Below are 288,358 nucleotides of genomic sequence, written 5' to 3'. Positions count from 1 at the left end.
TGTAGACATAACTCCTATTGGTCCATATCCTCCCTGCCAACTTCTGCTAGATTCCAACAAGAATAAAAGTTATCCAGAAAAAGCTCATTGAAGTATTTAAACAACCCGGGAGAGTGTACAGCCATAACTCAATCATGGGCGCTTCCGGAACAATTGATCCATTACAACAATCCTTCTGGCCATATGACCACAGTCATACCACCACTCAATCCCTCAATCAGCCAAGTACTATGTCACACGGCCAGAAGGAGTTGCTATAGAAACACCTTTTGGTATGAGTCCTACTGTATACTTTGTGGTTACCACTCAGGCTTGAGAAATTCAGTCTTGCATTGTTGCGTTGATTCGTGAAAATGTATGCAATCTCATGTTTTCAGTTTTTTTGGTCTTATTTATTTGTTTCACAATAAAAAATTATGTACATCCTCAAATATTTTGCATCCTAGACCAAACACCATGACCAAGCGTTGAACTCATGGCTGGAGCAATTCCGTGGGTTGTCTGGAAGGCAGCTTACCATCTCACAGCCCCTCAGTAGCCCAGCTGTTAGCGGCGCCACCTCACCGGTCATCCCAGTTTCCGGGAACCCTGCTTACCTCCCCCGGAATGCTTCAATGGAGAGCCGGGCACCTGTCAGGCCCTCATCGAGCTTCAGCCCTCCTCCTTCCCTCGGACCGCTCTAAGATAGCGTACCTCATCACGCTGATGTGCAGTAGGACTCTCGCCTGGGCTACGGCGGTATGAGAACAACAGCCGGTCATATGCTTCAGTCTGGAGGAGTTTGTGGTAGAGGTCAAGAAGGTTTTCGATGCCCCATAGTCTGGGAGAGAGGTTGCCCTGAAGCTACTCCAGCTTCGGCAAGAATACCGCAGTGTTGCAGATTATGCAGTGGATTTCCGCACGTTCGGAAGCAGGGAGTGCCTGGAACACGGAAGCACTGTTCGACATGATCCTACACGGAGTATCAGAGGAAGTGAAGGACGAGCTTGCAGCCTTGGAACTACTGACGGATTGCGATTCCCTCATTGCCTTGACCATCAGGATCGATGGGCGACTACGGGAATGAATGAGGGAGATGAGATTTGATTGCACTCCCCCATCCAAGGATTCCACCTAGCCTCCGAGGCATGCCGGAAGTCTCTGACGACGCCGTTGCCAAGAGAAGCCGAGGCTACCTGAGATCCCCCGAGAGTCACCGAAGACTGCCAATCCACCCTTTCCCGAGCCTATGCAACTAGGCAGAGCTGGGTTGTCTCCAGCTGAATGGCTACACAGGCTCCAAAACAAGTGCTTCCCATATTGCGGGACTCGTGGGCATTTTGTGTCCACTAAAACCAGGCTCACCGGACGTAGCGAGTACACTGGTGGGACATATGGGGAACTTTTCTTCTTCCCTTACTCACACCTATTTTCATGCCATTTTGCTGTGTGGGAACCAGTTGAGATCGCTCCGGGATCTCATCGACTCAGGGGCCGATGTGAGCTTTTTGGACTCTACCCTGGCTTCCGAGCTGGGCATCCCCACTCAGCCCCTCTCCATTCCCATGGACGTTAAAGCACTGGACGGGCGCTCTATAGGCAAGGTCACCCACAACACCACTCCCATCATCCTACATTCTCCTGGCTCCAGCGACACAATCCCCTCATTAACTGGTCTACTGGTGCCATCATGGGCTGGAGCCCGTTCCGCCACGCCCATTGCCTGAAATCAGCACAACCTGCCCCGGGACGTGTTCCTGGGGCCTCGGAAGTCGCCCCGGACCTCACCGCCATTCCCACAGAGTACAAGGACCTCCAGGAGGTGTTCAACAAGGCCCGGGCCACTTCATTTTATGTAGGATACCATCAACATCACAGCCATTTTTGGGGTTGGAAAGTTTGTATTTTGTCCTGTAGTTCATTCAATGTCATTCGAGAATCCAGTGGGTTCTGGAAGTCTTTAATAGCTGATTCTGAGATTTGTAAATAATCATGTATATGTTTTTGCTGTTTGTTCTTTGTTTTACAGCCAAAAAGATTGGAGAAGTGGTTTATCTACAAATCTCCGTTTTGGATAGATAAATCTTTGTGTTGTCTTTGTGTGTTCCAATTTTCACAGAAGTGGTTAGATTCTATGGATTCTTCAATTACATTGAGCTGATTTCTGACGTGTTGCGCTGTCTCTCTCACACACACACTCTCTCTTTCTCAGACAGTAGCCTCTCTCTAGTTTCTACTGTAGCTCTCTGCAGTAAGCGGTGGCAGCGGACAAAGCCTTGCCTTGTAGGCCAATATCTGTCTGTCTCTCTGCCAGTGGGTCACCATCTCTCTCTCTGTGCATCTGACCTCGATGCCAGTGCCCAACAGGCCAGTACTTGAGAACCACTCAAAGAGGGAGATTCTAAAGGAAGCATGCCAGGATAAGAAACAGACCATCCCTTCAGTAAGCAACTGAAAACACTCATAGCACCTATTGTGTTGAAGTTAATATGACTGGTGGTGTTTTCATTCACTGGCAGTGATGATGAATTAACAACGTCTATGATGGGAGATAAAGCACATTGCCCTACAGTGAGGTTTCTCGCTTGATTGGGGTGATGTCATCGCTGAATAATGATGATCAGTGTAAAGAGATGCGGTTTGCTGTAATTGATCTTGTCTCCATCCCAAATGGCACCCTGTTCCCTTTATACTGCATTACTTTTGAACGGGGCCCATAGGTCTCTGGTCAAAAGTAGTACACTTTGTAGGAAATAGGGTGCCATTAGGGGCGGAGACAAGATCATTTACAGTCAACACTTGTCATCATGGCACACTCCGGGTTATTAAGTGTTGATGGGCCTTGTCACTGCTGGCAATACTGACAGTGACAGAGTGAGTGTGTGTTTGCTTGAGGGGGGTGTATTATGTATTGTGTGTGTGTGTGTGTGTGTGTGTGTGTGTGTGTGTGTGTGTACATACACATTATCACTCATCAGGCTAACAGGGTCAGAGGAATTTCTTGTCAGAGGGTGTAACATAGACCTGCCATGAGTTCCACTATCTACCATCTTCCATCTCTGTTAAACACTGCATTGATTAGAGCTGTGTTTACAGTGTCTATAGAGCACTAGTTGACATTGACTGACTGTTAAATTCAACCCTATGTCATTTTCCATGAGAGCTACTCCGCAACATTTGTGAAGCAGCAATGACAGCTTGGTAACAGATTTCTGTTTACATTGGAGTCATGGACAATAAAGTTATATTTATTCAACATAAAGTGTATTTTTACCACTCAGGAAGTTAGACATTTCATAAAGGATTCCAATAGAACTAAAATAAACTATTTTAACGACACACATAGCATTATCGCTAACAAGTGACATCCCCATGCTATTTCATCGCTAATCAAAGTGGTTTGTGGACTTTATTCCTCTTTTGGCAAAAAAGAGAATTGATATGCCAACGGTTTCATTTTGCTCCCAATTGTAAACAGCTGTTGTCGTAAATACATTAAACAGGCATAAAACTCCAACCTTGCAGAGCACTCGGCTCAGGTAATAATCTTATGTTTTACATCGGATTCCACACAGAAATAGCAGAAACAAGAAAGAAACTAATCTTAGATAGTTTCACTCAAAAGCACGTTTGATGCAAACCATGCATGCATTCAGCACACAATGGAGTCCTTCGGTGTGTTTCCTTGTAGCCTAGTTTCCTGGTATGTATGGGGAAAAACCCACTGTGCCGAGGTAACTAGTAATGATTGCCCTGGCAGGAGGGGCCTCACGAGTGTAGCACACCTCACATGACATCAGAGCTGCCTTCTGTGCATCTGCTGTGTTTCACTGCATGAGGCTGGACTCCTTGCCCTGTTCTGTCTATTACATTACATTGCACTACATGAATGCTTTTGGCTCCTCTTCAGCAAAATTGAGTCAGTGGCCCTATCCAGAAACAGCCATTAGCCACTAGCCCCTAGCCCTCTTGGTACTTGTGTAGCTCTGAAAGAATGGGATTGGTATAAGCAATATGGTAGTAGCTACACCTATCCCTCTGATTTAATCTAACTTGATGGAATTTGACAAGATGGAATTTTTACCATATTGCTTAAGTCTAGTGACACAAGTACCTATAGGGTGTAGCAGCTAGTTTCAAGTATGTAAACTACTGAGTATCAGGGTTGGGATTAAATCAATTTCAGTTCTAGTCAATTTAGATTCCAATTCCACATTTTCCTCATTGAAAAGCATTTATTTTATTTTACCTTTATTTAACTAGGCAAGTCAGTTAAGAACAAATTCTTATTTTCAATGACGGCCTAGGAACAGTGGGTTAACTGCCTTGTTCAGTGGCAGAATGACAGATTTTTTACCTTGTCAGCCTGGGGATTCGATCTTGCAACCTTTTGGTTACTTGTCCAATACTCTAACCACTAGGCTACCTGCCACATTGAACAGTATTGAAATTGGAATTTCAGTGTTCTTCCTAAACTGACTAATTGAAATGGAATTGACACCAGCCCTGCTTAGTATGGTGTTATGGGGAGTGTGTAAGGGTCAAAATTAAACCATCTGGTTAAAGAGAGAGGCCGGGAATGTCCTTCATGAGGGATCGGGGACAGGAAGCCATATACATTGGTTCCTCCCCAGCTCTCCTGTAACATGTTTCATAGAATGAAGGCTGTGGCCTGGGGTGCTAAAGTGGATTATAGGAAACATTGGCAACCACACCCATCCTCATGCCTCCGCTCCCTCCACTCCATCTCCCTTCCTCAATCTCTGTTTATTGTGTTACAGGTCCTGTAGAAAGGGCATGTAAGTAGCTTGTAGTGCGACACATACTGACACACATGCGCACGCATACATTGTTTCATCAAAAACTTACAGGAACACACACACAGAGACCTACGTTAACATGCACAACAGACCTACTGGATGAAGTACATTGTTCCTACTGTGCACACACACACACTTACACACATGCATGCAAACACGCACACGGACTATGTTTAATCAGTTTAAATAAAAGAAGCATAGCTAGTTGAGACCTCTTGAGACATGGTAGGCGCAGCAAATGGAAGTGCACACCCTAAACCAAAACACTGCTGGACTACCGAGAGAAAAAATAAAGAAGTGAAGAAAAGAAAAGAAAAGAAAGAGAGAAGAGCTTTAGAGGGTGAAAGACATTCAGTCTGTCTTCAGATCAGCTTGCTTGAACACACAAAAGCAAGATATACTGTAGCCTATTGAATGATGACTTGTCCTTTGTCCTGCAAACAATATCAAACATATGTCACTGATGTGTCACACATAGAGATAAGGTCAAGATTCCAATTCCACTTGTCATAACCGGACGCCAGAGACATACCAAAGGTCAGAGTTCACATGCACCACCCTTGGTTGACCCCATAAAGAGAGGGACTGGTTACTTTGACAGAATACATTTTTCAGTGTGTAAATGTAAAAGAATGTGTGATGAAGTGCTACATTTGGAATTCATTTAATTTTCCTACTCCACCCAGTTCTTATATAAGAAGCCCTCGTAACTGCAGCGAGGGTTCACTGGATCGAACCAAAAACATCTTGGGATCAGGCCTACTCGAGTTTTCCACTAACATAAAATGGTTGCAAGCAGTTCGTCTTGCTTTGCTCAGTTGTGACATGGGCCAGTCGACATATCTAGCCTCCGTAATCCTTATGTCAAATGTACACAATTGTAAGAGCATGGTTTGTTATTGCTTCAAGGCACAATTAGTATTGTTGTTATGTATTCTGAGCCTCAGTACAGAATAGTCAAATTTGCAAATTATGCCATTAGAGGATTTCATCACAATGTATGTCAATGGGTTTACTTTATTATTATTTATTATTTTCAGGTGGGGGGTAGATCAGCTTTAATATTGCAGATAGATGGTAGCTTCCATCGATGTAAATGTCAGCATTTATATTTCCAATTCCACCATATTTTTTTTTGTAAATTATACACTGCCTTTGGAAAGTATTCAGACCCCTTGACTTTTTCCACATTTTGTTACTTTACAGCCTTATTCTAAGATTGATTAAATAAAATTAAAATCCTCAGCAATATACCAAAATATCCCATAATGACAAATAGAAAACAGGTTTTTAGAAATGTTTGCAAATGTATTAAAAAATTTAAAAAACTGGTACCTTATTTACATAAGTATTCAGACCCTTTGCTATGAGACTTGAAATTGAGCTCACGTGCATCCTGTTCCATTGATCATCCTCAAGATTTTTCTACAACTTGATTGGAGTCCACCTGTGGTAAATGCAATTGATTGGAATGATTTGGAAAGGCGCACACCTGTCTATATAATGTCCCACAGTTGACAGTGCATGTCAGGTCAAAATCCAAGCCATGAGACAGGATTGTGTTGAGGCACAGATCTGGGGAAGGGTACCAGAAAACATCTGCAGCATTGAAGGTCCCCAAGAACACAGTGTCCTCCATCATTCTTAAATAGAAGAAGTTTAGAACCACCAATACTCTTCCTAGAGCTGGCCGCCAGGCCAAACTGAGCAATCGGGGAAGAAGGGCCTTGGTCAGGGAGGTGACCGAGAACCCAATGGTCACTCTGACAGAACTCTAGAGTTCCTCTATGGAGATGGGAGAACCTTTCAGAAGGACAACAATCTCTGCAGCACTCCACCAACCTGGCCTTTATGGTAGAGTGGCCAGCTGGAAGCCACTTCTCAGTGAAAAGCACATGGCAGTCCACTTGGAGTTCGCCAAAAGTCACCTAAAGACTCTCAGACGATGATAAACAAGATTCTCTGGTCTGATGAAACCAAGACTGAGCTCTTTGGCCTGAATGCCAAGCATCACGTCTGGAGGAAACCTGGCACCATCCCTATGGAGAAGCATGGTGGTGGAAGTATCATGCTGTGGGGATGTTTATCAGCGGCAGGGACTGAGAGACTAGTCAGGATTGAGGCAAAGATAAACAGTGAAAAGTACAGAGAGATCCTTGATGAAAACCTGTTCCAGAGCGCTCAGGACCTTAGACTGGGGCGAAGGTTCACACAGCCAAGACAACGCAGGAGTGGCTTTGGGACAAAGAGTGGCCCATCCAGAGCCCGGACTTAATCCCGATCGAACATCTCGGGAGAGACCTGAAAATAGCTGTGCAGCAACGCTCCCCATCCAACCTGACAGAGCTTGAGAGGATCAGCAGAGAAGAATGGTAGAAATTCCCCAAATACAGGTGTGCCAAGCTTTTAGCATCATATCCAAGAAGACTCAAGGCTGTAATCACTGCCAAAGGTGCTTCAACAAGTTACTAAGTAAAGGGTCTGAATACTTATGTAAATGTCATATTTCATTTTTTGGGTTTATATATACATTTGCAAACATTTCTAAAAAACAGTTTTTGCTTTGTCATTATGGGGTATTGTGTGTAGATTGATGAGGGAAAAAAATATTTTAACATTTTTTGAATAAGGCTATAACGTAACAAAATGTGGTAAAAGTCAAAGGGTCTGAGTACTTTCCGAATGCACTGTATATATCTTTTTGAAATACAGTATATTTTCCTTAATTTTTTTCCCATAACCCCCCCTCCCTTTCCTTTCCCTAATTTGATTAAACAAATAGATAACAACACTTAGGCTTCTACTTCCAGCTTATACAAACTATGTACATTTTACAGACACTGTGTATTTTACAATAGTTACGTTTTGTTTGTTTTTAATTCTATCCTTCAGCTACCATCAACCCCTCCCATCTATCTCTTAACACCATAAAAAAAATCTATTTGCCATATATTGATCAACTGTGCTGTGATGTTTCATAGAAGTTCTCAACCTTTCTATTCTCATAGTTTCTTCAGATTGTAAATTAAAGATAAACACTTTTGCTAAAAATATTATTAAATTATTGATCGATTGACTATGACTTTTCAAATCACCCATTAGTGCTACAACATCTGCAGAGGTATCTCCACTTCTTCAACCATTCCTTAACCTGCGACCAAAAACAAGCTACATATGGACAGTACCAAAACAAATGATCTAATGATTCAGTCTCTTCGCAGCAAAAGAGACCCCCATATATAATGTTCTATTGGTTGCAAGAATTTTGTTTAATAATTTAAATTAAAAAAAAATTAATCCGGCCTTGTGTTGTGTATCAGTTCATAAACCATGTGCCATGGAACCGGTACATAAAAAATCTCTTCCCAACTATTTTGCAATCTATATGGTCCATTTTTTTGGTCCTTAATAAATAATTAAATAAAACTGGTAGACTCTTTTTATTTATCACAATTTTCTTTTAACCAATTTTGGTCTTTAATGCAGGTTCAGCAGACAAGTTCCTTTCTTTTTCCACTTCCACTTGCCTCTTCCATTTTGTGGTAATTCTGCAATTAGTTGGTTTCAATTTGGGGTAGAGCAGACATTCTCATATATTTTTTGTTAGCTGCATGTGTGACATTTTTTATCAATTATTATATTTGAGTTTAACCACAAAATGTGTTGTATTTTTTGTTCTGTCTTTTCTGATGGATTAAACTGAAATTGCAGACTTACTTCCTATGGCTTGTTTAAAAATAGCGATATTTTGGAGATTATTTCATTTTCAAATAACAAAGTGTGAGGTTCTAATCTGAATAAAGGGTAAAAGGACATTCTTGAACATGGGGTGAGACATTCTTACTAATCTGCTAGAGAACCAGTTTGGATTTAAGTATAACTTTTGTATGACTGACACCTTAAGTGAGAGGTCTAATGCTTTAGTAATTAATAAGTTATGTCTTCCGAATTCATATTCATGATATAAATTGTCTGGCTTGCCGTTCCAAATAAAATGGAATGTTTTTTGCTCATATAATTTAATAAACAGGTTGCTAGGTGTAGGCAAGACCATAAGCAAATAGGCAAACTGGATTAGGATGAATAATATCCGACAATAGCTTTTTAATTATATGCGCATTGCATTTTGCTAGAATCTTTACATCACACCACTAAAGTGTGAGAGGCCTCAAATGTTTTTAATGGACCATAACTTTCTATTTACCACTTGGATCCTGTTTCAGTAATAATTAAATCAGACCTTCTTGTTGAGTATCTGATCATCTACAATTTTTGTAGGAGTGGTTAAAACATGCTGATAACGGTCCTCTGAATATATAAAAAAAGGTTTGGTATACCTCCACTGGTATGCCATTCAGCCCTGGAGTTTTCCCAGACGTAAAGGCTTTAATTGCATCAAGATGTTCCTCCTCTGTAATTTGGCCTTAACATGACTCTTTCTGTACAGCTGTTAATTTTACATTATTAATAGAAAAAAATCCATACAATTATCTTCAGTTAGTGGAGATGAAGGAGACTAAAACGAAAACATGTGCTTAAAGTACTTTGCTTCCTCTTTCAAAATATCACTTGGTGAATCATGGGTGACTCCATAATTTGTAACAAGTTTCAGTAAAAAAATTGCTAGAATTTTTACCCATATTCCATCCAGTTCACATATTTTTTTATAGTATATTACACTAGATATTTCTTGAATAAGTTCCTCCATTTCTTTCTGTTTTTCCTCTAACTTATTCTGTGCCTCTATGGCACAGTTTTTATTGCTATTTGCCTGTACAATTAGTTTGCCTGTACAATATGTTGTTGCCTTCCCTTGCCACATAGGGTTGGCCTGTCAAGAAGTCCAGGATCCAGTTGCAGAGGGAGGTGTTTAGTCCCAGGGTCCTTAGCTTAGTGATGAGCTTTGGGGGCACTATGGTGTTGAACGCTGAGCTGTACTCAATGATTGCATTCTCACATAGGTGTTCCTTTTGTCCGGATGTGAAAGGGCAGTGTGGAGTGCATTAGAGATTGCATCATCTGTGGATCTGTGCGGTATGCAAATTGAAGAGGGTCTTTCAAAACATTTCATGGCTACAGACGTGAGTGTTATGGGTCGGTAGTCATTTAGGCAGGTTACCGTAGTGTTCTTGGGCACAGGGACTATGGTGGTCTGCTTGAAACATGTTGGTATGACAGACTCAGACAGGGAGAAGTTGAAAATGTCAGTGAAGACACTTGCCATTTGGTCAGCGCATGCTCAGAGTACACGTCCTGATAATCTGTTGACCTGTTAAAGGTCTTACTCACATCGGCTGCGGAGAGCGTGATCACACAGTCATCTGGGACAGCTGATGCTCTCATGCATGTTTCAGTGTTCTTTGCCTCAAAGCGAGCATAGAAGTTATTTAGCTTCTCTGGAAGGACTTGTAACTGGGCAGCTCTCAGCTGTGCTTCCCTTTGTAGTCTGTAATAGGTTGCAAGCCCTGCCACATCCGACGAGCCTCAGAGCCAGTGTAGTATGATTCGATCTTAGTTCTGTATTGACGCTTTGCCTGTTTGATGGTTCTTGGGAGGGTATAGCGGGATTTCTTACAAGCATCTGGGTTAGAGTCCCGCTCCTTGAAAGTGGCAGCTCTAGCCTTTAGCTCAGTGCGAATGTTGCTTGTAATCCATGGCTTCTGGTTGGGGCATGTACGTACAGTCACTGTGGGGACAACGTTATCGATGCGCTTATTGATGAAGCCAGTGACTGGTGTACTCCTCAACGCCATTGGAAGAATCGCCAAACATATTCTAGTCGGTGCTAGCAAAACAGTCCTGTAGTTTAGCATCTGCTTCATCAAACCATTTTTTTACACTGGTACTTCCTGCTTTAATTTTTGCTTGTAAGCAGGAATCAGGAGGATAGAATGGAGGACAAGGGAGTGCTTTGTTAGCATCTCTGTTTGTGGAGTAAAGGTGGTCTGTAGTTTTTTTTCCCTCTGGTTGCACATTTAACATGCTGATAGAATTAGGTAAAACTGATTTAAGTTTCCCTACATTAAAGTCCCCGGCCACTAGGAGCGCCGCTTCTGGATGAGCGTTGTCCTGTTTTCTTATGGCAGTGTACAGCTCATTGCGTGCGGTTTTAGTGCCAGCATCGGTCTGTGGTTGTATGTCGACAGCTATGAAAATACAGATGAAAACTCTCTAGCTAGATATCTGTGACCAACAGATGCATATATGTATTCCCAGTCATGTAAAGTCCATAGATTAGGGCCTAATAAATGTATCTAATTTGACTGATTTCCTTATGAACTTTAACGCAGTAAAATTCGGCCATCACTCATTCACGTATTTTTATGTACATATTCTTATTCATTCCTTTACACTTGTGTGCATAAGGTAGTTGTTGTGAAATTGTTAGGTTAGATTACTTGTTAGATATTACTGCATGTTCGGAACTAGAAGCACAAGCATTTCGCTACACTCGCATTAACATCTGCTAACCATGTGTATGTGACAAATACAATTTGATTTGATTTGAAATCATTGAAATTGTTGCGTGTTGCGTTTATATTTTTGTTCAGTGTATTTGACCCCTTATTTTTGGAACTAAACAATCTCCAAATATACTTCAATTATTTATTTTTGACTGGTACCGGGGGACCTTCAGACAAGGCTTGTGGCTTTAGGCTTGTGTGCGTAGAGCAAAACAACAGACATGAAAGGTATGTGTTCTTGAGAGACTCACCATTCCACATAGCGGTCATATTAGTTAGTAGCTAGCTCAAGGAGAACGTATGACCAAAGAAACTGGTAACCTTTTATCTGTGGTGTGACTGTTAGCTAGCTTTTCATTTCGGAAGGAGAGGCTGCACCGATAATGACGATCATGTCACGTATTTAAAGCAAAGTTGCTTTATCAGTTGGGGAGAACATTCAATGGGTCTTGATAAGAAGCTAATCCTGAAGGCATGCTGCACCATCATTGGCAGTGGATTTTACAAGTGCTGACCATAATGTAAGTATCAGAGTTTGATGAGTCTGACACGGTTGCCAACGTTTTGAGGGGATTGGGGGGCTAACGTTGGATAATGCAACTGTGGCTGTGGCTGCTTTGACTTGTGAACGGTATATTTTCTGTAACACACCTGGTAATCACTATATGGTTTTCATTCTTCCATCCCTAAGCCCCCTATGTTGAGTCTGAGAACTGCCAGCACACAGCTGACACCATGGAATGTTGTCCACAAAAAGAGTTACGGTGTGTATAGTATTTGTAATTTACACCTTTAAAATCATATTTTCCCATTCCATTGTGTGGATCGTTATCTTACAGCTGATTTAGGTCATCATGACTAGGGATATTAATAATTCACTTTCCATCTCCTTTTTGTCTTTCCGCTGTCATCAAGCAGTAATGATAGACATTTTAGAAAATGATACATCTACTCTGTCTGCTCAGCTTCCCAGGCAACCACCACAGCAGTAAAGTACAAAATCAGCTTTCCCAAGGCAAAGAAGGGGGGATATGCTGTAAAGCCTGTGAAGACAGATCCAACCTACTGTAAGTCATAGTTATTCATTTACAATCTGCATCAATTGAGCAGTTCAGGCACACAAACATTTCCAAAATACAAACATTGAAAGTTTCACAAAAAAGTGCAAGACCAGATATTGCAAATTGAGTACCTCAAAAACACCAGAAAACACATTATAGAATGAGTAGATCACAACATCAACGAACATCAACGAACATCAACATCAACGAGGAGGCCACAGCTGGATTGGAGTGACTGAAGCAAAGTGGGTGACTGAAGCCTGCTTGATTGAAGCAGGGTTCATGAGTCTCCCTCCCTCCCCATCAATCTCTGTAGTTGGTTGCATTTCCTAAAGTCTAGTTAATTAGCTTTTACTTTATATGATAACACATTTGGTTACTTTGTATATATATATATATATATATATATATATATATATATATATATATATATTATTCAAGCATTTAGACTGGAGATGAGTGTTACAAATTGTACAAATCAATCGGTGCTGCACACTGTAGGGCAGCCAGGTGCATGTGTTAAGCGTATGGCTTTAATTTAGTTTTTATGTCAAATGATGTCCCACCATTATTTCTTACCTTCATTTCTCTTGAGTGTTTATGTTGATCAACATATAGTCTATGCTGGTCTATTGTGAATTATAAAATAAATGTCTGATCAATACCTACAATTCTGAACATATTGTCATTTATAATGAAAATGCAGAGGCACCAATAAATTGTCCAGTACACTTATTGTATGCTGTTTTCATGTACATTTCCTCATGTCTAACATGCTGACCAGACCAGACACGTCGCGTGCGCAAGCTTTGCAAAATAAATTTAGATATCCATGTTATTCAATTATTGCACCCACACTGCTCGTGCACGCCAATGCGTGTTTGCTATGCCAAGGGCTAAAAGAGAACTCCTTTCTATTTCTGACGCAGATCGCGCTGAAAGTCCTGCCTCTCCCATCCCCTCTTTATAGAAGCAGGTACCCACGTGCCATCTCCTCATTGGTTATACCCACGTGGGTGATTGAAAGACAAACTGTTTTCCGGTACTCGTGGTAATACTATGAAAGTTTAGATGCGATCACCATATAAATTCAACGATGAAAAAGCCTGGAAGGAGGAGAGATGACTAAAAATGATTTGGTTGACCATTTCATGTGTGGAATCATTTGTCGGAATAGAGGACCTTGTGCAGTTCAGGTAAAATAACGACTCAATATTTATATCCCAGGACAAATAAGCTAGCAACAGCAAGCTAGCTAAATAGGACAAATTAGCTAGCAAGTGCACGCTAACTAGCTAAATTGACATACAGGTTTAATGCTTTTCGAACTGTCACCAAATTAATGTCATTGGTTCAAAGTTTGTTTTGCTATTTTAATCTGCATGTCGTGATCGTGTTTGGTGTAGGGGGACAAAATAAATGTATGCATGATAGTGCACGATGGCGCACGCGCGCAGCCGGTTTGGGTTCCGTGTAAGCTTCTAAGGTGACTCAAGCTTTACTAATTATTGTGAAGAAGTGTGTCAGTGAACTAACTGTACTATGTAAGTAGTTTAAAAAAAACACTAGAAATGCAATTGTGTATCTCTGCTGTTTGTCTGATATGCAACAGTCCATGATCAGCTCTGTTGACCATGAGAGTGGCCCATTGCATTTGACTACACCCGCAATAACATCTGCTAAACATGTGTATGCGACCAATAAAATTAGATTTTATTTTATTTTTATTTGTTTACCTTGTTGCCTGGCAACGACCACAAGCGTTTTAAAAGTGCTGTCAGTCAAGGCGAGCTCATGAAGCTCCCCACCCACTCACCCTGTTCTTTCAGGCTTCCTGATAGTTAGAGATGAGAGAACAATTTCTTCACTTCTGAGCATTTTAATAGCGTAAAAATATTATGGGTGAGGTTTTGGTCATTTAAAGGAACTTTTTACTTGGGAAAGGCTTTAATAAAAAATTAAAAAATTATTATCTGAGTATTGGTATTATTTTTCTTTTTTTTTGAGCATGCAATATATCTCAGTAATTGTATTTATTTGATACAGCTGTTTTGCTCATCTTTATCAAGGATACCAATAATTTTGAACCTGACTATATATGTCATTTAGCAGACACTTCTAAAGCGATTTACAGTCATGCGTGCTTACATTTTAGTATGGGTGGGCCCAGCAGGAAATGGAATCCACAATCTTGCCATTGCAAGCACCATGCTCTACCAACTGAGCTACAGATACAACCAATATTTGTGTGATACAACAGAGTTATTTTGCGCAAATATATTTAGACAACCATTGTGCGGTGTCTCCACAATGCCTACGGAATGATTTTTGTGCAGAAAAACTCTCACTGCAGTTGTGCATCAGAGTGTGTAGGGGGAAACTGATAATGGCTTCAGCTGTTACTGTGGGACATTGATCCGTCACGGCATCATCTTTTGTTTACTTCTGTGACAAAGCTTGTACTGAGTAGTTGCAAGTGCTATAGCCACTATGCAGATAACAATTTGTTTAGCTTTTAAGCCACTCTAAAGTAAGACTCATCACTTCTTGTGCTGTCAAAATGAAGTATGTGCAGGCTTTTGTTCCAGCCCAGCACCAAGACATGTGATTTGAATACTCAGGTTGGTTATTTTGCATATTTTTATGCAACAAATGAAATGACTTTTGACCCTGTCCTTCTCACAAAAACATGCATACTGATACTTTTGTTAATACAAAATAGCCTAATCTTCATGACTAATGATCAAACTTAGATGTCAAACAGTATCAAGGTTCTGGTCCAATGTTTCTAAAAATGTTAGGTGTAACCGTGTTCAGGCGTTATGGCACTAGGCTCTTTATTAAGGTTACTAGACTGGAAACAATAACCCTCACACACTGCAGCTCTCCAATACCAACAGAGAAGACCACTGCTTCAAAATAAATATTACAAGTAAAACACCTCAAATCCAGATGTTTTGACCCAACCAGTGAAACTACCGGCTGTAGATAGTCCTGTGGCTTTCCAGCACCAGGGGTGTATTGCACTGCCTTATATGAAGTATAACACCTCAAGTGCAGATGTTTTGACCCAACGAGTCCAACTACAGGCCGTAGATAGTCCAAATACTATAGGATCGGATGAGCAGCCTGGAAAACATGGGTCATGAAGGGTGACATCAGAGTCCTCAGTGTCACCCCAGATGTCCTTCCCTGGAGAGACTAGTTGCGTCCCACATGTAACCGGATTCTCTATGTAGTGAATTACTTTTGACCAGGGTCCATAGGGCAGGTCAAAAGTAGTACACTGTAGGGAATATGGTGCTATTTGGGACGCAGACTAGGTCCGCTGTAATGCTCTCGGCAGAGGAAGTTAGCAGTTGGAAGCCATTTGGTGCTTGCAGCTGCATGATTTACTCCATCCAGAATGAACTCTGCAGGGCCCCCACACTGTCCATTCCTGTACTGCGGTGTAGCCACATCAGACAGACTGAGGAGGATAGACAAAGCCGGGGTATCCCCTGACATCTGCTGAAGTACACACACACGCTCACACACACACAATTGCACATACTCAGATCGCATGGCCGGAGTGTGTGCAAAGTGTATAAGGAGTGTGTAGTCTCACAGACCTAGCCTGGATTCAAATCTGCATATGCTTCAAGGTAAGAGAACATACCTGTAAGTTAGTATAGAGCCATGAAGGAGTGAGTGCTAAAATGCAGCGTTTCTCCCGTAAAATCCATGGGTTATTATCTGACTGTGCGTGTTAATGTCCTAATGTTGTGTCAGAATCTGTGTGGGTTAGGCTGCGTGTGTGTTCAATAATGTGGTGTTCCTAGGTGTGGATTGATACTGGCCCTATGCCTCCCTGGGAAAAACTGTCAGGAACATAGTTTAATCTCCGTACGATTTCTTTCATGCAATTGTAAAAAAATCAAGGTACCTTTAGTGTTGGCACACAAAATAAAAAAGTATTTGAATTTTGGAACTAAATGTTCATAAACATGTTTGAGGATGTTATAGCATTTCATCACACCCACTGGTGGTGAGAGCCTTCTCTAGCTGTTATTCCCATGTATGCCTAAATTGGTTTTAAGTGGTTTAAACAACTTACTCTCAAACAACTTACTCTCATGTTGTCCCATCAATCCGCACATTCATCATGCTTCATACCTTTTGACAACATAAACAAGCAACTGGTTAGTTACCTGCCAATGACTTACCATAAAAGTATGAATAACTTTTTAGGTGTAACTTTTATTGTCCTTCCCTCCCAAAATACCTGAGTCATAAGTCACCTCCATTTCCCCCGGAAGGTTCTTATCAGACAGGTGTGTGCTACGGACTAATACCCAACACCATCTGTTATTAATCAATCACTCCTTCAGGATATTGTTCAGTTGTGAGTTCACTGTGTGTTAGAAGTATTTTACTATGATACTGTAAAATCACTATTACTATCACTATTGTAGTATTATTAAGACCATGACCCCTACTATTTAGTATTATATTTAAGCAGCAGCCACTCTTCTTGGGGTCTACACCAAACATAAAACATGACATAATAGATAACATTAACACGATGGTGTTCTGTGTTTTGCTCTACGACCCCCACGACCGTCATGGGACTTGCCTGAAGTCGGTACCGCTGATCTGCCAACTTCTGTTTGTAGCATCCAAACAGTGTGGGCTACCCACTAATATGAAAACTCTATGGAAAGGTGACTTGTTTTGCTCTAGGCCGCCCACAAGTCTCACCAAACTTATTTGAAGGTAGCCCAGTACCAGTTTAAAAAATGAATGGAAGTACAGTGTCCTCAGTAATTATTGGGACAGTGAAGAATTTTTATATTATTTTGGCTCTATACACCAAAAGATTGGATTTGACTATGAGGTTAAAGTGCAGACTGTCAGTTTACATTTGAGGGTATTTTCATCCATATCAGGTTAACCGTCTAGAAATTACAGCACTTTTTGTACATAGTCCCCCCATTTTAGGGAATCAATAGTATTAGGACAAATGCACAAATGCACTTATTACTTACTACTTATTACTACTTATATTAAAGTAGTAAAACATTTTTTTAAATTGTCCCATATTCATAGCACGCAATGACAACATCATGCTTGTGACTACAAATCTATTGGATGGATTTGCTGTTTGTTTTGGTTGTGTTTCAGATGATTTTGTGCCCAGTTACAAATGTTATTGTAAATAAGAATATAATATGTTTCAAAACCCTTATACATTAAGGTCGACACTACCATGACTATGGATAATCCTTAATGATTTGTGAGAAAGTTACAGAAGCACAATTTTTTATTTTTACCTTTATTTAAGGTCAGTTAAGAACAAATTCTTATTTTCAATGACGGCCTAGGAACAGTGGGTTAACTGCCTGTTCAGGGGCAGAACAACAGATTTATACCTTGTCAGCTCGGGGGTTTGAACTTGCAACCTTCTGGTCTAACCACTAGGCTACCCTGCCGCCCCATAACATACACCTGTGGAATGCTAAACTCTTATAATAACAGGGGAGGTTAGCATTTTTCGGGGGTACTCCAACTAGTGTAAATGTATACTGAACAACAACAAAACAAAACATGTAAAGTGTTATTCACATGTTTCAAGATCTGAAATAAAAGATTGCAGAAATGTTTCATAACCAAAAATGGATGCTGACTGCAGGAATGTCCACCTGAGCTGTTGCCAGATAATTTTAATGTTAATTTCTCTACCACATTGTTTTAGAGAATTTGACAGTGCGTTCAACCGGCCTCACAACCGCAGACCACATGTAACTACCCAAGCCCAGGATCTCCACACCCGACTTCTTCACCTGTGGGATCATCTGAGACCAGCCACCCGGACAGCTGACAAAACTGTGGGTTTCCACAACCAAACAATTTCTGCACAAACTGTCAAGGAAGCTCATCGTCATGCTCGTCGTTCTCACCAGGCTCTGACTGCAGTTCGGCATCGTAACCAAATTCAGTGTGCAAATGCTCATTTTCGATGGCAACTGGAGAACCTGCAGAAGTGTGCTCTTCATGCAGACAGCGTGTATGGCGATTTGTGGGCGGGCAGTTTGCTGATGTCAACGTTGTGAAGAGAGTGCCCCATGGTGGAGGTGGGGTTATGGTGTGGGCAGGAATAAGCTATGGACAATGCTATTGCATTTTATCAATGGCAATTTGAATGCACAGAGATACCGTGACCAAATCCCATTGTCGTGCCATTCAGGAGCCGCCATCGATGTGTACTACAGCGTGTTCCAGTTCCTGTCAATTTCCAGTAACTTCGCACAGCCATTGAAGAGGAGTGGGACAACATTTCACAGGCCACAATCAACAGCCTGATCAACTCTATGCAAAGGAGATTTGTCACACTGTTTTCTTATCTAAGCCTTTACCTTTTTTTAAGGTGTCTTTGACCAACAGATGCATATCTGTATTTCCAGTCATGTGAAATCCATAGATTAGGGCCTAATGAATTTATTTCAATTGACTTATTTCCTTATATGAACTGTAACTCAATAAAATCTTTTAACTTGTTGCTTGTTGGGTTTATATTTTTTTTCAGTATAATTTACAAGGTATTGGCTGCAATTCCCTTCAGAATGAATACAATAAAAATGTAAAATGAAAAATATATATCTCACCTGGGATTCGGACTAGTACCAGGAGTCAGGCTTACTACACTGTTATGAAAGCATAAAGTTGATATCTCAAGTGTGTTTTAGACATTTGAATAACAGATTGTGCCATTTGACTTCTGTTAAGGACGCTCTCATAAAGCATTGTTCTACCACCTGTACAAGTTTAAGATTTTTGATATGCTGATGAGGAAGTTGTTACAGGAAATAATCACTGCCACCTGGTGATGATAACATAGGGCTAACGTGTGCCAGGTTATCTGATTGGACCAGCTACAATGTAGCGTTAGTCAGCGTAGTGTCACGTGATATATTTCAATTGGCTGATGCTTAAACTTAACCTTGTTTAACCTTTAAAAGTCTAAGCCGTTGGGGGGAGGGTTCTACTAAGCTAATATACTGAATGACATTGTTTTAAGATGGTCATACCATGGATCATTTAGCTATTTGATTTAGAATTTTAGGACACCTTTATGTATCAAAAAATATATGCAGTACCAGTCAAAAGTTTGACACCTACTCATTCAAGGGTTTTTATTTATTTTTACAATTTTCAACATTGTAGAATAATAGTGAAGACATCAAAACTATGAAATAACACATATGGAATCATGTAGTAACCCAAAAAGTGTTAAACAAATCAAAATCGACTTTACATTTGAGATTCTTCAAAGTAGCCACCCTTTGTCTTGATGACAGCTTTGCACACTCTTGGCATTCACTCAACCAGCTTCATGAAGTAGTCCCCAGGAATGCACTTCAATTAACAGGTGTGCCTTGGTAAAAGTTTATTTGTGGAATTTCACTCCTTCTTTGAGCCAATCAATTGTGTTGTGACAAGGTAGGGATGGTTCACAGAAGTTAGCCCTATTTTGGTAAAAGACCAAGTCCATATTATGGCAAGAACAGCTCAAATAAGCAAAGAGAAACGACAGTCCATCATTTATTATTGCTTAGATTGATGCACGGGTGCGTCAATAGACTCGTACCGTTTCTGATGTTTGCAAGTACGGCCCCAGAGAGTTTCCCACAGGTGGTAAAGCGGACTGAATGGCTGATTGCACATAGGCCTGTTTAACTGTACTACTACAAAATGTATATCAGCTTTACCATTTACTTGCTAGTTGTTGTATATTGTGTATTTCTTGCTGTTTGTATTATCAGTGCTCTGGTGAGTAAAACTTCCAATATATTTATTTATTACACATGAAGCCCTTTGCTCCACACCATAAAAATGCAGTGAACTTAGACATCCAAGATGGCTAGACCTAAAGTTGGGAAATTGTTGCGCTGACATCGAATACTCCATCAACCCAATGATTTCTGTTCAGTGTCAGTTGAATTTGAAAAATTATTATGTGAAATTAAATATTGTTTGCCTTTGCAACACAAATAGCTGAGTTACGGATGTCTGGTCCAATTAATATTAATTAATTGGACCATGACTGAAACTTCAAAGGAGTCAGATGGGACTCTAAGTACAACATTGACCTTATTTGTCTCAAGCAAAATAAAAATCTATAGCAGCCATCTTATAAACCAAAATAATTTCCATAGTTGTTAAAACATCTAACATAGGGATAGTGCGACATTTTGGAAACTGAGACTTTTTTTTCTACTTACCCATAGTCAGATGAACTCATGGATACCGCTTTTATGTCTACTTACAGTTTGAAGGAAGTTGACACTAGCACTTGCATTAGCACAATGACTGGAAGTCTGCAGGAACAGCTAGCATGTTAGTTGCTCCTGTAGACTTCCAGTCATTGCTTTAGTTGAATAAAAAATATATAATAATAATCTTAGTTGACTCAACTTATTTTAAACTTGATGATGGGCCTCCTGAGTGGTGCAGTGGTCTAAGTTGCCAGCTGTGCCACTAGAGATCCTGGTTCAAGTCCAGGCTCTGTTGCAGCCTGCCGCGACTGGGGTGGAGCACAATTGGCCGGGTGTCATCGGTTTGGGGAGAGCTTGGCAGGCAGGGAAGTTCTTGTCCCATTGTGTTCTAGTGACTCCTGTGGCGCATGTATGCTGACATGGTCACCAGGTGTACAGTGTTTCCTCTGGGTTACGTGGGCATTCCATTGGGCAGTATGGCTTGGTTGAGTTGTGTTTCGGATGCATGGCTCTCAACCTTTGCCTCTCCTGAGTCCGTACAGGAGTTGCAGTGATGAGACAAGACTGTATTGGGGAGAAAAAGGGGTAAAAGTCACAACAAAAATGTAAAAAACTTGATGATGGACTCTATTAAAAACTGTTGATAAGCTTTACTGAACTGGTTTCGCTGGCATGATGCATTGTTCAGAAGCACACATTTCTTTTCCATAAAATGAAGGCTATGCTCAAACATTTTTAACTAGTAGGGAAGGCAAATAAAGCACTTGTGTTTTTTATTACTAGCAAACAACACTTTCACATGTAAAAACCCTGTATCCTAAGTCATTACTCCAAGTTTGATATACTTTTTATTTATTTTTAGCAGACTTCGCCATTGATCAGGCTGCATCACATCCAGCCGTGATTGGGAGTCTCATAGGGCGGCTCATAATTGGCCCAGCGTCGTCCGGGTTTGGCCGGAGTAGGTCGTCATTGTAAGTAAGAACTGACTTGCCTAGTTAAACAAAGGTTCAATATTTAAAAAAATGGCAACGCAATCATTGTTCACCCGGTACAAACTCCGGGCACCTGGGCCAGCTTAATCGAATCCCCCCATTGGGTGACTTAATTTTGCATCACACAATGCCCAGAGTGGGTGGAGATTTCACTTTTAGGCCAATGGAAGCAAAATGAACTCGCCCAAAGTAATTGACAACCACACCTTCAGTAACAGTGGAAAAGGTGTGACAGGCACTTTATTAAACCGGCAACCCTACACCTTGTAGCTCAGTTGGTAGTGCATGGCGCTTGCAATTACAAGGTTGTGGGTTAGATTCCCACAGGGGACCAGAATTAAAATGTCTACCAATATTTGCACTCAGTTGCTCTGGATAAGTGTCTGCTAAATGAAAATACAAAAAATAAAGAAATACATGGGGCTAAACAGTAGCTATTAGCCCCCTAAAAATACAAATACACTGAGATTATAATTACGTTATTAACGACTTCACCTACAGATATAGGATCTTTATTTGAGCCAGTTTGCTACAAAAGGAAAATAATCCTTCAGCTACAGGAAATGTGAATTTTTATGTGGATTATAAATCACATAGATTTTTGGCGGGCTTGATACATCTTTCATAAGGGAAAATTAAGTCTGACATTTCAAAGTGGAAATTACAGACTTCAGAAGCCTTTTTAAACATCAAATGTACTACAAGTTTTACATTTCCTGCTTTGCAGTCACATTCTCCTGCAACAGGGTGATCAAATTAAGATCGGGAAAAATACTGAAAAACAGAAAATAATAAATTTTTCAAGGAACAGAAACCGAACCTGGAACAAAAGTGATCGATACAGTTTGGGAACAGAACCATTATTTTAAATGCGGTTAATAAGCCCTCACTCTGTCATACAGAAACATACTCCAATGTCTGCCTGCTGCAAGCTGAAAATCTTTGCCCTTGCATGTTTAGGCTACCTGTCCCTCCCCCTTCCAAAGCATTGGCTACTGTACTGAAGTTACAAACTTTAATCAGAAGATGGGGAGAGAGATTTTTTATTAGCTGTAGAAGAATGGATTAACTTTTTCAATGCTAGGTAAGGATACTATTAGAGTTATTATGTTTCACGTTGGATTTATCAACTACAAGAAGCTAGGATGTGTTTTTAATTCTGGTGTTGCTTTGCACACACAGGCTTGTTAGCTAGCTAGCTCAAAGGACATTCAATGATCCCCCATAGAAGCCGCTGCTCTTAGGTATAATGTTGCAGAACTAATTCAAATAATGCATGTCATAACAAGATGCACAGCACTTCAAACCTCTTCTTCAACCCTATCTTGCTCTCTCCCCACATTGGAAAATAACTTTGGTTCCAACCGCTGATGGATACACACACATACACACTGAGAGACCACATATTTTCAGTGAGGCAGGGTAAGGCTGTGGCTTTTTTGCTGGAAAAACAAATGTCAGTCGAGGGAGAGTTGGGTTGGACCACCATAGACCTTATTTGATCCCCCAGCTTATGACCCCCTATCTTATCTAGCCTTATCTTGGGGCTTGACATTCTCCAGATCCAACACATCAGCAGCATAGGATTTTTTTTGTCACTGTCTGGCCAAAGGAGGCCCTTGAACTTGAGGAGTGAGGTTTATTGTATAGCGTGTAGTATCGGAGTCTGACAGCCCTGTCTCTAAGATGTCTTATTCATACCTTGGGCCTTGTAAAACTGGGATGTCAAACGGCTGAGTCATTACCTAGCCCCTCAGCGACCATTTTGGCTCCAGTTCAGCCCAGTGTGAGATGAACGATAAGGAGATCCCAATCTCTCTGCTGTCTCTGGCATAGCGTGTGGCTCTAGTTTAGTTCCTCCTCATTAAGGTGGGTGGTTACTGATTGCATGCTAGGTTACTTACCGCAACAGGGGGAAACCTAAAAGAGAGGGAATCCATTCCTTTGTCTATACGTTTGACATTTTACCAATTGATTGTCCATAGGGAGACAGCTTGGGGTACAAAAGGTGGTAAGTAATGTATAATGTATACCTAATCTATGTGAAACTAAATCAATGTTTTTCCTGCCCTTGTAGAATGTATGGTGTTCAATCTTAGCTTTAGTAATTGTAAGAAAGAGCACTAGATTGGTACTGGTTTAAGGCATTGAATGAAATGTAATATAGTCATGATTACGGGCTGTAACCACAACCATGGCTGCGGGAACATGGTTTGGGTTGGGAGTGATGTCGACTGTGGGGCAGCGTGCTAAGGAGTATTTTTCACTGCTCATACAGGAGTATTAAAGGCATAGTTCACAAATGTTGTGGAAGAAAAAGGTGTTGCAGCACCCTCAGCACCCCTACTTCCAGGGATGCTGAGGCGAAATACCATACACGATACATGTACATTACACATGAAATCGAATGACTGTATGGTTTTGCCAAAGCAGCATTTTCGCATCCCTTCTTCACAGTGCTACTACGTGGTGACATAATTTTGTCTTACGGCATGTGTGTTTTATTTGTGGTCCTATTTAAGTTTTCTGAGCCAGGATCGAGAACCAACCACAGCTGTTTGGTTAGTGACTTTCCAGTGGGTTTTCTTTCTTCTCTTAAACCCACACTGCTGATGCAGCTCTTTGGCTTTTGTAGTCACATGCTCCATGTTTGCCTCGTGTAGTGGGACCCTGGCCAGCAGTCGGCAAGATGCCTCTTGAAATGCTCTCTTTGAGCGTTTCTGGCTGAACTGTAAAGCAATAACTGAAAGCGATGGAAGCTGAGCCCTTCAGCTAAAAAACTGGTCTCGGTTTGGAAGAGCAACCAGAGTGCAAGGGAGGACAATGAATGCGTAGATCTTTTGGAGGCATAGGGTTCCCCTTGGGGACAATGTTGAGTCAAATGGTGGAGCTATTTTCTACTTCTACCCTTCCTATTGAATTCATTGGTAACGGTACTGTTACGGTTTGACTGCCTTGAGGGTCATATGAGGTTGTGTTTTATTGCTTTAGATAAAATATGTATCTTAGGGTTAAAGTTAGGGTTAGGTTAAGGTGAGGGTTAGGGAAAGGGTTAGCTAAAATGCTAAGTAATTGCAAAGTAGCTGAAAAAAGTAGTAAGTAGTTAAAGTTTCTAATTAGCTAAAGTTGTCTGTGATGAGATTTACATTTACTATGTGACGTCTACTCTACGAGACCAGGCTTCTGGCCCAGCTCCAGCCTTGAAGCCGGTTCCACTTTCACTCCTGCCTTGTTTTTATTTGTACATCGGGCCAGAGGACGTGTTATTGTATACTAGTAGGAAACAGATATCTTCTAACAAGACCCGAGTTTTCCAACTCAGCTTGGAATAACAGACAAAGCCCCATTCCTCGTAGTCTCCCACCACCCCTCCATGACCCCCCCGGGGCCCCTACCTGGTTCCTTTATCCTAGGCCTTAAGCCTCATTTAAGCACGCTGCTCCCTACACCTCCACTTCCTGGCCCCAACAACAAGATCTTGTTCGTGTTTTTCTGTCTGGAGGGGGAACTGAGAGTGAAGACATTTAATGTCAGACCCAGGTGTGACTCTCATGACATCCTACCCCTAACCCTCCATTCTCTTTCCAAGAAAAGTCATATACTACACGCAGGGGTATTCAACTCTTACCTTACGCGGTCCAGAGCCTGCTGATTTTCTGTTCTACCTAAGAATTAATTGCAACTACCTGGTGTCCAAGTCAGTTCCTGACATTGTCCCCAAGGGGAACCCTATGCCTCCAAAAGATCTACGCATTCATTGTCCTCCCTTGCGATCTGATTAGAGGGGGGAAATGAAAGAAAAGATGGGAACTGGCTTTGAGGTGATCACATGGGCGGTAATAGTGGAAAGCTCAGGAGGTATGATCATATACTGCAGGCAGGCTTATGGCCACAATGCTGATGTTTTCTTTGTTCTCTAAATCACATGGACACCCCCCAACATGCACACTGGACTGGGTTGGACACACACACACACACACACACACACACACACACACACACACACACACACACACACACACACACACACACACACACGATCAGAGGCCATGACTCAGCCTTTAGCTGAGTGCCCCTCTCAACCTCTGATGAGAGAATGTTATTGTTTCAGCCCCTAGTTAACAAGGCCACAGGGGCTTTCCAAAAAAAAACTCAAAACCCCATAACTCAATGGGGTGACGCGCCAATACCCCTTGACCAAGGTGCTTAACCTCAATTGAGGTCCTGGTATCCAGGCATATCAACAGGCCCTGTCTGTGGAATGTTAAAACCAAGGCGAACCTGCCAAGCGAGCCGGAGACCATATTCATGCAATAATCCAATAACACTCTAATGCAGGGTTTCTTAAACTATGGGTCAGGAAAAGTGGGTCACGAGTTATAAGAATACATCTATAATTACACAGTATTTATTCTTAGTTTTTTTTACAATCACTTTGGCACTAATTTCTGAACCTTGTGGTCATTTTTCAAAAAAATTCAAAACGGTCATCACTTGTAACACTGGCTGTCCAATGTTCAATACATTGCATTGTGCATTCATATCTTTAAAGAAACATTGCACTTGCAGAATCATTGGTTCAAATAACTCATTTATCATGAAATACCATAGGAACATTCATTTAGATCACCCACACACAAGATACTGATAGTTTCACAGTGTAGTTGTTCGTACAATCATTAAATATTGTAGTACAAAATATGTGATACATGTTTCATTATGCTACAACATGTAAATACATCACTGTAAAAGGACTAGTAGAGAGAATACTACAGACACAGTGGAATCATTGAACAAAAATTGCTTTGAATCAAAGCAAAAAAAGAAAAAAACTACAGTAAAACGTCAACTGCAGTGTTCCTCACCTGGCTTACTGTAAAAAGCAAAACAAAGGATTGATTACTGTACTTCTATATTTCCCTCAACCCTGTCTTGTGGATTTGGCCATAGCTTCTCATCCACATCACAATGGATGTTTTCATTAGCCAAACATCTTGGGAAGAATCTTTGGGCATGGCGAATCCAGGCCTGACACTGGTCTGTCGTGATGTCATTGCATGCGTCATCCATGGCCTGGAGAAGGGCGGCTTGTTTGTGAGGGCACCTATATTTTTGTATTTATTTTTATTTCACCAGGTAGGCAAGTTGAGAACAAGTTATCATTTACAATTGCAACCTGGACAAGATAAAGCAAAGAAGTTCGACACATACAACAACACAGAGTTACACATGGAGTAAAACAAACATACAAACAAAATAAGTCTATTGTAACGGTTTTCTTCCGTTGAAGGAGAGGAGGACCAAAATGCAGCGTGGTTAGAGTTCAACATGTTTTAATAAAGACCATACACGAGAACACTACAAAATACAAAACAACAAATGTGAAAACCGAAACAGTCCTATCTGGTGCAATGACACAAAGACAGAAGACAACCACCCACAAAGTACCCACAGAATATGGCTGCCTAAATATGGTTCCCAATCAGAGACAACGATAGACAGCTGCCTCTAATTGAGAACCAATCTAGGCAACCATAGACATACAAAACTACCTAGAAAGGAACAGCCCCATAAACATACAAAAGCTCTAGACCAGACAAAACACATAAATCCCCCATGTCACACCCTGACCTAACCAAAATAATAAAGAAAACTAAGATAACTAAGGCCAGGGTGTGACAGTACCCCCATCCCCCCCTACCCCAAAAGGTGCGGACTCCCAGGCGCACACCTAAATCCATTGGGGAGGGTCTGGGTGGGCGTCTGTCCACGGTGGCGGCTCTGGCGCGGGACGTGGAACCCACTCCACCATAGTCTTTGTCCGCTTTAGTCTCCTCCTAGGAACGGCGACCCTCGCCGCCAACCTAGGACTGGCAACCCTTCTAAAGGGCCCCACTCCACTAAACAAACTCCTCCGGACTGAGGGGCAGCTCCGGACTGAGGGGCAGTTCCGGACTGAGGGGCAGCTCCGGACTGAGAGGTAGCTCAGGCTGGTTGACGGCTCTGGCAGCTTCTGGTTGACTGACGGCTCTGGCAGCTCCTGGCTGACTGACGGCTCTGGCAGCTCCTGGCTGAATGGCGGCTCTGGCGGATCCTGGCTGAATGGCGGCTCTGGCGGATCCTGGCTGACTGGCGGCTCTGGCGGATCCTGGCTGACTGGCGGCTCTGGCGGCTCCTGGCGGCTCTGGTGGATCCTGGCAGACTGACGATCCTCGACATCGCCGAAGTCGAGGATCGGTAGGATGGTCAGTTTTACGAAGGTATGTTTGGCAGCATGAGTGAAGGATGCTTTGTTGCGAAATAGGAAGCCAATTCTAGATTTAACTTTGGATTGGAGATGTTTGATGTGAGTCTGGAAGGAGAGTTTACAGTCTAACCAGACACCTAGGCATTTGTAGTTGTCCACATATTTGTAGTTGTCCACATATTGTCCACACATAAGTCAGAACCGTCCAGAGTAACCGCGATTTGTTGAAGAGAATGCATTTGGTTTTACTTGTTTTTAAGAGCAGTTGGAGGCCACGGAAGGAGAGTTGTATGGCATCGAAGCTCGTCTGGAGGGTTGTTAACACAGTGTCCAAGGAAGGGCCAGAAGTATACAGAATGGTGTCGTCTGCGTAGAGGTGGATCAGAGACTCATCAGCAGCAAGAGCGACATCATTGATGTTTACAGAGAAGAGAGTCGGCCCAAGAATTCAACCCTGTGGCACCACCATAGAGACTGCCAGAGGCCCGGACACCAGGCCCCTCTGGGGTAGCCAGGTGGAAAGCATGGCCAGCCGTAGAAAAATGCTGGATAGTAGATTTATCGGTGGTGACAGATTTTCCTATCCTCAGTGCAGTGGGCAGCTGGGAGGAGGTGTGGGAGGAGGTGTTCTTATTCTCCATGGGCTTTACGGTGTCCCAGAACTTTTTTGAGTTTGTTTTGAAGGAAGCACATTTCTGCTTGAAAAAGCTAGCCTTGGCTTTTCTAACTGCTTGTGTATATTGGTTTCTAACTTCCCTGAAAAGTTGCATATCACGGGGGCTGTTCGATGCTAATGCAGAACGCCATAGGATGTTTTTGTGTTGGTTAAGGGCAGTCAGGTGTAACCAAGGGCTATATCTGTTCCTGGTTCTAAATTTCTTGAATTTTTTAAATAACCAATACCTGAGGGCCTCCCGGGTGGCGCAGTGGTTAAGGGTGCTGTACTGCAGCGCCAGCTGTGCCATCAGAGTCCTGGGTTCGCGCCCAGGCTCTGTCGTAACCGGCCGCGACCGGGAGGTCCGTGGGGCGACGCACAATTGGCCTAGCGTCGCCCGGGTTAGGGAGGGCTTGGTCGGTAGGGGTGTCCTTGTCTCATCGTGCACCAGTGACTCCTGTGGCGGGCTGGGCGCAGTGTACGCTAGCCAAGGTGGCCAGGTGCACGGTGTTTCCTCCGGCGCATTGGTGCGGCTGGCTTCCGGGTTGGATGTGCGCTGTGTTAAAGAAGGCTTGGTTGGTTGTGTATCGGAGGACTCATGACTTTCAACCTTCGTCTCTCCCGAGCCCGTACGGGAGTTGTAGCGATGAGACAAGATAGTAGCTACTACAACAATACTAAATTCAATGAATAGCAGCGCAGCGGTAGTAACACATATCAATCAATCATTATTTTAGCAGTATCAATCGTGTAGTGTTGTTGTTGCTCCCGAGTGGTGCAAGGCACTGCATCTCGGTGCTAGAGGTGTCACTACAGACCCTGGTTTGATCCCAGGCTGTATCACAACTTGCCGTGTTCGGGAGTCCCCGAACAATTGGCCCAGCATCGCCCAGGTTACGGGAGGGTTTGGCAGGTGTAGGTTGTCATATTAAAGTGTTAAAAAGTGTTATATCGAATAAACATGTTCTGGTGTTCACAATCTAAACCCTATGATACGTTTTCATTGAAATTTGAAATGCCTTGACGCATTTAAAAAGTGTTACAGAAAAGTGTTTAGTTATGTGTTTACATCCACTTGTACAGTGTAGGTGTGAGGGGGAGCAGTAGTTGTCCATTTAACAGTCTTATGTCCAGGAGATGGAAGCTGTTTAGTTGTCTGTTGTTCTGAGCCTTGATGCACTGGTACCTCCTGGCAGACAGAAGCATGGAGAACAGTCCATGTCTTGGGTGGCTGGAGTCTTTGACAATTTTGGGGCCTTTCTCAGATGCCGCCTGGCAGTGGTGGATAAAGTACCCAATTGTCATACTTGAGTAAAAGTATCGATACATTTAATAGAAATTAAAAGTGAAAGTCACCCAGTAAAATACTACTTGAGTAAAAGTAAAGAAAATATTTGGTTCTAAATATACTTAATTATTATTAGTATATTATTAATTATATTTACTTAAGTATCAAAAGTAAAAGTATAAATCATTTCAAATTCCATATATAAAGCAAATTATACGGCACCATTGTCTTGTTTTTAAAATGTACGGATAGCCAGGGGTACACACCAACAGACATTTACAAACGATGCATTTGTGTTTAGTAAGTCTGCCAGATCAGAGGCAGTAGGGATGACCACGTGTTCTCTTGATAAGTGCATGAATTGGACCATTTTTCTGTCCTTCTAAGCACTCAACATGTAACGAGTACAGGGAAAATGTATGTAGTGAAAAGTACATTATTTTCTTTAGGAATGTTGTGAAATAATAGTAAAATAGTTTAAACCTCCTGAGGGAGAAGAGGCACTGCCATTCCTTCTTCACGACTGTGCTGGTGGGAGAGGACCCATGTTAAGCCCTAAGTGATGTGGACACCGATGAACTTAGTGTGTGTGTGTGCTCGTGTGTGTGCTTGCGTGCATACCTGTGTATGCGTACATGCATTACAGTGTAAATGCATGTGTGTGTGTGTGTGTGCATGTGTGTGTGTCGGTTTGTAGCCTGGTCTCGTGGTTAGACTGTTTAGACCTGGGCTCCAGGATCAGTGAGCAGTAGGAATCTGTGTTTGTTTGGCTTGTCTGGATCCATCTCTTCCCAGCCCGGATTACTGGAGCATGGGATGGGAATTTGACCACCAGGTGGGTCTGTGGTCTGTACATGTTGCCCCATCCATGGTCTTCCTGATCACTAGCGTTCCTGGGAATCCTTATAGGCTTCGATAAATTGGGAACTGGAAATTCTGCCTCTCGTCCTCATCCATCTTGCTTGTGCAGTACGTCAACACAAAGTGTTTATTCAACACAAACACACTCATGTACAGACACATGTACATGAACACATACACAAATACACACTGCACTCATGTACACAGACACACACACAGACACACATGTACACACAAAAACACACACCAACACACACACATACCTCCATCATCCATGTTGATGTTTTTGTATATGGCCCCATTGACTGTGTCAGTATTTGCATTGTGTAATGAATGGTCTTGCTGAAAGCAGTGGCATAGTGTGCTGCAGAAGAGACTGGATGTTGACAGGACATTACTGATAGGTTTGACTTCCTTAAGAAGAACCATGGTCTTAGTTTGACTCTGAGAAGCAACTTGAACCTAAGAGATCAACACCTGTAACCCCTAACTTGAGATCAACACCCGTAACTCCTAATTTGAGATCGACAATCATAACTCTGACTGTAAATCATGGTTTATGTCAATGGAAGATTTTCTGTCCCTACCCAATGTACTTCCATAGAGAGAGAGTGAGCTTAATTTCCTACTCAAATGTCTCCAGCCTATAGGCCTGCCTGCTTAGTCTGGCCTCATTAAACTAGCTCCTAACCCAAATTAGCCCTCTTGGATAGAGGCTTGGGTGTTGGGAGTGGGTTTGTCCACTAATCCAAGGAGAGAGAGAAAGAGAGAACATTGTTTCAGAGGAACTCCAGAATGAGGGGTAGTAGTCAGTCACCCTCCTTCTCAGCCCAGAGCACATCAAATCCAAAGGAAGGACTATTAGTATTAAAGTACCAGTCACAATAACAACAACATTAAATGGCCTCCCTCGATCGCCTCAGGGGAGCCGTGCCCGACGGCAAACTTTTAGAGCAAAATGTTACAAGGGAATATTAGATTAATGCGTTCCCACTGGCGTTTTTGACATGGCGGGCAGGGGGTTGAGGGTAAGGGAGCTACCAACCATACTGAACACATCCAAGAAAGAGGAAATGTGTGAAGGGGTCGGGGGCCGGAGGAGCAGTGGTGAGGGAAGAGCACGGGCCTGTATCCACAAAGTATCTCAGAAAAGGTCTTAGGAATCCTGTTAAACCTGTTTTAAGACAAAAAAATCCCAGCTCAGTATTTTTTAGGATGATGCTAAGACACAGCCCTGACAAATGGACCTAATGTGAAATCATTGTCAAAAGCACAAGAGATACTTTTGCATGTGGGTCTAGATTATTTATGGATTGATCATAGGCCTATAGAAATATCAAAACATTATTTGAAAAACTCCAAAGCAATTGCATGTGGCAGAGGAACCACTGACTTGGTGGCAGCATCATGCTGTGGGGATGTTTTTCAGCGGCAGGGACTGGGAGACTGGTCAGGATCGAGGGAAAGATCAACCGAGCAAAGTACAGAGAGATCCTTGATGAAAACCTCAGACTATGTCGAAGGTTCACCTTCCAACAGAACAATGACCCTAAGCACACTTCCAAGACAGCGCAAGAGTGGCTTTGGGAGAAGTCTCTGAATGTCCTCGAGTAGCCCAGCCGAGCCCGGACTTGAACTCGATCGAACATCTCTAGAGAGACCTGAAAATAGCTGTGCAGCAACACTCCCCATCCAACCTGACAGAGCATGAGAGGTTCTGCAGAGAATAATGGAAGAAACTCACCAAATATAGATGTGCCAAGCTTGTAGCTTGACTTGAGGCTGTAATCACTGCCAAAGGTGCTTCAACAAAGTATTGAGTACATTTTCGGGTACATTTTTGAGTACATTTTTGAGTACATACTTATGTAACTGTGATTTAAGTTTTTTATTTTTTATAAATTAGCTAAATATATATATATATGTTTTTGCATTGTCATTATGGGGTTTTGTGTGTATATTGATTAGGGGGAAAAACTATTTAATACATTTTAGTATAAGACTGTAATGGAGCAAAATGTGGAAAAAGTAAAGGGGTCGGAAAACGTTGCTACTGTATGTAGCAAATGCACCTTAAGTTGATACAGTGGCTCAGTGAGTTTTGTCAGAACATAGCGCTAGCATCACATGTTGAATCGGGACCAACGAAGAGCAAATACACTATGTCCAGCTGTGACCAACTGTATTCAGTATTTGTGTTGTTGTTATTATACTTTGTTTGTTTGCTTGAGTCTGCCTGGAGTACCAGATGGGCAGGCTTTGCACTTCTAGGACTATTCCATTGGTTAAATTCATCTAGATAAACTCAATCAAGCACAGCTACAGTTCTCACAAAGATTTCAAATAAACATTTTCAGGACTAGTATTAACACGAAGATCCCTCACACAGCTACCCCTAACGACCCCAAAATACCGCAATACCCCAATGGCTAGACCTCTGTGGTGACGGATAGTGCTGAATCCAGGTGAGAGGTGTCTGGTGTCTAAGTGTGTGATGCTGGGGGTCTAGTAGTGTCAACATGGGAAACGGGGAGGTGGGGAATGTGTGAACCAGTGCCCTGCCTGCCAGACACCAGTTAAAGGCACCATAAAGCATGCCGCTGGGCAGAGACGTTCAGCGTCTAGTTTTGATTTACATTTGAGATGGCAACTAATGTGAATTTAACGTAAAATCAACAAAACACATCCATGTCATTGGACATTCCTGTATGTTGATTACTTTTTGCAAATCCAATTACTTTTCCACGTTGATTCAACATCATCACATTGAATATATTGGTTGAAATGACGTGGAAACAACGTTGATTCAACCAGTTTCTGCCCAGTGGGATGCTAGTCGAGGCCCACGATTGGGCTTGGGATGAATTATGCCACTAATTTACAGGGACTCCAGGTCTGTCCTGCATAGAACAATGGCCACTGTGTGAAAATACTCTTAACGCTGCTATTTGATTTGTCCCAAGTAGCTGAATGGAGTCTGGAGTTGGGTTTGGAATGTGGATATGAAAAAGTGTGTGGGGTGGGGTCTGTGTGTGTTGGGGGGGCGGGAGATTTCTGTGTGTGTGTCTATCTGTCAAACAGAAATGTTTAACAGGTACACAACTATTAACAGAACCTGAAGAGGATCTTAAATTGCCAACGTGTGTGTTTGTGTGCGTGGTTTTCTGGACTTCCTTACTCTTCACCAGCCCAGTGCAGATCAGCCTGTGTAGGTCAATAGTTAGCTTTGCTGTGGATGAATGACATTAGCACTGAGTCGTGTTATGGTAGTACCTGCCTGCTTATACTGATAACAAGTTCAAACAGGTGCCATTAATACAGGTAACGAGTGGAGGACAGAGGAGCCTCTTAAAGAAGAAGTTACAGGTCTGTGAAAGCCAGAAATCTTGCTTGTTTGTATTTGACCAAATACTTATTTTCCACCATAATTTGCAAATATGTTAATAAAAAATTCTACAATGTGATTTTCTGGATTTTTTTTCTCATTTTGTCTGTCTTAGTTGAAGTGTTGTGATGAAGTGATGAAAATTACAGGCCTCTCTCATCTTTTTAAGTGGGAGAACTTGCACAATTGGGGGCTGACTAAATACTTTTTGCCCCACTGTATATAGGAAAGACACCAAGACACAACACAAATACTATTTACATACTATTCATATATACAAATTCATATTCTTATATCCAGTACAGTTAAGTTTGATCATTAGAAAGAGGTGAGGCACTCTGATACAAGATGTTTTTTAAGCTAAACTTGCTTTTTGCCTGAGTAACCTCTGGTGGCAGAGCATTCCACGATGACAAGGCTGTATAAATAAATGAGTGTCACATTAAATCTGTTTTTGGTTTGGGTACCCTGAAGATAGCCATAGTGACATATCTGGTGGGGTATGTATGTCTGTTTGAAGTGTATGCAAATAGATTATACAAGTGGTTAGGCATTTTTAACACACAAATGTTTCTTAAAAAGACTAGAAGAGAAGTAGTCTACCCTCAACCATGAAAGACTATTGTGCATGTTATTGATGTTAGTTCTGTGTGTGCAGTTAAGGGAAAAGTGGGCTGCTTTGTTTTGAGCCAGCTGCAGCTTTGCTAGGTCTTTCTTTGCTGCAACTGACCAAATTACCGGACAGTAATCAAGATGAGACCATATCAAAACCTGAACATTTAGTAAAGTTGATCTTTCTGTCAAAAATGCAGAACATATTTTTGTAACAGACATACCTCTCCCCATCTTCACAACCAGATTGTCAAAATGGCTTGACCAGGATAACTGACCATCCAATCATAATTCTAGGAGTTCAGTTTCTTCAACTCATTCAATGGTCACACCTTTTATGCACAACACCAGTTGAGGTTTAGATCTAAGAAAATCCTTTGAACCAAATGCAATGCTTTTGGTTTTAGATGTATTTCAGGACAGTGTATTGTTAATTACCCATTCTGTAGGTGCTGATGTGTAGTGTGCAGTCATCAGCATACATAGTCATTTGTGAAAATAGGGAAGAGTAAAGGCCCAAGGAAACTGCCCTGAGTGATCCCGCAGTGTACATATCTGATGTTAGAGAGGATTCTTCAATGGAAGCTTCTCTGAGTTCTATTGGATAAGTAACTCTCCAATAAAATAACAAATTATGATCAATAACATCAAAGACTGCACAGAAAAAATCTGATAATATTTCAACCACATAAAATATTGTAATGACAGGAGAAAAGCCGTATGTATCTAATTATAGACAAGTTGACTAATAAATAGCCTACCAAAATGTTACAAATTATAAGCAGAAACTTAGCCTATCTACAGTGCATTCGGAAATGATTCAGACCCCTTGACTGTTTTCACCTTTTGTTACGTTACAGCCTTATTTTAAAAATGATTAAATTGTTGTTTTTTTCACACACTATACCCCAAAATGACAAAGCAAAAACAGGTTTTTTGAAATTTGGGCAAATATATTAAACATGTAGAACTTAAATATCACATTCATAATCACATTCATACTCAGACCTTTTACCCAGTACTTTGTTGAAGCACCTTTGGCAGCGATTACAGCCTTGAGTCTTCTTGGTTATGATGCTACACGCTTGGCACACCGGTATTTGGGGAGTTTATCCCATTCTTCTCTGCGGATCCTCTCAAGCTCTGTCAGGTTGGTTGAGGAGCAATGCTGCACAGCTATTTTCAGATTCTCCAGAGATGTTCAATCAGGTCCAAATCCGGGCTCGGCTGGGCCACGCAAGGACATTCAGAGACTTGTCCCGAAGCTGTCTTGGCTGTATGCTTAGGGTCGTTGTCCTGTTGGAAGGTGAACCTTCACCCCAGTCTGAGGTCCTGAGCTCTCTGGAACAGGTTTTCATCATGGGTCTCCCTGTACTTTGCTCTGTTGATCTTTCCCCCAATCCTGACTAGTCTCCCAGTCCCTGCCGCTGAAAAACATCCCCACAGTATGATGCTGTCACCACCATGCTTCACCTGATGTTCCTAGGTTTTCTCCAGACATGACCCAATCTTTGTTTCATCAGACTAGAGAATCTTGTTTCTCATGGTCTGAGAGTCCTTTAGGTGCCTTTTGGAAAACTCCAAGTGGGCTGTCATGTGCCTTTTTTACTGAGGAGTGGCTTCTGGCCACTCTACCATAAAGGCCTGATTGGTGGAGTAATGCAGAGAAGGTTGTCCTTCTGGAAGGTTTTCCCATCTCCAGTGAGGAACTCTGGAGCTCTGTCAGAGTGACCATCGGGTTCTTGGTCACCTCCCTGACCAAGGCCCTTCTCCCCCGTTTGCTAGGTGGTTCCAAACTTCTTCCATTTAAGAATGATGAAGGCCATTGTGTTCTTGGGGACCTTCAATTCTGCCAACATTTTTTGATACCCTTCCCCAGATCTGTGACGCAACAAAATCCTGCCTCTGAGCTCTGTGGACAATTCCTTCGACCTCGTGGCTTGGTTTTTGTTCTGACATGCACTGTTAACTGTGGGACCTTATATAGACAGGTGTGTGCCATTCCAAATCATGTCCAATCAATTGAATTTACCACAAGTGGACTCCAATCAGGTTGTAAAAACATCTCAAGGATGATCAATGGAAACAGGATGTCTCTATTTTAGGTTGGTCAGGGCGTGAGTTGGGGTGGGCATTCTATGTTTGTATGTCTATGTGTTTGGCCTGGTATGGTTCCCAATCAGAGGCAGCTGTCAATCGTTGTCTCTGATTGAGAATCATACTTAGGCAGCCTGTTTTCGCCCTTGAGTTGTGGGTAGTTGTTTTCTGTCTCTGTACCAGACAGGACTGTTTCGTTTTGTTATTTTTGTTCTAGTGTTCAGTGTAATTAAAAGATCATGAACACGTACAACGCTGCAACTTGGTCCTCTCCTTCTTCCATCTACAACAGCCGTTACAGGAACATTCAATGTTGTCTTGGTAAGCAACTCCAGTGTATATATTTGACATTATGGGTGGGAGTCTTGGTTTTACAGTGCCTATAAAAACAGGCTGAATGAGCACAGCCAATGACACAGCTTGTTAACTTGTTGAGAATTGCCTGGGATGGCCTAAATGGCAAAGACGCCATTTATGGAACGACGGGCTCCACAATAGCCAAAACTAAGAGCAACTTATTAAGAATTTCTCAATGTATAGCTTATAGCTACTTTCGTCTTCACAGATGGATGACTCTATTCTCAACCCATCAGATTGGAGATGGCGTTCCTCTCTCATCTATTTGGCTTCTCTCCTGTCCTATTATTTTGCTTAATTTAACAATTTAATAACATTTTGGGACTCCCGAGTGGCGCAGCACTCTAGGGTACTGCATCTCAGTGCTAGAGGTGTCACTACAGACCCTGGTTTTATTCCAGGCTGTATCACAATCGGCCGTGATTGGGAGTCCCATAGGGCGGTGCACAATTGACCCAGCATCGTTAGGGTTTGGCTGGGGTAGGCCGTCATTGTAAATAAGAATTTGTTCTTAATTAAATAAATATTAAATATAAATAAATAGGAATGGAGACAATTTTAGCACTGAGGCTAGTAATTAGCATCCCAGGCAAACTGACAGCTCGGGATGGTGAGACGATAACAGCTCAGAATGTTAAGGGCCCCATATGACAGATCCCTGTTGTAAACAGCCAATAATCTAACCAAGTGTTATTAAAGAGTAGATGACAGACTTGTAACAAGAAGCCGATGATAGATCAGAATAGTGATGCGTTAATGATGTTACGAGATGTCGCCAAGCCAAAAGATGGCGCTGCTGTTATGTGTTTCTGAGTGTGATACAATATAGTGTTTGTCAAACCCTGATCTGTTTCACCTGTCCTTGTGATTGTCTCCACCCCCTCCAGGTGTTGCTTGTTTTCCCCAGAGTATTTATCCCTGTGTTTCCTGTCTCTCTGTGCCAGTTCGTCTTGTATGTCCGAGTCAACCAGCGTGGTTTCACCGTGCTCCTGCCTTTTCTATTCTCTTTTTGCTAGTCCTCCCGGTTTTGACCCTTGCCTGTTTCTGGACTCTGTACTGGCCTGCCTGACCATTCTGCCTTCCTTGACCTCGAGCCTGCCTGCCACTCTGTACCTCCTGGACTTTTGCCTGTCCACAACCATTCTCTTGCCTACCCCTTTTTGGATCAATAAACATCTAAGACTCCTGTGTCATCTGCCTCCTGTGAATGCATCTGGGTCTCGCCTTGTGCCCTGATAGTATTAGTGAGCCAAGTTAGGAATTACTTCGTATGCACTGAATGGAGCTGTATGCATGCTACCGAGTAATGCTTAAGTAAAGACTTTCTAATCAACATTACCTTGGTCCTCTATAGAACAAATAGCACACAAAACAAATGACAGAGCAATGGTGTAACATATCTAAGTTGGTCAGTGTCTAGTGTGTGTGCATGCATCCGTTACAAGCAAGTCCAACCTCACAGTACAAGCAAGTCCACAGGCCTGCGCTTTGTAAGAGCAGGCAGACGGAATTTATGAAGCCATGTGTGCTTTTCCAAAACAACACTAACTGACATGGAAATAAAAACTGCAGTCGAAGGTCAAAGGTGGAAGTGCATTATGGTACATTGGTTCCCTCTCTTATGTTCCTTCAGTCCTGGGAGGACAGGATGTTGTCATTGGGGATGGCGGTAGCAGGAGGCCCTGGCAGCTAGGCCGCTAAGGTCACCTGTATGTACAGTAGTTGAGGCATGTTATGCTAGTTGCACTAGGGATGGAATGTAAGATTACACTGAAGCTAGTATACTGAACACCAGACATGACTCCGCTTAGTATCGTCATCAGCCAAAAACGGATTAAGTGGAGAATGTATGCTAAACTTGGAAAGGCAGATATTTATGTTAACTAAGTTGTTTGTTCTACTCAAATGGGTATTGGGTGTCTCAGAAGTCTTACACGGCTGGGGACACCTGGAGGAGAATGCCATTGACACAAATGTCTACGCACTACCTAACTGCGTTGCTCAAAAGGTCAGATTTGTACTTTTTAGCTCCATGATTCGATCTAGCAACCTTTAGGTTACTGGCCCAACACTCTAACGACTAGGCTGGCTACCTGCTGCGTTGTTTTAGAGGGCTTCAGTTTTACCCAGAGTAGAGTGATCATTATCGACCTGTGGCATTACAGTGGCTCTAAACAGGCTCATGCTTAGTCTTGTATTTATTGGGGGTATTATATGCTGTGTGTGTTTGTGTGACTTCATACCTGTCTTAATCCTTGTGAAATGCTAAGTGTTGTCCACGAAAACACATTGTTTTTAGGCTATTTATTTGTGTGGTTTAATTTGCGCCGTGCTCTGTTGTATGGCGCAGGAATGTTTTCGCTTACCGTACCAAATTAAACCAGATTATTATACATCTATTATGAACCCAATTATTCTAAAGTTCACCGTTTACATTTGTTCGCATATGCTCACCTAACTATTTGTGTTGCCCATGAGGTGTGTTATGAACGACACAAGGAAGACATGTTACTCAATCTAGGATTTCTATTTGAAGTATTTTTTTAGTGAGTATTAAAAACAATGTTCTGTCTCCTACAATGAGTCAGGAGTTAATAACACTGATACCTAAGCCTAAAAAATAAGTGCTGCTCATCGATAACTGGAGTCCAATTTGACATCTTCATAATGACTATTAGGTATTAGCCTTACTACTTGCAAAAATAATTAAAGAAGTCCTGGATGCAATTATTGATGAAACACAGTCTGGCTTCATGAGGAACAGACATATTTCTAACAATGTCAGACTAGTATTAGACATACTTGACTACTCAGACCTAATAACTGAGGATAGCTTCATATTATTTTTAGATTTTTATAAAGCATTTGACACAGTAAAGCATCAGTTTCTCTTCCACTCCCTTGAGAGACTTGGCTTTGGGGATTTTTTCTGTAAGGCTATTAAGACACTCTATGCAAATGGTAACAGCTCTATCAAATTGAAATATGGCACCTCACCTAGATTTGAGTTAAAGAGAGGAATTAGGCAAGGTTGTCCTATCTCTCCGTACCTGTTTTTATTAATCACCCAACTTCTTGCAAATTCTTTAAATAATAGTCCTGTACAAGGTATTTCCATAGCTGGTAAAGAAAATCTAATAAGCCAGCTGGCTGATGATACTACACTTTTTCTGAAAGACACTAACCAAATTCCCATATCGATCAATGTGATACAATCCTTTTCCAAAGCGTCTGGTCTATATCTTAACATTAAGAAATGTGATCTCATGGCTGTCAAAGATTGTGTGACACCTTCATATTATGGTATTCCAGTAAAAGAAGAACTTACATATTTAGGCATAACCATTACAAAGGATCAAAAGTCTAGAGGCTTACTACATTTTAACCCTCTTATTAAAAAGACCCAGAGGAAGCTAAATCAATGGCTACAGAGGGACTTATCTTTAAAAGGTAGTCCTAATAACCAAGGTCGAAGGTATCTCTAGACGAACATATGGCACTCTATCTTTATATCTTGACAGTAAAATAAGCAAGGAGATAGACTAGATGCTTTTCAACTCTCTTTGGAGAAACCGTACCCATTACATTAGGAAAACTGTTGTATTGAACACCTATGATGGACTGAATTTTCTGGACTTTACTATTTTAAATAACACCTTTAAGATCAATTGGACAAAACAATTCCTAAGAAGAACCACTTTCTATCTGGAATTTTATTCCTCATCATGTCTTCTCTACTTTTGGTGGCCTTAACTTCATGTTGTTTTACAATTATAATATTTTTCACGTTATGTTGCGTTACGAAGTGGGATTATATTGCGTTGCACCCTCTTTTGTTTAGGCAAGACTAAATTGGCTTAAAATGTGGCTTAAGAAATCACATAATAAGTTACATGGACTCACTCTGTGTGAAATAATAGGGGTTGACATTGTTTTTATGACTACCCCTTCCTCTGTCCCCCATATATACAACATACAGTGGGGCAAAAAAGTATTTAGTCAGCCACCAATTGTGCAAGTTCTCCCACTTAAAAAGATGAGAGGCCTGTAATTTAGGTACACTTCAACTATGACAGACAAAATGAGGGGAAAAAAATCCAGAAAATCACATTGTTGGATTTTTAATGAATTTATTTGCAAATTATGTTGGAAAATAATGCATTTTCATGCTGACAATCTGTAATGCTTACACATGCCCTGATTATATCGTTGTGTTACCCATAATTGACCATTCCCTGGAGTGGACACTTTAGCATGTAAATCTTGGTGGGGCAACAAAAAAAAACATGTGGGATGCATGCCAGCAAAGAGAATGGAAAAAAACACAACACAACACTAAACAATACAGTAATTGCACTATACCACTGCTACACCTGGCTATCAGTGAAGCCTTGTCTGTCAGCGAAACAGTTAATTCATGCAAAACAGGCAAGCCCAAGAACAATTATTATTTTTATATAATAATGTATGTGGGGCTAAAAACAATTGAGGCTCTACCCACCCACGCACCACACACACACACACACACGTTCAAAGTCACACACACTCTCACTCATCTCTGGTGCCATGAGTTATTGTTTGTTTTGACAAAACGGTGAGAGGGTTTATCTGGATTGGATTGGACAGACTAAAATGAATGAGTTAAAGTCACAGACTTGATACTGATAGCTACTGTACGTCTCTGGATTGAACTGTTCAGGTGGAGCAGAGGTATGGCTACACTCAACCCTCTCGTTTGATCTTATTCTCAAATAGTCTCCTCGTTTCCCGTAGACGTTTTTAGAAGTAGATGAGTCTAGGATATACTTTTCAGTCTCACCCGCTGTATCCTACTACTCCAACTGCATTGTCTAAACCAAGTCATTGCATGTCTCGCGAGACACATTAGTCTCTCGGTTTGTGGCAATAATCCGAAAGAATGTGTTTTCCTCAGTCAGCTGAATACAGTGCTTAGTTCATAGAGCGTGGTATCAGTGGCGGTTTCTAGCACCGCTGGCGCATCTTGAAATTGTTTTCTTCCTACAAATTTATCTCTAGATCTTCAGTGGTTGGAGCTATTACAATCCCTGAAAGCTAAGACTTTCAGGAACAAGTATGTGTCTTCTGTTTCCATCTAAGACACAAGCTGTGCAGGACTTTTTAGAAGGGAGAGTGATGAATAGGATAACTGAGGGAAATTAATTAATTCTACCATACACAAGATTTTTTGACGATCATCCCTGATGATTTCCTAAACATTACAATAAATTCATTTAATATCATGAATGAATCAATTTCAGTTTGTGACCCCCTTCCAACCCTAATTTTCCAAAAGTGATTCCCTCTGAATTATTAGTGACTAACACTGGTCTAAACTGTTCAACCTGGGACATGTTCATGAGGGAACACCGTAGTGAAACATTTTACAACGTAAAACAAAAACACGCATCTCTTATTAAGTTCAGATATTGGCACCCTGTTTTCTCTGTTTTGTGCCATTCTGTCCAATTTCATAACCTGGGTACCAGTCTGTTTGTGCCATCATACCATGCCTTGCCACTCCTTGTTTGGCATGACAATGAGTGGCATGATGGCTCAAATAGACTGGTACGCCGGCTCTGCTTCGTGCCTGCTGAACACAACCCAGGTGTGGTACTTTCTACAGGTGCAGCCAGTCCGATGACTGTAGCTTCTTAGCAAAGCCACCTGGTTGACAAGTTGTAAATGCTGTCTGTCTTGTAAACAAGATGGTGTTAGAACTCTCTGCCTCTGGATAGCTTTCACATAAACATGCCTCTTCCTCCTCCTCTCCCCCTTCTCCGGACAGCTGCTATTCTCTGTCCATATGGCCAACAGCTGCACAGACACACTTACATGCTCGTACACACACACACACACACACACACACACACACACACACACACACACACACACACACACACGTACATTTCATTCGGAAAGTATTCAGACCCCTTCCCCTTTTCCACATTTTCTTACGTTACAGTCTTATTATTAAATGGATTAAAAAAATACAAATCCTCATCAATCTACACACAATAGCTCATAATGACAAAGCAAATTTAATTAAAAAAATAAAAAATACTCTGAATACTTATGTAAATAAGTATTCAGACCCTTTGCTATGAGACTCGAAATTGAGCTCAGGTGCATCCTGTTTCCATTGATCATCCTTGAGATGTTTCTAGAACTTGATTGGTGCCTTTGAATGGACATGATATGTAAAGGCACACACTTGTCTATATAGGGTCCCACAATTGGAAGTGCATGTCAGAGCAAAAACTAAGCCATGAAGTCGAAGAAATTGTCCGTAGAGCTCTGAGACAGAATTGTATCAAGGACAGATCTGGGGAAGGTTACCAAAACATTTCTGCAGCATTGAAGGTCCCCAAGAACACATTGGCCTCCATCATTCTCAAATGGAAGACTTTCTAGAGCTGGCTGTCCGGCCAAAGTGAGCAATCGGGGGAGAAGGGCCTTGGTCAGAGAGGTGACCAAGAACCAGATGATCACTCTGACACAGCTACAGAGATCCTCTGTGGAAATGAGAGAACCTTCCAGAAGGACAACCATCTCTGCAGCACTCCACCAATCAGGCCTTTATGGTAGAGTGGCCAGACAAATCAAATCAAATGTTATTTGTCACATACACATGATTAGCAGATGTTAATGTAAGTGTAGCGAAATGCTTGTGCTTCTGGTTCCAACGGTGCAGTAATATCTAACAAGTAATCTAACAGTTCCCCAACAACTATCTAATACACACAAATCTAAAAGGGGTGAATGAGAATGTGTATATATAAATATATGGATGAGCGATGGCCAAGCGGTATAGGCAAGGTGCAATAGAGTATATAAAATACAGTATATGCATATGATATGAGTAATGTAAGATATGTATACATATGATATGAGTAATGTAAGATACAGTATGTAAACATTATTAAAGTGGCACTATTTAAAGTGGCATTGTTTAAAGTGACTAGTGATCCAGTTGTTAAAGATGCCAGTGATTGGGTCTCCATGTAGGCAGCAGCCTCTCTGAGTTAGGGATTGCTGTTTAGCAGTCTGATGGCCTTGAGATAGAAGCTGTTCTTCAGTCTCTAGGTCCCAGATTTGATGTACCTGTACTGACCTCACCTTCTGGATGGTAGCAGTGTGAACAGGCGGTTGTTTTCTTTGACCTTTTTTGCCTTCCTGTGACATTGGGTGCTATAGGTGTCATGGAGGGCAGGTAGTTTGCCCCCCCGGTGGTGCTTTGTGCAGACCGCAACACCCTCTGGAGAGCTTTGCGGTTGAGGGAGGAGCAGTTGCCATACCAGGCTGTGATACAACCCAACAGGGTGCTCTCAATTGTGGCTCTGTAAAATTTAGTCAGGGTTTTGGATGATAAGCCACATTTCTTCAGCCTCCTGAGGTTGAAGAGGCGCTGTTGAGCCTTCTTCAACCACACTCTTTGTGTGGGTGGACTATTTCATTTTGTTGTTGATGTGTACGCCTTGGAACTTTCTCCAATGCTGTCCCTTTGATGTGGATAGGGCGTTGCTCCCTTTGCTGTTTCCTGAAGTCCACGATCATCTCCTTTGTTTTGTTGATGTTGAGTGAGAGGTTGTTTTCCTGACAACACACTCCGAGTGCCCTCACCTCCTCCCCGTAGACTGTCTCGTCATTGTTGGTAATCAAGCCCACTACTGTTGTGTTGTCTGCAAACTTGATGATTGAGTTGAGGCATGCATTGCCACTCAGTCGTGGGTGAACAGGGAGTATAGGAGGGGGCTGAGCACACACCCTTGGTCCCCAGTGTTGACCACCCCAGTGTTCACCACCTGGGGGCGGCCCGTCAGAAAATCCAGGACCCAATTACAGAGGGTGGGGTTGAGGCCCAGGGCCTCCAGCTTGATGATGAACTTGGAGGATAATATGTGGTGTGGAATGCTGAGTTGTTGTCAATGAACATTGACAATCTTACATAGGTATTCCTCTTGTCCTGATAGGATAGGGCACTGTGCAGTGTGACGGCGATTGCATCATCTGTGTACCTGTTAGGGCAGTATGCAAACTGAAGTGGGTCTAGGGTGGCCGGTAAGGTGGAGGTGATATAATCCTTGACTAGTCTCTCAAAGCACTTCATGATGACAGTAGTGTGTGCTACGGGGCGGTCGTCATTTAGTTCAGTTATCTTTGCCTTCTTGGGTACAGGAACAATGGTGGCCATCTTGAAGCATGTGGGGACAGCAGACTGGGATAGGGAGCGATTGAATATGTCCGTAAACATACCAGCCAGCTGGCATGCTCTAAGGACGCAGCTAGGGATGCCGTCTGGGCCAGCAGCTTTGCGAGGTTTAACACGTTTAAATGTTTTACTCACGTCGGCCATGGAGAAGAAGAGGGGGGTCGCAGTTCTTGTTAGCGGGCTGCGACGGTGGCACTGTATTATCCTCAAAGCGGGCAAAAAAGGTGTTTAGTTGGTCTGGAAGCATGACGTCGGTGTCCGTGACGTGGTTGGTTTTCTTTTTGTACTGTAGTCTGTGATTTCCTGTATAGCTTGCCACATACATCTCGTGTCTGAGCCATTTAATTGCGACTCCACCTTGTCCCTGTACCGGCACTTGGCTTGTTTGATTTCCTTGCGGAGGGAATAACTTCAATGTTTATATTCAGCCATATTCCCAGACCTCTTTCTATGGTTAAATGCAGTGGTTCGCGCTTTCAGTTTTGTGCTAATGTTAGGGTAGGTTTTAATAGTCAAAGTGGGTATAACATATCCAATGCACTTCCCTATAAATTCACTCACCGAGTCAGCGTATAGGTTGATGTTTTTCTCTGAGGCTGACCGGAACATATCCCAGTCCTTGTGATCGAAACAATCTTGAAGAGGATGCTCTCGATCCAACAGGATGCTCTCGATTGTGGATCTGTAAAATGTACTCAGTGATTTGGGTTAACAAGCCAAATTTCTTCAGCCTCATCTGTCGGTGCCATCTTGCAGAAGCCACTCCACAGTAAAATGCACATGACAGCCCACTTGGAGTTTGCCAAAAGGCACCTAAATGTCTTTCAGACAATGAGAAACAACATTCTCTGGCTGAATGCCAAGCGTCACATCTTTAGGAAACCTGTCACCATCCATACTGTGAAGCATTTTGGTGGCACCATCATGCTGTGGGGATATTTATCAGCGGCAGGGACTAGGACACGAGTCAGGATCGAGGGAAAGATGAACAGAGCAAAGTACAGAGAGATGCTTGATGAAAACCTGCTCCAGAGAGCTCAGGACCTCAGACTGGGGTGAAGGGTCACCTTCCAACAGGACAATGACCCTAAGTACACAGCCAAGACAATGCAGTAGTGGCTTCGGGACAAGTCTCAGAATGTCCTTGAGTGGCCCAGCCAAGCCCAGACTGAACCCGATCGAACATCTCACGAGAGACCTGAAAAAAGCTGTGCAGTGATGCTCTCCATCCAACCTGACAGAGCTTGAGAGGATCTGCAGAGAAGAATGGGAGAAACTCTCCAAATACAGGTATGCCAAGCTTGTAGCGTCATACCCAAGAATACTCTAGGCTGTAGTCACTGCCAAAAGTGCTTCAAAGTACTGAGTAAAAGGTCTAAATGCATACGTAAATGTGATATTTAAAAATATATACATTTGCAAACATTTCAAAAAACCTGTATTGGGGTATTGTTTGTAGATTAATGAGTAGGAAAAATCAGTTGATCCAATTTTAAAATAAGGCTGTAACGTAACAAAATGTGGAAAAAGTCAAGGGGTCTGAATACTTTACAAATGCGCTGTATACGCTCGTACAGACACACACAGAGCCCAGATAAGACAGCAGGCGTGGAGTGTTTACAGCGAGTTGTGTGATGGCCAACAGAGCCAAGTGTTAGCAGATGGACAAGGACTGCTGCTGCTGCTACATCTGTGTTTTGGTACATCTAGTACTAGCTATTAGTAGATTTTTAGATGTGTGTGTGTCTATGGCTGTGCATGTGTGCATGCTCTTTAGTGTGCCCTACGTTTTAAGCGTGATCCTAGCTTGAAAGCTATGCAGGCATGTAACTCAAATGGATGTGCACATTTTCTTTACCCTTGTTAATCAATGATTTACATGGGAGTTAAAGTTTGTGTGTGGGTGGGTCTGCCTCGTGTTTTATAAAACGGTTAGTAACGACCACTCAATGTGATTGGTTAAAAGCCAAGCTGTGCAATGTTCTTGAAATAGCACCGCAAATGCACACTAACTGTTCTATTTGAATTATAACGATGTATCCCTGAGAATGTATCAGTATTTTTTCCTGTGACTACGTGTGTGTTGTCTGTGTGCCTCTGCCTCTGTTTGAGTGTGTGGGTATGTGTGTTTTGTCTATGTGCCTGTGTGCCTGTGTGCCTGAGTGTGTGTGCAAGCGTGCCTGTGTGTGTGTGAATTGTGTCTTAGTGGGTGTGTAACTGACGTTATTAATGCAGTAAATGTCTGACAAAGTTTTTGACACTTTTGGTACTTTTGTATCCATAAGTGTCCATGTGACTTTTTGAAATGTTTAAAACCTTGAAGGTGATGTTTTAATTATGTGTTTAACCTTTATTTAACCAGGTTAGTTTCAAGAGAGACCTGGACCTGGAATGTGATTTGTAGATTTAAATCAAGTATTTGGAATGTGTTTCCACAGGTCTGGGCTTTGCCAGTCAGGTGATGATCCTCCATGGGTGTGTGTACTACATTGTGGTCCTGGCCTGGACACTCTTCATCCTGGGCCACAGTTTCCAGTCAGAGCTGCCCTGGGCTCACTACAACAACACCTGGAACACAGGTACACCATGCACTGATACCCTTTTCACACTACAGAGTCAAACTGAGCCAAGCGGTACTTGGCTGGCCTTGGTTATGCATCCAAAATAGTTGCTGGAACCATACTGGAAGATGGGGATTTTGATGGGTTATCTTATTTTCAAAGAGGTAATGTCAAATAGGTCCACACATGTCAAATACTTGAAAGCATTGGAGGTGTGGTTGATTAGGTTGGAATTTGCATTTTTGCAAACTATTCCAATGGTTCCGCTGTACCGGAAAAACTAAATCAAGTGCAGCTCAATTATCCGGTCCAAGTATTTGAAGGTATTTGACCTACAGGAGCCTATGTACCTTCTGTTGAGGTTTACATACACCTTAGCCAAATACATTCAAACTCCGTTTTTCACCATTCCTGACATTTAATTAATCCAAGTAAAAATTCCCTGTCTTAGGTCAGTTAGGATCACCACTTTATTTTAAGAATGTGAAATGTCAGAATAATAGTAGAGAGAATTATTTATTTCTAATTTTATTTATTCCATCACATTCCCAGTGGGTCAGAAGTTTACATACACTCAATTATTATTTGGTAGCATTGCCTTTTAAATGGTTTAACTTGAGTCAAACCTTTCAGGTTTCCACAAGCTTCCCACAATAATTTGGGTGAACTTTGGCCCATTCCTCCTGACAGAGCTGGTGTAACTAACTCAGGCCTTGCTTGCACACGCTTTTTCAGCTCTGCCCACAATTTTTCTATAGGACTGAGGTCAGGGCTTTGTGATGGCCACTCCAATACCTTGACTTTGTTGTCCTTACGCCATTTTGCCACAACTTTGGAAGTATGCTTGGGGTCATTGCCAATTTAGAAAACCCATTTGCAACCAAGCAATGTCTTGAGATGTTGCTTCAATATATCCCAATACGTTTCCTACCTCATGGTGCCATCTATTTTGTGAAGTGCACCAGTCCCTCCTGCAGCGAAGCACCCCACAACATGATGCTGCCACCCCGAGCTTCACGGTTGGGTTGCAAGCCCCCCCCCCCCCCCCCTTTTCCCTCCAAACATAACAATGGTCATTATGGCCAAACAGTTCCATTTCTGTTTCATCAAACCAGAGGACATTTCTCCAAAAAGTATGATCTTTGTCCCCATGTGCAGTTGCAAACCGTAGTCTGGCTTTTATATGTCGGTTTCAGAGCAGTGGCTTCTTCCTTGCTAGTCCCTTTTAGTCACATGTCTGTGGAACTTGTTCAGTTTATGTCTCAGTTGTTGAATCTTGTTATGTTCATACAAATATTTACACATGTTAAGTTTGCTGAAAATAAACGCAGTTGACAGTGAGAGGACGTTTCTTTTTTTGCTGAGTATAGAAACCAAATACACACAAAGTGGTAGTAATTTCATCAGTTTAGCTCACCAAGACAAATAAACTAAAGGATTAATTTCACCTTTCAATTTTCATCTCATGACTTGGCAAATTCATCTGTAGAACTTTTGCTTTTGAAGGTACTCCCTGCCTTTGTTCCAAATGGGGCTGCTTCTGTAGTTGTTTTCTATGCCAATACTGTATATGTGTTGGACACAAATACAGATGCGTTTAAATAGTCAATGTCGCCTGACTGTGTGTAACATGTGCCGTTGTATAGATAGCGGCTTCAGAAAGTATTCACACCTCTACTTTTTCCACATTTTGTTGTTACAGCCTGAATTTAAAATGGATTCAATTAAGATTTTTTTTGTCACTGATTTACACAAAATACCCCATAATGTAAGTTGAATTTTGTTTTTTACATTTTTTACAAATTCATTAAAAATGAAAAGCTGAGAGATCTTGAGTCAATAAGTAATCAACCCTTTTGTTATGCCAAGCTTAAGTAAGTTCAGGAGTAAAAATGTGCTTCACGAATCACATAATAAGTTGCATGGACTCATTCTGTGTTCAATAATACTGGTTAACATGATTTTTAATGACTGCCCCATCGCTGTACCCCACACATACAATTATGTGTAATGTCCCTCAATCGAGTAATGAATTTCAAGCACAGATTCAACCATAAAGAACAGGGAGGTTTTCCAATGCCTTGCAAATAAAGGCACCGATTGGTAGATGTGAAGGGAAAAAAAGCAAATGCTGAATATCCCTTTGAGCATGGTGAAGTTATTCATTACACTTTGCATGGTGTATCAATAAACACAGTCAATAGTATAGTATATTATAGAAGTGTAATAACTGTGACTAAATGGTCATATGGAATTTCACTGCCTTTATGACTCGTGACTGCCGGTGGGGCGATAATACGGTCACCGCAAGAGCCCTAGTTGTGATATGAGAATTGGGGATGGATCAACAACATTGCAGTTATCCTACAATCCTAACCTAAATGTCAGTGTGGGAAAAGGAAGCTTGTACAGAATAACAAATATTCCAAAGCATGCATCCTGAATAAAAGGCACTTAAGTAATACTGCAAAAAAATGTGGCGAAGAAATAAACTTTTTGGCCTGAATACAAAGCATTATGTTTGGGGCAAATCCAACACAACACATCAGTACCACTCTTCAAATTTTCAAGCACGGTGGTGGCTGCATCATGTTATGGGTATGCATGTTATGGGCAGTTATATCCATTTTGATCCCACTTTGTAACAGAACAAAATGTGGAAAAAGTCAAGGGGTGTGAATACTTTCTATATGTGTTGTATGGCTCTCTTTGTCTGACTGTGTGTTTCTCTCCAGGCCCTGGGCTGGCCTTTATAGCATACCCTCAGGCTGTAACCATGATGCTTCTCCCTCAGCTGTGGGCTGTGTGGTTCTTCCTCATGATCATCATGCTGGGGCTGGACACTGTGTGTGTGTGTGTGTGTGTGTGTGTGTGTGTGTGTGTGTGTGTGTGTGTGTGTGTGTGTGCGCACACAAACACAGGGTTTCTTCCATACATGCATCCAGTGTATAACAAATAAGAATTACAATGTAACGAGCATCGTATCCACCGGCACACACACAGTATGCAACCGACAAGCATTGCAATGTAACAACCATCTTACACACACCAACCTACCCCATTCCCCTCCCCCTTTCCACCCCCTGTCCAGTTTGTGAGCCTGGAGGCCCTGGTGACCTATGTGACTGACCTCTACCCTACGGTGATCCAGCAAGGTTATCGACAAGAGCTGCTGCTGCTGATGGTGTGTGTCGTCTGCTTCCTGGGTTGGCCTGGTCATGGTCACCCCGGTGCGTCTGGTTGAATGGATGTGTGAGTAGATGATTGCCTGACTACCCAGACTCCTTACTCCATCCAAGAGCTACCCCATGCCCATGGACGTTCGTTTCTTCTCTTATTTTTTTTATAAAAGTTTAATAAATGTTTTTCAAAATTCTTCCACTTTGACATTACAGAGTATTTTTGTGACAAAAAGTACAATTATATCCATTTTAATCCCACTTTGTAACAGAACAAAATGTGGAAAAAGTCAACGGGTGTGAATACTTTTATATCTGTCTGACTGTGTGTTGTATGCCTCTGTTTGTCTGACTGTATGTCTGACTGTGTGTGTTTCTCTCCAGTTTCTTCTTTGGAAGTCTGAATCTGAGTACCTCCTCATCCTTCACCGAATGCGAACACATTCAGGGCCATCTGATTGGTCAAGGAACAGATGGGTTGGACCACAGCCAGAGCACACGTGGGTAAAACGGCGGTTTGAAAATGTGGCTTTGATACTTCGATTGATTAGAGACGATCCAATCGCTGATTACTTTGATTTGTAAAACGACCGAGCAGCGAATGACCGAGCAGCAGAATCATTTAGTGTGAGTCGTCAGGCTAGGTGAATGGATGGTTGTCTGTTTTACTGGCCACATAACTGGCTGATTAGCTTGGGGAGCTGTCTACGTGACTGGCTACATTGCTAGCTGGGTGGCTGACTGGCTGGCTGGTTGGGTGGCTGGCTAGCTAACTGTCTGTCAGTCTGCTTGCCTGTCTACATGATTGGTTGGCTGTTTGTCTATTTGAACTAATGTCTGACTAGTTGACATATCCACTTACCGCTAGACACTGTGTTACAATTAGTACATTATCCAAATGTCTTCTCCCAATTAAATTATCTCCCTCTAACTTTTCAATTGTATAGATCTATGATGTGGTGATACATCTGTGATGTAATGCTCTCTCAATCTCTTTGGGTAGGGTGGTCTCTTTGTGTTCCAGATCTATGACCACTACTCCTGCAGTGGGGCCAGTCTGCTGCTCCTGTCCATCTTCCAGTCGGTGGCCGTGGGCTGGGTTTACAGTGAGTCCAGAGGTTGTGCACAATAAATACCTTATCACAACCTTAACACAACATCTTTCACCGTAATGTATACTTAACACTGTACACCTGTAATGAACACACACCCTCTGACGTGTGCCTCGAAACACAGTACTTTCTTTCTTTCTTTTATCTATAGATCTCGCTTTGGCTTTCTCTCTCAATTGTGCAAATACACACAAAGTAAGCTAACAGTGGTGTTTAACTATGCACAAATCTTGTATGTCCTCTACCCTTACCTTCCACATTCCTACTCAGGTCAACAGTATATGAATCTGGAGTAGTCTATTGCGGGCTGCAGACATTCAGTATGAGCTGTAGTGTAGTGGAGACAGAGCCAGCGCCAGCCCTATTAATGAGTCACTGTCTCCCCAGCCCCTAAATCTTCCCGCTGAACGTTGCGCCACACAGTCTCAGCCATGGGGCCCTGGGGAGCCCACAGTAGCTGCCTCAGATACTAACACGCAAAAATCATAGACAAAGAAAAGCTCAGGCATGAATCTCCCTTGGATGATAACATGCTAGCTCTAAGTCGCTAACACAGAAAAACTGAGGTGAAAGAAAAACCTGAGCATAAATCTTCTTTGAACGCTAACATGCTAACGTTCTAACGCTAACATCCCAAAAGCCCCAGACACAGAAAAGCCTAGGCATAGATCTGTCTCAAATGCTAACACTAAGTCTCTAACATAGACAAGCTCAGACACAGAAAAGCCTGGGTGAAAATCTGCAGTGGAACTGCAGAGGGATTTTGGGTGTTCTACTTTAATTTGTTTCCATGTAAGTTGAGAGCGTAAGAGACGATTGTTGTTTTACGATAAGAGCCCTAGCCAGGAGGTAGAGACATGGGCTGTAGATAGGAATGATGATGGGGACTGGAGCTGTCTCTCTGCTCTGGTGAATTCCTAAGCAGTGGGAACTGTGTGTGCGTGCGTGCGTTTAGCTTCATACATGTGTGCCTACAGTGCATTCGTAAAGTATTCAGACCCCTTCACTATTTCCACATTTTGTTACGTTACAGCCTCATTCTAAAATAGATGAGGGATTTTTCATACCACATAGTGATGAAGCAAAAACATGTTTTTATAACATTTTGCTAATGTATAAAATATTTTAAACTGAAATGTAACATTTACATAAGTATACTGACTCAAAGTACTGAGTATACTGACTCAGTACTTTGTTGAAGCATCTTTGGCAGGGATTACAGCCTTGAGTCTTCTGGGTATGAAGCGACAAGTTTGGCACACCTGTATTTGGGGAGTGTCTCCCATTCTTCTCTGCAGATCCTCTCAAGCTCTGTCAGGTTGGATGGGGAGCGTCACTGCACAGCTATTTTCAGGTATTTTTTACATTTTTTATTTAACCTTTATTTAAGTAGGCAAGTCAGTTAAGATCAAATTCGTATTTACAATAACGGCCTACCCCAGCCAAACCCTAACAATGCTGGGCCAATTATGCGCTGCCCTATAGGACTCCCAATAACGGCCAGATGTGATACAGCCCAGGACTGAACCAGGGTCTGTAGTGACGCCACTAGCGCTGAGATGCAGTGCCTTAAAGTGCTGCGCCACTCAGGAGCCCGGTCTAGAGATTTTCGATGGGGTTCAAGTCCGGGCTCTGGCTGGGCCATTCAAGGACATTCAGGGACTTGTCCCGAAGTCACTCCTGAGTTGCCTTGGCTGTGTGCGTAGGGTTGTTGTCCTGTTGGAAGGTGAACCTTCGCCCCAGTCTGAGGTACTGAGTATTCTGGAGCAGGTTTTCATCAAGGATCTCTCTTTACTTTGTTCCGTTCATCTTTCCCTCGATCCTGACTAGTCTTCCAGTCCCTGCTGCTGAAAACATCCTCACGGCATGATACTGACACCACCATGCTTCACCGTATTGATGTTGCCAGGTTTCCTCCAGACGTGATGCAATCTTTGTTTCATCAGACCAGAGAATCTTGTTTCTCATGGTCTGAGAGTCCTTTACGTGCCTTTTGGTAAACTCCAAGCGAGCTGTCGTGTGCCTTTCACTGAGGAGTGCTGCAGAGATGGTTGTCTTTCTGGAAGGTTCTCCCATCTCAGAGAGATTAAAGTAGACGGCACGCGTCAAAATGATTGATTGATGACCTTACGTCATTTTGACCTTTGCGTGTCCGAATATGTGCCCCCTCCCCGTCCCCCCTGTTCCCGTGGTCACGTGTTATTTTGTGTTATTTCAGATCTCTATGTCATCCTTTGAAGTAGTCCAGTTGATGGATGTCTAGGGGCCTGGTTGAACTGTGGTTGTTGTGTTTGAACTTTTGGACCGGGTATGACCCCCCAGATTTATCGCCCATATGTGTATCTGATGAATCCGGAATGTCCTGGGCATATGCCTTATAAATGTCCAGAACAAGCAATTTTTTAAATAAAGACTTGAATATTAAACATCTAAAATATGTCTACAAGGGCAATTATCGGCGTGCTTTGCAGCTCATGTCAAGAATCCAACGACAAAAGCCTGGAGGATGTTTTGCGTGAGGCTCCCGAATGTTTTAAGGGCTTTTTGTGTACAAGCGACGGGCATATGTCTTACATCTTTAGCCCGGAGGAATCTACGGTTAAGATATTCACAGACAGCGTGTCCCAACCCTTTTATCGGGCAGAACCCGAGAGTTTTTCTCCATCGCTAAGGATGAGAGAATGGCTTAAAATAAGACTAGCGCTGTGTCAAATGGAGCGCGCCCTGAGTGTTTCAAGGCTGCCCGGATATGCATTGGAAGAACAGGTCTGTGGCCGAAGTGATATAATGGCCCTAAGAATCGCTTCAATGGCGTATACCCCGGACTCCAGAGTGACAATTTTAGCATGTGAACAATTTGATAGTGCAAATGCTTCGAAAACGGTCCGATCACATGTATCTTCCAAAGCATGCAAGGATGTAAATTTTTTCCAAATAATGTTCAGTTTTAAATGGCGCGATTACCATATTTTCAGAACACTGATGAATAAGCTGGACAGTCTTTTCGAAAATCGGGAACAATTACGGCGATGGCCTCGGTTATCGTTGAGACATTCCCAAGACCCACAAGGCAGAAGGCGGATCTATCCCTGGAGTGAAAACGGCCAGAGCTTCGATGGAGCGGGCAAAAGACTTTGCGACGGGGAATTGGAAACGGATAATGGTCAGGGCTAACCGGACCCTATATTTGTAAGAAATAGTAAAACATGTTGAATTATAAAGTGTGTTAAAATGTATGTGTTAAATATTTTGGAATTCAATAAAAGGACTTTTAAAAACTGTATCTCACCCGTAACTATGTGAAACGGTATTTCACATCTTCAGCCAACTCTGTCACGAAGAAAAAGACATTGAAAATCAGGGTGCGTGCATGAGTGTGCGTGTGACGGAGCAGCAGGAGTGTGTGTGTGTGTGCGTTTCAAAAAACAAAGGGTTTGTTTGTGTGGGTTCAACATGGGGTCCCATCTGTAGAGAATCGTTTGAAATCCCAAAGTTTGAACTATCCAGCATATGGCCTGTCAAGGTATCGGCCGACCGCCCGGGGTTAAACCTGGATATCTAATCAACGCCCCCCAGGACCCCCCAAACAAAACGCATGACAGAACGGCTCTTTGAATTCACAGCCTTTTGGTCTAAAGCAAACATACAGTTGGTTGCATACAGGCTATCTCTCGAAACTCATTCCGTACTTTAACAAGTTAGGGACAGAACGTCTATTTTTAACAAGTTTAGCACGGCTTTAGCGCAAACCCAAAGGCCCGAATATTTAACTGCCCGGACAGATAGCATAGTCTGTAAAGCCCTCCTAATGGATATTTCAGGATGTGAGTAAATGAGAAATATATTTTAAGATTTGTTTGAATATTATTGTAATATTAAACCCCCGAGTTATTTGGGTATTTCAGGCCAAAGGCCAATATGTGTTAAAAAGTGTATATATAGCGTATAACGGTTAATATTGTCTAACGGTGGCTAGGTTCCCAAACCTTTACGCAGCTTTTACACGGTTTACCTGATCTGGAACAACATGAGGGGGATACACACTCTCAAAAATCAGGCAGTCAGTCGCCATCAGACTTTTTTCGTTGTAAGTCCTTATAATTAAACACATACCCAAGAATATTTATATATAAAAAATAGTGTGTACTATTTTAAAAACGATTTTATGTATTTACAGCCGACATACCGCCAAGAATGATAAAGGATTCGTTATGGACAGCGGACACGAGTGACATGGATGCAATTCTACCGTTCTGTACGCGCGTTTTTTCAAACTCACCGGGAACGACCACCCCCTCACGACATATTCCAGACCCCAACAGGCAACGCACAACTGTGACCCAAGTACATTGCTCAGATTCAACCCCACCCGAAAAGTACGGCTGGTCCGGGAACTTGAGGCTTCGCGAGCAGGCGCTCCAAGGACGTGGTATGAGACCATTATACGTTTATGTTATGAGTTATACGTCTTTTTATTAGTTATACCTCTTTTGATAGAATATGTTAAAACAAGGACAAATAATGTTTTTTCAGACTGCCCGGAGACAGACCCTGCAGAATCGGGAACGCTAGCTGAAAAAAGCCCAGAGCCCTCGGTATCAGCAATTCGTCAGAACAAGCGCCAAAAAAGCCTAGGTATTTTAACGATGTATTGTTAATATATATATTATTAGACCTGAAATGTATTTGACATTTTATGTATCTAACATATTTTATATTTAATAACGTAATTTTGTATGTATTATTTTCATTCAGACTCAGCCCCGGCGAAAAACGGCACAGACGGACACATACACCTAGAGCTGGGGGATTCCGGCGCCCCGAACATTCCCGATGAAACAACCGAGAGACCTGTTTTTAATGACATTTCAGATGTTGACGACCAGCTTTTCTGTGATGCGGCCAACCTTATCGACCCCGTCAATTCTACGGCATCAGTACCTGCAGTAGAACAAGAAAGGTTTTTCACATTATTTTCCAGGGCTTTTGAAATCAAGGAATGTTTTGCTATACAAACGAGTGGGTGATTTAATTGAGAGACAGTACAGAGACGATATGTTATTCTGGCATAGAACAATTCCCCGCATGTTAAACAGCAAACCCATTAAAAAAACGCAAATACAGACGCTAAAATCATACATGTAACCACCAATCATTCCCGAAAGACCCAAAAAACGCACATCCTTAATTATCCAAATGGCCGAACTACAGAAACAAGGTGAGACAGTTGAAAGCCTCTTAGCGCAGATCCCGCCAGAACTCTTAGAAGTTCTTAAACGTATGAACGAGTCTGGGGTGTGCGATGAAAGCATATTATCCCAGATTCCAGCCGAACTCCTAGAAATGATTAATCGCATGAACGAGTCAGGGGGGCCCGATGAAAACCTGTTATCACAGATTCCCGAAGCCCTCATAACCTTAATTAATCGGCTGAACGAGAGTCAGACATTTTCGGCCCCGGCAACCCCAACAGAGATAGACCAACCAATATCGCCCAGGTCCGTAGAGTCTGAAACGCCACAAGATGTTTTTGGGGAATTGGAAAATTGTCTAATACATCTGGCGGGAGATGGTCTTGATAGACGTGTCCGGGTTGTGTACCGGAATAAATTCAACAATACAGAGATTCGACAGTTTTTCAATTTCCTATGGGTGAATCAGAATCTTGACTATGCGTTGTTTTACATGATGATAATGGACACTCTGAACGATCTGTTAGAGACGGCTAGAGATTATGGCGAACCACGGGATGTTCTACAGTTGGAACTTTGTGGAGATAGTCTGCATAACACAGTATCTCTTATTTTACCCAATGGCGAAGCAGATCTTGAACAATTTACCGCGCTGCTAGAACGACTTGTTCAGTCAAATTTAGCCATCATAGCCGATCGAACCCTCGAGCTTGTAGTTCAAATAATACGTCAACCCCAGGGTGGTGGTGGGCAGAGAAGGAAGCTTGATAGCCTAATGCAATCGGAAATCCTAAGCAATAAAAGGGCCTACCTCATAAACGTTCACAATCCCGATAATAAGCTATGTTTTGCAATAGGCCTAGCGCATTTACTTAACCCAGGATGTACTGATCTGACGGCATTGCAAAAGGCTAGAGAGATCCAAACGGGGGTGGGTCTCGGTATACAGGAGGCGGTTGCTTTCTCAGACATAGTCAAATTTGAAAACCTTCTGAATATCAAGATTGTGGTTTTGTACCACAGTAGAGCTAATGCATCTCTCTTGAAGTTCCAAAACACCCCCCAACCGCACCCGCAGATTCTGTATTTTTATGTGCAAAACGAACATTACTACGCCATTACCAACATCACGGCGTTCATCGGGGCCCCCTATGTGTGTCCATCATGCCATACCGGCTACACCCGAAAGGGGGGGCACTCGTGCCGTTATAACTGTTCGGTATGTCAGGATGCAGAGTGCCCAATGCAACCCTTAAACTTGACACCCTGTGCTGATTGCCACCGCACATGTCGTTCGACCTACTGTTACGCTAAACACAAAATTGAAACATGGCACCCTAAGGCCTGTAAATCTGTAAGCATTTGTGCCATTAACAAGAAATGCCCAAAATGTCATTGCAATTACAACCTTAAAATAGATAGCCCTAAACCACATGTGTGTGGAATCATTCATTGTCCAATCTGTAAAGGGCCTTTGAAAAGCAGAGACGCTGAAGTGGTTCAAGAAGTGCCACACGAGTGTTATATTCAACCCTTGGCTGAAGATGAACATTCAGAGAAATATGTGTTCTATGATTTTGAGACAAATCAGCAATCGGGGGATCATTTGCCTATTTTTGTATCTACCATGACATTCAAGGGGGAAAAGTGGTCTGCAGAAGGATCCAATTGTGCACTACTCTTTCTAAAACATTTTAGAAAGCCACAGTACAGAAACTTCACGTTTATAGCCCACAATGCTAGAGCCTACGATTCTTACCTGCTTCTGAATCCATTGATACAGCAAGGCGTGGCACCCTGGGTCATAGCTCAAGGTAGTAAAATCTTGTGTTTTGTAGACCCAGCCTTCAACCAGAGATACATTGACAGTCTAAGCTTCTTACCCATGCGATTGGCTCAAATGCCAGAGGCCTTGGGTTTTGAAAACTCTGTGAAAGGTTGGTTCCCCCACTTCTTCACATCTGATGAGAATCTACATTATGTCGGATCATATCCCAGCCCTGAAATGTACGGGTGTGATCAAATGTCTCAAAGAGCGTGAGAGATTCATGACGTGGTACGAGACAGTAAGACATGGCACCTTTGATTTCCATAAAGAGATGGAATCATACTGTGACAATGATGTGGTTATACTTCGTGAAGGATGCCTCAGATTCAGAGAAGAGGTAATCAAAGATGCAGGTATTGACCCCTGGAGTTGTACAACTATTGCATCGGCATGCATGAAAACCTATCGTACACACTATTTGCCGACCGCTTCAATAGCCATTCCCTCGCCTGACAACTACCGACGCCAATTCAAGTCATACTCTAGTGGGTCCATTCAATGGTTAGAGTATATGGCCCAGGATAAAGACATTTTTATTCAACATGCTTTGAATCGAGGGGAGAAGGCATTTGGCTCTTACCATGTAGATGGCTACACACAGATTGACGGGGTTGAGACCGCGTATGAGTACAACGGTTGTTTCTTCCATGGTTGCAAATCTTGCTTTGTGCCCCAGACCCTGTGTGTCCTAACCCAAAAGACTTTTGGGGAAATGTACCAAGAGTTTCAAGACAAAGTTGATTCTTTACAGGCTACTTACGGTCTAAAAGTGGTTGTTTTGTGGGAGCACGAATGGACAGCCCTCAAAAAGTCTGATCCTAATGTTCAAGCCTTCCTTTCCAGCTTTGAAACCCCCGAGCCCCTGGAACCGCGCCAGGCCTTGTATGGCGGCCGTACCAATGCTTTGACATTGCGGTATGTAGCGCAACCCGACGAGACAATAGGCTATGTAGATTTTACATCCCTTTATCCTCATGTAATGAGTTCCTCATGCTATCCTATAGGGCATCCAGAAATTATTCATCGGGATTTTGACTTACCCCAAAACTATTTTGGTCTGATCAAAGCAACAGTCTACCCTCCTAGGGGTTTGTTTATACCTGTGTTGCCTTACAGGGGCCCTCAAGGAAAAGTTTTCTTTCCCCTTTGTCGCACATGCAGTGAAAACATACAGCAAACCCCATGTGATCACTCAGATCAAGAAAGAGCCCTGACAGGGGTGTGGGTCACAGTTGAATTCTCTAAGGCTTTAGAGATGGGGTATCGTGTGGCCAAAATTTTTGAAGTATGGAACTTTACCAAGAAATCAGACACTCTTTTTAAAGAGTACATCAAAACCTTCTTGAGATGTAAGCAAATGGCTTCAGGCTATCCTGCATCGGTCACAGATCAAGAGAGTAAAGACAGGTACATTCAAGACTATCACGACAGAGAAGGCATCCTTCTTGACCCTGACAGAATAGAGGTCAACAAAACCAAACGAAATGTGTCGAAATTGTACTTAAACTCGCTTTGGGGCAAATTAGCGCAGAGGTGTAATATGCTAACAACGTCGATTATTAAAGAACCGGAAGAATTTTTGGAATTTGTTTTTTCGGACCAATACGAAATTTCACATTTTTCATTCTTGAGTCAAGACATTGCCTTGGTGCAATGGCGACGTAACAAGAAGTGGGTTCTACCTCCGGGTAATGTAAATGTGTTTCTTGCAGCATTTACCACGGCCTATGGCCGACTTGAACTGTACAAGCTCATGGAGCAGCTTCAGAGGCGGGTTCTTTACCACGACACAGACTCTGTGGTCTATGTAAGCAAACCGGGGGATTGGATCCCCCCACTCAGCAACTATCTGGGTGGCTTAACGAGTGAACTCGCAGAGGGTGACCATATCACCGAATGGTCCTCCTGTGGTCCTAAAAGCTATGCTTTTAGAACTAAGGACAATCACGTGGTTTTGAAAGCCAAAGGCGTGACTCAAAACTATGAAAATGCCCCGCGTGTAAACTTGGAATCAATCACACGCTTGGTCGAGGGGTTCCTAAATGACAGGAATAGTGACTTGGAGATTTTGAGCTCCTACAAAAAGATTGTTAGAGATAAAAAGGGCTTCCATCTGAGGAATGCCCCACTCACTAAAAGATTCAGGGTTGTCTATGACAAGAGACGGCTTTTGCCTGACGGGACCACATTGCCCTATGGCTACTGACTTATGCTACATGCAGCAGTGTGTCAGGCGTGACTCAAAACTATGAAAATGCCCCGCGTGTAAAACTTTGAATCAGTCACACGCTTGGTCGAGGGGTGCCTAAATGACAGGAATAGTGACTTGGAGATTTTGAGCTCCTACAAAAAAAAAAAAAGATTGTTAGGTCTAAAAAAGGGCTTCCATCTGAGGAAGGCCCCCACTTACTAAACGCTTCAGGGTTGTCTATGACGAGAGACTGCTTTTTGCCTGACTGGACCACATTGTCCCTTTGGCTACAGACTTATGCTACAAGCTACAGGGTGTCTTAAAGCTTAAGATATAATGACTGCTGTAGAAGGTTTTGACCCCCGGTTGCAACTACCATTTTCGGCCTTAATCGCAGGGCCTTCGAATAGTGGTAAAACTTGTTTTGTAAAAAGTATTTTAGAGAATTCTGAACATGTGTTATCTCAAAAGCCTGATAATGTTGTGTGGTGTTATTCTTGTTATCAACCTCTGTATGATGAATTGTTGAAGACAATAAAAATCAAGTTTGTTGAAGGAATACCTGATTCCCTGTCTGATGATGAACTTTTACCTCCTCATAAAAACAATCTGCTGGTTTTGGACGATATGCTATTTGCAGGTAGCGAACATCCTGAAATTGCCCGAGCGTTTACCCAATATACTCATCATAGAAACCTGTCTGTGCTTTACTTGGTGCAGAATGTGTTTCACCAAGGTAAAAATAGCCGCACCATCAGTTTGAACGCCAATTACATGGTTTTGTTCAAAAATCCTAGAGACAAACTACAAATTAACACTCTAGCTCAGCAGATGTACCCGGAAAGGAAATCCTACTTTATGGAGAGCTACGAGGACGCTACCAAAGCGCCATTTTCTTATTTAATCGTGGATTTAAAAGCAAATACTCCAGAACACCTGAGGCTACGAACAGGTCTGTTTCCGTGGGAGTGGCCGGCTGCGTACATACCTAAAAAGTAACCGCTATGTCTCTGCGTTTAAAAAGAAACTTGCCCCTCTTGAGAAGCCTAGTTGGGGCTACATCTAATGAACGGAAGGCCATCTTGGGTCACTGTTCTTCAGATCTCATATTATCCCTATGTGAGATTGCTTTGAATCTTCTCAAAGGACGCATTCCACTCACCCTGACACAATTGAAAAAATTAAAGAGACAAAAGACCGCGATCAAGCTCTTTGCCAATAAAAGGGTCAGTCTTCAAAAGAAACGACATAGCATACAACAGTCTGGGGGTTTTCTTCTACCTTTACTAAGTATAGCCGTGCCCTTCATCACCAGCCTTATTGCAGCCCGACGTGGGGGTTGAACACATAGGGGGATGGCCAATAAAATGTATCTGGTGCCACAACAAGAGTTGGATAGACTTAAAAAACAAGTGCAGGGTCCCGAAAATATCAGACAAACAGCGGAAAATGATTTGGATACGGCCATGAAGGATATTTTGAATCAAAAAGGCTTGAACCCCTATGATAAGGTCCAAAAATACACAAACCTCTTGCAAAGGTATTTGTCCTTGGTGAAACAAGGGGAGAGAGAGACAGGCCATTTAACTATTTCCCTACAGGACCCTTTAAAAGATGACGAGCCTAGCGAGAGCCACGCCCCTGTAATGCCGGTACCTGTGAGCTTACCGTCTGAAGCTCAAATGCCTGTTGAAGATAAAGTTATGCATGACATGTTAGCCCATGTTCCGGCACGTAACAGGAAAAATGTTAGCTACATTATGAACAAGCTAAAAGACTCAAAGGGGGCAGCTACTTGGAACGACAAAGGAGAGTTTATCCTTCAGGGCTCGGTTGTCAAAGGTTCCCATATGCTGGACTTGCTTAAAAGTACCACATCTGCCCACAAGGTTGCTGATGACAGAAGACCTCCAGGATGGCTTCAGTTTCTTAAGGCCCTGGCCATCCTCAACATACCCCTCTCGGGTGTACCCAACTATAAGACTCGTCAACAGATTCACTCTTTAAAACACACACCTTCAACGAAATACAGCACCCCTAAAGACGCCCCAAAACCCTCGCATCCTTATGAAATGAATGACGATAACCCATTTACCCCCCTGAACGCCTCCGGACCTTTCCCTAATCCCGATCTCTCTGGGTGGTTAGACTTTTGAATGACTTTTGAATGACTATGATTAAATTCAATAAATTTTATTTGAAAAAATAAGCAATTTAACATTTGTGGCATTCTTGAAACATTTGGCGTGAGCATACGCCTTGATTACACGTTCTTAAATGATACACATTTGAACACTTTTGATATTTTCTAACAAAACAAGCTACAACTTTATCATTACTTCTTAAATCATCCTTATAAAGAGACATAACATCTTCAAAAGAAACTCCCCGGGCTCTTTGGCATAGATAGAATACACAGTGGTGACCGCATGTTGTGGAAAGGTTATCTTGCACCTGTTTGGTGTTGTAGTATATCTTTGAGCCGTTTTTGGTCAAAAATTCTTTAATAGATTTAGGGAAATGTGAAAAACCCGGGGGAAAGCCATAGGAATCAAAAAAAGTTGAGATTTTTCTTCCTCCTTCCGCTTCTAATGTCACAGCTAGCCAATGTTCACCCGGCATGTGTTTAGGATGGGTATTGACAATAAACATGGCAAGCCGCACCATCCATTTCTCCATAGGTAATTCATCACAAGCCAACACTCCGCAAAATTGTTTTCCAATCAGTCGGCTCATGAGCCCTTCCAACTCTTGGGTATTCATGTCTTTGCTCAACGATCCTTAATAATAATCTACTAAAACCTGTCTTCGGCTATTCACCTCCAAGATTGAATCAGAGCAGGCATAAACAATCATGCTAACGGTACAGGCTAAAGGTGTACGGAAACGCATCTCCAGCCTGAGGTTACCTTGGGACACCACCGAAAGATTTCCCGAGGTGTCATCATCAGGGGATAAATTGAAAGCATACATTGTGTAACCCTCTGCAAAATCATTTCTGTCAATAGGTAAAGAGAGATCTTTTAGATGCCTCCCGGTAGCCAGGAATAGATTGTAAAATTCTCGCACAGATATGTTGTTATTAAATTGCGGTTGGAAAGCCTTAGCAGGGACCTGACGTCCGTCCTGACACAGAGCTACATACTCTGCATTGAAGTGTTGAAAATTAAAGGGGTTTTTATTTAAGCTGCCCGTATTGGAGGCGTGATCAACCAAACCTATAACCACATATCGCGGTAAAGGCCCTAGAAATAGGTTTTCTTGACTGCAGATTCTGCTGCCCACAGGTATGCTAAAGGTTTTCATGGTAATTCTTTGGAGAGGGTAAAGGGCATTTCCTTTCATCAAAGCCTGTGAGTGACCCAGACGAACGGCCGGAGATACAGACACTTTTTTAATAAAAAGCGTGGCCCCCAACACTTTTAAGCTAAAGTCCCCGTCCGTTGCAGACATTAGGCAAAACTCATCCTTGGCCCTGGTTAATTTTAGTCTTAAATCAACCGCATTTAAGAGTAAACGTTCTTGAAAGAAAATGTCAGAGTGTATAGGGCCTAGCAGATGAAACTCTCGAGATTCTGCACAGTAGCGAGCCTGTGCCTCCAGTCCTTTATTTGCACCGGTGGATGGGTCTGTCGATTCCATAGAGGCTCCTGCAGTATCCTTGCTAAACAGCCCTGCGCTGAATTGGGTCTTGAGCGTGTCTTCCGAGTAGTTGAGTAAACATTCCATGATGGCCCGGTATGGGTATGTGGCACTGCTTTGACTGATTAGACGTTCCCCCAAAGTCACATCCACTTGGGAGAAGATGGTGGCCACGGGGTAATTAATGAGACTCACTTTGGCATCGTTTGCAATATCAGTACCGTCTCTTTTGGTCACTTTTAGACGCAAATGCACCAATGTGTTGTTGAGGTCCAGATAGTTGTCACCGTGGCCTGGTATAAAAAACTCTATGGGCCCGTTGTCTGTAATGGCAGAGAGTGGGGCTATCTCCACATAACTGGACCTCTCTACTGAATGTTGGGTTAAGGGGGCCGTGAAAAGATCGAGCTCTGTCTTTATAGCTTCAGAGGACATGCGGTGTAAAAGAGCCATGTTGCTTGTTCTTTTAGAAAATACTTCCGAGTATTCTTTTTACCGTTTTTGGTCCAGACCTCCTCACTTTACCCCGTCTTTGACTAACTGAGTTTCTTTCAACCGTTAACCTCCGTTTTTTAGGCGCAGGCCTGCGCCTTATACCCGGAGGCCTCTTTTTCGTTCTTCGAGACAACATCATCAACCCTGAGCCTTCTTGACTCTCGACATCTGGTGACGCCCTTCGGGTCATAGCATTGGCTACAACCTCACTTACTATATTTTTTGCTGCTGATTTTAAATGCGGTTTGGCTATGCTGAGGCCTCTCTTCATAAACGGTAAAACCATCCTAAAGAGGTTACGAAATATACCTCCTATCCCCGAACCATACATGGTGGGGGAACCATAATAGCCGGGTAACCCATTACCCACCTGATCAACATAGTATGAGACATACCGGTTAGGGTCGAGATGTCGGTGTTCCATAATTTTAATTTAAATGTCTTATATAAAAATATATAATACTTATATATGTAGAGAGGTTTTGGTGGGTCTAAAGTGGATTTTTACAATCGTTTTACCATAAGTAAATTCAATGTTTTCGTTCTGATCCGTTTTAAGCTCAACAAGAATGTTTTCAATATATTTCTTGCTTACAGGTACGTAGTGTGGCTTGTCGTAGGTGACAGTGACTATGTCCCCATCCTTTCCGTCTATATGAACCGTTCTCAGGAGTGGCACACAGCTGTCTCCGACCCTTTGATAGGATATGATGTCGGTATACACAAATATGTTGTAAAATCCTGCATGTATATCCGCGGGGAATGGGAATAATTTATCGGTCACATACGTCCATTTATCGGGACCCATCCCCAAAATGTATGCTAAATTACCGCCGGTCTTTATCCCCCCGGAAGCATCTCCTGAGATTTGTACACGTTTATGTATAGGGTTGTACAACAGGAATATTTCCATCCTGTTCTGGGATAGGCGTTGTCACGTTCTGACCTCTATTTCCTTTGTTTTGTATGTAGTTAGTATGGTCAGGGCGTGAGTTGGGTGGGCAGTCTATGTTTGTTTTTCTATGATTTGGGTATTTCTATGTTTCGGCCTAGTATGGTTCTCAATCAGAGGCAGGTGTCATTAGTTGTCTCTGATTGAGAATCATACTTAGGTAGCCTGGGTTTCACTGTGTGTTTGTGGGTGATTGTTCCTGTCACTGTGTTTGTTGTCACAGGATAGGACTGTTTTGCGTTTGCACATTTCTTGTTTTTGTTAGTTTGTTCATGTGTAGGGATTTATTAAAACATGAATAACCACCACGCTGCGCTTTGGTCCGCTTCTCTTCCTCCTACAGACGAACGCCCTTACAGAATCACCCACCACCAACGGACCAAGCAGCGTGTTAACAGACAGGAGCCACAGGAGAGGCAACAGAGGCAGCAGCAGCAGGAGCAGCAGCAGCTGCAGTGGGAGAGGCTGCACCACCTGGAGAAATGGACATGGGAGGAAGAACTGGACGGTAAAGGACCCTGGGCTCAGCCCGGAGAATATCGCCGCCCCAAGGAAGAACTGGAGGCGGCGAAAGCTGAGAGGCGCAGATATGAGGAGGCAGCACGGCGTAGCGGATGGAAGCCCGGGAGTCAGCCCCAAAAATTTCTTGGGGGGGGGCTAACAGGGAGTATGGCTACGCCAGGTAGGAGACCTGAGCCAACTTCCTGTGGTTACCGGGGGGCTAGAGAGACCGGGCAGGCACCGTGTTATGCTGTGGAGCGCACGGTGTCCCCAGTGCGGGTGCACAGCCCGGTGCGGTACATTCCAGCTCCGCGTATCGGCCGGGCTAGAGTGGGCATCGAGCCAAGTGCCATGAAGCCGGCTCTACGCATCTGGTCTCCAGTGCGTCTCCTTGGGCCGGCTTACATGGCACCAGCCTTGCGCACGGTGTCCCCGGTTCGCCTGCATAGCCCAGTGCGGGCTATTCCACCTCGCCGCACTGGCAGGGCGACCGGGACCATTCAACCGGGTAAGGTTGGGCAGGCTCGGTGCTCAAGAGCTCCAGTGCGCCTGCACGGCCCGGTCTATCCGTCACCACCTCCACACCCCAGCCCTCCGGTGGCAGCTCCCCGTACCAGGCTGTCTCTCCGGCCCATCCGTCCAGAGCCTTCCTCCTCTCCAGCGCTGCCGGAGTCTCCCGCCTCTCCTGCGCTACCAGAGCCTTCCTCCTCTCCAGCTCTGCCGGAGCCTCCCGCCTGTCCGGCGCCGCTGCCGGAGCCTCCCGCCTGTCCGGCGCCTCTGCCGGAGCCTCCCGCCTGTCCGGCGCCTCTGCCGGAGCCTCCCGCCTGTCCGGCGCCTCTGCCGGAGCCTCCCGCCTGTCCGGCGCCTCTGCCGGAGCCTCCCGCCTGTCCGGCGCATCTGCCGGAGCCTCCCGCCTGTCCGGCGCCTCTGCCGGAGCCTCCCGCCTGTCCGGCGCCTCTGCCGGAGCCTCCCGCCTGTCCGGCGCCTCTGCCGGAGCCTCCCGCCTGTCCGGCGCCTCTGCCGGAGCCTCCCGCCTGTCCGGCGCCTCTGCCGGAGCCTCCCGCCTGTCCGGCGCCGCTGCCGGAGTCTCCCGCCTCTCCGGCGCTACCAGGGCCTTCCTTTTCTCCAGCGTTGCCGGAGCTTCCCGTCTGCCCAGCGCCAGCTGAGCTTCCCGTCTGCCGAGCGCCGCCAACGCCGCCCGTCTGCCCAGCGCCGCCAACGCCGCCCGTCTGCCCAGCGCCGCCAGTGCCGCCCGTCTGCCAGGAGCCGCCAGTGCCGCCCGTCTGCCAGGAGCCGCCAGTGCCGCCCGTCTGCCAGGGGCCGCCAGTGCCGCCCGTCTGCCAGGGGCCGCCAGTGCCGCCCGTCAGCCAGGGGCCGCCAGTGCCGCCAGTCAGCCAGGGGCCGCCAGTGCCGCCAGTCAGCCAGGGGCCGCCAGTGCCGCCAGTCAGCCAGGGGCCGCCAGTGCCGCCAGTCAGCCAGGGGCCGCCAGTGCCGCCAGTCAGCCAGGGGCCGCCAGTGCCGCCAGTAAGCCAGGGGCCGCCAGTCAGCCAGGGGCCGCCAGTGCCGCCAGTAAGCCAGGGGCCGCCAGTGCCGTCAGTCAGCCAGGGGCCGCCCGAGCAGCTGCCCCTCTGTCCAGAGCAGCTGTCGCCCCTCTGTCCCAAGCTGCTGCCGCCCCTCTGTCCCGAGCAGCTGTCCCTCTGTCCCGAGCAGCTGCCCCTCTGTCCCGAGCAGCTGCCGCCCCTCTGTCCCGAGCTGCTATCGCCCCTCTGTCCCGAACTGCTATCGCCCCTCTGTCCCGAACTGCTATCGCCCCTCTGTCCCGAGCAGCTATCGCCCCTCTGTCCCGAGCTGCTATCGCCCCTCTGTCCCGAGCTGCTATCGCCCCTCTGTCCCGAGCTGCTGCCGCCCCTCTGTCCCGAGCAGCTGCTCCTCTGTCCCGAGCAGTTGTCCCTCTGTCCCGAGCAGCTGTTTCACCTCTGTCCCGAGCTGCCCCTCTGTCCCAAGCAGCCCCTCTGTCCAGTGGGGTCATTGAGAGGGGTGGCCATGGTGAGAAGGCCACGGAGGCGGACAATAAGGCGGACTAAGACAATGGTGAAGTGGGGTCCGCGTCCCGCGCCAGAGCCGCCACCGCGGACAGACGCCCACCCAGACCCTCCCCTATAGGTCAAGGTTTTGCGGCCGGAGTCCGCACCTTTGGGGGGGGGTACTGTCACGTTCTGACCTCTATTTCCTTTGTTTTGTATGTAGTTAGTATGGTCAGGGCGTGAGTTGGGTGGGCAGTCTATGTTTGTTTTTCTATGATTTGGGTATTTCTATGTTTCGGCCTAGTATGGTTCTCAATCAGAGGCAGGTGTCATTAGTTGTCTCTGATTGAGAATCATACTTAGGTAGCCTGGGTTTCACTGTGTGTTTGTGGGTGATTGTTCCTGTCACTGTGTTTGTTGTCACAGGATAGGACTGTTTTGCGTTTGCACATTTCTTGTTTTTGTTAGTTTGTTCATGTGTAGGGATTTATTAAAACATGAATAACCACCACGCTGCGCTTTGGTCCGCTTCTCTTCCTCCTACAGACGAACGCCCTTACAGGCGTTCATTCAACTCGGAGACGATCCTGTCTACGGTTCTATAGAACCCTTTTTTAACCTTAATAAGTTTTGCAGGTTCCGATAACTTTTTGAAATAAAAATCTCGGTCCTTATCTATGGGGGTATGTAATCTCGCTGAGACCTACTTCCCAGGCCTCGGATAACTCTATAGGCTTTGGAAAATTGGTTGTATAATTCGAACTCTGATTATTACGATATATATGTGCGGACGCATTACTGGGGAGAGTCAGGTAGAAGCCGCTGTGTTCCATTATGCACTCCGGTGTACACACGAATGAGGCTGTATTTTATCATGCCTGGGGGTTTAAATTAACCCCGAGGCCTCCACCACATCCTGCTCTAATACCCAGCTGTTGAATTTTTGGGGCCAGTTTTTCCAGCGGACCAACACCCATTTTTGACCCCTTTCTCTCTTTTGAGCTAGAATCTCCTCCACGTGGAACACTTTGTCTTTACCCACCTGTACCTTCTGTAATTCCTTCTCATAAAAAGATCCCTCTATAATTTCCCCGTCATAATCTTTTAATGTGTAGACCGGGGGTATGCGCGGCAGACATTCTGTAATCGTGAAAAGCTCGGCACTGTATCCTTGCATGTATCTTTTATCGAAAACACCCCTCAACTTGGATATGCGAACCAAGTCCCCCACAGCGAATTTAAAATTAAATTTTCTCTTACGGCGAAGGGGGAGCAAACCATACAGATTTTTAAAGACTTGAAAAGAGTTTTCCGAAGAGACCTCGGAGGGTTTCATCCTTATACTCTTATGATAACTATTGTTATACCCCATTACTAAATCTTGAACTATATCGATATATCTATGCGTGTTGTGCGCTGTAAAATAGCGCCACATGCGCTCCTTCAGAGTTCTGTTAAAGCGTTCAACAACGGAAGCTTTCAAATCTGAGCCAGTAGCAAAATGTACTATATTGTGCTTCTTCATGAGTTTCTGAAAAGTCTTATTAAAAAATTATTTTCCGCCATCAGTCTGCACTTTCTTCGGGGCGCCTCCTTCCTTCAAGATAGATTCAAAGGCCCTGGTCACTTCTGCACCACCCTTATTTTTTAAGACCCTGACAAAAGCTATTTTAGAGAAAATATCTATAACCGTTAGCATGTAGCGATTTCCCTCATTTTTATCTGCAAGGGCCTGCATGTCACATAGATCAGCCTGAAATTGGGACATTGGTTGGGTAGAAAAAACTCTATTTCTGGGAAAATGTTTTCTTACGGGTTTATGCAGAGTGTGTGCATCCTGCTCTGATAGCCACTCGTTTACTTTAGCATCGCTTAACCGGCTACCTGTTTCTTCGGCTATAGCTCTCTGTAAACGTTCCTTACCCCCATAAGACCCCGGGTTAGCGGGATTATAGTAAATGTTTTTCAACATCTGCTCTGCCATCCTTCTTGCCTCTCTGAGGTACAATAACTTTAATGAGCCACTTTCAAATAACGACAACAGTTCATCCCCGCTTTCTCAATGACCGCATCATGCAAAACCCGGTATATTTGGTTGAGATTAACAGGTTTGTTTCGCTGAATTTTTACAACACACACATCCGCTATAAAAGTATATAAACAACAAATATGATACATGTTACAATTAAATGGTGTTTCAAACAAATAAAGTAAAATCTTAGACAAGGTTGTTTCTAGTTCTTCAGAATCACCACCAAGCCGGGTTACCATTTGTGTCCATTGTAGATACTCGCCCGCATGTCGTACATGATTCATGATTTGTTCCATTTTCAACACCCGCTCTACATTAGTCCCGGAATTGTGGGGTGTGTAGAACGATACATTGTTCACTTTATTTTCAATAATTTGATGCATAACAATTGTAAGTTCTCTCAAAAGAAAAAATGTGTTTAATCTATCTAACCTTGTATACACATAGTTACCCATTGCTCTACATCTAAATAACAAAAATGTCACTCGGTCTCTTGGGGTTTATTGAGCCAGAAAGTCATCACGTCAGCCACCACAGCCTCCCGGTATTTGTTATCGTCCACCAGGGTGTGTCGGATTTCTTTGAGTTTCTCGTGGATGTGAATCGCCTCCTTCAGTTCGTGTAGGAATGCCTCGGTTACCCCGTAAACTCTGGGGATAGACGGCACAAGGCCCATAGCCTCCAGGGCTCTGACCAGCGATGGTATTAACCGGCAGGACCAAAGTCTTTTCACCAGCGCCTCAAAATTGTTGAAGAAGTAGTATCTTGGGGGGTCGTATAGGCAGGGATGCCGACGCTGGCTGGGGTGATTAATCTCACAACCGATGCATTTTTCTCGTATATATTCTCCAATCACCACGTCTAAAAGCGTGGCTACAGAGGCCTTGATGGTGTCCACAAAAATAGTACTGACCACCCCATCAAACACGTCCTCAGGCTGTGTACATGTAGGGGGTGTCGAGGGTCTTGCCAGGGGGGAGTAGAATGTAGGGCTGCGCGGTATACAGTCCTTAGTGTCGGCCTCCCATGACGTTTCGGAGTTCTGGTATGCGTTAGGAATATCCATGGTTAATGCGTAGGTTAAGAACTGTAGGTTTTAAAGGAACCTCCTTTTATTGTTGAACCAGCCCCCGGGGGTATCTGGGCGTGGTTAACTACGCAGTTTACCTAGTTTTCTTCGGGGACTGCCCATTCTGACGATGTACCTTCTTGGGGCTGCTTTGAGTCGTAATCCTCCGGATTCGTATAGATTATGCACTTCTTTAGCCGAACAATGCTCTGCCGCTGTTGGCTCTGTACAAACAGAGCGTCCAACACATCCAACATTTTCAATTCCAATAAAGGCCAACTTTTAAAGGGAATAAGCATTCGAAGCCTAAAATCACCGACCAAACCGCCATCCCTGATGTTTTGTTTGCGGATTTCCTCGGTGCTGATATAGAACTCCACGCAGCCACAGGGAAGGCCATTCTATCTCTGTATTTTCACCCGGTGAAATACTCTTCCAGAGGGGTCCGGGGTACCTTCCCAACGGGTCTCGTAGCCTGTGAACACGCTGTAACCCTTGGTGAGACGGCTCAGTTCGGGACACAAAACCTGGCGAAAAACAGTCCAGTCTTCAACCCCATAGGCCACTCCTAATGTCTGGGCGGTATATTCTTCTCCTTCGGCTACCGTATAGAGCTTCACGCTACAGGCCAAGTAATCAAACAGATACCCCCATTGCTGGCCGTTAGACATCGGCACTTCATCTTTCAGCGCAGTTGCGGGCGGTATCTGGGTTCTATACACATTTAGAAACCGCTTTTTTGGAGCATCGTATATTGCAGCTGTATACTTTGCCCTTTCTCTATGTTTCAGACGCGGTCCTGCTTCAGTTGCTACAGTCATCACAGCTTTGCCACTGATCACAAAATCCATGTTTAAAAAAAATGCGTTTACGGTTCGGGGTTCACAAACCTTGTTCTGGACATTTATAAGGCATATGCCCAGGACATTCCGGCTTCATCAGATACACATATGGGCGATAAATCTGGGGGGTCATACCCGGTCCAAAAGTTCAAACACAACAACCACAGTTCAACCAGGCCCCTAGACATCCATCAACTGGACTACTTCAAAGGATGACATAGAGATCTGAAATAACACAAAATAACACGTGACCACGGGAACAGGGGGGACGGGGAGGGGGCACATATTCGGACACGCAAAGGTCAAAATGACGTAAGGTCATCAATCAATCATTTTGACGCGTGCCGTCTACTTTAATCTCTCTCATCTCAACAGACAAACTCTGGAGCTCTGTCAGAGTGATCGTCGGGTTCTTGGTCACCTCCCTGACCAAGGCCCCTCTCCCACGATTGCGCAGTTTAGCCAGGCGGTCAGCTCTAGGTGTCACGTTCATTGTATGAAGGAGACCAAGGTGCAGCGTGGTATGCGTCCATTCTCTTTATTAAAATAATGAACACTGAACAAACTAACAAAATAACAAACGAAACGTGAAGCTATACAATATAGTGCTGACAGGCAACTACACATAGACAAGATCCCACACCAGAAAGTGGGAAAAAGGCCTGCCTAAATATGATCTCCAATAAGACACAACAATAAACAGCTGTCTATGATTGGGAACCATATCAGGCCAACATAGACATACAAAACCCTTAGACATACAAAAACCCTAGACATACAAAAACCCTAGACATACAAAAACGTAGAGTACCCACCCTAGTCACACCCTGACCTAACCAAAATATATAGAAAACAGAGATATCTAAGGTCAGGACGTGACACTAGGAAGAGTCTTGCTGGTTCCAAACTTCTTCAATTTCAGAATGATGGAGTCCATTGTGTTCATGGGAACCTTCAATGCTGCAGACATTTTTGGTACCCTTCCCCAGATCTGTGCCTCGACACAATCCTGTCTCTGAGCTCTACGGACAATTCCTTCAAACTCATGGCTTGGTTTTTGCTCTGACATGCACTGTCAACTGTGGGACCTTATATAGACAGGTGTGTGCCGTTCCAAGTCATGTCCAATCAATTGAATTTACCACAGGTGGACTCCAATCAAGTTGTAGAAACATCTGAAGGATGATCAATGGAAACAGGATGCGCCTGAGCTCAATTGCGAGTCTCATAGCAAAGGGTCTGAATGCTTATGTAAATGTACAAACAGTTTTCGCTTTGTCATTATGGTATATTGTGTGTACCTCCCGAATGCACTTGAGAGAGTTAAGGTAGCCATGCTTTACTACTCTCTGAGTATCCCCATGGAGAGCTGTGGAAATGGCGTTTGTCCATGGTTGTTTAGAATGCGGTCAGGTCTCCAGTGGTTCCTCTATGGTCGTTACTTCCGTGAGATTTAAAGGTGGTCTATTCAGGACCTTAGACAAGATCCTGTTCTACGGTTCTACCATCTTATATGGGTCTCTGATTTAAGTGGTTTGGGGTTTCTAGGACCATTTTCTAGTTTTCAATTACTAGTCTTTACGATTGTGCTTGGACTTCAGATTGACCTTGTATGGTCCTTACAATTCAGAACCATGGTTCAACCACTGTTGTGGTCAGAACCAGGCCTTGACCACAGAACCATGTCCTGTTCCTTAGGGCCTGACAGGTTCAATGACAACATTAAGCACGATTGCCCGCTGCCCTTCTTCAAGCTGTGCTGGCGCTACCTGACGCCAGCCATGTGCACGGTGAGTGACCTTTAACCCTTGACCCCTGTGTGTGGGAAGAGTCCTGTGAACTTTATATATCCCAATTGTGTCTGTAATTGTATATCTGTGTACATTTGAGTAATTGTGTGAATTATTTGGTTACCTTTTTTTGCAGAATCTAGTTGTTGACTTTTCTCTGTACATTTCCTACCCGACAAATGGATCAGACTGATACACTGGTCCAAGATGAATCCATTGGGTCCTATTCAGACAAGCAATCTGTGTGTGCAACTCTCTTTCTCGCTCTCTCTCCAGGTGACGTTTGTGTTCTCCTTGGTGTGCTGGATCCCTGTGTCCCCCCTGTGCACTTTACGCCCTGGCCACCATCCCCTGCAGCCTAACACAGGTGAGTCACACAGTGACATTTTTACACCAACAACTAACTACTATACTTGGCCCTACCATAACCCTGACTCCCACATTAACTGTTACTCTTGCCCCTACCATCCAACACTGCACTATGTGGACTGACTCTACACTTACTTACCTCCATCTGCCCTGTGACTTAACCTATGATTACACAAGACAATAGTTAGTGTGTCTTGAAAATAACTTGTACCTTCCCATCATGCTATAGTGAATAGTTTGGCCAGTAATTTAGTGCACAAGACTGTACTAAGCATATAAGATATACTGTACAGTGCATTAAGGCATATGTTGTGTGTGACTAACAACCCGTCCATCTCTCCTGTTGACCTGTAGCATTTCCGCCGGCTGTGTCGTCCTGCCTTCGACTCCAATTTGGCCATGGACCACCGGACCACCTCTCTCACCTTTGAACCCTGTCTGGCTCTCACCACCGGAAACCCAAGGAGACAATCTCAGCTGTGATCTAGGGATGACCACCCTTGGTTTAGCCAATGATACAGTCTCACGGTTTCTGCGCACCAAATGGACAGATCGGAATCGGGGGTCAAGGGATGTTTTTATGGAGATGGGAAGGCCTCTGCCCCTCTTGTGTCCTCACTGGTAAATGGAGACAGGATGGTGGTTGAAACTGTGATGGAATCCAGCCTGTATGCTGTTGGGCCTGGGATACGGCTACTGGGCTTAGTGACATGTCCCTGACTGTGTGTATTTTTGTGAATGAGGGGGAGGGGGAAAGAGAGGGAAAGGGAGGGAGAGATAAAAGATACTCAAACAGTCCCAAATCACTCTTCACGCTTTTTGATGTATTTCAAAACTGCAGTTTCCTCTGCTTGGAGCAACAGTGAAGTGGGCAGGGCAGTACAGATGTTTTCTCTTTTTTTTCACCTTTATTTAACCAGGTAAGCTAGTTGAGAACAAGATCTCATTTGCAACTGCGACCTGGCCAAGATAAAGCATAGCAGTTCGACACATACAACAACACAGAGTTACACATGGAATGAACAAAACATACAATAGAAAAAAAGAAAACAAAGTCTATATACAGTGAGTGCAAATAAAGTCAAATAAGGGAGTTAAGGCAATAATAGGCCATGGTGGTGAAGTAATTACAATATGGCAATTAAACAATGGAATGGTAGATGTGCAAAAGATGGATGTGCAAGTAGAGATACTGTGGTGCAAAGGAGCAAAATAAATAAATACAGTATGGGAATGAGGTAGATAGATGGGCTGTGTACAGATGGGCTATGAACAGGTGTAGTGATCTGTGAGCTGCTCTGACAGCTGGTTCTTAAAGCTAGTGAGGGAGATGGGAATCTCCAGCTTCAGTGATTTTTGCAGTTCGTTCCAGTCAGAGGCAGCAGAGAACTGGAAGGAAAGGCGACCAAAGAAGGAATTGGCTTTGGGGGTGACCAGTGAAATATACCTGCTGGAGCGTGTGCTACGAGTGGGTGCTGCTATGGTGACCAGCGAGCTGAGATAGGGCGGGGCTTTACCTAGCAGAGACTTGTAGATAACCTGTAGCCAGTGGGTTTGGCGACGAGTATGAAGCGAGGGCCAGCCAACGAGAACGTACAGGTTGCAGTGGTGGGTAGTATATGGGGCTTTGGTGACAAAACGGATGGCACTGTGATAGACTACATCCAGTTTGCTGAGTAGAGTGTTGGAGGCTATTTTAAAGATGACATCGCCGAAGTCAAGGATCGGTAGGATGGTCAGTTTTACGAGGGTATGTTTGGCAGCATGAGTGAAGGAAGCTTTGTTTCGAAATAGAAAGCCGATTCTAGATTAAATTTTTGATTGGAGATGCTTAATAATGTGAGTCTGGAAGGAGAGTTTACAGTCTAGCCAGACACCTAGGTATTTGTAGTTATCCACGTATTCTAAGTCAGAGCCGTCCAGAGTAGTGATGCTGGATGGGTGGGCAGGTGCTGGCAATGATTGGTTGAATAGCATGCATTTAGTTTTACTTGCGTTTAAGAGCAGTTGGAGGCCATGGAAGGAGAGTTGTATGGCATTGAAGCTCATCTGGAGGTTAGTTAACACAGTGTCCAAAGAAGGGCCAGAAGTATACAGAATGGTGTTGTCTGCATAGAGGTGGATTAGAGAATCACCAGCAGCAAGAGCGACATCATTGATGTATACAGAGAAGAGAGTCGGCCCGAGAATTGAACCCTGTGGCACCCCATAGAGACTGCCAGAGGTCCGGATTTGACACACTGAGCTCTATCAGAGAAATAGTTGGTGAACCAGGCGAAGCAATCATTTGAGAAACCAAGGCTGTTGAGTCTGCCAATAAGAATGTGGTGATTGACAGAGTCGAAAGCTTTGGCCAGGTCGATGAATACAGCTGCACAGTAATGTCTCTTATCAATGACGGTTATGATATCATTAAGGACCTTGAGCATGGCTGAGGTGCACCCATGACCAGCTCTGAAACCAGATTGCATAGCGGAGAAGGTACGATTTGATTCAAAATGGTCAGTAATCTGTTTGTTAACTTGGCTTTCGAAGACCTTAGAGATGCAGGGTAGGATAGATATAGGTCTGTAGCAGTTTGGGTCGAGTGTCTCCCCCTTTGAAGAGGGGGATGACCGCGGCTGCTTTCCAATCTTTGGGAATCTCAGACGATACGAAAGAGATGTTGAACAGGCTAGTAATAGAGGTTGCAACAATTTCGACAGATAATTTAAGAAAGAGAGGGTCCAGATTGTCTAGCCCGGCTGATTTGTAGGGGTCCAGATTTTGAAGCTCTTTCAGAACATCAGCAAGCAGTCTCTGAACATCAGACAGGATGGCATTGTCTCCCTCAATCCATGAAATGGCTACTGCTATAGGTTTCAGGCTGCTTACCACTCTCTCAAAATACATCATCCAGTAGGATCTTCTTGATGGGGCTGTTCATATTGGCAGACTGTGATATGGCCATTTTTGGAGAGACTCCTTGCCCTCCAGGAGACTGTCAAACATGGCGTGTATGGGCTTCAGGCAGAAGTCTTCACGCTTTTTAATGGATTTCAGAACTGCCGTTTCCTCTGCTTGGAGCAACAGTGAAGTGGGCAGAGCAGTATGGATTTCTTCTCTTACATCTGCAAGCAGAGTCTGAACATCAGACAGGATGACATTGCCTCCCTCAATCAGTGCAAGGGGTACTGCTATAGGTTTCAGGCTGCTTACCACTCTCTCCCAAATGACTTCATCCAGGGGGATCCTCTTGATGGGGCTGTCCATATCGGCAGACTGTGATATGGCCATTTCTTGGAGAGACTCCTTCCCCTCCAGGAGACTGATAAACATGATGACAGCACCAAACCAACAGGTGTTGCTGGGCAGCTTCAATGTGGTGCTCTTATTCTTCTCACTTTGCTTGGTGAGGTAGATTGCTGCTATAACTTGATGACCCTTCACATAGCTAACCATTTCCTTGGCTCTCTTGTAGAGTGTATCCATTGTTTTCAGTGCAATGATGTCCTTGAGGAGCAGATTCAATGCATGAGCAGCACAGCCAATGGGTGGGATGTGAGGGTAGGAGGGTCCTCCACTTTAGACCAAGCAGCCTTCATGTTCGCAGCATTGTCTGTCACCAGTGCAAATACCTTCTGTGGTCCAAGGTCATTGATGACTGCCTTCAGCTCATCTGCAATGTAGAGACCAGTGTATCTGTTGTCCCTTGTGTCTGTTCTCTTATAGAATACTGTCTGCTGTAGTTAATTATTCCTTGCCGACAAACATCAAGCCACCCATCAGAGATGATTGCATTACAGCCTGCTTTCTCTATGATTTGCTTGACGTTCACTTGAACTCTGTTGAACTCTGCATCCAGCAAATGAGTAAATAAAGCATGTCTGGTTGGAGGGGTGTATGCTGGGTCGAAAACATTCAGAAATCTCTTCCAATACACATTGCCTGTGTGCATCAGAGGTGAAGCAGTTGCATACACAGCTCGAGCTGTTGCTATCGATAAGGTGTCTGATTCATCATTTTCACCTCGAATAGAAGTAGAGGGACTTTTGTCAGAGGTTGCTTGTGGTGAGCGCTGAGGGAAGTTTATGCACTTGGCCAGATGATTCTGCAGCTTTGTTGCATTCTTCACATATGATTTGGCACAGTATTTACAAATGTACACAGCTGTTCCTTCTACATCAGCTGCAGTGAAATGTCTCCACACATCAGATAGTGCCCATGGCATTATCCTGTAAAGATTAGAAAATAAATTGTCAAAAATACAAATACAAATCCATGTGCAGTTAATTAAGCCGTTAGATTAAACAACTCCTTTGTAAGATAAATGTTTTAAAATGGAAACAGGTGAATTAACACTCCTCAGTTAGCAGGCTCAAGCAAACCCCCCCCCCCCCGCCCCCCACGGTCCCCGCACCAGGACAATTTTCTCAGGGCTTCTGGAGGGAAATGCTGTAGGAATGCTCAACTGGTGTCATTCAGCCGACAGAAACGTTCAACCGGTTCTCCCCATTAAGCAGTGAGTCGGAATCAGAGGCCGAGCCTTCTCTGGTCTAAGCTGTTAGCCAACTTGCCAGCTTAGTGGGGTCTGCCACTAGCACAGTCAGTGTAGTCAGCTCAGCTATCCCCATTGAGACCGTGTCTGTGCCTCGACCTAGGTTGGGCAAAACTAAACATGGCGGTGTTCGCCTTAGCAATCTCACTAGAATAAAGACCTCCTCCATTCCTGCCATTATTGAAAGAGATCGTGATACCTCACATCTCAAAATAGGGCTACTTAAGCCTGATGAATTTACTGTGTTAAATGAGGCCTCACCTCCTGGTGCATCCCGCAAAGGCGGAGGTGTTGCTAACATTTACGATAGCAAATTTCAATTTACAAAAAAACCCGATGTTTTCGTCTATTGAGCTTCTAGTCATTAAATCTATGCAGCCTACTCAATCGCTTTTTATAGCTACTGTTTACAGGCCTCCTGGGCCATATACAGCATTCCTCACTGAGTTCCCTGAATTCTTATCGGACCTTGTAGTCATAGCAGATAATATTCTAATTTTTGGACATTTTAATATTCACATGGAGGTCCACAGACCCACTCCAAAAGGCTTTCGGAGCCATCATCGACTCAGTGGGTTTTGTCCAACATGTCTCCGGACCTACTCACTGCCACAGTCATACTCTGGACCTAGTTTTGTCCCATGGAATAAATGTTGTGTATCTTAATGTTTTTCCTCATAATCCTGGACTATCGGACCACCATTTCATCACGTTTGCAATCGCAACAAATAATCTGCTCAGACCGTCTGTTATATCTGGAGTATTTCTCCTGTCTTATCCGGTGTCCTGTGTGAATTTAAGTATGCTCTCTCTAATTCTCTTTCTCTCTTTCTTTCTTTCTCTCTCTCTCTGAGGACCTGAGCCCTAGGACCATGCCTCAGGACTACCTGGCATGGTGACTCCTTGTTGTCCCCAGTCCACCTGGCTGTGCTGCTGCTACTATTTACTAGTTAACAAAAAATCATGTATATATTCACCCCACCCAGTATTGTAATCAAAACTTACCAGAAAGCATATAGTCCTTGGTTCAGACAGTGTAGTAGTGTGGGCTCAATAGCATCTCATTAGCGTGCAAGATCTTAAGAATCAGCTGTGCATGTGATGGAAGAGTGCACTGCACATGTGATGGAAGAATGCACTGTGCATGGAGAAGGTTGCAATTCCATTGAATTGGGGATAGTTTAGCCAAAATATGCCACAAGACCTAGAATTGCCTCATGTGTATCCCACAAAAAAGGTTCACTGTTAAAAGTTAACTTTTTTGATGAATTTAATCAAAATTCCCCAAATTCTAGGGCTTAACTTCCCATGGAGAATTTCCAGAATTATTACGGAAATTTACCGGAAAGTTTCCGACCCTAAGTTTGCAACCCTATGCGTACGTATGTGTTTATGTGTGTTCCTGTCTGCGTGTGGGCTTGTCTATGTGTGTGTACAGAAGACTGTGTTCGTCCACAGAGTTTCAAGTTTTAATGTTGCGTGCACAAGTACAGTGAAATGCCATTCTTGCAAGCTCCAAAACCAACAATGCAGTAATCAATAAAAATGTAATACTTAAAATAGCATAAGGTAGAACAAAAACACACAATAAATAAAAATATGAAATAAGAAATACATGAGAAAGTAAGTAATCATACTATATAGAGCGTCAGCCAGTTCCAGTACCATATTTACAATGTGCAGGGATACTGGAGTTGTACATATGTATAGGGCTAGGGAAAGGGGGATACCTAGTCAGTTGTATAACTGAATGAATTCAACTGAAATGTGTCTTCCACATTTAACCCAACTGCTCTGAATCAGAGAGGTGCTGGGTGCTGCCATAATCGATTGACTAGGCATCAGGATGTATGATAAACAGAGTAGCAGCAGAGCGTGATGATTGTATGTGTGTGGGTGTGTATGTGAACAAATTATGAAGTGTGTGTTGAAGTGTTAGTGTGCATTTGGGTAGGGTCCTTTGAGTTTGCATAGAGACAGTGCAAAAAAGGGTCAACTCGGTGTGTGTAATCATTTTGTTAGCTATTTAGCAGTGTTAGGGCTGGGAGACAGAAGCTGTTCAGAAGACTTGGTGTCAGACTTGATGCACCGGTTCCACATGCCGTGCAGAAGCAGAGAGAACTGTCTATGGCTTGGGTGGCTGGAGTCTTTAACAATTTTATGGACCTTTCGTTCACACCACCTGATATAGAGGCCCTATACAGTGAGCCCTATTTCGCCGTCGTAGGTATGTTACCTCTGTGACCTAGGTCCTAGTGGACACCCTGTACTTGTCACATACGGCTGCAACGGCAATGGATGACAGAAGAGAGAGCGCCTCTGAACAGGCACACCACACTTCAGAGCGATTAAGAGATGGATGGAGGAGAGATGAAGAGAGGGAGGGGCTCCTTTAGAAAGGCTCAAAGCCAACTTGTCATCCATCACTCCAGAACAAATGTTGTGATCCTCATTATTATGCCAACGTTCTTTATCTGATGTATTTTTACCCCAGCGGACATTAGTAGCCTATTATGGATGAGGGCGGGAGAGAGTTTGTGCGTAAAAGAGAGTGTGTGCATCCCAAATGGCACCCTATTCCCTGCATAGTGTACTAAGTAGTGCACTATATAGGGAGCAGGGTGCCATTTGGGACATATACCGAAAGTCATCGAGATGAAGAGCTGTGCTCTGGGAATTCTGGAACCATCCACCACCACTTAGCCAGTTGGTTATGTAAAAAGGTCCGGTGTCAATTAGCTGTAATGGATTCCCCCACAGCAGGCGACTATAGAATCGGGTTGTCCCTGCTCCACACGTGTCTGTGCACACGTGGTTATGCACATGTTTTGGTGATGAGTATTTTAGATACTATGGGACTCCTGTGCAGAACATGTGATCTATCATTGTTGTGTGTGTGTGTGTGTGTGTGTGTGTGTGTGTGTGTGTGTGTGTGTGTGTGTGTGTGTGTGTGTGTGCGTGCGCGCGTGTGAGTGGAGATGAGGGGGTGGTTAGTTCAGGCCCATATGGTTCCCAAGCATACATCCTCTATTTCAGCTGATCAGGATTAGAACGTATCCAGTGTGTGTGAGAGAGATAGAGGGAATGAAAGACAGAAACATTTTGGAGGATGTGTGGCAGATGCAGTTTGTCCATGCCCAAGCGCCATACTGTATGATTGTTTAGGTTGTCTTTGTTACCCACCCACCTCCTTTTCCTCTTTCTATGCCATCTAGGCTACTCTTTCTATCCCTTTCCTAACCTCTCTCCCCTTCCATATAGTTTTTTTTGCCATCATCACCAATTGCTTTATAAGTTGTTCTTTGTGTAGCAAATCACATGATTTTGTGTAAGCAAACACACCAAAAATTACCGGCAGAAGCATTGACTGTCATTGGTTTACATGTAGTTGTAAAATGCACATGTATTCTGAATTCACCTCAGTGGTTTACAATGTATTTACAATGTTTTCTTGTTTTCTTTTGTCAACTGTGTTGCTTGTGTTCTGTTTAATGTTTTGGCCATGCTTAGAAGTCCACCCACACACATCCTCTTTCTCGCTCTCTCATACTAGGCCACATTATTACTGGATTAGTACAACAAGGGACATCTCAGGATTTTAGAGGGGGAGGATGGGCACTCGGTAGAGGAGAGTAGGGTTCACCCACACAAAAATACACATTTATTGATAACCTAAAGTTTTAGCTAGGCCTTTCTCAAGGGGACAAATGAGGACTGGTGGGATGGAGGGAGGGAGGGTATGTATGGGTGTTTGCGTGTTTGCAGCTAACAGAAGAAAGTTTCCATATCTCTCTCTCTGTAACTTGATGGCTCCTATGGGAAAACACTGTTCTGTGACTCAGCCACCAGTACACTAGCAAACAAACAGTGCTGGAGACGCATGAATTGTCACACTTCCCCTCTGAGAGTTTGGCCCTAGACTGCTATGTTTGATGCAGCTTTCTCCAAACACACAGGCATGACACCCGTGACACACACACACTTCCCTAAAGACACAATCAATTGCCAAGACACACACACACACTGACAGTCCCTCCTCACGGACCTGGGACTGAACTCCTCCCTTTGCAACCTGGTCCTAGACTTCATGAAGGGTCGCCTCCAGGTGGTGATGGTAGGCAACATAACCTCTTCGACCTTTCCTTACCTGTCACCCCAGACCCACTTCAATTCTCTTACCGCCCCAATAGGTCCACAGACGATGCAATCACCATCACACTGCACACTGCCCTATCACATCTGGACAAGAGGAATACCTATGTGAATGTTTTTTATTGACTATAGCTCAGCATTCAACACCATAGTACCCTCCAAGCTCATCATTAAGCTTGAGGCCCTGAGTCTGAACCCCGCCCTGTGCAATTGGGTCCTGGACTTCCTGATATGCCTCCCCCAGGTGGTGAAGGTAGGAAACAACACCGCCACTTCGCTGATCCTCAACACTGGGGCCGCACAAGCATGTGTGCTCAGCCCCCTCCTGTACTCCCTGTTCACCCATGACTGTGTGGCCAAGCACACCTCCAACTCAATCATCAAGTTTGCAGACACAACAGTAGTAGACTTGATTACCAACAACAACGAGACTGCCTACAGGGAGGAGGTGAAGGCTCTGGGAGTGTGGTTCCAGGAAAATAACCTCTCAATCAACATCAACAAAACAAAGGAGATGATCGTGGACTTCAGGAAACAGCAGAGGGTGCACCCCCCTTTCCACATCAACGGGACAGCATTGAAGGTGGAAAGTTTTAAGTTCCTCAGCGTACACATCACTGACAATCTGAAATGGTCCACCCACACAGACAGTGTGGTGAAGAAGGCACAACAGCCCCTTTTCAACCTCAGGAGGCTGAAGAAATGTGGCTTGTCACCTAAAACCCGCACAAACTTTTATAGATGAACAATTGAGAGGATGCTGTCGGGCTGTACCACCACCTGGTACGGCAATTACACCGCCCACAACCGCAGGGCTCTCCAGAGGGTGGTGCGTTCTGCACAACGCATTACCAGTGGCAAACACCTATAGCACCCGATGTCACAGGAAGGCCAAAAAGATCATCAAAGACAGCAACCACCCAAGCCACTGCCTGTTCACCCCACCATCATCCAGAAGGCGAGGTCAGTACAGGTGCATCAAAGCTTGGACAGCTTCTATCTCAAGGCCATCAGACTGTTAAATAGCCATTACTAGCACAGAGAGGCTGCTGCCCATATACACAGACTTGAAATCATTGGCCAGGACAGGACATACACACACACACACTTCTTGAGACAGTTGAACTGTGAGAACTTCTATTCTGAAAATGCCATAAATTATCCATCTCTACAGTTGCATAATTCTGACTTCAGACACTCTACAGCCCACTGTTACAATTGCCCCTTCAATTATTAAAAGAGACACACTTAGGAAGTGTAAAAATAACAGACAAGTGTTAAATACACCCATTCAAATGCTGAGAGAAAGAGTGCTATTTTCTATTTGGCCTACTACAACAAGAGCAGAAGCTTATGAGTTGTGGTGGTGACTGAGTGTTGTTGTGGTGGTGACTGAGTGTTGTTGTTATTGTTGACATTATGTGGCTGGTAGTAGTGATGATGAAATGATCTCCAATAGACCCACACATCACCAGAGTGAATGCCCCTGCTCGCATCACACAATAGCCGTTATTCTGTACAGTGAGCAGGCTAACTCCGCGGGCGTCTGGGGTAGCTGGAGCGTTGTATTATAGCGCTGGCTTTCCATAGCAGTACATAGTGACTGTAAATGACATTAGCACGCCCTGTTACTGTAAATGACGGCACGTTTTTTTTTTATATCGCCTTCCAAAACACGAGTGTATTTTTTTATAACTCACAAAGGAAGAAGATTTTGAGGGATGACACCCCGAATTGAGCACTTGCGCGCGCTCATATCTAGCCTACACACACGCTCGTGCGCTTAAAAACGCACACAGATAGACTGTCGCGCTCTTGTTGTCCCCACTAGTGGGAATGCTGAAGAATGGATGACATTATTGAAAAATGCTTTGTTATAGTGTTCCTTTACTCTTGTGTTTGCGTCTCGGCGCCGGGGATAGGACCAAAAAAAGGGAGTTGAGTGGGACTGCAAACTCGGAAGCCTCCAGCGCTTGACTTTGCTTTGATTTCGGCAGACACGAGAACGCAGCAGAGAGAGAGAAGGGGGGGGGGGGGGGGGGGGGGGTAGAGTGGCGAGTGAGTGCAAAGGGGCAGGACTTTTTTTCTCTCCTCTATTAAGAGGGAACTTTTGTGTTTTGTTCTCCAAGTTCAGCTCGGTCATCAAGCCCTGTTCTCCGCTGCTCTTTTCTTACATCTCCGCGGCGTCTTTTATTCCATTCCCTCCGATGCCATCATTTTTCTGTGTTTTTACACTTTTCATGGGAATTCTGGATATCGAGACCATGCGCATTCAAACGGGACCTGTTCTGAAAATTGTTTGTTCTTCGTTTCCATTGCTGTTTTAGTTGGAATATAAATGTTTAGCCGTGCACTGCTTGTTTTGGGGTAAAGATGTTTTGTGCTTTTGCTGGAGTCATGTTGGTGTTTAGGATTCTTTTGCTGTGCATCGTGGAGTTGCATACGGGCTGCGATGCGGTGCTCGCCGCCGGTCTCACCACTTTCAGGGCTTTCGCTCCACCTGCAAAAGAGGGTGTTGTGCGGACAGTCGATCGGATTTACCATGGAGGTGGGAAGGTTGGTTACCTACTCTACATGGACGGGAGAAGGTTTCAGTTAGATATGGAGAGGGATGAGTCAATTTTGTCACATCACTTCAGTCCGAAATATGTGATGGCCCTGATGGGAGCGGGAGAAAGCGCCTCGCCTCTGCACCGGGAGTGTGTGTACCGGGGAACCGTGGACTCCAACCCCAAGTCCCTGGCGGTTTTCAGCCTCTGTGGTGGGGGTCTAGAGGGCTTTTTCGCTTTGAAACACGCACGCTACACAATCACACCCCTCATCCGAGCCAAGGGACACGATAGCGACGTGCGTTTGCTGGATGACAAGGATGCGGAGAGCGCGCTCCACTACTTCACACAGGAGCGCTTCAGATTCGAAGCCATGCCTGTGAGCGAGAGCTGTGGGACCAAGGAAGGGCGCGGGCGCATGGATGCATCGAGGAAACACCGGCGTAAGGGCAGAGGGAACGGGAAACGCAACACGCACGGTGTCACCCTGGACAGGGGCGAGGAGCGAAGCAGAGCGCACGGCAGAAGATGGTGGAAGCAGTTCTCCAAACCTGTCTCTCCGCCCTCACTGGGAAGTCGGCGCAAGAGGTCAGTTTCGCGCGCCAGGCACGTGGAGCTTCTGCTGGTCGCTGACGAGTCCATGTCCAAGAAGTACGGCAAGGACCTACACCACTACCTGCTCACGCTGGCTTCCATCGCTTCCAAGTTGTACGGCCATGCCAGCATCGAGAACCCCATCCGCCTGTCCGTTGTGAAGGTGACCATGGTCACGGAGAAGGAGGGGTTGGAGGTGTCCAAGAACGCAGCCGCCACGCTCAAGAGCTTCTGCAAGTGGCAGAACCAGCAGAACCCACTGGACGACGACAACCAGCACCACCACGACGCCGCCATCCTCTTCACCAGGCAGGTAAACAAACAAACAAAACCACAGAGTTCGACCCCCCCCAGACAAAACACATACCACTGCGCGCCAGCTCCATCCCTTCCCACTCACTGGACTAGAGCATTTTAAAATGAGGTGTTACGGTATGGTACTGCTTGCGTGACAGACCGTTTATGTCCTCTTACCTGTTATTCAAGAGTCATTTGGCTCATAATATGTTTATTACATTGTTGTTATCAAGCAGAAATCTGCATCGGTTTAGTGTTTCCAAATTGAGTGAGTGTGCGTCTCTCTCTCTATTTCTCTCTGTCTATCTTGCACACCCTCCCTCCTCTGTGTGGGCTCTCGCGCGTGTCTTATAACCACCCTAAAAAAGAGCGTTTCCTCCGCTTGTGTTTTTATGGGCAGTCTCCTCTGTCTCAGACTCTCCCAGTTCCCTGACAACCAATGTCTCGAGCCCATGTGATCTCTCGCACCCGCTGCTGCGCACGCACATTCTTCCAGGGTTGAAGGGATGAACTTGAAATCAGCTGAAGGTTAGTGTTCAGAATATTTCTCTCAACCAGAAACTGCAGCCAACCTTCAGCCCTATGTTTTTTTTTCCTTCCAGTTTTCTTTTTTTCCCCCTCCAACATTGTTTTTCTCTGAGCAGAGCTGGGACTGTCAAAAGCTCAAACACATATATCAAATCAAATCACATTTTATCAGTCAAAGGTGTAGGTAGACCTTACAGTTAAATGCTTACTTACAAGCCCCTAATCAACAATGCAGTTTACAAAATATGAATAATAAACCAAATAAGTAGTTTTAAAGAGCAGCAGTAAATAACAATAGCGAGACTAAACTCAGCAAAAAAAAGAAACATCCTCTCACTGTCAACTGTGTTTATTTTCAGCAAACTTAACATGTGTAAATATTTGTATGAACATAACAAGACTCAACAACTGAGACATAAACTGAACAAGTTCCACAGACATGTGACTAACAGAAATGGAATAATGTGTCCCTGAACAAAGGGGGGTCAAAATCAAAATGAACAGTGTGGCCACCAGCTGCATTAAGTACTGCAGTGCATCTCCTCCTCGTGGACTGCACAAGATTTGCCAGTTCTTGCTGTGAGATGTTACTCCACTCTTCCACCAAGACACCTGCAAGTTCCCAGATATTTCTGGGGGGGGGGCCTAGCCCTCACCCTCCAAAATGGCCCTAGCCCTCACCCTCCGATCCAACAGGTCCCTGACGTGCTCAATGGAATTGAGATCCAGGCTCTTAGCTGGCCATGGCAGAACGCTGACATTCCTGTCTTGGAGAAAATCACACACAGAACAAGCAGTATGGCTGGTGGCATTGTCATGCTCGGGGGTCATGTCAGGATGAGCCTGCAGGAAGGGTACCACATGAGAGAGGGGGATGTCGTCCCTGTAACGCACAGCGTTGAGATTGCCTGCAATGACAACAAGATCAGTCCTGTGATACTGTGACACACCACCCAAAACCATGACAGACCCTCCACCTCCAAATCGATCCCACTCCAGAGTACAGGCCTCAGTGTAATGCCCATTCCTTAGACAATAAACGCAAATCCGACCATCACCCCTGGTGAGACAAAACCGCGACTCGTCAGTGAAGAGCAGTTTTTTCCAGTCCTGTCTGGTCCAGCGATGGTGGATTTGTGCCCATAGGCGACGTTGTTGCTGGTGATGTCTGGTGAGGACCTTCCTTACAACAGGCCTACAAGCCTTCAGTCCAGCCTCTCAGTCTATTGCGGACAGTCTGTCTTAGTTGTCTCACAGTACAGACATTGCAATTTATTGCCCTGGCCACAGCTGCAGTCCTCATGCCTCCTTGCAGCATGCCTAAGGCACGTTCACGTAGGTGAGCAGGGACCCTGGGCATCTTTCTTTTGGTGTTTTTCAGAGTCAGCAGAAAGGCCTCTTTAGTGTCCTAAGTTTTCATAACTGTGACCTTATTGCCTTAAAAAGCTGTTAGTGTCTGAAAGCTGTTAGTGTCTTAACAACCGTTCCGCAGGTGCATGTTCATTAATTGTTTATGTTTCATTGAACAAGCATGGGAAACAGTGTTTAAACCCTTTACAATGAAGATCTGTGAAGTTACTTGGATTTTTACGAATTATCTTTGAAAGACAGGGTCCTGAAAAAGGGAAGTTTCTTTTTTTTGCTGAGTTTATGTACAGGGGGTACCGGTACAGAGTCAATGTGCGGGGGCACCGGTTAGTCGAGGTAACTGTTGTAATATGGACATGTAGGTAGAGTTATTAAAGTGACTATGCATAGATAATAACAGAGAGTAGCATAAAAGAAGAGGGGGTCAATGCAAAAAGTCTGAGTAGCAATTTTATTAGATATTCAGGAGTCTTATGGCCTGGGGGTAGAAGCTATTTAGAAGCCTCTTGGACCTAGACTTGGCGCTCCGGTCCCGCTTGCCATGCGGTAGCAGAGAGAACAGTCGATGACTAGGGTGGTTGGATTCTTTGACAATTTTTAGGACCTTACTCTGACACCGCCTGGTATAGAGGACCTGGATAACAGGAAGTTTGGCCCCAGTTATGTACTGGGCCGTATGCACAACCCTCTGTAGTGCCTTGTGGTCGGAGGCCGAGCAGTTGCCATACCAGGTGGTGATGCAACCCGTCAGGATGCTCTCGATGGTGCAGCTGTAGAACCTTTTGAGGATCTGAAGACCCATGCCAAATATTTACACTCATCTGAGGGGGAATAGGTTTTGTCAACTTTGTCTATATCACGTTGAGGGAGTGATGGTTGTCCTGGCACCACACGGCCAGATCTCTGACTTTCTCCCTATAGGCTGTCTCATCGTTGTTGGTGATCAGGCCTACCACTGTTGTGTCATCGGCAAACTTAATGATGGTGTTGGAGTCAAGCCTGGCCGTGCAGTCATGAGTGAACAGAGAGTACAGGAGGGGACTGACCACGCACCCCTGAGGAGCCCCTGTGTTGAGGATCAGTGTGGCAGATGTGTTGTTACCTACCCTTACCACCTGGGTGTGGCCTGTCATGAAGTCCAGGATCCAGTTGCAGAGGGAGGTGTTTAGTCCCAGGGTCCTTAGCTTATTGATGAGCTTTGAGGGCACAATGGTGTTGAACTCTGAGCTCTAGTCAGTTAATAGCATTCTCACATAGGTGTTCCTTTTGTCCAGGTGGGAAAGGGCAGTGTGGAGTGCAATAGAGATTGCATCATCTGTGTATCTGTTAGGGCGGTATGAAAATTAGGGTGGGTCCAGGTTTTCTGGAATAATGGTGTTGATGTGAGCCATGACCAGTCTTTCAAAGCATTTATTGGCTACAGACATGAGTGCTACGGGTCGGTAGTCATTTAGGCAGGTTACCTTTGTTTACTTTGGAACAGGAACTATGGTGGTCTGCTTAAAACATGTTGGTATTACAGACACTTTCCAGTTGGTCAGCTCATGCTCGCAGTACAAATCCTGGTAATCCGTCTGGCCCTGTGGCCTTTTGAATGTTGACCTGTTACTCACATTGGCTGCGTAGAGCGTGACCACACAGTCGTCCAAACAGCTGGCACTCTCATGCATGTTTCACTGTTATTTGCCTCGAAGAGAGCATAGAAGTAGTTTAGCTAGTCTGGTAGGCTAGTGTCACTGGGCAGCTCTCGGCTGTGCTTCCCTTTGTAGTCTGTAATGGTTTACAAGCCCTGCCACATCCAACAAGCATTAGAGCCGGTGTAGTACGATTCGATCTTAGACCTGTATTGATACTTTGCCTGTTTGATGGTTCGTTGGAGGGCATAGCGGGATTTCTTATTAGCCTCCTGGTTGGAGTCCTGCTCCTTGAAAGTGGCAGCTCTAGCCTTTAGCTCAGTGCGGATGTTGCCTGTTATCCATTGTTTCTGGTTGGGATATATACATACAGTCACTGTGGTTACGACGTCATCGGTGCACTTATTGATGAAGCCAATGACTGATGTGGTGTACTGCTCAATGCCTTAGGAACAATCCCAGAACATATTCATGTCTGTGATAGCAAAACAGTCCTGTAGCTTAGCATCTGCTTCATCTGACCACTTTTTTATTTGACCGAGTCAATGGGGCTTCCTGATTTAATTTTTGCTTGTAAAATTATGGTCAGATTTGCTAAATGGAGAGCGAGGGTGAGGGAGAGCTTTGTACGCATCGCTTGTGTGTGGAGTAAAGGTGGTCTTGAATTTTTTTTTCCCCACTGCTTGCACATTTATCATGCTGATAGAAATTTGGTAAAACAGATTTAAGTTTCCCTGCATTAGGTCCCCGGCCACTAGGAGTGCCGCCTCTGGATGAGCGTTTTCCTTTTTGCTTATGGCAGACTACAGCTCATTGAGTGCGGTCTTAGTGCCAACATCGGTCTGTGGTGGTATGAAAATACAGATGAAAATTCTCAAGGTAGATTAGTGTGGTCTACAGCTTGAGATCATGAGATACTCTACCTCAGGCGAGCAAAACCTCGAGAATTCCTTAGATATCATGCACCAGCTGTTGTTTACATATATGCATAGTCCGCCACCCCTTGTCTTACCAGACGCTGCTGTTGTATCCTGCCGATACAGTGTATAACCAGCCAGCTGTATGTTGATAATACCATCATTCAGCCACGACTCCGTGAAGCATAAGATATTACAGTTTCTATTGTCCTGTTGGTAGTTTAATCTTCCTCGTAGGTCGTCGATTTTATTTTCCAATGACTGCACGTTAGCTAGTAGAACGGAAGGCAGGGGGGGTTTATTCGATTGCCTACAAATTCTCAGAAGGCAGCACAACCTACGTCCTCTTTTTCTCTGTTGTCTCTTCACGCAAATTTCAGGGATTTGGGCCTGTTCCCGGGAAAGCAGTATGTCGTTCACGTCAGGCTCGTCGGACTCGTAAAAGGAAAAAAAAGCTTCTGCCAGTTCGTGGTGAGTAATCGCTGTTCTGATGTCCAGAAGTTCTTTCCGGTCATAAGAGATGGTAGCAGCAACATTATGCACAAAATAAGTAAAAAAGTAAGTTCGGCATGGTCGATTAATTATGGCCGATTTCAAGTTTTCATAACAATCGGTAATCTGCCTTTTTGGACGTCGATTATGGCCGATTACAGACTGACCACCAAGAGCAGCATCAAAAGGACCTTGTGGCTGCAAGGAGCCAAGCTAAGTTGCTATCTAGCATTAAACTTATAAAAAACAATCAATCTTCACATAATCACTAGTTAACTACACACGGTTGATTATATTACTACGTTAACTGGCTTGTCCTGCTTTGCATATAATCAAAGCTGTGCCCGTTAGTTTATCATCGAATCACAGCCTACTACACTAGGTGATGATTTAACAAAAGCATACTCGCGAAAAAAAGCACAATTGTTGCACAAATGGTCCTATTCATAAACATCAATGCCTTTCTTAAAATCAATACACTGAAGTATATTTTTTTTAAACCTGCATTTTTAGTTAAAAGAAATGCATGTTAGCAGGCAACATTAACTAGGGAAATTCTCTTGCGTTCAGTGCAAGCAGAGTCAGCGTATATGCAGCAGTTTGGGCCACCTGGCTCGTTGCGAACTGTGTGAAGATTTCTTCCTAACAAAGACCGTAATTAATTTGCCAGAAGTTTACATAGTAATGACATAACATTGAAGTTGTGCAATGTAACAGCAATATTTAGACTTAGTGTTGCCACCCGTTCGATAAAATACGGAACTGTTCTGTATTTCACTGAATGAATAAACGTTTTGTTTTCGAAATGATAGTTTCCGGATTTGACCATATTAATGACCAAAGGCTCGTATTTCTTTGTGTTTATTATAATTAAGTCTATGATTTGGTATTTGATAGAGCAGTCTGACTGAGCGGTGGTTGGCAGCAGCAGCCTCGTAAGCATTCATCCAAACAGCACTTTCCTGCGTTTACCAGCAGCTCTAAGCAATGCTTGAAGCACAGCGCTGTTTATGACTTCAAGCCTATCAACTCTCGAGATTAGGCTGGCAATACTAAAGTGCCTGTAAGAACATCCAATAGTCAAAGGTATATGAAATACAAATGGTATAGAGAGAAATAGTCGACTGGTCATAATTCCTATAATAACTACAACCTAAAACTTATTACCTGGGAATATTGAAGACTCATGTTAAAAGGAACCACCAGCTTTCATATGTTCTCGTGTTCTGAGCAAGGAACGTAAACGTTAGCTTTTATACATGGCACATCTTGCAGTTTTAATTTCTTCTCCAACACTGAGTTTTTGCATTATTTCAACCAAATTGAACATGTTTCATTTTTTATTTGAGACTAAATTGATTTTATTTATGTATTATATTAAGTTAAAATAAAAGTGTTCATTGTTCATTCAGTATTGTTGTAATTGTCATTATTACAAATGAATAATACCTCGGGAATACCGAGGTAACTTTTTTTGTCACCGACGCCCAGGTGGATGCTGTTGGCAGCTTGGCAAGTTGGCGGAGCACGGTGTGCCAACTATTACCACCACCTACATGGGCATGGACTTTCCACCCACTTGGCAGTGCTTTCCCTCTGTGTCACCGGCAGGGGGTAAGGTGGCATGGATGGTACAGTGGTTGGAACAACGGGCACAGATACCTCGCGCAGGCACTACCCAGGGGCAAGTGACAGTTCATAACAACAGTAACAACTCCATAGCATAAAAACATTATAACACCTGAAAGGTGTTTGGAGTGGACCATGACATATCAAAAGGTCAAAGGTCAGTGAATCCCCTCAGCCAATAGGATTTGAACTCTGATTCCATGATTGGCTGTAGTGTTAGATCACTGTATCTTTAAAATACAACCCTTCCATTCAGTTGTCCCTCATTGCTGTAGCTTGTCATCAAAGAAGTAAGTGTCGTAGCTTGGGTGAGTCACGCTCATTCAATAGAAGTCAAATCCATCATTATATTACATTCTCACAGTCAGAGACAAGACCTATCCATTCTTTGGAGATGTAGAGGGGGGGATTTTATTGGAACTTGAGGTTATTCATGCATGGGTCCAATTACTCCTGTTCCAACACCCCCGTGTCCCGAGTGAGCTGACCCTGTGCCTGTATCACTGGGCTCTGTGCATGCCGCACCAGGACCGAACAAGAGACACATTGAGGGGACTCTGTGTGTGTATGCATTTGTAATTTGTATGTGTGTGCATTTGTGGGATTGCGCGTGTCGGCATGCGCGTGTGTATGTGCGTGCCTGTGTGTGATTATTGGGGGTTACATCACAGTGTGACCGGACGCATGACTGCTCTCGCTGGGGACCGGGACATTAAACAAAGCCTTACTGTGAAGAGAAGAGCTCTCTACTGACAGAACATAGAGCAGGGATCATCGACTAGATTCTGCCGCAGGCCTATTTTTTTTCTTGAGTGGATGGTCAGGGAGCTGGGACATAATTATAAATCATTTGTAGACCGCAATTTAACTTCTTAACTTAACAAGAAGGCCATACGGATATAATATTTGACTAAAACATCATCCTTTCAAACATTGCTTACATTTGAATATGATCATTATGTGTGAGAATACTTTGAAACATATTTCCAAAATTACAATCACTTGGAGTTGATTTGTTGGTGTTTTTACGGTCTATGTCCAACAATATCAAAAGTAATACAAAAAAAACACTAGTTGTTCGCTCAGAAAACTTGGGGGGGGGGGGATAAAATTGTTCTCGGCGGGCCGCCAGTTAGGAACCCTGACATAGAGAGAAACAAAGAGCCCAGAAATAATCAACTTGAAATAACCAAGAAAACATAATTACATGAATATGCAGCATGGAAATATTCCCCCTAAACATGACATCCTCAATCAATCAAATGTATTTATGACACCCTTTTTACATCGGGGTCACAAAGTGCTGTACAGAAACCCAGCCTAAAACCCCAAACAGCAAGCAATGCAGATGTAGAAGCACGGTGGCTAGGAAAAACTCCCTAGAAAGGCCAGAACCTAGGAAGAAACCTAGAGAGGAACCAGGCTCTGAGGGGTGGCCAGTCCTCTTCTGGCTGTGCTGGAAGAACATGGCCTAACATGGCCATAACAGAACATGGCCAAGATGTTCAAACGTTCATAAATGACCAACAGGGTCAGATAATAATAATCACAGTGGTTGTAGAGGGTGCAACAGGTCAGAACGTTAGGAGTAATTGTCAGTTGGCTTTTCATAGCCGATCATTCAGAGTCATGAACAGTGATTCATAACTAGGTCCATATCACCTTCTCTCTGTACTGTTTGTCAATTGAGATGTTTATTGTAGCCTCTTTGATTGTTCCCTCGTGCACTAGGACATACGTGTTTAAGGTTTCCTTGTTGCCAGAGAGAGAGGTAGAGAGAGAAAGATCGAGGGGGCTAGAGTGATAGAGAGAGGACACAGAGAAAGAGAGAAGGAGCGAGAGTGTGTGTGGACTTTGAGAAAGAGACAGGGAGAGAGAGAGGGACAGAGGGAGGACTCTGAGAACGAGAGTGTGTATGCAGAGAGCAAAGAAAGCATAGAAATGTTAGGCTACATCTCCTTTTTGTTGAAGGTTACGTATCTGTTGAAGGTTAAGGGCACGTATTCGCAAAACGTCCCAAAGTAGGACTACTGATCTAGGATCAGATCTGCCCTCTTATTCATTATTGAGAAGTTCAATTACTGTTGTTTCTATGTTAAAGAACAGTACCCTGCAGATGTCCCTGTTAGTTTCACCAGACAGACAGACATGCCACACCAGTGGTGCACAGCCCAGTGGCTTTGCTCAAAGCAATTTCACTTTTGGATGAAAAGCGTGCCCAGAGTAAACTGCCTCCTGCTCTGTCCCAGATGCTAATATATGCATATTATTAGTAGTATTGGATAGAAAACACTCTCAAGTTTCTAAAACTGTTTGAATGTCTGTGAGCATTACTGAACTCATATGGCAGGCAAAAACCCTTTAAAAAAACAAACCAGGAAGTGGGAAATCTGAGGTTTGTAGTTTTTCAACTCAGCCCCTATTGAAGATACAGTGGGATATTGGTCATGTTGCACTTCCTAAGGCCCTCACTAGATGTCAACGGTCTTTAGAACATTGTTTCAGGCTTCTACTGTGAAGGGGGGCTGAATGAGAGGGGAATGAGTCAGAGGTCTGGCAGAGAGCCATGGGCTCGAGACGCTCGGTCATGAGAAAGTTACCTCTAGTTCCATTGCTTTTCTACAGACAAAGGAATTCTCCGGTTGGGACAATATTGAAGATATTTATAAAAACATCCTAAAGATTGATTCTATACATCATTTGATATGTTTCTACGACCAGTAATATAACTTTTGGGAATTTCCGTCCGTCTCGTGAGTTTTGATTTGTTTACTAAACGCGGTAACAGAAGAAGGTGTTTGGACATAAATTATGAACTTTATCGAACAAATCAAACATTTACTGTAGAACTGGGATTCCTGGGAGTGCATTCTGATGAAGATCATCAAAGGTAAGTGAATATTTATAATACTATTTCTGACTAATGTTGACTACACAACATGGCGGATAGCGCTATGGGCTCTAAGCGCCGTACTCAGATTATTGCATGGTATGCTTTTTCCGTTAAAAAAAATTGAAATCTGACACAGCGGTTGCATTAAGGAGAAGTTTATCTAAAGTTCCATGTATAATAGTTGTATCTATTATTAATGTTTATGATGAGTATTTCTGTGAATTGATGTGGCTCTCTGCAAAATCACCGCATGTTTTGGAACTACTGAACATAACACGCCAATGTAAAGTTAGATTTTTGGATATCAATATTAATTTTATCGAACAAAACACATGTATTGTGTAACATGAAGTCCTATGAGTGTCATCTAATGAAGATCATCAAAGGTTAGTGATTCATTTTATCTATATTTCTGCTTTTTGTGACAACTCTCTTTGGCAGGAAAAATGGCTGTGATTTTCTGTGACTTGGTGGTGACCTAACATAATCATTTGTGGAGCTTTCGCTGTAAAGCCTTTTTGAAATCAGACACTATGGCTGGATTAACAAGAATGTTTTCTTTAAAATGGTGCCTAATACTTGTATGTTTGAGAAATTAGATTTATGAGATTTCTGTTGTTTGAATTTGGCGCCCTGCAATTTCACCGCTAGCGGAACCCCGTTCCCAGACAGGTTATTGTCAATGTATACACAAAACACACAATCTTATGCTGGTGCCGGGTCTGAAAAGTTCATTCATAATCTGTGATGCAGAGTAGCCTATCACACACTCTTACCAGGCAGCTATAGCATATAACAAGATGTTCCTGACCAATCACGTGGACCGAGTGATAGGTCGAAAGTTGAATGGCAGAGTTTATATAGGCATGAAATATAGGACCTGTGAAATACCCCAGTCTTATAACAAACAGAGGAGATATAGGCCTACCTATTAGGAGGAGAGGACCGGGAAACTCACACACCTTAAACACATGTGCGCATGTTCACACACACACACACACACACACACACACACACACACACACACACACACACAGCAGACACACACTGTATACACAGTACACACACACAATATAAAAGCACACACACACTGTAAGCAGAAACACTGTAAGCCGACACACACTCACACATACACACTCAAAACAAACATGAGCGAGGAGGAGAAGAGACAGGAGAGCACACAGGACACACTCTTTTCAAGTCAAATAATACACTTGCGTACATATTCAATTCTCCACGGCACATATGATAGAGTGTGTGCATGTGCACTGGAGTTGGAATGATAGAGTATGGACATATGGATGTTTTGGAAGGGGGTCTGTCTTTTGCTATCTGATTTGTTTAGTAGACAAAACAATGCCATGAAGTTAAATGATCAACTAGCAGTTAAGGTCAGGGATGATATTCACAAAGCATCTCAGAGTAGAACTGCTGCCCTAGGATTTTGCCTTTTTATGTCCTACCTCTGGAATGACAATCACAGTCTCTCTGATTGGCTGATATGGTTGAATATGAAGGATACTGTCATGTTATTGGATGAAAGTAGCCGCTTAGATGTGTGTCATAGGTCACTGGGCCAGGAGTTTTGTCAGGGCCTGACCAGGAAAAACTTTGAAGGGCGGGCTCTAGCCTAGTACAATTGCCATTTAATAGGCTAATGTCACTCTCACCGATGATTGGCAGGCCATTCATTTCACGGTTAGTTGACGATTACATTGTTGACACTGATTTTTGAGTGACAAGTTGTTGTGGTTAGTCTCTCTGGACTCTCTCCATGATACAGTATTAGCGGTGCTTGTGTGTGTGTGCAAGCGCGCTAACGCCACCAACTGACAGTGTGTGTGTGTGTGTCTGTGATTGACACTCTCCCTTTACTCAGAGTGGAACTTTTTTTTTCGAACGAAGCTAGTGTGTGTTCCCCAGTTGACCCGAGACTCACACACACACACACACACACACACACACACACACACACACACACACACACACACACAGGTGCATGTCACACACACATACTCATGTAACACAAACACACCCTAACTTTCTTTCTCACACACACCCTCAGCCTTCTTATATGATTGTCTACTGACCTAAATACCTTATATACCTACTGACCTAAATACCTCATATTTCCATAACATCCCATTCCCTCCATTCTTTCCTCCTCTCTTTTAATTTCCTCCATCCTCCCATCCCTTTCCCCAGGTGTCTGATTCCATAACTTTATTTCTCTTGCTCTCTCTTTCTCACCCTCCCTCTTTCTTTCTCTCGTCCACCCTCTATGTCTGTGAAAGCCCCGTAGGATGAAAAGGAAAATACCAAGCTGGAAACACACTGAAGAGCGGGAGGGAGAGGAGAAGGAAAAAAAGAGAGACAGACAGACAGAGTGAAAGTGAGAAAGACACAGAGGGAACATGAGAGAGACAGGGACAGAGTGTAAGGGGGAGTGGGAGGCAGAGCGAGTTGGGGACAACAAGTTCAAGTGAACAAAAGAGAGTGAAAGTGAGAGAGAAAGAGAGACAGGGACATCTAGTAAGTAAGAAACAGGAAAACCAGCACATCTATGGTGAACATGTTGGTTTCTACAATGTCCCTCCCGATTGGCTAGTTCATCTGATAGTGACAACAAGGAGTTGAAAACATGTCATGTCTATTCTCTCCATCTGCACACACATCAGGGGTCAAAATCTTAACAATGACCAACACAATGCATTTAGTGAAATGGAATCAGACTGGACTGTATTTGACTTTGTTTTTATTTCTCCTTTAGTAAGTAGGGGACTTTCTCTTTTAAGAGTTTCTGTCTAAAGCAAGAGTGTGTCTGAAATGGCACCCTATTCCCTACATAGTGCATTACTTTTGACCAGAGCCCTAAGATGTTCAGTATATAGGGTAAATAGGGTACCACACTAGGGCTAAGGCCGAAATGGCTCTAATGGCCCCATAGACCCTGGTCAAAAATAGTGCACTATGTAGGGAATTGGGTATCATTTTGGACACAGACAGAGTTTGTGTCTAGAGTATGTGTATGAGGCGTTCCCCCCTGTTGGTCATGTGTTGGAGAGCCCAGAACAGAACATAGACGGGTTTGTTCCTAAAGTGCTCCATCTGAGACAAGTAAATACACACCCCAGAGAGTCTCTCACAAAGGGCACAACGGGCCTGTCAACACCACTTATCAAGGGATTCATCCTGTCCCCAGGATGTGTGTGGGAGGGGGGCCTGTGTTGGTGGGTGGAGTGGAGAGGAGTGTGTGTGTGTGTGTGTGTGTGTGTGTGTGTGTGTGTGTGTGTGTGTGTGTGTGTGTGTGTGTGTGTGTGTGTGTGTGTGTGTGTGTGTGTGTGTGTGTGTGTGTGTGTGTGTGTGTGTGTGTGTGTGTGCCCTTATCTCATTCATACATGAGACGTGCACTTTTACAGTTAATAATGTACACACTGTATGTATACTGTGAGAGTGTGTGTGTTTATGTGTGTGCATGCCTATGTGTGTCTGTGTGTGCATATATACTTGTGTCTCTGTGTGTGTGTGTGTCCGTGTGCGTGCATGTGTGTCTGTGTTTCGGAGAACGAGACAGTCGATGGCATAGGGACACAGTGTTTGATTGACTGATTGATTCCTCTACACAGCAGAGTAGCTTCAAGCCCTCTGGGCATCATCTGTGTAGATCTGTGTGGGAGCTGGAACACTGGGTAATACACAGTGCCCTATGAGAGAGAGAGAAAGAGAGATATTTATTGATTGATTGATTGGTTGAAGAAAGAGCAGAAATATAGTGAATCAACAATTATGGGTCAAATAAGGTCTATTGACATCTGATCTCCTCTCATTTCTCATCTATAATCTTTCTAGCTTGTCCTTGCATTGTCTGTGTTTTGGTGTGTGTGTGTGAGTCCTGCAGTATATATGTGTGCCCTAACTTTACACTAACTTAAAATCAACATTTAACATGGCACATACATTCAATCTCAGGTGATGGACAAAGTAAAGCCATATGTAAAGCAATGTGCAGGCAAGTATTTTTATGTAATATCACCCTTTCCACTTGCTTGTGCCCCCTGTATAGGACCTGTGTGGGCACCACTCGTGTGACACACTGGGCATGGCCGATGTTGGCACCATCTGCTCACCAGAGAGGAGCTGTGCCGTCATAGAGGACGACGGACTTCATGCCGCCTTCACCGTGGCACACGAGATAGGTGGGCACCGCTCACACACCTGCATACAAACATACACACACACACTCAATTACCTGCCAATACATACATACACACTCACATTCCCACACATTTGTTTAAGTACGTAAGCACATGCAAACACACATCCAAACTCTATTGCTATCACTGTCACCAGGGGTCTCTTCATAGTCCCCAAATCCAGAACAGACTCTGGAAAACACAATACTACATAGACCCATGACTACATGGAACTCTATTCCACATCAAGTAACTCAAGCGAGCAGTAAAATCTGATGGAAAAAAAAACAGATACAACTACAGGTTATGGAATGAAGTGGACTGTGAAGAGACATAAACACAGGCACACACACACATACGCAGACACACGCTAACACACGTACATTGTAATGTTGTAATATTGTTGTATTGTGGTATTATGCATTTTGTATTGAAAATATGTAATGGTAGAGTAGTGGTGTAATAATGTGTTGTATATGTTGTACTGTTTTATTTATTTTTTGTGATGTAGTTGCCTTAATCATGTTTGGACTCCAGGAAGAGTATGGGGATTCTTAGTAAATACAAATACACACTCTCAAGAACACGATGCTCACTGTGTAACAAACACCCCCCCAAAATTATTTGTATTTCTGCCTGCCTGTCCGTCTCTCTGTCTGTGAACCAAAGGCCACTTGCTGGGCCTGTCCCACGACGACTCCAAGTTCTGCGAAGAGCGTTTTGGCGCCAGCGCGGACAAGCGTCTCATGTCTTCCATCCTGACCTCCATCGACGCCTCCAAACCCTGGAGCCGCTGCACCTCAGCTACCATCACTGACTTCTTTGACGATGGCAACGGTAAGACATGAAGAGGGAGATGAGTGAAGGAGAGCAGGGAAGAATGGCAGGATAGGATAGAGGGGGGATGAGAAGAGGAGAGAGGAGAGGAGAGAATGAAATCCAGAAGAATTTTGGCACTCCAGGCCTAGAGTTGACTATCCCTGAACTAATGGTTGGGGAGTTAACCAAGTTTTTATTGTAAATGTCAGGAGAATAACTTACTTGGTTAAACAATGGACTCACCTACTGTACATAGTTAATGTGCTGTTGTCTTTGCCAAATTGAATCCAATGTCCCTTCACAACTATCGAGTGGCAGAGTAGAATGATCATAGGTTTGACAAACCAGACAGACAAACAGCCGTTGGCATTGGACACCATGTCTACCTCTCTCCCCCTCTACAGCCGACTGTCTCCTGGACTCTCCTCGCCAGCCCATGCTCGGCTCAGAGGAGCTGCCCGGCCAGAGCTATGACGCCGTGCGCCAGTGCCGCCTGGCGTTTGGGCCTGAGTACACGGTCTGCCCAGGCATGGACGTGTGCGCCCGCCTGTGGTGTGCAGTGATACGCCAGGGCCAGATGGTGTGCCTGACCAAGAAGCTGCCCGCCGTGGAGGGCACGCCGTGTGGCAAGGGTCGCATCTGCCTCCAGGGAAAGTGCGTGGACAAGACCCGCAAGAGACACTACTCGGTAAGGACAGGGCGGAGGGCGAGAGGGCGGGAGGGGAGGAGAGGGAATGGGCAGCAACAACGCAATAGTCTGACAGCATAGACAGGGTGGAAGGTAGTGAAAGGGATGAGTGCTACTTTATTATGATGTATTATTCTCTGGAGAGGGAAGGAGGGAGGGAGGAAAGGAGGGGATGGGAAGGAGAGGAGAGGAAGAGTGTTGAGAGAAGGAACGGGAGGCAACAATGCAAAAATTATAAATAAAATGTATTGTCACAAACACCAGATAGGTGCAGTGAAATGTGTTGTTTTACAGGATCAGCCATAGTAGTATGGCACCCCTGGAGCACATTAGGGTTAAGTACCTTGCTCAAGGGCACATCAACAGATTTTCACCTTGTCGGCTCAGTATTCCAACCAGCGACCTTTCGATTACTCACCCAACGCTATAACCACTAGGCTACCTCCTGCCCAATAGGGTGACAACATCTCAAATTATACTACTTGGTGAGAGGAATGAAGGTGGGAGAGAGGGAGGAGTGTAGGGAGAGTGGTAGTAGAGGGGGGCGGGTGGACTGTGGAGTAGGGTGAGTAGGGTGAGAGTGCCAACAATAGCATTGAGAGACACTATAAAACAAGGAGAGGGAGCATAGAGAGAGGGACAGAGAGAATGAGAGGCAGGGATGGAGTTAGGTGAAAGTGTGGACAAGTGCCACAGGAAATATACACTGAGTGTACAAAACATTAAGGACACCTGCTCTTTCAATGACATTGATTGACCGAGTGAAAGCTTTGATCCCTTATTTATGTCACTTGTTAAATCGACTTCAATCAGTGTAGATGAAGGAGAGGAGACGGGTTAAAGAAGGATTTTCTAAGCCTTGAGACAGTTGAGCCGTGGATTGTGTACATGTGTCATTCAGAGCGTGAATGGGCAAGACGAAAGATTTAAGTGCCTTTGAACGGGGTATGTTAGTAGGGGCCAGGTGTAGGGCTGCGGCGGTCCTGAAATTTTGTCAACCTGTGATTCTCAAGCAAATAACTGCCCCTCTCATGGTAATTGACCCTAATTACCATAAACACATTTAGCATCTCCTAGCTTCCACACATAGCCTACAAGCCACTGATGCAGACCTTTGGAACATCTACATTTTAAGTCTAATAAATCCATGTAATATAGGCTACACCATCACAGTAAATCCATTATTTATTTTAGACAGGTCTACGGAAACATGATTTGAAGAAAATGTAGTCTATTTCCGAAGAAAAGAATAGCATACTCTGAGTTGTCCTTATGTTCGGCCCTGATCTGGCTATGCCATATGGCTGAGGGCTACGCTAGTTCATTTAGTAGACAAGATTTGCTTAGAATTCCGTGGCAGTATTTTATATTATTGCATAGTATGAAGAATATAATTGAAAATAACTGAATATAGTAGAAAGGATATTCTGCGCCTAATCTGTGTTGAGCTGTTAAAAAAGAAACTGCTACTCCTATATGCTTAATTTAGAGTTATTTATGTAACTTTAGTTGTGATACAAATGTTGGGCAAAAAAAAAGTCCATGCCAGTGGCCATTGTGCCCTTGGGCTGAATATAATAATTATAATTCCCTTCTCCCGGCTGTGTGACGAAGCACCTCTCACTCACATTGCTCTCCGTCATGTGATTGAGTATTTCTCACAGGCTACAAGTGAAGACAGACACATCGGGGATGCAACTGCACACATCCTTATCCAATTCCGAGGCGCATATTGAAGATATTGGAAGAACTGTCCACATTTACTTTTCGTCAGCCAACAAGATGATTAGGCCTAACAAACAGCAAAAGCACTAGGCTATGTCAATATACTATCGCCCATAGTACAAAAGTTGACCTATTCTGAGAAAGAAAATAAATATTCCAAACATAGTCTGGGACAATTGTGGGATCCCAAATTAATACAACCACTAGCATTAAAAAAAACTGTTTTAAGCAATGAGCCTGACACAACAGATCAGAACGTTTAGCTTAAAATGTTGATAAACTATTAGGCTATTTCTTCACATTATAAGCTCAGCAATGTGCACACGGCAGTATGAATATGAATGTTCCATTAGCTGGAAATCAGCATCCTCAATAGTGACCGCAAGTGCGGTTATGCATGTACTGCTTTTATTATAAAGGTGCATTTTTATGGTGAAAAAGTTATTCCCCAAACTTGAAATTCACGCTCTGTGATGCCAGTTAATGTGCTTCATTTTAAGAAGTTTTTTGGCCACTTTAATGTCTTGATACAAACCTTGTCAAAATATATCGGCCTACATGAGGTGTGTGACCATGATTTTAAAAAGTCGCAAAAAAAAGGCAGGCACTGTTTCTTGCCTTAAGCTGGGCATCATTCACAAGTAATAATATATCATTCACAACTGGTAGGCTAATATTGTCACCCATCAGACTATTCTTGAATCTAGTCTTTACATGTACAAGGTGTTCTAAATGTTTTGTACTCTCAGTGTAGCGGTAAAGGGAGGGTAGGAGAGAGTTGGAACGAATTAGAAGGTTCCCGTGACGTTGTAATTTATTTAGGCTTTACTGTCACATACTCTCAATTAATCTAATTCCCATTGAATTTGATTTGGAACAAGATTACCAGAGGAGTGACTGGGTGTATTTTTGGCAGGTCGGAGAAGGAGGGAAAGAATGTTTCTTTTGAATGTGGGCATGCCTGTGTGTTTACTATGTCTCCCTCCTCTCAGACTGTCCTCTTAGCAGGCTGTTTCTATTGAGTCTTTTCAACTTCTGAGTCCCTGAGTTTCAGTCACTCTTATGACAAGCAGCACAGAACTCATTATACTTTAATCGTTAACCACCATTCTGGTTGTCTTTGTGCTGAAACATTACATTCAAAAAATGTTCCTTCTATTAGAGTTACAGTGTAAGAGTGTCACTTCATTTTGAATTATTTAAAGAGACATCCCATCTGAATCACTGTCAACAGAATATACAAAGCCTACTGTATATGCTTTGGTCATTCATATTTTGACTTGTGGCTATTGACACTAATGATATGTCAGGCTATAGTCACCTAACTAGAATATAGTTCTAGACCAACTAGACATATTCAGTGTTGTGGAGTCGTAAACTACATGTTTTTGCGACTAGTAAATTTAACCACATTTTACAGAAGCTTGTTTGTGTTTTCAGTAGTTAATAACTTTTTTGCCATGTAAGTGGTGTAGCTAGCTAATCACTGGAAACATACACTACTTTAAAAAATATATATATGGTTGTTGGCAAGAATTCCTTTTCTTTTTCAGCAGCAGACCTGCCTAATTCTCACTTGATACATTGTTTTTGTGTTTAATAGGCAAAATGACACATTCTGTCAACGTCTGACTCCAGTGATTTGTTCTTGCAATTTCAGATTTAGTAACTTTAGATAAGTAAATTATATTTTTCTTAAGGGTAGATTTAGTGTAGGTTAACTTCTTCCCGTGTGCAGTATTTGGTAGCTTGGTAAACTAAATATTCAGAGTAGATTCCCAAACACGGTCTATATTGTATATCTAGACCAACTTGCTAGACATCTAACTAGAATATACAGTAGATCTATCTAGACCAATGATCTATTTCAAAGTAATCACAAACAAAATGTTCAATGAAAATATGCATGTTTATTTTGGATGGGAAGAGGAGAGGGGAGCGAATGGGATTGGAGGATAGGTGAGGAGAGCATAGGAGAGGGCAGGAGGTTTCACACCTGCTGGAGGGTGGTCCCCCTGGGGGGCCTAAGGGTGAAGAGGAGGAGGGTACAACGACCCATTGAGAGCTGCAACAAAATAAAAACAGGACATAGGGGGGTTAGGTTAATCCTAGGATCAAAGATGAGGGGTTACAGTCCATTGTTAGTTTATTGATTATGTGTTGGGTTAGGGCAATAAAATGTTCTACTCCTGACCATAATACTACATAGCAACTGTCCCTGTAGGATATCATCTCTCTTTCATTCTCGACCATCCTACTCACCAGCCTCTGTCTCTCATTCACCAATGCCTCTCGCTCCTCCTTCCTCCTCTCCAACTCCTTCTTCATCCACTCCTTGACTGCGATTTCCTTTTCTCTTTTCTCTATCTCTCCGTTCTTTCTGTCCAGGAGTTTGGCTTGATTTTCCAGATTCCTCCTCTCTCCATCTCTTCAACATTGACTCCTGCCCCAGTCTATTCATTTTCATCCTCTCCCTCTCCATCCTCACTCCATTTCCTTCCACCTCCTCTCTCTCCTTCCTCAGCCTCTCCTTCTCCTTCTCCATCTTCCTTGTCTTTCCCTCTGTCAACTCTTTCTCTTTCTCCAGCTGCGCTTCAACCTCTCCACTTCCTCTCCCTTCACCTTCACATCCTCTTCCCAGTTCTGAACATTCTCCTTCTCCTCCCTGACAGCCATCCTCTTTTCCATCAGCCACTTGATTTTCAGAACAATCTGCCGCCTCTCTCTTCTCAAAATCTTCTCTTCTCTCCCTGCAGTCTTCTCCATCTTCTCCACCTGCATCTCCCTCTTCTCCACCTCCCTCCTTGCCACCTCAACCTCTTTTCTCACCTCTGCCACCTCCTTCCTATCCTCCTCCACCTTCTTCCTCTCCTCCGCCATCTCATTCCTCTCCTCCACCACCTTCTTCCTCTACTCCGCTACCTCCTTCTCCTCCACCACCTCCTTCCTCTCCACCTGCTCCTCCCTCTTCTCCATTACCTCATCCCTCCTCTTAAACTCCTCCTCCATCCTCCTTAACTCCTCCTCCTTCTTCTGGTTGGACTCCGAACTTTTCTTATCCTCCTCCATGGCTTTGAGCTGAAGGATAGTCTGTAAGAATGATAATCCGTAAGTCTGTAAGAGAGTACATGTTAATTTTACAGCCTATTTCAGCCCAACAGTCATGATCGCTGGTCATGATGACCCACTCAGACCTGGGTTCAAAACCTATATGAAATCTTTCAAATACTTTGATCATTGCTCTATACTGCTTGGAGTGCCAGATGGGTGGGGTTTACCATTTTTGGACTATTCTATTGGTCCATTGAGGAAAGCTCAATTGAGCACAAGGTCCTGAACCCAGGTCTGAACCCACTACAACTAACAACCCAACAACCAATAGAATGAAGTGTAGTGTGATAGAATATAGAATTATAATTAATTATTGTAATTATATAGGTTGATAGTTGTCGTGGGATAGAATTGGAATGAATAGAACCCATAGAATGAATCATTCTAATTCTATGGGTTGATAGTTGTAGTAAGACAGAATTCAGAATTAGAATGAATAGAACCTGTAGAATGAATCATTGTTATTCTATCTAACAATTGAACCTGAGTTTAAATCTGTGCTTGATTGAGCTTGCCTGGCGCATTGGAACCAATGGAATACTCCCAAAAGTGTGAACCCTGCCCATCTGGCACCTCAGACAGGCTTAAGCAATGCTGAAAGTATTATATATTTTCTTTGAAGATTTAGAATACTAGGCCTATTTGAACCCAGATCTACTAACAACATTATATCTTTCCATGATGAGGAACTTGTTACCATTAGTCTAATAATATCATGGATTCGTTTTTACTAACAGTTTAGAAACAGTCAAATACACAAAGTACATAAAATACATAAAGTAAAAAACAGAAACTTGACAATCACTTTAGAGACTGCCAGCCTCCGTGACCTCCCCTTCATTGTCAAGACCTAAAACAATACAAAATACTATACAAACAATATACAGTATATACAATATATAAACAATATATATATATATATATATATGGTAAATGTTCATGTCATAGAGGTAAATCAGGATAGATGTATCTCTGTGATGTCATCACAGTTCTGGAATTGCAAATATCAATATTCTAGATTATATAATAATGATATCAACATCTATAGCATGTACAATTATAGTAAGCCCAGTAATGAATAAGAAATAATAATACAAATGTAAAATTAAAAACACACAACAAACAAACAAAGAAGAATAGAGACAAATCGTAAAAAATCAAGACAGTTCAGATCAGCTTTCTCTCCCCCAATCCTAACCTTAACCATTAGTTGGGAAAATGCTAAACTGACCCAAGATCAGCATCTAGGGGCAACTTCACCCTATACCCTCAAGATGTTGTAGGCTAGCATGTGAACTAGCATAGCACAATGCAACAGTCTGACTTTGCCTTGATGTACTGGGTCGCCTTTGAACATTACTTTGATTTCTATCATCATCATTACTTTCATTTCTATCACCCCACAACCCTCTCAATGTATTCAACTTGCACAGACCATCACCTGCATGCAGATACACAAATGGATCACACACACACACACACACACACACACACACACACACACACACACACACACACACACACACACAAACACATGCATCACACATGCACAGACAAATGCATTACACACACACACAGACACACATTTTACACGTGGCTTGGCTGCCAACTTTTAATGTGCTCACTAGGCAACTTTAACAGTACTCGCTTATCTCTCTCCTCACTCTCCTCCTCTGATCTCTCTCCTCTCTCTCTCTCTATCTCTCTCAATCTATTTCCTATCACCTCCATCTCTCATATCTCCTCTTTCTCTTTCATCTTCCCGCTCTCCTCTCCTCATTCTCCTCTCCAAGGCATCTAACCATGGTAGTTGGAGTTCGTGGGGTCCGTGGGGGGCATGTTCGAGGACGTGTGGTGGAGGGGTGCAGTTCGCCCAGCGTCTATGTAACAACCCGCCACCCCGAAACAATGGGCGCTACTGCACCGGCAAGAGAGCCATCTACAGGTCCTGCAGTGCCACCCCGTGCCCCTCGCCCAGTGAGTGTAGCACTGCAGATTGACTAGCTGACGTGTGTGATCACATAGTGGTATAGACACGCATAAGCACACACAAGTATACATTTGCTCAGGCAAATACACAGGCTTACAATAGATCAATGAATGGTAAATATTTTGACTCTCTCTTTCACACACACAAACACACACACACACACACACACACACACACACACACACACACACACACACACACACACACACACACACACACACACACACACACACACACAGACACACACACACACAATTCTAATGTTCCCACTCTAACGTGTGGTGGAACTTTCCTCCTCTAGGTAAGAGTTTCCGCCAGGAGCAGTGTGAGGTGCGGAATGGCCCCCAGACAGACCCTAAGGGGATGAAGACCTTTGTGGAGTGGGTACCCAAGTTCGCAGGAGTGCTCCCCAAAGATGTGTGCAAGCTGACATGCCGGGCTAAGGGCACAGGCTACTATGTGGTGTTCTCGCAGAGGGTGAGTGAATAAGAGAAGAGCACTAGGGAGTGAAAGAGTGTGAGTGAGGGTACAGTACTTTGGAGTGCTGTCTTCCACTAGTCCACTACCTACAGTGCCTTGCGAAAGTATTCGGCCCCCTTGAACTTTGCGACCTTTTGCCACATTTCAGGCTTCAAACATAAATAAATAAAACTGTATTTTTTTGTGAAGAATCAACAACAAGTGGGACACAATCATGAAGTGGAACGACATTTATTGGATATATCAAACTTTTTTAACAAATCAAAAACTGAAAAATTGGGCGTGCAAAATTATTCAGCCCCTTTACTTTTAGTGGAGCAAACTCTCTCCAGAAGTTCAGTGAGGATCTCTGAATGATCCAATGTTGACCTAAATGACTAATGATGATAAATACAATCCACCTGTGTGTAATCAAGTCTCCGTATAAATGCACCTGCACTGTGATAGTCTCAGGGGTCCGTTAAAAGCGCAGAGAGCATCATGAAGAACAAGGAACACACCAGGCAGGTCCGAGATACTGTTGTGAAGAAGTTTAAAGCCGGATTTGGATACAAAAATATTTCCCAAGCTTTAAACATCCCAAGGAGCACTGTGCAAGCGATAATATTGAAATGGAAGGAGTATCAGACCACTGCAAATCTACCAAGACCTGGCCGTCCCTCTAAACTTTCAGCTCATACAAGGAGAAGACTGATCAGAGATGCAGCCAAGAGGCCCATGATCACTCTGGATGAACTGCAGAGATCTACAGCTGGGGTGGGAGACTCTGTCCATAGGACAACAATCAGTCGTATATTGCACAAATCTGGCCTTATGGAAGAGTGGCAAGAAGAAAGCCATTTCTTAAAGATATCCATAAAAAGTGTCGTTTAAAGTTTGCCACAAGCCACCTGGGAGACACACCAAACATGTGGAAGAAGGTGCTCTGGTCAGATGAAACCAAAATTGAACTTTTTGGCAACAATGCAAAACATTATGTTTGGCGTAAAAGCAACACAGCTGAACACACCATCGCCACTGTCAAACATGGTGGTGGCAGCATCATGGTTTGGGCCTGCTTTTCCTCAGCAGGGACAGGGAAGATGGTTAAAATTGATGGGAAGATGGATGGAGCCAAATACAGGACCATTCTGGAAGAATACCTGATGGAGTCTGCAAAAGACCTGAGACTTGGACGGAGATTTGTCTTCCAACAAGACAATGATCCAAAACATAACGCAAAATCTACAATGGAATGGTTCAATAATAAACATATCCAGGTGTTAGAATGGCCAAGTCAAAGTCCAGACCTGAATCCAATCGAGAATCTGTGGAATGAACTGAAAACTGCTGTTCACAAATGCTCTCCATCCAACCTCACTGAGCTCGAGCTGTTTTGCAAGGAGGAATGGGAAAAAATGTCAGTCTCTCGATGTGCAAAACTGATAGAGACATACCCCAAGCGACTTACAGCTGTAATCGCAGCAAAAGGTGGCGCTACAAAGTATTAACTTAAGGGGGCTGAATAATTTTGCACGCCCAATTTTTCAGTTTTTGATTTGTTAAAAAAGTTTGAAATATCCAATAAATGTCGTTCCACTTCATGATTGTGTCCCACTTGTTGTTGATTCTTCACAAAAAAATACAGTTTTATATCTTTATGTTTGAAGCCTGAAATGTGGCAAAAGGTTGCAAAGTTCAAGGGGGCCGAATACTTTTGCAAGGCACTGTATGTTAGCAAGACTTGTAGTGTCCGTTCTGCTAGTATGACAATGACGATGATGATGATGATATTGATATAGCCATGATAATACAGTGCCTTCAGAAAGAATTCACACCCCTTGACTTTTCCCACATTTGTTGTGTTACAAAGTGGGATTGAAATTGATTTAATTGTCATTTTTGGTAAAAAATCTACACAAAATAGTCTGTAATGTCAAAGTGGAAGAAAAATTTGAACATGTATAAAATATAACAATAAAAAAACACTAATAATTCTTGATTAGATAAGTATTCACCACCTTGAGACAAAACATGTTAGAAACACCTTTGGCAGCAATTACAGCTGAGGCTTTTTGGTTAAATCTCTAAGGGCTTCGCACACCTGAATTGGACAATATTTGCCAATTTTTCTTATTCTTCAAGCTCTGTCAAAATGGTAACTAGGCCACACAGGGACATTCAATGTCGCATTGGAAAGCAACTCCAGTGTAGATTTGGCCTTGTGTTTTAGGTTATTGTCCTGCTCAATTGTGAATTTGTCTCCTAGTGTCTGTTAGAAAGAAGACTGAACCAGGTTTTCCTCTAGGATTTCGCCTGTGCTTAGCTGTATTCCATTTCTTTTTATCCTAAAAAATCTCCCTGGTCCTTGCCGATGACAAGCACACCCATAACATGATGCAGCCACCACCATGCTTGAAAATATAAAGAATGGTACTAAGTGAAGGGTTGTGTTGGTTTACCCCATACATAACGCTTTGTATTCAGGACAAAAAGTAAAGCCACATTTTTTGCAGTATTACTTAAGTGCCTTGTTGCAAACAGGATGCAGGTTTTGGAATATGTTTGATATATTATATATATATAATATTGATACACCATCCAAAGTGTAATTAATAACTTCACCATGCTCAAAAGGCTATTCCACATCTGCTTTTTTTTTTGCACATATATCAATCGGTGCCCTTCTTTTGCTTGAAATTCATTACTCGATTGAGGGACCTTAACAGATAATTGTATGTGTGGGGTACAGTGATGGGGTAGTCATTCAAAAGTCATATTAACCACTATTATTGAACACAGAATGAGTCCGTGCAACTTATGTGTTTTAAGCCATTTTTTACTCCTGAACTTATTTCGGCTTGCCATAACAAAGGGGTTGAATATTTATTGACTCAAGACATTTCAGCTTTTAATTGTTTTAATTTCAAAAATGTTCTACAAACAAAATTCCGCTTTGACATTATGGGGTATTGTGTGTGATCAGGCTGTAACACAACAAAAAAATGTAAAAAGTCAAGGGGTGTGAATACTTTCTGAAGGCACTGTACATGATAATATACCCATGATGATGATGATGAAGATGATAGATTTATTTTATGTACCGCTATTCATACAGAATCTCAAAGTCGCTTTAAAAATATATATTTCAGGGAGATGGTCTACCACAGATAAATAATGACGCAGTTCAGTAAAGTAGAGTTGAATGCAGGTGGCGTCGATAGTTCATCATACAGCCAGCGAGAGAAAAATAACAGTCAGATGGTCAGGCTCTTCATCAGGCACCACTGTCATTGAAGTTCACAGCTACTCCTCCTTTGTAGGTAGGCTAAAACATCTACCACCAAATCTGTAGCACCCACCTGGGTAATGCTTCTGCAGCTATAAGCGCCTGTGAGACCACCACACCTCGGCAGTAATCAGCAACAATCTCCTACGAGGCGAGCCTCTATGATGATGAAGACTACAACAACAACAACAACCAATATGCTAATATCTCCTTCTCCAGGTGGTGGACGGGACAGAATGTCGACCGTACAGCAGCTCAGTGTGTGTGAAGGGCAAGTGTGTGCGTACCGGCTGTGACGGCATCATCGGCTCCAAGCTGCAGTTTGACAAGTGTGGCATCTGTGGAGGGGACAGCACCGGCTGCATCAGAGTGATAGGCAACTTCACCAAGATGAGGTAAGGGAATCCACATACACACACTGAAGTTGAAAAAACACTTGGTGTTTACATGTGTATTTGTCAGATGCGCAGCACCAAGAAAATACCAAATCAAAATCAAAAATGGCCTTTACTTAATTATTCAAAATTCTAAATATTTGTTTGGAGGCAATGATTCTTGTTAATTGTGTAATTTCTCTCACCTGTAATAAGTTGCAGGTGCGTATAGGTAAAAATAGCCGTTCAAACAATTTTGAAAAATAAAAACATTCCGCTCCGTTGCACTCAATTGTAAAGTGAAAGTGTGCGAGTAAACTGTATTTTAACACATCTGTACATCTTTAGTACATTTGAAGGAATGGTCTATAGATTGGAGAGAAAGACAGCTTTCATTCGACACATTGACACATTCTTCTTAAAACTTCTTGTGACTCTCAAACCCGGATCCGGGAGCGTAATCATTGCCTGACACGAATTAGCATAACGCAACGGATATAAATCTTCCTAGAAAATATTCCTATTCATGAAAATCACAAGTGAAATATATTGGAACACAGCTTAGCCTTTTGTTAATCACCCTGTCATCTCAGATTTTCAAAATATGCTTTACAGCCAACGCTAGACAAGCATTTGTGTAAGTTTATCATAACCTAGCATAGCATTATGCCTTGCTAGCAGCAGGCAACCTTGTCACGGATATCAGAAAAGCAATCAAATTAAATTGTTTACCTTTGATGAACTTTGAATGTTTTCACTCACGAGACTCCCAGGTAGATAGCCAAAGTTCATTTTTTCCCAAAATATTATTTTTGTAGGCGAAACAGCTCCGTTTGTTCTTCACGTTTGGCTGAGAAATCGCCCGGAAATTGCGGTCACCACAACGGCGAAAAATATTCCAAATTAGCTCCATAATATCGACAGAAACATGGCAAACGTTGTTTAGATTCCATCCTCAAGGTGTTTTTCTAATATCTATTCGATAATATATCCGTCGGGACAATTCGTTTTTCACTAGAACCGATTGGAGTAATGGCTACCTCTGTATTTTACGTGAGAATCTCTCTCGGAGCCACCATATGACCACTTACCTACGGCTATTCTTCAACAGAAATGCGTAAAACTACGTCACAATGCTGTAGACACCTTGGGGAATACGTAGAAAGCGTAAGCTCGTTGATGGTACATTCACAGCCAAATAGGGAGTCATTGGAACGCAGCGTTTTCAAAACCTGGGGCACTTACGGATTGGATTTTTCTCAGGCTTTCGCCTGCAACATCATGTTATACTCACAGACAATATCTTTACAGTTTTGGAAACGTTAGAGTGTTTTCTATCGAAAGCTGTCAATTATATGCATATTCTAGCATCTTTTCCTGACAAAATATCCCATTTAAAACGGGAAGGTTTTTTTTCCAAAAATGAAAATACTGCCCCCTAGTACCAACAGGTTTTAAAGATATACATTTCTCACACTCACTCTTTCACTCCCTCTCACATCCACCCTTCTCCCTCATCTCTCTATACAGTGGCAAGAAAAAGTATGAACCCTTTGGAAATACATGGATTTCTGTATAAATTGGTCCTAAAATTTGATCTGATCTTCATCTAGGTCACAACAATAGACAAACACAGTCGGTTTCAACTAATAACACACATTTATTGAACACACCGTGTAAACATTCACAGTGCAGTGTGGGGAAAGTATGTGAACCCTTGGATTTAATAACCGGTTGACCCTCCTTTGGCAGTAATAACCTCAACCAAACGTTTTCTGTAGTTGCGGATCAGACCTGCATACCAGTCAGGACGAATTTTAGACCATTCCTCTGTACAAAACTGTTCCAGTTCAGCAATATTCTTGGGATGTCTGGTGTGAACTGTTCTCTTGAGGTCATGCCACAGCATCTCAATCGGGTTGAGGTCAGGACTTTGACTGGGCCACTCCAGAAGGTGTATTTTCTTCTGTTGAACCCATTCGGTTGGGTTCAACTTCTGTTGAGCTTCAATTGGCAGACAGATAGCCTAACATTCTCCTGCAAAATGTCTTGATAAACTTTGGAATTCATTTTTAGCAAGCTGTCCAGGCCCTGAGGCAGCAAAGCAGCCCCAAACCATGATGCTCCCTCCACCATACTTTACAGCTGGGATGAGGTTTTGATGTTGGTGTGCTGTTTATTTTGTCTCCACACATAGTGTTGTGTGTTCCTTACAAACATCTCAACTGTAGTTTCATCTGTACACAGAATATTTTTTTTTTTTTTATTTTTCAAACTTCAGACGTGCAGTAATGTTTTTTTTGGACAGCAGTGGCTTCTTCCGTGGTGTCCTCCCATGAGCACCATTCCTGTTTAGTGTTATACGTATCGTAGACTTGTCAACAGAGATGTTATCATGTTCCAGAGGTTTCTGTAAGTCTTTAGCTGACACTAGGATTCTTCTTAACCTTACTGAGCATTCTGTGCTGTGCTCTTGTAGTCGTCTTTGCAGGACTGCCACTCCTAGGGAGAGTAGCAACAGTGCTGAACTTTCTCCATTTATAGACAATTTGACTTACCGTATGAACATCAAGGCTTTTAGAGATACTTTTGTAACCCTTTCCAGCTTTATGCAAGTCAAAAATTCTTAATCTAAGATCTTCTGAGATCTCTTTTGTTCAAGGCATGGCTCACATCAGGTAATGCTTCTTGTGAATAGCAAACTAAAATTTTGTGAGTGTTTTTTATAGGGCAAGGCAGCCCTAACCAAGATCTCCAATCTCGTCTCATTGATTGGACTCCGGGTTAGTTGACTCCTGACTCCAATTAGCTTTTGGAGAAGTTATTAGCCTAGGGTTTCACATATCTTTTCCAAACTACACTGTGAATGTTTAAATGATGTATACATTATAGACAAGAAAAAATACAATAATTTGTGAGTTATTAGTTTAAGCACACTATGTTTTTCTATTGTTGTGACTCAGATGAAGATCGGATCAAATTTGATGACCAATTTATGCATAAATCCAGGTAATTCCAAAGGGTTCTCATACTTTTTCTTTTCACTGTACGTCATGAGTTTGTAATTCTAAATCACACCTTCTAATGGTGAAGATAGACATACACTATATATACACCCCTTCAAATGAGTGAATTCTGCTATTTCAACCACACCCGTTGCTGACAAGTTTATAAAATTGAGCACACAGCTATGCAATCTCCATAGACAAACAATGACAGTACAATGGCCATACTGAAGAGTTCAGTGACTTTCAACGTGGCACCAACATAGGATGCCACCTTTCCAACGAGTCAGTTTGTAAAATTCTCTCCTGTAAACACTCTCCTGTAACTGCTTTCTCCCCTCTCTCCCTCCCCCATGCAGTAAGGGCTACACAGACGTTGTGAAGATCCCAGAGGGCTCCACCCACATCAAGGTCCGCCAGCACAAGCCCAAGGATCAGCCCCGGTACACAGCCTACCTGGCCCTGCGTCGTCCCGGTGGCGACTACCTCCTCAACGGCAAGTTCATGATCTCTACCTCAGAGACAGTCATCCCCCTCAACGGTTCGGTGCTCAACTACAGTGGCTGGAGCCAGCGGGATGAGTGGCTACACAGCATGGGCCCTGGGGCCCTCAGAGAGGCCCTTACAGTTCAGATTCTGGCCACGGACTCCAAGAGGCCCCTGGATATCCGCTACAGCTTCTTCATGCCCCGTCGGGTTTTGGCTCCACCACCGCCACCTCCCCTGCACACCTCCACAACCACATCCACCACTACTACTACAACAACCACCTCTACAAGATCAAGCAGTAGAACCACATCGGCCCCGTTTTCAGCCATGGCTCTCTCTACAGCCCCAGGGGTGTCGACGGCGGCCTCTGGGCCCCAGTGGGTGACTGGCCCCTGGATGATCTGCTCCAGGACTTGTGACACGGGCTGGCAGAGCCGCACGGTGCAGTGCAAGGACCCGCAGGCCAAGCTGGCCAAGGGTTGCCCTCTGGGCGACCGCCCCTCCGCCTTCAAACAATGCCTAGTGAAAAAGTGTTGAAAGGACCAGAAACTAGACTCCCCTGAAAGTAGGGGCTACACACAGACATTGGTTATTGACAGTCAACCCCTCCTCTTCCTTACCCCCACACCTACTATGCCAGGCCCTGCTTGGCATAGCTACAGACATACGACAGATACATGTGGACACTTCCGAATAGTGCAGCCGCCCCAATCAACAACCACCCACTTGCCAAATCCCTCCTCTATCTGAAGGTTTCGTTTGTATTCCTCTGTTAATGACACATTTTGTTTGCTTTTCTGTATGTTCTTGCTACTGTGGGTTTTTCATGATTGTCCGCTTTGTCTCTTTGTCTTGTGTGACTGCACACCTCTGGACAATGGGCCTCCGTACTAGTCTGTTGCGTGGTACTTTTTCTCCACTTCCCTTCGGGGTCCCCTTTTTCTTCTCGCTCCTCCCACGGCCGATTCTCCACATACGATTGGTCTATCCAACTTCCTGTTTGGATTGCGGACCAGGAAGTAGGCTGGGGGCACAAGCAAGAGCGACCAATCCTTACTGTAACCAGTCCAGAAATGGGGTTGAACCGCACTGCAAACATCCCAGGTCAGAAAATGGACACACAGTGATGGAGTGAGTTGGGGCAGAGCTGTGCCCAACAGCTAGTGCTGAGCGATTAACCTAAATTGTGTTTATTATTTTGGTTTTTAAACAACTAATTGACAGACTTCGTTTCAATTATTTGAATTCCATTTAGTTATGTTTTTTTTCTGTGAAGTCAATGCGTACATTGGGCAGTTTCTCTTGAAATAAATCAACTGAATCCCGAACTGTGCGATGTAGTTGTAGGGAGTTGTAGTTTCCAACAGGCCAATATTCAAAATAATTTAGTGCAGAAAACATGCTAATTAACTACAATGATCATAATCGATTGCGTGCGTACTTGTCCGGTCTGTGTCTTTCTTTTATGCCTGCTACATTAGGTTAGTACAGAAGAATGTGCGATCGAGAGGGATAGAGAGCAGTTACTTTGCGAAGTATCTCTACCTGAAAATGCATAATCTAAGTGGTTGATAGTTGGTATTCAGCAGCATATTTTACTTTTAAGAACTACTAAAATACTGATTTTGTCAGACAGCATAGGCAGCAGCTCTATAGAAATAACTTGGAATTAAATATTAAAATCATAAAATTAAACAAATGTAATATAAACAACTGAAATATTTTATTAAAGTAAAGTAATGTGAATAAATGTTGTTTCAGCATTCAACCCACATAATGCATAGTGCATTTAATATATTTTTTAAATATTGATATTTTAATAATCGAACAAAAACCGAACCGACCTCAAAAAGCACTAATCGCTCAGCACTGCCAACTGCCAATGCCCAGTGACACCTATAGAGTGACTCTGGGCCAAAAGACCATGGTGACCCTTCAACTCTGACCTTTGTGGAGGTTAAAGGTTGTAATGTTATGGGATTACATAATGAGTGGGGCTAAGCTTGACATTTGTGTGTGTGTGTGTGTGTGTGTGTGTGTGTGTGTGTGTGTGTGTGTGTGTGTGTGTGTGTGTGTGTGTGTGTGTGTATTGTAAACATACAAGTGTAAACATATAGTGTTTTTGTCATATTCAGTGTCCTAAACTCTTTTAATGGACTTTAACCCTCAGTTCCATTTGTATCACTATGCGGGCGCTAGAGGGTCGCTACCATTTTGTCACTGTGTTTCTTTGGCTCTCCATGTCTCTGTCTGTCTGTCTGTCTGTCTGTCTGTCTGTCTGTCTGTCTGTCTGTCTGTCTGTCTGTCTGTCTGTCTGTCTGTCTGTCTGTCTGTCTGTCTGTCTGTCTGTCTGTCTGTCTGTCTGTCTAGGAAAAAAAGAAATGATTGCTAGTATGACAATGTGTGCACTGGATACTCGCAAATACAGCAAGAGGGAAACTATCCCAGTCATACCTGACCAAATACACTTCTACAGCTCGCTCGCTCGCTCTTTCTCTCTATCTCTCTCTCACTCGCTCACCCTCTCCATCTCTCATTCAACATATTGACACATTCTTGTTTAAGCTATCCATTTCTCACACTCACTCTTTCACTCACTCTCACATCCACTACCATCCATTCTCCGTCATCCCTCTGTCCCTCATGAGCTTGTAATGCTATACCACACACCTTTTCAAGAGTGATGATAGACATGCATTATACTGGATACATATGGGCTCTTGCCACATAGGCACAACTCCCTATTTCTCATTTCTCATACACAGGCACAGACACACATTCACATAAAGAATACACAACACCCCCAAATGACTTAATTACACATTTAGATATAAACACCAATATCACATATGTACAGAATACATTTTGCACACACACATAAATATGGAAAGAAAATTAAACCACACGCATACAAACACACAGACACACACACACATACTGTATATGTATTACTGTTTGACACTTCCCATGGGAAAAGACCCTTTCGTTGAACGACAGAAACACAGCACTGAACTTGTAATTTATTGTTTGTACAACTGGTATGTGAAATAAAACGTGATGAATTTATTTATTATAATGGCAATGTTGTATCATATTTACTATTTAACTAAGAATATGACTGTGCAGAATAAATCATTTTTAAGAAAAGTGTATTTTCTAGTCATCTACATGAATATATGTACATTAAATGTATATTTTTAAAAGCTCTGTCTGTTTCATTCATTTATTGGACGTGTTCAGAACTTTTTCAAATTTTTACTAGGAAAGACCCTTGGGGTACGAAACATCTTTTGAAAGGGCGAAGTAGCAAAGCATCCTCTCTCTCTCTCTCCCTCTCATTCAGCCTTTTTACATGACATATAAGAGGATAAAGCCTTGTTGCCAGGTCTTGTTAGATTATGGCCTATGGTCATGAAACCATGCATACAGTTGTGCCCCATGACAATGTGATCAAAACTACTCCTGTTAGAGCATGTGACAATGCACTCGGGTCAAATGGAACGTACGGTGATTGGTCCATTCAGGAATTGATTTAAAATCCCAGTTCAATCATTAAAAAATCTCTTCAATGACAGTGAATGGCATTTTTCATTTTGTGAATTGGAATGGACGATGGAGACGGACAGCCAGACTACACCGATCTGCAACAGTATAACAGCGACAGTATAACCGCTAGGAGAGAAGAACTCAAAGACCATTTCCACTCTTTGTGAAGAAGAGAGAAAACAACTGATAGGTGATGAAAGTATAACCATTATAATTCACAGCATAAGTCACAGTTAAGAAAAGGAACATAAAAACCTAGTTGGCTATTGTTTAGTGTCACCCTCACCTCATGGAGTTAAGGGAAGACCATACCCTTGCTCTTCCCTTCTCATTATTCAATGGCTGTACCTCATATACCTGCATTTACTAAGGCGTTGTCTTTAACTTGTTCACTACGCGATTGATGATGATTCCGACGATGATAGATCATTGTACCACAATCCCAGGTCAGATGAGAGTAGAAGTGTGTGCGTGTGTGCAGTGCTGGCATGCGTGCGTGCGTTTACCCTGTTGCTATTAAGAAGACATCAAAAGGGCACAGGGACTACTGTATGAACTGCTCCATGATGAGTAGCGGCGGATGGAGTTTGATATGCAAAAGTGCAAACGTCAGATTTGACACACACACACACACACACACACACACACACACTCTAGAATGTAGTGACATTCATTCCTTTTTATAGCCAATGGGGATGTAGTGTACTTAACCTTCACGCCCTCATATAAATGAATATGCGTGCTAAATGTTGTGTAGTAGACTCCATCTCTCCGTATGACTTGTCCATTAAGATAGCGTAATAACTGTTACTCCCTTAAGAAACTGATATGTGTACAACAATCATGGTGTAGCTGCATATGCTATTATATAATAGCCCTGTCTCCCTTCACAGGGGCAATATGGGGTTCAGTGATCACTCATTTAAAAGTTGAAAAATTGATGTAGCAATCCCAGATTGCCCCTTTAAGGGCTGATATGTTCACTATGTTCTAGTGTAATTTATTGCTCCATTCTAGGGAATAGTAAGAGTGCTGTAGAGTCACTGTAAGTCCCTATGTGGCCTGTCGAGTGTTTGCATTGATGGAAATTACAGTCCCGTGGTACTGAAGTCAGAACACTGAGGTCAAATGTGATGTTGTGCTGCCATCTGCAGGCTATAGGGCTTTTGTAACCAAGAAATTATCTTGACATACACAATAATACTATATGACTAGGCCTTGCAAACCCTTTTCTGTGCCTAAATGTAATACCCAATAAAAACAACAACACCAACCTATTGCCTTCACTTGTGATCCCAAAATAACATTGGACCTCAGAATAAGACATTTAGAGAGAGCAGAGGTGCCATGTCCATATATGCCATTGAGCAGACTCTTTTATCCAAAGCGACTTACAGTTTTTTGTGTGGGTGGCCCCAGGAATTGAACCCCGAATCCTGCTGTTGCAAGTGCCATGCTCTACCAACTGAGCCATACAGGACAAGATGTCCCTTTATGTCCCAAGATGTCCCTTTACATGTGTGACATGTCAATGCACACAAATAGCATGTGCCATGTATTGGATTTATGGCAGTAGTGGAGCCATAGCCATGGTCCTTTGATACTTTTTTCCACGGTCCACGCCTGACATCTGTTGGAGAACTATGTCACGACAACTATTCCCTCTACCCGACCTGTTGCGTTTAAGGTGGCCCATCACGCTTCTCCCCTCGAAATGGTCAATTAAATTAGCATGATGTAGACTCCAACTAATGCGTTAAAAACGCATTTAGTGAATTGATTATAAATGTTCCCCTCATATACTCTACTTGCCAGGCCATATTCATAACAGACTCGCAGTTCACTAAGAGGGTGAGACCACCGTGTATGGCACTTTATCCATCTTATCTCTTGATCTTTTCCCTTGGCTATTGGTGTTCCTGCACTGTACCTGTGACGTCTCGTTTTGTTCCCATACGGTATGTACCAATTGTCTGTCCTGTCATCTGGGTGAATAGACTAACATGTACATGTAAATAGACTTACTACAGATAGACACGGCTGTGTTTTGTATTTTATTGGTGTGTCATGTATCATTATTCTAACGTGGTATATAATACTAAGCAAATAATTACTCGGTCACTAGGAGGGGGCGAGTAATCCGTCGATAATTATTTTGGTACGGTTCCAGAGTTCTGGATTTACACAAGTGATGCGGTTTGCACCGTATGTTTGAGAGGGGGGGGGGGGCTGGGAGAGGAGGGGGTGTCCGCCCAAGGAGAGGGGCCACGGCCTCGGAGAGTTGAGTGGAGGAGATGCGTCCAAGGGACTATTCCACCTTAAGAACTCACCGGCCCCTCTGCGCTCCCTCTCCCCGAAGAGCTACGGAATCCCACCAGGCCGCCACGGCGCACGGCTCGCTTGACACTGCGGCGATGCAAACGACTCCAAGCTCCGGGTATCGAGCCCTGGTGCTATAGATGCCATGTCTGACATGCTATCCCCAGATCCCCAGTTTCACAGACACCACAACCCTGCCACATATAAACCACTGCTACCCTCATGAAGTATAATTTACATTCAACGTGTGGGTATAGCCTATATATGAGCACCGCGTAAAAGTAGCAGGGGCGAAAAGTATGAGAGTTTTTAGTGTAAATGATGAGAACATTTAGGGGGAGGACGGGGTATGGGAAGAGGAGTGAGGGCTATAGTCCCGCCTACAAGCGGAGCAGGGGGAAAAAAAGTTTCCTGGGCCAAACGCGTTCCACTCCACATTGATTGATTATTATGGCACGTCTCTATGTCTGCGTTTTGTTGCGCACGAGATTTTGCCTCTAAAAGATCAAAGCGGCTTCGGGAAGGGGTGGTCCCGAGTTTGGGGATATATAGGGAGCCGGGGTCTGTCCGCCTTTAATGCGAAATATGAGCAGAAACTAGACGGCACAGTAGAAAACAATTACTGCCCCGAAGTCACATAGAAACTCAAACAGCTGTTGAGTATTCAAGACAGGGCTGAAAGAAACACCAACGTTCCGAATAGTTGGAATTGATCTATTGCTGAGCTTTTTTCGAGCAAGAGAATATAAGACTCGAGCTTGAAGCACCAAGATATTAAGTCTGAGCTGTAGACTATTTTGAATGGGTTTTGCACTGGATTTGTTTCCGTTTTAGTTTTTTTTAGACTTACTTCATTACTGGAGGTGTTTTAGTTCTTGGACTGATGTTTTTTAGTTATTAGTGGAGTCTTTTACGGATTTTACTTGCTTCCGCCAGACACTTCAATATAGTTTTCTCTTTCAGTTAGAAGGGTTTGACACGGAATATGATGTCGTTCGTTTGCGTCTCGTTCAGTTTGATTACGGCTCTGTGCGTGAGAGCGGCGCACGGCACATGGGAGGAAAGTACAGTTGTACCGGTCAGACTCGACCCGGTTCGGCCTGAGAGGGAAGCCGAGCAGGGCCGGACCCTTTCAGTAGAGGAGCGAGAAAAGGAGTCGGAGATGCGAGTCTACCGGTTGGACGTATTTGGCAAACGGGTGGTCTTGAAGCTAGAGCCGGATCAGACCTTCCTGGCACCTGGGTTTGTGTTTCATGTGGTGGGAAGCCCCGAGTCGCAGGCGCAGCGGGAATCTGACAGCAGCGCAGCCGAGACTCGGTGCTTCTTCTCGGGCACGGTGAACGGGGAGGAGGACTCCGCAGCTGCTCTCAACCTGTGTCACGGACTACGGGGCGGATTCTACCTCCAAGGTGAAGAGTACTTCATCCATCCCAATAAATCGAGTGATGCACAGCCTATGGATGGGGACCTCCACCTCATTCGCCGGAGAGGTCGGGAATATTTTGCAGAGGAGAGCAGCTCAAAGTGCGGGGTCAACGAGGAAGAGGACAGGTTGCCAGAGAATCAGGAGACAAAAGTAAACCATGGAACCACTAACCCCGACCACCCAGGTATGCATTAACACTTATAAAACCTTTGACTTGTATTCATTTAGGAATATGCTGACTTTAAATCATATTCATAGGCCTACGTCTTTTAGTAAGAAAAACAATAAGCCAAGCTGTTCCACATTGTCACTTAGTTGTGTTATGTGTCTACATCATGTATGGCAAACGAAATGGACTCTGGACCAATTCCTGTACCCGCGGTGTCCTGGGGCTTCAATTCCTGGAACGGAGGATTTGTCTATCCAAACACCTCAACTTCTGTCTTGGAGTGATCCGTAAAATACCCCTTTTACGCAAACATCTGAGACTCTAATAATTACACAGCGCAGGCTATATATTTAAATGTTGAGGTAAGGGTGGATAAGTCGATAATTTGACCGGTGCACAACGAGGGTTAACGGGGAATGGGCTCAGCTTTGACAGTATACGCAGGCAAGAGGGGGGAGGGTAAAGGCTCGGAGGAAGTGAGCGGGGAGTGAACGAGGGAGGGAGGTACGGGCCTGGGACGGGGGCTGGTGGGGGTGATACGTGGAAACTAGTCTCGCCTCCTCCTGGTACTGCACGTTACAGGTCAGCACTGTCAGACATTTCCCAGAATTATTTTTCTTCCCCCTCTCACGCATAATTTCCGCCCAGTGAAAGTCAATTTGGGAATGTAGTCATTAGGAAGAGGGCCTCTGATGGTAAGACATCCCGTGAAGTTCCACATGTGTTTTTGGAACACTTCATATGTAATAATCACATGTGAAATACATGTGAGTTTTTGTAAGGGGCTACTGAGTCACCCAACCAGCAAACACATCTGGAGAGATGATCTGCTCAGTGCTCAGTAGCTCTTCATCTGCCCTTGAAAATACACATTTGTAGCCTACAAACCCGTGATTGGCCTGTAGTATCACATGGTACAACTCACATAAAATCTCTTGTGACTACTCAGATATTTGCCATAAGCAATTTGACATTTCATCTTTATGTCTAACAGTTCATCAATTTAAACCAGAGAAAACAGGCTCTCACAAGAGAGCAGTATTAAAAGTCTGATTCTAGGCCAGTTTGTCTGACCTCTCTCCCTTCTTCTCTCTTTCCATCCAGCCCACCACCAGAGGTCAAAGCGCTTCGTGTCCACGCCTCGCTTCGTGGAGATCATGATCGTGGCCGATCAGTCCATGGCCGAGTTCCACGGTGCCGGCCTCAAGCCCTACCTGCTGACCATCATGGCGGTGGCATCGCGCCTCTACCGTCACCCCACCATCCACAACTCCATCAGCCTAGCCGTGGTCAAGCTCCTGGTGGTTTACGAGGAGGAGAGCAGCCCCCAGGTGTCGTCTAACGCTGCCCTGACCCTCCGCAACTTCTGCCAGTGGCAGCGGCAGCACAACCCGCCCAGCGACCGCCACCCAGAGCACTACGACACGGCCGTGCTCTTCACCCGAACGGTATGTTGCTTTTGTATTTTAGCAGTTTTCACAATGTTTTTACACCAATGTTTACCGTGGTAACAGGCAACACCTTCACAACTACTAGGGTTGATTCTGCTTTCCAAATGGCACCCTATTGACTATATAGTGCGCTACTTTTGATTTTAAAACAGGGTCCTGCTATAGGATATCGGTTTTGTGTCTGTGTCTGTATGTGGGAAAGCAGTGAGTTTGACAGATGTGTTTTGTCCCTTCTCACCCCCTGTAGGACCTGTGCGGCGCCCACTCCTGTGACACACTAGGCATGGCGGATGTGGGCACGGTGTGCGATCCGGAGAGGAGCTGCTCCATCATCGAGGACGATGGGCTGCAGGCGGCATTCACTGTGGCACACGAACTCGGTAAGATGCCACCCTGATGCCAAGCTGAAACATGTGCAGAATATATTCACATCTCTGTCATTAGCCACACACAGTACACATGTCCTCTCTCAGTCCCAAACCAACCCTTGTCTCCCCTCTCTCCATTCCTCCCTCTCTTTGCGCTCTAGGCCACGTGTTCAACATGCCCCACGACGATTCCAAGCAGTGTGCCAGCGTCAACGGTGACCATTGGGGCTCGCACATGATGGCGTCCACCCTGTCCAACCTGGACCAACTCCAGCCCTGGTCGCCTTGCTCCGCCCTCATGGTCACCACCTTCATGGACAACGGACATGGCCAGTGCCTATTGGACAAGCCCCACAAGTCCCAGCCGCTCCCTGCCATGCTACCCGGAAACGTGTACGACGCCAACCGCCAATGTCGCCTGACGTTCGGGGAGGAGTCACAGCACTGTCCCGACCTGAGTACCACATGTGTGGCACTCTGGTGCACAGTGACCACAACCAACGGACTTCTGGTCTGTCAGACCAAGAACTTCCCGTGGGCGGATGGGACGCTGTGTGGCCATGACAGCTTCTGCCTGGCAGGACAGTGTCTGAGCAAGACGGAGGCCGCTCGTCACCAGGTGGGTGTTATAAACACAGCCCTATGACAAAGTCTTAAAGTCAATGGGAGCGATGGGATTGGTCCATTGGGGGGAAAGGAAGCATAATGCAGCTTTGGGATTGGTTAGTGTTAGCTACATTGGATTAGGTCCAATGTTATGTCTTTTTTAATATCAGGCTAGCTATTAGAGTGTTGACATGTTATAGGGCCCTCAAACTCAAATCTGGACTTTGAAGCCAGTTCCACTGCATTTTTCATTGTTCCCTTGTTATCAGAGACTGATTTAGACCAGGGACACCAGGTGTGTGCAAGTCATTATCAGGTAGAACAGAAAACCAGCAAGCTCCTTACCACATAGTGGCTAAAGTGAATGTTACTATTAGCTTTTTAGCTATAGGACTACCTATAGGACTATTGAAATGTTATATGGGCTAGTGTGTGTGACTATGAATAACGATGGCGTCCTCTCCTGTTGCAGACCCCAGTCAACGGTGCCTGGGGTGTATGGGGACCATGGGGAGACTGCTCCCGTACCTGCAACGGAGGGGTGCAGTACTCCTTCAGGGACTGTGATAGCCCCCTGCCCAAAAACGGGGGCAAGTACTGCGAGGGCAAGAGGATCCAATATCGCTCCTGTAACACAGAGATCTGCCCTGAGAGCAACGGTAAGAGCCTGTACTAGCCTCACTTATTACATACTTAGTTCATGCTTATTACATAGCTAATACACTAATGACTCTTATTACACACATTCATATATTTATACTTTGATATTATACATCCTTATTTAGGCACATAGGCCACTGACTTGCATATTGTACCCATACTTATACTTTCTACACATTCGAGAATAGCCATATTCGAATATCACAGCCTACTGTAAAGTAAACATAATGCTCAAGCTTAACTAACAGTGAATATCACACCTCTCTCTCTCTCTCTCTCTCTCTCTCTCTCTCTCTCTTCATCCCTCTTTCTCTAAAGGTCTGTCGTTCCGCGAGGAGCAGTGTCTGGCCCACAACGATATTTCGGCACAGGTGTCGTTCGGTTCGGGAGAGGGCGTGGAGTGGGTTCCCAAATATGCCGGCGTCTCACCCAAAGACCGCTGCAAGTTGGTTTGCCGGGCCAAGGGCACGGGCTACTTCTTCATTCTGAAACCAAAGGTTAGTCAGGTCACACCACAGACACTTTTGCAAAAATGTAGACAAACACTATCTAGGCTAACTAGGCTAATACTGTCTAGGCTAACACTGTCTCTAGGCTAACTAGGCTAAGCTAATGCTTATCTAGGCTAACTAGGCTAACATCTGTTTCTCTGCAACTGTCAGGTGGCTGACGGTACTCCCTGCAGCCCGGACTCCACCTCAGTGTGTGTGCAGGGTCAGTGTGTGAAGGCGGGCTGTGACCGAATCATCGGCTCCAGCCGTCGCTTCGACAAGTGCAGCGTGTGCGGAGGCAACGGCTCCACCTGCAAGAAAGTGTCGGGTGCCCTGGAGCGTGCCAGGTGAGAACAATGACCTATGACCTCAAAACAGCCATCTTTGACTTGAAATGACTGTTTTCTAGTTGAACCCATTTAATATATTTTACTACAGTCTGTAGAATCCTATCTTTCTCTAATGAATCTATCTCTATCACACCTCTTAGCACTGCCACATTTTTTTTTAACTCAGTCTCTTACTCTTAACTCTTACACTTATGCATAACTTTTTACCCTTGGCTATGTTTGACCCTTGTGTGTTTCTGTCCCTCAGGCCTGGTTACCAGAACGTTGTGACCATCCCCGCTGGCGCCACTCACCTGGACGTGAAGCAACGTGCCCCCGGCGGGGGTCGCCATGACAACAGCTACCTGGCAGTGTTGCGCCAGGACGGCACATACCTCCTGAACGGCGACTACAAGCTGATGACTCTCGAAACAGACATCGCCCTCAAGGGGGCGTTGCTACGATACAGCGGTAGCTCCGCCTCCCTGGAGCGTCTACGCAGCTTCTCGCCCCTTCCCGAGGCCCTGACCATCCAGGTGTTGTCTGTAGGCGACTCGCCCCGCCCCCGTGTCAAATACAGCTACTTTGCGCCAAGACCCGTTTTGGTGTCACCTAGTGGCGGAACGGTGGCACGCCGCCAGTCCATCAATGCCATCCGGGAGCTGGGGGAAGCTGAGTGGACCCTGCGGGAGTGGGGCCCATGCTCGCAGAGCTGTGGGGGCGGTACTCAACAGAGGGAGGTGCTGTGTCTGGATCCCCAGGGGCGGCCATCGCGGGAGTGCCCGGAAGAGCTGCGCCCGTTGGCTTCATGCCCCTGCGCCCCAGACCCCTGTCCTTCGTGGTTCCTGGGGGAGTGGTCGGTGTGCTCCAAGAGCTGTGGCCGTGGGTTCCGCAAGCGGCCGCTACGCTGCGTGGGACACAACGGGCGTACACTCGCCCACGAGAGCTGCGACCATAAAGACAGGCCTCGACCACTGCTGGACTTGTGCAACCAGAGCACCTGCTAAGTTTGTCAGCCCACCTCATTATTACGTCCCTAAAGAACAACTCATGAAAGAAAGATAGAAAAAGACTAAAACAACCATATCGTCATGAACTTTGCATCTGAAAACACATTGACCTATCATGAGAATGTTTACATCCCAAGCAGAGTGCTTTCGTGGGTGTTTTCTGGGGTCCAATGGGTCCAAAGTGGCCGACTGATTGACTGACACTGCAGAGCCAACAACATCTCTCTCAATTCCCTCCAGCCACTTTGAGGTTAGACTTTAGTGTTGTTTGGGTCTGCTCCGTGGCACTGCCACCCCTAGAACACCGCATAGACTTGGTGCAGTTGCCTGCTGGGCTGGCACGGGGGCACATTGCAGGCACACTGCGCCCTTCTCCCTCCCTCCACCCCCCACCCATGTCAGTGGAGCTGAGATGGAGGAAGAGTTTAAATGGACACTTCTCTTTCGAAAAAGCATGCTGCTTTAGGTGCCAATGGCATGCTTGTGTTCGTGTGTGTGTGTGGGGGGGGGGGGGGGGGGGCAGTCTGTCCTAGCTGGACTGGACAGACATCTTGGGGGGGGACTATATGTATCACTGTACAGAATTGGTTACCTTGGGGTGAGGATGTATGTATATGTATTAGAAACAAATGAATGGTCTCACTGCCACACATTCCACTCCCTGTATCGGTTGGAGGCACTTCCTGTTTCAAAGGGTGCTGAACAAAAGACAATCCGGATTGTCCCTCCTAATCCATACGACTTTGTACGCAACCAAACTAACTCAATACAGTTCATTTCAATCAACTTCGGTCATTCCTGAACAAGTTGATATGTGCTGCTAACATTCCAGTAGAATCTCCCAATAGACTCATTCCAATACACGTATTATTCAAGATGCATCCTGGACTGAACAAAAACCAATTTCAAAGCCATATAACTCCGCCCCGTCCTAGACCAAAGAGGTGTGTGAGCAAGCGAACGTGTGTGTGTGTGTGTGGCTTCTCTCCTGCTACTACTTCATAAGTAAGTCTCTCCTGCCTTCCGAGAAGGTTTTTTTTTTATGATGACGTTTTGTACAGAATATCCAAACATTATTTATTGTTGTTAAGTATAATCTTGTTGCTTTTTAATATTATTGTTGTATTTTTATTTGTTATTATATTGAAATAACAGAAGGATGTAGAGTATATAGAGTATTTATACAGTATTATATATATGGTCCTAGGTTTATGAATAATAAAGTATCACGTTGACCTATATACTGTTGTCATGTGTGTGATGTGTCTTGGTATTCTTACACATCCATACACACACACACACCTCAATATATCTGACTCTATACACACACCTCAATCTATTCCACTCTATGCGCGTGCACACACACTCACAAACATGTCCCTCGTCAGCAAATATATGGTGGATTTGTGTAATAAACCTAATCCCAATATATACTTAATTGTCTGATCACATTTCTCTTATGTAATAAACATATCATCCACTGGATGGCAGTGTTTCAGTGGCCCCTCCTGACTTCCTCTGGGTCTCAGGATAGGAATGCTGATCTCAAATCAGTCCCCCTGTCCATTTAATCTTATTCATTATGGTCTCAGCACTCCTATACAGGCTCTGATGTAGTATCAGTTTAGCCTTTTAGTCTATAATGAATTAATAGATAACATAGACAGCAGGAACCTGATCCTAGATCAGTACACTTATTCTGAGAGTCTTTATGAATACGGCCCCTGGATATAGGATTTGCAACAAAAAAAATCCATAATGAATAAGATTATATAGACAGCAGAGACCAGATCCTAGATCAGCACTCCTACTTTGAGATGCTTTGTGATTACGGGCCAAGACTCAAAGGAAGTCATTACGCTGTAATTATGGGAGAAGAAGACTCCAACATCACTGTAATTTGGGTAGCACCATAATGGTTCTCATCTCAAATGGCACCCTATTCCCTATATAGTGCACTACTTTTAATTGACCAGGGCCCATATGGCTCTGGTCAATAGTATTGTACTATAATGGGAATAGGGTGCGATTTGGGATGCATTCAGTGTGTCAGCAGATTCTGTAAACAACATGTTTGCAGAACAGAAAAAGAATGTCCTGGATCGGTATTCCCCATAAATGTAGCTTATGCTGACTATAAGAAAAAAAGAGCCAAAGAAGGGAAATGAAAAGAGAAGCCCAAACCTTTAAAGCTCAATGCTAACTTGTCCACATTACAGTGACATACCGTTTCAACCACTGAAAAGACTGACTTACAATTTATTTAAAGAGCATTTAAAATATACTACAACCGAGTCTGTATAGGATTAGATATATTAAATGCTGTGCTCTTCCCATAAGCACTGTGGAGTTGCCACCGAGTTAGCCTACCACAGTTGTGTTGCTGTTGTTGCCAATGGAAAATGCTTATTTCCTTGGGAACTGGGACTTTCTTTATAGAATACAATTACACTATTGTTGTACTTTTGTTTAGTTTTCCCATCTCTGCATGCCGGTGCAAGACAAAACGAAAAACTCCCACCAACACACTCTCAACTAATTATCTGCCGAAAACCCCTGGCATCTGTGAACAATTATGAATGGGTGGCATTTCTGTAAAAGGTCACGTTTCCCAATGAAGTTAAGAATGACAAGATGCCACTCTGAGGTGTTGGCGGGAAGTTGCCCCTAGACTATGGTCGTGGGTCAGTTTTGCATTTCCCCCACTAACGGTTAAGGTTATGATTGCGGGTGGGGAAGCTGATCCTAGATCTGCACCTAGAGGAAACTTGAACTATAATGAACGCATTACATTTTAGAATGAATCTATCTATGTATCCAAGCTCTCCTGTCATGCATCATGGCAAGCCAAAACCGCGATTCAAGCTTATTCTGTCGTTATTAGAATTAGGATATATATTCGTAATAAAGAGATACTAGACTGTTCTCACCTAAAACAATTAGTATTTTATGCAGAATGAGTGGGCCTATATTAAGGCATAACCATGTTTGACTGTCACACAAAGTAAATAGGCCTAGGTTGATTAAAGATGGTGTTTGAGAGGGAGGTCATTCAATCCTACAAGCTTGAGCAACCCATTTAGCCTACATTTTAGGAGATGAAATCGTTTAGTTCTAAGTTATATCAAACAAACTTCGTGCTCCTTGGACATTTAAAATAGAGGTTCGTGGATGTTTTGTATGACATATTGAGAGGGGCGGTGGATATGTTTTGGTTTCTGACTAGGGACGTTGGTAAACAGTGTTTAAAAAAAGTTTCCTCTCAAAATGATCCTGAGATGTGTGTGTACACGACATAGACCAATATATTTTGCATTTTCAAAGTGGTCGTGATAGTGGGGGCGGTGGCGTCCTTTATGTCGGAGAGATGCAAATGTTATCGAGGTACTTCCATCCCTTTTCCCACCCAGTCAACAGTAATTTGAGAAAATAGCTGCTGCGGGGGAGGGGAAGCCCTAGGACCTACTCCAAGGAAAAAAGGAACAGAAGAAAACAACGAGGAAAGACTGAAGGAAACACTTTTAGAGATACGAACACATGAAAGAAGAAACGAATGAGACTTTTCATTCTGATTTAAGCATTTTAATGACTGGAGCAAATATCCATGAATCTGCGTTCATGGCTCTCTTCGATTGAACTTTTTAGAGAACTCGATTGCGCATATCAGCGATGTTTCGGTGAGCGACTATATCCCATAGTCTTCTTCGTGGGCGCATATTAATGAAAAACACGGACTTTATCGTTTGGGAATAACTGTGAGCCACATTTAGAACAAGTAGGCCTATGTTATCAGTCGATATGGAAAGAACGGAGGCAGCGGGGTGGAAGTTCCTACGGGACTCTCTCCTACTTTGTGTTTTTGCCGGTAAGAGTTCGTTCATTTGTCCCTGGTTCTCTAGGATGCTTTATCGTCTTCAAATGTGTTATTATCAGCAGAAGTGTTCCTTTAACAATGGTTTACTTTTTTATTAGGCTAATTGTGAATGTGAACTCATCAACCCAATGCATGGATGGTTTCACAACGTAAACGAATGGTAGCTATCTAAATAAAACATTGCTTCAATGTAGCCGATCATTAACTTAGACACACTACCGTTCATGTACTCAATGGTAAAAGAGTCCCTCGATAAATAAAAGTAATGTAGCTTACCGTATGAATCGCCACCTCTACAATAAAAAAAAGGCTCAATTGAGTTTGAATCTCATAAATGTAACCAAACAATATGCATAAAACCTTATATCAAAACTCTGAAGTGATCTACATAGAAGAAGAAAAAGTGTGTGCGAGTTTGTGTGTGTGTGGGGGGGGGGGGGGGGGGGTACAAGCCTTGCTCAGCACTATTCGCAGAACTATACTGCCATTGTCCCCAGCGTAAAAAGCGACAGGACCCGGAGGTAAGGAGCTAGACCTCAAGGGACCACCCATATAGACTCCAATCGTTGGATGACATGCACATCAAAGTGGTTACACTCCACACTTCACAGGGATGTGAATATGTTTGCGGCTCAAACATATAAACAAGTAGTGCACTACTGTATATAGGGAAGAGGGATGTACCCAAATTATGTCTACTCTGTTTCAAGATTACTATTGTAGGCCCACACATGCCTTTTCAGGGTTGGAAAACAAAATCAGTCATCCATTTGTGAGGGATCTGTTGAAAATACACCAGCTTTTGAACAAAGTGAGAATAAAGCTGGAATGAAGATGAACATCTTTGAACACACACACACACACCAGTAATTTGTGGCAGTATGCTTGAAGGTTGAGAAAAAGCAGGGCTGTGTCTGGGTTAAATTATGTGGTTGTTGAGGAGGGCAAACAGTGAGATATAGGACACACATCCTTTAGACAGACCGTGTGTGTTCAAATACTATATAAAAATAATCCAATACAAAACCACAAGTAGTGTTTCCAAATGTCCTTTATTTCAAGTGCTTTCTCATTTTGAGACCCCTCTCCCTGAGCCACCCCCTTCATTTCAAGTCACATATCTGTGTGTCTCTCCACTGAAGGACTCTCACCACCAGCTCTCCAAAGCCTCAGAGTGGCTGTAACCTTCAGTGCTTCATCTTTGTCGTGCTCACATACACAGAAGGTTTATACACAGGTTTACACATTTTTAGATTACATTTTAGTAATTTAGCAGATTCTCTTATCCAGAGCAACTTACAATGAGTGCATTCACCTTAAGATACTGTAGCTAGGAACGACAACACATCACAATCGTATCAGGTACAGTTTCCCTCAACAAAGTATTTATCAGCAAAGTCAGTTCTAGTGAGAAAAGAGAAATGCCTTTTTTTTACACACACACACACATATATACACACACAGATAAGATTTACACACTCTCCACCCAACCAAGGCTGACTAAACCACTGAAAACCAGGGTATACAAAGGGGAACGCTGTTGTGAGAGGTATCTGCAGGTTTAGACTAGTGCAGAGAGAAAGAACACAGGTGAAGTTAGTGAATAGTGTAGTTGACTAAAAGTATACGCTTTCATATAAAGAAAATATTTTCTGAAATGTCTTGTATGATCTCCATTCACATAGCCCTGTTGTCACACAACTCATCTTATTGTTATAACCCTTTTTGATGTGTGGTGTTGTGTGCTTATCGGTTTAGGGTTAGGTCCCACTCTACAGGATGAATACCCTTTAAGGCTTAATGAAGCCTTCATAAACCCTCTATAAGGACTACATATTTCCACTTACAGTTGAATTCGGAAGTTTACATAAGACTTAGGTTGGAGTCATTAAAACTCCTTTTTCAACCACTACACAAATTTATTGTTAACAAACTATAGTTTTGGAAAATCGGTTAGGACATCTACTTTGTGCATGACACAATTAATTTTGACAACAATTGTTTACAGACAGATTATTTAACTTATAATTGACTTCATCACAATTCAGGTGGGTCAGAAGTTTACATACACTAAGTTGACTGTGCCTTTAAACAGCTTGGGAAATTCCAGAAAATTATGTAATGGCTTTAGAAGCTTCTGATAGGCTAATTGACATCATTTGAGTCAATTGGAGGTGTACCTGTGGATGTTTTTCAAGGCCTACCTTCAAACTCAGTGCCTCTTTGCTTAACATTATGGGAAAATCAAAAGATATCAGCCAAGCCCTCGGCAAAACAATTGTAGACCTCCACAAGTCTGGTTCATCCTTGGGAGCAATTTCCAAACGCCTGAAGGTACCACATTCATCTGTACAAACAATAGTCTGCAAGTATAAACACCATGGGACCACGCAGCCGTCTTGCCGTTCAGGAAGGAGACATGTTCTGTCTCCAAGAGATGAACGTACTTTTGTGCAAAAAGTGCAAATCAATCCCAGAACAACAGCAAAGGACCTTGTGAAGATGCTGGAGGACACTGGTACAAAAGTATCTATATCCACAGTTAAATGACTCCTATATCTACATAAACTGAAAGGCCGCTCAGCAAGGAAGAAGCTACTGCTCCAAAACCGCCATAAAAAAGCCAGACTACGGTTTGCAACTGCACATGGGGACAAAGATCGTACTTTTTGGAGAAATGTCCTCTGGTCTGATGAATACAAAAATATAACTGTCTGGCCATGATGACCATCATTATGTTTGGAGGAAAAAGGTAGAGGCTTGAAAGCCGAAGAACACCATCCCAACCGTGATGCACGGGGATGGCAGCATCATGGTGTGGGGGTGCTTTGCTGCAGGGGGGACTGGTGCACTTCACAAAATAGATGGCATCATGAGGTAGGAAAGTGATGTGGATATATTGAAGCAACATCTCAAGACATCAGTCAGGAAGTTAAAGTCAAATTCTTGTTTTGTGAGTTTATGTGCAATATGGTTGTTTTGCTCTAGCTAAGTTACTCTTTAAAAAGCCTTGATTTTAGTGACATTTCCATATTTAGAAAAGGTTCAATTAAGCGAAAGACAACGTTTTAAGTGTATCTGCCGTAGCTGCTCTCCATTATGTTTTTAACCTTTTGTAAAAGGAACATAGCATTGTGATTTTGTCCATTTAAAGGCTTTGGAAATCTTGATTCCAAAGAGCACACTCTACCTTTCTCTCAGCATGTTAGATGCTGAGTGAGTGTGTGCATATGTCCGTAGTAGAGGTAGGTGTATTGTATATACATATAATGTATTGCATCTCTCCTGCAGGTCACAGTGAGGCCCAGTGTGATGGCTGTGTGGAGTACTGCTGTGGAGGCTCTCCCCCTTTCTGCTGCTCCTACTACGCCTATATGGGAGATGTCCTCTCGTAAGTACACTACACACACACACAATGTCACCTTCTATACATACACACATGCTCAGTCACCCTCCATCTATAAACACACACTCCCCAACTACACACACACAAATTCACTTCTCTACCACTTCACCACCTGCTCTTTCCAAATGCAGCGTATGACCTCTCTGAGAGGTTTGACCTTCGTCATTTGGCTCAAGAGAGCTGGCCTCTCACTTTCTCTGTCCTCTTTCTCACCAGAGTATAACACATGCTACCTGCTACAGTCCACCAATGAAGTTAATCATGATATTAAAGTGTTGTGTGTGCATGCAACGTTAATTCATGTCACATTTAAAATTCCCAAATTCACAGTTTGACTGTGAAAAAAAGTGCTATTGAAACTATTGCTAGTTTGACAAAAAAAGTGCTATTGAATGGGCCCATTGAATGTGGACTTGTTTTTTTCTGTCCATATAATGTAGCTCTTTCAAGGCCATGGTTGTCATAAGGTAATGGGGAGGAATAATGGTTCCTTGTTTCAGGAGAGATATCTCATCTCTTTCTACAGCTTCTCCACAGCCTTTTAAATGGAGTTTGACCACATACATACACAAAAGCACACAAATATGTACACACACTCACGCTAACACAGACACATACTCACACACATACACACAGGTCTGAGTCATATAATCAGATGGTTGAGCAGATCTCCATGGTTGCCCACAGACATGTTTGGTCCGGTGTATGTTATAGGCAGCTGCTCCCAGCCTTTTTCTCAGCCCTAGATGGCCCTATCCCAAAATGCACTGCTTCTCTATAGAGCAGGGTTGTATTCATTGTAGCACACTGTAGCAAAACATTTAGCAATAAAAACTGAAATGTTTCATATTGCACGTGTCCAGGTAGACCCTCCCTGTTTCAGTCAGTTTTTTTTCTTCATTTGGTGTCTAGTGAATATGACCCAAACTTTGGGTCAATTCACATTTCAATTAAGTCACATCATACATTTACATTTGAGTAATTTAGAAGACACTCTTATCCAGGGCGGCTTAAATTAATGCATTCATCTTAAGATAGCTAGGTGAGACAACAACATATCACAATCTTAGCAAGTACGTTTTCCCTCAACAAAGTCGTTTTCAACAAAATAGCCTTTTTGGGGGGAGGGGTGGCCGTGGGGTTTATTTAAGATACTCTTTAACTCTTTAAGGAGGTAGGGAGGTGAATTGAAATTCCATGCAGAATTGATTTGTGAGAAGATTAATTGGATGAGATGACTTACCAGCAGCCACAAACTAGAATGAAAAGGGGAGAGTATTCAGTCAAAGTGACAAACGTGTGTTTGTGTGTACGTTTTCTAGGGGCACGGCGATATCGGGCATCGTGTTTGGTGTGGTGTTTCTGATGGGAGCGCTGGCGGCCTTCTTCCTGTGTGTGTGCATGTGTGTGAAGAATGGGCGCGGGGCCCGGGTGGATGTGTTCAACACCTCCTACATCAACACTGTGTCCCAGGGCTACCCAGGTGAGGCTGATCTAGGATCAGGTCCCTCCTGTCCATATAATCTTATTAATTATGATCAAAAAGGCTAAACTGATCCTAGGCCAGCTCTCAGAGTCCATATGGTTTCAAGTTTTATTAGTCACATGCACAAGTACAGTGAAATGCTTAAAGTCCCAATCCAGCCATTTTTATCTCAATATCAAATAATTTCCAGGTAACAATTAAGTACCTTAATGTGATTGTTTTTCTATTCAAATGGCAAAAAAATAAACAAAATTAGCTTCTTAGCAAAGAGCAATATCTCAAGCAAGAATTTTTCTATGACTGTCTGGGAGTGGTCTGAGTGGGGAGGGGAAAATTGAAAATGATCTGTTATTGTCAGAGAGGTTTGGAACTCTCTTTCTTATTGGTCTATTAACTACACGGAACAAAAATATAAACATAACATGTAAAGTGTTGGTCCCAGGTTTCTTCTTAAAAGATCCCAGAAATGTCACTCTAAAAGGGCATTATCATCATTTTCACAATTTCACGGTATTATTCCAACCTCATAGTGTGGAAATATACAGTATATAAAACAAGAAAATCACATTTGACTGCACTGGTCCTTTAACCCCTTATACTTGTGTAAATTGGCCAATATGGATAGGGCCAAATGTATATTTAAGAATAACTATAAAAAGCATATGCTTTAGCATGATAGCAATTGAAAGAGAACACTTTGGAGATTATGGGGAAATTATCAGACCAAAGGTGAGGACAAAACAGTTCACCTTACACGAGACTGATTCCAAACATTACACTGTTCGATCAATCAAATTTATTTATAGACCCCTTCTTACATCAGATGATGTCAACGTGCTGTACAGAAACCCAGCCTAAAACCCCAAACAGCAAGCAATGTAGGTGTAGAAGCACGGTGGATAGGAAAAACTCCCTAGAAAGGCCGGAACCTAGAAAGAAACCTAGAGAGAAACCTAGAGAGGAACCAGACTATGAGGGGTGGCCTCTTCTGGCTGTGCCGGGTGGACATTATAACAGAACATGGCCAAGATGTTAAAATGTTAATAGATGTCCAGCAGGGTCAAATAATAATAATCACAGTGGTTGTAGAGGGTGGAACAGGTCAGCACCACAGGAGTAAATGTCAGTTGGCTTTTCATAGCTGATCATTCAGAGTATCTCTACCGCTCTTGCTGTCTCTAGAGAGTTGAAAACAGCAGGTCTGGGACAAGGTAGCACGTCCGGTGATCAGGTCAGGGTTCCATATATGCAGGCAGAACAGTTGAAACCGGAGCAGCAGCATGACCAGGTGGACTGGGGACAGCAAGGAGTCATCAGGCCAGGTAGTCCTGAGGCATGGTCCAAGGGCTCAGGTCCTCAGAGAGAAAGAAAGAATGAAAGAGAGAGAGAATTAGAGAGAGCTTACTTAAATTCACACAGGACACCGGATAAGACAGGAGAAATACTCCAGATATAACAGACTGTCCCTAGCCCCCCGACACAAACTATTGCGGCATAAATACTGGAGACTGAGACAGGAGGGGTCGGGTGACACTGTAGCCCTGTCCGACGATACCCCCGGACAGGGCGAAACAGGCAGTATATAACCCCACCCACTTTGCCAAAGCACAGCGCACACCACTATAGGGATATCTTCAACCACCAACTCACTATCCTGAGACAAGGCCGAGTATAGCCCACGAAGATCTCCCCCACGGCACAAACCCAAGGGGGGGCCAACCCGCACAGGAAGATCACAGTGACTCAACCCACTCAAGTGACGCACCCCTCCTAGCCAGTGACTCATCCCCTGTAATAGGGTTTGAGGCAGAGAATCCCAGTGGAGAGAGGGGAACCGGCCGGGCAGAGACAGCAAGGGCAGTTCATTGCTCCAGTGCCTTTCCGTTCACCTTCACACTCCTAGGCCAGACTACACTCAATCATATGACCTACTGAAGAGATGAGTCTAAAATATAGACTTAAAGGTCGAGACTGAGTTTGCATCTCTCACATGGATAGGCAGATCATTTGCATAAAAATTGAGCTCTATAGGAGAAAGCCCTGCCTCCAGCTGTTTGCTTAGAAATTCTAGGAATAGTAAGGAGGCCTACGTCTTGTGACCATAGCGTACGTGTATGTATGTATGGCAAGACCAAATTGGAAAGATGGGTAGGGGCAAGTATTAAAACCTTGAAATCAGCCCTTGCCTTAACAGGAAGCCAGTGTAGAGAGGCTAGCACGGGGGTAATATGATCACATTTTTTGTTTTTAGTCAAGATTCTAGCAGCCATGTTTAGCACTAACTGAAGTTTATTTACTGCTTTATCCGGGTAGCCGGAAAGTAGAGCATTGCAGTAGTCTAACCTAGAAGTGACAAAAGCATGGATTCATTTTTCTGCATAATTTTTTAACAGAAAGTTTCAGATTTTTGCAATGTTACTGTGAGCGGACCAAGTAATTGGGCGTCACTCTAAAGCGGAAAGGTGGAATAAACGAGTCAGGGGTAGGTTTTCTTGATTGAACACAGTTCTCTATTGAGGGCATTTGGGCAACACAAACACTCCAACATAATCAATGAATATCTCCCAAGGACAAAACATACATCTTCTTCTCCAGATCAAACAGGAACACAATACGATTATCTTTAAACTACAATAAAAGCCACAGGATTGCCACCATCTTAATGGTTCTTCATGGATAGCTCCTCTGTCTCGGTGGCCATCTTCCAGAGATAGTTTTTCCCCCCTTCTCTCTGCTGGTTCCATACTCTCTCTTATAGGGGAAGGAGAATATGTCATTAGTACCGTCAGCTGTGCTTAATTGCCTCTGGCTACCTTGCCTCCCATGCCTTGTTGGGCTACTATCCGTGAGCCCAGCCTGCCCTCTAGTGGTCCTTCCACATTACATAGATGGAAAAAAGCTGTCTTTCAAACAGTCTTGATATTTTCTTCAAAAGAGAGATCAGGGGCCCAAAGTAACGCAGAGGTCATTCACAGTTTTATTTGAGATGACTGTACAACGATCAAGATTAATTGCCAGACTCAACAGAAGATGTGTTTGTTTCTTGGGACCTAGAACTAGCATCTCTGGTTTGTCCGAGTTTAAAAGTAGAACATTTGCCGCCATCCACTTCCTTATTATATCTGAAACACAAGCTTTAAGGGAGGGCAATTTTGGGGTGTCACCATGTTTCATCAAAATGTACAGCTGTGTGTCGTCCTCATAGCAGTTAACATTATGTTTCCGAATGGCATCACCAAGAGGTAAATATATATATAGTAAAAACAATAGTGGTCCTAAAACGGAGCCTTGAGGAACACCAAAATTTACAGTTGATTTGTCAAAGGATAAACCATCTACAGAGACAAACTGATATCTTTCCAACAGATAAGATGTAAACCAGGCCAGAACTTGTCCATGTAGACCAATTTGGGTTTCCAATCTCTCCAAAAGAATGTGGTGATCGATGGTATCAAAAGCAGCACTAAGGTTTAGGAGCACGAGGACAGATGCAGAGCCTCAGTCTGACACCATTAAAAGGTAATTTACCACATTCACAAGTGCAGTCTCAGTGCTATGATGGGGTCTAAGCCAGACTGAAGCGTTTCGTATATACATTGTTTGTCTTCAGGAAGGCATTGAGTTGCTGCGCAACAGCTTTTTCTAAAATGTTTCAAGAGAGGCTTTATTACTGCCACTTTTAGTGAGTTTGGTACACATCTTGTCATGTATTGTCATGTTGTGTCTTTCTGTCCTTTCCTTTCACCCTGTCTCCCTCTGCTGGTCGTACTAGGTTACCGTTTCTGTCCCTCTTTCCCCCAGCTGTTCCTTGTCTTCTCTGACTACCTCATTCACCCCTTTTCCCACCTGTTCCCTTTTTCCCTCTGATTAGGTCCCTATATCTCTCTCTGTTTCTGCTCCTGTCTTTGTCGGATTCTTGTTTGTGTGTCTCATGCCTGAACCAGACTATCATCGTGTTTGCTGCAACCTTGTCCTGTCCTGTCGGAATCTACCTGTCCATCTGAGCCCACGTGTGTTCATCATTAAAGAAACTCTGTTTGTTAATTCGCTTTTGGGTCCTCATTCACGCACCTGACAGAAGAATCCGACCAAGAATGGACCCAGCGACTTCGGATCCTCTCCACTCAGCCGTCGAGATCCAGGGAGCGATGCTAGGCAGACACGAGCAGGAATTGTCTGCTGCTCGACATGCCGTTGAGACCCTGGCCACCCAAGTCTCCAACCTCACAGAACAGGTTCACCATCTCCGCCTCGATCCACCGGCCACTTCCAGGGCTTTCGAATCTCCGGAGCCCAGAATCAATAACCCGCCGTGTTACTCTGGGGAGCCCACTGAATGCCGCTCGTTCCTCACCCAGTGTGATATTGTGTTTTCTCTCCAGCCCAACACTTACGCCAGGAGCACTGCTCGTGTCGCCTACGTCATATCTCTCCTTACTGGACGGGCTCGTGAGTGGGGCACGGCAATCTGGGAGGCAAGGGCTGAGTGTACTAACCAGTATCAGGACTTTAAGGAGGAGATGATACGGGTTTTTGATCGATCTGTTTTTGGGGAGGAGGCTTCCAGGGCCCTGTCTTCCCTATGTCAAGGCAATCGATCCATAACAGACTACTCTATTGAGTTTCGCACTCTTGCTGCCTCCAGTGGCTGGAACGAGCCGGCTTTGCTCGCTCGTCTTCTGGAGGGTCTCCGCGCAGAGGTAAAGGATGAGATTCTCTCCCGGGAGGTTCCTTCCAGCGTGGATTCCTTGATTGAACTCGCTATTCGCATTGAGCGACGGGTTGATCTTCGTCACCGAGCTCGTGGAAAGGAGCTCGCGTTCTCCGTTGCCCCCCTCTCCGCATCACTACCATCTTCCTCTGCCGGCTCGGGAGCTGAGCCTATGCAGCTGGGAGGTATCCGCATCTCGACTAAGGAGAGGGAACGGAGAATCACCAACCGCCTCTGTCTCTATTGCGGTTCTGCTGGTCATTTTGTCACTTCATGTCCAGTAAAAGCCAGAGCTCATCAGTAAGCGGAGGGCTACTGGTGAGCGCTACTACTCCTGTCTCTCCTTCAAGATCCTGCACTACCTTGTCGGTCCATCTACGCTGGACCGGTTCGTCAGCTTCCTGCAGTGCCTTAATAGACTCTGGGGCGGAGGGCTGTTTTATGGACGAGACCTGGGCTCGGGAACATGACATTCCTCTCAGACAGTTAAGGGAGTCCACGGCCTTGTTCGCCCTGGATGGTAGTCCTCTCCCCAGGATTCAGCGTGAGACGCTACCTTTAACCCTCACTGTTTCTGGTAATCATAGCGAAACCATTTCTTTTTTAATTTTTCGTTCACCTTTTACACCTGTTGTTTTGGGCCATCCCTGGCTAGTTTGTCATAATCCTTCCATTAATTGGTCTAGTAATTCTATCCTCTCCTGGAACGTCTCTTGTCATGTGAAATGTTTAATGTCTGCTATCCCTCCTGTTTCCTCTGTCTCTTCTTCACAGGAGGAGCCTGGTGATTTGACAGGGGTGCCGGAGGAATATCACGATCTGCGCACGGTGTTCAGTCGGTCCAGGGCCACCTCTCTTCCTCCACACCGGTCGTATGATTGTAGTATTGATCTCCTTCCGGGAACCACTCCCCCCCGGGGTAGACTATACTCTCTGTCGGCTCCCGAACGTAAGGCTCTCGAGGATTATTTGTCTGTAGCTCTTGACGCCGGTACCATAGTCCCCTCCTCCTCTCCCGCCGGAGCGGGGTTTTTTTTTGTCAAGAAGAAGGACGGGTCTCTGCGCCCCTGCATAGATTATCGAGGGCTGAATGACATAACAGTGAAGAATCGTTATCCGCTTCCTCTTATGTCTTCAGCCTTCGAGATCCTGCAGGGAGCCAGGTTTTCCACTAAGTTGGACCTTCGTAACGCTTACCATCTCGTGCGCATCAGGGAGGGGGACGAGTGGAAGACGGCGTTTAACACTCCGTTAGGGCACTTTGAATACCGGGTTCTTCCTTTCGGCCTCGCTAACGCTCCAGCTGTCTTTCAGGCATTAGTCAATGATGTCCTGAGAGACATGCTGAACATCTTTGTTTTCGTTTACCTTGACGATATCCTGATTTTTTCACCGTCACTCCAGATTCATGTTCAGCACGTTCGACGTGTCCTCCAGCGCCTTTTAGAGAATTGTCTTTTTGTGAAGGCTGAGAAGTGCACTTTTCATGCCTCCTCCGTCACATTTCTCGGTTCTGTTATTTCCGCTGAAGGCATTAAGATGGATCCCGCTAAGGTCCAAGCTGTCATTGATTGGCCCACCCCTAAGTCACGCGTCGAGCTGCAGCGCTTTCTCGGCTTCGCGAACTTCTATCGTCGTTTCATCCGTAATTTCGGTCAGGTGGCAGCTCCTCTCACAGCCCTTACTTCTGTCAAGACGTGCTTTAAGTGGTCCGTTTCCGCCCAGGGAGCTTTTGATCTCCTCAAGAATCGTTTTACATCCGCTCCTATCCTTGTTACACCTGACGTCTCTAGACAGTTCGTTGTCGAGGTTGACGCGTCAGAGGTGGGCGTGGGAGCCATTCTTTCTCAGTGCTCCCTCTCTGACGACAAGGTCCACCCATGCGCGTATTTTTCTCATCGCCTGTCGCCGTCGGAACGTAACTATGATGTGGGAAACCGCGAACTGCTCGCCATCCGGTTAGCCCTAGGCGAATGGCGACAGTGGTTGGAGGGGGCGACCGTTCCTTTTGTCGTTTGGACTGACCATAGGAACCTTGAGTACATCCGTTCTGCCAAACGACTTAATGCGCGTCAGGCGCGTTGGGCGCTGTTTTTCGCTCGTTTCGAGTTCGTGATTTCTTATCGTCCGGGCTCTAAGAACACCAAGCCTGATGCTTTATCTCGTCTCTTCAGTTCTTCAGTAGCCTCCACTGACCCCGAGGGGATTCTCCCTGAGGGGCGTGTTGTCGGGTTGACTGTCTGGGGAATTGAGAGGCAGGTAAAGCAAGCGCTCACTCACACTCCGTCGCCGCGCGCTTGTCCTAGGAACCTTCTTTTCGTTCCCGTTCCTACTCGTCTGGCCGTTCTTCAGTGGGCTCACTCTGCCAAGTTAGCCGGCCACCCTGGCGTTCGGGGTACGCTTGCTTCCATTCGCCAGCGTTTTTGGTGGCCCACCCGGGAGCATGACACGCGTCGTTTCGTGGCTGCTTGTTCGGTCTGCGCGCAGACTAAGTCCGGTAACTCCCCTCCTGCCGGCCGTCTCAGGCCGCTTCCCATTCCCTCTCGACCGTGGTCTCACATCGCCTTAGATTTTGTCACCGGACTGCCTTCGTCAGCGGGGAAGACTGTTATTCTTACGGTTGTCGATAGGTTCTCTAAGGCGGCTCATTTCATTCCCCTTGCTAAGCTTCCTTCTGCTAAAGAGACGGCACAAATCATCATCGAGAATGTTTTCAGAATTCATGGCCTTCCGTCAGACGTCGTTTCGGACAGAGGTCCGCAATTCACGTCTCAATTTTGGAGGGAGTTTTGCCGTTTGATTGGGGCTTCCGTCAGTCTCTCTTCCGGCTTTCACCCCCAGTCTAACGGTCAAGCAGAACGGGCCAATCAGACTATTGGTCGCATCTTACGCAGTCTTTCTTTTCGCAACCCTGCGTCTTGGTCAGAACAGCTCCCCTGGGCAGAATACGCCCACAACTCGCTTCCTTCGTCTGCGACCGGGCTATCTCCTTTTCAGAGTAGCCTCGGGTACCAGCCTCCGCTGTTCTCATCTCAGTTCGCCGAGTCCAGCGTCCCCTCCGCTCAGGCTTTTGTCCAACGTTGCGAGCGCACCTGGAAGTGGGTCAGGTCTGCACTTTGCCGTTATAGGACGCAGACTGTGAGGGCTGCTAATAAGCGTAGAACTAAGAGTCCTAGATATTGTCGCGGTCAGAGAGTTTGGCTCTCCACTCAGAACCTTCCCCTTAAGACGGCTTCTCGCAAGTTGACCCCGCGGTTCATTGGTCCGTTCCGTATTTCTCGGGTCATTAATCCTGTCGCAGTTCGACTTCTTCTTCCGCGATACCTTCGTCGCGTCCACCCGGTCTTCCATGTCTCCTGTATCAAGCCCATTCTTCGCGCCCCCGCTCGTCTTCCCCCCCCCCCCCCCCATCCTTGTCGAGGGCGCACCCATCTACAGGGTCCGTAGGATTTTGGACATGCGTCCTCGGGGCCGTGGTCACCAGTACCTCGTAGATTGGGAGGGGTACGGTCCTGAGGAGAGGAGTTGGGTTCCCTCTCGGGACGTGCTGGACCGTGCGCTGATCGAGGATTTCCTCCGTTGCCGCCAGGTTTCCTCCTCGAGTGCGCCAGGAGGCGCTCGGTGAGTGGGGGGGTACTGTCATGTATTGTCATGTTGTGTCTTTCTGTCCTTTCCTTTCACCCTGTCTCCCTCTGCTGGTCGTACTAGGTTACCGTTTCTGTCCCTCTTTCCCCCAGCTGTTCCTTGTCTTCTCTGACTACCTCATTCACCCCTTTTCCCACCTGTTCCCTTTTTCCCTCTGATTAGGTCCCTATATCTCTCTCTGTTTCTGCTCCTGTCTTTGTCGGATTCTTGTTTGTGTGTCTCATGCCTGAACCAGACTATCATCGTGTTTGCTGCAACCTTGTCCTGTCCTGTCGGAATCTACCTGTCCATCTGAGCCCACGTGTGTTCATCATTAAAGAAACTCTGTTTGTTAATTCGCTTTTGGGTCCTCATTCACGCACCTGACACATCTGGTGGATAGAAAGCCATGTATTATGTTCAACATAGGAGGGCGAAGCACAGGAAGCAGCTCTTTCAGTAGTTTAGTTGGAATAGGGTCCAGTATGCAGCTTGAAGGTTTAGAGGCCGTGATTATTTTCATCAATGTGTCAAGAGATATAGTATTAAAAAACTTGAGTGTCTCCCTTGATCCTAGGTCCTGGCAGTGCTGTGCAGACTCAGGACAACTGAGCGTTGGAGGAATACACAGATTTAAGGAGGAGTCCGTAATTTGCTTTCTAATGATCATGATCTTTTTGTCAAAGAAGTTCATGAATTTATCACTGCTGAAGTGAAAGCCATCCTCTCTTGGGGAATGCTGCTTTTTAGTTAGCTTTGCGACAGTATCAAAAATACATTTGGGATTGTTCTTATTTTCCTCAATTAAGTTTGAAAAATAGGATGATTGAGCAGCAGTGAGGGCTCTTTGATACTGCACGGTACTGTCTTTCCAAGCTAGTCGGAAGACTTCCCGTTTCGTGTAGCTCCATTTCTGTTCCAATTTTCTGGAAGTTTGCTTCAGAGCTCGGGTATTTTCTGTATACCAGGGAGATGTTTCTTATGACAAATGTTTTTAGGGGTGCGACTGCATCTAGGGTATTACGCAAGGTTAAATTGAGTTTCCCAGTTAGGTGTTTAACTGACTTTTGTACTCTGGCATCCTTGGGTAGGTGGAGGGAGTCTGGAAGGGCATCTAGGAATCTTTAGGTTGTCCGAGAATTTATAGCACGACGTTTGATGATCCTTGGTTGGGGTCTGAGCAGAACTCCTTTCTAGGGAGTTTTTCCTAGCCGCCGTGCTTCTACGCCTGCATTGCTTGCTGTTTGGGGTTTTAGGCTGGGTTTCTGTACAGCACTTTGATATATCAGCTGATGTAAGAAGGGCTATATAAATACATTTGATTTGATTATTTGTTGCGATTGCAAACATAATCAAATGTTGGTCCGATTAAGATTATGGATTAGGATTAACTCCTGGATTATGAGGAAAAACATTAAGATCCACAACATTTATTCCACGGGACAAAACTAGGTCCAGAGTATGACTGTGGCAGTGAGTAGGTCCGGAGATATGTTGGACAAAACCCACTGAGTCGATGTTGATTTTATGTGCAACTTACATTTACTTTTCTTTCATTGAAATGGAAACGACATTGATTCAACCAGTGTGTGCCCTGTCATTAGCTAGGTTATAAAATACAATCTTACCGTGTCAGGCTTTCAAAAGGCACTTCAGCCAAGCAGATTGTAATTTTGATGCACATGGAATGGAGTCATTAGCGCATTCAAGTGCTTGTTTAACTGGAACTAAAAAGGAACATTGTTACATCAAATGCCTGTTTGCCTAAGACTGATGCCATGCAAGCGCTTGTATGCATGTACTCATGCATACACACACTTGCATTCAAACGAACACACGTGCACAGACACGGACACACACACATACACGAATGTAAATAGTGCCACACATGCACACAAATGCATACAGTTGGCCTAGCTGTCATGATTTTTGTTTTCTGTTGTCCTTTGTTTTTGTTTTTTTCTCTCTTTTGTTCTTTTTGTTGGTTGTTGGCGTATTGGGTCGGTGGTGGTTTTGGTTGGGTTGGAGGGGGATGGTGGCTTAGGGGGGATAGAGATGGGGGGGTGGGGGGAGGTTTTTTGAGGGGAACTTATGGGAGGGTTCTTGGATGGTGAGGGGAAGCTCTCGAGGGGATCTGTGGGGGGGGATCTTGGATGGTTGGAGGCCTGGCATTTGAGAGCTTGGGCCGGTGGCCGAGAGGTTGCTGGTTCGGGTCCCCGATTTTACTGGGTAGGGATCTATTCTTGTGCTATTGGGCAGGGCACTTGACCCTGGTTGCTCCTGTGGGTCGCTCTGGGTGGGAATGTCTGCTAGATGACTGAAAGTAATGTAAATGCTGAGCAGCTTCACTGCAGGTAGATTGTATGTTAAAAAGGTGCATGTTCTGTGGATATTTATTTATATAATATGACAAACCATAGGCCCAATCTGTTCAGGACAACCCAGGGTTTAATGCATGTCATCCTTGTAACTGTGAATCAAACATAGTGGTCACAAACGTTGATACTGAAAATTACATGAGTTTCCAAATATGGAAAAATGAAGTGCACATTTGTACTCACGGGTCTGTGGTTTCCTTGTATGACATCAAAGCTGTATTTATTATAATCCTCAATGTCTCATCTTTCAGAACACATCCACTCCTCTCTATTTACAGCATTTCCCTCACACAGACAACAACAAATGTGCAAAAGTAGCACAATTAGAGGGAGGAATGGGAGGATCTTGTCAGTGCTCAAGTTTATAACTGCTGTCAGTCAAAACCCATACACGCTGTGAAGAGTAGAACCTGAGCTCTGACGTCATGTATAGCATGTTACTGTACAGCCACTGCAGGCACTTATCAATGCCATTTTCAACCCGTATACAGGATGACAGGGGCTGTGAGTAGGAAGGGTTACTACCTTGCAAGCCCAGTGCAGTATTCAGTATCAAAATACTATAACAAAAAAAAACCTGAGAAATAAAGGAATAACAAAACATAAGACTGTAAGCTATATACAGGGTCAGTGCCAGTACCAAATGTACAATGTGCAGGGATAATGGAGTAGTTGGGGTAGATAGGTACATGTAGGCAGGGATTACGAGAAAGTGACTGGTAGCAGGATAAATAATAATAATAATAATAGTAACCAATATAGCAACAGCATAAGTGTGCATGATTGCGAGTGTATGTATGTGGTTGTTAGTGTGTGCATACAGTACCAGTCAAAAGTTTGGACACACCTACTCATTCAAGGGATTTTCTTTATTTTTACTATTTTCTACATTGTAGAATAATAGGGAAGACATCAAAACTATGAAGTAGCACATATGGAATCATGTAGTAACCAAAACAGTGTTAAGCAAATCAAAATATATTTTATATTTGAGATTCTTCAAAGTAGCCACCCTTTGCCTTGATGACAGCTTTGCACACTCTTGGCATTCTCAGCTTCATGAGGTAGTCACCTGGAATGCATTTCAATTAATAGGTGTGCCTTCTTAAAAGTTAATTTGTGGAATTTGTTTCCTTCTTAATGCGTTTGAGCCAATCAGTTGTGTTGGGTCAAGGTAGGGTTGGTGTATAGAACATAGCCCTATTTGGCAAAAGACCAAGTCCATATTATGGCAAGAACAGCTCAAATAAGCAAAGAGAAATGACAGTCCATCACTATTTTAAGACATGAAGGTCAGTCAAATAGGAACATTTCAAGAACTTTAAAAAGTTTCTTCAAGTGGAGTCGCAAAAACCATCAAGCTCTCTGATGAAACTGGATCTCATTATGTCCACCACAGGAAAGGAAGATCCTGAGTTACCTCTGCTGCAGAGGATCATTTCATTAGAGTTACCAGCTTGAGAAATTGCAGCCCAAATAAATGCTTCACAGAGTTCAAGTAACAGACACATCTCAACATCAACTGTTCAGAGGAGACTGCGTGAATCAGGCCTTCATGGTCGAATTCCTGCAAAGAAACCACTACTAAAGGATACCAATAATAAGAAGAGACTTGCTTGGGCCAATAAACGTGAGCAATGGACATTAGACCGGTTGGAATCTATTCTTTGTTCTGATGAGTCCAAATTTGAGATTTTTGGTTCCAACCACCGTGTCTTTGTGAGACGCAGAGTAAGTGAACGGATTATCTCCATTTGTGTGGTTCCCCAATGTGAAGCATGGAGGAGGAGGTGTGATGGTGTGGGGGTGCTTTGCTGGTGACACTTTCTGCGATTTATTTAGAATTCAAGGCACAGTTAACCATTATGGATTCCACAGCATTCTGCAGCGATACACCATCCCATCTGGTTTGCGCTTAGTGGGACTATCATGTATTTTTCAACGGGACAATGACCCAACACACCTCCAAGCTGTGTAAGGGCTATTTTACCAAGAAGGAGAGTGATGGAGTGCTGCATCAGATGACCTAGCCTCCACAATCACCCGGACGGCACTCCTACTATGAGACTCTTTATGAATACGTGCCTTAACCACTGCGCCTCCACTAACTGGCTGAGCCGAAAACCAATTTACCCGTTTCCCTGCAGTGCAATGATTCCATCACTAGAGGACATTGCTCCTCCACCAATGACCAACACATACTGAAGTCTAGAATGTTTCTACCAATGCAGGCTGCTGAGGGGAGAACAGCTCATAATAATGGCTGGAATGGAGACAATGGAAGGGTATCGAAACGTTGTTTCCATTGGTTGAAACCATTCCATTGACTCCAGTGGAGTCTGGTGTTGTCTTTGTGTTTCATACGGTTCCAAAAACTCCATTCCAGCCATTACAATGAGCCTGTACTCCTATAGCTGCTGCCAGCCTCCTCTGACTCCATTCCAGTCTCTACTATGAGCCATCCTCTCCTCAGCAGTCTCCACTGGTTTCTAAAGCCCATCAAAACAGATACAATGACATGGCAGGGTCTGTTGTACTTGTATGTTGTATGTGTGTATTGGCATAATCTTTCTTTATCCAGCAACTACTGATGATAAACACTTTTCTCTCTCTGTGTCTTTCTGCCTCTCTCTCTTTCTCCAGGACCCCCACCTCCCTACACCTATGACTATGAGATGTACCCTTCGGCCATGCGCCCCCCTCCCTACACCCCCACCCCACCCAGGATAGACAGCTACTCACCTCCCCCTCCGTATCCGAGCTGTAATCGCAAATGACTTGAAGACAAAATGGAGAATCCTGCCCAGGCTACTTGCCCTTCTGAAGGAGCACATCTTGGATTAAGTTTATGCAGTGTTCTAGCAGAGAAAGATGAGACTGTAAGCATTTCCTTTCGAACATCTGGATCACTTAAAATGACTGCATGTGGACTGGACCACTTTGACCTCTTCTTGTGGGTGTGATTGGGTCAATTGAACTGACTGGTGTCAGTCAGGGGGGGGGGGGGGGGTGAACCTCAATCACTTAAAATGACTGTTAAAAATGACACTTAAAATGACTGTGTGGAATGATCCACTTTTGACTATTTGATGTAGGGGTGGTGGTCAATCTAACTGATCAGCTTTTCAGGGGTGAATACCACTTTAGTTGTATTTGACTCATGATAATGAATGAGTGAGGGAACAAAGTTGTACCATTTCTCTGGTAGAGATGACTGTTAGCTGGCTTTCCTTCAGGTCAGTGCTCTTCCCTATCTTATTGCTACAAGGCAAAGGAGAGAACTGTAGCCTCGTCCTAGATATGTTTGTGCTGTATTACCAATTGCTTCATGTGGAAATTACCTGAGGACATGGCGAGACAGCACACACAAATCTGGGACCAGGCTAGGAAAACTGTGTAAAAATATGAATTGTACTATAGAAATAGGATGGTAAACATACGTGTCCGGGGTGAAGTTTCCCCTAGGTACAGATATACAGTCGTATCAGCTTCCCCTCCCCCAATCCTAACCTTAACTATTAGTGGAGATAGTACAAAACTGATCTAAAATCTAAATCAAACTTTATTTGTCACATGCGCCGAATACAACAGGTATTATACCTTACCATGAAATGCTTATTTACAAGCCCTTAACCAACAATGCAGTTCAAGAAAGAAAACAATATTTACCAAATAAACTAAAGTAAAAAATTATAAAAGGTAAAACAATAAAATTACAATAACGAGGCTATATATGGGGGGAACCGGTACTGACCTCCTCCTCTGACCTCCTATAGGCAGTCTCAGAATTGTTGGTAATCTGGCCTACCACTGTTGTGTCATCAGCAAACTTAATGATGGTGTTGTGTTTTGCTGGATCTGTTGGGGTGGTAGGCAAATTGGAGTGGTTCTAGGGTGTCTGGGAGGATGCTGTTGATGTGAGCCTTCAAAGCACTTCATGGCTACCGATATGAGCGCTACAGGTGGTAATAATTTAGGCAGGTTACCTTCACTTCCTTGCGCACAGGGACTATGGCGGTCTGCTTGAAACATGTAGGTATTACAGACTCGGTCAGGGAGAGGTTGAAAACGTCAGTGAAGACACTTGACAGTTGGTCCGAGCATACTTTGAGTACACGTCCTGGTAATCCGTCTGGCCCAACATTCAGCTTTGTGAATGTTGACCTGTTTAAATGTCTTGCTCACATCGGCTACTGAGAGCATTATCACACAGTCTTCCGGAACAGCTGGTGCTCTCATGCATGCTTCACTGTTGCTTGGCTCGAAGCGAGCATAAAATGGATTTAGCTTGTCTGGTAGGTTTGTGTTACTGGGCAGCTCATGGCTAGGTTTCCCTTTGTAGTCCATAATAGTTTTCAAGCCCTGCCACATCCGACGAGCGTCAGAGCCAGTGTAGTAGGATTCAATCTTAATCCTGTATTGACGCTTTGCCTGTTTGATGATTCGTCTGAGGGCATAGTGCGATTTCTTAAGTGTCGGATTGGTGTCCCACTATTTGAAAGCGGCAGCTCTAGCGTTTAGCTCAATGCGGATGTTGCCTGTAATCCTTGACTTCTGGTTGGGATATATACACTACGGTTCAAAAGTTTTGGTCACTTAGAAATGTTCTTGTTTATGAAAGAAAATTACATTTTTTTGTCCATTTACAATAACATCAAATTGATCAGAAATACAGTGTAGACATTGGTAATGTTGTAAATGACTATTGTAACTGGAAACAGCAGATTTTTTAAATGGAATATCTACATAGGCGTACAGAGGCCATTATCAGCAACCATCACTCTTGTGTTCCAATAGGATGTTGTGTTAGCTAATCCAAGTTTATAATTTTAAAAGGCTAATTGATCATTAGAAAACCCTTTTGCAATTATGTTTGAACAGCTAAAAACTATTGTTCTGATTAAAGAAGCAATAAAACTGGCCTTCTTTAGACTAGTTGAGTATCTGGAGCATCAGCATTTGTGGGTTCAATTACAGGCTCAAAATGGCCAGAAACAAATAACTTTCTTCTGAAACTCGTCACACTATTCTTGTTCTGAGAAATGAACGCTATTCCATGTGAGAAATTGCCAAGAAACTGAAGATCTCGTACAACCCTGCTTACTACACCCTTCACAGAACAGCGCAAACTGTCTCTAACCAGAATATAAAGAGCAGTGAGAGGCCCCGGTACACAACTGAGCAAGAGGACAAGTACATTAGTGTCTAGTTTGAGAAAGAGATGCTTCACAAGTCCTCAACTGGCAACTTCATTAAATAGTACCTGCAAAACACCAATCTCAACGTCAGCAATGAAGAGGCGACGCCGGGATGCTGGCCTTCTGAGTTGAAAAGAAAAAGACATCTCTCAGACTGGCCAATAAAAATAAATATATAGAAGAAATAATATGGGCAAAAGAACAGACACTGGACAGAGGAAAATGGGGAAAAAAGTGTTATGGACAGACTAATCTAAGTTTGAGGTGTTCAGACCACAAAGAAGAACATTCATGAGACGCATAAAAAAATGAAAAGATGCTGCAGGAGTGCTTGACGCCATCTGTCAAGCATGGTGGAGGATATTTGATGGTCTGGGGGTGCTTTGGTGGTGGGAGATTTGTACATGGTAAAAGGGATCTTGAAGAAGGAAGCCTATCACTCCATTTTTGTCCAGTTCGAGGTGAGTAATCGCTGTTCTGATGTCTAGAATTATTTTCAGTCATAAGAGATGGTAGCAGCAACATTATCCACAAAATAAGTTAGAAACAACGCGAAAAAACTAACATTTAGTTAGGAGCCCGTAAAATGTCAGCCACCCCTCCGGCGCTATTGTCCAGATCAGCATCTAGGGGAAACTTCACCCTACTCTGATCAAGGCTACCTGTATGTGCACAGTGAAGACAGGTCTTGACCTGCTCTCGGAGGACTGGGGAATGATGGGTTAATGATGAAATTAATCCTGTGATGGTGATGTTTCTCAACAATCTTTCAGTGTTTATATGTTGTCACTATGAACATGTGCAGGATTAAAGTTAAATTAAAGTTTCCAAATCATATTGTCTACTCTGCCTCAATAAATACCCAAGAAAACATCTAAAGTCAGTACACCAGTCAATAAGGAAGTACTCAAAAATCCCTCTTGTTGTTAGTAAAGTCTAATTCAAATGAAGACGATTTAAATTAATTGTGCCTACTCGAATTTGCACAATGAGCTGTCCATTGATTGTGCAGGGTCTGCTGCTACAAGGTTCAGCACCACAATGTAAGTTACTCAAATCTGTCTTATTGTGAGGTCAATAACTAATAAATACATCATGTGCAAGAAACATATTTTTTATTAAATTAAATTATGGTAGTAGCAAAGTATCAAAGTGGACCTCTGGTTCTCATTCTCATCTTCACACTCTCCTCAAACTGAACAGAACATAGGCTAGTCCTCACAAAATATATATTTTTTTATAGGCCTATTATTTTCGGAAGAAACCTTTGACTCTTGAACTGCCACCGTAGTGGTAAAGCAGTGTGTAATGCAGCCAAGGTTTGTTTACACCACCATTATGGTAGTAGCAAACTATCAAAGTGGACCTCCGGTTCTCATTCTCATCTTCACGCTCTCCTTTGCTCTGTGCTTCTCCGAGCATGCACATCCTAGCCTATAGACTATACGCTATGGATAATTGGATTGAGACCACACTAAATAGCCTATAGGTGCAACTGATATTGCACGCCCAATGGAGAATCAGAGATAAGACACACATCGATATATAGCCGAATAAGCAACTCATTCTAAAACACTGAGAAATATTTAAATCTAATCAATTACAAATTACATGACCCTCCCCTGGACTAGATTTAAAACATACTAAACCCTCCCCTTGACTGCCATTTAAAAAGCATGACCCTCTCCCAAGTTTCCTCCAGGTAACCATTCTGTAAATTTTGATCCGTCCCTAACTCATACGCATTTATGTACTGAAAATGGGAATACCTGTGTAAATAGTTAGTTTACAGATAATTTGTAAATCCGTAATAAGAAATAATGATTCATTACGTATAAACTGGTATCTATAGCCCACTTGTACGAAGTTGTATAAACCCTAAAGATAACTTTTTTAAAGACATATGTCCTTGTTTCATGGTAGGTAGCCAACCCCTAACTTTTCTCAGATTTCTCTCAGAGGAGATAATGAACAATCAATTAAATTGGATAACAAGGCAATGTACACAGCTAGTCACCAAATGTAGGCTATGCTACCATTTGGTTACCATCTGCCTTTCATAGGCCTGGAAATGTAATAGGTTCCAGGGTTGGTCTGGGTTGAGCAGGGAGAGTGAAGCAGAGGCAGACAACAAACAGGACAGATTTCAAGATTTATTTTCAGAAGACATGGTTTCGTTTCTGTAATCAAGTTTCAACACATTCTCAACTCGTTTTCACAATTCACTTAGAATGCTTCATTTCATTATACCCTTTTTCTCTTTGAGAAAGGACATGAGTATGCAGTTGGAGTTCTCCTTTGGGCAAACTCCCAAAATGACACACGTGCAATATTATGTTTCACACACCGGTTAGCAAAAGCACTTTTTTAAATAAACCCCCCATATTTACTCAAAACAAACAAAGTCCCCTTGAACATAAAGGTCTCCAATTCCTTCTAGCTAGCAGCTCTCCCACATGGTGTCCTAGGGCAGCCAGGGCCATTCTTGTTGTCGTCTCCATCCACTGTTTCCTCTCTCCTTGTAGACCTGGGACATCAGGTGGCCCCATCTTGGTCGCTTCAGCCCCATCGCTCACCCACTTTGAGTGGACCATTCCATCCAGCTCTCTGCGGGCCCCCATGGCAGTGTTATCCTGTCCTCTTAGCTGGAACTTCCCCCTCAGCTTCATCAGACCACACACATCCTTCAGCCATGTCCACAGAGCTGCTCAGTCTTCACTTATACGGCACCTTAACACGCCAGGCCAGTTAGGTCGCACAAAGTCTCATAGACCAGCAGGGGTGGCTTCCTCTTCTGCCCCAGCTGCGCCCAGACCACCAATGGGAGAGACTGTAGAACCTGAGAGGACACAGAAACACAAGACCGTAAAAGGAAAACAAAACTGGCCCCTGCTCCACAACTGCCCATTCAATGGCCCAGACCCTGCACTTGTTAAGCCAAGTGTCAGAAGGTAGAAAAGTGACAGGTTTTATAGGGACTGGGTTGAGCAAGCAGAGTGAAGCAGAGGCAAACAACTAACAGGACAGTTCTCAACATTTATTTTCATCTGTCTTGGTTATCAAGTCACTGTTTCAGTAATCAAGTTAACGTTCAAATAACATTTTCACAATTCAGTTAGAACGCTTAATTTCCATATACCATTTCTTCTTTACTTTTAACTTAATAACCATGCTAATCATTAGAAAAACATACAAACTAAACCAAAGAAACAAAGGGGCGAAGCAGCCAGAAGGTAGGTGGCCAAATTTTCTCAAAAACTTAGTCATAAAGCACTAAGTCCATTTTCCATGTGCTCTCAAACATGTCAGCCTTAAATGGGAACTGCAACTGCTGATTTGGCCTCTTTTTTTGGCTTGCTCCTCAAGAAATGCTGGCAGCCATGATAGAAACCAAACGTGAGTTGACTTGGGGATGTGGTTTGACACACCCATCAGTCAGAACCTTGCCTGCAGCCTTTCCCCCCCACTCAGTCACAACAAACAAATCTCCTGCATGTTGAGTTCTACAGGCAGATGTATGGTGAGATTCCAGAGGAAGCTTTGAGCTTAATTAAATCCACTTTGAAGAAGTTCAGCTAAGTGTGATTGAAATTTAAAGGCAATGTTCCCGCTTTAGCGGAAACTGTGTTTATGATTAACGCTGCATATGTCGGCTCAATCAATTTTGCTCTCAAGTGGCACAGCGATCTAAGGCACTGCATCTCAGTGCCAGAGGCATCACTACAGACCCTGGTTCGATTCCAGGCTGTATCACAACTGACCGTGATTGGGAGTCCCATAGGGCGGCGGACATTTGCCCAGCGTCATCCGGGTTAGGGTTTGGCCGGGGTAGGCCGTCATTGTAAATTGCCTTGCCGAGTTGAATAAAGTTAAATTGTTTATTTTGTTTAAGTCTGGCACCCAACTATGTACTTTGTCTAACAGAAAAACAGGGTCAACGATTGTCATCATCCCTCAATAATAAATATAGCTAGAGAAATAACAATCTAATTTGGAAGCTAATTCTATGCTTTACAGATTAAGACTGACTGGCTCTAGATTGGTTTAGATTTAGGCCGGTGACATCGTTACACTATGCAACCAACTGTGACATGGCCATGGGTTTGTTTCAGTTTGTTGCTGCCAGTTAGTTAGTACAGTGTTGTAGAAAGTCAGACACGAGTTAGCTATTAACACGATAGCTGCATCCAATATGTATTTGTGTCCTAGTAGGCTGGACAATAGAACGAGTTAAAACTCACCCAAGGTTTAAAAATGGCCAAAGAACTGGTTGAGCTGCAACACCAGCGCGAGGCCATAGCAAATTAATTTAAACGAACCATCGCTGATCCTCTACTGACTGGAGTGATCCTTAGAATTTCATTTTCCCAAAATGGCACCAAAAAATGTCTACCTTTTTATTTTACAACTACAATCTGTTTTTAGGATTAAACTGAAAAATAATAACTTGTGTAGAAAGTAAACATCCTCACCTTTATGGTGCCAAGTGTGCTTATGTCCGCATAACAAAGAGGTAGAGAAAAAAAAGGCAATTTCTGACTATTTCTAATCTAGCGATCGATGACAGCAGAGTACGCTGCATGCTGCGCGACGCTGTACGCTGTATGTCATTAGAAGGAGGTGATTTTCCTGATTAAAATGGTGTCTGACTTTAAAAAATCTAAATATACACATTGTGAGATACTTGGTGAAATTATTCTTATTTCTTATTATTCTTATTTCTTATTTCCCCAAAACAATGGCAGTCAGAAAGTTCTAAGAGCAGTCTTTTTAATATAATTAACTAAATGTATGGTGTTTTTGGTTTGTCAGTTTCATTGTTTATTGTTATGCTATAAATGGTTATTTAATGTTTTTAACTGATAAAATGAACTACAGCATTTTATATTTTGTCATTTTTAGTAATTACGACATTAGTAAGGATATACACATTCTGTATTACTGCAATTAATAAATTATTCCAATAGATGGCAGCATAAAGACAATTAATTACATTTTAGAAAATTAGTTATCTCCCTGGATACACCACTCCCACACACAGGAAAACTCCCGCACACGTTTTTTCTGTACCTTTCCACACTGTTAAAGCAAGATGAAGGACTGAAAAAGCATTTAACAGATTACTGTGAATTAATATAATGATCAGGGGTGTAACGTTGGTTTTAGAAGTGGGGGGATATCCAGTTGAAGTGGAGTGTTTATCCAGTTTATCCAAACAACCTACCCTACCGATTATAAAACTGGGGGGTGGGGGCAAAAATGCAATTTCAGAATGTGGTGGAAGAAGTAAGAAGAAGAGACAGGTTTGGGCCAATGGGATGTTTGGGTTAATGGGATGATCTCCTTATGTGTGGTTCCCCAATGTGAGGCATGAAGCATGGAGGAGGAGGTGTGATGGTGTGGGGGTGCTTTGCTGGTGACACCGTCTGTGATTTATTTAGTGTTCAAGGCACACTGAACCAGCATTGCTACCACAGTTTTCTGCAGCGGTACGCCATCCCACCTGGTTTGCGCTTAGTGGAACATTAATTTGTTTATCAACAGGACAATGACCCAACACACCTCCAGGCTGTGTAAGGGCTATTTGACCAAGAAGGAGAGTGATGGAGTGCTGCATCAGATGCCCTGTCCTCCACAATCACCCAACCCCAACCCGATTGAGATGGTTTGGGATGAGTTGGACCACTGAGTGAAGGAAAAGCAGCCAACAAGTGCTCAGCACTTGGAACTCCTTCAAGACTGTTGGAAAAGCAGTCCAGGTGAAGCTGGTTGAGAGATTGCCAAGAGTGTGCAAAGCTGTCATCAAGGCAAAGGGTGGCTACTTTGAAGAATCTCAAATCTCAAATATATTTAGATTTGTTTAACACTGATTACTACATGATTCCATATGTGTAATTTAGTTTTGTTGACTTCACTATTATTCCTTAATGTGGAAAATAGTACAAATAAAGAAAAACCCTTGAGTGAGTAGGTGTCCAAACTTTTGACTGGTACTGTTTAGAATTAAGCCCCCCCCCCCCCCCCCCCCCCCCCCGGTCAGGTGACCTGGCACTCCAGCAGCTGTGCAGCCTCAGTATCGTTCTCCATTAAACCAACACAGTCAGCCGCACAGCAACGGAGACGAGCTCTGAATAAATACCGACGGTACATAGAATAAACCATACATAGGACGCGTTGTGACAATAATACGCCATGGGGGACCGTATGGCTTTGTTGCTGCTGGTTATTGCGACCACGGCGCTAGCAGTTGAGGTAAGAAACCGGGGGAAGAAAGACAGGACAAGGCTGAGCTCCATGCTTATTCTTCTCCTCTTCCGCTGCTATTGATGGAGGGAGCAGCCGGGTGATTCCAACCCATGGGGGCTAATTACGCATGAATAGAACAAAATGAAATCAGACATTCAGCAAGGCTGTGAACATATTCCACGCCTGAATACATGTTGGACAGCTTTTTATCTCATTTAGTCTGACTCGAAATGATAGAAGAATAGCCCGTGTTCAGGTCCCTTGTTCTTTTTGCTCAGTGCTGTTATAAACGACCCTGTCATTGCTTGAATTGACATCTAGTTTTATAGCCTTTGGATAAGTTTTACTTTTAATAATTCAAGATGAGAAATCATTACATTTATTTTACACAGAAAGTAAGACCTGATGAAGCTTTCCAATCTGTAGGCTACGGCTGAGATTCCTGTGTAGCCTAATGTAAACGAACGTGATTTGTTTCTGTGCATAATTGCACTTCAACACATCCTAGTCCAAACAGGTTTCTGTAGTGGCAATATTGGTTATTGTATCCGGAGCTTATGGGTAATGTGAACACCATGTTGTAGACACTTGTGTAGTATTTGGTTCGAATATATTTTTGAGGTGGTGGGCGTGAAAATAAACATCTAACGTTATAGTGGGTTATTCCTTCCCTTAGATTACGCTTTCTGTAGCCTAAAGACATACGTTACTCCCAAAAAAAGAGCCAAAGAGTAGACCTATGACTCATTCATTCTGCACATTGCGTCCTTGGATAAGGGTAAAATCGCCTGTTTTCCCTATGTCAACCTGTTTCATGTAAATTCGAGAATAAAGATAATGTTGTGAGACAGAAGTAAGATGGCGGCGGTGCACTGCAGCATTCCATGAACACAGGCAGAGATTTTGCACATAATCACTGATCATCCGTCTCTCTCAGGCGACATGCCATGTCGGTGTGAATTTGGCCTTGTAAAGAGAGCGACCACAATTGTTCTCTTAAGACAGTCTTACAGTGTTACACAAACGTTACACTGCAATTGCGGCTGACTTGCTACATTTGGTGTGTCTCAGTGTGGGAACTGCGGTTTGAATTTTAACAGATTATTTTAGGCAGTAGCGGATATACTTGATGTGGGTGATCCTTGTAACAGGTCGATGCGGGTCTGTGGGCTAGCTAGGCTAGCCACACAATAAGCATTACTCTTCACACACCTCAAGTTCAAGATGTCAATGTCACTCAGGTTTTACTAGGCCTTTTCACCTCCAGACAGTTTACATAGCTAGTTGTATGTATTACCCATAGTGTTTCTGACTTTAAGTATCAATTATTCTTAATCTTAGTTCACTATAGCCAAAGGGTGTTGGTGATATTTAAACATATTAAGATACTTTAAATCAATTAAATGCCAAATAGGCTATGAAGTTGATGTTCAAACCTCCCAATACAGAAGTAAACAGTTAGTTTGTTTTTCCCTTATTGTGGGTTGTCAATAGTTTACAATTAATTTCATGATTTTTTTTGGGGGGAAAGAAAGCTGACTTAGGTTATAATGCTTTATTGCTTGGTATACACATGTATAAGCCACACATTGAACAGTCTAAGGACCCAGAGGGCAGGGCTCTCTTGTTAATCCGACCTCTATACAGACTGGAGTGTACGGTGTGGGAGCTGAATTCCAGTTTTCCATCCTTGAAAAAATTGGTCGAAGAGCAACCCAGGCAGTCTGTCAATGCACTGCAGTCATTCAAGCCCAAAGCAGCACAGCCTCACGCCCATTAGCGTACATTATAACCATTGTCTCCCTTTGGCATCCACTGCTCATGTTGCAGCTTCGTCCAACCATCCATTTAAATCGCCAGTTTCCAATAGCGCTTTAAAGGGACAATTAGCTCTATGTTGCAGTCTCTACAATTCCTACCCTAGTAATGGTTAGTTGTTGGGTGCCAATCATTGTCTCTGTTTTGGGATGTTTCTCATGCCATGCCAACCATCCTCCATCTTAAGCCCCTTTTTATGTTTTGGAGGCGGTGCCTCTTTCTGCCTGCCAGACAGAAATTCCTGGCTCTTTATGGCGTTGTCATGTTACGTTTGTTATGTTATGGGGCTGTTGTGTTCTCCCCACGTTGGGATGTTCCTCCCCTTTCAGGATTTGTTGTATTTTGGACCCTCTATCTCCCATGTAGCCACACTGGACATCCTCACCTTTAAGTAATGTGTTCGTCTGAAACGGTCATGTCACCTATCCCTTTAATGGCATGGAAGGTTTTCAAGGGAGCTGATCTCAGTGAAAACACCTGGCATGGTGGTGTAAGGCCGGCTTTGTGCTCTGTAACCTGGCCTTTCAGATAGCATCCGTGGCTGGTTATCTCTTTCTGGCTATCCCTGGGCCGTGTTCAGTTGGCATGAAATGGAGTGAAACAGGGAGTGACTACCTGTACTTGTGCAATAAGAGATGTTGTTTTAACGTTGCAAAACATTTTGCGACGGTGTGCCCTAATGTACACAGCCCTGAAGAGCTTCACAGACCACATTTAGAGGCTCTCACAACATCAGGATGGGCTCGAATGAGAAGCGACTCAAGCCCCACTCTTCACAATCCCTCATCTATACAGATCAGTGGCTCTGTGCAGGTGCTGTTCCATTCCAATGCTCCCCAATGAAACCTGGATTAGTTATCAGGGACCCCACCTCCAACCAGGAGAGAATGGGTGTGTTCCAGGTTGTCTTTTTGCAGTCACGCTGCACATCTCATCATAATAAAGTAGCTCCTGAATCGTTAAACACTTCTCCAGGCTTTGTGAGTTCTGATCATCTGCAATAATGACGACCTGGATGACCTGGAACGCGCCCTATAGCCTTGCTGCTATGGCAACCCCACCGCTGCCCTGTACAGGCCAGTGGATCACGTCTTAACTGTCAGTGTCACCGTCATGGCCGCCGCGTGACGGAAGTGGCCCGCGTTGTGTGTGTGACCTTCACGTCCGCACATACAAACCTGGAACTTGATAATCTGATTGAGCGACCAAGCGCAGTCAAAGAGCCTGGTGGAAACTAATCAAGCTGTGATGGTTGTTCGTGGTGATATCTGTTTTCAGGGGGCTGACTCACTGTGGCTTATAGATTGAGTCCCAAATGGCACCCTATTCCTTATGTCGCCTTACCAATAGGGCTCTGGCCAAAAGTAGCGCGCTACATAAAGAGTACAGTGCCATTTGGGACGTGGACATAGTCCACCGTTAACTTATAGCCGCAGAGAGTAAGAGCGAGATGGAGAGAAAAAATAGGTAGGGCAGAAAGGTCAATAATGATGTACATCGATGAATGGGACAGTGAATCTGTGTGACCCGTTGATTGAGCACATGTGGATATATTAATTAATAATACATCCGATGGCAAAATGCTCCTGATATACACGCAGACAGTTAAATACACACATGCACGCTCGCTCTACACAACAACTCCAATACACAATCACACACAGCAGCATGTGTCTTAGGAATTATGCTGCACACTTGTCCCTCTGACTACAAAATGGCCACTTCTTCTTCAGTCAGCCTCCTTTATACTTGATTGATTTGTCCTACTTGACCAAATGTCTCCCAAAGCAATCAAATAAATACTCTAAAACATGTATTTTCTGAATTTCAAATCGACCCCTAGCCCCTACCGTGTACAGGCTACACACCTAGACACTCCTGTAGATCTGACTGTTTCTGAAAGAATTTGGTAGGTATTGGTAATAGCTTACTTTTACCTTAATTCAGCCTGGGTGTAAATATCCCCACATTGATTCCATCGTTCTAACCATCCAATCCTCTCAGATCGACAGGAGTGGATAGGGAGTAGGGGGCTATTCCTTCCCTCATCAATTATCCCTCCTTCTCCCATGTTGTTGGGTCTGTTTTTGAAATGATTGAGCTACCCTCCCTGCCCACCTCCTCTCCTCCCTCCTTATCCCCCTCTTCACTCCTTCTCCTGTGTTTTGGTGGCGGCAGTGCCCTCCCCGGGTCACCTGGCACCCATGCTATAGTTAGAGCGCCGCGTCCCAGAGATACTCCTGTCTCTGCTCTCTCATTGCTTTCTTCCTTTCATTCCTTCCTTTTTTTTCACTGCTTTTTTCTTCAGAACGAGCAGACCTAAGTCTTTCCTTGTTCAATATCTGCTCTTGCTCCCATTCCTCCCTTTCATTCCCACCTGATTTCTCTTTTTACTGCCTTTTTCTCCAAGACAGGCCAACGCTTCCCTCGCTCAACCCTGGACAGTGTCCCTCTGTACATTGGCCTTATGTATATTTATTGCTACATGTACTGTGAAGGGAGTTATTATATGCGTATCACTTTACAACAGTTTCAGTCAACTATGACCTGACATTTGCAGAATCGAATCAGTGCCGGTCTAAATGTTGATTTGAGCTTAGATTTAATGCGGCTTCGAAAATTGCTTTGTTGATTATAGTCTGCTGTTTTAAAATATCTAATATCTCGAAAAGGTCCTCTTTGTTTCATGAACTAAATTACTTAGCTGAACTGTGAGTAGCATTGTGTGTGTGTGGTGTCAAGAAGGAGTGGGATATTCTTGGCTGTGCCCTGCTATTCCCACTTCCTGTTTCCTTGTCCCAACCATTATCTGGGATGGGTTTCCTGTATTTGTTTGACGCATGAGGAGACATATAGCCTACTGTGTGCATGACAGTAATGGAACATGGGTGTGTGTGTACATTTACATTTGTGTGTGCGGGCGTATTTGTCTCGCACTTGATTCGTTTTGTGTGTGTATCTCTCCCGTGTGTGTGGGTGTGCATTTTAATTTTACTTGATTAATTTGTGTGTGTTTGTTCAGTGCCCCACTAAGATATGTGGGTATGCTGCTGACCCCATGCATTACCTTAATTCTCAGTATGGGGAGCTAGTTCTTGGAAACATGTTAACATATATCATAGTCTCATACATTGAGACTTCACATAGTAGACTTGTTCCATTGTGGCTCAGTTGGTAGAGCACTTGCCCTAGGCTTGGGCGGTATCCAGAATGTTATACCTTCATTCCGACACTGAACACAACAAACCCCTCGGATACTCTTTAATCTGAAGGTTAGCAATACTAACAAGTACATGTCAAATCCCATAGAGATCGCATTGCAAACATTTTGTACAGTTTCTGACCTAAACTAAGCAAGTGACTCAAAAATGCTACTCACAGTTTGCTGCACGCATAAAACAACTATTAGCCAGCAAGGTCTCTTGATCCAAAATTGGTTTCTCTGCTGTTACCAAGCCTCCCGAGTGGGGCAGTGGTCTAAGGCACTGCATCTCAGTGCTAGAGGCGTCACTACAGACCCTGGTTTGATCCTGGGCTGTAAAACAACCGGCTATGATGGGGAGTCCCATTTGGCCTAGCGTCATCCGGGTTAGGGTATGGTTTGGCCAGGGTAGGCCCTCATTGTAAATAAGAATTTGTTCTTAACTGACTTGCCTAGTTAAATTAAAAAAGTGAATTCTTGATTTTGGAAGAAGCTAACCACTTACAGTACCTAGATAGCTAACTAGCTACTAAATCAGCCAAGCAAATGCATAACTGCAAAGCATTTAGCACATTTTTAGACAGTTGACATTGTTATAAGATATTTAGTTATGAATTGCATACTGTAATTAGATCACCTGGCATATGCTGCGCAAAAAGTGAGTGATTCAAAAGGCAGAATCTTGTCATTGTGTGCTTGTAAACAAACACCAGGTGACACGTGACTGGGGACCACAGTAAGATTCATAATAATGTGACTGGTGAAATGAAGAACGCAAAACACTTTTATTTATTTTTTATAGTATCTTCTATTGCCAACTATGAAAATAGCTTACATAAAGCCAACAAATGAAAACATTGCAGCCTGCAGGTAGAAAATGTATTCTGACCAAAATAAATATCCTATAAATCACATTGGCGACACATGGCCTGTCTGGAACGAAACTTGTAACATTGTATCAACTATTAACTTGGTCTGGCAGAAGCTTGACTTGCAACATTGTATACAATATTCTGGTCCTTCAGTTTCCCACACCAGTGAGCTCAGGACAGACACAGATGTAGGCTATTTGGCAAGGGTTAAGAAGCCGTGCTTGACTTGGGCAGGAGCTCATTGGAGCTGAGTACCGACACATCAACATTTCTAATGCTTGAGCTCCTGTTCCTCTTGTAGAATATTAGCTCAAAAGTATTGTGGAGCCCTTGCACCTAAATATAAAGAGTAAATATTCCTCTGTGGAGATGGGAGAACCTTCCAGAAGGACAACCATCTCTGCAGCACTCCACTAATCAGGCCTTTATGGCCAGACAGAAGCCACTCCTCAATAAGATGCACATGACAGCCCACTTGCAGTTTGCTAAAAGGCACCTAAATACACTCAGACCATGGGGAAACAAGATTCTCTGGTCTGATGAAACCAACATTGAACTCTTTAGCCTGAATCCCAAGCGTCACATTTGGAGGAAACCTGGCACCGTCGCTACAGTGAAGCAGCATCATACTGTGTGGATGTTTTTCAGCGGCAGGGACTGGGAGACTAGTCAGGGTCGAGGGGAAAAATTAACAGAGTGAAGTACAGAGAACCTTGATGAAAACCTGCTCAGGACCTCAGACTAGGGCGAAGGTTCACCTTCCAACAGGACAACGACCCTAAGTACACAGCCAAAACAATGTAGCAGTGGCTTTGGGACAAGTCTCTGAATGTCCTTGAGTGGCCTAGCCAAAGCCCGGACATGAACCTGATCAAACATCTCTGGAGAGACCTGAAAATAGCTGTTCAGCAATTCTCCCCATCCAACCTGACAGAGCTTGAGAGGATCTGCAGAGAAGAATGGGAGAAACTCCCCAAATACAGGTATGCCAAGCTTGTAGCGTCATACCCAAGAAGACTCCATGGTGTAATCGCTGCCAAAGGTGCTTCAACAAAGTACTGAGTAAAGGGTCTGAATACTTATGTAAATTTGATATTTTATAAATTTGCATTATGGGGTAGTGTGTGTTGATTGATTGGGGGGGGGGGACAATTTAATTCATTTTAGAATAAAGCTGTAGCGTAACAAAATGTGGAAAAAGTCAAGGGGTCTGAATACTTTCCGAAGACAGATTTAAATCCTTAAACTCACTTGGACTACACACCCTCTCTACCGAATAGCAGGCAGGGAAGCAAAATAGGGTTTGCTTTGCAACGCTTGCAGTTAGCTACTGATTCTTTCCAAACCATTCATTGTTGAATTTGCTAGATCCAAGTTTTTGTGTAATGTTTATGACCATTGGCTGATAAGCACCGATATGTTTTTATCTATAATTTCTCTTCATTTGACAGGGATTGAAAATAATTTGACAGTAGATTGTCGATGTGATTCATGACTGCTTGCTAGCTAAGATTTTGAAACTTTTTAATGTTGACATGATCAGTCCAAACAAAGCTATGTTAGATATAATGTGATTTGTTGTAATTTTGTCTGTGGCATTCTTGAGCCTTCTTGGATGGGCACTTTTACTCTAAATCTATGGCAGCACCCAAGGGTCTTGAACTGCTTAGCTTTCCCTGTAGATTCTGAAAAAATGGAGACAGGATGCACCTGAACTCAATTTTGAGTCTCATAACAAAGGGTCTGAATACGTATTTACATAAGATATTTCTGTTTTGTATTTGCAAAAAATGTCTAATAACCTGTTTTCGCTTTGTGATTATGGGGTATTCTGTGTAGATTGTTACAGCCTTGTTCTAAAATTGATTAAATAGCAAAGTGTGGAAAGGGTCAAGGTGTCTGATTACTTTCTGAATGCACTGTGTATATATACACACGCATTTATGCAATACCAGTCAAAAGTCTGGACACATCTACTCATTCATGGGTTTTTCTTAAATTTTTATATGAAAAAACACATGGAATCATGTAGCTTTGCACACTCTTGGCATTCTCTCAACCAGCTTCACCTGGAATGCTTTTCCAACAGTCATTCATATGTGGAGTTCCCACATATGCCCACTTGTTGGCTGCTTTTTCTTCACTCTGCGGTCCAACTCATCCCAAACCATTTCAATTGGGTTGAGGTCGGGTGATTGTGGAGGCCAGGACATCTGATGCAGCACTCCATCACTCTCCTTCTTGGAAATGGCAGTTGGAACCAGAAATCTCAAATTTAGACTCATCAGACCAAAGGACATGTTTCCACTGGTCTAATGTCCATTGCTTGTGCTTCTTGGCCCAAGCAAGTCTCTTATTATTGCTGTCCTTTAGTAGTGGTTTCTTTGCAGCAATTTGACCACAAAGGCCTGATGTCAATCAGTCTCCTCTGAACAGTTGATGTTGAGATGTCTGTTACTTGAACTCTGTGAAGCATTTATTTGTGCTGCAATTTCTGAGGCTGGTAACTCTAATGAACTTATCCTCTGCAGTGAAGGTCATTCTGGGTCTTTCCTGTGGCTGCCCACATGAGAGCCAGTTCCATCATAGCGCTTGATGTTTTTTTTTTTTTTTTTGTTCTTAATGTTCTTAACTGACTTTCCTAGTTAAATAAAAAATACAGTAAAAGTAAGAAAGTATTCAGACTCCTGACTTTTTCCAGATTTTGTTACGTTACAGCCAGTCTTATTGCTTCCCGATGAGATTGTCGACTGTCGTCATAGGGACACAGTAGCACATCTCGACCAGATGGGAATAGACGTCATCGTCATGGCGATGGCCACGGCAACCAGTCTTCCGTTCCCGGGTGCAGGGTGTAATTGGAATGTTGGCAGGCAGGGCGTGAGGGAAACGAGGGGCTGTCTGCCCTCTAATCACTGTAACACACTCCCACACCCAACCCACCCGAGGATCCGGTCCCAGAGACTAGCAGATAGTATTACACAAACACACACGAACACACTCCAAAGACCAAGCACATGTACCATTCATTATACACTCCTGCATGGAGTCGCTCTCACTCACGAACACACACACACACACACACACACACACACACACACACACACACACACACACACACACACACACTGATAGAGTTCAAAGATGAGCTCAGGCCAGGGGTTTAAGTCACAGCAGGCTCTGCTTGGTAAGTGATTAGTGAATGTGTGTGTACGTGTGCTTGCCTGTTCACGTTTCTCTGTGTCAATGTGCCGGCTGTCATTCGGTCACCTCTCTAGCCTTATCTCATTATCTTATCTAATAAAGTCGTGACTGATTTCCTTCCTAACTAGTTTCCCATGGCGTCCAACCGGTATTCCAAACGGAATAAGGCTCTGTCCTCCGGGGCAGTGGTGGAAAAAGTCCTAAATTGTCATACTTGAGTAAAAGTAAAGATAACTTCATAGAAAATGACTCGACTAAAAGTGAGTCAACCAGTAAAATACTACTTGAGTAAAAGTATCTGGTTTTTGATGTACTTAAGTATAGTGGTGGAAAAAGTACTCCAATTGTCAGATTAAAGTAAAAAGTAAATGCTATTCATCAAATTCCTTATATAATACAAACCAGATGGCACAATTTACCTTTTTTTCCTTTTGATTTAAGGACAGCCAGGGGCACACTGGCTGTCTTCCAGGGCACATTCAGACACAATTTACATACGCAATATTTGTGTTTAGCGTCCAACAGATCAGAGGCAGTAGAGATGATAGGTGTGTGAATTGGACCATATTGTTGTCCTACCTGAGCATTCAAAATGTAAAAAGTTATTTTGGATGTCAGGGAAAATATATGGGAGTAAAAAGTGAATTCTTTTCTTTAGGAATGTAGTGGAGTAAAAGTAGTTAAAAATAGAAATAGTAAAGATAACTACTTAAGTTCAAAATATTTTTACTTATAAAAATAAATAAAAAAGACAAGTCAGTCTGTTTTTATACAAGGCCTCTGGCTATTTCTCTTTCCTCCCCAGTCATTATTGATGTGTGTCTGTCTACTCAGTATCTGTCTGTCATTCTTATTGATCTGTTTATGGTCTGTCTCTATACGGCCTGGCTGCATCTACAATGGCATCTTATTCCCTTTAGAGATCACAACCTTTTGACCAGAGCACATTTCGAATACAGCCAGGGAGCTAGACAGTGTTGTACTAGTAGTGCACTACATGGGGAATAGGGTGCCATTTTAGACGCACCCTGTGTCTCTGGTGGGCAGGGACAGGCAGAGGACACTCTCCAGACGTAATAGCTGATCTCAAGCAAAACTCGCACCGCCAGGGGGGTCTCCCTCGGTCTGAAAGCTGATCCCAGTGGCCTGGGACACTCCGATAACAGCTCACCGCAACAGAGCCACAAATAATGCCGCCCCGGGACTTTGGGACTGGTTCACAGAACAGGTCCCGCGAGGATTAAATCAAATCAATATTATACACTTGGTCTTCGGTGTGTGTGTGTGTGCGCATGTATGTACAACTGCACGTGCATGCACATTATGCATATGAGTGCAGGTGTGCATGTGCGTCTTCATGCTAATGTGAATAGAATGACAAAGGAGAGGGTGGACCCAGCCAGAAGAAGAATTAACCCCTGGTCAAAACCCACAAGATCCCCATGCAAACCAATGGGAAGCACCCTATACCCATCGGTAGAGCTAGTGGGACAGTCAGTGTCCCACCAATAATAGCATAAAGACAGACACACACACACACACACACACACACAGAGACACATTCTTACTGGACAATAGGTACCAGGCAAGTTTTCTGTTTAACCAAATGAGTCAATACTGACTCAATGCCTGTGTGACTCTTAGATACAATACAGAGCAAAGATCATGTGTGCTTAAAGATAGTGTGATAGAGACCTGCTATGTTTGTCTGGTTTCAATATAGGTCACCAAACGAGGTCACGCGACTGAAATGCGGCCATGATCCAATTGAATGAAAATAACTTTATTTGTCCTGAGTAGGGCTGACCCCATTTTGTCGACTGGTAATGTTTTTAGTCGAGCAGTTAAAAAAACACACACAAAAAAAACTGTTTTTACTGTACGTGTTTATTGACACCTTTTCTCAGTGGACTAATCCATTGTGGAGACCGCTGGATGGCTCACCATTAGTACATTTAAAATGAATTCCCATCATTTCAAATCTACAATGTTTGGTTACTGTAATTTCTGTTAATGCAATATACCCAGGTCTGCTTCCTTTACAAACTGTCCTAGAAAAACTTTCAACGTGGCTTCTTCTCTCTGTGTTATGGTGGATATGTAAGCATGTTGACAGTATGTTCCTACTAGCACCAGCTGGCTAGGCGCATTCCAAAGATTGTACGTGGGTTTAGGATTGACTGACTTTATTTTCGGAAAAGGACATGGTCTGTTTTCATGGCCTACGTTTTAGGATGAGGCAAATCTTCCCTGTGTTTTCAGGCGGTGGCCGGCTCTATTTTAATGATGTGTTCTAGTTTCCATGGCATCAACTTTTTGCTGGTGGATCTGTGAGCAACTGGGATCATTAGCCAATGCAGTGCACCAGGGGCCAAAGGCTTGATTGATTGGAGCATTCTCCACCAGTGCTGTGCTAGTAAGGCTAGTACCAGTTGTACCAAGTTTTGGATTAAGGTAGATTTACATTGGGGAGTGCTGAGTAGTCTTGGCCGCATGTCGAATGCCTTTCTATCCAATTCTCATTTGGCGTGGTGCGGTTGACCATTAATTGCGCAGGTATAAATTGTTTGTTGGCTGTGTGGGGGAAAACTCTTGATGTTTTGAGCCGGGACTGTTATTCTCATATTTCCCTGATTTAATTTCTTTTTAAACTTAAATCAACTGTATTAGCCTTTTACTGTGTGCTTACGACAACAGTACATAGGTCTGTGTTACCTCCAATATGCTCCTATATAGGGTACTTTACATGCAATGTCTAGTTGGATGGTGCAGTAGTGAGAACAGTATCTTGTTGTGACAGTAGCAGGAGGGTACCATGGGTGGTATCAGTGTGGATTGAGACCACTGTGGGATATCTCGGCCAGGCAGCTCAGCGTAATCCCCCACCCAGATTACTGCCGGCAGGCTGGCCAGCCGATAGATGAGATAGCGATGCTGGCGAGGCGATGGATGAGAGTGGGCAGAGGCAAGCGAGGGAGCAGGTGGCTCAGGGAAAGCCCGGTCTCCTCTCATAATGTCCACTACTCCTCTTTTCTCTTTCTCTCTCACTCTCGCTTTCTCTCTCCTGTCTTTCTTTCTTTTCTCTCTCACTTATGTTTTGAACCCTGCACCTAGGAAACCATTACTGTTAAATCTCTCCCGACTGGTTTGTGCTCCAGAGTGAAGTTTTCCCTAGGTACATATCAAGGATCTGCTTTCCCTCCCCCTATCCTAACCTTAAACGTTGGGTCAGCTTTGTACTTCCTACACTAAGATCAGGGTCTAGGGGCAACTTCACCCTACTCCACTGGGGCTCATAGTTTATACACCTTACGTACATCACCTTACTTGAACCTCATACGCACAAAGTCTCATTGTCCATTTATATCCCGCCCTCTTTCGTCTCTCGCTTTGTTGCTTTCTCTCTTTCTAACCTTTCCATTCCGAACAGTCTGATTTATAGGACTGCAGTGGGATTTGGCTGCTCCCCAGGACCCCCCTCTCCCTCCCCCAACTGTTTGCAGCAGGATGGAGAAGAGAGGGGGATGGAGAAGAGAGGGAATCGAGGAAGGACATTATTTACAAGGCAAAAACAGATGAGGTGATTTTGAATACTGGAAAAGTGGTTGAGAGCGAGTGCAAGGGAGGGAGAGCAATTTCCCTTTAGTGTTCACATGTCAGCGCAGCGGATAGGTCTAAAAGCAATATGGGGATTGCTCCACGTAGGCCTCCGTTCCAGTTTCTTCACATTTAAGACGCTTAACATCTAAGTGATAAGTAGGGGGCGGGGGGCCGACATGGAACTGGGTCAAACACTTATTCTAAAGTCCTTTTTACATCAGCAGTTGTCACAAAGTGGAATTGGGTCATGGTAGTCTTTCTATAACAATAACCTTTTTTCACACTCATGTCAACCTGAACTGTGCTCTTTTGGCTCGCTTTCCAGTGAGTACTGACTGGGACGATGGCCAGCCTGCTTCTTTCCAGCATGATTTGAGTGGGGCATGGCAAGCTAACTATGCCTCTATTCACTTTGGGCTGGAAGTAGATATGTTATGGGGCCAGCTCAGCTCGCTTTTAGCGGCTGGACCCAGCCATGTGAATAGAAAATATCCACGCAAAACGGTTTGGGTTGGGACGATAATGTGGGTATAGGAGCATCATGACATATCTGACCCTATCTACTCCAGGCTTCTACAACTCCAGGCATTGTTGTGCATACTTTCTACCCAGCCCTGCAGTAATGCACATTATTCAAATATTAAACTAATAAAGGTAGTCTCTCTGGAACGGAATTAGCTGAAAGGAAGTTTGTCAGTAACTGCAGGGCTGGTTCAAATGTTGGAGAACCCTGTTCGACACCGTTGATTTGTTGTAGAGCAGAACTAAGACTCTCTGGTCTTGCGCACACATCACAAGAGAGGGGTACCGCTTTCACTACTGTAAATATACAGAAGAAAATGACATGACTGACAAGCAGATGTTTCCTCTAACTGTATATCTACCCACTGGGAAAAGGCTTCAGTTCAACGGCTAGTTTTGATTTACATTTGATTGAGTTCAATGTGAAATTGACAGAAATGTTAACCATGAAATTGGATTTAGTTTTAAAGTTGAGTGAAAACACGACAAATTCCCAAAAACCTTTTACGTTGAAGACTTTTTGCAAATCCAATCAGATTTCCACGTTAATTCGAAGTCATCACATTTTCTGGTTGAAATTACATGGAAACAACGCTATTAAACCAGTTTGTGCAAAGTGGGTAGGGTCAGTCTCCCTTTCCTCAAACCTTACCAGATCAAATTTTATTGGTTGTGTACACATATTTTGCAGATATTATCGTAGGTGCAGCAAATGCTTGTGTTTCTAGCTCCAGCAGTGAAGTAATACCTAACGATGCACACAAATTCCCCAAATTAAAAGAAAGGAATTAAAAAATATCAAGATGGGCAATGTCACAGTCCAGAATATAAATGTATATGATGGTGTGCAAAGACATGGACAGTATAGGAATAGAAAAGGATACAACAGTAGTTATATAGGATAAGCCTTGACCATAATACAGTATACACATATGAAGTGGGTAAAACCGTATTTAAACATTTCTTAGTTACCAGTGTTTTGTGTAAAAAAAAATTAAAAAGCTTTGTCGACCAAATGTTGTGTGTTCTTTCGACCAATAGATTGGTTGAAAAAAATATATATATGTGTTAAACTTATCTTTTTCCATATAGACACACTCTATGTGTTTTTTAATGAAATTAACTATATGTATTGACCTTGCCTGATGCTTTAAGTGCACTGTTTGATGAAATAAGACACAAATTACTTATGAGGGAGCCAGAGATCAAGATAACCTGACCCGACCATCCTCCTGCTGCATTTAGCAGATTCTGACGTTAATCTCCTAAAGTTGCCGGTAATAGGCTACACAAGGAGTCTACAACCTTTCATTACCATTGACAACATTTAATCCTGCAGGTAAAACATATCCCGATTTAAAAATAAATATCCTATACAACAGTGGCTACGCATGGCCTGTCTGCAACGAACTTGAAACATTGTATCAGCTTGGGTCTGCCCTGAAGCTCGCAGCATTGTATATAATATGAATGTATATACATTTATTTATTTAAAGTGTGTGTGTGTGTGTGTGTGTAAAAATATATATATATATATATTACACACTACCGTTCAAAAGTTTGGGGTCACTTAGAAATGTCCTGTTTTTTGTAAGAAAAATTTAAAAAAATGTCAATTTAAAATAACATCAAATGGATCAGAAATACAGTGTAGACATTGTTAATGTTGTAATTGACTATTGTTGCTGGAAATGGGTGATTTAAAAAATGTGTTTGGAATATCTACATAGGTGTACAGAGGTCCATTATCAGCAACCATCACTCCTGTGTTCCAATGGCACATTGTGTTAGCTAATCCAAGTTTATCATTTTACAAGGCTAATTGATCAGTAGAAAACCCTTTTGCAATTATGTTGGTCACAGCTGAAAACTGTTGTCCTGATTTTAAAAGAAGCTATACAACTGGCCTTTAAACTAGTTGAGTATCTGGATCATCAGCATTTGCATTAGCATCAGCATTCGAATTACAGGCTGAAAATGGCCATAAACAAAGAACTTTCTTCTGAAACTCATCAGTATATTCTTGTTTTGAGAAATGATGGCTATTGGCTATTGCCCTAATCTAGTGATATGATAACTTCAATAATCTCCAAACTGCACGCAGAGACATAAAAATGGTATTCATGAGTTTCTCTAAGTAAGTAGAAAAACAACCTAAATCTCAGAATCTTGCAGAATCCCTTTAAACCTGCACTTTGAGAGTTGTGTGGGGAGTTGATTCTCCACCCCTCTCTGGCTCCCAGATGGCACAGTAGGAATTGGGGCACCTCCTTCACATCCGCTGCGGGGTTGGTAAAATAACTAGATGCATCCGGTTTTCAGGGGAAATGGAAAGAGCCTGACTTCCGCTTTTGGACGTCAGCAAGGCGACGCTCCGTCGTAACTCCTCCACATTTACTGGATTGGTTGAGCAGTGCAGTGCAGAACAGAACCTCTCCCAACAGTCGTTTTTTTTCCCTTGTTGGGAGCTGAAAGAAACAAACACCGCTCAGGCATTTAATGTTACACCTGCTACATTAGGTTACTTCTCTCATTACAGATACCAGGGTGTTTTGAAATACAGACTATGATTTTCAATACTGTTAAAAATAATATATGTGTATATAGTTTTTTTTTGGGGGGGGGGGGTGCCACGTCCCTACTTAGAACTAGATGTGTCAAATGTTATCCGGTTTGCTAACTTGCTAGCTAAGGGGCTAGATGTCAAGATCAAGCTTCTTGGTTACAGCAGAGACATTCAATCCCCTCCTGGATCAAGATTCCTGTTTCCTAAATTGTTTTGTGGGTTGCATTTTTTTTTTTTTTAAATAGCGACCCTTGTGTCCACAGTCGGTAATACTGTATACGACGGTATGATACAGAAACTGTATATCTACCGCCCAACCCTAGTTTACTGTACACATGGATGAATACATTCACACACACACTTATCTTTTAATCTGTTTGTCGGTTTTATAACAATCTGGCCTTAAATGGCCATGTACTCTTTATCTCCACCCAGCACAGCCAGAAGAGGACTGGCCACCCCACAGAGCCTGGTTCCTCTCTAGGTTTCTTCCTAGGTTCCTGCCTTTCTAGGGAGTTTTTCCTAGCCACCGTGCTTCTACATCTGCATTGCTTGCTGTTTGAGGTTTTAGGCTGGGTTTCTGTATAGCACTTTGACCTTTTGCGGATGTAAAAAGGGCTTTATAAATACATTTGATTGATGGAAAACACTAACACAGGGGATTTCACCTGTTTTTCTACTGATTCCGTGTGTGTGAGGGATTTACAGATTTCCATGACGCTAGGGCATGTGGCCTAGCAGGTTGACTTGAAGGACATGAACTTCTTTAGGCGACACATCCGTCCCTCATAGAACTACACTGCAATCTGATCTGTCTGAGTTTGTTTGTGTTTGTAGACGTGCATGCCAGAATGTGTGCATGCACAGTGCACTGAGTGCACGTGTGCACGTGTGTGTGTGTGTGTGTGTGTGTGTGTGTGTGTGTGTGTGTGTGTGTGTATAAGGATTACATTGTGCACTAGCTCGTAAGAGAATCAAGTCCATTCACAGTATGTCATCCTCTACTTCACAAACATTTGTTTTACTGCCAAACCACTAACAAGATTACAGAAAAACACAATGCAGTCGGTCTCTCTTTCTCTCCTCTCGCTCTCTCGCTCTCCTCCCTCGTTCCCTAGTACAATGCTGTCTTTCAGTCTTTTGTTTGTCCCCACCTCCCTTACAGGATTCTCATTACAAAACTTTCTGGTGCAGTAGCAATGGACACACATATACACACTCACATACTCTCAGAGATAGATGTACACACATGAATACAGTTACATAATATAATTAGTACCCGTGAATAGGCACCGGATGGACAACAAAGGCGCACACACACGTAAGCCAAGCCAAGCATGAAAACCCCTTGGCAGGCTGGCATACTACAGTACATGTTCTTTCTCAGTGCTGCCACCTGTGGGATATCTAGGAGACGTGCATGTGTGTTTGTCTGTGTGTGCGTGTTGCGTGTGCGTGCATGCAGTCCAATGTGCTTGCGTGCGTGTGTAAAAGCTTGATAGGTTTGGGGAGGTTTCGTAAGAGTCTGTAGTGGTGCTATGGGTTTGTCAATCACAATTCAGTAGGAAAGTCTACAGTAGCAATTTTTTCTATCACCATCAAAGATCCTCAAAGAAAGCCTCTCCTTTTACCATTGATGGGTGTAGTGTGCATCTTCCCCTAGGACGCTGATCTTGGATCAGTATTGCATTTCCCACACATCGTTAAGGTTAGGATGGGGGAGGGGAAGCTGATCCTAGACCTGTACTAAGGGGAAAACTCACACCAGAGCCTCTTTGATGTAACAAGTCGATGCCTGAAACGGCACCCAAACTCTAATCTGTGCCTCTATCCCAAAGGGCACTCAATTGGGACCTGGTCAAAAGTAGTTTACGAATAAAGGGCCTATATCTCCTCCCTCAACCCTTTTGTCTTTTCCCCACTTACACCTCAAGCCGTCTTCCCCCTATTTTTCCATCTTTTTCTCCTCTTATTCCTGCCTCTCCTCTCTTTTTTTTCTTTAATCATTGCCCCTTTCTTACACATTTGTAGTTTTTTCCCCCCCATTCCTCTATTCCCTCCGCCCATCCCTTCTCTACATCATTATGAAGTTTTATGAAAATTTATTTTTTAAACATTCTTTATTATATTGTTCTACGTGTCATGTATTGTCAATTCTTTGTGGAGCATGTGTTAGAAACTGCTGCCATCTTGAACAGGTCTCCCTGGAAAATGACAACCTGTAGAAATAAAAGTTAAATGAAAGGAACCTATTTAGTAAAATGTTGTATCAAGTATTTTCTGCTGACCATTTACGTTTCTTACTTCTCGCACATGCCTACCTGTATAGCTGCCATTGGCACATTGTAATACTACAAAATGAGAGTAAATGAACATATCTCTTTTTCTCCCTCCCTCCCTCCCTCCCTCCCTCCTCTCAAGGTGCCGACAGATGGTGGGATGGGCCTGCTGGCGGAGCCCCAGGTGGCCATGTTCTGTGGGAAGCTCAACATGCACGTGGATGTCCAGAGTGGCAAGTGGGAGTCAGACCCTTCCGGCACCAAGAGCTGTATCGGCACCAAGGAGGGCATCCTGCAGTACTGTCAGGAGGTATGGAGATTGGGGTTGGATACAATATGATTTGATACAATAACTTAATATACACTTCCAGTCAAAAGTAGAACACTTCAGAACACTTAATCATTTAAGGGTTTTTCTTTATTTTTACTATTTTCTACATTGTAGAATAATAGTGAAGACAAAAAAATGAAATACACATAAAATCATGTAGTAACCAAAAAAATTGAAATATATTTTATATTCTTCTAATAGCCATCCTTTGCCTTGATGACAGCTTTGCACACTTTTGGCATTCTCTCAACCAGCTTCACCTGGAATGCTCTTTCAACAGGAGTTCCCACATATGCTGAGCACTTGTTGGCTGCTTTTCCTTCATTCTGCAGTCCGACTCATCCCAAACCATCTCAATTTGGTTGAGGTCGGGTGATTGTGAGGCCAGGTCATCTGATGCAGCACTCCATCACTCTCCTTCTTGGTAAAATAACCCTTACACCGCCTGGAGGTGTGTTGGGTCATTGTCCTATTGATAAACAAGTGATAGTCCCACTAAGCCCAAACCAGATGGGATGGCGTATTGCTGCAGAATGCTGTGGTAGCCATGCTGGTTAAGTGTGCATTGAATTCTAAATAAATCAGACAGTGTTACCAACAAAGCACCGCCACACCATCACACCTCCTCCTCCATGCTTTACAGTGGGAACTACACATGCAGAGATCATCCGTTCACCTTCACCGCGTCTCACAGAGACACCATGGTTGGGACCAAAAATCTCAAATTTGGACTCCACATCAAAGAACACATTTCCACTGGTCTAATGTCCATTGCTCGGGTTTCTTGGCCCAAGCATGTCTCTTCTTATTGGTGTCCTTTAGTAGTGGTTTCTTTGCAGCAATTCGGCAATTCGTTGATGTTGAGAAGTCAGTTACTTGAACTCTGTGTAGCATTTATTTGGGCTGCAATTTTTTAGGCTGGTAACTCGAATGAACTTATCCTCTGCAACAGCGGTAACTCTGGGTCTTCCATCCCTGTGGCAGGCCTCATGAGTTTTTGCTACTGCGCTTGAAGAAACTTTCAAAGTTCTTGAAATTTTCCGGAATAACTGACCTTCATGTCTTAAAGTAATGATGGACTGTCGTTTGTCTTTGCATATTTGAGCCAGAATATGGACTTGGTCTTTTACCAAATAGGGCTATCTTCTGTATACCACCCCTAACTTGTCACAACACAACTGATTGTCTCAAACGCATTAAGAAGGAAAGAAATTCCATAAATTCACTTTTAAGAAGGCACACCTGTTAATTGAAATGCATTCCAGGTGACTACCTCATGAAGCTGGTTGAGAGAATGCCAAGAGTATGCAAAGCTGTCATCAAGGGAAAGAGTAGCGATTTGAAGAATCTCAAATATAAAATATATTTTGATTTGTTTAATACTTTTTTGGTTACTACATGATTCCGTATGTGTTATTTCATAGTTTTGATGTCTTCACTATTATTGTACAATGTAAAAATTGTACAAGAAAAAAAAGAAAAACCCTTGAATTGATTGAGTAGGTGTTCTAAAACTTTTTTTAAATAATAATAATCAAATGTATGCCATTTCGCAGATGCTTTTATCCAAAGGTGACTTAGTTAAGCGTGCATACATTTTAGCAGATACCCATAGACTTCCAGTCATTGCGCTACACGGTAGTTAGTATTAGCTTGCGAAACTACCTATAACTTCCTTCATACTGGACACAGAGACATAATGTTACCCACAAGTTCATGTGAAGTAGATAATGTGGCCTCGTTGGCAAAATCCCAAAGTATCCCTTTAAGAGTGTTGGGCCAGTAACGAAAAGGTTGCTGGTTCAAATCCCTGAGCCGACTGTGAAAAATCTGTTGACGTGCCCTTGAGCAAAGCACTTAACCCTAATTGCTCCAGGGTCACCATCAGTAATGGCACTCTCCGAGGGTATCTCGGGGGGGAGTGGGATATGCAAAAAACTAATTCACTCATGTGTATAATACACACTTGCACGCGTATGAAATAGGACAATTGTAAGCATCCACCTAATTAGTAGTAGCAGTATTCTGCCATTGCAATTGCCATGCTCTACCAACTAAGCTACAGAGGACCAACTGTAATGTCCATAGAAATTCATTTTGTTAGGTCACCATAATAAATACATATTTACCTCATTTAGCAGACGCTCTTATCCAGAAGGACTTACAGTAGTGAGTGCATACATTTTCATATTTGTTCGTACTAGTTTTCCATGGGAATCGAACCAACAACCCTGGCGTTGCAAGTGCCATGCTCTACCAACTGAGCCACACGCGACCTACACACAATATCAATACACTATATAATAGAGAGGGGGGAGAGAGGCATTGGTACTAAGTAAGAAAGAGGGCTGTGACCGGACTGTAGGGACAGATGGGAGGATAGTAGACGAATAGTGATTGGGAGAGAGCGAAAGAGTGCTCACCGGCCTGTGAACGGCTGGTGGGACAGATGGGTGATGATGTGGGGGAGAGGGAGAGATCAATCATAGATAGAAAATGGGATGGGGGGGGGTGAAAGGAGATAATGATACAGACTCCGTGTTTCTTCTCTCCCAGGTATACCCTGAGCTGCAGATCACCAACGTGGTGGAGGCCAACCAGCCAGTCAGCGTCCAGAACTGGTGCAAGAAGGGCCGCAAGCAGTGCCGCAGTCATCTGCACATCGTGGTGCCCTACCGATGCCTAGGTATAAATGCACTGTGTATGTGTGTGGGGGGTAGGGAGGCCTGTGTGGGTGGGGTTGTGTGTGTGTGTATGGGGAAAATATGTGTTGTGTATGTGAGGGGGGGAGAGAAATAGATTTATGGGAGCGAAAACGAGATTGAGGGATAAATTGAGATTTATGTGTGCCGTTTTGTACTATTTGAGTTCCACCCCTTAGTAAAAAGTGGTTATTTTGTTGTTGCCAGTTTTTATTTTATTTGTTCTTATGTCTGATTATTTGGCTCTGTCTGTGTATGTTGCAGTGGGAGAGTTTGTCAGTGATGCCCTGCTGGTTCCTGATAAGTGCAAGTTCCTGCACCAGGAGCGCATGGACATGTGTGAGAGCCACCTGCACTGGCACACTGTGGCCAAAGAGGTGAGATCACGTGTACACATATACGTGCTACACATTTTACAGAAAGCCACTCCATCTTCAGTAGGGGCAGCACCCCTACTGAAGTGTTGACCCTCTTTGTCTGTCTTGATTGTTTGTATGTCTGTTTGTCTTATAGGGTAAAATAATTTTAAAAAACATTCTTATCTTTATCTGTCTTAGTTGGATACAGAGTACTTACTAGTTCATTAGGCCATATAATATCCCCATATACACCACCCTGAAGTGCATAAAACAAAAACATCTACGAAATTAGTGTATAGTAATACACTATATATACAAAAGTTTGTGGACCCTTTAAATTAGTGGATTTGGCTATTTCTGCCACACCTGTTGCTGACAGGTGTATAAAATCAAGTACAGTGCCTTGCGAAAGTATTCGGCCCCCTTGAACTTTGCAACCTTTTGCCACATTTCAGGCTTCAAACTTAAAGATATAAAACTGTATTTTTTTGTGAAGAATCAACAACAAGTGGGACACAATCATGAAGTGGAACGACATTTATTGGATATTTCAAACTTTTTTAACAAATCAAAAACTGAAAAATTGGGCGTGCAAAATTATTCAGCCCCCTTAAGTTAATACTTTGTAGCGCCACCTTTTGCTGCGATTACAGCTGTAAGTCACTTGGGGCATGTCTCTATCAGTTTTGCACATCGAGAGACTGACATTTTGTCCCATTCCTCCTTGGAAAACAGCTCGAGCTCAGTGAGGTTGGATGGAGAGCATTTGTGAACAGCAGTTTTCAGTTCTTTCCACAGATTCTCGATTGGATTCAGGTCTGGACTTTGACTTGGCCATTCTAACACCTGGATATGTTTATTTTTGAACCATTCCATTGTAGATTTTGCTTTATGTTTTGGATCATTGTCTTGTTGGAAGACAAATCTCCGTCCCAGTCTCAGGTCTTTTGCAGACTCCCTCAGGTTTTCTTCCAGAATGGTCCTGTATTTGGCTCCATCCATCTTCCCATCAATTGTAACCATCTTCCCTGTCCCTGCTGAAGAAAAGCAGGCCCAAACCATGATGCTGCCACCACCATGTTTGACAGTGGGGATGGTGTGTTCAGCTGTGTTGCTTTTACGCCAAACATAACGTTTTGCATTGTTGCCAAAAAGTTCAATTTTGGTTTCATCTGACCAGAGCACCTTCTTCCACATGTTTGGTGTGTCTCCCAGGTGGCTTGTGGCAAACTTTAAACAACACTTTTTATGGATATCTTTAAGAAATGGCTTTCTTCTTGTCACTCTTCCATAAAGGCCAGATGTGCAATATACGACTGATTGTTGTCCTATGGACAGAGTCTCCCACCTCAGCTGTAGATCTCTGCAGTTCATCCAGAGTGATCATGGGCCTCTTGGCTGCATCTCTGATCAGTCTTCTCCTTGTATGAGCTGAAAGTTTAGAGGGACGGCCAGGTCTTGGTAGATTTGCAGTGGTCTGATACTCCTTCCATTTCAATATTATCGCTTGCACAGTGCTCCTTTGGATGTTTAAAGCTTGGGAAATCTTTTTGTATCCAAATCCGGCTTTAAACTTCTTCACAACAGTATCTCGGACCTGCCTGGTGTGTTCCTTGTTCTTCATGATGCTCTCTGCGCTTTTAACGGACCTCTGAGACTATCACAGTGCAGGTGCATTTATACAGAGACTTGATTACACACAGGTGGATTGTATTTATCATCATTAGTCATTTAGGTCAACATTGGATCATTCAGAGATCCTCACTGAACTTCTGGAGAGAGTTTGCTGTACTGAAAGTAAAGGGGCTGAATAATTTTGCTCGCCCAATTTTTCAGTTTTTGATTTGTTAAAAAAGTTTGAAATATCCAATAAATGTCGTTCCACTTCATGATTGTGTCCCACTTGTTGTTGATTCTTCACAAAAAAATACAGTTTTATATCTTTATGTTTGAAGCCTGAAATGTGGCAAAAGGTCGCAAAGTTCAAGGGGGCCGAATACTTTCGCAAGGCACTGTATATAGCCATGCAATCTCCCTAGAAAAACATTGGCCTTAACGAAGAGCTCAGTGACTTTCAATGCGACACTGTCTTAGGATGCCACCTTTCCAACAAGTCCGTTTGTAAGGTTTCTGCCCTGCTAGAGCTGCCCCGGTCAACTATAAGTGTTATTATTGTGAAGTGGAAACATCTAGGAGCAACAACGGCTCAGTCACGAAGTGTTAGGCACGCGAGTGCTGAAGTGCGTAGCGCGTCAAAATCATCTGTCCTTGGTTGCAACACTTACTACCGAGTTCCAAACTGCCTCTAGAAGCAAGGTCACCACAACAACTGTTTGTCGGGAGCTTCATGAATTGGGTTTCTATGGCCAAGCAGCCGCACACAAGCCTAAGATCACCATACGCATTGCCAAGTGTTGGCTGGTGTGGTGGAAAGCTCGCTGCCATTGGACTCTGGAACGCGTTCTCCAGAGTAGTGATTCAAGCTTCACCATCTGGCAGCCCAACGGACAAATCTGGGTTTGGCGGATGCCTGGAGAAGGCTACATGCCCCAACTGTAAAGTTTGGTGGAAGAGGAATAATGGTCTGGGGCTGTTTTTCATGGCTCGGCCTAGGCCCCTTAGTTCCAGTGAAGGGAAATCGTAACGCTACAACGTTCTAGACAATTCTGTGCTTCCAACTTTGTAGCAACAGTTTGGGGAAGGCCCTTTCCTGTTTCATTGACAATGGCCCGTGCATAAAGCGAGGGCCATACAGAAATGGTTTGTCGAGATCTCTGTGGAAGAACTTGACTGGCCTGCACAGAGCCCTGTCCTCAACCCCATCGAACACCTTTGGGATGAATTGGAATGTTGACTGCAAGCCAGGCCTAATCGCCCAACGTCAGTGCAAGTCCCCACTGCAATGTTCTGACATCTAGTGGAAAGCCTGTGGAGTGGATGCTGTTTATAGCAGCAAAGGGGGGACCAACTCCATATTGATGCCCATGATTTTGGAATGAGATGTTTGTCAAGCAGTTGTCCAGATACTTTTGTTCTTGTAGTGTATAATTAACAAAACCTGGAGCCATATGGATAAATGATCTCAGTGCCGATTTAGGATCAGTTTAGCCTTTTACACAACCATGAATAGAATGGCATGGACGGGGGGAACTGATCCTAGATCAGCACTCCTACTCTTGATACACACAGCCCTTGATTTAACTTCCCCATCCCTCTCTCATCCAGTCCTGTGGAGACCGAACTTTAAATCTCCACGACTACGGGATGCTGTTGCCGTGCGGCATCGACCGTTTCAGGGGGGTGGAGTTTGTGTGCTGTCCGTCAGACAGGGAGACGGACAGCACTGAGCAGGACGAGGATGACTCGGATGTGTGGTGGGGAGGAGCCGAGACTGACTACACTGACAACAGGTACACACACACACACACACACACACACACACACACACACACACACACACACACACAGGAGCTCATACAGCACTCACTTACATTCATACTTATACTGTCCTCGTCCCCAGGCTATTGCGCACAGTGCATATCAGCCATATCAACGATTCAAAGTTGGCCTTAGTGAGAGACCATAGAATGCTATAGGAGTGACCTACTGAGTAAAGTATTTGTTATTTAACTTTAGCTAATCACACGACTGCGAGGCGCAACATAAGGGCAACATAAATTGAAGTGCGCAAGACACATACAGGGGAGGGCTAGGGGGAAGGTGCTGTGGAAGATGATTGGTTGGTACATTAAGCAAATGCCAATGCGCCAGGAGTTTCTACCGGTCTTTTTGTGTTGGCTAACAGCGGCCAAGTTTGACACGTTGGTCCACCAGACTTTTTGCCCATTTGGGCGGAAGTGTCTGGGAACGAGATTCTACTTATACTAGCACTCACACACATACAGTACACTCACACACATCCTCACCCCCCCCCCCCCCCCCCCCCCCCCCCCCCTATTTTTCTCCCTCTCCACCTACCTCCATCCCATTCTCCTTCCCTCCATCCATCTCTCAGTATGGCAAGGGGGGCAGCAGAGCCAGCTGATTCCAAGCAGCGACAAGAAGAGGAGGAAGAGGAGGAGGAGACGGCCCCAGCCATGGTAGAGGAAGATGATGAGGAGGGGCAGGAGGTGCTGGACAACGACCAGGATGGAGACGGAGACAAGGACGAGGAGGAGGAGGAGGAGGAGGATGATGATGATGATGATGATGTCATTGACGAGCGCGAAGATAGCGAGCCCACCACCAATATCGCCATGACTACCACGACAACTACTACCACTGAGTCTGTGGAGGAAGTGGTCAGAGGTGAGAGGAACTGGGAGGGCCAGGGGCCATGTGTGTGTACATCATTTACTCTGCTTGTCTATTTAAAGGTTGATGAGTGAGTGTATGCAGGGGTGGAATTGGGGGGGCAGACAATCTAGAAACTTACCACTGTAAATCAGTAAGAATTCAGCTAAATCCCCATTCCCCCATAAGTTCACACACCATCGGTATGCTCATGCCTGTACGATAAGTATACTTTCCAAATGGCACATCATTCCCTATATAGTCCACTACTTTTTGACCAGGGCCCATAGTACACTACTTTTGACCAGAGGCCTATGTAGGGAATAGGCTGTGTGCCATTTGGGACTCGCACTGTGTGTGTGTGTGTGTGTGTGCTGATGGCTCCTCGTCCCCCCCCACCAGAGGTGTGTTGGGCGAATGCTGAGACGGGCCCATGCCGTGCCATGCTTGCACGCTGGTACTTTGACCATGAGGAGGGCCGCTGTGCCCAGTTCATCTATGGCGGCTGCGGTGGCAACCGCAATAACTTTGAGTCGGAGGAGTACTGCCTGTCTGTATGCAGCAACGTCAGTAAGTCAGTCACAGACAGCATCCTGTCAACCTGTCTGTCTGCGTGTCCACATCTGAAAGATAGCCTCTGCCGTTAGCCCTCTGGCTAGCTAGCTGCTAACCACGCTAATACTACTTCACGTTACATGCTAACCTCTGGTCTCACTAACCACCACTTGTACTGCCTGTCTACTGCTGCACTGTTAGTAAGTCAGTCACACAGACTACTTGTCTGTCTGCATGTAAGTGTCCGTACCGGCTAGTTACCTCTGACTAGCTAGCTGTTAACCACGCTAGTTCTCGCTAACCTGTGGTCTCACTTAACTACATCTTGTTGTACTGCCGGTCTGTCTGCAGCATCATCAGTAAGTCAGTCACACGGACAGCAGAGCTTCTTGCCTAATTGTCTGTCTGTGTGTAGCACTTAGTGTCCACATCTGCTAGCTAGTTTCTGGTTAGCCATCTAGCTAGCATCTGGCCCTAGCCGTCTGGCTACCTTGGTGCTAACTACAATAACCATGTCTGCTAGTCGCTAACCATGCTCGCTAACCACTCTGGTCTCACTAACCACCAAGCATTGTGTGGCTTGGGCGAAATACCGTATACCGGGGTATTTTGGCTTGGGCGATATACCGTATTCCCGGGGTATTTTGAAATACAGGCGGTATGATTTTCAAAACCGTTAAAAATAATATATGTATATACTATACCCCTGTCTTGTGGGGTTGCGTGCTACACCATGGCTTATAACCAATAAATGTTATCCGGTTTGCTAACTGCTAGCTAAGGGGCTAGATGTAAAGAAAAAAAACAAAGAAAAAACAGAACCCCTTGTGTGCACATTCAGTAATACTGTATACCCCGGTATGGTACAGAAACGGTATGACTGTGAAAATCTAGATACCGCCCAACCCTAGTTTACTGTACACATGGATGAATATATTCACACACACACTTATCTTTTAACCTGTTTGTGTGTTTTAGAAGACATTAACACAAGTGATTTCACCTGTTTTTCCACTGATTCCGTATGAGTGAACACTGTGTGTGTGGGTTTCTCTCTCCCGCTCATTTGAGTGTTGTGGGAGGCAGTGACCTGACAGTCAAGTGTTTGTGAACGAGAACATATGATCCAACCAGCGATGGTTCACTCTCGCCTCCTCTCCCTACTTTCTATCTGTCTATACAGTCTATCTCTCACTAATCCTATTTTTCACTCCATCTCACCTCTGAAATTCTGTGTGTGTGTGCGCGTGTGAGATTTCCACTTGGTTGAAAAGGTGTGAAAGACAGTTCTGTAGTATGGGAACGAGACTACAGCTTGTGTTTCCACCAACTAGCAACCCTCTACCCTCACACACTCCCTCTGTGTCCACTGCGCCTCGCACCCTCACCTTTCACATGGTCGTCGAGCGGTCACTGCATGATCAACAAGCGTTCACAGCAGGGTCAATGCCAAGACAGGACTCCCCTGTTTAGGCTTAGCTTGTACGACTGTATCCTTTAATTACATCATGGCCACATAGACCGAACACAGGGCAGAGTCCAATTTAGACTTCTAAGTTAGAATTGTATTAATGGTTCTGCTTTGTTCGGATCGCAAACTGCTCTTGGTTGTTTTGGGACTATTGAGTGTCTGTGAAATTAAGTCATGTGCTAATCTCTGGGAGACAAACTAAAACCAAATAACAAGCTTATCATATATATATATATATATCACACACACACAGGTTCCGAAGTATCAAATCAACACTTCCTTATTCATTTATGTATTCATGTACGAAATAATGCATTTATGCAGTTTCATGTTTAAACAAGGCTTGATGATGATGATGATGATGATGATAGGTATGTCACGTAATATGACATACATACATACATACATACATGCATACATACATACTCGTTACACTCAGAATGATATTACATAAATGAGAGCGATTTTATTTTTAATGTCAAACAGATAGATACAGGTCATGCAAGGTATCCCAGCCTTAAGGCATAACAGCTTTTTAGTAGGTTCTTCTGTAGTAGAATAAATGGGGGAATTGCTAAAGTAACTATATTCTAGAGAAGATTTTAATCAAACATCCAAATGACTTGGAATGTCTATGGCAGTCACATTAATGGAAAAGACTAGGTGTTAGATGAATTTAGTTCTTATTTGTTCATTAACCAATTAAATTAAAATACTCAGTCTGTCCCCAGAGTTTGTAAGGTTCTGGGGGAAGTGAAACAGACGGAGACCAGTCAAAAATAGTCAGTGACGTTTATTCTCGAGAGCTCTGCCCATCATTTCATGTACATTGGTTTATATACCTCTCATTTCGTCAATGTCCCTCCTCCTCTCAGACAATGACAACACTGCTTTTCAATTCCATTCCAACACATACATATTGCTTATCATATGCTACCACATGTTACACAATCTACTGCAAGCCCAACGGTTTCTCCCCTCCCTGGTTGGGGACCAGACATCTTTCCTGTTGTTAGTTTCACTGTGGTCACAAGTTGTCTGACTGGTTGTCTGTTAACACTTCCTCTTTGCCTATGTACAAACATTCTTCATCAGACAGGGTAGAATTCTGTTAGTTACAATCCTGCGTTAAATGTATACATAATTTAGTCATTATTCATAAAAATCCCACAACACTAGGTTTAAAAGAATTCTGTCAACTACCCCGAAAGGTTTTGCAGAAATCGCGCTTGTAAGATTCCCGGAATCAGGAGGGAATAAGCAGGACATCTGGAGTCCTCCAACCAGGACACGGACACCCAAACCACCCTTCAAACGCACACCTCTGCTTTTTCACTCTATATTGTGTACTCTCGTTCACTCGCTTGATGAATCACTAACCAACCTGTTGTTGCTAACACTCGTATTATTAACCATCTAGCTTTAGGGTCTGCTATTATGGAGCTGCTACATAGTGTTGGTAGTTTGGAACTTCTGTTTTTACTTTGTTTATTGGTATTATATTACTGCCTCCGGTTCCTTATTGCAATCAAGTCAAATCAAATAATCTGGAGGCACTTATCGTAAGTCACTCTGGAAAAGGTTTGGATTTTGAAGAGGAAAGCAATGAAAGAAGAAACAGAAAAATGAATGGGGGGGGTGAAGGAATGATTAGGATATCTGAAGACCATATTATAGGAGTAATTTTCTAAATTTCTCTCAATCAATCAATCAATCAAATTTATTTTATATAGCCCTTCGTACATCAGCTGATATCTCAAAGTGCTGTACAGAAACCCAGCCTAAAACCCCAAACAGCAAGCAATGCAGGTGAAGAAGCACGGTGGCTAGGAAAAACTCCCTAGAAAGGCCAAAACCTAGGAAGAAACCTAGAGAGGAACCAGGCTATGTGGGGTGGCCAGTCCTCTTCTGGCTGTGCCGGGTGGAGATTATAACAAAACATGGTCAAGATGTTCAAATGTTCATAAATGACCAGCATGGTCGAATAATAATAAGGCAGAATAGTTGAAACTGGAGCAGCAGCACAGTCAGGTGGACTGGGGACAGCAAGGAGTCATCATGTCAGGTATTCCTGGGGCATGGTCCTAGGGCTCAGGTCCTCCGAGAGAGAGAAAGAAAGAGAGAATTAGAGAGAGCATATGTGGGATGGCCAGTCCTCTTCTGGCTGTGCCGGGTGGAGATTATAACAGAACATGGCCAAGATGTTCAAATGTTCATAAATGATCAGCATGGTCGAATAATAATAAGGCAGAACAGTTGAAACTGGAGCAGCAGCACAGCCAGGTGGACTGGGGACAGCAAGGAGTCATCATGTCAGGTAGTCCTGGGGCATGGTCCTAGGGCTCAGGTCCTCCGAGAGAGAGAAAGAGAGAAGGAGAGAATTAGAGAACGCACACTTAGATTCACACAGGACACCGAATAGGACAGGAGAAGTACTCCAGATATAACAAACTGACCCTAGCCCCCCGACACATAAACTACTGCAGCATAAATACTGGAGGCTGAGACAGGAGGGGTCAGGAGACACTGTGGCCCACTCCGAGGACACCCCCGGACAGGGCCAAACAGGAAGGATATAACCCCACCCACTTTGCCAAAGCACAGCCCCCACACCACTAGAGGGATATCTTCAACCACCAACTTACCATCCTGAGACAAGGCTGAGTATAGCCCACAAAGACCTCCGCCACGGCACAACTTAAGGGGGGGGGGGGGGCGCCAACCCAGACAGGATGACCACATCAGTGACTCAACCCACTCAGGTGACGCACCTCCTCCAGGGACGGCATGAGAGAGCCCCAGTAAAGCCAGTGACTCAGCCCCTGTAATAGGGTTAGAGGCAGAGAATCCCAGTGGAAAGAGGGGAACCGGCCAGGCAGAGACAGCAAGGGTGGTTCGTTGCTCCAGAGCCTTTCCGTTCACCCTCCCACTCCTGGGCCAGACTACACTCAATCATATGACCCACTGAAGAGATGAGTCTTCAGTAGAGACTTAAAGGTTGAGACCGAGTTTGCGTCTCTGACATGGGTAGGCAGACCGTTCCATAAAAATGGAGCTCTATAGGAGAAAGCCCTGCCTCCAGCTGTTTGCTTAAAAATTCTAGGGACAATTAGGAGGCCTGCGTCTTGTGACCGTAGCGTACGTGTAGGTATGTACGGCAGGACCAAATCAGAGAGATAGATAGGAGCAAGCCCATGTAATGCTTTGTAGGTTAGCAGTAAAACCTTGAAATCAGCCCTTGCTTTGACAGGAAGCCAGTGTAGAGAGGCTAGCACTGGAGTAATATGATCAAATTTTTTGGTTCTAGTCAGGATTCTAGCAGCCGTATTTAGCACTAAATGAAGTTTATTTAGTGCTTTATCCGGGTAGCCGGAAAGTAGAGCATTGCAGTAGTCTAACCTGGAAGTGACAAAAGCATGGATTAATTTTTCTGCATCATTTTTGGACAGAAAGTTCCTGATTTTTGCAATGTTACACCCTTACCCCTCTCCTCCATGTCCATCTACCCTGCTCCCCCCCCCCTCCTCCATCCAGTGCCCACTGCCGCCCCCAGCTCTCCCGATGCCGTGGACCGTTATCTGGAGACGCCCGGGGATGACAATGAACACGCCCACTTCGCCAAGGCCAAGGAGAGCCTGGAGGCCAAACACCGTGAGAGGATGTCCCAGGTAAGATAGAGGGAGTGAGAAGGGTAGGGGCAGAGAAGAGAAGGGGGGGGGGGCAAAGGTGGAGGGTGGAAGAGCGGGGGGGGGGGATGAAGAGGGGTTGAGTGGAAGGGGTGAGGTTGGGGAGGGTCGAGAGTGAGGAAGGGAGAGGGAAGGATGGAAGCGAAGACACTTGAGGTGAAAATACATGGAAGGGAAAGAAAGATGAGGGTAGGGAGAGGAAGGGGTGAGACAGCAGTAACCCGTCTTTCTTCTTGCATGTGTGTAGGTGATGAGGGAGTGGGAGGAGGCAGAGCGGGAGGCCAAGAGTCTACCTCGTGCTGATAAGAAGGCTGTCATCCAGGTCAGAGACACACAGAGGATACTCAAACATATTAAGAAATGCTAAATCAGTGACTGTCAATGTCTGTAGGTGTTGTGTGTCTGAAGATTTGATAATAGCGTGGTGGTGTTAGGGATTCTTACTGGCTATCATTTTTATTTGTGTGTATCATATACGATGTGTGTCTTATCATGAACCTATCATCTATGTTAAATAGGTTTGTATCATGTATAATAATGTGTGTGTGTGTGTGTGTGTCTATCACACAGCGTTTCCAGGAGAAGGTGGAGGCCCTGGAGCAGGAGGCAGCCAGTGAGCGGCAGCAGCTGGTTGAGACTCACATGGCCCGGGTTGAGGCCCTGCTCAATGACCATCGCCGCCTGGCCCTGGAGAGCTACCTGACCTCCCTGCAGGCCGAACCACCCAGGGTAGGTAGAGGGTACATAGTAACAGAGTATAAACACACAGGTAAAGAGTACAGACACACACACATTGTTGCCGGGTCCTGTAGAGCCACCTAACCGCCCTGCAGTCCCAGCCACCCAGGGTAGAGACACACACACACACACACACACACACTATACAGACACATACAATAGATATAGATCCTCCTACCATTGTCTTACTCCGCCCACACACAGACCAACGTTCTGACTCATATCTCTCTTTCGCTCTCACTTTTTCCCTTCTCTCCTCCCCCCCCCCTCTCTCTAGCCTCGTCATGTGTTCAGCCTATTGAAGAAGTATGTCCGTGCAGAGCAGAAGGACAGACAGCACACCCTTAAACACTTTGAGCACGTCCGCATGGTTGACCCCAAGAAGGCCGCACAGATCCGACCCCAGGTAATAAGCCCTTTTTTTCCCTCTTTTTTTGAACACGTGTTTTATATGGTGACCGTAATTTTGTTGTCATTCTCGTGAAGGCCGAAACAATTTGATTTGAACTTGAATTAGATGAATAAAGATTTTTATTGATGCTCTTATTACTTTTTGCATGCACCTCGCCTCACGTTGGTTGAGCGCCTTCAACTCCTCTCCAGTGCAGAAACAACTAAATATTTGCCATTTGTACCAAATAAAATAATAAACCTAGAAACAACAGTTCTCATCCACTCCCAATGCCAAATGTGCTCACACACATAAACACCTATACACCACTGAATGGTATTTTGGTAACCTCCTGACATGTACAGTGTATGGCTCACAGAAGATATTATTTTTATTAAATAGCATTCAAATGTACTTGTAGGTTCTGACCCACCTGCGTGTGATTGAGGAGAGGATGAACCAGTCCCTGGGTCTGCTCTACAAGGTGCCCGGAGTGGCTGACGATATCCAGGACCAAGTTGGTGAGTGTTATTTTCAGTCTCATTTCTCCTTCATTAACCAGGTAAAGGTTGACCAGGTCTGTGTGCAAGCATTAACTGATATGAACCAGTAACCTGCCCTCATCCACACTGTCACCAACCACTATCCATAGTTTATATCCACAAAACCCTCATCCATTTTTACTGTGGTTCGTGATACAGATAATCATATAACATCATGACATCTCTCAATTCTCACCTACACCTCCATCAAATCAATAACTATAATTTCTCCTTCCCACTCCCTCCCTCCCTCCCTCTCTGTGTTTGTCTGGGTCTTGAGTTGTGTGCGTCACTGAACCATCTGTGTCTGAGTCAGTCTCAGACTCTGTCTAGTTTCCCCTCCTCTCAGGCTGCTCCCCTGCCCTCTGCTCGCACACACGCACCGCCTCCCAGCAACACAGACATTGGTTTCCTTTTCTCCTTTCATTAAAATAAATGAGAACAGAGCGTGACATTGTGTTTCAAGTGAAGTGCCTGAGGAAGACTTAAAGTGGTACCATATTCCCTATATAGTGCACTGCATTTGACCAGGGCCCATAAGGTACCTACAGAGCATTCTGAAAGTATTCTGAGCCCTTGACTTTTTCCACATTCTGTTAGGTTACAGCCCCCCATCAATCTACACACAATACCCCATAATGACAAAGCAAAAACAGGTTTTATACATATGTATAAAATAAAAAAATTATATCACAATTTCATAAGTAATCAGACCCTTTACTCAGTACTTTGTTGAAGCACCTTTGGCAGCGATTACAGCCTTTACAGTCTTCCTTGGTATGACGCTACAAGCTTTGCACACCTGGATTTTGGGAGTTTCTTCCAATCTTCTTTGCAGATCCTCTCAAGCTCTGTCAGGTTGGGAGTGTCACTGCACAGCTATCTTTCAGGTCTCTCCAGAGATGTTTGATCGGGTTCAAGTCCGTGCTCTGGCTGGCCCACTCAAGGACATTCAGAGACTTGTCTCAAAGCCACTGCTGCGTTGTCTTCAAATCAAATGTTATTTGTCACATGCACCGAATAGAGCAGGTGTAGACCTTACAGTGAAATGTTTACTTACAAGCCCTTAACCAACAATGCAATTTAAAAAATAAACGGAAGCAAAAAATATTAATAAGACAAATAGAAAAATAATTAATAATTAAGGAGCAACAATAAAATAGCGAGATGTTATATAGAGGGGGTACCGGTACAGAGTCAATGTGCAGGGGCACAGGTTAGTCAATGTAATTAAGGTAATATGTACATGTAGGTAGAGGTAAAGTGACTATGCATGGATAGTAAAACAGAGATTACCAGCAGCGTAATAATGGGGATGGGGGGGGGACAATGCAAATAGTCCGGGTAAACATTTGATTAGCTGTTCAGGAGTCTTATGGCTTGGGGGTAGAAGCTTTTTGTAGCTGGACTTGGTGCTCCTGTACCGTTTGCCGTGCGGTAGCAGAGAGAACAGTCTATGACAGAGAAGCTACGTCTGGTAAGACGAGGGGTGTCTTTTGTCAATAACAGCTGGTGCGCGATGTCCAATATTAAAGAAGTCTAGAGGTATTGCTTGCCTAAGGTAGAGTACCTTATGATAAGCTGTAGACCACACTATCTACCAAGAGTTATCATCTATTATTCGTAGCCGTCTATTTACCACCAAAGACCTATGCTGGCACTAAGCGCGCACTCAACCAACTCTAAAAGGCCATAAGCAAACAAGAAAATGCTCACCCAAAAGCGTCGCTCCTAGTGGCCAGGGACTTTAATGCAGGCAAACTTTAATCAGTTTTACCACATTTTTTACCAGCATGTCACAACCAGAGGAAAACAACTCTAGAACACCTTTACTCCACACACACAGATGCATACAAAGCTCTTCCCTGCACTCCATTTGGCAAAACCAACCATAATTCTATCCTCTTGATTCCTGCTTACAAGCAAAAACTAAAGCAGGAGTACCAGTGACTTGCTCAATACGGAAGTGGTCAGATGGAGCGGACTGTTTTGCTAGCACAGACTAGAATATGTTCCCTGGATTCATCCAATGGCAGTGAGGAGTATACCACCTCAGTCATCGGCTTCATCAATAAGTGCATCGATGACGTCATCCCCACAATGACTGTACGTACATATCCAAACCAGAAGCCATGGATTACAGGCAACATCTGAATCGAGCTAAAGGCTAAAGCTGCTGCTTTCAAGGGGTGGGACACTAATCTGGACGCATATAAGAAATCACTCTATGCCCTCAGACGAACCATCAAACAAGCAAAGTGTCAATACAGGATTAAGATTGAATCCTTCTACACCGGCTCTGACGCTCATCGAATGTGGCAGGGCTTGAAAACTATTACGGACTACAAAGGGAAACCCAGACGCGAGCTGCCCAGTGACACAAGCCTAACAGACAAGCTAAATGCCTTTTTTATGCTCACTTCGAGGCAAGCAACACTGAAGCATTTTTGAGCGCACCAGCTGTTCTGGATGACTCTGTGATAACGCTCTCGGAGCCGATGTGAATAAAACCTTTAAACAGGTCAACATTCACAAAGCCGCGGAGCCAGATGGATTACCAGGACGTGTACTCAAAGCATGCGCGGACCAACTTGCAAGTGTCTTCACTGACATTTTCAACCTCTCCCCGACTGAGTCTGTAATTCCTAAATGTTTCAAGCAGACCACCATAGTCCCTGAGGCTATAACGTAACAAATCATGGAAAATTGTCAAGGGGTCTGAATACTTTCCGTATGCACTTTATATAGGAAATGGTGATCCTATTTTATTGTTGTCTTTGTATGTACTAATAAATTATTGTAATTGTTCAGTTACACAGTCATTTACCACTCTACTGCAACAGTGTTTTCTCTTTTTCCTCTCTACCCTGGTTTTCCTTGTTTCTTACACCTTCCATCCTCCCCTTTCTATTCTTCTCTCTCTGCTGCTGTCTTTCACCCTCTTCCCCTTTTTCTATTTTCTTCTTTCTCCCACCTTATTCTCTTCCTTTTCCTCCCTCTCCTCTTCCCCTCCCTCTCTCCTTCCCTCTCCAGAGTTGTTGCAGAAGGAGCAGGCAGATATGGCCCAGCAGCTGTCCAACCTGCAGAGTGACGTGCGGGTGAGCTACGGAAATGACGCCCTGATGCCCGACAGTCTTCCAGACAGCACCAGGACTACCCTGGACCTGCTGCCCCAGGAAGAAGACCTGGACCTGGACATGGGCCTGGACGGACTGGGCTTCATCCACCCTGAGAGCTTCAACCAGGTCAACACAGATAACCAGGGTAGGTGTGCCTAAAGCTATGATCAATACACCCAGAATCAGGGCAGGTATAGTACAGACTACCAGGGTATACGCCCAGAATCAGGGTGGGAACCGACAGAACCAGGGTAGGTGTATTATACATAGAATCATGTTATATATATGTATATACACTGCTCAAAAAATAAAGGTAACGCTTAAACAACACAATGTAACTCCAAGTCAATCACACTTCTGTGAAATCAAACTGTCCACTTAGGAAGCAACATTTCACATGCTGTTGTGCAAATGGAATAGACAACAGGTGGAAACTATAGGCAATTAGCAAGACACCCCCAATAAAGGAGTGGTTCTGCAGGTGGTGACCAGACCACTTCTCAGTTCCTATGCTTCCCGGCTGATGTTTTGGTCACTTTTGAATGCTGACGGTGCTTTCACTCTAGTGGTAGCATGAGACGGAGTCTACAACCCACACAAGTGGCTCAGGTAGTGCAGCTCATCCAGGATGGCACATCAATGCGAGCTGTGGTAAGAAGGTTTGCTGTGTCTGTCAGCGTAGTGTCCAGAGCATGGAGGCGCTACCAGGAGATAGGCCAGTACATCAGGAGATGTGGAGGAGGCCGTAGGAGGGCAACAACCCAGCAGCAGGACCGCTACCTCCGCCTTTGTGCAAGGAGGAGCAGGAGGAGCACTGCCAGAGCCCTGCAAAATGACCTCCAGCAGGCCACAAATGTGCATGTGTCTGCTCAAGCGGTCAGAAACAGACTCCATAAGGGTGATATGAGGGCCCGACGTCCACAGGTGGGGGTTATGCTTACAGCCCAACACCGTGCAGGATGTTTGGCATTTGCCAGAGAACACCAAGATTGGCAAATTAGCCACTGGTGCCCTGTGCTCTTCACAGATGAAAGCAGGTTCACACTGAGCACATGTGACAGACGTGACGTCTGGAGACGCCGTGGAGAACGTTCTGCTGCCTGCAACATCCTCCAGCATGATCGGTTTGGCAGTGGGTCAGTCATGGTGTGGGGTGGCATTTCTTTGGGGGGCCGCACAGCCCTCCATGTGCTCGCCAGAGGTAGCCTGATTGCCATTAGATACCGAGATGAGATCCCCAGACCCCTTGTGAGACCATATGCTGGTGCAGTTGGCCCTGGGTTTCTCCTAATGCAAGACAATGCTAGACCTCATGTAGCTGGAGTGTGTCAGCAGTTCCTGCAATAGGAAGGCATTGATGCTATGGACTAGCCCGCCTATTCCCCAGACCTGAATCCAATTGAGCACATCTGGGACATCATGTCTCGCTACACCCACCAACGCCATGTTGCACCACAGACTGTCCAGGAGTTGGCGGATGCTTTTGTCCAGGTCTGGGAGGAGATCCCTCAGGAGACCATTCACCACCTCATCAGGAGAATGCCCAGGCGTTGTAGGGAGGTCATACAGGCACGTGGAGGCCACACACACTACAGAGCCTCATTTTGACTTGTTTTAAGGACATTACATCAAAGTTGGATCAGCCTGTAGTGTGGTTTTCCACTTTAATTTTGAGTGTGACTCCAAATCCAGACCTCCATGGGTTGATAAATTTGATTTCCATTGATAATTTTTGTGTGATTTTGTTGTCAGCACATTCAACTATGTAAAGAAAAAAGTATTTAATAAGAATATGTCATTCATTCAGATCTAGGATGTGTTATTTTAGTGTTCCCTTTATTTTTTTGAGCAGTATATATATATATATATATATATATATATATATATATATATATATATATATATATATATATATATATATATATATATATATATATGTATATATATATATATATATATATATGTATATATATGTATGTGTGTGTGTGTGTACAGGATCCATAACTGATTGTAGACATCTGTCAGGGTCAAAGTGAAACTATATTAAGAAAATACTCATCCTACCTTTTCACTTTCGCTCTCTCCCTAGTTGAACCTGTGGATGCCCGCCCTTTTCCTGATAGAGGCTTTCCAACACGACCAGTGTCTGGTCTGAAGCCAGAGGAGATCCCTGAGCTCAGGATGGAGGCAGAGGAGAGGCACAGCACCGGATTCGAGGTGCACCACCAGAAACTGGTATCTATACACACACACACATACCACCAAAGCCGGTACACACACACCACTCCATTTTGTATATTTGCACTCTTTTCATAAATGGCCACAGATACAAGCATCATGGAGTTATCCCAGACTTATCCATGCCCATATGGGTATATCCATATGTCTATCCATATGAATTGGCTGACCATTGGCATGGTAACCAAGGCCTGCCGAGACGACCAGGGTTGGTAACTGGCGTCTTCGATGCCAGGATGTTAGTTTCACACCAGTGCTAATTTATAATTGTCCTCAGATGAACACTGTCTGAAATTGAAAACGCGACACACACACATTCACACTTCCAAAAACGAGTTTTGTGCCCAATTAAATCTCTTATACATTTATAATTGTCCTCATTAAATAAGGAACAAAAATTATGTAACAATCATCTTGCATAGCATAACTTTAAGTTTACCTCTAAAATCCCTCAATAATGTAACTCTGAACCTTAATCATGTCTTTTGTATTCCATCCAAACCCCAAATTATTCCTACTCCAACTTCATTTCACCTTAATGCCTTGAACTCCTGACCCCAGATCTGTCTCCATAAATCCTGTCAGTATTTGTGATTGGTTGTGCAGTGTGATTTACAGTCTCTCTCTTTTTCTCTCTCTCTGTTTCTCTCCTCTCTCTAGGTGTTCTTCGCCGAGGATGTCGGCTCTAACAAGGGCGCCATCATCGGGCTGATGGTGGGAGGCGTCGTCATAGCGACCGTCATCGTCATCACCCTGGTGATGCTGAGGAAGAAGCAGTACACGTCCATCCACCACGGAGTCGTCGAGGTGAGGAGTAGAGGAGATGTGTGTGTGTGTGTGTGTGTGTGTGTGTGTGTGTGGACTTGTATTACTAATCCTAGTGGGTACCGGAAATCTCCTAAATGTCCCCACAAGGATAGTGAAACAAGGGAAATTCTCCCACGAGAAAAAAAAAGGCTAGGGTTAGGAGGTCGGGTAAGGTTTGAGATTAGGACAAAAGGATTTTTAAATGGAAATACATTTTTGGACTCCACAAGGATAGTAAAATATATGCTATGCATGCATGCGTGTACTGTTTTTGACTTTGGCTCAGTGTTTCCTGTCTCTATTTCTGTTGTTAATGAGTTTGTTTGAGACTTGAATCCAAAGTCTGTGAAGAAGGTAAACAGTGCACATGTACCGTGTCAGCATGGGTACGAATCCATCCTACTGCATCAGTAAATATGTAAGGAGTGGGAACCGCTCCCACTCGTTTAACAACAACAACAAAAAAACGGCAATAGTGTATGACATGTGTCAAACTCATTCCACGGAGGGACAACTGTCTGCGGGTTTTCGGTCATTAATTAGTAAGGAACTCCCCTCACCTGGTTGTCTAAGTCCTTAATTGAACTGAAAAAACAAACACCCGTAGACACTTTGCCCTCTCTGTGTTCTGCAGGTGGATGCAGCAGTCACCCCTGAGGAGCGCCACCTGTCTAAGATGCAGCAGAACGGCTATGAGAACCCCACCTACAAGTTTTTTGAGCAGATGCAGAACTGAGGAATGACAAACCCCCTCACCCCTTTGACCGCTACCCAACCCCTCTAACCCTCCACTCCCCTACGCCCTTAACACTATCCCCACTCCAAACCAACCCTATCCTACCCTCAAGCAGTGCGGGTTGGAACCAGGCACCACTATCACTCCTGGTGTAGATGGAGACGGTCCCCTTCAACACTGGTCCAGAGTCAGTTTTTAGTTTGACTTGGAATGTGTTGAGGAATGGACTTGAGTAGGGAGATCTGACTCCAGACCAGTTATTTAAGGGGGCATTCTCTGGCTGTAGTGCCAGCCACACTGTCCCCAACCCTACACTACTACATTCTCTCTATACACTGGGGAATAGGTGAGGTCTATGTGTCAATGAAGCCTATCCTTCCTCCCTCCCGCTTTCCTTCTCTGTGCTTCATACGACAGCTGTGCTGTGTTAGGTCACACAAGGCTAAAATGATAATAATGATGATGATGTACTCTGAATGAGCTCTTTATTTTAGTTATTCTATCGTTTCCGGTTTTGTTTTTCAAAAAATGAATGAAAATTATAAAGAAAAAAAATCCTATGTAAAGAGAAAAAAACGTCTTTTTTTTAAAATGGTGTGTAATGTAATAAAGTAGCTGTTCCTATTTAGTGCATGATGACAAATTACGACGGGGTTATTATTGAAAAAAAAAAAAAAGATCTTTCTGCGTCTCCAGAGAGATTCTCACATAGAGATTATCATTCTAGCAGGATTGTACATTTAGTATCTTTCTCGTGATCACGTGACTTAAATGACGTTGGATAAAAAAAATATATATGAATCTCGGTGAATGGGCTCTCTCTGCTTGGATATCTTGTTAAATACACTGTAAGAGAGATCTGTGATTTTTGGATTTGGAAGTTTCTTCCTTTTTTTATTTCAACCATGCTATGTTCCTAAAACTGCGGGGGGCTGGCTAGATCCGTATTTGTATATTATTATTATTAGATTTATGATTATTATCTTTAGTTTATTGCGTTGGCATCCTATTGCGTTTTGCAGCCCTATTTCATTTTGTGTTTATTTTTTTGATTCCGTGTTGTCGTGTGTTTAAAACAAATAAAAAGATGTGGCAGGAAGGCCGGTTCCAGCCGAGGGAAGGGGAGAATGGAGGGAGGGGGGGTGGAGGATTCTGTGTGTGTTCTCCAGTCTAGTTAGTGTTCTTGTTCCGGTTCTATGTTTTCCGCAGAAATAAACAACGTTCTTCTCTGTACATTGTTTGTGATATACAAGAACAATCCAATACCATTTTGGGCTTACTTACTCTTCCCAATCTGTTCCTTTCTTCCTTCGGCTCGTCTTTCTCTCTTTCTCTCTCTGCTGAGACTATAAACAGAGCAGGATCAGTGCCTTGGGGGGTGTGCATGTGAAAGAGTTGAGAGACGGATGGATTGAGGAAGAGGTAGAGGGAATTACTAGCTGTTCCAGATGGATAGTCAGACAGGCAGTCTGTAAAATGAATTTCCAACCACCCTCCTCCCGTCTTTCCCATACTTCAGGCATGCTACCCGTCTCTCTCAAGCACTTGTCTAGAGCCAGACATACGACGACCTCTACCATGGCCTACAAGGCAACTTTTAGGGGGTAGCAGGGCCATCAGTAATTGGATGGACTACAGTTTCAGTGAGGAGTAGTGCCAAAATATCGGCCGGGAATAGGGTGCCATTTTGCGACACGGTACTAGAGGTAATACAGTGTTGTGGTGTGTAGAGCTGTGTGCATCACACACTGCTGCAGGTGGGTCAGTCCTTTGCTTAGGTTTTCAGAGGATGCGTTACCTCACCATAGCCAGAATAAGGACGTATGGAATTAGAGAGAGCAGGGTTTCTTTCTTTTTATTTCTCTGTGGCTTTATTTCCACTGTGTGTAATTGTGCAAGCCATTTGCTTTGACTGGAAAAATGCTTTCTACACTGTATTCCATAAATAAAGTTTTGAATCTACATACAGCTCTCACTGAGTCATGGCTCCTAAGTCTTGGGGGCTGGGGATATTTTCACTGCCGTCAAAGCTCATTAGAATTGTAGTGTGTGTTCTTATGAATTATGCACTACCTCCTTTTAAGCACAGGACCAAATGATTCCCTGATCTAGATTTTGTTTTCTACCAAAGGAGAAAAAATAAGTGTTGTTAAGTGAAATAAGTGGTTCCACAAAGACCACACCTTAATTTCCCATGTGTGTGGATTCACATTCACACACACTAAACATTCAATTCATTCTGGTCACTGCAGTCCAAATGTCGGCAGGCACTGTTTACACACACGGTTAGGGTACAGTATTGTTCCCTGGGGTACAAAATATCAATATACGCAATGTACCTTCAGAGGTACACATGTGAAGGTACATTTCTGCTTCCCAGGGTGGACGTGTGGATTTAGTGGGGGTGTAGCTTTCAGTCATTTGTTTTTCACCAACCTTAAACTGGTACAACACATCCATTCAAGTGGTGTATTGTTATATTAACGTTTGAGCATGGCTGGTGCCAGTTCTGAAGTCTTTATAAAGGCTGACATAAGAGCATGTGACAACAAAGAACTAATGTAATATTGTAGCGACCATAACGCAACACTGAGCGACCTTGTCAAGAGGTACAGACCTCTTGGTTGTAATGGTTAGGGTATTAGCTTGACAATTGCAGTGCCCAGGTTTGAGTCCTGCACTGGGCTTCTCCCTGAATTTGCTCCGTTGGTGTCAAAATTGGTATAGCAAAGAGGCGTGTACACGTGAGGGACTTGATATAGAGAAGAGGTACATTTTTGCCACTTAAAAATGGCTTTATCACTGGTGGTACCCTAAAAAGGCAAAAGTGTACATTTTCTAAAAGTACAATTTTATACCTATGGTACACTATTGGCTCCTTTAAGGTATATAAGCACCCTATGTACTGCAAAATACCATAATTACGGACAGTCCTGAATGAATCGTGTATAATGATGAGTGAGAAAGTTACAGATAAACAAATATTATACCCAGTGGTGACCAATCATTCAGGGCAGGTGGGGAAGAGCACCAACTGTTTAGCTAAAGTTAAAAAGAAATGTTGTGCCTGTTTTGCATGTATTAATGCCAAAATAATGTGTCACATATCAGTTTGCAAAAAAAATTATAATTTAGTTAATAGTTTCGTTTTTTGCATTCTTGAGTAAGGCAGCTCCAAAATGCAGGTGTTTCAGCCTAGCTCAGTGCTTTCTGTGGTGGTGGGGCAGCCAGTGGAAAATACGGAGTATAGGGGTTGGTAATGTTCTCTAGTTGTGCTGTGATTGTCTCAGTGTTCTGTCACTCATGGGGACTATACAGTACATCACAGCAAAATCTACAGAGAGAGCTCAAAAATCATGCCAAGGTCATTGGCCACAGATAAGATTGTTCCAATGGCATTGCTGTCAATCCAGTACGACTTCTGCCATGTTCAAACAACTAGAAACTTCAGAACTGGGTGATCTCAGACTTCAGTCAGTTCAATTCAACTGGGAACTCTGAAAAAAACAAGCTCCAACTTGGTCAAACAACTCGGAATTCCAAGTGGGGAACTCTGGCCTCTTTCTAGAGCTCCGACCTGAAGATCACTGATGTCATGATTCGACCTTGTCATTCCCAGTTGTCTTGAAAGCACCATAAATTCAGAGAATGCCAGACATTGATGACAAAGTTTGCACAGCACAACAAGTTGAGTCCAAAAATGTATGGTATGCTGCTGCATAAATGATGTAATATGCCAGGGAGATATGTATACTGTAGCTAAGAAAGTGATACTAAGTGTATGTTGTGTAGTAAGCTGTTAGTAGCCATTGTGCCTCACCCTAATAATTTGGTCCCTTTCCCCCTCATAACTTAGCCTACTGTTCTGCACATGTAGCCTATAGCATGTTTTAGAGAAATGTATTGTCTGCTTCTATGCCCCCTTTATTTATCTTACGGTTCTGACTTGATGTACAGGGAGAATACTGTAAGAACGGCCCATGTTCTCAATTCTGTCGCTGTACATTTCAAAAGTGCTGAATAAATAGTTACAGTTGAAGTTGAAAGTTTACATACATTTTGTTGGAGTCATTAAAACTTGTTTTTCAACCACTCCACAAATGTCTTGTTAACAAACTACAGTTTTGGCAAGTCAGTTAGGACATCTACTTTGTGCATGACACAAGTCATTTTTCCAACAATTGTTTACAGGCAGATTATTTCACTTATAATTCACTGAATCACAATTCCAGTGGGTCAGAAGTTTACATACACTAAGTTGACTGTGCCTTTAAACAGCTTGGAAAATTCCAGAAAATTGTCATGGCTTTAGAAGCTTCTGATAGGCGAATTGACATCACATGAGTAAATTGGAGGTGTATCTGTGGATGTATTTCCTACCTTCAAATTCAGTGCCTCTTTGCTTGACATCATGTGAAAATCAAAAGAAATTAGCCAAGACCTATATATATTGAAGCAACATCTCAGCATCAGTTAAAGCTTGGTCGCAAATGGGTCTTCCAAATGGACCCCAAGCATACTTCCAAAGTTGTGGCAAAATTGCTTAAGGACAATAAAGTCAAGGTATTAGAGTGGCCATCACAAAGCCCTGATCTCAATCCTACTGAAAATGTGTGGGCAGAACTGAAAAAGCGTGTGCAAGCAAGGAGGCCTACAAACCCAACTCAGTTACACCAGCTCTGTCAGGAGGAATGGGCCAAAATTCACAAAATGTATTGTGGAAAGCTTGTGGAAAGCTACCCGAAACATTTGACCCAAGATAAACAATTTAAAGGCAATTCTACCAAATACTAATTGAGTGTATGTCAACTTCTGACCCACTGGGAATGTGATGAAAGAAATAAAAGCTGAAATAAATCACTCACTACTATTATTCTGAAATGTCACATTAAAATAAAGTGGTGATGCTGACTGACCTAAGACAGGGAATTTTTACTATGATTAAATGTCAGGAATTGTGAAAACTGAGTTTAAATGTATTTGGCTAAGGTGTATGTAAACTTCTGACTTCAACTCTATCAGCAGGAATAAAAGTGTATAAAATCACAATAAAATCCATCAGGTATATCCACTCTAAAAATGTTTTTAAAGTGGTTTAAAAGTGATATGCTCAATGCTGGATACAAATCTGGGCGGGACAGCTTGTTCCTCCGAATGATGGGTTTCAGAGAATGTCCACTGACCTGAGGGTAAACCTGCGCCGCAGAACAGCCATTCTCTCCTCTACTGTTCTCAATCCTGAAAGTTAATGTATTTAGTGTGTGTTTGTGTCTGCCATCTCGATGTCAAGGTTTTGAATGGTCTGACGTTTTCTGACATGAGACCTGCCCACGATACACCAGGCTGGTGTAGCATTCTCAAAGAGCAGCCGGGTGTATCCCTGGTAGAGGTCGACCGATTATGATTTTTCAATGCCGATACCAATTATTGGAGGACCAAAAAAAAAACTATACCGATTAATTGGATGATTTTTATATATTTGTAATAATGACAATAACAACTATACTGAATGAACACTTATTTTAACTTTATATAATACATAAATAAAATCCATTTTGTCCCAAATAAATAATGAAACATGTTCAATTTGGTTTAAATAATGCAAAAACAGTGTTGGAGACAAAAGTAAAAGTGCAATATGTGTCATGTAAAAAAGCTAACGTTTAAGTTCTTTGCTCAGAACATGAGAACATTTGAAAGCTGGTGCTTCCTTTTAACATGAGTCTTCCATATTCCCAGTTAAGTTTTAGGATGTTTAACGATATTCGTAGGTGGAAGAAGGTGAAGAGGACCAAGGTGCAGCATGGTACGTGTTCATGGTAAATTTAATAAAGAAACTGAACACTAGAACAAAAAAAACAACAAAGCGGAAACAAACGAAACAGTTCTGTCTGGTGCAGACACACAAAGACAGAAAACAACTACTCATAGTGGGAAAACAGGCTGCCTAATTATGGTTCTCAATCAGAGACAACGATAACCAGCTGCCTCTGATTCGGGAACCATACTAGGCCTAAACATAGAAACACAACACCTAGACATACAACGTAGAATACCCACCCACATCACACCCTGACCAAACGGAAAATAGAAACATACAAAGCAATCTACGGTTAGGGCGTGACAGTAACCCTCCCAAGGGTGCGGACTCCGGCCGCAAAACCTAAACCCATAGGGGAGGGTCTGGGTGGGCATCTGTCTGCGCTCCACCTTAGTCTGGGCCCACTTAGGTGGCACCTTTGGAACGGCGACCCTCGCCGCCGACCCCGGACTGGGGACCCTTTCAGCGGACCCCGAATAGACGGGAGACTCTGGCAGCGCCGGAATGAAGGGCGGCTCTGGCAGCTTCTGACTGACGGGCGGCTCTGGCAGCTCCTGACTGACGGGCGGCTCTGGCAGCTCCGGACAGGAGGGTGACTCTGGAAGCGCTGGACAGGCGGGAGCACCTGGAGGGAGGAGACGGAGAGACAGCCTGGTGCGTGGGGCTGCCACAGGAGGCCTGGTGCGTGGAGGAGGCACCAGATGGATCGGACCGTGGAGGCGCATTGGAGGTCTTGAGCACCGAGCCTGCACAACCTGTCCTGGCTGGATACTCCCTCTAGCCCGGCAAGTGCGGCGGGGTGGAACAGACCACACTGGGCTGTGCTGGCGAACCGGGGACACTGTGCGTAGGGCTGGTGCCATATAACCCGGGCCGAGGAGACGCACTGGAGACCAGATGCGCTGAGCCGGCTACATTACTCCTGGCTCAATGCCCACTCTAGCCCGGCCGATATGAGGAGCTGCGATGTAGCGCACCGGGCTATGCCTGCGCACTGGGGACATCGTGCGCCTCACGTCATAACACGGTGCCTGCCCGGTCAACCTCTCGCCACGGTAAGCACGGGGAGTTGGCTCAGGTCTCCTACTTGACTTACCCACACTCCCCGTGTGCCCCCGCCCCAAGACATTTTTGGGGCTGCCTCTCGGGCTTCCTTGCCAGCCGTGTTCCCTCAAAGCGCTGGCTCCCTTTACCTGCTGCCTCCGCTCTCCTGGCTGCCTTCACCAGCCAGGATCTCCTCCCATGTGTAAGAACCCTTCCCATCCAGAATTTCCTCCCATGTCCATGAGTCCATTCCACGCTGCTCCTGGTTACCACGCTGATTGGTCCTTTTTTGGTGGGTAGTTCTGTAACAATATTTGTAGGTGGACAGAAAACAACTACCCACACCCATAGTGGGAAACAGGCTGCCTAAGTATGGTTCTCAATCAGAGACAACGATAACCAGCTGCCTCTGATTGGGAACCATACCAGGCCTAAACATAGAAACACAACACCTAGACATACAACGTAGAATACCCACCCACATCACACCCTGACCAAACGAAAAATAGAAACATACAAAGCAATCTACGGTTAGGGCGTGACAAGATGTAGTTATTATAGGAATTATAGGAATATTTCTCTCTATACTATTTGTATTTCATATACCTTTGACTATTGGATGTTCTTATAGGAACTAAAGTATTGCCAGCCTAATCTCAGGAGTTGATAGGCTTGAAGTCATAAACAGCGCTGTGCTTCAAGCATGGCGAAGAGCTGCTGGCAAAAACAAGAAAGTGCTGTTTGAATGAATGCATACGAACCTGCTGCTATCTACCACCGCTCAGTCAGACTGCTCTTTCAGATATCAAATCATAGACTTAATTATTATATAATAAACACACAGAAATATGAGCCTTAGGTCAGTAATATGGTCAAATCCGGAAACTATCATTTTGAAAACAAAACGTTTATTCTTTCAGTGAAATACGGAACCGTTCCGTATTTTATAGAACGGGTGGTAACCCTAAGTCTAAATATTGCTGCTACATTGCACAACCTTCAATGGTATGTCATAATTATGTAAAATTCTGGCAAATTCATTACGGTCTTTGTTAGGAAGAAATGGTCTTCACACAGTTTGCAATGAGCCAGGCGGCCCGAACCGCTCCATATACCTTGATGCGAATGCGCTTTTGTTAAATCATCACTCGTTTGGCGAAGTAGGCTGTGATTCGATGATAAATTAACAGGCATCACATTGATTATATGCAACGCAGGACAAGATAGTTAAACTAGTAATATCATCAACCATGTGTAGTTAACTAGTGATTATGTTAAGATTTATTTTTTTATAAGATAAGTTTAATGCTAGCTAGCAACTTACCTTGGCTCCTTGCTGCACTCGCCTAACAGGTGGTCAGCCTGCTATGCAGTCTCTTCGTGGATTGCAATGTAATCGGCGTCCAAAAATGCTGATTACTGATTGTTAAGAAAACTTGAAATTTGCCCTATAATCGGTCAACCTCTAATCTCTGGTAGTCTCTGATGACTGTTCCGGGTGTTGCTCCTCCTTTTCTTCTGCAGAGTACCCTCAGGTGGTTCATTCGCTTCCTTCCATCCTTCTCCAGGCATTCTATGTGGGCACTCCCGGACATGTTTTCTTGAAATGTGACCCCAAGGAACTTAACTTTTGGGGTCGTCTGGAGTGCCTGTATATACAGTTTAAGGCGCACTTGCTTGGATCTTTTGGGGTTTCTGGAGAAGAGTAGGCACTGGGTCTTCAAGGGGTTGAGCTTGAGCCACCACATATTGGCCCAGTTCTCAATCTCTGTTATGCTACTCTGTAGCTTTTTTCCAGCATGGGCAAAGGCCCAATAATAGAGGCCCAATAACCGAGATCTGCTGCGAGCTTGGCCACTTGTCTTGCTCTTGGGTGGGGGTAATAAATATCACATATGTACATTAAAAACAGTAGAGGACTGAGGTAAAGCCAACTAGGAGAGGAGAGGTAAAGCCAATTTATGCTTGCTCTGGCAATGCAACCCAGAGGCTCCGTATGGAGGGTGTGACGCAACACCAAATCAAGCTTTGTACCGCATCGGCTTATGCCACACCAATTTTGTAACAATGAGGAGGGCTCCGCATAGCTGCGTATAGCTCAACATTGACATGATTGGTTGACGGTAGGTGGGGGCGGTATATCCTGTATAAACACAAACTCACTTCCTTGACAACAAACATGGAGTACTTTGATGAAAGGCTATCAGAACAAGTTCACAAATAAAAAACATCTTTATGAAACCTTGTTGGGATTTCGAAGACACGAAAATGAGTTTGAACTCCTGGAAAGAGATCGGGGAAATATATAGAAATGTCTGCTCTACTCAAAATTACAACCAACTAATTGCAGCATTACAGCAAAAATGGAAGAGGCAAGTGGAAGGGGGAGAAAGTAAGGAACTTGTCTGTCGGGACTTGCATTAAAGACCAAAATTGGCTAAAGAAAATTGTGATAAATAAAAAAGTATATCAGTTTAATTTAAGGACCCCAAAAAATGACAGCTGTGCTACATAGATTGCAAAATAGTTGGGAAGAAATGTTTGATGTACCGATTCATGATACATGGAACTGATACACAAAACGAAGCCGGATTCAAAACATAGAGCTTTTCAATTTCAATTATTATACAACATTATTGCAACCAATAGAATGCTATATAGATGGGTGATACAACCATCCCAGCTCTGCAGATCTTGCTGCAACGAGACATTCGATCATTTGTTTTGGTACTGTCCATATGTAGTTTGTTTTTGGTCACAAGTTCAGGAATGTCTGAAGAATTGCAACATTTATCTGGTGCTTACTCTGCAAATAGCACTGCTGGGTGATTTAAAAAGTTATAGTCAATTGATTAATAATATAATAATACTCTTAGCAAAAATTGTTATCTTTAATTTACAATATGTACAATCTATGATAATACAAATGTTCTAAACGTTTGTGAAACATCAGAGCACAGTTGACAAATATATAGCAATTAGAAAAAGCAGCCAACAAATGCTCAGCATATTCGGGAATTCTTTCAAGACAGCTGGAAAAGCATTCCAAGTGAAGCAGGTTGAGAGAATGCCAAGAGTGTGCAAAGCTGTCATCAAGGCAAAGGGTGGCTACTTTGAAGAATCTCAAATATAAAATATATTTTGATTTGTTTAACACTGTTTTGGTTACTACATGATTCTATATGTGTTATTTCATAGTTTATGTCTTCACTATTATTCTCCAATGTAGAAAATAGTACAAACAAACAAAAACCTTGGAATGAGTGGGTGTGTCCAAACTTTTGACTGGTTCTGTATATTTACAACAACAAACATTGGAGGGACTGGAAATAATGCAGACAATTAGATGGAAGGCACAATCTATCTGCATTATTAAAGCGGATCTATCCCCTAATACATTTTTTTTTTACAAAAAATAGATCGGGGGTAATGAGGATAGGTGCGGTGAAGAGGTCAATGGAATGCAGACCGTCGGGGATAGATTGGGACACATTCAATAAATCTGATCTAACAAAGTGGATATTTGACAAATCCTAATGATTGATGTATTGTAACAGGCCCACATTATGGTTAGAAAAATCCGATTTGGATATAGTCTGCTGTTTTCGGCTGTTTTCGCTGCATAACATTTACAAGTTGTCCCTTTTCAGGTTAAAAAAAGTGACTGCTAAATGCTAACTCCATTTCATATAAACTGGTAGCATAGTTTGCATACAGAAATCGGTAGTGGTAGTTAAATTAGTTTTTAACTGTATGGTAATGCAGTTAATTGATGACATTGACATGACACCCATTCAAGGCTTGACATCCATACAAGTATTACACTCCGATTTTTACCACAACATAGTGTTAAATACACATACAGTATTAACAATAGCCTAAATGTAGGCAAATTTTGCTGGGGTGCAATGGGGATATTTGGGATGAAGATGAAGGTGGGACAAAGGTGAAGTTTTTTTTTAACTTCATGCTATCTTGGCTGAGCTCCTGTGTCAAGCACCTGGAAACGGACTCCAACATCTCAGACGAGGTAAGGTGTTGTCTTTGATATGCCTATGATAGCTCCCCGAAGCGCCAGAAGTATGAATGCTCTGACTTCTCGATCCTTACCGCATCGTTATGCGCTTCCCAAATGTTTTAACAATGCGGAGGCCTCTGTATAGATTCGCATTTACATTATAGGTTGACGGTAGGTGGGGGCAGGAGGTCCTATATAAACACAAACTCACTTCCTTGCCAAATTCCTTCAAAACAGCTCTTGGAAGCGCAAGAGGTATGAATGCTCTGACTTCCGCGGAGGCCCCATCACACTAAATGCTGTACGGCCTCTGCAGACGTTGAATTGACCATGCAGATCCCCTACGCATACAAATCAGAAAGACGACCGTTTACAAATAATCTACGGGACATTTTATTTTATTTTTATCAAATGTTTATCATATGCGCCGAATACAAGTGGGGCAGACTTCACAGTGAAATGCTTGCTTACGAGTTTAAACATAATTTAAAAAATGTAATAGCAACTAACACAATACAATACCGTACCTTCGGAAAGTATCCAGACCCCTTGACTATTTCCACATTTTGTTATGCTACAGCCTTATTGTAAATCCTCAACAATCTACACACAATACCCCATAATGACAAAGCAAAAACATTTGCTAAAAAAATGTTATTAAAAATAAAATGCTGAAATATCACATTTACATAAGTATTCAGAACTTTTACTCAGTACTTTGTTGAAGCAGCTTTGGCAGCGATTACAGCCTTGTTCCCACCAGGATGGGGAGAGTCGCTGCACAGCTATTTTCAGGTCTCTCCAGAGATTGTTCGATCGGGTTAAAGTCCGAGCTCTGGCTGGGCCACACTGGGACATTCAGAGACTTTTCCCGAAACCACTCCTGCGTTGTATTGGCTGTGTGCTTAGTGTCGTTGTCCTGTTGGAAGGTAAACCTTCGCCCCAGTCTGAGGTCCTAAGCGCTCTGGAGCAAGTTTTCATTAAGGATCTCTCTGTACTTTGCTCTGTTCATCATTCCCTCGATCCTGACTAGTCTACCAGTTCCTGCCGTTGAAAAACATCCCCACAGCATGATTCTGCCACCACCATGAGATAGTGCCAGGTTTCCTCCAGAAGTGACGCTTGGCATTCAGGCCCAGAGTTCAATCTTGGTTTCATCAGACTAGAGAATTGTGTTTCTCATGGTCTGAGAGTCTTTCGGTGCCTTTTTGCAAACTCTAAACGGGCTGTCATGTGCCTTTTACTGAGGAGTGGCTTCTGTCTGGCCACTCTACCATAAAGGCCTGATTAGTGGAGTGCTGCAGATATGGTTGTCCTTCTGGAAGATTCTCCCAGCTCTATAGAGGGACTCTGAAGCTCCTTCAGAGTGACCATCGGGTTCTTGGTCACATCCCTGACCAAGGCCCTTCTCCCCCGATTGCTCAGTTTGGCCAGACGGCCAGCTCTAGGAAGAGACTTGATGGTTCCAAACTTCTTCCATTTAAGAATGATGGAGGCCACTATGTTCTTGGGGACCTTCAATGCTAGAGATATTTTTTGGTGTCCTTCCCCAGATCTGTGCCTCGACACAATCCTGTCTTGGATCTCTACGGACAATTCCTTCGACCTCATGACTTGGTTTTATCTCTGACATGCACTGTCAACTGTGGGACCTTATATGGTCATGTGTGTGCGTTTCCAAATCATGTCCAATCAATTGAATTTACCACAGGTGGACTCCAATCAAGTTGTAGAATGGAAACAGGATGCACCTAAGCTCAATTTCAAGTCTCATTATTACCGAGGTCCTGGATGGCCGGGAGCTCGGTGCCAGTGATGTACTGGGCTGTCCTCACCACCCTTTCTATCGCTTTGCGATCAAGGGTGGTGCAATTGCCATACCAAGTGGTGATAAAACCAGTCAAGATGCTCTTGATTGTGCAGCTGTAGAATTTTTTGAGGATCTGAGGGCCCATGCCAAATCTATTCAGCTTTCTGGGGTGAAAGAGGCGCTGCCATGCCCTGTTCATGACTCTGTGTGTGTGTGTGTGTGGAACGTGTTAAGTCCTTAGTGACGTGTACGCTTGAAGCTCTTAACTCGCTCCACAACAGCCCTGTCGATGTGGATGAGGGCGTGTTGTCCCCTCTTTCTCCTATAGCCTACTATCAGCTCATTGGTCAAACTGACGTTGAAGGAGATTGTTGGAGAGATTGTTGTCCTGGCACTACACTGCTAAGTCATTGACATTCTCCCTAAGTAGTCTCTGACTGCCCACTCCCACCCGCTGCATGAAAAATGCAGACTGCACCGCAATGATCTCTGTCGGGTCCCGCAGGTATCCCGTGGGAATGCAGCCCTCTAGTTTGTACTACTATTTAAGTAGGCCTAGACTAGGCTACAATTATGTACCTCTTTTTCTGAAAGGGTAGGAAGGTATGTAATTGAAAGATATGTATGTTTTTGTCCTGTTTCATTTTCCTTTGATCAACACCACATGATTTATCATCCCCCTCTTCAAAGGGGGAGACACTCTAGACCCAAACTGTTATAGACCTATATCCACCCTGCCCTGCCTTTCTAAAATCTTCAAAAGCCAAGTTAACAAACAGATCACCGACCATTTTGAATCCCACCGTACCTTCTCCACTATGCAATCTAGTTTCCAAGCTGGTCATGGGTGCACCTCAGCCACGCTCAAGGTCCTAAATGATATCATAACCGCTATTGATAAAAGACAGTCTACGCAGACGACACCATTCTGTACACATCTGGCCCTTCTTTGGACACTGTGTTAACAAACCTCCAAACAAGCTTCAATGCCAGGTTCTGACTTAGAATATGTGGACAACTACAATAACCTAGGTGTCTGGTTAGACTGTAAACTCTCCTTCCAGACTCACATTAAGCATCTCCAATCCAAAATTAAATCTAGAATTGGCTTCCTATTTCGCAACAAAGCCTCCTTCACTCATGCTGCCAAACATACCCTTGTAAAATTGACTATCCTACTGATCCTTGACTTCGGCGATGTCATTTACAAAATAGCCTCCAACACTCTACTCAGCAAATTGGATGTAGTCTATAACAGTGCCATCCGTTTTGTCACCAAAGCCCCATATATTACCCACCACTGCGACCTGTATGCTCTCGTTGGCTGGCCCTCGCTACATATTCGTTGCCAAACCCGCTGGCTCCAGGTATCTATAAGTCTTTGCTAGGTAAAGACCCGCCTTATCTCAGCTCACTGGTCACCATAGCAACGCCCACTCGTAGCACGTGCTCCAGCAGGTATATTTCACTGGTTATCCCCAAAGCCAACACCTCCTTTGGCTGCCTTTCCTTCCAGTTCTCTGCTGCCAATACTGGAACAAATTGCAAAAATCACTGAAGCTGGAGACTTTCATCTCCCTTTCTAACTTTAAGCATCAGCTGTCAGAGCAGCTTACTGAACACTGTACCTGTACACAGCCCATCTGTAAATAGCACACCCGACTACCTCATCCCCATATTATTATATATATATATTTTGCTCTTTTGCACCTGTGTCTCTACTTGCACATCATCATCTGCACATCTATCACTCCAGTGTTAATGCTACATTGTAATTATTTTGCCTCTATGGCCTATTTATTGCCTTACCTCCCTAATCTTACTACATTTGCACACACTGTACATAGATTTTTCTATTGTGTTATTGACTTTACATTTGTTTATGTGTAACACTGTGTTGTTGTTTTTGTCGCACTGCTTTGCTTTATCTCGGCCAGGTCACAGTTGTAAATGAGAACTTGTTCTCAACTGGCCTACCTGGTTAAATAAAGGTGAAATAAAAAAAAAAAATAAAGAAATTATAGTATTTATAGTATTATAATATGAATTATAGTATTACAATTATGTATTTCTATTTCAGTAGGAGATCATATACAACTAAAATCAGATTAATGAGATTAATACAATCAGTAGATTACTGCACATCCAAATTTCAATAGCCTAAAGAAAAACAAAACGGATTTAGAGGATTGTACAAAGAAGTTGAGGGAAAGACTAAATCAGTTGTGTAAATCCAGCATGGTTTTTTTTGTGGGACAGTTGTTGCTTTGCCACAGGGGCAAAGACATGCACCTTCAAGGCATTGACTAGTTTTAATTTAATTTCAGAAATAAAATACCAAATAAGGTATCAAATAAAGCATAATTATTATGTCAGTGGTATGAAAGCTGTGCACATTGCCATGATAAAAAATGTGTAGTGCTGAAAAGAACGTCGCTGTCGAGATGCGCAGCCAGGACGCATGTTGATGTTCGCGAACATGACCGATTGAAAAAATACCCACAATGCAAAGCGGCGTATCACATTGGAAGTAATCACTCTGTGAACGAGTGTCAAATTCAAGGTGAGTGGTGTTTTTCAGCAGAGTTAAACGCATTCTAATCGTTTTCATTGTATTAACGACAAATCTTACATGTTCGTCATCTTCATGCTAATACAAGTCATAGCTAGCTGGTAAGAGGCACATGATAACGCGAGTGCTAAGCTAGCTAGGGAACGTTACCAAGGGTCGACTAATACTGTAACTTCACCAAATACTGTAAGTTAGCTAGTGTCATGTCTTTTTTGTTGTTGCTTCGGATGCATGTATGGAAGATATGCACAGGGTTGGGTTTTCCACAGCCACGTTTACGCCGTCAGCTATCTACAGTAGCTAGCTAGGAACCGTTAACTTCAGCTAGCTACTGTACATGCACTGTTTAGCTTCCGCTGGTAATATAACGTTCCATGTTCAGTTTAACTAGTTTGGTGGCGTTACTGTCAAAGTTAACTGTTGTCATTTGTCTCTCTCTCTCTCTCTCTCTCTCTGTTTGACAGTATGGCGCTTCATAAACTATTCCGTCTGTCCTCGCTGTTCCGCTCCGCCGTGTCATTGACACTGCGCAGGAATATCGGCCTGTCTGCTGTTCTCTTCAACCGGGCCAAGGACTTGGACCCTATCCAGAAACTATTCCTAGATAAGATCCGCGACTACAGCACCAAGAGCAAGTGAGTGCAATACATAACCGCACTATTTGTCCTACTGTCACTGCTGGCCTACTCAAATTGACATGTTTCTTCATGTTGGTAGGCTAAAAGTTAGCTAAGCTTAAGTGGGATGACCCGTGATGTCATGACAGAGATGGTGGCAGGGAGTCTGCACGTCCTTTTCGCGCTGCAGAGCTATTTGCAGAAGGCTGGGCCGTATGTTCAGTAGGTGAACGTTGTGGGACGTTGCAAATAGAAATGTCAGGAACAGACCTGGCAGACTTGATTTTTGAGTAATCAGTACAGGTCAGAGTATGGTTTATTTTACATAATATATTTCTATCTGAACGTTCCACAATGTTGTGCCCCTTCTGAACCCGGCCCTATATGTCTAGATGGCAAGATTCATGAAACGCATAGGATGCTGACAGTGTGTTTTTATAGGGTATACATGTGACTCATTATAGGGTATTATAATTATAGGGCTGACTAGTTATGTGGTTTCTTGAGCTCACCCACTGCAACAGTAGGGCTGCCCCCCCCCCCATTTTTTATTTTATCTTGGTCGTCCAAGATTAGTCTGTTCTGTGTTTTAGTCAAATCAACTGTATTCATTGAGCTTGTCTGACGCTTTAATCACACTGTTTGATTAGGCCGCATCTTTTTGCACTTCAAAAATAGATGGCATCATGAAGCAGGACATTTTTGTGGCTATATTGAAGCAACATCAGTCAGGAAGTTAAAGCTTGGTAGCAAATGGGTCTTCCAAATGGACAATGACCCCAAGCATCCTTCCAAAGTTGTGGCAAAATGGCTTAAGGACAACAAAGTCAAGGTATTGGAGTAGCCATCAAAGCCCTTACCTCAATCACATAGAAAATGTATGGGCAGAACTGAAAAGGCATGTGCAAGCAAGGAAGCCAACAAACCTGACTCAGTTACACCAGCTCTGTCAGGAGGAATGGGCAAAAATTCACCCAACTTATCGTGGGAAGCATGTGGAAGGCTACCCAAAATGTTTGACCCAAGTTAAACCATTTAAAGGCAATGCTACCAAATACTAATTGAGTGTATGTAAACTTCTGACCCAGTGATGAAAGAAATCAAAGCTGAAATGAATCACTCTACTATTATTTTGACAATTCACATTCCTACAATGAAGTGAGGGTCCTAACTGACCTAAGACAGATAATTTTTACTATGATTAAATGTCAGGAATTGTGAAAACGGAGTTTAAATGTATTTGGCTAAGCTGTATGTAAACTTCTGACTTCAACTGTGTGTGTGTATTTTTTTATGCTACTACTCTACTCTACTAAATAAATATTGCTTGACTAAATGGGGTCAGCCCTCAACAGAGTAGTGTATTCTATGCTACAGTATTTAAGGTTAATTCCTCATCTTTCTCTTTCCTCCAGGGCTGCAGCAGGTGGGATTGTTGATGCAGGCCCCTCTTACGAAAAGGGTGTCTCAGAGGAGATCACCAAACTACAGAGGTTATATGGGACCGGTGACCTCACCAAATTCCCTGACTTCAAATTTACAGGTTCGTCAAAGCCATGCACTGCAGTATAGAGCTGGGACGATAAACTGAAAATGTTCAGACATTTTACTGATATCAATAATAATGATAAGTTGCCTACAGTAGAGATGTGATTTTTGAAATATGGGAAATTGCTAAGGGGACAATAGATAGCTATGACATTTAATGTAGTTTAACGGGTACTATAAAAAGTAACTGGGGTGTAAATTCATTTTAACGTATTGTTTGATTTCTCGTTATTGTGAGATGGATTTTATCCATGTTGCCCAGCAGTAGTAACATTTATTGGTAGCTCAGTCAGACTAAATTGTAATACCACCATCTCACCCTACATAGCTTAATCATTCTATGCGTAAATCAGGGGTGTCAGTCATTCCATGGTGGGCCTAGTGTCTGTTTTTTTTTTTTTCTCCTTTCAATTAAGACCTAGACAACCAGTAAGGGGAGTTCTTTGCTAATTAGTGACCTTAATTCATCAAGTACAAGGGAGGAGGGAAAACCCAGCCAGTCGTCCCTCCATGGGAATGAGTTTGACACAGGTGGTTTAAATGATTCATTAGGCACCAAACGAAAAACATATATATATATATATATATACACAGAACATTAAATGCTTTTTTTTTTTCATTTTGCCAAGTGTTACTACGATATGCACTAATGAATACGACCCAACATTACTCACAATCTCCCTTTTCTCTTCTCCAGAGCCCCAGCTGCAGGAAGTGGCCAAGTGAACACTGGCCATGATGACGTTGTCTCTGTCCTACATGTCACCACTATAATGTACTATTTAATAAATGTGAGAACATTGTTTTCTTATGCTAAATCATGTTCAACCTTACATGCTTGCATTTTTGATCATTTACTGATTTTAAATTATAACATATGACTTTACACTAGTCTCATTCACCTGTGCTCCACCCTGTTCCAGCGGCTGTAGGAAAAGACTACGTGGTGAGAAATTATTGAACAAATTTTTGATAAATCTTTAATACAGAGTAAACATTTTACAAAGAATACACTTACATCAACCCATCCATCCATAGCCTAAGAAACATACTCTCTATTAGGAAAAAATGCAGTAGCACGATAATACTTTAGGTTAAACAATACAAAAAAAACACTTTAAAAAAGAGCCTCTAGATATAATATGACAACTACATTTGATATGCACTGGGCATATTCAGGTGAGCAGGGGTCCATCTCAACGGTCACAATTCAATTAGTGTTTCCGAAGTTCAGAGCTATTGAGCCAACATATGCAGCATTTAACATGAAGGCAGTCTGCGAAAATAAGAACATCGCCTTTTAAATTGCAATCATAGCACTGAATCGATCCTACAGTGTCTCCTGCACTGTTCTGAAAACAATATAGTGGATGGCCAATATTCAAAATGGAGAGGAAGCAATCCATAAGATTTGTTTTTCGGGATGTCTCCTGGTCTGACAAACACTGCAAAAAACAATTTCTCCGTCTTAAAACAGACGGATTATGATGTGGATTATTTTTTTTAAATTACCTGTATTCTAATTAGCCCCTGTGTTAGTCTATGTAATTTTGGGCTCCAGAGTGGCGTGTCACTACAGGTTCGATTCCAGGCTGTGTCCCATAGGGTGGCGCACAATTGGCCCTGCGTCTTTAGGGTTTGGCCGGGTTAGACCATGTTCTTAACAGTCCCATAGCGAGGCGCCAATTGTGCGCCGCTCTATGGGGCTCCTAGTCATGGCCGGAGGTGATACAGCCTGGATTCGAACCAGGGACTGTAGTAACGTCTCTTGCAGTGCCTTGTGCCATTACGGAGCCCTAATGTGATTGCTCTCGTGTTCACATAAATGCTTAGCCAATAGCCATCAGAAAATATGTACAGTATATTACACTCAGATGCCATGTTCAAGTCTTTGGTATAAAATAAGATTTAGGTAGTTAATGTTTTGGCCAGTAGAGGGGGAAGTGAGCATGTGTGGAACACAATTCCACGGGTCTGCCACAGGAGGGCGATATAGTCTGTAGTTTAACAACTTGGCCACTAGAGGGGAGTACCATGTGACTAATATAATAGGCTTGCATTGAGGGCCCAGGTACAGCAAAACAGGAGGAATAAATGGCCTCTACGCAGAGTTGTCTGCCCCTCCTTGCTATCCATCCACAAGGGTGAGGAGAGCAGGGTTGGTCAGTTCCCCAAAAATGTATTATTCTTAGAGCTATTCATTTGGGTCGAATAAAACTACTCCAGTGTTGTCATGGTGCTAGTGTCTGTGTAGTGTCTTTTAGGGGGTTGTTGAGAGCCTCACAGCATGAAAGACTGGGTGTGTTTGAAGTCCGCAGGCTGAGAGAGAAAAAACCAGTAGCATATTTTCATTCGGTCAGAACTACTGCAGTTCAGCTCTTTCTCTCTTCATTATTAGTAACCATTGGGGGAATTTTACTTACTACTACTACTGCCAAGATAATTCTAATAGAAATTATCATATTGTCTTTTAATATGGTTAGAAAATGTTATGTGTAAGCGGTAATGCTCAAGTCAACATTTCCTGTGAATATAATACCATGAATACAACCAACAGAAAATCGGAGAAAAACTCACATCTTGGGGCGGTGGGCTGTAGTTGGCATTAGTCCTGGAAGACAGAGGCATTTATAAAGATACTAGATTGTTTGACAAAGTGGAGGGAGCGAGAGGGAGGGAGTTTACTAAATGTGATGCAACTGTGGTCTCAGAAAAAACATTGGCCTCGATCAAAGAACCTCTACATTTAAATCTATTACTCTGTGGGTCAGACTCTTGTCTTCTGTTCTATGGAGGTTCTGGCTGCTGATGTGGGCCACACCATGACACTGAGGGATCCAAAAGGACCTGGGGGGGGGGGGCAAAGTTGAGTGAGGGAGTGATGAGGTTCACACGCCATGCTCAGGGTTACTAACGGAGGGGGTAAGCTAATCACAATTCAGCCGGGAGGGGAGTTTATTAGCAGCCAGGGTTCACTTGAAAAAGATGTCAATCACAATGTGACTTCCCTAGATAAACAGTGATTAATTATTATTATTTATAATTAATACAAAATAATCATGATAGTATTCTTAGTCATCTAACTGGCCTAATCTAGAGTCAGTCAGTCAAAATATAAATAAAACATATATTTTTTCTAACTGGGTCATGGAACACCTGTTAGTGTCTCTCTCTGTGAGAAGAGACAGGCTTGCACCGCTGGGCTCAATCACACCTGTCACTCTACTGAACTTACTCAGCACTTTAAAACGTACACACCTCTATTAGTCAGTGGTAGTTACACAGCAATCTAGATGTATTCAGTGTCAGGGTGTCTACACTGTATTTTAATAATTGTTATTGGAATTAAGGAGACAAGCTCTTACCTTCCTTTGTGTCCTGGAGATGGACATAAATGAAGAGGAGAGTGGAGACAAAGTAATAGGAAGTGAGCAAAAAACTTTGTAAATTGTATTTACTAACTGACAGACAGACACATATTGTATGTACATGGACAGACAGAGAAAGGAACAGACAGACTCACTTCTGAAGTAGCCATTACGGTGTGCATAGTACCCTCCGAAGCCACAAATGGCGATGACCAGACAGATGACCACGACCGCAGCAACGACCCCTGCCATGTTTACATCCTCTGAAAGAGCGGAGAGTGAGAGAGTCATACTAGTTGATTTCAATACTAAGGACACCTCAAATAACATTTCTATAGAAGCAGATGATATGTAACCAACCCTCAAGCCAGTATCTGCGATCTGATTCATTTGTTTTGTTCCTTCTCTGGCTACAGAATCAATTGGAATAAGAGTGAATTAATGCCTGTTTGAGTGCAGGACCCTTCTTGGTTAAAACATCTCCCATTTGAGATTTCCTCTGAAAAATTCACCTACCCAGGGATTGAAATTACAAAACTGTACTCTTCCCGATTTAAAGCTAAAAACCCTGTCATGTTTTGGCTCGTTGACACATCCTTTTGGCTTGACGTGGAGCATGAGGATTGCTGCCCCTACTCCATTGGTGCAGTAATGATGTCCCTTATATGCCTTGGGAAATCACTTGATATACACAAACCCATTGCACATCTGTATTTGGAAACAGGTTAAGGTACACTTTCACCTCAGAACAATGTCATTCCTGCTCCCAATAGTGAGGAATCCTTCCTTTGGGAAAAGGGGAAAAGTTAGGATCCATGCCATAAGGGATCTGTACCTACTGGGGGCCTTTGCCTCCTTTGAACAACTGGTAAGAATACCTTTTTCAGATATTTGTGTAAAAGTGTTGCTTCTGTCCCTTTCCTCACCCTAACCTGGGCTCAAACCAGGGACCATCTGAACACATCGACAAGTCACTCTTGAAGCATCGTTACCAATCACTCCACAAAAGCCACGTCCCGGTTATCCTTCTGGGGGTTATTCAAGAGGTCTTTTTTGTTTTTGTTGTGAGGGTTTTTTCTTTCATGACTCTTTTTGTTGATTCCATTTGTTTTAATGTTTTCCTGGATGCAACAAAGAAGGTTAGAATACCAATTGTACAGTTGTATGCCTACACTTCACAATTTAATTGAATTTATTTTGTGTAACAGACATATACAACAAAATGTACAATGTGGACCCAGAGGATATCACTTGAAAGTATTAAAAAGTGGTCCTCGATGGTAAAAACAATAACACATTTAATGATTAAAAGGCAAGACAAAATGACAATACATTGATTTATATTGGCATCCTAAAAAGTGACACTATTCACTGCACTTTTCCCTTACCTTAAAAATCAACCATATTCATTTCACATTAAAACAATCTATTCATTGCACATCATACCTATCATTAAAATAAATACATCTGACCAGCAGTAGGGGGGGCGCAAGGGGCAGTGGACTGGTTTCTCTTACTTAGACAACCTTGTCCAAATAAACCTTTTCCTTATTTTTCAAGCTATTTCTACTTTTTCTTTGCTTGATCTCCAGATTCCATAGAAAAATGCCTGTATCGAAAAACATACTCCTCACAGTACTGTTTACTCTTGGGATTTTACAAGACATATAACACTAGCCCTGGTATTGTAACTGTGTTGGTTATAGACCATATAAATGTGGTTTCAAGCACGAGAGTCATGCTAGTTTGTGGAAAGACAAAACTACACTCATATGAACAACAATCATTCTTATAATTACACACGCACATGCACACCCACCTATCTTCATGTGTTTAGCCTCACACATCTTGGACTGCCCCACTTTGTTTGATGCCAGACAGCTGTACTGTCCCGTGTCGCCTCTCGCCACCGTCTTAAACTCCTGCCAGAGGAGAGGGAAAGAGACAGATGAAGAGCTCAGCAGAAATAAAAAGAGGAAGGAAGATGATGCACAGAACCTGTACAGTATTTTTGACAATTGGTCTAAAATGTACTAATGTGCTTCCAAACTAAGGGTCTATATGGGTTGATGTCTGACCAAAGGGAAGTGACCTATATCAGCATATTGATTGCAGCACTCGCGCTGGCAATAAACTGGATCACTGCTACTCTAACTTCCGCGATGCATACAAGGCCCTCCCCGGCCCTTCTTTCAGCAAATCTGACCACGACTCTATTTTGCTCCTCCCTTCCCATAGGCAGAAAATCAAACAGGATATACCCATGACAAGGACTATTCAACGCTGGTCTGACCAATCGGAATCCACGCTTCAAGATTGTTTTGAACATGCGGACTGGGACATGTTCCAATTAGCCTCAGAGAATAATATAAATGTCTATGCTGATTCGGTGAGTGAGTTTATAAGGTAGTGCATAGGAGATGGTGTACCCACTGTGACTATTAAAATCTACCCGAACCAGAACCCGTAGATGGCGGCATTCGGGCAAAACTGAAAGCACGAACCACCGCATTTAAACATGGAAAGGTGACTGGGAATATGGCCGAATACAAATAGTGTAGTTATTTCCTCCACAAGGCAATCAAACAAGAGAAATGTCAGTATAGAGACAAAGTGGAGTTCCAATTCAACAGCTCAGATACAAGACGTACATGGCAGGGTCTACAGACAATCACGGACTACAAAAAGAAAACCAGCCATGTCAAGGACACGGACGTCTTGCTTCCAGACAAACTAAACACCTTCTTTGCCCGCTTTGAGGACAATACAGTGCCAACGACACGGCCCGCTACCAAGGACTGTGGGCTCTTCTTCTCTGTGGCCAATGTGAGTAAGACATTTAAACGTGTTAAGCATCGCAAGGCTGCCGGCTCAGACGGTATCCCTAGCCGCGTCCACAGAGCATGCGCAGACCAGCTGGCTGGTGTGTTTACGGACATATTCAATTTCTCCCTATCCCAGTCTGCTGTCCCCACATGCTTCAAGATGTCCACCCTTGTTCCTGTGTCCCAAGAAGGCAAAGGTAACTGAACTAAATTACTATCACCCCGTAGCACTCACTTCTGATATCATGAAGTGCTATGAGAGACTAGTCAAGGATCATATCACCTATACATTACCTGTCACCCTTGACCCACTTCAATTTGCACACCGCCCCAATAGGTCCACAGACGATACAATCGCCATCACACTGCCCTATCCCATCTGGACAAGAGGAATACCTATGTAAGAATGCTGTTCATTGACTATAGCTCAGCATTCAACACCATAGTACCCTCCAAGCCCATCATTAAGCTTGAGGCCCTGGGTCTCAACCCCGCCCTGTGCAATTGGGTCCTGGACTTCCAGACGGGCCACCCCTAAGTGGTGAAGGTAGGAAACAACATCTCCACTTCGCTGATCCTCAACACTGGGGCCCCACAAGGGTGTGTGCTCAGCTCCCTCCTGTACTCCCTGTTCACCCATGACTGTGTGGCCATGCACACCTCCAACATCAAGTTTGCAGATGACACAACAGTAGTAGGCTTGATCACCAACAACAATGAGACAGCCTATAGGGAGGAGGTGAGGGCACTCGGAGTGTGGTGTCAGGAAAACAACCTCTCACTCAGCATGAACAAAACAAAGGAGATGATTGTGGACTTCAGGAAACAGCGGAGGGAGCACACCTCTATCCACATCGACGGGACAGCAGTGGAGAACGTGGAAAGCTCCTCAGCGTACACATCATGGACAAACTGAAATGGTCCACTTACACAGACAGTGTGGTGAAGAAGGCGCAACAGCGTCTCTTCAACCGCAGGAGGCTGAAGAAATTTGGCTTCTCACCTAAAACAGATGCAGAATTAAGAGCATCCTGTCGGGCTGTATCACCGCCTGGTATGGCAACTGCACCGCCCACAACCGCAGGGCTCTCCAGAGGGTGGTGCGGTCTGCACAACACATTATCCGGGGCAAACTACCCGCCCTCCACAACACCTACAGCATCCGATGTCGCAGGAAGGCCAAAAAAGATCATCAAGGACAACAACCACCCAAGCCACTGCCAGTTCACCCTGCATCTGAAACCAAAAAATAGCTTCTATCTCAATGCCATCAGACTGTTAAACAGTCATCACTAACACAGAGAGGCTGATGCCCACATACAGACGTGAAATCATTGGCACCTTTAATAAATTGATCACTAGTCACTTTAATAATGCCACTTCAATAATATTTACGTACATATCTTGCAATACTCATCCCATATGTTTATACTGTATTTTATACCATCTATTACATCTTACCTATGCCGCTCGGTCATTGCTCATCCATATATTTACAGTTGAAGTCGGAAGTTTACATACACCTTAGCCAAATACATTTAAACTTCCTGACATTTAATCCAAGTCAAAATTCTGTTAGGATCACCACTTTCTTGTGAGAATGTGAAATGTCAGAATAATAGTAGAGAAAATTATTAATTTCAGCTTTTATTTCTTATTTCGTTTCGGGTAGCCTTCCACAAGATTCCCACAATAAGTTGGGTGAATTTTGGCCCACTTCATCCTGACAAAGCTAGTGTAACTGAGTCATGTTTGTGGGCCTCCTTGCTCGCACACGCTTTTTGAGTTCTGCCCACAAATGTTCTATAGGATACCTTGACTTTGTTGTCCTTAAGCCATTTTGTCACAACTTTGAAAGTATGCTTGGGGTCATTGTCCATTTGGAGGACCCATTTGTGACCAAGCTTTAACTGATGTCTTGAGATGTTGCTTCAATATATCCACGTAATTTTCCTCCCTCGTGATGCCATCTATTTTGTGAAGTGCACCAGTCCCTCCTGCAGCAAAGCACCCCCACAACATGATGCTGCCACCCCTGTACTTCATGGTTGGGATGGTGTTCTTCGGCTTGCAAGCCTCCCCTTTTTCCTCCAAACATAACGATGGTCATTGTGGCCAAACAGTTCTATTTTTGTTTCATCAGACCAGAGGACATTTCTCCAAAAAGTACGATCTTTGTCCCCATGTGCAGCTGCAAACCGTAGTCTGGCTTTTTTTATGGCGGTTTTGGAGCAGTGGCTTCTTTCTTGCTGAGCGGCCTTTCAGTTTATGTCAATATAGGACTTGTTTTACTGTGTATATAGATACTTTTGTACCTGTTTCCTCCAACATCTTCACAAGGTCCTTTGCTGTTGATCTGGGATTGATTTTCACCTTTCACACATAAATACGTTTATCTCTAGGAGACATAACGGGTCTCCTTCCTGAGCGGTATGTAACGGCTGCGTGGTCCCATGGTGTTTATCCTTGTGGACTATTGTCTGTACAGATATACGTGGTACCTTCAGGCGTTTGGAAATTGCTCCCAAGGATGAACCAGACTTGTGAAGGTCTACAATTCTTTTTTCTGAGGTCTTGGCTGATTTCTTTAGATTTTCCGATGATGTCAAGCAAAGAGGCACTGAGTTTGAAGGTAGGCCTTGAAATACATCCACAGGTACACCTCCAATTGACTCAAATCATGTCAATTAGCCTATCAGAAGCTTCTAAACCATGACATCATTTTCTGGAATTTCCCAAGATGTTTAAAAGGCACAGTCAACTTAGTGTATGTAAACTTCTGACCCACTGGAATTATGATACAGTGAATTGTAAGTGAAATAATCTGTCTGTAAACAATTGTTGGAAAAATGACTTGTGTCATGCACAAAGTAGATGTCCTAACCAACTTGCCAAAACTATAGTTTGTTAACAAGAAATTGTGGAGTGGTTGAAAAACAAGTTTTAATGACTGCAACCTGTGTATGTAAACTTCCGACTTCAACTGTATATGTCAAAAAATCTTATTCCATCCCTTTACTTAGATTTGTGTGTATTAGGTAGTTGTTGTGGAATTGTTAGAATACTTGTTAGATATTGCTGCACTGTCGGAACTAGAAGCACAAGCATTTCGCTACACATCTGCTAACCATGTGTATGTGACCAATACAATTTGATTTGATTTGAGGTAGCCACTGTTGGTCTGAACTGTAGCCAAGGTTTCAGTGTCCTACTGAGGTTTATATTATCATATACTGTGCTAGCGGTTGGTTATACTTCCATGTATTGGAGTCTGTTTTGGAGGCATGCTACATCGGATACATAACTTGCAGTATACGGAACGTGAGGCGCTCCTATTAATCTCAATGAAACTTGGGCGTAAGTGGGTGAAGGGAAGTAGGTGAAGTTCTACGTTGGTTCTATTTTCAAGATTTTTTCCCGCAGCTCACAATAGGATATAGAAGCTTGCACGTTGCTCTCGTTGGCCAAAAGTTACACTTCCAGTATAGCAGGTAAAAAAACTACTATTTTCTTGACGCCCTAGTGTGGCTCCTCTGTAACACACAGTCAGTGGGTGTGTGGCTGGGCACTCGTTCTGTCAAATTCAAATTGCTTTACTGGCACATACAGTGCATTTGGAAAGAATTCAGACCCCTTGTCTTTTTCCACATTTTGTTACGTTACAGCCTTATTCTAAAATTGATTAAATTGTTTTTGTTTTTCATAAATCTACACACAACACCCCATAATGACAAATGTTTTGTTTGCAAAGTTATTAAAAAAAAAAAACGGAAATATCACATTTAAGGTATTCAGACCCTTTACTCAGTACTTTGTTGAAGCACCTTTGGCAGTGATTACAGCCTAGAGTCTTCTTGGGTATGACACTACACACTTGGCCCAGCTGTATTTGGGGAGTTTCTCCCATTCTTCTCTGCAGATCCTCTCAAGCTCTGTCAGGTTGATGATTGTGGATTACAGGAAAAGGAGGACTGAGCATGCCCCCATTGTCATCAATGGGGCTATAGTGGAGGAGGTTGAGAGCTTCAAGTTCCTTGGTGTCCACATCAACAAACTATCATGGTCCAAACACACCAAGACAGTCGTGAATTTGTATTTATTTTTTATTTAACCTTTATTTAACTAGGCAAGTCAGAGGGCACAATAAAGCCTATTCCCCCTCAGGACACTGAAAAGATTTGGCATGGGTCCTCAGATCCTGCACCATCGAGAGCATGGTTCCGTCACTGCCTGGTATGGCAACTGCTCGGCCTCCGACCACAAGGCACTACAGAGGGTAGTACATCACTGGGGCCAAGCTTCCTGCCATCCAGGACTTCTATACCAGGCGGTGTCAGAGGAAGGACCTAGAAATTGTCAAAGACTCTAGCCACCCTAGTCAGAGACTGTTCTCTCTGCTGCCGCATGGCAAGCGGTACCGGAGCGCCAGGTCTAGGTCCAAAAGGCTTCTTAACAGCTTCTACCCCCAAGCCATAAGACTCCTGAACAGCTAATCAAATCGCTACCCAGACTATTTGCATTGCCCCCCCCCCCCCCCCCCCCCCCCCATTGCCCCAGTCTGAGGTCCTGAGCACTCTGGAGCAGGTTTTCATCAAGGATCTCTCTGTACTTTGCTCTGTTCATATTTCTCTCAATCCTGACTAGTCTCCCAGTCCCTGCTGCTGAGAAAAATCCCCACAGCATGATGCTGCCACCCCATGCCTCACCGTAGCAATGGTGACAGGTTTCCTTGAGATGTGTTTCTTGGCATTCAGGCCAAAGAGTTCAATCTTGGTTTCATCAGACCAGAGAATCTTGTTTCTCATGGTCAGAGTCTTTAGGTGCCTTTTGGCAAACTCCAAGTGGGCTGTGGTGCCTTTTACTGAGGATTGTTTTCTGTCTGGCCACTCTACCATAAAGGCTTGATTGGTGGAGTACTGCAGAGATGATTGTCTTTCTGAAAAGTCCTCCCATCTCCACAGAGGAACTCTGGAGCTCTGTCAGAGTGACCATCGGGTTCTTGGTCACCTCCCTGACCAAGGCCCTTCTCCCCCGATTGCTCAGTTTGGCCAGGCGGCCAGCTTTAGGTGTGTGCCTGTCTAATAATTTCCAATCAATTGAATTTACCACATGTGGACTCCATTCAAGTTGTAGAAACATCTCAAGGATGATCAATGGAAACAGGATGCACCTGAGCTCAATTTCGAGTCTCATAGAAAAGGGTCTGAATACTTATATAAATAAGGTATTTCTGTTTTTTAATTTATAATACATTTGCAAACATTTCGGAACAACCTGTTTTCACTTTGTAATTATGGGATAATGTGTGTAGATTGATGAGGATTTTTTATTAATTTAATCCATTTTAGAATAAAGCTGTACCGTAACTAAATGTGGAAAAGGGAAGGGGTCTGAATTCTTTGAATGCACTGTACATTGAGTAAATCATGCCAAAGCATCAATGGTACAACTGTATATACACTACACTGTTCTTAAAAAGTATCTCACCAGTATGCCGGTGAATGGGTTGAGGTGGTAGGTGGCGTTGGCCATGCGGGAGGGGGTCAGCAGCTTGTCGTCTTTGTACCAGGAGTAGGTGGCTGGGGGGATGCTCTGCTGGTCCAAACAACGCAGCTGCACCATAGAGCCCGTCAGGGCCGAGCTGGGGATCTCACAGGATGGCGTGTGGGGGGGAACTGTGGGGAGGGTACAGCCACAATGTCAGCAGAGTTAAGGGGGTGCACAAACGGCATGTCTGAGACAACACACAGACACACTCAATCAGACAGACGGTATGGTACCCACCCAAGACTGTGAGGGTAATGTTAGTCTCCCCAAGGGTGATGGTGTCATGAGGGGCAGTGATCTCACAGCGGTATTCACCCGCGTCTTTCTGGGTCACCCTCTGTAGGGTCACCGTTGCCCCCTTGATCCTTGCACGCCCCGCAAAGGCTCCTGGCAGAGTGGAAACCGGTCAACACAGAGAAGGGGGGATGTGGAGATGTGGTTTCTTAAGGACAAATGTTCTACTTAAACTAACATCATCCATCTGGTAACTTCTGATACAAATTTCTTTGTAATGTTCATCACATCCTGCTTTACGTTGACAAAGCTCTTAAAATGAATTTCCCTTGTGAGGAAGTAAATGAAATCGGAGTCTGAAGATGGGCTCTGGACAGGGGTTAAAACAGACAGAAAGAGAACGATGGAAGAGAATGTGCCAGGACAGCCAATCACCTCTGAATTGTCCCTCATAGTAAACAAATGATACATCTGTTCCTTTCTTCTTCCACTCGATTCGAGGATTCGGTTCCTTCTCGGTCCGAAAACCACAGCTCAGAACCGCATCAGAGTTCTCACGGACCTCTACCTTGGGTGTGGTTGTTGACACGGTAACAGGGACAATGGGAAGGCCTGAGGGATAGAGAGAGAGAGAGGTGCCACATATGGGGTTGTGGGAAAAGGGTTGTAAGATGGAGGACAAGTTATGAACAAGTTAACGCAGTGATAACTGATTATAGTTGCTTTATAGCTGATTTATGAACAAGTTTATAATCTGTTATAAACCAGTTATATTCAGTTACGATGAACCAGTTGTAAATGTTGTATGAACCAATTATATCTGTTATGAACCAGTTTTTCCTCTGAACCAGATTGGTGGTGGAGCATGATGACTCATGGCTGATTGTTTGGTTGGCTGGCTGGCTGTGTCTGTTTGTGTGCATCTGTGCCTGTATGTGTGTGTCTCCAGTTGAACATGTGCATCTTGACAGGAACAGGAAATAGGAGCAGTCCTTCCTGTCGTTTGATTGCTGCAGGGGTCAAGATTATTGTTTTGTCATCCTGTTGCTGTCCACAGGTCGCCCGGGTAACGCCCATCCATTGAGGGAGGAGTATGTGTTGCATGTGCATATGTGTGTGTGTGTGTGTGTGTGTGTGTGGGGGGGGGGGGGGGGGTTTAACTGAACCACAGATTGGTACAATAATTTTATGTACCACACACACGCACACTGAATATTTGGGTTGTTCCATGAAAAGACTGCCTTTCGCGTCCCTTTTGACATTTTAAGTAGAAATTGTGCACCAACATTGCATAAAATCCTGTTATATTAAACAAAGAGCATTTTAATATATACTGTACCACATGGAGAAAAATCAGGTTTTTCAGTGGTGGAAAAAGTACCCAATTGTCATTCTTGAGTAAAAGTAAAGATACCTTAATAGAAAAAGAATCAAGTAAAAGTCCTACAGTAAAATACTATTTGAGTAAAAGTCTAAAAGTATTTGGTTTGAAATATACAGTTGAAGTCGGAAGTTTACATACACCTTAGCCAAATACATTTAAACACAGTTTTTCACAATTCCTGACATTTAATCCTAGTAAAGATTCCCTGTCTTAGGTCAGTTAGGATCACCACTTTATTTTAAGAATGTGAAATGTCAGAATAATAGTAGAGAGAATGATTAATTTCAGCTTTTATTTCTTTCATCACATTCCCAGTGGATCAGAAGTCTACATACACTCAATTAGTATTTGGTAGCATTGCCTTTAAATTGTTTAACTTGGGTCAAACATTTCAGGTAGCCTTTCACAAGCTACCCATAATAAATTGGGTACATTTTTGCCCATTCCTCCTGACAGAGCTGGTGTAACTGAATCAGGTTTGTAGGCCTCCTTGTAGCCTTTTTCAGTTCTGCCCACCAATGTTCTACATGGTTGAGGTCAGGGCTTTGTGATGGTCACTCCAATACCTTGACTTTGTTGTCCTTAGCAATTTTGTCACAACTTTGAAAGTATGCTTGGGGTCATTCTCAATTTGGTCTTCCACACTCCAATGACAATGTGACCAAGCTTTAACTGACCAAGCTTTAACTTCCTAACTGATGTCTTGAGATATTGCTTCAATATATCCACATAATTTTCCATCCTCATGATGCCATCTATTTTGTGCACCAGACCCTCCTGCAGCAAAGCACCCCACAACATGATGCTGCCACCCCCGTACTTCACGGTTGGGATGGTGTTCTTCGGCTCCACCTTTTCCCTCCAAACATAACGATGGTTATTATGGCCAAACAGTCCTCAGATCAGAGGACTTTTTGTCATGTATTGTCATGTTGTGTCTTGTTTCTGTCCTTTCCCTTCACCCTGTCTCCCTCTGCTGGTCGTTATTAGGTTACCTTTTCTCCCCCTCTTTCCCCCAGCTGTTCCTTGTCTCCTCCTAACTACCTCGTCACCCCTTTTCCCACCTGTTCCCTTTTTCCCTCTGATTAGTCCTCTATATCTCTCTCTGTTTTTGTTCCTGTCTTTGTCGGATTCTTGTTTGTGTTTTTCATGCCTGAACCAGACTATCGTCATGTTTGCTGCAACCTTGTCCTGTCCTGTCGGAATCTGCCGGTCCATCTGAGCCTACCTATGTTTTGTTATTAAAGAAGCTCTGTTTACGTTAATTCGCTTTTGGATCCTCATTCACGCACCGTAACAGAAGAATCCGACCAAGAATGGACCCAGCGACTTCGGATCCTCTCCACTCAGCCGTCGAGATCCAGGGAGCGATGCTAGGCAGACACGAGCAGGAATTGTCTGCTGCTCGACATGCCGTTGAGACCCTGGCCACCCAAGTCTCCAACCTCACAGAACAGGTTCACCATCTCCGCCTCGATCCACCGGCCACTTCCAGGGCTTTCGAATCTCCGGAGCCCAGAATCAATAACCCGCCGTGTTACTCTGGGGAGCCCACTGAATGCCGCTCGTTCCTCACCCAGTGTGATATTGTGTTTTCTCTCCAGCCCAACACTTACTCCAGGAGCACTGCTCGTGTCGCCTACGTCATATCTCTCCTTACTGGACGGGCTCGTGAGTGGGGCACGGCAATCTGGGAGGCAAGGGCTGAGTGTACTAACCAGTATCAGGACTTTAAGGAGGAGATGATACGGGTTTTTGATCGATCTGTTTTTGGGGAGGAGGCTTCCAGGGCCCTGTCTTCCCTATGTCAAGGTAATCGATCCATAACAGACTACTCTATTGAGTTTCGCACTCTTGCTGCCTCCAGTGGCTGGAACGAGCCGGCTTTGCTCGCTCGTTTTCTGGAGGGTCTCCGCGCAGAGGTAAAGGATGAGATTCTCTCCCGGGAGGTTCCTTCCAGCGTGGATTCCTTGATTGAACTCGCTATTCGCATTGAGCGACGGGTTGATCTTCGTCACCGAGCTCGTGGAAAGGAGCTCGCGTTCTCCGTTGCCCCCCTCTCCGCATCACTACCATCTTCCTCTGCCGGCTCGGGTGCTGAGCCTATGCAGCTGGGAGGTATCCGCATCTCGACTAAGGAGAGGGAACGGAGAATCACCAACCGCCTCTGTCTCTATTGCGGTTCTGCTGGTCATTTTGTCACTTCATGTCCAGTAAAAGCCAGAGCTCATCAGTAAGCGGAGGGCTACTGGTGAGCGCTACTACTCCTGTCTCTCCTTCAAGATCCTGCACTACCTTGTCGGTCCATCTACGCTGGACCGGTTCGTCAGCTTCCTGCAGTGCCTTAATAGACTCTGGGGCGGAGGGCTGTTTTATGGACGAGACCTGGGCTCGGGAACATGACATTCCTCTCAGACAGTTAAGGGAGTCCACGGCCTTGTTCGCCCTGGATGGTAGTCCTCTCCCCAGGATTCAGCGTGAGACGCTACCTTTAACCCTCACTGTTTCTGGTAATCATAGCGAAACCATTTCTTTTTTAATTTTTCGTTCACCTTTTACACCTGTTGTTTTGGGCCATCCCTGGCTAGTTTGTCATAATCCTTCCATTAATTGGTCTAGTAATTCTATCCTCTCCTGGAACGTCTCTTGTCATGTGAAATGTTTAATGTCTGCTATCCCTCCTGTTTCCTCTGTCTCTTCTTCACAGGAGGAGCCTGGTGATTTGACAGGGGTGCCGGAGGAATATCACGATCTGCGCACGGTGTTCAGTCGGTCCAGGGCCACCTCTCTTCCTCCACACCGGTCGTATGATTGTAGTATTGATCTCCTTCCGGGAACCACTCCCCCCCGGGGTAGACTATACTCTCTGTCGGCTCCCGAACGTAAGGCTCTCGAAGATTATTTGTCTGTAGCTCTTGCCGCCGGTACCATAGTCCCCTCCTCCTCTCCCGCCGGAGCGGGGGTTTTTTTTGTTAAGAAGAAGGACGGGTCCCTGCGCCCCTGCATAGATTATCGAGGGCTGAATGACATAACAGTGAAGAATCGTTATCCGCTTCCTCTTATGTCTTCAGCCTTCGAGATCCTGCACGGAGCCAGGTTTTTCACTAAGTTGGACCTTCGTAACGCTTACCATCTCGTGCGCATCAGGGAGGGGGACGAGTGGAAGACGGCGTTTAACACTCCGTTAGGGCACTTTGAATACCGGGTTCTTCCTTTCGGCCTCGCTAACGCTCCAGCTGTCTTTCAGGCATTAGTCAATGATGTCCTGAGAGACATGCTGAACATCTTTGTTTTCGTTTACCTTGACGATATCCTGATTTTTTCACCGTCACTCCAGATTCATGTTCAGCACGTTCGACGTGTCCTCCAGCGCCTTTTAGAGAATTTTCTTTTTGTGAAGGCTGAGAAGTGCTCTTTTCATGCCTCCTCCGTCACATTTCTCGGTTCTGTTATTTCCGCTGAAGGCATTAAGATGGATCCCGCTAAGGTCCAAGCTGTCATTGATTGGCCCGTCCCTAAGTCACGCGTCGAGCTGCAGCGCTTTCTCGGCTTCGTGAACTTCTATCGTCGTTTCATCCGTAATTTCGGTCAGGTGGCAGCTCCTCTCACAGCCCTTACTTCTGTCAAGACGTGCTTTAAGTGGTCCGTTTCCGCCCAGGGAGCTTTTGATCTCCTCAAGAATCGTTTTACATCCGCACCTATCCTTGTTACACCTGACGTCACTAGACAGTTCGTTGTCAAGGTTGACGCGTCAGAGGTGGGCGTGGGAGCCATTCTTTCTCAGCGCTCCCTCTCTGACGACAAGGTCCACCCTTGCGCGTATTTTTCTCATCGCCTGTCGCCGTCGGAACGTAACTATGATGTGGGAAACCGCGAACTGCTCGCCATCCGCTTAGCCCTAGGCGAATGGCGACAGTGGTTGGAGGGGGCGACCGTTCCTTTTGTCGTTTGGACTGACCATAGGAACCTTGAGTACATCCGTTCTGCCAAACGACTTAATGCGCGTCAGGCGCTGTTTTTCGCTCGTTTCGAGTTCGTGATTTCTTATCGTCCGGGCTCTAAGAACACCAAGCCTGATGCTTTATCTCGTCTCTTCAGTTCTTCAGTAGCCTCCATTGACCCCGAGGGGATTCTCCCTGAGGGGCGTGTTGTCGGGTTGACTGTCTGGGGAATTGAGAGGCAGGTAAAGCAAGCACTCACTCAAACTCCGTTGCCGCGCGCTTGTCCTAGGAACCTTCTTTTCGTTCCCGTTCCTACTCGTCTGGCCGTTCTTCAGTGGGCTCACTCTGCCAAGTTAGCCGGCCATCCTGGCGTTCGGGGTACGCTTGCTTCCATTCGCCAGCGTTTTTGGTGGCCCACCCGGGAGCATGACACGCGTCGCTTCGTGGCTGCTTGTTCGGTCTGCGCGCAGACTAAGTCCGGTAACTCCCCTCCTGCCGGCCGTCTCAGGCCGCTTCCCATTCCCTCTCGACCGTGGTCTCACATCGCCTTAGATTTTGTCACCAGACTGCCTTCGTCAGCGGGGAAGACTGTTATTCTTACGGTTGTCGACAGGTTCTCTAAGGCGGCTCATTTTATTCCCCTTGCTAAGCTTCCTTCTGCTAAAGAGACGGCACAAATCATCATCGAGAATGTTTTCAGAATTCATGGCCTTCCGTCAGACGTCGTTTCGGACAGAGGTCCGCAATTCACGTCTCAATTTTGGAGGGAGTTTTGCCGTTTGATTGGGGCTTCCGTCAGTCTCTCTTCCGGCTTTCACCCCCAGTCTAACGGTCAAGCAGAACGGGCCAATCAGACTATTGGTCGCATCTTACGGAGTCTTTCTTTTCGCAACCCTGCGTCTTGGTCAGAACAGCTCCCCTGGGCAGAATACGCCCACAACTCGCTTCCTTCGTCTGCGACCGGGCTATCTCCTTTTCAGAGTAGCCTCGGGTACCAACCTCCGCTGTTCTCATCTCAGTTCGCCGAGTCCAGCGTCCCCTCCGCTCAGGCTTTTATCCAACGTTGCGAGCGCACCTGGAAGAGGGTCAGGTCTGCACTTTGCCGTTATAGGGCGCAGACTGTGAGAGCTGCTAATAAGCGTAGAACTAAGAGTCCTAGATATTGTCGCGGTCAGAGAGTTTGGCTCTCCACTCAGAACCTTCCCCTTAAGACCGCTTCTCGCAAGTTGACCCCGCGGTTCATTGGTCCGTTCCGTATTTCTCGGATCATTAATCCTGTCGCAGTGCGACTTCTTCTTCCGCGATATCTTCGTCGCGTCCACCCGGTCTTCCATGTCTCCTGTGTCAAGCCCGTTCTTCGCGCCCCCGCTCGTCTCCCCCCCCCCCCCCCCCCCCCCCCCATTCTTGTCGAGGGCGCACCCATCTACAGGGTCCGTAGGATTTTGGACATGCGTCCTCGGGGCCGTGGTCATCAGTACCTCGTAGATTGGGAGGGGTACGGTCCTGAGGAGAGGAGTTGGGTTCCCTCTCGGGACGTGCTGGACCGTGCGCTGATCGATGATTTCCTCCGTTGCCGCCAGGTTTCCTCCTCGAGTGCGCCAGGAGGCGCTCGGTGAGTGGGGGGGTACTGTCATGTATTGTCATGTTGTGTCTTGTTTCTGTCCTTTCCCTTCACCCTGTCTCCCTCTGCTGGTCGTTATTAGGTTACCTTTTCTCCCCCTCTTTCCCCCAGCTGTTCCTTGTCTCCTCCTAACTACCTCGTCACCCCTTTTCCCACCTGTTCCCTTTTTCCCTCTGATTAGTCCTCTATATCTCTCTCTGTTTTTGTTCCTGTCTTTGTCGGATTTTTGTTTATGTTTTTCATGCCTGAACCAGACTATCGTCATGTTTGCTGCAACCTTGTCCTGTCCTGTCGGAATCTGCCGGTCCATCTGAGCCTACCTATGTTTTGTTATTAAAGAAGCTCTGTTTACGTTAATTCGCTTTTGGGTCCTCATTCACGCACCGTAACACTTTTCTCCAAAAACTACAACCTTTGTCCCCATGTGCAGTTGCCAACCGTAGTCTGGCTTTTTTATGGCGGTTTTGAAGCAGTGGCTTCTTCCTTGCTGAGCGACCTTTCAGGTTATGTCAATATAAGACTCGTTATACTGTGGATATAGATACTTTGGTACCTGTTTCCTCCAGCATCTTCACACGGTCCTTTGCTGTTGTTCTGGGATTGATTTTCACTTTTCGCACTAAAGTATGTTTATCTCTAGGAGACAGAACGTGTCTCTTTCCTGAGCGGTATGACGGTTGCATGGTCCAATGCGTACTATTGTTTTACAGATGGTGGTGCCTTCAAGCTTTTGGAAATTGCTCCCAAGGATGAACCAGACTTGTGGAGGTCTACAATTCTTTTTTCTGAGGTCTTGGCTGATTTCTTTTGATTTTCCCATGATGTCAAGCCAAGAGGCACTGAGTTTGAAGGTAGGCCTTGAAATACATCCACAGGTACACCTCCAATTGACTCAAATTATGTCAATTAGCCTATCAGAAGCTTCTAAAGCCATGACATCATTTTCTGGAATTTTCCAAACTGTTTAAAGGCACAATCAACTTAGTGTATGTAAACTTCTGACCCACTGGAATTGTGATACAGTGAATTATAAGTGAAATAATCTGTCTGTAAACAATTGTTGGAAAAATGACTTGTGTCATGCACACAGTATATGTCCTAACCGACTTGTCAAAACTATAGTTTGTCAACAAGAAATGTGTGGAGTGGTTGAAAAACGAGTTTTAATGACTCCAACATAAGTGTATGTAAACTTCCAACTTCAAATGTACATAAGTATCAATGTAAAAGTATAAATCATTTAAAATTCCTTATATGAAGCAAAACAGAGAGCACCAATTTATTGTTTTTTAAATGTATTTATGGATAGACAGGGGCTTACCCCGAACATAATTTACAAACAAAGCATTTATATTTAGTGATTCCATCAGATCAGAGGCAGTGAAGATGGCCAATGATGTTCTCTTGATAGGTGTGTGAATTGGACCATTTTCCTGTCCTGCTAAGCATTCAAAATGTAACTAGTACTTTTGGATGTCGGGGAAAATGTATGGAGTAAAAAGTACATTATTTTCTTTAGGAATGTAGTGAAGTAAAATTTGTCAAAAATATAAATTAGTAAAAAGTACTACTTAAGTAGTTTAGGGGGGTAGCTGTACTTTACTAAGTACTTTACACCACTGTTTTTTATATGAATAAAGCCTTGCTAAAGTGCCAAAATTCAGCATTTTGACATGTCCCTCTACATGTCCCTCTCTATGATTCTAGAAAGTGTTTAACCCACGTAACCCCAACATTTCACCATCATTGTAAATCCCTAGTTATTTTGTTGCTTTGACAAAGTCATTTCTGAAGATTATTTCTTTCATTATTGATTCATTTATGTCTGTCCCTCATTTTAAGGTCAACCGTGTTACGTGAACTAAACTTTTTTTCAAAATAAACATTGAACATTAGTGTAAAAGCAGGTGAGCTGGTTTTACTCTTTTTGGTCATTTTCTGGTGTTTTGTGGTGGAAAACTGAGCGGGTCAAGCATAACATGTCAACTGTTACCCATAGATAGACCGGCTAGAAATGTTTTAACAATAAAACAAAAAACGTGTGAAGCTTGCATTCAATTGCCACTCCATGTTGCACACATGAGACAATGTCCTGTGTAACGGCGTGCTATCCTTTGGGTACTGATAAAAACTTCATTTTATGTGACGTCAGAGCTCCAGACCGTCCACACTAGTCGCTGCTCAATTCCATCATAAATCGTTAAGTTCAAATCGGCTAGCTTTACACAGATACATATTTAACACACCCAGACAAACACATTTATTTTGTGTTGTGTTTGTATAGGCCAACATACATTTTTCCTTCCATTGTTTCAGTAAATACTGAGATGTAATTCAGATAACACACTTATTCACACACATGCTCAACTAGATAACTGTAATGACACCTGTAACACTGCATAACCTACTAATACTATATTCCGCACAATTAATTAAATACTGACAATTTCTGTCCCGCAAAGCACAAGGCTATTTGTCATGGCCCAATGCTGGTAAACGTCACACCGAAAGACCTAAAGCACCCAGTCTACACCAGTGGTTCCCAATCTTTTTCGGTCACTGTACCACTAACTGAATTTTGCTCTGCCTGGAGTACCCCTGAAGTACCCCCTCGTGTGCATTTTACCAGTAAGCCTATACTCATGAGTCTTATCAAGGCCAAGTACCCCTGGTCGGGAACCCACTGGTCTACCCTGTACTTAACTGAGGTCAACAACCAAATGAGCCATTCACTGCTAGCTTCCTGTTTAGTTAGCCTCTGTTTGTTGCACTACTTCCTTTGGTTCTATTAGTGGACCAGAGGGTGGGGGTGGGGTGGGGGGGGGGGGGTCCTAACCAATTATCCTGGTCTCCTGCTTTCCCCACTGAAGAGCATCCCATTCCCCCACTGTCTACATCCCAAATGGCATCCCATTCCCTACATAGTGGTCAAATAATGGATTTACAGGTCCTCTTAGGGTGAACGGCTATGAAAGAAGAGCAAATTTTGGGAAACAAAACGGAAACAATTTCCTCGCTGAAAAACAATGAACAATGAAGCATACTCAATTTAATTTCAATCTAGTCGATTCACAGGAAATAAACAGAAAAACGGAATGTGTCCCCCCCATTGATTTTGAATTCTCGTTCTGAATCTTAGTTATGAGTATTTAGGCAATTAGGTCTACATAGGCCTACACATTATCAGTGGCAGAGTGCTTGCTCTATTACGTTTGATGTGCATTGTATGAATTCAAACTGCAGGCTCATGTTGCCTATTCACATTGTCCTTCAGGATGTTTGAGTACAGTAGACAGTAAAAGTGCAGCCTTGTGCATTTTGTCCCTCCCTGCTTGCTGTCTGTGTTACATGTGAGTATGTGTAACATTGTTATCACTGCAGCTGTGTGCCTCTCATCCCTCCCTCTGTCTCTCTGAGGAGGAACATTGTCTCTCCCTGGCTGGATGGACAAAGAGAGAAAGGGAGAGAGAGACAGAGGATAAGGGAGAAAGACAGACAGAGAGGATGAGATGTGGAGGGAGATAGGAAGAAACAGATTGAGAGAGATAGCAAGCGTTTTATTCTATATTATCAGGATCCATCATTAGCATCCCTGGGTTAAAGAAACTGTTGTCATAGTGTCGGCTGTGGCGAACACCAGCCACCTTGAGGGGGGGTCTCCTTGAGATAACACAGACGTGATAACAACCCTGACATAATGAGACCCCAAACCGGGGACACACAAGCACAACTGGGTTCGAACACGGTTCTCCTGCAAGCATTTCATGGTGGGAGTGTGCGTGTGTGTTTTCCTAGGAGAACAAAGCCCCTCTGTATCTTTGTAACCCTGCACTGCTCTGACAGGAACAGCTGTGCCAGCTGTGCCAGTCAGGGTTGGTGGTGGCGGTGCTTGCAAAATGTCTGCATCCGAAATGGCACCACAATGTTCAAGACTTAAAACAAGCCTTACCTGATCTACAGGACAGAACACAGCCCAATCAAGTCTGAAGCAAACTATTCCAAACAGTTCCACAGTTGCTTTTGATACCATCGATCACCACATTCTTTTGGAGAGATTGGAAACCCAAATTGGTCTACACGGACAAGTTCTGGCCTGGTTTAGATCTTATCTGTCGGAAAGATATCAGTTTGTCTCTGTGAATGGTCTGTCCTCTGACAAATCAACTGTAAATTTCGGTGTTCCGTTTTAGGACCACTATTGTTTTCACTATATACTATATATTTTACATCATACTATATATTTTACCTCTTGGGGATGTTATTCGAAAACATTATGTTAACTTTCACTGCTATGCAGATGACACACAGCTGTACATTTCAATTAAACATGGTGAAGCCCCAAAATTGCCCTTGCTAGAAGAATGTGTTTCAGACATAAGGAAGTGGATGGCTGCAAACTTTCTACTTTTAAACTCGGACAAAACAGAGATGCTTGTTCTAGGTCCCAAGAAACAAAGAGATCTTCTGTTGAATCTGACAATTAATCTTAATGGTTGTACAGTCGTCTCAAATAAAACTGTGAAGGACCTCGGCGTTACTCTGGACCCTGATCTCTCTTTTGAAGAACATATCAAGACCATTTCAAGGACAGCTTTTTTCCATCTACGTAACATTGCAAAAATCAGGAACTTTCTGTCCAAAAATGATGCAGAAAAATTAATCCATGCTTTTGTCACTTCCAGGTTAGACTACTGCAATGCTCTACTTTCCGGCTACCCGGATAAAGCACTAAATAAACTTCAGTTAGTGCTAAATACGGCTGCTAGAATCCTGACTAGAACCAAAAAATTTGATCATATTGATCATATTACTCCAGTGCTAGCCTCTCTACACTGGCTTCCTGTCAAAGCAAGGGCTGATTTCAAGGTTTTACTGCTAACCTACAAAGCATTACATGGGCTTGCTCCTATCTATCTCTCTGATTTGGTCCTGCCGTACATACCTACACGTACGCTACGGTCACAAGACGCAGGCCTCCTAATTGTCCCTAGAATTTTTAAGCAAACAGCTGGAGGCAGGGCCTTCTCCTATAGAGCTCCATTTTTATGGAACGGTCTGCCTACCCATGTCAGAGACGCAAACTCGGTCTCAACCTTTAAGTCTCTACTGAAGACTCATCTCTTCAGTGGGTCATATGATTGAGTGTAGTCTGGCCCAGGAGTGGGAGGGTGAACGGAAAGGCTCTGGAGCAACGAACCACCCTTGCTGTCTCTGCCTGGCCGGTTCCCCTCTTTCCACTGGGATTCTCTGCCTCTAACCCTATTACAGGGGCTGAGTCACTGGCTTTACTGGGGCTCTCTCATGCCGTCCCTGGAGGAGGTGCGTCACCTGAGTGGGTTGAGTCACTGATGTGGTCATCCTGTCTGGGTTGGCGCCCCCCCCCCCCTTAAGTTGTGCCGTGGCGGAGGTCTTTGTGGGCTATACTCAGCCTTGTCTCAGGATGGTAAGTTGGTGGTTGAAGATATCCCTCTAGTGGTGTGGGGGCTGTGCTTTGGCAAAGTGGGTGGGGTTATATCCTTCCTGTTTGGCCCTGTCCGGGGGTGTCCTCGGAGTGGGCCACAGTGTCTCCTGACCCCTCCTGTCTCAGCCTCCAGTATTTATGCTGCAGTAGTTTATGTGTCGGGGGGCTAGGGTCAGTTTGTTATATCTGGAGTACTTCTCCTGTCCTATTCGGTGTCCTGTGTGAATCTAAGTGTGCGTTCTCTAATTCTCTCCTTCTCTCTTTCTCTCTCTCGGAGGACCTGAGCCCTAGGACCATGCCCCAGGACTACCTGACATGATGACTCCTTGCTGTCCCCAGTCCACCTGGCTGTGCTGCTGCTCCAGTTTCAACTGTTCTGCCTTATTATTATTCGACCATGCTGATCATTTATGAACATTTGAACATCTTGGCCATGTTCTGTTATAATCTCCACCCGGCACAGCCAGAAGAGGACTGGCCATCCCACATATGCTCTCTCTAATTCTCTCTTTCTTTCTCTCTCTCGGAGGACCTGAGCCCTAGGACCATGCCCCAGGAATACCTGACATGATGACTCCTTGCTGTCCCCAGTCCACCTGACTGTGCTGCTGCTCCAGTTTCAACTATTCTGCCTTATTATTATTCGACCATGCTGGTCATTTATGAACATTTGAACATCTTGACCATGTTTTGTTATAATCTCCACCCGGCACAGCCAGAAGAGGACTGGCCACCCCACATAGCCTGGTTCCTCTCTAGGTTTCTTCCTAGGTTTTGGCCTTTCTAGGGAGTTTTTCCTAGCCACCGTGCTTCTTCACCTGCATTGCTTGCTGTTTGGGGTTTTAGGCTGGGTTTCTGTACAGCACTTTGAGATATCAGCTGATGTACGAAGGGCTATATAAAATAAATTTGATTTGATTTTGATTTGAGTTCCAAACAATAAATCAGCAGTCATCAACAGTTGGGCAGACCTGAATGCAGCCCCTCCCCTGGCATCTCACTGACATCATGGAATCGTCCCAAATGGCACCCTTTGTAGTGCACTACTTTTGACCCGAGCACTATGTGCCCTGATAAAAAGTAGTGCACTATAAAAGGAATAGGGTGCTATTTGGGATGGAACCACATGATGACCTGCTGTTATCAAAGTTGGTGGTACCCACCCTTGGGTTGCCCACATCCCAATTAGACTGGCCTGTTTCCAACAATAACTTAAGGCCACATTAGTGGTCCATATCTGTTTTCTGTAGTTACATGTAGTCCAATATCATCGCAATAACACGCACGCACGCACAAGGAGGAAGGCGTATGGAGTGTGCTCTTGGTCTAGGACATGATGCATTTACTGTATACGAAAGACCGGCAACGTTGGAAAACTTTAGTACAGGTCATATGTTTCTCCAGAAACGAAGATGATTAAGCAATAAATTAAGTCAATTGCAACCGAATCATGTGCTGGCCCCTTTGTTGTGTGTGTGTGACCAGAAGCATCAACATGATATAATGATCTTGCAGTTCATAGTAAAATAACAATAATCATGTTTTTTTTTATTAGGTGCTTTATCAATATTTTATATCTAAAATGACTTATATATATCTATAATGGCTTATTTTTCTAAACATAAACAGCGGACATGGCATTACACATACAAAAGCGATAGGGATGATGGTAATTTAATTATCAAGAATACCAATACAGCTCAACTCTACATGTAATATGCATTACACGGGCGCGCAAGCACGCAAACAAACACACACGAATTACTCGTTATCATTCGGAGGAGTAGTCTAAATGCAAGTTTACTTACATTGCATCAGTAGAATGACAAGGGGCAAAAACAGTGGCGCTTTCTCCATCCTGAACTCCTGCTGTTCAAAAGTCTGTCCTTTCTCGAAAGATGAGCTGCTCTTGAGCGTCAACCTGTTCCCGCACTTGTCCACAACTCCAAAATCTCGTCACTCCTTTGGGGAAATTATGTTCCAAAACTCCGTAGTATTTCCTGAGCAGTTAGGCAGCGCGCGGGCGGTTCGGAAGTCACAATTTCGGACTTTCTGTAAACTATTACACTAGCTGCAGGGCATACTGCTGCCCTCTGTCACTGTAGACGGGCTCTCTGCTATCTTACTGTTGTGGTAGGGAGGGAGGTTTGGTGGTGGTGCGAGGAAGCGAGTTGGTGGGGAGCTCCTTGAGAAGGAATGCAGAGAGCGAAACGCTGTGTCCAAGACGCGCACTACACGCAACGCGCCACCAATGGCCAACTGCACTGATGACAGTTTTTTTCTGTGAGTATGTGTCATAGTCTGAGCACTTAAATCCTATCTACCCAGTGCCCACAGGCATAACGCCATGCTATTTACTTTGATACATTTTGATGAATTACTATAAAAGAGGACCACCACGAAGGGTATAGGAAGCGACACCTGTTGCCAGGTGTGATTGTCGGACAATTGTCGAACTCGGACAATGCTTTCAGATAGAGGGAAGAAACGGCGCACAATGGTACCCTTTGGCGTGTATTCATGGATGCCAAGGGAATCCAGGATGCCCATTTTTTTAACGAATAAAATGCATACAATTAGTTTGTATCTATCGTCTCTCTGTGATTCATAATTGTCCTTCAATTCGCAAGAGGCTGAATGTCTAACAGGAGAAAACTTCCGAACGAGCGAAACAGCGTCCCTCTGTTTCTCTATGTGTAGGCCAGCTACATGATGCTGTCTGGTCCAAATGAGTATGACATTGTTGCCGCCCGTAGGATTGAAGGCAACGGAAGCCAACGGAAGCCAGAAAGCATCCGGCCTCCCTTGATAAAAAAAGCATACAAAATGTGCCAATCAGCGTTGAGTTAAACTGAACGAGATTGACTGTGTGGCACACCAACAAAAAGAAGTGTAAAAGGGAAGCCAGTTTGGAGTTTGTTATCACTCCTATCACATCCTATTGAGAGCATACTTAAATTACATAAAACTTGAATTGTTGCATGTCGTGGTTGTACTCCTGTGGCCAGCTAGATAGCTAAAATTGTCCCTTTCCTTAATTAGCCATGGCTGGAGATAGGGATTTGGACTTGTGGTTTTACATAATTATTCGTCCTGGCCAATGATTATAATGGCGATTATGATCCAACTATTTTTGGTATCTTTAAGTCGTCATTGTATTCGACTAAGCAGAGGTGATTTGATGATGTTGAAATGGTGCTGGAATAGTGGAGGCAGCTCCTGTTTTCTTTTCAACTTGTGGTAACTCTGTGGTTCTAAATCAATAGTTGTTTAGTGATCCAAAAATGTTGGAAACGTTACCTTGCTTGACCATGCTGTAGGTCATGTAATTGTGTGTTTCTACATGCAATATGCTGGACAGAGGTTGCTATCTGGTTTTGTGTTAAAAACAAAAAAAAGGTGTGGTTGAATTTATTTTGCCACCGTTTTCTTGTTGTCTCTGCCTTTAGGCCTATATATCACGGTCGCAAAACATATGAATTAACAGGTTAAAGAGCAAAATACGCAATTATCATAACACACGTCCCCAGTGATTTTACCCACGCAACGCTTAGGGATTTTAGTTTTTAGCTTTGTTTGGGTGTGGAATAATCTATTGTGAATGCTTCTTTTTAATGCCTATAGACCTATACAAAATCATATTTAGAAAACAGTCTAAGCTATATTTTACAAAGGAATATAGGCCTATCCCATCGTTAGTTGATTCAAATATTGAATTGATATTAGATTACATAGCCCAGGAAGAATTTACTTTTTGTGGGCAAAAACATTTTTGCTACATTTTGATGCATTTCTCTGGATAATATCCATGGTGTGGAATTCCAGGTACCAATTCAAACATCTCAATTGGTGAGAGGTGGGGGGACTGTAATTTGTCCATGGGTGTGTCTCCCATACTGTCGCTGGGTGTCGGGGTGGGGCTGGCTGTTTGAGCGGGGACGACAGCTGTGCAATGGGCAACCTCTCGATCTGCTTCACGGAACTGTGGATATTAAATGTCCCATCACTATTGTTGAGACTCTAGACACGGAGCATCATAGATCAAGATGAATTATGCAGCATCACATATGCATACATTGTTATATTTATACTATATCACAGTTTCAGTTTGAGGAATATACTGTAACTGTTGACATGTACTGTTTGTCTACAGTTACTGTATATGATCACACTTTTTCTTCATCTCAAACGGAACCCGGAATATAGCGCACTACTTTTGACCAGAGCCCAATGCACCCTGGCCAAAAGTAGTGGACTAAATAGGGAGCCATTTGGGACAAAAAACATGTCAACTACTCTGATCCAGTAATCTGTAACAGCTCATGCCCACTTTCTCACACACAGACACACACACACAGACACACACTCTCACACACACACACACACACACACACACACACACACACACACACACACACACACACACACACACACACACACACACACACACACACACACACACACACACACACACACACACACACACACACACACACACACACACACACACACACACACACACACACACACACACACACACACCTGTCCCAAAGCAACAGACACAACAGCCGCTCTGCCCCTGACGGTCGAGCAGCACAAACCCGTCTTTGTGTGTTAGCAAACTGCTGACCACTCAATACACACACTTTGCACACATACCGTCAGCTGAGCAGTTAAAGGCCGCAGATGGGTGTGTTAGTGTAAGGCTTTAACATACTCGAGCATGGCACGGACCACAGCTTTCATTCCACACAGAAGACAGATGGCTATATCACACACTACAGGTCACCAATTCATTTGACTTGGTTTCAAATCCCCGGCAAGCAAAGATTAAGGAACAATAAACTGGGCTGTGCTGTGGCAACCGAGTAGGTTCTGTCCCTCACTGGGCGCAAACCAGTTACGTTCTGCACAACAAGACTTTGATTCCATATCAGCTATTATGTACAGATCTAGGATCAGCTTCCCCTACCCCATTCATTAGTGGGGGAAATGCAAAACTGACCCAAGATCAGCAACTTCATTCTACACCACATCAGCTACACTGTCATAAACCAATAACCCGCTTAATTTTCAGCAAACATTTAGTATACAGAGGAGAGGGGATGATTTCCATACCTTATACATTTTGTACACATTTATTTCACAAATATTACAAAGACATATATTATGACAAGGTTATAGTCATGATCCTTGCTGTGCGGTAGGGGGAGGAGACTGTTCAGGGGCAGAGGGCAGAGTCAATGTATCTGAAACGGCTTCATTGGCTGATCCTGTGGGCACCTCAACCTGCGGAGAGGGAGAGCCAATAGGATTAAATTGGCAGTTCAATAATTAAGTATAAATAGATACTGATAGGGAATCTTAAAAGGGATACTTCACTTTTTAAAGGATCACTTTACTCAAACATATTTTAGAATGTTGTTCATTAGTCAACTGTTGATATGGACCCAAACAATCGTGCACGTCAGCAGTAAAGATTTGAGATACTGTAGAAACCTTTCAGTAAAAATAAAAAAGTGAGATCAGGATGGGTTTTAACTCATTTTGACTTACCTAGGCGGTGTTGTTTTATCCAAACCACTCAAAATAATGTGGAGCGATGTGAAGGGGGAAGCGTAACCTGATTCTCAGAACATTTGTAATGCACCGCTAGCTGGTACGAACTATTTCCACTGGCATTGCGACATGCTCCAAAAATACTAGCCAGGAGACTCTGGACGTTGTTGAATAACCAGCTAACAAACTTAAAAACAGTTCAGATGAAATTACAACATCTTAGGTATGTCGCATATAAGCTACAACTTCAAAAAAGTGAACTTGGTCTTTAAATTGTGAAGAGTAATATTTTCTTACCAGGTTCTCTGCACTGCTCCTCAGTTTCCTCCACACAGTGTGGTGGACCTAAGGAAAGAGAACAGGATAAATACATTCAATGACTCACTCAGTGACACTCATTCACTCAGTGACACTCATTCACTCAGTGGCACTCATTCACTCAGTGACACTCATTCACTCAGTGGCACTCATTCACTCAGTGGCACTCATTCACTCAGTGGCACTCATTCACTCAGTGACACTCATTCACTCAGTGGCGCTCATTCACTCAGTGGCACTCATTCACTCAGTGTCACTCATTCACTCAGTGGCACTCATTCACTCAGTGGCACTCATTCACTCAGTGTCACTCATTCACTCAGTGGCACTCATTCACTCAGTGGCACTCATTCACTCAGTGACACTTATTCACTCAGTGACACTTATTCACTCAGTGACAATCGAACACATCCAAAGATGCTTTATACATTGACAGAAACAAGTCCTGCAGATTTGTGCACATATGTACCTGTAGCTGGAGGGGCAGTGAGAGCCCCTGGGCCCGGCGGTGGAGACCCCACTCGCCCTCTCCTAGAGGGTGGATGGCAGTGACCTCATACTTAGCGCACAGCCCTGTCCTGGCCACCAAGGGGCCCCCACTCAACAGAACATGGTCCCCCCACACCTACGAGACAGACAGATAGGAGGTGAGACAAGTATGTGTGTGTCATATGTGTATGAGAACATAGTGAAGATGAGTGTGTATTCAATAAGTGTGAGTGAGTTCTACCACGGTACAGTTCCTGTAGCTCACCTGTAGAGCATCACTGTGCCTTTAGGACTTTGTGCCTTTAGGACTTCTCCTCCACTTCCTCCTGCTTACACCTGCAAACACAGACACAGACACAGGCACAGCTAGAACACTGAAAGAGAGAATACGAAACAGAGTAAAAATAAGTGCAAAAGAGCTATGAAAACATGGAGGAAAAGGGATAGAGGGGAAAATATTGCAAGAGAAGAGAGGTTTCGAAACTGGCTTTGCCAATAGGCCTTCTGCCCAGAAAAATGCTAGGAGGTTATAACCGGTTATAACAGCATGTAACAAGCTGCTACCCCTTTTCAGTCCTCCAACAGAGGGTACTGATGGCCAAATTCAATACCTTTGCATTATTTCGGCTTGTCTTGTATATTTTATCCCCCAAAAATGATACAATTGAACAACAGAGGGTATAGAAATAAAGTACCTGCTGTGAGAGAAGACCTCCAGGGCCACAGGGGGCGCCACCTCCAGAGGCTCCCAGGGCAGGTCCCGATGGATCAGCTGCTGAGCACCACGTGTCAGAGAGCGCAGGGACTCCTGGGACACACACAACACTCTCAGGTCATTTCACTTTGCTTAACACGCATGCACAGTGGTGTCCGAAATTATTGACACCCTTGATAAAGAGGTAGGTGTCAAAGTTATTGACACCCCTAAAGATTCTTATGAATAAAGTAGTCAAAGTTAAGTAATTGGTCCCATTTTCCAAGCACGCAATGACTACATCAAGCTTGTGACTCTACAAACTTGTTTGATGCATTTGCAGTTCGTTTTGGTGTTTTGGTTGTGTTTCAGATAATTTTCTGCCCAATAGAATTTAATGGTAAATAATTAATTTTGGACTTACTCTTTTTGTTAATGAGAATAGAATATATTTTTAAACACTTCTACAATAATGTGATGGCTACCATGATGACGGATATTCCTGAATGAATCGTGAATAATGATGACTGAGAGGATCAAAGATCATACCCCCAAGACATTCTAACCTCCTCTGTTACTGGCAATGGTGAGAGGTTAGCATGTGTTGGGCATATGATTTTATAACCCTCTAACTTTCTCACTCATCATTATTCATGATTTATTCAAGATTATCCGTAATGATGGTAGCATTCAACATTAATGTAGAAGTGTTTAGAAACATTCTATTCTTATTTATAATAAATATGCCTCCAAAGTTACATAATACATTATTTACCATTAATTTCTAATGGACAAAAACGCACCACATCACAACAGAATGCTCCTGAAGTTACTGCGGAGAGAGATAGCATACATTATATGTATTATATACACTGTGTACACAAAACATTAGGAACACCCTCCTAATATTGAGTTGCACCCCCTTTTGCCCTCAGAACCGCCTCAATTCGTCCCGAAGCCACTTGTCCCAAAGCCACTCTTGCCTTGTCTTGGCTGTGTGCTTCGGGTCACTGTCCTGTTGGAAGGTGAACCTTCACCCCAGTCTGAGGTCCTGAGATCTCTGGAGCAGGTTTTTATCAAGGATCTTTGCACTTTGCTCCGGTCATCTTCCTCTCTATCCTGACTAGTCTCCCAATCCCTGCCGCTGAAAAACATCCCCACAACATGATGCATTCAGTCTTGGTTTCAATTTTGGTTTAATCAGACCAGAGAATCTTGTTTATCATGGTCTGAGAGTCCTTTAGGTGCATTTTGGCAAACTCCAAGCGGGCTGTCATGTGCCTTTTACTGAGGAGTGGCTTCTGGCCATTTGATTTTGATTTTGATTTTTGAACTCTGGAGCTCTGTCAGCCTCCCTTCTCCCCCAATTGCTCAGTTTAGCCAGGCGGCCAGCTATAGGAAGTCTTGGTGGTTCCAAACTTCTTCCATTTAAGAATGGTGGATACTGCAATACTGCAGACTTCAATACTGCAGACATTTTTTGGTAACCTTCCCCAGATCTGTGCCTCGACACAATCCTGTCTCGAAGCTTTACGGACTATTCTGTCAACCTCATGGCTTGGTTCTTGCTCTGACATGCACTGTCAACTGTGGGACCTTAGACAGGAGCTTTTTGGTAACAGCTTTTTGAAACATCTGAAGAATGATCAATGGAAACAGGATGCATCTGAGCCCAATTAAGAGTCTCATAGCAAAGGGTCAGAATATTTATGTAATAAGTTATTTCAGTTTTTTCGCTTTGTCATTATGGGGTATTGTGTGTAGATTATTCTAATCAATTTCAGAATAAAGCTGTAACATAACAAAATGTGCAACTAGTCAAGGTATCTGAATACTTTCCCGAATGCACTGTCTATTGCTGAGTAGAAACACAAGAAACACCCCAATCCCCATAGGATTCAGTTCCAATCTGTTAACTAGATGCCAGTCATTTCCTGATGTTTTTTTAATGAAAATGGTAGGGACAACATGGGTATGAGTGTTTCCTGGCATTTACTTAGCACCTCTGGGACTCTGAGCAGCTCCACAGAGAAGTCCTCTTTAAAGGAATCCTGAAGGACCTGGCCCAGGAGGGCTGCACACGACCGCCAGTATGCCTAAGGAGGGAGAGGCCACACACACACAAACATAAACCATCAGCCAATCACCACAGCCACATTAGTCTGAGACCAGCCAGTCACCACCGCCAGAAAACCACCACTTAGGGGGCAAATATGTCTGGTGTCAAAAGTTTGCCGTATAGAGTATCTATGGCCCTGTACACTACATGTACATTGCATAAATGTTGGTCTTACCTAGATACGGCATCTCATAACATAAGAATGCAATGACTTGACGTCTAAACACATTTTTACATTATTTTTGCTAACTTTAACCTAAAGAAAAGTATTGAAACAAGTCAAAATATCTTAAAACAAAACCAATTATCTTGATGCATTTTCTAGGTGAGCCAAATCAACTCAAAACAAGTAACTGCAGTTTGTGGGTAAGCAAAACAAGTATTATATATATATATATATATATATATATATACATATATATATATATATATATATATTTTTTTTTTTTTTACTTCATTACCTCAATACACACTAAAATTCTCAGCACAGTGACTTCAGAAAGTATTCACACCCCTTGACTTTTTCCAAATTGTGTTGTTACAGACAGAATTTAAAATGGATTCAATTGAGATTGTGTGTCACCAATTATCCACACAATACCCCAAAATGTCAAAACTGAATTTTGTTTTTAGAAATATTTACAAATGAATACAGAAAAAAAAAGTATTCAACCCCTTTGTTTTGTCAAGCCTAAATAAGTTCAGGTAAAAAGTCCAGGTAAAAATGTGCCTAACAGGTCACATAATAAGCTGCATGGACTCACTGTGTGCAATAATAGTGTTAACATATTTTGGAATTATTACCCCATCTCTGTACCCCACACATACAGATATTTGTAAGGTCCCTCAGTCAAGTACAGAATTTCAAACACAGATTCAACCACAAAGAACAGAGTTTTTCAATGCCTTGCATTGGTAGATGGGTAAAAATAAAATAAAATCAGACACTGAATATTCCTTTGTGCATGATGAAGTTATTAATCACACTTTGGATGGTGTATCAATACACCCAGTCACTACAAAGATACAGGCGTCCTTCTTAGAGGAAGGAAACCGCTCAGGGATTTCACCAAGAGGCCAATGGTTCTTGTAAAACAGTTACAGAGTTTAATGGCTGTGATGGGAAAAAACTGAGGATGGATCAACAACATTGTAGTTACTCCACTATACTAACCTAAATGACAGATTGTACAGAATACAAATATTCCAAAACATGCATCCTGTTTGCAATAAGGCACTAAAGTACTACTGCAAAAGCATGTGGCAAAGAAATTAACTTTAGTTATGTTTGTGGTAAATCCAACACATCACTGAGTACCACTTTTTCAAGCATCGTGGTGGCTGCATCATGTTAAGGATATGCTCGTCATCGGCAAGAACTGGTCAGTTTTTTGGGGGATAAAAAAAAATCCTAGAGGAAAAGCTGGTTCAGTCTGCTTTCCAACAGACACTGCGAGACAAATTCACCTTCCAGTAAGACAATAACCTAAAACACGTCCAAATATACACTGGAGTTGCTTACGAAGACGACATTGAATGTTCCTGAGTGGCCTAGCTAGAGTTGACTTAAATCGACTTGAAATCCATGGCTAGACTTATAAATGGCTGTCTAGCCATGATCAACAACCAACTTGACAGAGATTGAAGAATTAAAGTATACATGGGCAAATATTGTACAATCCAGGTGTGCAAAGCTCTTAGAGACTTACTCAAAAAGACTAGTGATGCACCAATATCACATTTTTGGCCGATACCAATATCTGACATTTTCCTTGCCAGCGTCGTCCAGGTTTGGCCGGGGTAGGCCGTCATTGTAAATAATATTTTGTTCTTAACTAACTTGCTAAATAAAGGTTAAATAAAGGTTACACACACTCCACACTGACCAAAAAGTTACTTTGTTGGCATTTACGTATGTCGCCATTACCAGTAAAACATAATCAAAACCTATTTCTTTCACTTACTTGCTGTGCTGTTTTGTTGTTAATTTGTTTAGTCGTTTCATTCTCAACCAGGATTTCTATGGAACGCTGTTTGGGTCTTTGCGTGTCAAATAACACTGTTTGACGGGTCAAATAAGCTTGTTGACCAATCAGGACATGAATATGACTGCACGTCACATAATTTAATGCGTTCATTCATTTTTTTATGTAGTTATTACACAATCAGTCGTATTTCATATGTCACAATGATTCATCGTATCGATGAATAAAAAATAAAATAAAAAGAGCTGACATAAAAAGTCTTAAAAAGAACTGTGAGGAGTGATGTTGAGTGAATTACAAGGATGATACTGGCAAACAAAACCATCACAATAGTGAATAACCATACATCTTCTAAGAGAAATCTTAAGGATGATGGATTGGAAGTTTACAGTTACCTTGTATGCTATGATGCTGGTAAAGTTGTCTCGCACACCTACAGTGCTGGTCATAAAATAAAGCTAGCTAGCTCATGGATGCAAACAATGTTCTTCCCTAAAAACATAGCAAAACGACAATCTGTTTCAGTAGCTATATTCATCTAAAATAACAAACCGCAAATTCCACTATTTTGCCTACTCCTTATTGTTGCTCCCTTCACAACACGTAACCCGGTCCGGTCGAGCCGCACTAGCCAGATGAAGCTAGCTGGCTGCTTATAATGTTAGCTTTGAGCAACAGGGTTAAGTAGCTGGCAAGCTATTTATTTTCATGAACTGAAGTTCAATTTCAATAGGCATACAAAAATACTTACTCACAAGGATTCCTAAATCATTGCTAAGAATAATGAAAATGACTGCAGTTTCTACTGGTCATTGTTTTGAGGCTGGTTGTATTGGTGCTAGCTAGTTATCAAGCTAAAGATAGCTACCCCAGAAGTTGCGGTCGAACAAATTATGCTTTATTACCAACGAGTTATTGTAAACACATCGTTCGTGGCCGGTGTTTGCAGACTTTTTTGTATATCTTTGACAGTGCTACTGTGTCTTTTTTGACACGCAAAGGCCCAAACGGTGTTCCATAGTATGTATGGCGCTATTACTGTGTAAATCCGGTAGTGCAAAATCTGAAAAATAGCGCACTTGGTAGTATGTACCTGTGCTGGACCAGTCAGCGAAATCCAACATCACCCACGACAGAGAATGAACGGTTGATTGTCAAGGGCAATGAATTCCATTATCATGGCTTTAATGGATTTCGCCTTTTGAGTTGTCTCGCTGAAATGTTCTTACTCTTTCAAATGACTGCCCGACTTGTTGACTGCTCAATCCACACAGCAGACATTGTGGGCTAGGTTAGGAATGCTGTGTTGCACATGTAGCGCAAAATTTTACATGGCGTCATTACGTCATTTACCTACGTTATATAGGTATGCACGTCAGCTTTGACATCGGTTTTGCACATCGGCATTAAACTAGACATCGGCTGATACTGATGTTGGCATTTTTAGCTAATATCAGCCGATTCTGATATGTTCACCGATATATCATGCATCCCTACAAAAGACTCACAGGTGTAATCACTGCCAAAGGTGATTCTAACATGCTGACCAGACCAGACACGTCGCGCGAGCGAGCGTCGCAAAATAAATGTAGAAATCCATGTTATTCAATTATTGCATCCACACTGCTCGCGCGCGCCAACGAGCGTCTGCGTCATTCCTATTTCTGACGCAGATCGCGCTGCAAGTCCTGCCTCTCCCATCTCCTCGTTGGTTTATAGAAGCAGGTACCCACGTTCCATCTCCTCATTGGTTATACCCACGTGGGTGATTGAAATATGAAATGTTTTGCCGGTTGTTGTGGTAAAAGTGTAGATGCCAATCACGATAAAAGTCCAAATATGAAAAAGCCTGGAAGGAGGAGAGATGACTAGAAACGATTCGGTTGGCCGTTTTATGTGTGGATTAATTGTCAGAGTAAAAGACCTTTTACATTTCAGGTGAAATAACAACTCAATGTTTATATCCCAAGACAAATTAGCTAGCAACAGCAAGCTAGCAAAATAGGACAAATTAGCTAGCAAGTGCAAGCTAACTAGCTAAATTGCCATACATGTTTAATGCTTTTCGACCTGTCCCCAAATTAATGTAAATGGTTCAGAGTTTGTTTTGATATTTTAACCTGCGTGTCGTGATCACGTTTGGTGTAGGGGGACAAAATACATTTATGCACGATAGCACACGATGGCGCACATGCGCGCAGACGGTTTGGGTTCCGTGTAACAGCCTACAGACGGTAGGTTATTAAGGTCACAGTTCTGAAAACTTAGGACACTATAGAGGCCTTTCTACTGACTCTGAAAAACACCAAAAGAAAGATGCCCAGGGTCCCTGCTCATCTGAGTGAACATGCCTTAGGCATGCTGCAAGGAGGCATGAGGACTGCAGATGTGGCCAGGGATATAAATTGCAATGTCCGTACTGTAAGACAGCGCTACAGGGAGACAGGACGGACAGCAGATAGTCCTCGGAGTGGCAGACCATGTTTAACAACATCTGCACAGGATCGGTACATCCGAACATCACACCTGCTGGACAGGTACAGGATGGCAATAACAACTGCCCAAGTTACACCAGGAATGCACAATCCCTCCATCAGTGTGCAGACTGTCCGCAATAGGCTGAGAGAGGCTGGACTGAGGGCTTGTAGGCCTGTTGTAAGGCAGATCCTCACCAGACATCACCGGCAACAACGTCACCTATGGGCACAAACCCACCGTCGCTGGACCGCTGACGAGTCGCGGTTTTGTCTCACCAGGGGTGATGGTCGGATTTGCGTTTATCTTCGAAGGAATGAGCGTTACACCGAGGCCTGTACTCTGGAGCGGGATAGATTTGGAGGTGGAGGGTCCGTCATGTTCTGGGTGGTGTGTCACAGCATCATCGGACTGAGCTTGTTGTCATTGCAGGCAATCTCAACGCTGTGCGTTACAGCGAAAACATCCTCCTCTCTCATGTGGTACCCTTCCTGCAGGCTCATCCTGAAATGCATGACAATGCCACCAGCCATACTGCTCGTTCTGTGCATGATTTCCTGCAAGACTGGAATGTCAGTGTTTTGCCATGGCCAGCAAAGAGCCCGGATCTCAATCCCATTGAGCATGTCTGGGGCCTGTTGAATCGGAGGGTGAGGGCTAGGGCCATTCCCCCCAGAAATGTCCGGGAACTTGCAGGTGCCTTGGCGGAAAAGTGGGGTAACATCTCACAGAAAGAACTGGCAAATCTGGTGCAGTCCATGAGGAGAAGATGCACTGCAGTGCTTAATGCAGGTGGTGGCCACAATAGATACTGACTGTTACTTTTGATTTTGACCCCCCCCCCCCTTTGTTCAGGGACACATTATTAAATTTCTGTTAGTCACATGTCTGTGGAACTTGTTCAGTTTATGTCTCAGTTGTTGAATCTTGTTATGTTCATACAAATATTTACATATGTTAAGTTTGTTGAAAATAAATGTAGTTGACAGTGAGAGGATGTTTCTTTTTTTGCTGAGTTTATATACAGGGATAGACGGATATACATGTAAAGAGGGCTGACAAGTGACTGGTAGCAGGAACATATAAATACTCATGGTAATATACTAGTGGTAAGATATACAGTGGGGCAAAAAAGTATTTAGTCAGCCACCAATTGTGCACGTTCTCCCACTTAAACAGATGAGAGAGGTCTGTAATTTTCATCATAGGTACACTTCAACTATGACAGACAAAATGAGAGAAAAAAATCCAGAAAATCACATTGTAGGATTTTTAATGAATTTATATGCAAATTCTGGTGAAAAATAAGTATTTGGTCACCTACAAACAAGCAAGATTTCTGGCTCTCACAGACCTGTAACTTCTTCTTTAAGAGGCTCCTCTGTCCTCCACTCGTTACCTGTATTAATGGCACCTGTTTGAACTTGTTATCAGTATTAAAGACACCTGTCCATAACCTCCAAACTCCACTATGGCCAAGACCAGAAACAAAATTGTAGACCTGCACCAGGCTTGGAAGACTGAATCTGCAATAGGTAAGCAGCTTGGTTTGAAGAAATCAACTGTGGGAGCAATTATTAGGAAATGGAAGACATACAAGATCACTGATAATCTCCCTCGATCTGGGGCTCCACACAAGATCTCACCCCGTGGGGTCAAAATGATCACAAGAACGGTGAGCAAAAATCCCAGAACCACACGGGGGCACCTAGTGAATGACCTGGAGAGAGCTGGGACCAAAGTAACAAAGCCTACCATTAGTAACACACTACGCCGCCAGGGACTCAAATCCTACATTGCCAGACTTGTCCCCCTGCTTAAGCCAGTACATGTCCAGGCCCGTCTGAAGTTTGCTAGAGAGCATTTGGATGATCCAGAAGAAGATTGGGAGAATGTCATATGGTCAGATGAAACCAAAATAGAACGTTTTGGTAAAAACTCAACTCGTCGTGTTTGGACGACAAAGAATGCTGAGTTGCATCCAAAGAACACCATATCTACTGTCAAGCAGGGGGTGGAAACATCATGCTTTGGGGCTGTTTTTCTGCAAAGGGACCAGGACAACTGATCCGTGTAAAGGAAAGAATGAATGAGGCCATGTATCGTGAGATTTTGAGTGAAAACCTACTTCCATCAGCAAGGGCATTGAAGATGAAACGTGGCTGGGTCTTTCAGCATGACAATGATCCCAAACACACCGCCCGGGCGACGAAGGAATGGCTTCGTAAGAAGCATTTCAAGGTCCTGGAGTGGCCTAGCCAGTCTCCAGATCTCAACCCCATAGAAAATCTTTGGAGGGAGTTGAAAGTCTGTGTTGCCCAGCAACAGCCCCAAAACATCACTGCTCTAAAGGAGATCTGCATGGAGGAATGGGCCAAAGTACCAGCAACAGTGTGTGAAAACCTTGTGAAGACTTACAGAAGACGTTTGACCTCTGTCATTGCCAACAAAGGGTATACAGTGCCTTGCGAAAGTATTCGGCCCCCTTGAACTTTGCGACCTTTTGCCACATTTAAGGCTTCAAACATAAAGATATAAAACTGTATTTTTTTGTGAAGAATGAACAACAAGTGGGACACAATCATGAAGTGGAACGACATTTATTGGATATTTCAAACTTTTTTAACAAATCAAAAACTGAAAAATTGGGCGTGCAAAATTATTCAGCCCCTTTACTTTCAGTGCAGCAAACTCTCTCCAGAAGTTCAGTGAGGATCTCTGAATGATCCAATGTTGACCTAAATGACTAATGATGATAAATACAATCCACCTGTGTGTAATCAAGTCTCCGTATAAATGCACCTGCACTGTGATAGTCTCAGAGGTCCGTTAAAAGCGCAGAGAGCATCATGAAGAACAAGGAACACACCAGGCAGGTCCGAGATACTGTTGTGAAGAAGTTTAAAGCCGGATTTGGATACAAAAAGATTTCCCAAGCTTTAAACATCCCAAGGAGCACTGTGCAAGCGATAATATTGAAATGGAAGGTGTATCAGACCACTGCAAATTTACCAAGACCTGGCCGTCCCTCTAAACTTTCAGCTCATACAAGGAGAAGACTGATCAGAGATGCAGCCAAGAGGCCCATGATCACTCTGGATGAACTGCAGAGATCTACAGCTGAGGTGGGAGACTCTGTCCATAAGACAACAATCAGTCGTATATTGCACAAATCTGGCCTTTATGGAAGAGTGGCAAGAAGAAAGCCATTTCTTAAAGATATCCATAAAAAGTGTTGTTTAAAGTTTGCCACAAGCCACCTGGGAGACACACCAAACATGTGGAAGAAGGTGCTCTGGTCAGATGAAACCAAAATTGAACTTTTTGGCAACAATGCAAAACGTTATGTTTGGCGTAAAAGCAACACAGCTCATCACCCTGAACACACCATCCCCACTGTCAAACATGGTGGTGGCAGCATCATGGTTTGGGCCTGCTTTTCTTCAGCAGGGTCAGGGAAGATGGTTTAAATTGATGGGAAGATGGATGGAGCCAAATACAGGACCATTCTGGAAGAAAACCTGATGGAGTCTGCAAAAGACCTGAGACTGGGACGGAGATTTGTCTTCCAACAAGACAATGATCCAAAACATAAAGCAAAATCTACAATGGAATGGTTCAAAAATAAACATATCCAGGTGTTAGAATGGCCAAGTCAAAGTCCAGACCTGAATCCAATCGAGAATCTGTGGAAAGAACTGAAAACTGCTGTTCACAAATGCTCTCCATCCAACCTCACTGAGCTCGAGCTGTTTTGCAAGGAGGAATGGGAAAAAATGTCAGTCTCTCGATGTGCAAAACTGATAGAGACATACCCCAAGCGACTTACAGCTGTAATCGCAGCAAAAGGTGGCATTACAAAGTATTAACTTAAGGGGGCTGAATAATTTTGCACGCCCAATTTTTCAGTTTTTGATTTGTTAAAAAAGTTTGAAATATCCAATAAATGTCGTTCCACTTCATGATTGTGTCCCACTTGTTGTTGATTCTTCACAAAAAAATACAGTTTTATATCTTTATGTTTGAAGCCTGAAATGTGGCAAAAGGTCGCAAAGTTCAAGGGGGCCGAATACTTTCGCAAGGCACTGTATAACAAAGTATTGAGATAAACTTTTGTTATTGACCTGGCTGGTTTTCCTTTTGTAGTCTGTGATTGTCTGTAGACCCTGTCACATACGTCTCCTCTCTGAGCTGTTGAATTGGGACTCCGTCTCTATACTGATGTTTTTCTTGTTTGATTGCCTTATGGTGGGAATAACTACACTGTTTGTATTCTGCCAGATTCCTAGTCACCTTGCCATGGTTAAATGTGGTGGTTCGCACTTTCAGTGTTGTGCGAATGCTGACATCTATCCACGGCTTCTGATTAGGGTAGGTTTTAACCTTTCTAAGATATTGGTTCCCATTTGGGACTCTACCCTCCCACGTTCAGATGGAACGGTGGCGCATGGAACGCAAAAATATTCTTAGAAATATTTAACCTCCACACATTAACAAGTCCAATAGCTCAAATGAAAGATAAACACCTTGTTCATCTAGCCAGCAAGTCAGATTTCTAAAATGTTTTACGGCGAAAACATAGCACATATATATGTCAAACCACCACCAGACACAGCTCATTTGAATAGCCAAAACATGCAATCAACAAACGCAGGATTAAAAAATAAATCGTTCACTAACCTTTTGAAAATCTTCATCAGATGACAGTAATAGGACATGTTACACAGTACATTTTTTTTTTTCAATAATATGCCATTTATATCCATAAATGTCCATTTACATTGAGTTCATGTTGAGAAATTACTCAAAAATGTCCGCAGGAAATCTAGGTAGCGCGGCAAGATAACGTAAATAGACATCATAAACTTTGACTAAATATACATGTTCTACATATAGTTAGAAAGATACACTGCTTCTTTATGCAACCGCTTTGTTAGATTTATTTTTAACGTTACAGAAATCGCACACTATTCAATATGCTGAGACGGCGCTCAGATACAAGCTACATTTCTCCGTAATGTTGGAGTCAACAGAAACACAGATTTCAGCATAAATATTCCCTTACCTTCGATGGTCTTCGTTCAGAATGTTCTGGAAGGCTTCATACTTACCCAATACATCGTTTGGTTTCAAGTCTTGCGTCTTTGTATTAGCTACTGCTAATAACATCAGCTGAAATGCACCCAAAATGTCCTCTGGTCCGGAAAAGTTGCGCATCAAAACTTCAAAATTACATATTATATGTCGACTAAACAGGTCAAACTAAGTGCAGAAGCAAGCTTTATGATGTTTTAAACACACAAAACAAACTTCAATTCAATCGGTCATCGTCTGTCCTTCTCTTGAGTGCTGGAACAAAGGAATGGCTGGGACCAATTCGCGCCACAACGCACAACATATTTTCTGATGGCACGCACTAATTTCACTCCCATAGGGCCAATTTGAACGATTTAAAGCTCTACTGAATGAGGACATCTAGTGGAAGACATAGAAAGTCTCCCCAGAATCATAACTGGTTGGGAAGGGTGGGGGCGATGACGTCAAAGTTGCTCCAACTTTCATGACCACAAAAACTAGTTTGGAAGAATGCCTGCCCTGTGAGTTCTGCTATACTTACAGACATAATTCCAACGGTTTTAGAAGCTTTAGAGTGTTTTCTATCCAATAATAATTATTATATGCATATATTAGCAATTTTTGACAGATTTTTTTTTCAGTTTACTAGGGGTACCCAATCCCTCCAAAGGGGGCATATGTCTGCCATATCCTTAACAGGAGTCACAGTGCGTACAACATCTCCTATACACTTCCTGATAAACTCACCATATCAGAAAATTTGTCAATGTTATTCTCAGAGGCTACCGGAACATATCCCAGTCCACGTCATCAAAACTATCTTGAAGCGTGTATTTTGATTGGTCAGACCAGTGTTGAATAGTCCTTAGCACGGGTACTTCCTGTTTCAGTTTCTGCCTATAGAAAGGGAGGAGCAAAATGGAGTCGTGATCAGTTTTGCCGAAGGGAGGGCGGGGGACGGCCTTGTAGTCATCCCGGAAGTTGAAGTAGCTGTCACGTCTGCTCCCACTTTTCCCTCTCCCTGGCGCTTGAGGGCGCCAGGTTGCCCTGCATCACACACTCCTGCCATCCATCACGCACACCTGCCTTCCCTCGTCATGTGCATCAGCGTTATTGGACTCACCTGGACTCACTTATCATCTGTTAATTTCCTCCCCTATATTTGTCAGTTCCCCAGCTCTGTTCCCTGCTGCTGCATTGTATTGTTTTTGTCTTTAATATTAGTTTGCTGATGCTGCTCCTGTCTCGTTCTATGTTCGTCTTTATTAAATGTTTTACTCCCCATACCTGCTTCGTCTCTCCAGCGTCATCTCATGTGACAGAATGCAGCAGCCAACATCGGGGAGTACTGGTGTTCCGGTTGGTATGGTGGCATCGGCTCTGGGTCGCCACCGATGGAACCGGGGGTGCCTAGCCAGCTCGTCAGGCTTCCACGCCCTAGCTGGCTCAAGTGGTTTCCTTACCTCAGTTGGCTAGGCGGCTTCCCATCCCACGTCACTCTCCACCGGATCATCAGGCTCCCTCTCTGCAGCGGGATCGACAGGCGTCTTGCCTCAGCTGGATCGTCAGGCTCCCATGCCTCAGCCAGCTCGCCAGGCTCTGACACTCCTGCCGGTTTGTCGGGCTTCCACGCCCCAACCGGCTTGCCCCAGCGTCCATATCTTGGCCGGCTCGCCCCAAGAGACGTCTTGTCACGTCTGCTCCCGCTCTTCCCTCCCCCTGCCACTTAAGGGCGCCAGGTTGCCCTGCATCACGCACTCCTGCCATCCATCACTCACACCTGCCTTGCCTCATCACGCGCATCAGCATTATTATCACCTGTTAATTTCCTCCCTTATATTTGTCAGTTCCCCAGCTCTGTTCCCCGCTGCTGCATTGTATTGTTTTTGTCTTTAATATTAGTTTGCTGACGCTGTTCCTGTTTCGTTCTATGTCCGTCTTTATTAAATGTTTTACTCCCCGTACCTGCTTCGTCTCTCCAACGTCATCTCATGTGACAGTAGCAGTGGTTGAGTGTTTTAGCAGCGTGAGTACTGCAGTCAATATGTTGATAGAACTTCGGTAGCATTTTCCTCAAATCTTCTTTGTTAAAATCCCCAGCTACAACAAATGCGGCCTCAGGATATGTGGTTTCCAGTTTGCAAAGAGTCCAGTGAAGTTCTTTGAGGGCCGTCGTGGTATCAGCTTGAAGGGGAATATACATGTCTGTGACTATAAGCGAAGAGAATTCTCTTAGGAGGTAATACGGTCAGCATTTGATTGTGAGTTATTTTAGGTTGGGTGAACAAAAGACTTGAGTTCCTGTATGTTATCACAATCACACCATGGGTAGTTAATCTTGAAACATACACCCCTGCCCGTCTTCTCCCGGAGAGATATTTATTCCTGTCTGCGCAATGAACTGAGAACCCAACTGACTGTACGGACTTAGACAGTATATCCCGAGAGAGCCATGTCTCCGTGAAACAGAGTATATTACAATCCCTGATGTCTCTCTGGAAGGAAATCCTTGCCCTCCGCTCGTCAACTTTATATCCAGAGATTGAACATTAGCAAGTAATACACTCCTATCATTAATGTGTTTGACTATTATTTTATCAAATCAATAAACTACGTTTAATTATTATGATGATTACATTAATCATGTATCAATTAACTCAATTAGTAATCTTGGGGCACCACGGGAAAAGTTTATTCAACGAGTAACTGTCTCCCGACTAAACTCTAAAGAATATCTCTTACATCAGTCAATTAATTCATTCTTATTTCCCTCTTTCGTGTCATTCTGAATGTCGCAAAATTCTTGAATATCTGCATGAACCCTAGCATAAATGATGAATCAGCGATATACAAATTGGCTTAATTATTTATTTACTAACTAACTAAATAATCACACAGATGTACATAAACACACAAAGAGGATAGATTACACACTCATAATGCAATGAAAAGTCCCTAGTGGACTAACCCGATATGACGGCTTGTTACACAATGAAAAGGGAGGGCATGTAAGAAGGAGCAGGAAAGAAGAGGCAAAGGACTTCACCTATCATACATACAGTTGAATAATACGCTCACTGTAAATATGGATATTTAATAACCCAACAACCGCTCATTTGTATTTAGAAATGCAATGTACATATTTACAATTGTATGTCTTTGTCGTCTCGCTCTGTTGTAATCACTCGATCAGTAGTTCATCAGAAGTCTCTGGTTGTGTTCCCCAGAATTCACAATGTATTTTGTAGCTGTAGCTTCTCTGTCTCTGAGTGTCTGTTGGAAGGTATCTTCCAGAGGAAGTGTTCATTAGAATGGATCTTTCAAAGTACCACCCAGTGGTTCTCGGTCGAGTTTACTAAAGTACTTAAACAGCTGCAGACTGAATGTTCCTGTGTAGTCTTTATCGAGAGAGAGTTTCAGTGTTTCTAACCATTTCGTACCTTTCAGCTCACGCTGTCAGCCACGCTGGTCTAATGTAGAGTCTAACCCTTTTACACGTCCGGCTTACTGTCCGTATACTAGTCTCTACTGTCTAACCATTCGTGACGTCCGTCTTGCCGTCCGCCTACTGGTCTGATGTGAATTTCGTCACGAGTCCTTTTGTACACTCTGGAAAAAGGGCGGTTCCATTACGTTTGGCATAATGTCTGTGCTCACATGGTCGTGGGTACTGACCGGATACATTTTATTTGAAAAACCATTTTCTCATTTAGAAGGCTAATATCACATTTCATCTTCTCACAAATAGTGTCATATTTAATCATATTAAATAATACTGTAAATAATAGTGTTTCAGTCTCCCCTTTTGGATGATGGAGTTTTGACGGGAAGAATGTCTTTGTTACAAAAGGGTTATTTCCTCTCAATTCTGCAGAGCCCAAAGGCAGAGTTTCTGCAAGATATTTACGACCATCATAAAACTGTTCAACTCCATCCCTCTCCCCTCTTCGGGAGAGAGAGGGCGCTGTAGAGTGGACCCACTGTAACCTGATTTTTCAGATCCTCACAGGTGAGTCATGACACTCTGAGTGGACTAGAAGTCCACTCAGAGTACATCTTCTAGTTAATTTGCATTTGGGGGTACGAACAAAGGATTAGATCCTGGAAAGTCGTACTCCTGGTCGTAATGCTGGTGAGTTACCGCCGCTCTGATATCCAAAAGTTATTCCCGGCTGTATGTAATAAAAAAAATTCTGGCCTAATTATGTAAGAAATAACACATAAAAAAACAAAACTCGGATGCTTTTTCTATGATAACTGCTCCTCACCTAAGGAAACAGCAGGGATATGCTGCTTCTACCTCCTATATTCCCCATTGATCCTTAACTAGCCTATGGTTATGACCTGAGGTTGCTTCAGAAACCTGGGATGGATCTCAATATTCAAGCAAATACTGCATGAGCACGGATTGGAGCAAAGAATAAAATCAAACAATGCAGAATGTAAAATAAAACATTTATTGCAATGAATACAAAATATCCAAGCTTATACCATTAACAAAAGTACATTTGGACTGCCATTTGCAATGAATTCAAAGCAAATTATATACATTTCTAATTTCAATGTCTCAATTCGGGATTAACTAAATAACCACAATAAAACTCATAGCTAAATATGTTATTTTCATCAGGCTTCAGCAAGAGAGACTAGAATCACCTGTAACCAGCTGTGTGTTCATGAAGAGTGTCTGGTCTATGGATCCACCTCTTCAGTTCAGACAAGAAAACCTAAAAATTATTTCATGCAGAATTATTCCATCATGTATGCTAAAGGTGTAATATGTAGAAATCTCTCCACCAACAGCAGAGTTTCTATGATTTTTATTTTAAATGCGGAGGGGGGCAGGGGCAAAGGTGGCAAATGCAATTGGGAAATCAGCGAATTGTATCACAAATAGCGATATTTTTTGTTGTTGCTTAAACTATGATGCACTGTTCATTTGTATCTGCCCTAATGTAATCAAATACATCAATTTTAACAGGAACAAAGGACACATATTCAAGTTAGATACATGTTCAGTAATAAGCATATCCCCCCCCCAATAATTTTCAATCCATTGAATGTGCTGGTATGTCATAGAATCAGATATCTGCTCTTAGCGGTTGTGACAAACAGAGCAGTTTCTGTTTTCTACCTACACATTTGGCTGTAACTTTTGAGACATCTTATCCAATTATTTTCTGATATACTGCAAGAAAGTAATCCAGATCACTTTGATCGAGGTTGAACATTTTTTTTTTTTTTTAATTGCGTAGGGTGACAAAATCTTTGAAATACTGTCCAGAAAGGTAGCCAATATAAGCAACGCTCCTTATGTTCCATTTAACTTGTCCAGTGATTTTTTGGCTGACATTTAGAAAGTTCACATAGAAAATACACACCTCTACGGTGAGTTCCCATGGAACTGTTTAGTGTCGATAAAAACAGCTAGAGGTAATGTCACACCTAAAAAATGTTTTGTCAAAAACCTAGTGTCTCGAATAAAAATGAAGTGGTTGAAATGTTCCCATTATCCATTTAGGTATATTGCGCATTAATACATTGGTGACAGCCTGTATGCCCTACCACCTACACTACCTTCAGAAGTATTCTCATCCCTTGGCTTTTTCCCAAAAATGTTGTGTTACAGCCTGAATGTAAAATGGATTATATTTAGATTGTCACTGGCCTACAAAAAATACCCCATAATGTCAAAGTGGAATTATGTTTTTAGATTTTCTTTATGGCAAGCCTCAATAAGTTCAGGAGTAAAAATGTGCTTAAGAAGTCATATAATAAGTTGCATGGACTCACTCTGTGTGCAATAATAGTGTTTAACATTATTTTTTGAATGACTACCTCATCTCTGTACCCCGCACATACAATTATTTGTAAGGTCTGTCACACCCTGATCTGGTTCACCTGTCCTTGTGATTGTCTCCACCCCCTCCAGGTGTCACTTATTATCCCTGGTGTATATTTCCCTACGTTTCCTGTCTCTCTGTGCCAGTTTGTCTTGTTTGCCAAGTCAACCAGTGGTTTTCCTTGCTCCTGCTTTTCCTCAGTCTCTGTTTCTAGTCCTCCTGGTTTCGACCCTTGACTGTCCTGACTTCGAACCCGCCTGCCTGACCACTCTGCCTGTTCTGACTACCAGCCTGCCTGTCCCCTTGTACTGTTTTGGACTCGGATCTGGTTTCTGACCTCCTGCCTGGCTTAACCTCGAGACTACCTATTGCCTGGTACTGTTTGGACTCTGATCTGGTTTATGAACTCTCGCATGTCCCTGGCCTACTCCCTTTGTTTTAATGAATATCGGTGCTCAACCATCTGCCTCCTGTGCCTGCATTTGGGTCTCGCCTTGTGCCCTTATAGTACGAACTGGCCATGACAGACCCAACAGACTTGGACCAGCTCTGTTACGTTGTCTCCCTGCAGGGAGCCACCATTGGGAGGCACGAGGAGCTACTTCGGGACATTTTTGGAAGGGCTTCATTCCCTGAAATTATAAAAGGTTAGGTCATAGCAACTGGTGTTGAGTAGGAGTGCTGATCTACGATCAAACCCACCCCTGTCCATATAATCTTATTTCAGAGACAACTGATTCAGTATGATCTAGGCAAAGGAGATCCTAGAACAGTATTCCTCTGTATGCATTTATTAAATGTCTCAGGCTAAGAATGCTGAACTGGAATCAGTTACCCCCTTGTCAAAAGTAATGTTATTCATTATACTCAAATGCTAAACAGATCCTAGTTCAGCACTCAAACCTACTTCAAACCACCAAGTGAATGTTGGGTCTGGGGTGCTAAATGACTTGAACAATGGTTGAAAAAGTACCCAATTGTCATACTTTAGTAAAAGTAAAGATACCTTCATAGAAAATGACTCAAGTGAAAGTCACCCGGTAAAATACTACATGAGTAAAAGTATTTGATTTTAAATATACTTAAGTATCAATAGTAAACGTCATTGCTAAAATATACTTAAGTATCAGTGGTGAAAGTATAACTTCTTTGACATTACTTATATTAAACCAACCAGACAGCACGATTTTCTTGTTTTTTTTATTTATTTAAGAAATAGCCATGGAAACACTCCAACACTCAGACATAATTTACAAACAAAGCATGTATTTAGTGAGTCCACTGGATCAGAGGCAGCAGGAATGACCAAGGGTGTTCTCTTGATAAGTGTGTGAACTGGACCATTTTCCTGCCCGACTAAGCATTGGAAATGCAAGTACTTTCGCATGTGAAAATTTTATGGAGTAAAAAATACATAATTTTCTTCAGGAATGAGGTGAGGCAAAAGTAAAAGTTGTAAACAAATAGAAATAGTAAAGTAGAGATACAAAAAAACTACTTAAGTAGTACTTTCAATTATTTTTACACCAGGGAAATTGTATGGTGAAAAAAGCACATACTTTTCTTTAGGAATGTAGTCGAGTCCAAAGGCAAGTGATTGAGAAGCATTTCCCTCTAGCAATGTAAAAATGTTCATGTCCTTGAATGTACATAACCCATCTGAATGTATTTATATATTTATATACACACTGTATGAAATTTGATATTGTAAACCATGAAATGTAGATGAAGTATTTGTGAAATAAAACCGGCAGAAAGATAGTGTGTGTGTATATATATATATACACACATACATATATATATATATACATACATACAGTGCCTTGTGAAAGTATTCGGCCCCCTTGAACTTTGCAACCTTTTGCCACATTTCAGGCTTCAAACATAAAGATATAAAACTGTATTTTTTTGTGAAGAATCAACAACAAGTGGGACACAATCATGAAGTGGAACGACATTTATTGGATATTTCAAACTTTTTTAACAAATCAAAAACTGAAAAATTGGGTGTGCAAAATTATTCAGCCCCTTTACTTTCAGTGCAGCAAACTCTCTCCAGAAGTTCAGTGAGGATCTCTGAATGATCCAATGTTGACCTAAATGACCAATGATGATAAATACAATCCACCTGTGTGTAATCAAGTCTCCGTATAAATGCACCTGCACTGTGATAGGATCAGAGGTCCGTTAAAAGCGCAGAGAGCATCATGAAGAACAAGGAACACACCAGGCAGGTCCGAGATAATGTTGTGAAGAAGTTTAAAGCCGGATTTGGATACAAAAAGATTTCCCAAGCTTTAAACATCCCAAGGAGCACTGTGCAAGCGATAATATTGAAATGGAAGGAGTATCAGACCACTGCAAATCTACCAAGACCTGGCCGTCCCTCTAAACTTTCAGCTCATACAAGGAGAAGACTGATCAGAGATGCAGCCAAGAGGCCCATGATCAATCTGGATGAACTGCAGAGATCTACAGCTGAGGTGGGAGACTCTGTCCATAGGACAACAAACAGTCGTATATTGCACAAATCTGGCCTTTATGGAAGAGTGGCAAGAAGAAAGCCATTTCTTAAAGATATCCATAAAAAGTGTCATTTAAAGTTTGCCACAAGCCACCTGGGAGACACACCAAACATGTGGAAGAAGGTGCTCTGGTCAGATGAAACCAAAATTGAACTTTTTGGCAACAATGCAAAACGTTATGTTTGGCGTAAAAGCAACACAGCTGAACACACCATCCCCACTGTCAAACATGGTGGTGGCAGCATCATGGTTTGGGCCTGCTTTTCTTCAGCAGGGACAGGGAAGATGGTTAAAATTGATGGGAAGATGGATGGAGCCAAATACAGGACCATTCTGGAAGAAAACCTGATGGAGTCTGCAAAAGACCTGAGACTGGGACGGAGATTTGTCTTCCAACAAGACAATGATACAAAACATAAAGCAAAATCTACAATGGAATGGTTCAAAAATAAACATATCCAGGTGTTAGAATGGCCAAGTCAAAGTCCAGACCTGAATCCAATCGAGAATCTGTGGAAAGAACTGAAAACTGCTGTTCACAAATGCTCTCCATCCAACCTCACTGAGCTCGAGCTGTTTTGCAAGGAGGAATGGGAAAAAATGTCAGTCTCTCGATGTGCAAAACTGATAGAGACATACCCCAAGCGACTTACAGCTGTAATCGCAGCAAAAGGTGGCGCTACAAAGTATTAATTTAAGGGGGCTGAATAATTTTGCACGCCCAATTTTTCAGTTTTTGATTTGTTAAAAAAGTTTTAAATATCCAATAAATGTCATTCCACTTCATGATTGTGTCCCACTTGTTGTTGATTCTTCACAAAAAAATACAGTTTTATATCTTTATGTTTGATGCCTGAAATGTGGCAAAAGGTCGCAAAGTTCAAGGGGGCCGAATACTTTCGCAATGCACTGTATGTATGTATATATATATATATGTATGTGTGTATATATGTATGTATATATGTATGTATCTATATATATAAACGGAATGTTGTGGAGTACTTGAAATATTTTTTTGTTAAGTAATTTACACAACTGGACTTGAAAGGAACGTTGTTACAAATTAACTTGTTGTGAACCTGGTTTAACAATATTGAACCTGTGCTGACACCTAGTGGACATTAAGAACTACACCACACACACACACACACACAATAACCTTAAAACAGATGGATGCTTTACATACATTGGTCGTTTTTTATTGGACACTACTATATCTCCAATAAAGACATTCAAAAGTCAGAATGTAAAGCACAAACTACTGGAAAGTTCTTCAAAAGCAGCTGTAGTGAGTCAAGCATCTTGAGGTTACCTGAAATAGGTAAAAGCATATCTTTTTTATTTTCTAATTTATTTAATATCTATTTAACTAGTGTTAGTGTTTAAATACTGGAGAGTTGAGACCAAATCACGGACGCTGGACAGAGTTGATTTCAGTTGTAACAAAAGACAGTTTTAATGAGTCAAAGATATCTTGTCCCGCAGTTTTACGTGCACGGATCTAGTTCATATAACTCGGCAAGGAGTCAGGTGAAAAAGAGGCCTTATACAACGGTTACATTCATTTTTATACATAGAATAAAGTAGGTGGAGTCTTGTCGTTTTGGTCTTCTGACTGGTCACAAAGGGTTGGAGGCGGGCCTTGCTCTAGCCAGAGCGGGCCCCATTGGTGCACAGCAAAAGTCCTTTGCTCTTGGCACCCGACCAGTAGAGGGGGATGAGATGTGTGTTTATACAAGGAGATATTTGTGTGTCTGGAAATCTGATACAGGAGAGCAGAGGGGGTTGTGAAAGAAGAGAACAGAGGGGGTCAGTCTTATGGCTGGGTGTATGTGTTCTTGCGATGGAATGTCTTTGTTTATATGAGCTATGTGTATGAATATTTATATAACACTAGGCAAATTGAACTCAACAACATCGACACAGACACACATTACCTGCTATATTTAGCCAACAGGATTAACACAGAGAGAACTTGTCAAAATGCAATGCATGCTTCTGTAGTACGAGTAGGCTGGTATATACAGCATCATCGGTAACAATTGTGTACAAGCCACCTAGCTTATAAAATAATGGAGCTAGCGGTCATTAGTTACATTTCAACCATAGCGACAGCTTAATTGAGGCGCAATAGTTCACCGGCGAATGTCGAAACACCGGAAATAATAACTAAACAAACGAACGAGAAATGGTGGAGGCTACCAGAATGAAGAGAGACATTTGGCGAGTGAAAAACTTAGTTACATCGCCCGAATGAAGAGAGACATTTGGCTAGTGAAAAACTTAGTTACATCGCCCACTCCCTACCAGGTCTCTCATTATACCGCTATATGACTTTGTATGCGTTGTTTGTTGGCAACCTTGTTATTTATGACATTTTTGGAACGGATTTCTGTTGGAACGTTCCACAAATTACACACACCCCGTTTAATGATTGGAGTAAGGACAGTGGATTTACCATTTATGTTTGGTTTATAATTAATACTTTTGGATTGCTGATTAAGATGTAGCATATTGAATGCTAACGAAATGTACACTCTTTTCCAGAAGAGGGGTTTCATTATCTCGCTTTGGAATGTTTCCCGAGACTGTGGTTTTGGGTAGGGCAGTGAGTGAGATTGAGGCCGTAAACTACCAAATTAAAAAAGGCCTGACCGTTTTTACCTTAATTAGAATTACCGGATAATTTTGAAGATTGTGGTCTACTATATAAAGTTCCACTCCACATGTAACTCTAAATGCCTACTGCTTGCTAAATATATTTTTTCAACAATATAATGAATGTTTATTTTAGACCTTTTTGCAAATTTATTGAAAATCAAATACAAAAGGTGAATTTGTCTCCCAGTGTAGGTTAAAAAGCAGACTGAACCAGGTTTTCCTCTTGGATTTTGCCTGGTGTTGGATTTGCCCCAAACGTAACACTTTGTATTCAGGACATAAAGTTCCTTTCTTTGCCACATTATTTGTACTTTAACTTTGGTGCCTTTTGCAAACAGGATGCATGTCTTAGAATATTTTATTATGTACAGGCTTCCTTTAATTATTATTTTCTTTAACTAGGCAAGTCAGTTAAGAACAAATTCTTATTTACAATGACGGCCTACACTGGCCAGACCCAGAAAGTTCAACAAAATAAAATGACACCCCTGTCGAAAGATAACATTTTGTTGATCTTTACTACGTCTCCTATAGCTGCCGTTTCCATTACATGTGTCACAGTGTTTTTTGAGACGTTGCTTTTGTTGAATAACCCTGGGTCAATGGAAACCTGCCTACTGATATGCATAATACGTTATTGCAGTGGACAACAGTGTCCATTATTTTCAGCATGGGACACTAACAACTTTGGTTTACTGCTGCAACAATTTAAGATTGGCAACTCTGACAAAACCAAAGTTCAATGTCCTTCAATGCAGTCTCGATTCAATGGCCTATCAATAATGAAAAACAATCAGCCATATTTATATCTCCCAGTTAGATATAAAGAAATTAGTGAAGTTGCTGGAGCTTCATCCAGGAATGAGCGAGTTCCTAAAATGGACTGCTCACTTAGTCATTTATGTAACTAAATAGAGAGGTATCATCATCATATGACTTAACTCTGTGAAAGAAGGCATACATCATCCTGCAAGTAACCCAGTAAACGATACTCAATATTAAATGTTTTCCATTGCAAACATGATGGTAGATATACTTTAGGACGCTGATACTTCCTCAAATCACAGGTGTCAAAATCCATTACTGAAGGTGCCAGTCTGCACTGCAGGTTTGTCTTCTTTTCCTTTGAAAAGCTCTGCATTAGACCTGGAAAAATCATGGGTGTGGACTCCCTACTCCTGGGCCCAATGCAGGCTAAAATATTGGCCCCATGTAGGTTGCCCACGTTGGGCCAATGCACCTTTGCTCATTGGCTCCACATTGGCCCTAAAGCAGTTGGCCCCAAGGGCATCCCTCTCCATTTGGACTCCAATATGAGTTTATGGTATTGGCCCTATGCAAATGTATCAGTTTTATCTATTATTTATCTACAATTTCTTTACCATTACTTTATTACAATTTAACTAAAATATAAAGTGTACAATTTCCAAGTGTTATAGGTATTTAGTGAACGTGTATCAGAAAGACAACCAAGTTGTTACTATCATACTTAAACTGTATTTGTACAATTTCTTTTTTTTAACGAGGCAAGTCAGTTAAGAACAAATTCTTATTTACAACGACGGCCTACACCGGAGCAACTGTGCACTGCCCTATGGGACTCCAATCACAGCTGGATGTGATACAGCCTGGATTCGAACCAGGGACTGGTCCCTTGAACCACCTTCTTGAACCGAGGTGCCTTAAACCACTGCGCCACTCTGTAAAAATATAACATGTTATTGAGACTGTGTGGGCATAGGCAGACACTAATTGGAGAATGCATTTCATGGCTAATGGGCTAAAAATGTCAGTACACATTTTGATTGAGAAATGATGCAATAGCCAAAATAAAAAAAATAGCACTACACCACTGCCTAGTACACACTAGCTAGTACCTAGCTTCTAATTCTAAATGTAATTTCACCACCAGTGCTGTTGGTGGCTGTAACATACCATCCTCTCTGGCACCATTCAACATCTCATATCATATCTCTCACAGCATCTGTGGCATGAGAAGGTACACTACATGGACAAAAGTATGTGAACACCCCTTCAAATTAGTGGATGCGGCTATTTCAGCCACACCGGATGCTGACAGGTGTATAAAAATCAAGCACACAGCAATGCAATCTCCATAGACAAACATTGTCAGTAGAATGGCCTGTACTGAAGAGCTCAGTGACTTTCAATGTGGCACCGTCATAGGATGCCAGCTTTCCAACAAGTCAGTCAACTTTCTGCCCTGCTAGAGCTGCCCCGGTTAACTGTAAGTACTGTTCTTGTGAAGTGGAAATGTCTAGGAGCAACAATGACTCAGCCGTGAAGTGGTAGGCCACACAAGCTCACAGAACAGGACCGCTGAGTGTCCTCGGTTGCAACACTCACTACTGAGTTCCAATCTGCCTCTGGAAGCAACGGCAGCACAATTAATGTTCGTTGGGAGCTTCATGAAATGGGTTTCCATGGCCGTGCAGCTGCACACAAGCCTAAGCTCACCATGCGCAATGCCAAGCGTCGGCTGGAGTGTTGTAAAGCTCGCCACTATTGGAGTGATGAATCATGCTTCACCATCTGACTAGAGTCTCCTGACCCAATGTATAGTGTCAACTGTAAAGTTTGATCTGGGACTAAGGAATAATGGTCTGGGACTCATTTTCATAGTTCGGGCCCCTTAGTTCCAGTGATGGGAAATCTTAACGCTACAGCAGATAATAACATTCAAGACAATTCTGTGCTTCCAACTTTGTGGCAACAGTTTGGGGAAGGCCTTTTCCTGTTTCAACATGACAATGCCCCTGTGCACCCAGCGAAGTCCATACAGAAATGGTTTGTAAAGATCGGTGTTGAAGAACTTGACTGGCCTGCACAGAGCCTTGACCTCAACCCCATCGAACACCTTTGGGATGAATTGGAACGCCGACTGCGAGCGAGGCCTAATCGCCCAACATCAGTGCCCGACCTCACTAATGATCTTGTGGCTCGCAGTCGGCATAGCAATGTTACAACATCTAGTGGAAAGCCTTCCCAGAAGAGTGGAGGCTGTTATTGCAGCAAAGGGGGGACCAATTCCATATTAATGCCCATGATTTTGAATGAGATGTGTAGTGTAAATTGAGTACTGAGAGAGACTTGGTCATCTCTTCAAACAATCATACTTATTTAATAGCGATTTAATTATTGCAATAATGAAACAGTCAGCCCAACAGTCTTGACTGTTAGGCTGAGAGCCTTCCTTTTACAGACAATGCACAGTTTATATAGCTAATACCCAGAATGCTTGGTTCCACCCCTCCCATATGGATTGGGGGCACCATAAGCCACTTTGGATTCATCCTCTGGTCATCTGCCTCTGGTTCTGTCTCCCAGATGCCAGGATAACTAGGAATACTAAGGCCTTTGTTCTGTTCCTTCAGGCTATCTCGGTTACAACCACCCCACATCCTGTCCATGGAATACATTTTCCTCAGTGCACCACTGATCATAGAATGGAATGTGGCTGTAAAGTGTTATCACCCTCTAGTAAAACCTATTTCCTCGACTCCCAGACTAGCTGCAGGAAGCTAGAGTGAACACCAAAAAAACGCAGGCCAGTCTTACTCTTAGTTAAAGATATATCGAACAAATCAGGTAAGTATGTCATTTTTCTATCACAGATGTTCAATGCCATATAGTGTATCTGCTGGAGCCAGACCCTTTTGTGGAGATGTGAGTATACATTTGGTGTGTGTGCATGAGAAGTGAAGCACATCACAAAAGCCCAGATTCTTCTCTTTCCAGCCATACCTTTCACTCATCATCAGTGGAATCTCCCTGTTTTGTGTTTTCCCAATGTGGTTAATAAGATGGGCCTTGACAGTCAGCTGTGTATGTATCCATTTATTTTCTTGATAGATTTACTTTGCAAACTTGCTTTCTTTACTCCATGCTTGTAATCCTTATATTTATATTCTGAGAGTAAATTCATTACACACACACACACACTGGGTATTTGTTGGGTCATTCCACCAATTAAGTAGCCTACCTTTTTAGGGTAGTGTACCTTTGTAAAAAAAAAAAACATTTGGTGAAAACCTGGAGAAATGTTGGAGATAAGTGGGTTGAAGTCTTCCTAGGAGTCACAGCAGTTTTGGCACTTTAGCAAGTCTATAAAGAATCAGATTTACAGTGCATTTGGAAAGTTAGAAACAAGATCAGTTTTTTTGCCGAAATGAGACCGTAAGAGATTAGTTGTTTTGGGGGTTGGTTAATCCGTTTAGGGACTCAGATACTCCAAGGATTATCAGAAGCGGGTCTGGGTATATTGAAGTCTCCAAAACTTCAGAGAGGATCCCAAAAATTACACAACAATAACCGTGCAAGCTAGTGCATAAGGCAAAGCAGTGGAGTAGTGTACTCTGCGCAGCCTGACATTTATCACACGTAGGGGATGTATCAGGAAATATCCTATGCAATTTAGTTTTGGAATAGTGTAATCTGTGTAATACCTTGAATTGTATGAGACGATGTCTGGAATTAATGGAGCAACCCCCCTTGGGTTGTGCCGTGGCGGAGATCTTTGTGGGCTATACTCGGCCTTGTCTCAGGATGGTAAGTTGGTGGTTGAAGATATCCCTCTAATGGTGTGGGGGCTGTGCTTTGGCAAAGTGGGTGGGGTTATATCCTTCCTGTTTGGCCCTGTCTGGGGGTGTCTTCGGATGGGGCCACAGTGTCTCCTGACCCCTCCTGTCTCAGCCTCCAGTATTTATGCTGCAGTAGTTTATGTGTCGGGGGGCTAGGGTCAGTTTGTTATATCTGGAGTACTTCTCCTGTCCTATTCGGTGTCCTGTGTGAATTTAAGTGTGCTCTCTCTAATTCTCTCTTTCTTTCTCTCTCTCGGAGGACCTGAGCCCTAGGACCATGCCTCAGGACTACCTGACATGATGACTCCTTGCTGTCCCCAGTCCACCTGGCCGTGCTGCTGCTCCAGTTTCAACTGTTCTGCCTTATTATTATTGGACCATGCTGGTCATTTATGAACATTTGAACATCTTGGCCATGTTCTGTTATAATCTCCACCCGGCACAGCCAGAAGAGGACTGGCCACCCCACATAGCCTGGTTCCTCTCTAGGTTTCTTCCTAGGTTTTGGTCTTTCTAGGGAGTTTTTCCTAGCCACCGTGCTTCTACACCTGCATTGCTTGCTGTTTGGGGTTTTAGGCTGGGTTTCTGTACAGCACTTTGAGATATCAGCTGATGTACGAAGGGCTATATAAATAAATTTGATTTGAGGTGTGGATATACTCCAAGCTATCTTCCCAGTCTGCCACAGAAATGTCAGTCCCTAGTTCTTCCTCCCATTTTGCCTTAATGGCATCTGTAGAAGGTGTGCTAACAGATTGAAAAGCATCATATAGACGCGATATCAGTTTGTCTGAGGTGGGGCATATTTTGATGCATCCGTCAAACATGGAAGGTTTAGCATTCCCAAATGTTGGGAGGTGTTTTCTAACGTAGTCTCTAATTTGTAGGTATCTGAAAAAATGTATTCTGGGAAGATTATAAGTTTCCCTCAGCAACTCAAAGGAAGCAAAGGTCCCTTCTATGTATAAATCCCCTATGGTACTTATCCCCAACTCTCCCCATCGCTCAAAGGTGTTATCAATGTTAGAAGGGGCAAAGGAGGGATTCCTGGCGACAGGGAGCATGAATGACATTGGTCTAAACTCAAAGTGGACTTTAATTTGCTTCCAGATTCGGACTGTGCTATGTATAATAGGATTGTTACAATAAAGTGACATCTCCAGATTGACAGGCAACAAAATCACAGCGCCAATAGAGAAGGGGTGACACTCCTCACGCTCCATACTAAGCCAGCTGGATGCCGGAAGTGCGTCATCCAGCAGAAACGTAACAGCGCGGAGGTTAGCGGCCCAGTAATAAAATATAAGTCTGGGAGAGACAATCCTCCTTCCATCTTGGATTTACAGAGTTTTTTTTAACCTATCCTGTGTGTTTTATAATCCCAGATGAAAGTATTGATAATTGAGTCCAGTTGTTTATGAAAGGATTCAGGTATGAATACTGGGATGTTCTGATATAGGTAGAGCAGTTGTGGGAGGAAGACCATTTTAACGGCATTAATTCTTCCGAACAGAGAAATTGGGAGAGTTCTCCTAAATAGTATGTTTGCCTTGAGTTTTTGCATCAGAGAGGGGAAATTATCTTTAAATAGTAAGGAGTATTGTTTGGTAACTACAATTCCTAGGTAGGTACATTTTTCTGAAGATAACTTAACTGGGAGATGTTCTAGCCAGGAGGTGTTTTGCGACCGTATGGGCATTAATTCACTCTTGTTCCAATTTATTCTGTATCCCGAGAAGGTACCAAACAAATTGATCACATCAAGAATAGCTGGGATACTAGCCTGGGGTTCGGTTACATAGAGGAGGGTGTCATCTGCGTATAGGGAAATATTATTTAGAGTATCTTTAGTATTATAGCCGTGTATTGCTGCATGAGATCTAATCGTCTGAGCGAGAGGTTCGATAATTAGGGCGAAGAGCATAGGCGATAGCGCACAACCCTACCTTGTCCCTCTGTAAAGGTTAATTCGGGGCGACAATGATTGGTTAGTGAGTATTCTGGCACAGGGGTTCCTATATAAAAGCTGGATCCAATTTCTGAACCCATCTCCAATATTACATTTCTGTAGGACCTTGAATAGATAGGGCCACTCAACTTGGTCAAAGGCCTTTTCGGCGTCCAGAGATATGACGGCAAGGTCGACGTTGGGTAACCTCTGAGAATACATAATGTTGAAGAGGCGCCTGAGATTGAAGAATGAGTTTCTGTTAGGGATAAAGCCGGTCTGGTCCAAATGGACCAATTTGCCAATTAAAGTGCTAAGCCTGTTAGCCAGAGTTTTTGCTAAAATAATTTGGTCTGTATTAAGGGGAGATATTGGTCTGTATATGACCCTACCTCTTCCGGATCTTTACCCTTCTTATGTATAACTGTAATGAACGCTTCATCCAAAGTAGATAGGAGAGCTCCATCCTCATTGGCCTGAACAAACATTTTGTGCAGGTAGGGAGAGAGCATGTCGCTGAATGTTTTATAGAATTCACCAGGGTATCCATCTGGGCCCGGGGTCTTGCCACTCTTTAGAGATTTAATTGTTTCTCGAATTTCATCGAGAGATATTTCCTTATTCAGGAAGTTAAAATCTTCCTGGTTCAGGGCAAAAATGTTTGCATAATTAAGGGGTTAGGATCCGCTTTAGATGTATATAGTCTCATAAAACTGACGGAATCTGTCATTGAGGTCTTTGGGGGAAGAGAGTAATTCCCCAGATGCAGATTTAACCCTGTGAATCATTCGGTCACTCACATTTTTTCGAAGTTGTCTGGCGAGTAATTTGTGTGGTTTGTCACCAAACTCAAAATATTTTTGCTTGGCATAGAGAAAAGATTTAGCAATTTTAGCTGAGAGAATCTGATTATATTCAAATTTTAAAGAGGATTTTTTTTATGTTTCTCCATAGATGGATGGCTAGCATTCTCCCTATCCAGTAAGTGAATTTGTCCCTCCAGTTCTTCCAGTTTTCCTCTGTTTTGCCTACTCCTGGCAGCCTGAAAGGAGATGATACAGCCTCTCAGATAAGCCTTCAGTGTTTCCCCCAATAATGCTGGGGAAGTCTCTGTGTTGTCGTTGGTATCAAATATTTTTTTTATTTGGTCTTTAAGATATTCACAGAATGTTGGTTCTGTGAGAAGCTGAGAATTCAACCTCCAGACCCTCTCGTTTGGTACAATGTCACCCAATCTCTGGGAGAAGGTGAGTGGACTGTGGTCCGAGATTATAATATCATGATACCTTACATTACAGGTATAGGGGAGTAGTCTAGCATCCAACAAAAAGTAGTCAATTCGAGTGTAAACATTGTGAACATGAGAGTAAAAGGAGTATTCCCTACCCGTAGGGTTAGCGATCCTCCATATATCAAATAAGTTCGAATTTTTTATGTAGGTATTCAAGAATTCGCTTGAATAGGAGGTAAGGGTTCGGCGGGTAGAGGTTCTATCCAAATATTGGTCTAGCACACAGTTAAGGTACCCTCCAATGACCAGATTAGTATGGGAGATATCTGGAATCAGGGCAAGGACTCTTTTGAAAAAATAGGGGTTATCAATGTTTGGCCCATAGATATTTAGTAGAGTTACTGAGGTAGAGTGGATTTCTCCTATTACGATCACATACCGACCCTCTTTATCCGCAGTAGTGGTTTTATGTAGAAAGGGAATTATTTTCCGTAACAGAATCGCTGTTCCTCTCGTTTTGGCAGAGAAGTTAAGCGATACACTTGCCCCACCCACCTACAATTAAGTCTGCTATGAGAGTTATTTTTCAGATGGGTTTCTTGCAAAAATATAATATCAGACGAGAGTGCTTTCAAGTGGGCTAGGACCTTGCCTCTCTTAATTGGTTCGTTTAAACCCCTGACATTCCAGGAAGTGAATGTAAGCCTCTCGTTTGTAGTTCCTATGGTGGCCTGCATAACATGTAACTCGATAAAAAGGTAAGAAAGCGCACCAAGCCATCATGATCAGCATATGTAGCACCTACACCCGAGCAGTATCCAACCCATCCCTCCCCCTGCAAGCACCTTTGCTTCCCACCCTGTTCCCCTAATTCCCCCAACACCCCCCCCCCCTCCTGCACAAACAGGAGAGGGAAAAAAAAAAGAATAAACACATTGTCTGGCCGATGCCAAAGAAGCACGGCGCAACCTCGAACAAGAGGTAAAACAAAAATAAAATCCCAACTATACGTTCACCTCTCACTATCCTAGAACTTCTACTAACATATGAACTGAGGAGGCTCCCGCGAATAAAGTGTTCAGTTAGCATCTAATAAACCTAAACAGAATAAGTTGCAACTTAAACATATTGCGCACTTAAGCGTCATCCTGGGTCAATCCCAGAGATAAGCAAGATATAGCCTCAAGATTATATTGCTAAGCAATGCCGGTCAAAAAATAAACCATCCGCAACCGACATAGTCAGCCGTACCTTTACATACTGTGGGTCAGGAGATCGGAACAAGGATTTTGCTAAATTAAATGTACGCCCCCAATAAAAAAATATATATATAAAAACAAATATATATATATATATACATACAGACACATTTCTTTCCTTTTTAAGATTAAATAAATAAAATATTATATATATACATACATATCCACACCCACACATACATACACACACAAAAAAATGCATATATAAAAATATATATTTAAAAAATATGTATATACATCCATATGCACATGCACACATACATTCATACCCCACTGATTTAAAATATACACATACATAATACTAAAATGCTAAGAAAAAATAGTAATAAAGTACAAATAGTAATTATATGTACGCACACCTACACAGACATAAGCACTACAGAGGGCTGGTGGGACTCTAGTCGGGAGAGAGGCCCACGGCCAGGCAAAGGCAGAACGGCACAAAACATCAACTTGCTAACCAGGTGTCTGCGTCTGCCCCTTCCCAACCACCACCCCCAGTCCCCTGCAAGCAATAAATAAATGGTATGGTAGTAAGAATAATGTAAGGATTGTAAAATAAATAACGAAACAAAACAAAAGTGGGGGAATATAAGTATATCCGTCCGAAGGTGTCAGTGATCAAACCTGTAAGTAAAAATATGCATCGCTCTGAGCACAGCCGGGATGAAAGTGAATTTAACGTTAAATGAGAGCTCTGACCGCCATCCATTGGTCTGCTCAGCGTCTTACATGTTCGGTAGCCCTTGTTGAGCCCGTTTAATACGTTTTCACCCAATATGGTATAGTATGGATTCGAGTCCATGAGCAGACCCTAACACGCAATAACAAGGCACTCTAACCTGTACGGGGGATTGGTGTATATCCCCGGATAAACTTCTCTGCGTCCAAAACCAAGGAGAGACAAATCTTCTCACCGGAAGGTGGGCTAATTCTTAGTCTTGCAGGGAAGAGTAAGGCTGGGCGAAGATGGAGTTTGTAGAGTTTGGTCATGACATCTCTGTAGTCGGTGCGATGCTTTGCCACATCGGGCGCATAATCCTCATATACACGGAATGGATGCCCTTTATGTGACAGGTTGCCCCTCATTCGAGCTTCACGCAGGATAAGATCCTTGGTCTTGAAACTATGACAACAGATGATTACTGGGCGAGGATGTTGACCCGGTCCAGGCACTGGGACAAGGGAGCGATGTGCACGGTCCAGCTGGGGATCCGAAGCCAAAACATTCGATCCCATTGCATCCTTTAATAGCTTGGCAAAGAAGTCGGTGGGGCGAGAGCCCACCTCCACCCCCTCTGCCAGACCAACAACGCAAAGGTTATTACGTCTGGATCGGCCCTCCAGGTCCACCACTTTCACAGAAAGCCTCTGCACACTATCCTGCAATGGCGTGCATAGCTTCTCTAACTCGTCGATCCTACCAGCGTTGAATTCAGAAGCTTTCTCACGGTCCACAATACTCTGGCCATGCGAAGCGACCGTTCGAATGATGCTCTCGATTTTGGTGTCCAGTTCAGCAATAGTGGCCTTAAGATCCTCAGCTATAGCCCGTACGGGAGTTGTAGCGATGAGACAAGATAGTAGCTACTACAACAATTGGATACCACGAAATTGGGGAGAAAAAGGGGTAAAATTAAAAATAAAATAAAAAAGATCCTCAGCTATGGCAACACGTAGCTCCCCCAAAGCCCGGTTAAGTTCTGTAAGTGTCACGTTGTTGCATGTGCCTCCCGCCATGTCTGTCTCGTTGTTTAGTGGGGAGTAGGCCTCCGCTGTGGATTTATTGTCCTTTGGTCGCTTATTACTCGGCATTTTCATATAAAAAGTTACAATCTTGAATTAGAAAGAAACGTTTGTTGTAAAAAGTGCCATAAAGTAGGTTAAATTAGATAATTTCGCAAAAAAGTTGCAGGAGCCTCTCACACACAGCCGTTCACTCCAACATGCTAGCTCCGCCCCCTGGAATATGCAGATTTAAAGAGGAGTCAGTAATTTGCTTTCTAATAATCATGATCTTTTCCTCAAAGAAGTTCATGAATTTATTACTGCTGAAGTGAAAGCCATCCTCTATTGGGGAATGCTGCTTTTTAGTTAGCTTTGCGACAGTTTCAAAAAGGAATTTCGGATTTGTTCTTATTTTCCTCAATTAAGTTGGAAAAATAGGATGATTGAGCAGCAGGGAGGGCTCTTCGATACTGCACGGTACTGTCTTTCCAAGCTAGTCGGAAGACTTCCAGTTTGGTGTGGTGCCATTTCCGTTCCAATTTTCTGGAAGCTTGCTTCTGGAAGCTTACTCTGGTATTTTCTGTATACCAGGGAGCTAGTTTCTTTATGAGAAATGTTTTTAGTTTTTAGGTGTGCAACTGCATCTAGGGTATTGCGCAAGGTTAAATTGAGTTCCTCAGTTAGGTGGTTAACTGATTTTTGTCCTCTGACGTCCTTGGGTAGACAGAGGGAGTCTGGAAGGACATCAAGGAATCTTTGTGTTGTCTGTGAATTTATTGCACAACTTTTGATGCTCCTTGGTTGGGGTCTGAGCAGATTATTTGTTGCAATTGCAAACGTAATAAAATGGTGGTCCGATAGTCCAGGATTATGAGGAAAAACATTAAGATCCACAACATTTATTCCATGGGACAAAACTAGGTCCAGAGTATGACTGTGACAGTGAGTAGGTCCAGACATATTGGACAAAACCCACTGAGTTAATGATGGCTCCGAAAGCCCCTTGCGAGAGGGTCTGAGGACTTTTCCATTTGAATATTAAAGTCACCAAAAATTAGAATATTATTTGCTATGACTACAAGGTCCGATAGGAATTCAGGGAACTCAATGAGGAACGCTGTATATGGCCCAGGAGGCCTGTAAACAGTAGCTATAAAAAGTGATTGAGTAGGCTGCATATATTTCATGACTAGAAGCTCAAAAGACAAAAACATCATTTTTATTTTTGTAAGTTAAAATTTGCTATCGTAAATGTTAGCAACACCTCCGCCTTTGCGGGATGCACGGCTTCAGCCATCAGGCTGAAGCCATGTTTCAGTCAGGCCAATCACATCAAGGTTATGATCAGTGATTAGTTAATTGACTATAATTGCCTTTGAAGTAAGGGATCTAACATTAAGTAGCCCTATTTTGAGATGTGAGGTATCATGATCTCTTTCAATAATGACAGGAATGGAGGTGGTCTTTATTCTAGTGAGATTGCTAAGGCGAACACCGCCATGTTTAGTTTTGCCCAACCTAGGTCGAGGCACAGACACGGTCTCAATGGGGATAGCTGAGCTGACTACACTGACTGTGATCTTGGCACTCCTCCACCATTCTAAAAATATTTTGGAAGCTATAGAAATGCATTCATTAATGTTTCACATTAATTCTATTACATAGCCTAAACCTCAGTTTTGGAAGATATTCACTTTATGGCCAAATTAACCTTTTTTTGTCCATTTTGCCACTGGAATAAAGGTTTCTGATTTAATATCGATGTCACATATGCCATTTTTCAACGAGATACATCAGTTTTCGAGTTCAGTTCTGCTTCAATACTTCTGTAACCCACTTACACTGTCTGCGCTGATCTGAACACACAGGATAAGGGAAGGCAAATGTCAGAATACTTTCACATGTCAAAATCAAATATAAGTATTTGTAAAGGAAAGGATGCTATTTTAGACCATTCATAAGGATCATTTATCTGAAAGGAATTCTCAATTTACAGTAGCGAGACAGATCAGCACAGCGATATACAAACACAACGCCAGATGCCTCACATCTGATCTAAAAACCAATAATAATAACGCGTTTCATTGGAACGTTGCAAGAACATTCCTGTGTCCATGGACGTTTAAAACACAGGACATTCTGTCATGGTCCCCTGGAGGTTTTTTGTTTAGTTTCCGGCTTGTTCCGGGTATGTACCTAAAGACATTTTCAGGACCTCCACCGATGGTCCTAAAGAATCGTCTCCTAAAAACCGTTTCATTACACAACACCACTTGTTACTGTTGCCGAGCCCAGCAAGGCCCTGATTGGTGGACCACTAATCCATTCACAGCTCTAGGTCCGTTGGTAATGTTAGGGACACCCCCCACACAAACAGCACTTTCAACATACAGCGTTTGTATGTTGAAAGTAGCAAGAGGTGGTGTGTAAAGAAACACATTTATTTTTAAGAATGTTTCTTTGGGACCATTAGGTGTTTAAAAAAAACACGAATTTAGGCATGTCCCCAGAACAAGCTGGGAACTAGACAAAAAAAAAACATGGGATCATGAGAGAACGTCCTATGTTTTAAATGTAATTGGACACAGGACTGTTCTTGCACCTTTTGCCATGAAACATGTCTAGAACACTAATATCTTATATTCTGAGAACATGGCAACCATGTTCTGTGTGTGTTTGGTGTGACATTGTGAGAATGGTCTGTTGGAAACAGTCCTTGTACATCACAGGAAAATTATAGGTAATAACTTAACGAGACTCTTAAGGGACCATTCTCTAAAGTTGTGGGAATGTTTATTTTTGGGAAGTTGGTGTCTACATGTCAGCTAGGCCTAGTTATTTCTACTTGTATGTCTTCATTCCTTAAAAACAACAAAATATAATATAATGCATGATTTACTAAATTGATAACAATTCATCCTATGAGCTCTACTTATTTGGTTTCTTCTCATTTGTATTATGGATGCTCGATGCTGATTGGTTAAAACCACATTCCAGTAGTTGTTTATCCTGGTTGTGGTCTCTGTTCAGCTATTACATTCCACTCCTTGCCACTTTGGAAAATGACAGGATCGGCAAGGAGTGGAATGTAAGCTAAAATGACTGGTACACAGACTAGTAGTTTCTACACCGAACAAAAATATAAACGCAACATGTAAAGTGTTGGTCCCATGTTTCATGAGCTGAAATAAAAAATCCCAGAAATGTTCCATACACACAAAAAGCACATTTCTCTCATATTGTGTGCACACATTTGTTTACATCCCTATTGGTGAGCCATTTGGTTTGACTCACTGTCATCACAACCTATGTCACTCTACACAGAGAATATACTAATAGTCGGTGACAATAATTTGGCCTAGGTGGTGACCTTCTTTCCCGGTCAGGGTTGTGCTGAGGTCCAGCTCCTAGTCTGCTTTCTGACAGATACAGCATCACCTTTGTATGTGTTTGTGTGTTCTATGTGACATGATTTGTGTTATGTCCCAATTCGCTACCTCAGGGGTTCAGCTTCAGAACCAAATGAGGAATTAACTATCCTACAACGACCCAAGGTAAGAACAAATAGTATTATAAAGGTATTAACTCGTGACCTACCTCTCACATGCCCAGTGCCCACTTTGGGTCCCGACCCACAGTTTAAGAAACTCTGCTTTACCTCCCTAAGTGTGCACACATACCTCATCATTGACTTTAAAGCATTGGATTGAGTTATATATTTTTTTCATTCTGGTTTGTATTTAAAACCCAGCAATTCAATATGATTTCAGATTTTCTGGTCAAAGAGCACTGAACACATTTTTATCGGCCATATATTTTTTTATAATAACATAAATTGAATACCAATGCACAAATCAAATCAAATCAAATCATGCTACAATGCTACAATGCCCGTAAGAACCCTGATAATAGTACTTATATAATTAAGAACTCTTTGTTTGGTTTACAGGTATTGGAGAGGGTTGCAGAGGAGGTTGCAGAGTGAGCGAGCACTTGACTCCCCTGTACCATAGATGGTGTCCAGACAATTGTGTAATCCGGTGTGTGTGTGTGTGTCAATCAGAGTGCAGATTTTTCCAAACCCATTTGGAAAAAATTAATTGTTGAAATTATAAATGTGTTAATTATTCATATTTAATTGGTGTAAGCCTGTGTGTTGTGTGTTCGTGATATGTGTGTGCAAATAAGATTACAGATTTCTCCAAACCTGTTTTAAAAATGAATTGTTAACTGAAATTATAAATGTGTTAATTGTTTATATTTAATTGTGTAATCCTGTGTGGTGTTTGTGTGTACACATCTTCTAAATAAAATGTTAGATATATTTTGTTTAATTCATGCATAATTATGAGAAAGTTAAGAAAACCATGTATGGGAGTTCCTTACTTTGTAACCTTCAGAGAACATTCCCAGAATGTTCCTACTTTGTAACCTTCAGAGTGCGTTCTTAACTTTAATGTTCCCAGAACGTTCCCCACTACCTTCAATACAACCAAAGGAGAACGTTCAAAGAATGTTAAGAAAACCATCTATTTGAACCTTTAGGGAACATGGGTGCAATGATCAGGGAACATTACCACAACCTTCAGAACCAAAATGTGTTATCTTGGTGTTACTGAATAGAGCAAGTTCTCAAGGTGTTTGTGGAGGCTGGGCATTGCGGTAATTTGGCCATTCTAAGGCTCTGGTGGAATTTTCTATACAGCTTGCCGAGTGCTGGCGAGATCACGGATCTGGTGGCATTTCGGAGAAGCCCCAGATCCATGCTTTCTTTGGAGGGGTGGATTTTGCTCAATAGGAAAGTTACAACAACAAAAAATGCATCGGGTCAATGTTGTCACAGTTGCTTCTTATTGAAAAAGCAGCTGCTAACGTTAGTTTGCTATAGCTAGCTATCCTCATCCTCCATTTCTGAGTGAATTTGTGTCAACTTTTTTTCTACCTAGCAAAATAAGTGAGCTAAAAAAAAATGGTGTGCTACAATATGTCGATAACATTGCTATCGACTAGTAAATATCTAACCTCTCATGGACAGATTCTTGTGGACAGATGAACCGGCCATTGTTCTCTGAAGATCCTCTCAAGCTCTGTGAGGTTGGATGGGGAGCGTTGCTGCACAGCTATTTTCAGGTCTCTCCACAGATATTTGATCTGGTTCAAGTCCGGGCTCTGGCTGGACCACTCAAGGACATTCAGAGACTTGTTCAAAAGCCACTCCTGTGTTGTCTTGGCTGTCTGCTTAGGGTCATTGTCCTGTTGGATTGTGAACTTTCACCCCAGTCTGAGATCCTGAGCTCTCTGGAGCAGGTTTTCTTTAAGGAGCTCTCTGTAGTATGCTATGTTCATCTTTGCCTCAAACCTGACTAGTCTCCCAGTTCCTGCCACTGAAAAACACCCCCACAGCATGATGCTGCCACCACCATGCTTCACCTTAGGGATGGTGCCAGATTTCCTCCAGACGTGACATTTGGCATTCAGGCCAAAGAGTTCAACATTAGTTTCATCCGACCAGATGATCTTGTTTCTCATGGTCTGAGATTGTATGTGCCTTTTAGCATTCAGGCCAAAGAGTTCAATATTAGTTTAATCAGACCAGATAATCTTGTTTCTCATGGTCTGAGATTTTAGGTGCCTTTTAGCAAACTCCAAGCGGGCTGTCATGTTCCTTTTACTGAGGAGTGGCTTCCATCTGGCCACTCTACCATAAAGGCCTGATTGGTGGAGTGCTGCAGAGATTGTTGTCCTTCTGATAGGTTCTCCCATCTCCATAGAGGAAATCTGGAGCTCTGTCAGAGTGACCATCGGGTTCTTGCTCACCCCCCCCCACCCGAATAAGGCCCTTCTCCCCCGGTTGCTCAGTTTGGCAGGGTGGTCAGCTCTAGGAAGAGTC

At 43.5% G+C, this 288,358-nt stretch overlaps 6 protein-coding genes, 1 long non-coding RNA gene and 1 pseudogene across 12 annotated transcripts; 5 read left to right on the top strand and 3 right to left on the bottom strand.

Annotated features, from left to right (window-relative positions):
* The first annotated feature begins 85,882 nt into the window (after positions 1-85,882).
* LOC110495974 (A disintegrin and metalloproteinase with thrombospondin motifs 5) lies at positions 85,883-119,888 on the top strand. The gene is made up of 8 exons (XM_021571544.2): positions 85,883-87,230; positions 100,739-100,871; positions 101,538-101,705; positions 102,092-102,375; positions 109,005-109,188; positions 109,503-109,678; positions 113,169-113,344; positions 116,688-119,888. The coding sequence occupies exons 1-8, from the start codon at positions 86,148-86,150 to the stop codon at positions 117,352-117,354; spliced, it is 2,871 nt and encodes a 956-aa protein (XP_021427219.2). The 5' UTR covers positions 85,883-86,147; the 3' UTR covers positions 117,355-119,888.
* A 3,286-nt stretch (positions 119,889-123,174) lies between these two features.
* On the top strand, positions 123,175-130,566 carry LOC110495973 (A disintegrin and metalloproteinase with thrombospondin motifs 1). Its single transcript, XM_021571543.2, has 8 exons — positions 123,175-124,292; positions 125,382-125,725; positions 125,976-126,108; positions 126,258-126,715; positions 127,175-127,361; positions 127,681-127,859; positions 128,025-128,200; positions 128,451-130,566. The coding sequence occupies exons 1-8, from the start codon at positions 123,668-123,670 to the stop codon at positions 129,187-129,189; spliced, it is 2,841 nt and encodes a 946-aa protein (XP_021427218.2). The 5' UTR covers positions 123,175-123,667; the 3' UTR covers positions 129,190-130,566.
* Positions 130,567-132,552: 1,986 nt separating this feature from the next.
* LOC110495971 (cysteine and tyrosine-rich protein 1) lies at positions 132,553-152,220 on the top strand. The gene is made up of 4 exons (XM_021571542.2): positions 132,553-133,057; positions 136,358-136,457; positions 137,795-137,955; positions 151,315-152,220. Exons 1-4 carry the CDS (start codon positions 132,976-132,978, stop codon positions 151,446-151,448), a joined length of 477 nt encoding a protein of 158 aa, XP_021427217.1. The 5' UTR covers positions 132,553-132,975; the 3' UTR covers positions 151,449-152,220.
* Positions 152,221-156,008: 3,788 nt separating this feature from the next.
* On the bottom strand, positions 156,009-158,649 carry LOC110495972. The gene is made up of 2 exons (XR_002469497.2): positions 158,342-158,649; positions 156,009-156,708 (listed from the first exon to the last, which is right to left on the bottom strand). It is a non-coding gene; the product is annotated as an uncharacterized LOC110495972 (long non-coding RNA).
* Positions 158,650-159,925: 1,276 nt separating this feature from the next.
* On the top strand, positions 159,926-202,116 carry LOC110495970 (amyloid-beta A4 protein). Of its 5 annotated transcripts, none has more exons than XM_036952474.1 (16): positions 159,926-160,121; positions 178,321-178,488; positions 181,066-181,195; positions 181,476-181,588; positions 184,796-184,980; positions 185,586-185,878; positions 186,266-186,433; positions 191,424-191,557; positions 191,823-191,897; positions 192,155-192,304; positions 192,591-192,719; positions 193,126-193,225; positions 196,280-196,510; positions 198,455-198,600; positions 199,264-199,410; positions 200,045-202,116. In XM_036952474.1, exons 1-16 carry the CDS (start codon positions 160,062-160,064, stop codon positions 200,144-200,146), a joined length of 2,331 nt encoding a protein of 776 aa, XP_036808369.1. In that variant the 5' UTR covers positions 159,926-160,061; the 3' UTR covers positions 200,147-202,116. The 5 variants fall into 5 exon arrangements, with proteins under 5 accessions (XP_036808369.1, XP_036808370.1, XP_036808368.1 ...); XM_036952475.1 differs by having other exon boundaries at positions 192,146-192,304; positions 198,455-198,582; XM_036952473.1 differs by having other exon boundaries at positions 192,146-192,304.
* A 13,129-nt stretch (positions 202,117-215,245) lies between these two features.
* LOC110495969 (ATP synthase-coupling factor 6, mitochondrial) lies at positions 215,246-218,409 on the top strand. Its single transcript, XM_021571539.2, has 4 exons — positions 215,246-215,402; positions 215,876-216,046; positions 217,444-217,571; positions 218,274-218,409. Exons 2-4 carry the CDS (start codon positions 215,877-215,879, stop codon positions 218,300-218,302), a joined length of 327 nt encoding a protein of 108 aa, XP_021427214.1. The 5' UTR covers positions 215,246-215,402; position 215,876; the 3' UTR covers positions 218,303-218,409.
* Positions 218,410-218,544: 135 nt separating this feature from the next.
* On the bottom strand, positions 218,545-244,657 carry LOC110495968 (junctional adhesion molecule B). 2 transcript variants are annotated; one of them, XM_021571536.2, is made up of 10 exons: positions 243,766-244,656; positions 229,986-230,162; positions 229,554-229,703; positions 229,257-229,444; positions 222,764-222,866; positions 221,100-221,207; positions 220,942-220,954; positions 220,352-220,423; positions 220,154-220,187; positions 218,545-219,895 (listed from the first exon to the last, which is right to left on the bottom strand). In XM_021571536.2, exons 1-10 carry the CDS (start codon positions 243,812-243,814, stop codon positions 219,857-219,859), a joined length of 933 nt encoding a protein of 310 aa, XP_021427211.2. In that variant the 5' UTR covers positions 243,815-244,656; the 3' UTR covers positions 218,545-219,856. The 2 variants fall into 2 exon arrangements, with proteins under 2 accessions (XP_021427211.2, XP_021427213.2); XM_021571538.2 differs by lacking the exon at positions 220,352-220,423 and having other exon boundaries at positions 243,766-244,657.
* Positions 244,658-247,141: 2,484 nt separating this feature from the next.
* Positions 247,142-257,427, bottom strand: LOC110496787 (annotated as a pseudogene).
* Between the last annotated feature and the right edge of the window lie 30,931 nt (positions 257,428-288,358).

This window comes from Oncorhynchus mykiss, chromosome 18 (assembly GCF_013265735.2).
Source record: "Oncorhynchus mykiss isolate Arlee chromosome 18, USDA_OmykA_1.1, whole genome shotgun sequence".
Lineage (NCBI taxonomy): Eukaryota > Metazoa > Chordata > Actinopteri > Salmoniformes > Salmonidae > Oncorhynchus > Oncorhynchus mykiss.
The sequence above is the reverse complement of the archived record's forward strand: the minus strand, read 5'-3'. Positions and strand labels throughout refer to the sequence as shown.

Coding starts and splice junctions, on each gene's coding strand:
- LOC110495970 (XM_036952473.1), top strand. CDS start 160,062: ATGGGGGACCGTATGGCTTTGTTGCTGCTGGTTATTGCGACCACGGCG. Junction 181,589..184,795: donor GGCACACTGTGGCCAAAGAG/GTGAGATCACGT, acceptor TCTCTCATCCAG/TCCTGTGGAGACCGAACTTT. Junction 198,601..199,263: donor AGGTGCACCACCAGAAACTG/GTATCTATACAC, acceptor TCCTCTCTCTAG/GTGTTCTTCGCCGAGGATGT.
- LOC110495969 (XM_021571539.2), top strand. CDS start 215,877: ATGGCGCTTCATAAACTATTCCGTCTGTCCTCGCTGTTCCGCTCCGCC. Junction 216,047..217,443: donor GACTACAGCACCAAGAGCAA/GTGAGTGCAATA, acceptor TCTTTCCTCCAG/GGCTGCAGCAGGTGGGATTG. Junction 217,572..218,273: donor CCCTGACTTCAAATTTACAG/GTTCGTCAAAGC, acceptor TCTCTTCTCCAG/AGCCCCAGCTGCAGGAAGTG.
- LOC110495968 (XM_021571536.2), bottom strand. CDS start 243,814: ATGGAGAAAGCGCCACTGTTTTTGCCCCTTGTCATTCTACTGATGCAA. Junction 229,445..229,553: donor CATTACCCTCACAGTCTTGG/GTGGGTACCATA, acceptor CCCTCCCCACAG/TTCCCCCCCACACGCCATCC. Junction 221,208..222,763: donor GGCTAAACACATGAAGATAG/GTGGGTGTGCAT, acceptor CCGCTCTTTCAG/AGGATGTAAACATGGCAGGG.
- LOC110495973 (XM_021571543.2), top strand. CDS start 123,668: ATGATGTCGTTCGTTTGCGTCTCGTTCAGTTTGATTACGGCTCTGTGC. Junction 127,860..128,024: donor TCTTCATTCTGAAACCAAAG/GTTAGTCAGGTC, acceptor TGCAACTGTCAG/GTGGCTGACGGTACTCCCTG. Junction 128,201..128,450: donor GGTGCCCTGGAGCGTGCCAG/GTGAGAACAATG, acceptor TCTGTCCCTCAG/GCCTGGTTACCAGAACGTTG.
- LOC110495971 (XM_021571542.2), top strand. CDS start 132,976: ATGTTATCAGTCGATATGGAAAGAACGGAGGCAGCGGGGTGGAAGTTC. Junction 133,058..136,357: donor CCTACTTTGTGTTTTTGCCG/GTAAGAGTTCGT, acceptor TCTCTCCTGCAG/GTCACAGTGAGGCCCAGTGT. Junction 137,956..151,314: donor TGTGTCCCAGGGCTACCCAG/GTGAGGCTGATC, acceptor CTCTTTCTCCAG/GACCCCCACCTCCCTACACC.
- LOC110495974 (XM_021571544.2), top strand. CDS start 86,148: ATGTTTTGTGCTTTTGCTGGAGTCATGTTGGTGTTTAGGATTCTTTTG. Junction 87,231..100,738: donor CCATCCTCTTCACCAGGCAG/GTAAACAAACAA, acceptor CCCCCTGTATAG/GACCTGTGTGGGCACCACTC. Junction 100,872..101,537: donor CACCGTGGCACACGAGATAG/GTGGGCACCGCT, acceptor TGTGAACCAAAG/GCCACTTGCTGGGCCTGTCC.